This window comes from Myotis myotis, unplaced genomic scaffold (assembly GCF_014108235.1).
Source record: "Myotis myotis isolate mMyoMyo1 unplaced genomic scaffold, mMyoMyo1.p scaffold_m19_p_4, whole genome shotgun sequence".
Taxonomy (NCBI): Eukaryota; Metazoa; Chordata; class Mammalia; order Chiroptera; family Vespertilionidae; genus Myotis; species Myotis myotis.
In genome coordinates this window covers 59,366,741-59,602,604 of record NW_023416346.1, presented here as the reverse complement: position 1 = coordinate 59,602,604, position 235,864 = coordinate 59,366,741, and the positions used below count along the sequence as shown (strand labels likewise).

Sequence of the window (235,864 nt, the reverse complement as noted above, 5' to 3'; positions counted from 1 at the left end):
AAATCTGGTTTATGTCTATAAGCATAATTCTTTAATGTGATAATAAAATGGTCCAGGGTGAATGTAGAGCCTCCAGTTGAGGGAAGTGCAGAGGGGAAATGAAAGGAGGCTGCCGGAGAAAGGACAAGGCACTCACTTCCATCCCCAGCTGCTTGTTGAATGGGATTCCCTTCTGTTCTTTTTTTTTTTTTTTTAAATATATTTTATTGATTTTTAACAGAGAGGAAGGGAGAGGGATAGAGAGTTAGAAACATCGATCAGCTGCCTCCTGCACACCCCCTACTGGTGATGTGCCCGCAGCCAAGGTACATGCCCTTGACCGGAATCGAACCTGGGACCCCTCAGTCCGCAGGCCGACTCTCTATCCACTGAGCCAAACCAGTTAGGGCCCCTTCTGTTCTTATAGAACAAAGGCAGCTGTACAGATCTCCACCCAATACAGGACCCCCCCTGCATTCCCCCCCATATCCCCCCACCCCCCCATTCTTGTCCCAGCATGTGGTCTGAGCCTGGTGGCTATAAACAAAAGCACCAATAGCACCAGGGCCACACCATCCGTCACCTCCCTCACACATGCGCACACCACTTGGATGCAAGGAACTGCAGGATCCAGGGGTGAGCCCTGAAGACCCCAAAACACCAAGGGTTTACCTTTACCCAGGTAGAATTTTTTTAAAAAAATTATTTGTTATTTATTTATTTTCATTACCATTTATCCCCTCTTCCGCCTCCACCTACCCCTCCCTGCCCCCTGCAATTACCACACTGTTATCTCTTGCCCTATGTACTTGAAACAAAAGGCCAGGAAGGTTTGTGAGTTATGCTGCTGCTGAGGTCAGACACTGCTTTGATATGCAGGGAGAATTTGAGAAGTGCTTAGTAAGAGAAAATAAATTGACTTGTCAAGTTCTTTCTCTCTCAATAGCGATAAATTCTTCCATAATATTGTTTCCCAGTACTAACAAGCATTGGCTTTCTTGCTTCTCTTTGTGTTTTAAGTCATGGTTCCTTGACAGTATGGTAAGTGGGCCTCCATTTTTCACTCTTGCCCCAGGCCAAGCACATGTTAGAAGCTGGCCTGTAGCTAACACAGTAAGATGTGAGAAAAGGAATGTGGTATAACTATTGGAAGGGAGACAAAGTCATCATTATTTGCAGCCAATTCAGTTGCCTATACAGAGAACACCCAAGGGAACCAACTGAAACACTCATAGATTTAACAAGAGAGTTCAGAAGATATAGCAAAGTGGCTGAATACCAGTCAATAATTTTCCTGTAAGCCAGCAGCAACCAGTTAGAGATATAATAGATAAAAAATCCATTCATGATTTTAAAAAATAGCATAAAGTCCCAGGAATAACTTTTTAAAAATGAATAGACTATACAAAGAAAAAACAAGGATATTTGTATATCTCTCAGCAACCAAGCTTTAAATAAATGAAAATTGATACCATAATTCTGGATGGGAAAACTGTATTTTATAAGAGAGCAACTTTTAAAAAATTACATGTTTAATTCAAGCTAGTCAAAATTCAATGTTATTTTACCTTGATAAAGTGATTCTAAAGTTCACCTAAAAGAATAAATAGGAGAGAATGGCAAATAATTTTTGAAAAAGAATAATAATGATGGAAGACTTGGATAGTAAAAGGTATACTAGGCAAGATACTACAATGTATACATAGTTGTAATGTCTAAAACATATTAGTGCTGTAACAAGAATCAAAAAAGAAATAAGCCCTAACCGGTTTGGCTCAGTGGATAGAGCATCAGCCTGAGGACTCAAGGGTCCCAGGTTCGATTCCAGACAAGGGCATGTACCTTGGTTGCAGGCACATCTCCGGTGGGAGGTGTGCAGGAGGCAGCTGATCGATGTTTCTCTCTCATCAATGTTTCTGACTATCTCTCTCCCTTCCTCTCTGTAAAAAATCAATAAAATATATTTTTTAAAAAAAGAAAGAAAAAAAGAAAGAAGTTGGACAAAAAAAGTCTTGGGATTGATCTACTAAAAAGATAAGAACCTGATATACAATAACCGAAGTATCACAAACCAATGAGGACTGAATTAGTCATCAGTATTAAATGTAAAAAACAAAACAAAACAAAACAAAACAAAAAACCCACATAAGACTTTAATGAAATATAGGCAAATGTTTAATCCTGAGACTGGGAAAACCTTTCCAAGCATAAAAACAATGGAAAAAATCATAAAAGCATTGCTAGAGTTGACACCATCAAATTTATTGGCAAACACAAATGGAAAAATATTAAAAGCATGTTTGATGTTAGTATACTAGAAAGAGCTCTTATGAATCAATCAAAACCACCAATACAAAAATGGAGAAGGACATAAACAGAAGAGATACATATAACTAATAAGTATATGAAAAATATTCTAACACACTAATATTTTATGAAATAAAATTTTTAAATGAATGAAATTGGTGAAGATGAAAATCTGAAATTCTCAATGCAGATCTGATGTGGTGAAATGTACACACTTATGTACTGCTGATGGGAGGGTAAATTTCTTTTCTGGAAAGCATATTAGTAGTATGTATCAAGAGCCTTTTAAACATTCTTACCTCTTATATGAACTAAAGGAACAGCAGCAGCATATTGAGAAACAACACAGGTTTAAGTTGAGTACCCCAAAGGTGGCAACCCTGATTTGAACTAAGGGAACTGTTTCACTCCTTGATTCATTTCCTCATTCATAAAATGCAGAGAATTAACAGTACTAATCTCACAATATATGCAAGTCACTGAGTATAGTGTCCGGCATTCTCTAAGTAATAAGTAAATGTTACCTCTTTATATATGTAAATTACATGTAATAAAAAGTTTGTAATTTTGACCCACTCAACTTCTAGAAATTTATCCTAAGGAAAATTCAGGAATTCAGAAAAATTTTTATATACAAGGATATGCATCACATCCTCATGTGCACAAGCAACAGTCATTGAAACAACATTAGTATCTAGCAATAAGAGAATAGTTAAATGAATTATAGTACATTTAAATGATGCTGAAGTATTATGAAATCATTTTTAAAAAAAGAATGTGATTTTGAAGACACTCTAGATATTCAAAAGATGCTAACAAGTTACAAAAGGCAGGGTATAAAACTGACTCTAAAGTAGAATCAAATTTTGAAAAACTAATATCTATTTTGTACATAGAGAGGTACTTAAGGAAAAGGTCCATTAAAATATTGACCAAATTATTAACAATGTTTATCTCTCCATGTTAGGGTCATGAATTATTTTTCCTTATATTACTTATTATTCAGTATTTTATACATTTTTATAATGAATAGTATTATTCCCATTATCATATAATTTGAAAGGGCAAATAGTAAAGGGTGTCCCAAAATTCACGCAAGAAGTTATTTTGATAGAAAACACAGGTTTATAATTTAAAGTCGTAAATTTTTTATTGATTCATAAAGTATACAGTATAGGGTTATGTATGGAGTAGCATATCAGGTAAATGGCCTCCACAGCTTTGCTGACACATACGCACTCTTATGTTGAAATTTTCCATGACCGAAATGCAGCTGCTCAGGCAGTAACAGTTAATGGTGCTCGCTATCGCGATATGATAATCCAGTTTTTTGTGCCAAAATTGAAAGATATGGATGTGGACGACATGTGGTTTCAAAAAGACGGTGCCACAAGCCCTAGAAACAATTCACTTACTGCATGAGTCATTTCCTGGTCGTGTAATTTCCCGTTTTGGTGATCAGAATTGGCCACATTTATGCAAAACGGTCACAGAAAATTTCAACAAAAGGGTGCGTATGTGCCAGCAAAGCTGTGGAGGCCATTTACTTGATATGCTACTCCATACATAACCCTATACTGTATACTTTATGAATCAATAAAAAATTTACAATTTTAATTTATAAACCTGTGTTTTCTATCAAAATTACTTCTTGCGTGAATTTTGGGACACACACACACGCATATATATTAATCAGTTGCTTAACTGTATGAATGGGCTTCCTTAAGTGCCCATTTTACCACCATATTCAATGTAGGACATTTGGAAGACACATTATGAAGACAAACATTTCATTTTGGTTTATTCTTTCCAGTCTTTCTTGTATGTACAAAGAAATTCTCTCCTCTTTAATAAACCCAATTCTCTACTATACAACAAGCCCTTTGGGAACAAGGTTTATAACTCATTTATTTGTGTATTCCTACAGTATGCACATTGTAGGCACTCAGTAATTTATAGGTTGAATTTTAATAAGAAAAGAGTGTGAAATTCTTCCACCATAAGATTTAAATGAATGCTAAAGATTAAAGTGTTGCCTGGATGATGCAGCTCAGTGGTTGAGTGTTAACTCATGAACTAGGAGGTCATGGTTAGATTCCGGGTCAGGGCATATCCCTGGGTTTTGGGCTCAATCCTCTGGTAAAGGGCATGCAGGAGGCAACCCATCAATGATCTCTCTCATCATTGATGTTTCTATCCCTCTCTCCCTCTCCATTCCTCTCTCTGAATTCCATAAAAACATATTTTAAAAAATATTAAAGTGTTACCACTTCCAGGGATATTTGCATTTAAATTCATCAATTTTTCTAACAAAGATTAATTAAGATGTGGCACACAAAAGGTGTTGCTCTAGGTACTATGGGGGATATATAGAAGTTATTCCTACCTATTAAATGGTTGTAATCTAAACTAACTGTGGAGTAGATTTGAAAGACAGAAGAAGCAAGAGGAGAACTACACTGAGTGGCCACATTATTATGACCACCCCATCAGTACTTCATTGGGCCACCTTTTGCCTTCAATACTGAGGTGATTCTTCTTGGCATTGACTCCACGAGATGTTGAAAGGTGATGTGAAGACTCTGACACCATGCCTGATGAATAGCACTGTCCAGTTCTGTGAGATTTGATGGTTGTGGAACCAGCTGCCTGATGGCTCTTTTAACTTCGTCCCACAAATACTCAAATAGATTGAGATCTGGTGATTGTGGGGGCCACCTAAGCAAGGTAAAATCTCCCTCATGTTCTTGAAACCACTCCTGCACAATATGAGCACCGTGGCATGGCGCATTGTCTTGTTGGAAGAAGCCGTCTCCATTGGGATACGCCATTAACATGATAGGATGAACTTAATCAGCAACGATACTTAGGTGTGTTGTGCTATTCAGAAGTGGTTCCACATGAATTAAAGGGACCAAATCATGCCAGGAAAACATGCCCCAAACCATAACACTGCCCCCACCAGCTTGAAGGGTTGTACTCATGCATGTGGGGTGCATGCTTTCATGCTGTTTCTGCCAAATTCTCACTCTGCCATCTGCATGATGCAACTGGAAATGTGATTCATCAGACCACATGACTTTTTTTCCAATACTCAACTGTCCAATTCTTGTGTTCCTGTGTGAACTGGAGATGTTTTATCTTGGTAACTGCAGACAGCAAAGGTGTTCGAACAGGCCTTCGGCTGTTTTGCTGATACTAGCTCCATGGCTCTGAGTGCCAACAATCATCCCATGTTCAAAGGCTGTGAAATCACGTTGTTTACCCATATCTTCAGAAAAAAAATCACTTCTGCTGTCGTGGTAAACAACCTGCTTCCCTATTTATAATGGTCTGGCCCTCTAGCAACTTCAGTGCGAAATTATAGCTAATTTGCCTACAAACGTCAGGTGGTCATAATAATCTGGCCACTCAGTGTATATCCATCAAGGAATCACATGTTAGACACTTGCTAGGCAATTGACTTACATGTATGAAATTCTTACAAAAAGTCTTTGAGGCAGAATTTTTCCCCATCCTATCTAATAATAGACAAACATGGTAATTAACTGTACCTCCGACATGCTTACCATTGGCTAATCAGGGCGATATGCAAATTAACTGCCAACCAAGATGGCAGCCGGCAGCCAGGCAGCTGAAGCGAACAGGAGGCTTGCTTGCTCCAGTGATGGAGGAAGCCAAGGTTCCATGCCTGCCGCTGCCGGCACCTGAGCTGCAGTCTAAGCAACTATGTTGCAATTATAGAAGCTAAACAATCTCCAGAAACCTGCTTTCAGCCAGCCGGGCCTCAGAGCTGGAGTTGCAACAGTGTTTCAATTATAGAAGCCAAACAAACCGAGGTCTCAGAGCTGGAGCCGAGCCTCAGAGCTAAAGCCGGCTCTCAGCTCCAGTGACAGCCATAGAGGGTAAATAAATCCCAGAATAAAAAAATAAATAAATAAAAGGAGAGGTTGGGAGTTTCAGTCACCTGCCAGCCTGAAAACAGCCCTCAGCCCCTCACACAGACTGGCCAGGCACCCCAATGGGTACCCCCACCCTGAAGGGGGTGTGACCAGCTGCAAACAGCCATCAGCCCATCATCCAGGCTGGCCAGGCACCCCAGTGGGGACCCCCACCCTGAAGGGGGTGTGACCAGCTGCAAACAGCCATCATCCCCTCATCCAGGCTGGCCAGGCACCCAAGCAGGACCCCCACCCTGATCCAGGACACCCTTCAGGGCAAACCAGCCGGCCCCCATCCGTGCACCAGGCCTCTATCCTATATAGTAAAAGGGTAATATGCAAACTGACCCTAACAGCAGAAGGACTGGGAAAGACTGGTCACTATGACACACACTCACCACCAGGGGGCAGATGCTCAATGCAGGAGCTGCCCGCTGTTGGTCAGGGCGCTCTCACATGGGAGGAGCTCTGCTCAGCCACAAGCCAGACTGATGTCTGCCAGTACAGTGGTGCTGGTGGGAGCCTCTCCTGCCTCCTCAGCAGTGCTAAGGATGTCCGACTACAGTTTAGGCCTACTCCCCGCTGGCAAGTGGACATCCCCCGAGGGCTGCTGGGTTGCCAGAGGGATGTCTGATTGCCATCTTAGGCCCAATCCCCCAGGGAGCGGGCCTAAGCCAGCAGGTGGTCATCCCCTGAAGGGTCCCAGACTGCGAGAGGGCACCAGCCAGGCTGAGGGACCCCCTTCCCCCCCGAGTGCACAAATTTTTGTGCACCGGGTCTCTAGTCTATATATATAAAAGCCTTAGCAACTGGCTAATCAGCTGACCAGCCAATTGGCCAGTGGCTACGACACCCAATGACCACCAGAGGGCAGACGCTCAATGAAGGAGCAAGAAACCACAGGCATGGAAACATGGAACAGACTGATGAATCTCAGAGGGAAGGGAGGAGGGGGGCAGATATTAACCAAACATCTTATACGCATACTAGAGGCCTGGTGCACGGATTCGTGCACTGGTAGGGTCGCTTGGCCTGGCCTGCCGGGACCAGGCCAAAACTGACTCTCCCACATCCCTGAGGGGTCCCAGATTGCGAGAGGACACAGGCCAGGTCGAGGGACTCCACCAGTGCACAAATCCATGCACCAGGCCTCTACTCCTATCTAATAAAAGAGAAACATGGTAATTAGCCATACCTCCACTACCCTTCCCATTGGCTAATCAGGGCGATATGCAAATGAACTGCCAGCCAAGATGGCAGCCGGCAGCCAGGAAGCTTGAAGTGAACATGAGGCTTGCTTGCTTCAGTGACGGAGGACTCCAACGTTCCCCACCTGCCGCTGCCAGCCTCTGAGCTTGCAGTTTGAAACATTGTTACTAATATAGAAGCTAAACAAAACCCCAGAAACCTGCTTTCAGCCAGCTGGGATCTCAGAGCTGGAGTTGAAACAGTGCTGCGATTATAGAACCCAAACAAACCAGATACCTGCTTTCAGCAGCGGAGGTCTAAGAGCTGGAGCCAAGCCTCAGAGCTAAAGCTGGCCAAGAATAAAAAAAAAAAAGAAAAAAAGGAGTAGTTGGGAGCTTCAGTCACCCGCCAGCCTGAAAACAGTCCTCAGCCCCTCACCCAGACTGACCAGGCACCCCAGTGGGGACCCCCACCCTGAAGGGTGTGTGACCAGCTGCAAACAGCCATCAGCCCCTCATCCAGGCTGGCCAGGCACTCCAGTGGGGACCGCCACCCTAATCCAGGACACCCTTCAGGGCAAACCAGCCGGCCCCCACCCATGCACCAGGCCTCTATCCTATAGAGTAAAAGGGTAATATGCCTCCCAGCACTGGGATCAGTGGAGCCGCGAGGCCTCCTGGCACCGGGATCAGCGTGACAGGGGGCAGCGCCCAAACCCCCTGATGGCCCTGCGGCTCTGTGTGTGACAAGGGGCGGGGCCACAACCTCCCTATCCGCCCTGCTCTGTTCGTGACAGGGGAAGGCGCCCCAACGCCCTGATCAGCCCTTCTCTGTGCCTGATAGGGGGGAGCTCCCCAACCCCCTGATCTGTCCTGCTCTGTGTGTGACAGGGTGCGGCGCCCCAACTCCCTCCCCCAATGGGTCCTGCTCTGTGTGACAAGGTAGAGCCATAACCTCCCCATCAGCCCTTCCCTGAGTGTGAGAGTGGTGGTGTCCCAACCCCCTGATCGGCCCTGCTCTGTGGGTGATAGAGGGCAGCGCCCCATCCGCCCCCCACGGGCCCTGCTCTGTGTGTGATGGGGTAGAGCCATAACCTCCCCATGGGCCCTGCCCTGAGTGTGACAGGGTGCGGCGCCCCAACCCCCTGATCCGCCCTGCTCTGTGTGTGACAGGGGGCGGTGCCCCAACTCCCCTATCGGCCCTACTCTGTGAGTGACGGGGGGAGCTCCTCAACCCCCTGATCGACCCTGTTCTGTGTGTGACAGGGTACGGAGCCCCAACCCCCCTGATGGGCACTGCTCTGTGAGTGACAGGGGGCAGCGCCCCAACCCCCTGATTGGCCCTGCTCTGTGCCTGACAGGGGGTGGTGCCGCAACCTCCCCATCAACCCTGCCTTGAGTGTGGCAGGGGGCGGTGCCCCAACCACCCAATCGGCCCTACCCTGAGCATGACTGAGGGTGGCATCGCAACCTCACAATCCGCCCTGCTCTGTGCATGACAGGGGGCGGCACCCCCACTCCCCAATCAGCCCTGCTCTGAGCCTGACCAGGGGCTGCACCTAGGGATTGGGCCTGCCCTCTACCACCCGGGAGCCGGTCTAAGCCAGCAGGTCGTTTTCTCCTGAGGGGTCCCAGACTGCGAGAGGGCACAGGCTGGGCTGAGGGACCCCCTCCCCCGCCGAGTGCACAAATTTTTGTGCACCGGGCCTCTAGTCTTATATAATAAAAGGGTAATATGCAAATAGACCAAACGGCAGAACAACCTATCAAAGCATAATATGCTAATGATATGCTAAGGCCATTCAACTGCTCGCTATGACATGCACTGACCACCAGGGGGCAGATGCTCCGACCAGTGGGTTAGCTTGCTGCTGGGGTCCAGCCAAGATGGGTCAAACATGCCCTAGAGCCCTCCTGCGGTCCATCCCTGGTCCGATCATGCACCAGTGGGGTCCCTCAGCCTGACCTGTGCCCTCTCGCAATCCAGAAACCCTCGGGGAATATTAGGGAACTGGTTTCAGCCTGATCCCGCAGGCCACTCGCCTTGGGAGGGTGTCAGACAGAGGGCTCAAGCCTGTCAAGCGCTGCTGCAGCAGCGTGAGCCTCTCCCAATCAGGACTGATTGGGTATGTGCCCGTGGCAGGCACAGTGGGGCCAGGATGAGCGGGAGCAGCAGGTAGGAGCTGCAGGCGGCGTTGGACTGCGGGTTTCAGCCCAATCCCTGCAGGCCACCTAGAGGGACCTCACCTGTGCATTATTTGTGCACCAGGCCTCTAGTATTTTATAAATGTGGAAATGGCCCAGCTGGAATGGCTCAGTGGTTGAGCGTTGACCAATGAATCTGGAGGTCATGGTTCAATTCCCTGTCAGGGCACATGACTGGGTTTCAGGCTCAATCCCCAGTGTGGGGTGTGCAAGAGGCAGCCTATCAATGATTGTCTCTCATCATTGATGTTTCTATCTCTCTCTCCCTTTCCCTTCCTCTCTGAAATCAATAAAAATATATTTTTTAAAATGTAGAAATCAAGGCTCAGATAAGTTATGCAAAAATGTAGAAATCAAGGCTCAGATAAGTTATCTGTCACAGAGTTAGTGGCAGACCTGGGATTTAAAACCTGGACCTTCTTTTTTTTTTTTTTTGCCGGGCCCACATTTCACATTTTATTGCACTTTTTCCTCAATCACTGAGTCCTGCCGGGCTGTGCCCAGGGCTCCGGAGGCAGGACCTGGAAGGGAGGCTGCGCAGCGAGCCATTCCCATGGAGGAGCTGCCCCAGGGACACCAAGAGGGTGACCTCGTGGCCATGGTTGGGTGACCCGTCGAGGACTGAACCCCACCCAGCGCCCACTTAGGTGGCCCTCATGACTCCCCACCGCCTCCCGGATGCTGAACCCAAACAGAGGAAAACCTGGACCTTCTAAGTCTGACTCCAGACTGCTGACTCTGGAACACTGCCTATCAAATAGGGGTGTGTGTGTGTGTGTGTGTGTGTGTGTGTGTGTGTGTGTGTGTAATTACAGTGCTAAGCAATATCAAGTAAGTGCCATACTGATTATTTAAATTATTATATGGAGAGGCAGTAGAGCAATGGTTAAGAACTGACAGAACTTAGAAGACAGAATCTACACAGAACCTAGAGACAGAAGAACTTCGCTGGAGAGAACATGGCAAAAGATCCTGGACTGAACCTGACTATAGAACATGGCAAGAGAACCTGACTAGAACCTGGTGACTGAACCTGGCTGGAGAACCTGGACAGAACCTGGCTGGAGATCCTAACCAGAACTTCGCTGGAGATCCAGACCAGAACTTCGCTGGAGATCCAGACCAGAACTTGGCTGGAGATCCTGGCTAGAGATCCTGGCTAGGCTGCTGATCAACTGAACGCTATCTCCGTGTCATTCCTTCTTTGCCAACTCCGTCCACATCCGTCTCAGCTTAGTTGTCCCTTCCTCCAGGAAGCCCTCTCTGATCTCCAGAGACCAAATCAGGGGCTCTCTCTGTGCTCCCATTTTCTCATAGTTCCTCAAACCCCCCCTCCCTGGCACCTGGCACAGTGCATTAGCACTGTCACCGTCTCCCACTCAACGGACTGCAGACACTACGAGGGCAGGCGGGCAGGCACCCTTCAGCTGGGGTCAAGAAGCAGCACAGTTTAGGTGACCAAACATCCTGGTGCCCGAGCCAGCTCCAGCCTATGCCCTTTGGTCTGCACAGATGTTAACAATGCCGCCCTTCACTTTGTTTGGCGGATAATTCCTATCGCCATCCACATATTGAACAGCAGCTTCACAGCATGGGCTCTGGGTTCAGATCTCAGTTCCTCCTCTTTCTAGTGGGGTGACAATGGGTGAGTCACTCTACCTCTCTGGGCCTCGATTTCCTCCTCTGTCAAATGGTAATATTAATAGTGTTTGCACCAGAGATTCGTGGCGAGGATTCAGGGAGTTCATATACATAAAACTCTACCTGGCAAACTGCAAGTGCTATTTCAAAGGCTAGCTGGTAGTGTTGCTCACACAGGCCCTGGTTCCTGATGCAATGTCCTGTACATGGTAGACAGGCAGACGCCCTGCCTGACTTCAGAGCAGGGACAAAGCCGCCCCCGAGGCCTTGCCTGCCAGAGCTGGTCAGCACCGTCTCGGGAGCACCTTAGCGTGTGGGCTTCCCGCTCCGAGGACCGAGGCTCCCTCCGTGGGTGTAACTGTCACAGCTTCACTTCTGGTCCCCCTCTCTACCTTTCTACATAGAGCCGCTGATTTCAGTCTGATCAGAGTCCTCCCAGACCAGTTTCTACATGTCCGTACGCCTCCATCGTAAGGGAACGCATAGAAAATACTGTATACTGCAGGTTTGAAGATAGACAGCCTTGAACCGAAAGTATCTTTTAGCTACATGCCATTTTCCCTCAACAACAGGAGATGAAGTTATTTTATTAGACTTAGGTCTACCTTGCTCTTCCCAATCATTGCAGAGTATTTCATAGTCTGGAATAATACAATTTACTTGGCTATCAAAAAAAAAAAAAAAACAACTGAGGCTCTGGAAATAGCTGCCTAGGTTGGAATTCTGGCTCTCCATTTACTAGCATATACTCTTGGGCAAGTTACTTAACTTCCTTATCCTTCAATATTTCATACATAAAATGGGAGCTCATACCTAGCTCATGTTATTGCTGTAAAGATAACTTAGTTAATACAAGTAAAGGGTAGTGTCTAGCACTTTCAATAAATAAACAGAAAACAGCCAATAAATATTGGTTATTATAGGAAATCAGAGGAGAAAGAAATAAAATCCAGCTGAGAATGGATCAGGGAAGTCTTTATGAATGAGGTGACATTGAAGAAAAGATTGAATGTTAGTGAAGAGTGAGGGAGTAGTGAAAGGGAATGTAGTGGAGGTTGGAAAGCTCAGGTTGTATGGGGCCACGACTAGAGAGGAGATGAAGGGTGGCACCTGGCAGTGGGAGCTATTGGAAGATAAGCCAAGGATCTTGAATGAAAAGCTTAAAATTCTGGAGTTAAACCACTGGGCAATGGGAGCCATGAAAGGTTTTAGAGGAAGATAAAGAGAAAGTCTTCTTTGGCAGTAATCAAATCTGACAACTTTGAAGTTTTATCCTTGAGTGTTACCAACTGCAGAAAACAGCAACTCTGGGGACTGATGATTTGACTGAGAGAAAGGAAAGGGGAGAAAATGAGAGAGGTTGAAAAAAATGAATGACAGAGGACTATAGAGAAGAAAAGTGCGCCTGGTGGGACGTGGTAGAAATGAGGTCATTCCTAATCCTCAGTCTAGAGGCAGCTCAGGAACTGAGTTTGAAGCCTAACCTACTTTTCCCCCATTTAAGACTTCAAGTTTCCATCTCAGTTTAGGGCTTCTTTTAACTTTGAGACTGTGCTTTTGGCCAGTGAGGAGCTGACGTAGGGCATTAGGACCCAGCAATTGTTGTAGTGAGAGAGGTAGAATCTGGATCTCAGTTTTTCTCTCCAGCTCCCTCCTCTCCCTTTGTCATTCTAGCTGCCTGCTGCCTCTGCAGCGTCCCTCTTGTTTTCTCTGTGTTAACTGCCAGCGCTTTAGACACACAGGGTGCGCAAAGCAGAGGATTAGTTGGGACCAGCCTTGGTGACTCCATGGCATCCCCCAGAACCGTAACTGTCGTGGCCCTCTCAGTGGCCCTGGGACTCTTCTTTGTTTTTATGGGGACTATCAAGTTGACCCCCAGGCTCAGCAAGGATGCCTACAATGAGATGGTAAGTGAAGCAAATGGGCGATGAAGAGCCCACCCGCAAGGGATAGCGAATTCCTCTCCCGGTCTTTTCTTCCTAGTCCTCAGTCCCATCCCCTTAACCCCCACCCCACCCGGACCCTCCCGTCTTCCCAACAACTTTACAGCTTGGAAGAAGCAGCTGGTCAGCAGAGATTTTATTTGTGGGCTAAACCGAGAGCAACTGCTCTTCAGCCACTGAATGCCTGTTGGGGGAGGGGTTACCCAATGAGTACCCCTCAATCCCCAAGCAATCCAGAAGGCTGAGACCTGCCTAACACCTGTCACCAGCAGGAACCCTTCCTTTCTTCCAGCACACCCAAAGTCGGGCAACCAGTCTGCAAGTCTGATTCCTCCCCTTGGAGCTAAGAGTTTAGCAAGCAGGAGAGTTTATCTTCGGGAAGAACAAAGGGGAAGAAGGGAAAGAGCTGGGAGAGAATGGGCTACTGAAACAAAATTTTAGGGGCGGGAAAGGTATTCCTCATTGCTAGCAGAGAGCTGATAGTATTCCCCTAGCAGCCTGGGCGTGTGTCTGTATCCTTGAGACAAAGCAGTCTTGGCCCAAATAAAGGTCACCAAGAGCTTGCTTCTTCACCTTCTCTCAGGGGAGAGCTGGATGTTTTGTTTTATTTTGTTATGTTTGTGTGCTAATCTGCACAATCTGCGAAGTCTGCCTTTTCTCTCCTGCAATAGTCCTTAATCCCCACCTTGCCTCCCTTGGATGCCCAGAGCCAGGCCCTCTGAAGGTTTTCCCCTCTGCAGAGTTGGAATCACAGAAGGTGACTGGCCAAAACATCTCTGCAACCTGGGGGCTGGGCTCGCCAGTTCGCATGAAGAGGACTTGTTCTTCTGCCTTAGAGAAGGAGGAGATGGCAGGGGATGTTTCCAGCACTTTCAGTTTCTGGCCTCTCCCCCTGTCACTTTGACTCTTTATTTCCCAGCCTCAGCTGAAGAGAAGCTGGTTCTCACTTTTTGTTTTTGCCAGACTGCCAGAAATAAGAGGGAGCCCATTACTGGGTTCTCAAGGTCAAGAAGGAAAGGAGCTTAGAGAAGGAATAAGGAGAGAGAGAGAGAGAGAGAGAGAAGAGAGGCAAGAGGGACTCCTCTTTAGGGCTGTGGCAAGTAGGAATAGCCCCACAGCTTATAGGAGGAATACATAGCAATCCTGGAGCCCACTGTGGAATCTTCCAGGGCCCCTCAGCGCAAGCTGCATGTGGATGGAGACTGGCAAATAAATTGTAGATGCTCAGAAAATGTTTGCAGGTAGCTCTGGCTTCTGTCTCAGGGTTAGAGCTGGTGCTTTCCATGTCTCCCTCACCACATATCACCCTGGGATGGGGGAGGGTAGCTGGTACTCAAGGGCCCGGGTCTAGCCCCAGTGGCAAATTCTAATAAGTTTCTCCTTCTTCCTTCCCCTCCTCCCAACATGTTTGACCAGATTAAATTAAAATCAGGTCAGAGTATCCAAGGCAGCCTGCAGAGGAGAGATGAGGTAGCAAAAGCCACTAAAGGCAGAGGGACTGGGTGGAGGGGGAATGCCACTACATTTTTGTCTTGGCAGTAGTAGTGTAGTGTTAGATCACAAATAAATGAATATGCTCTTGTTTTTCTTTACTTTGCATATATTTATATGTTTTTGTGCACCTTAGGTATTTTAAGCTTTCCCTTTCCTTGGGGACACAGTACCCTTCTTCAGTATACTCCCTGTCCCCCAGACCCTGCTCAGCTGCTTTCCAGCCCCCCACTCCCTAAGTTGCACTGTACGTACAGTGTTAGGTTCTTCAGGCAATCCAACTAAAATGGAGTCACCAGGAAGCTTTCTACCAGCTTGGCAGGAGCTCATGAGGAGGAGCAGCCACAAATGGGTTTACAGTAGGTTTCTTCCTAGGGAGTGGAGCCGTCTATTGCAATCTAATGAAAGGCAGAAGAAACAAATGTGAAGGTTTCAAAGGAACATATTCAAATAGATATAATTTAATACAGTAGTACAGAACCATTGTGTGTGTGTGTGTGTGTGTGTGTGTGTGTGTGTGTGTGTGTGTGTGTGTTTACACATAATTCTGTGCTTCTGTGCTCAGGGGTACCTGGAGCGGATGGAAGAACTATATCTAAATTAGCTGGAAGATAGACTTCACAATAGTATTAAGCTTGGGAAGGATTTTTAGATTGTCCTTTTTCAGAGTCCCCTCCTGCACTGAGCACTGGGCCCCAAGCTGGAGATGGCTGTCTGAGGTAGGGCCCACTGAATAGTGCCTGGACTGACCTAGCTTTATTCTTGAACCCATAGGAAATGGGGGAAATTCAGTTATAGTACAAAGAAGGTGCTTAATTTATATTTGTTGAATGGATGGATGAATGAATGAATCACTGTAGCACTGTCTTGGCTGGTTACCATCCTTCAGATTTCTCTCTGATTCTCAATTATACCGTTTAAGAGCTATTTCCTGATTCTTAGAAGGGAGCTACAGCCCCTCAGGACCCCAACCTTAGATCAGCTGAAATGATTATCTGGGATTTTTTGTTTTCAATTTAGAAATGATTCCTCTGCATCAGTGGAGTTAGTCTTATATTGACAGTGGTGGCCTTTATTGATAAGATCTCAAAGTATTGTTGCTGCTGTTGTTTTAATATTATTTGTTCTTTAAAACAACTCTGAAATGTTTTAATATTTATTATTATTTTCATTATTATTATTTATTCTTATTTTACTGATGGATAACTGATCCAAGATCATAGGGTAAGCAGATTCCGTGATTCAGTACTCTGAATAGAGGAGTCATTAAATGTATCCTCTCTCCTTTTTCTGTATAAATTTGCATAAATTCAACTGCCACAATTCATACCTTGGGGTTTCATTTCACTTTGAAATCAATTTTTCAAATTCAGATTTTTTTCTTTTCTGCCAACTTCTTTTTATTGTTCTAAAGTCATTAGTGCAATGCTTAGGTGTTATCACCTCTCTGAAGAATCACTGCTAAAAACCAAACAGACAAATGACTATGAACTTCTTTCCTGTCTCTACTAGGGAAGCCAGGAGAAATTAGTGAAAAGAGTATAAGTTTTGAGTCATATAGTTTGAATCCTGAGTTAGTGTCCCAATTTCCTGATCTATAAAATGAGGATAATAATACCTACCTCAGAAGATGGTTGTAAATATTAACTGAGATTACATATGGAAGCATCTGGTACAGTATTGGGATATGATAGGTGTTCCAAAAATGTTCTGAGTGAGGTGATATTGATAATTGATTCTATTTAATGCAGTGATTTCCTCAATTGAGGAATTCTTAAATTGAGGGGTTAAAATCAGGCATATAGAAGAGCAAGATGTTATTTTCATTTGCCCTGGTGAATAGACTTTAAGCAATCAGCTAATATTGAAAAGTCCACACTTGCTGTTGGGTAATGCACAGTGGATCCCATGCAGAATTTCCAGGTGCCTTTCTTGAATAGCCCATGTTGTGCATGTTGTCCTATACCTCCTCCAGATTTAGGAAGTTGTCATTATGAAGTATTCTAAATCCCATGGGAATTTAACATGACCAACCACTCTTCTGACAAAATGCCTTTATTAATTCACTTGAAATTGGAGAGCGCACTCACAAATGCTGCTAAGCAGCTATCTGTGTAGGGATGAGGAAAATATGAATGGTTGACTTGCTGTACATTCAGCTCCTTATAGCAGAGGTTCCATCCTGTAAGCACAAGGGGCCACATAAGAAATAGTAAAAGAAACACCAAAAATCCTTTCACAATGAAGCCACGGAATTTTGGCCTTCAGGAAGACAGGGCAAGTCTCTGCTTCTTTACATCCTCTCATAGGGAAGATTTGTTGATTTGAGTTATATGCTTATCTATAGTTAAGTGCCCTCCTGTTTGTGTAACCCTGGGCAAACACTCCAGATATGTTTGGGCAGTTTATTTAATGTCCATAGGTAATCTTTTATGCTTCCAATCACTGCCATTCATTGCTTTCCAACTAAGCAATAAGACAGTAATTCACTGATGTGACTGCTCTCTGAAGTGGCACAGTACGTTTATTCCCTCAGAGAGAAAGGTGACCCTGAGCTGTAAAATGACTGCTTAGTTCCATAGCTAGCCATCCCAAGCTAAACTACAATGGAGCTTATGCCAGGGAGCTTGTAACCTCTCAGTGGCCAACAATTGTGCTTGTTTCAGAGTGACTTTTGACTGAGAGTAGAAATCAGACTCTTTTGCCCTAAAATGCAATCAGGGAAGGATCCACCTTTGTTAGTAGGACGAGGGTTCCCAGCTTCCTCTTTAGGTGAGCATTCTATGAAGTGGTTATCTTATCTAATAATAGACAAACATGGTAATTGACCATACCTTTGCTACGCCTCCCATTGGTTAATCAGCGAGATATGCAAATTAACCGCCAACAAAGATGGCGGTTAATTTGCATATGTAGGCGCAAAGTGGCGGAGCGAAGACTGAAGGCAGCTCTGGCTGGAGCAGCGAAGGCTTGAAGGAGGCTCCGGCCAGAGCGAAGGCCTGGGTCCCGGGTGCCAGAGGAAAACCAGTGCTGGCAGCCAGGGGAGGGGAAGGCCTATTGCATGAATCTTTTCATGCAACAGGCCTCTAGTATATTATATTTATTATATATTATATTTTATATGTAGTGCTTAAAATGTGTTTATCCTTCATGTGGATATTTGGCAATTAAACATATAATGGCTTTTTATTGCATTTAAGAAATGATCTGTGATCCACATGTGGCATTTTCTCCTACAGGGATTTAAGTAAATCATATTTGAGTCAGTAAATTTTGCAGCATTTATATAGGCATTATGGTGTAAGATAGCAACCAGACTGAGATTTCTTTTTAATTAATGAGCTTTATTTTGGGGAGGGTTGTAGGTTACAGAAAAATTAAGCAGAAAGTACAGAGTCCCCATATATCCCCTTTCCCTTACATTAACATCTTGTATTAGTGTGCTACATTTGATACCATTGATGAGCCAATATTTATACATAATGATTAATGTCTATAGTCTTCATCAGGTTCACTCTTTGTGGTGTACATAGCATGGGCTTTGACAAGTATTTTTGTCAGTATCCTCTTCTGCTTTCATATAGTTTCTTCACTGTATATTTTATTGAAGTATAACATACATACTAAAATGTGCACATTAAGTGCAAGGAATTTTTACTCCTATGTAACCAGCACCCACATCAAGAAACAGAACATAACCAGCACCTCAGAAACTGCCCCTCATGGACCTTTCTAGTTATTACCTCCCCAAGGGCAATTGGTATACTAACTTCTAACAATATAAATTAGTTTTACCTGCTTTTGACCTTTATATAAATGGGATAATGCAGTATATCAGCCAAATTATTTTTTCTTTTACTTAATTGGCATTGGTGAACTAAAGTGGACCAAAACACTTGCTCCATATTCCTATTTTATCCTAGTATCTGGCTTGGATCTGTTGTTAATTGTAATTAAAGATGAATATTATTAGACATTTTTGAGCTGTTCAAATTTAATGTCATTAATATGAGATCATGGACTGTGAAATATTGTGAAGAATAAATGACAAAAAAAGGTATGACTAAAGGAAAACTACATATGCTTTTGATTCATAACTGAGTCATATCTCCCCATATGACAAGAATGGATCTGCTTGATTCAACATTATTATTATTAAAATAATTACTGTGGTTTGTAAATTTATGGATTTCTAATGGTGTAGTTCATTAATGTGTACCTATGGCCCTTGGTTGATGCTATGATGCTATGATTCTTTGACTAAATCTCCAAAATGCTTATTTAATTTACAAAATGGGAAACTGAGGTAATAAAATACTTAGCAATTTTCTCCAATCAATCTAGGGACAAAAGGGAAATTGGAATTTAGCTTATCATAAGAATCCTGGTCCAAGGATATTGCTGAATGATTGCCTTTGATTACGGGATTTGAAACATTCTCTTTCTTGCTCCCTTTCCCTAATAGGAAACTGTGATTACAGTGTCTGGGTCATTGCAGTGGAGAGAAAATGGACCTAACACAGTGAATTGCAAGAGTCTTTTGGGAGAGCCACTCAGTCAAGCCTCTTTATTCCTACAACAACCCTCTTTATTATTAATGTTAGAACTGAGGTGGCCTGGACTAAACATTGATGGGACTGGCAATCTTTTGATATCTCCATCCTATTCCACAGAAAAAAAGAATAAAACGCTTCCTATGATATCAAGACCCTATCTAAGCTTAGTTCTATTTCTAACAAATTAAGTACTCCCTGTCTGGAGTCTTGGAGAATAGATGCTGTCTGTACCTATTCAGCTTTGAACTAATGATTTGATGACATAACTTACCCAAATACAGTTTCTTCTTGAGAAAAGGAGGAAAGAAAGAGACAACAGCTGCATAAAAATATCCACAGTTGCAGTTTAAGATGTTAGATAAACAACTGAAAAAGTAATATGGAGTTACGCCAAGTAGAGAGAAAAAAAATCACTGAAGTCACAGGAACTTGATTTAAAGGCCTGGAATTTGGCCCTAGGATACAGATTCCACTATAGTGTAGATCAGAATCTATTCTTGAATAATGGGTGGTTAGCCCTAAACAAAAAAGGAGCGCTTTGCAGAAGCCACTCAGCCAGCATCTGGAAGGTTTGATTCTAAAATGATGGTAAGAAATTCTTCTTCACTACCGTGTTCATCATGCCAGAAGCTTACACTTAGGATTTAGTAATTGCCTCCTGGAAAGCTTTGTGTTACTAATAGAAATAGTCTTATTTGAAAGTGTTAAGCAAACCTCTTCGGTCTAGATTTCTTTCCCTAATGTACCCCTACTACAGTCACCAGAATGCAGAGGGGGAGAGAGTGGGCAGGTGGCATCTAGATTAATAGTGAGGGGAAATGGGCAGGTTTCTCCTCACCACCAGGTGACCTAACCCTCAGCTCTGCTCTGTTCCATGTGGGTCTGGCTCAGTTCAGCCCAGGGTTTTACTCTCCTACTGGTCAACCTCTCTCCTAATTTTTCTCTGAAAATCCCCAATTTAAACTAAAATGGAAAGAGGTAGGAAGACTAACATCTTGTATTTTCTTATATGCTCAGGAGCAGAGTAGGGACTACGGTACGGTGAAATTTTAAATAAAGACAGGATCATACAGGAATGGGATTAGGAAGAGGTGAGTGAGGCAGGGTTGTGCAAATGTAGAGTTGCATCCTGCCTTTATTTAAAATTTTGACTTTTTTGTTATGGATATTATTTACCTTAATCAATTAGTATTTTTGGTACTCTCTTAAAATTTTTACTCAAGGTAAATAGCCTCACTTACTTAACCTTAGTCACAGCCCTACTAAGAAAGATGAGGCTCAGAGAGCTCAAATAATTTGCCTATGGACACACAACTAGAAAGAGGCAAGGATGGGATTTGAACCCAAGCCTGTTTGAATCCAAACCCATGCTTTTTTAACTATGCCATCTGTCTTTTAACAGTCCTCATAGGGGGTTACCTTGTACCACTCATGGTAATTCATGAAATAAGGGTGCATTCACTTGTCCAGAAGTGAGAGAAATGACTTAACATTTGTTTGAAACCTAGAGAGTATGAACACTATTCTAAGTGCCAGATGCTTCTGAGAGGTCAAGTTGGCTTTCTGCCCAATTCTTATAATACTTGTCTTGCATCTGGTGCTTTTGACTATCATCTTCCTTTTTCTATTTTAATTTTTAAATTATTAAAGTATTGTTGGCATACAATATTATATTAGTTTTAGGTGTACAATATAGTGATTCTACATTTTATACCTTATAATTTATCAGCACAATAAGTCTAGTAACCATCTCTCACTGTACAAAATTATTAACAATATTATTGTCTATATTCTTTGTTCAAGACACTATATTCCCATGGCTTATTTATTTTTTAACTGGAAGTTTGTACCTCTTATTCCCCTTCTTCTTTTTCAACCATCCCCCTCAACCTCCCCCTGGCAACAGTTTGTTCTCCATATCTATGAGTCTGTTTCTGTTCCACATATAAGTGAAATCATATGGTATTTGTCTTTCTCTGTCTTACTTATTTCACTTAGCATAATAGCCTCTAGCTGCTAGCATAAAAGCATAGCATCCCAAATGGCAAGATTTCATTCTTTCATATTGCTGAGTAATATTCCGGAGGGGGGGGAGAGAGAGAGAGAGAGAGAGAGAGAGAGAGAGAGAGAGAGAGAGAGAGAGAGAGAATGTGACATCTTATCCATTTATTTATTGATGGACACATAGGTTGCTTCCATAACTTGGCTATTGTACATGAACTTAGGGGTGCATATACCTTTTCAAATTAGTTTTTATTTTGCTGATAAAGGTGGAGAATAGGGGACCCTTATTCACTGTTGGTGGGATTGTAAATTGGTTCAGCCACTGTGGAAAACAGTATGGAAGTTGATAAAAAATTAAAATAGAACTGCCATATGACCCAACAATTCCACTTCTGAATTTTTATTTGACTAGTCTTTTCTTAAAACTCCTCTTGGCCCCCATGACCCTGTCTCTGCTAGTTTTCCTCATACTTTTCTGACCATAGTTTCTTCTGTCTACTTTGTGGACACTTTTCCTCTCCCCATTTCTTAAATGTGTGTCACACAACTTTTCCCACTGTATACATTCTACCTGGACACATTGATGACTATCCATTCTTTATTTTTACTGCAGACCTTTCTTACTGACTGCTTTACCAAATGTCTCCACTTAGATGTCTTAGAGATACTTTATCTCAGAAAAACCCAAATTAAATTCCTCACTCCTTCTTGCCCTCTGCCACTCCCAACCAGTTCCTCTATGTTCATTCCCAAACTTCTATCCAGGCACCCAAGCCAGAGATCAGAGAATCTTTCTTGAGTTCTCTTTCCCTCAGTGTCCACATCCAATAAGACATCAAATTCTGTTGATTTTGCATCCAACGTATCCTTGACTCTGTTCCCTTCCCTCTATCCTTACTGTCATTACTCTAGTCCAGGTCTCTACCTGATTTCCTTGCTTCCAGGCATACCTCTTGTATCCATCCTCCACATTATTTCCAGAGGCAGCTTCCTTACAAGCAAATTATATTGCTCCCCTTGGATTATAGGATAATGTCTAGCTCCACAACACAACATATGTGATCTGATTCATATCTATCTCCCCAATTTCATGTCTCCCCTCCATCCACCAACCTATGCTGAACTGGGGAAGTATGCACAATACACCAGTCTAATTTGTTTTTCAGGGCCTTTGCTCATCCAGCTTCCCCTGCCTGCAATACACTTTCTTTATTGATCTTACAAACAATTGTTCTTCTTTTAAGATTCTACTCTAGCTTTTCTCAGTCCTCATCTAGGAAGACTTGACCATTCCCTCAGGTGTACCTCCACTGTACCCACTTACATAATTTTATTCAGCACCCATAATACTTTTTAAAAAAATATTTTCATTGCTTTTTTAGAGATAGAGGAAGGGAGAGGAAGACAGAGAGATAGAAACATTGATGAGATCATCTGCCTCCTGCATTCCTCCTACTGGGGATCGAGCCTGCAACCTGGGCATGTACCCCTAGTGGGAATCAAACCAATAACCTCTGGGTTCATGGGTCAATGCTCAACCATTGAGCCACATCAGCCAGACTCACCCATAATACTTTATTGCACTTATGTATTTGCATAACTATTCTTTGTCTTATAAACTCAAGCTTCAGGAAGGGAGGGCCTTTGAATAATTAATATCTCTATCCAGAGTACCTAGTCCTGTGCCTAGCATAAGGAAACAATAAATATTGAATGAACTAATGGATACTTAATGAAAACAAAGCAGTGGGCAAACCCAATGAGACACAATAAAATCTTATCAATTTACTCTGAGGATCAGGCCACTATGAATAGTGAAAAATATGATTATCTATTAGGCTAAGGTCAATATAATTATATTACTTTGTAATATATCCAGTGACTCCCTCCTCTGTCCTATGATGTCTCCTTTTGGGCTACAATTAAACATTGTGCAGACCTCTGTTATATACCACTAACCATGCTGCTTTATAATGCTCTTTATGTATCTCTTTCCCCCCACTAGACCAAGAGCTTCTTGACCCTGTCTTATTCATCTGTATATCTCCATCGAATAATCCATAGTAGGTGTTCAATAAGTATTTGTTGAATTAAAATTAATGAAGTTGGACCAAGCTAATCAAAGGAGTGTCTTGTAAAGGCCTGGGGATTTATTTCAATGACTATGAGAATAATTTTTGTCTTACTATATTTTAAAGATACACAAGGGACTGACATTTACAGACATTTAAATTTTCTACTTGCTTTAGCACAGACACATTTTTTTTTTTTTTACCAATGTCACAAATATAAACTCCAGCTCAGCTGAAGTTTCTGAATTATAATAGATTTCAAATTAGGGAAGTCCAAATTAGTGAGGCTTTACTATACTGTGCCTTGCCTTGTTTCATTTTTGTTGATATTCATATGCATCTGGGTTTGGACAAGGCAGGCACTTGTGGATATGACTAATCTGTACCAGTTTTTATGGACCTGATGAATTTTCTTTTAAATTCTTAATGTTGTTTATCATTTATAATTAGGAAAAAAATTAAACTATAAAGCCAAATTCTCTTACTTTCCATGCTGTTACTACAGTTTAAATCATTTAAATTACAGGGATCTCAGTAGATTGCTTGCTTTTCTTCTTATCTTAATTACAAAGCTTTTGTCTTGGGGAACAGTAAAAAAACATGGGATACCCTTGGCTGGTGTGGAAAGGGAATGGTGGGGAAGGAGGACCTTTCTTGTGTTAACTTCATAGGTAATGCGGTGATTTCCTTATGGTATTCCACTTTAGAAACGTGCTTACAAGACCTATGTCCGAGCACTTCCTCTGCTGAAGAAAATGGGAATCAATTCCATTCTCCTCCGTAAAAGCATTGGTGCTCTTGAGGTGGCCTGTGGCATTGTCATGACCCTTGTGCCTGGACGTCCCAAAGATGTGGCCAACTTCTTCCTGCTTTTGCTGGTGTTGGTTGTGCTCTTCTTCCATCAGCTAGTCGGTGATCCTCTCAAACGCTATGCCCATGCCCTGGTGTTTGGAATCCTACTCACCTGCCGCCTGCTGATTGCCCGAAAGCCTGAAGACCGGTCTTCTGAGAAGAAGTTCTCACCCCAAGGAAACATAGGAAATGCGGGGAAAGCAGAGGAGCAGCCCTCCTTATATGAGAAGGCCCCTCAGGGCAAAATGAAGTTGTCATAGAAAAGTGGAAGTGCAAAAAGTGGACCTTCCAGGCAGTTGCCTCCATGACACCCAGGAAGATGTCACTGTGTGCTTTTCATTTGCTTTATTTATCTTGGGGGGGGGGGGGTGAAGGGAAAATATAATCTACAAGTTAATGGCCCTGTTAGTTTGTGTACACCTATACCCTAAAATGACTTCCCCACATAGACAGACATATGTGCACCATCTTTAATCACTCTGGGGAACTCTCACATCTTGCTGCATGTACATGTATATGGCTAACTACTGAAGTGTTTTTGTGAGATGGACTCCAGCAAGCATGTGACTGTGAGACTGTATGTGTGGGAAAATGTATTTACTGTGTGTGTGCATGCACATGCGGAGGAAAAAGCTCTGATCCTGAACTAATCCTGCATAGGTATCCTTCCCTTTATAAACCCAGTTTAGTGAAGACAGAATAACATAAATCTCCTATAAAGAGAATCTACTTTTGGTATCAAACAAATGATGTATTCCCATGGGATGGAGGAATCCATTGATAAATTAAACTGAAAACTTAAACCTACCACTTAAAGAAAAAGGTCGTTCAACTTAAGGCACTGAGTTATATGTAAAATTAATTTGCCTCTACTTTTAACAGTTGTTTAAATTTTAAATACTCCATATTGAGTTTAATTAAAATAAGGAATATATGCAGTCAATAGATAATCTAGTTCTTCAAGTGATGAAATTGGAAGTATTATTCTCAGCAGCTAACCAGGATTTGACAGCTTCTCCACTGTTGTGGCTGAGGGAGCAGGGATTAGTCCTATTAGAAGTCTGTGAATCTCAAACTGTTCTCTTAAATCATGTGAAATTTGACCGAAGAGTTGTACCCAGTGTTTTCCTGACAAATAGATTCACTACTCCTATTGAATTTTCATTGAACTTTGCAAGTGTAAGCAGAGATCTAAGTTACCCCCAATGTTGTCGCCTCTGCACTTCTTTATTATTCCAGTAGGTGGAGTTTAGTTGAGGGAAGGACATTTGATATGGGTTAGTTGGATCCAGCAGTATGAAAATTTGCTTTCTTTATTACATACTGATGTTTCCTCTTGTTAGATGTGCTTTGATGGTTTTGATATTATTGTGCCAGGAATGGGAAAAGGGGTGGGGGTGTTTTGTGTGTGTGGAGTAAATTATTGTATTTCTTCAATGCCATTGTTCTTATTAATTGATACCTCTCTGTCTTATTTCTCCCATTCTTTCAAAATAAAAAAATTGAAATGTGGAGGAAACCGTTGGGACAAATATTGAAAATCTGGAAAGTAAGGGTAATATCAAGGGATTTGGGCTCTTTTTTTGCCTGGATAAGGGAGAAGAAAGAGAAGGGGATGTATAGTCACTTAATATATTAAGATTACCAATTTTCCAATCTCATTTAGGTTCCTCCACACCTCTGTGATCGAAAGCTATAAAATTAGGATCTCAATGCAATTTCCAGATTTGGGGAATTCTGCTTCATTAGGTGATGTCAGGGGAAAGTAGAAGAATGATTTCAGAGAAAATTGCAGGTATATTACATAAAGATGAACCAGTTTCTCTCACTATATGTGTCCACGAAGTGGCACAAGTTCCAGTGCCACAGACTTGTCACATTAACCAAGTTATTTCCTCACTCAAGGCCCCAGTTTCATCATCTACAAAAAAGAAGGGGGATTGAAAGCTTAAAAGCCCTTTCAATTTACAACTGAGCCTATGAAATGATTAAAATGACTCTTGAGAAATGTTCAGTTTTAGTAGAAAAGGAAGAATAGCTACCATGGAAATATTGAACACTCATTTCTCATGCATTATTAAATGAGTTCATTAAAGTGCTCTGAAAAACCATACAAATATAAAATGTGATAAACAGTCATTTCTGCTGTAATCTCCCAAATACATCAACTTAACCTGTGATTCTTCATGTCTCCTTAAAATAGCCAAGTTTCCTTCTACAGTTTTACCTACAGTTTATAGATATGTTTTGGCTTCAAAAAAATCAGCGACAGCTGTTAAGTTTATATCTTTCCTCTCTGATTCCTAGTCTAGTAAGAGATTAAACCAGGGACTACGCTCAGGTCTCACACTAAGCCTTTGTTGCTATTTTAGCCATCACTCCTCAAAGTTAGGAATTTTTATGTGTAGACTTGGCTGGTTATGTGCAAGGTGCCACATCTGGCCCAGGACACGTTTTTAGCAAACCCTTGAAGGTATGGGCACCCATCCTCGGTAAAAGGAGGGTAGATCCAGCCTCCCCCGCCTTCCTTTCCACCTCCTAGTTTCACATGGGGAAAATGATAGCTATAGAGGTCACAGACCCTTTAACCTAAGTCTCTTGCCCAGCATAGGAGAGGCAGTCTTTACTGCAAAGTTTGAAGTTTCATATTTTCCCGCCAAGTCGCGACGTTTGGGGTCAATCTGGGCAAAGCCATCGCTATAATTAATCTTGTTAAGTTCAAGAATTCAGATGCTGATCTGTTTTACTCAAAATAAATGAATGTGAACTTTATTAGGACAGAGGAAACGCCAGCCAATCAGTTTGCTCCTGCCCCAACGGCCCACTCACCACAAGTACCAGGGACCTAGTGGGTGGGGCGAGCGACGCACCGAATTGGGTCTGCGTCAGCATCAGCGTCAGCGTCAGCGTCAGCGTCAGCCCCAGCGCGCGCGCCGCCTTGCGCTGTAGAGCTGAAACCCAACCAATCAGACTTCAGCAGAGCGCAGCCGCTCCGCCGGGTCGCCGCCTGCGTCTGCGCGGAAGACTGTGCGCAAGGCGGGGCTCGCTCATTTGAATCCTGGAGGGGATGTTTGAACTCCGGAGGTTCGGGGACAGAAGAGTGTATTAGGTAAGGTACTTTTAAATACCGCGTGAAAGGGGGATTCCGAGATCAGAGAAGCTCCTTGACTTCTGAGCAGGACTGTCCTGCAAGATGTGGCTGGGGTAGGGTTTTCCCCGAGCCTGGGAAGCGGGCGGTGGGGGGTGGGGAGGCGCCGGGGAAGCCTTGGGAAGATACGGGATCGGTCAACCGGGTGGGGTCTGAAGCTGTTCGCTTGCCTTTCTTTGAAAGGAACATAGGAAACAACTCGGAACTTGGACTCTCCCACAGGTTTAGACACGCATATTGCTCTCCTGCTCTGGTCTCATCTGCTCTAGGGACGTGGGATTGAGTGTCATTCCGACCATTCCCTTAGTTTTTGTCATCTGAAGCCAAAAATTCAGAAGTCTTCTGGGTTCCTCTCTTTCCTTCTCCCTACATCCAGTATTTTATCATGATCTTGCCCAGCCTATCTCCAACACTTATCACGAACACAATCATTTTCTACCTTTTCCACCGCTGTACATTAGAACTAGTTCAGGCTACAGTTACATCTCTTCAGGACTTCTGCAAGACCCTTTTAATTGCCCTGTTTCCACTCCTTGACCCCTAGCATTCTATTTTTCACACTGCAGCTAAAGTGGCCTTAAAACATAAATCAGATGGCATCATTCCCCTAACACTTCTCCCTACCCGATAGTTGCCACTTAAAAATCCAAACTCCTTACTCTAGCATACACGTCCCAGTATGGTAGTCCCTGGCTGCCTTTCTGACCTCATCTCCCACTACCCTCTGCCTGTTTCATATCACTACCCCTCCCTTCCCAACTGGTATTGCTACTGTTTTCCTAACAGACAAAGCTCTTGCTTCAAGGACTTAGCAAGTCTTAGTTTTGCTTTTCCATGAAATACTCTTCCAGCACATCTTCACATAGCTGTTTCCTTTCTGGCATACAAAAGTCAGTTTAAAGGTCAATCAGGGAGGCTTTCTGTGAACACTTATTCCAAAGTAGCTTCTCACTTCCACCTCATTTCTATCACATCACTGTGTATTATGTTCACTATTAGCTATATACTTATTTATTGATTCTCACACCACCACCCCCATAAGTTTCATGAGAGCAGAGACCTTGACTATTATATGATCTTATCCCTGGTAGCTAGAACTGTGCTTGGAATATAGATGATGTTCAGTAATTACCTATTGAATAAGTGAGTTAATTAATGGGGAATTTTTCTGTTCTGATAATCCTTAGTTTGCACACCAGTTTGACTTTTGAACTATGTGCAATTTTAACTTAGCACTGATAAAGTAGGGAGAATAAAAGATGAAAAGTAAAATTAAGGAGAGGTGGAGAAAAATAGGAGTGATTGGAGAGAAAGTAAGATTGAGTTCATAAGATGGCTTAATTTTGGACACACTTATGTGATATAGCCATTTTAAGAAAATTGCTATGTTACCCGTATTCTTTTCCTCCAGGAAGGCCAGTTCAGCTGGTCAATGTTAACTTGGAGAGTTGTTTCTCTCTGTTCCTATTTAGGTCAAGGACTTTCTGAGAAAGCTAACCTATAAGTTTTGTTGCCCAGATTTTTGTCAGTTTTTTTATGGTATACTTGTTGTATGTTAGGTAGTATGTACTAAATGTTTAGAATACATTCAGATGTGGTTCTTGTCTTTGTGGAGTAGAAAGGGACAGTTTGGTTGGTTAATGGTAATGACACTTGTTTCTGCATAGAACATGTGCAGTAATGTCAGCTCGAAAGAGAGTTAAGAGCTCTCTGGCACCAAGAACTTCACAACATAGAAATAGTTATCAGACTAATCTCTTGGCTTGGAAACTGAAAGAGGACCTAAGCAACTCAAGGAGCACCTCGAAACATGGACAAAACAGTCCAGTGGAAGATTCTGAACAAGCTGATGCTGCTGAGCAAGCAGAAGATGCTCTGCAGATAGCAGTAAGATACTTTGAGAAAGGTAAGACAGATGGTTTTCCTTATGAAAGTCCTATTTCTATCAAAATATTCTAGACTTCTTTGTTGAGGAATTATAAAGGAGAGCATATTTTTGCTCATTAATGTTTTTCTCTGCTTAATAGACATTTATTGAGCTCTTACTACATATGGGTATGCTAGGTACTAGTATACAACAGCAAAGCACTTTCCTGGCAGAGCGGTTTCCAAACTGCTGCACATTGGAGTCACCCGAAAATCTTTAAAACACACTGATGCCTGGCATCTATTCTTAGTTTGATTTTATTGGTATGGGATGCAACCTGGGCATTGGGACTTTTTAAAGGCTCCTAACATGATTTCAAAGTTTGGGAATCATGCCCTAGTACTGTAACAACTTATAGTCTAAAATCAGTGCTTTTAGTTTAGAGCAGAGATGCCAAGGCATGATTTAGTTTTCCTTACTGAAGGTGCTGTTGCTGTTAAATATTCTAGAGTTTGATCCCTTAGGCCACTGCCACCACCATGCAAATAGAAGTAGGATATAAGGGAGCGAATGCCTGGGTGGAATGGATTAAATATTCTGTACGCGCCATAAATAAAAGCGACTGTTACGCTTGCGTGGCAGGAAGGCTAGAGGCCCAAGTGGTCCCATTTTCATTCGGATGGACCTCAGACCGTAACCAGATGGAATGTGTGCTTGCCCTGTGTCAGGAGGAAACTGCTTGGGAAATGCTTCCTGTAAAACTCTCTCCTTGTTGAGGTAAAGAGCAAGGGTCCCCAAAACAATCTGGTCCCCATTCTCCGATGTAAACTATAGCTCCTGCCTCTCAAGGTGTGGGGGGAACAGTACTTGGAGTTTATGGGAAATTTATCCAGATGTGTAAATGGCTGAGTATCCTCAGAAGCCGGTCATGGTGCACTGTCAATACCCTGTGCTGATGTCTGGTGGTGTTATGGGGGACCCTGACTTGGGCCTTGCCCAGCAAATGGAGTGGAACTTGCGCTCTGATACAATTGGGTATCCCTTCCACTTTGGCATATCGTAAACCTTTTTCAATGGACAGACAGAGTAGGAAGAAGAGAGAGAGTCCAAGGGCTTCTTTGATCCCCATGTACACACAGATCAGATTGCTGCAGGGTTAGAATCTGTCCTGTTCTGGTGGCCCACTCTAAACAAGAATGTGGATTGGATTAATTATATTTACTGTAACCAGCAAAGGCTTGTTAACTATACTCGAGATGCAGTTAAAGGGATAGTGAACAGCTAGATGCCACCCGCAGGGTGACATGGGAGAATAGGTTGGCATTAATATGTGTAATTTTGGGGGTTAATGTTATACATTCATCTCTGACAACACAGCCAAACAGAACCGTCACTGAGGCCCCACAGGGATTGACAGCTTTGAGTTAGCTGAGAATTCTTAAATTGAGGATGCTTTCTCCAATTTAGCAATGGTTCAGAGAATGGAAGGGAATGATAGAGGTGGGATGTTCTATTATCTCTCATGTATGAGAGGTCTTATCTAAAGGTTAATTGAAACCTCATTGACCAAACAGCAAAATAATCTTCTAGACACTGCAGAGCATGAAAATCAATGAATATTAGCCGAGTTTGAAGAAAAGAGTTAAATAAGAAAAGGGGGAATTGTGAGAATAAACAAGTAATCTTTTCTGTCAAAGAAGGGAGTTTAGGCAGCCACCACTTTAGCTCAGTGGCTTGCAGCTCCTATGGAGGCCACCATTTTGAAACGGCAAAGGTCAACGCCTTCCTTTAAATTAGCCCATCATGCAAGACTGGATGCCTAAGCTCTTCCAATCAAGAGTGAAGGACAGGAACAAAAGCCCTAGCAGACACCTGCTCAGTGTGCATGTGCTCCCATACCATGTGTGTGTACATCCTCCTGCAGGAGTAAAGATATTTGCCTTGCAAAAAAAAATATTCTAGAGTTTGAAAAGCTTTGAAGGACTTTTAGGAAGATACTTTATGCATAAAGCTATTCCTTTAAAGCAGCGGTTCTCAACCTGTGGGTCGCGACCCTTTGGGGGTTGAACGACCCTTTCACAGGGGTCGCCTAAGACCATCGGAAAACACATATATAATTACATGTTGTTTTTGTGATTAATCACTATGCTTTAATTATGTTCAATTTGTAACAATGAAATTGGGGGTCACCGCAACATGAGGAACTGTATTAAAGGGTCGCGGCGTTAGGAAGGTTGAGAACCACTGCTTTAAAGTATCCCAAATTGTAATTGTTGAGGCTAGAGACTGAAAGAATTTTAAAGGCCCCACTATTTAATATGGTTCCTTTTTCTAGGTCCCTTTAAAACTTCCCGGAGTAAAGGTAAAACCTTGGAAAAACACTTGAAAACTGTGGAAAGTGTGGCTTGGAAGAATGGGTTAGCCCCAGAAGAAATTGACGTCCTATTAAATGTGGCACTCAGTGGCAAATTTGGTATGTCAAGAGGATAAATGAGTTTGCTGTTAGTTTTGCCTCCTAGACTTTGAATTAGGATGTTCTTTGGAATCAGTTGCAGTTCTTTTTTTTTTTTTTTTTTTTTTTACTATTCTCTTCATAAAATAAAAATTGTAATTTCTTACATTCCAATCACTCTATGAACCAAAAGTTTCTATGTAAATATGTTGAAATGTCTAGTTATCACATAACTTGACAAGTAAAATGTATATACTCTTCTTACCAAATACATGGGAGCCATTTTCAGTATTTCTCTTAAGAAGAATACATATATGCCCTAACTGGTTTGGCTCAGTGGATAGAGCATCAGCCTGCGGACTCAAGAAGAATACATATAATTTAAATGTTGCTGGAAGGCACCTTAAAAGATAATATGGTCTACTTCATTGCCTTTGGGTTCACTTATCTATGACAAGTCCCTGTTGATGCTATTTCCATTCCAGCATCTATGACCTTAGCAGTCAAGATGCTTTTTTTTTTATTTTTTATAAATGCTTCCTTTCCTGTTCTAAGTTCATTTGGAATGGACGTGGGAGTGGGGTTCTTAGAAAGAAATAACATCTTCCCAGTATTCTTTTTATTTGAGAAAAATGTTTTAACCTACTCTCATTTACATTTAGACTTGGAAGGTATTTTAGACCCTGTACATCTTCATTTTAAAGGTGAGGAAATTGAGGCCCAGAGTCATTATAGAGATTTGCGTAAATGTCAGAGCTATCACTGGAGAATTCAGACCTCCTAACTTCCTTCTAGGGTTATTGCTATCGGTTTTTCTACCTGTTTTTTCTTGTTTTTGAGAATTAAGACCACTATCCAAACTGGATACTTTTTTTTCTATTTCCTGGCCCTTGCATATTATAGTCCTTTGTGTATACACTAGCATCATGTTTACAAGGGTGTGTGTATGTGTGTGTATTGTAAAGCAACAACATATTACTAGCTGAATTCAATATATGACTCCCAGGTATTTCAGTTCTTGGCTTTTACTTGATTAGTTCTCTGTGTTTTCCTAGAAAGTTAAATTTGACCTAATAAAATTGTCTCTTAGCCCAGCTGGCGTGGCTCAGTGGTTGAGCGTCAACCTATGAACCAGGAGGTCATGGTTCAATTCCTGGTTAGGGTACATGCCCGGTGGCAGGCTCGGTCCCCCGTGGGGAGCATGCAGGAGGCAGCCAATTGGTGATTCTCTCTCATCACTGATGTTTCTATCTCTTCTATCTCTCTCTCCCTCTCCCTTCCTCTCTGAAATCCATAAAAATATATATTAAAAATATCTCTTTAAAAAAAGATTTTGAAAAAATAAATTGGCTCTTTTTCTCGTAAGTGGCTTCAGATTGTTGTTTCTAATATCTTTTCATGAATCTGTGGTTAACTGATTAGTGTCAAGAAAAAATCTCTCTCTACCTTCTGCCCTTAAAACATATATAGAATGTACAGATATTTTCTATTTTGAAATTTCTCTTTTCTTTTTTAATATATCAGAAATTAATGCTTAGAAGGCTTTTATGACATTTGCCAGGCCTTATGGCAGATGCATGCCTCTTTCAAAATGCATGCCACAGACTTAGAAACTTTTATATATTATTTATTTTTTTAAATATATTTTTACTGATTTCAGAGAGGAAGAGAGAGATAGAAATATCAATGATGAGAGAATCATTGATTGGCTGCCTCCTCCACACTAGGGATCGAGCCTGCAACCTGGGCATGTGCCCTGATGGGGAATAGAACTGTGACCTCCTAGTTCATAGGTTGACGCTCAACCACTGAGCCACACCGGCTGGGCTATATATGATTGGAAAAAACAATCTCTAGCTTTTTAGTCTAACTTTTTTTTGTTAACCTGGAATTTTGTGATGTCAAATGTGGCTTCCTTAACTGCTTTTTCCCTTTTTAGTTATATCTATGATATCCCCCATCACTATTAGATCTTTGCATGTAGCTCTTTTGCTCAGTTGTAATGTGTATTCAGGGACAGGTGTGATACAAATGCCATAATTGGGAGCAAAGAGACTTTAATTTTAGACTCTAGAAATTAATTTCAAAGTCATTGGGATGTCAGAATAGTCTGTAATGAATAACCCCTTTGAATTTGGTACATTTGTAAAGTGTTAGTGGTTAGACTTTTAAATTTTAGAAGGGTTAGGGGATGGGAGTGAGGGAAAAAAGAGAAATAAAAACAAGGAAACACAGAGTGGAAAGCAGGTTTTTATTCTTGTGATTCATTATCTGCTATCACTGCTTTCTTCTCCACAGAATGATGTGGTAGAAATTGATAGAAATGTATTATTGCAGTTAGGATGAATAAATCTAGAAATCTAATGTACTACATGATGACTATCCTATATAATAAAGAGGTAATATGCAAATTAACCCCCATGCCCTCACAAGTTGACTGCCTATGACCAGGCTAGCTGGGGGGTTAGTGAGGGATGAACAAACAACTGAACAAGCAGGCTGTGTGGGGTGACTAGGCCAGCAGGGGGGGCAGTTGGGGGTGATTAGGCTGGCAGGGGGAGCAGTGAGGGGCAACCAGGCTGGCAGAGGGAGCAGTGAGGGGCAACCAAGCAGGCAGGCAGGTGTGCGATTAGAAGCCAGCGGTCCAGGATTGTGAGAGGGATGTCTGACAGTTGGACATCCCCCGAGGGGTCCTGGATTGGAGAGGGTGCAGGCTAGGCTGAGAGGACCCCCCTGCCCATGCACAAATTTTGTGCACTGGGCTCTAGTAGTTAATAATACTGTATTGAACACTTGAAATTTGCTAAGAGTAGATTTTAGGTGCTCTTACCACACACAAATGGTAGCTGTGTGAGGAGATAATATGTTAATTAGCCTGACTAGTTGTTATTTCACTATGTATATATATCATATCATCATGTCATACATATTAAATATATACAATTTTTATTTAAAAAAATAGAGGTCTTCACCCTCAGGGAAAAAAAGACACGTGTATAAGATGTTTCTGAGAATGCTACTTGCAAGTGAAGTAAAGAACAGCCTTATTTCAGTGAATGGATGTGATCACCATGCTATAATGCATATAAAATTGTTTAAAGACATATGTAAGATATTTCTAAGAATGCTGCTTGTGGGAGAAGATGAGAACAGTGTTATTATAGTGAATGAAGGTGATTGCCACACTTTAAGGCATTTAAAACAGTGGTTAAAGACACATGCATCCAAGATGTTTTTGAGAATTCTACTTGCATGAGAAGTTGAGAACAGTGTTTTTTCACTGAATGATTATGCTCACCACACAAGAATGTGAATAAAACAGTGTTTAAATACAAAAGAAGAAATTAATGAGGTACCTATTTAATTCTTAAAGCCTTAATAAGCAGAATTTAATATAGGGTGTATACAAAGCTTTTTGCAAAATCACTTATCCTGCCAGATGGGAGGATATCGTGGAAGCCAGAGAGTATTATGGAAAAATTGGGCCAGTTTAGAATATTACTGCCATCTAATTCCAAGGATAGCTGTTCATTCTGCTGTCCTCTCCACTTTTTTTTGGGGGGGGGGGGAGTGGAGTATACAAATATATTTATTTATTCTTAAATGTAGCAGCCCATGTAAGATGCCTGTCAGTAGCTTTAACATGAGATTGCCCAAGGAAGTCATTTTGACTGCTTTTTTTTTTTTTAAATATATATTTTATTGATTTTTTACAGAGAGGAAAGGAGAGAGATAGAGTTAGAAACATCGATGAGAGAAACATCGATCAGCTGCCTCCTGCACACCCCCCACTGGGGACGTGCCCGCAACCAAGGTACATGCCCTTGACCGGAATCGAACCCGGGACCCTTCAGTCCTCAGGCCGACGCTCTATCCACTGAGCCAAACCGGTCCCAGCTGCTTTTTAATTTCAGTTAGAAAAACAATTATGTATATAAGGACACAATGTCTTAGAATTTTGTGACTTTTTGTACAACATATAAATGCGTTTATTAATAATTGTAGTTACCTCCCCCCTCCTTCATTTCCGGTATATATATATGTGTTATACCTATATTGCCCAAAAGCAGTCATTTTGACTGCTTGGGAAATTTTAAATAATCAAATGACTCTTATTATTGAATTGAGTAAATTTCTTATATGACCAGTTCAGCTCTGTATTGAAATAACAGTTTTCATTTTTTTTCGATTACCGTCACATGATAACATACAAGTACATGATAAATTGTCGATACTTGATAAGTTGCAGTTGCTCAATAAGCTAAACTAGTACTTGTTATTCGAATCTTTATGCAGTGATACTTGTTCTAATAAGTTGTTTATTTTATTTCTTTTGCACCCTAAATTCATGAAAGAAATGTCGAATAGAAATGAGTCATTGGAAAAGCTAAGGAACATAAGTGAAGAGTGCTCCAATATTATTCTTTCACAATGCAGTCATTTTGGCTGCTTTTGGGCAATATAGGTATATACTAAGTTTCAGTCTTTCTAGTGTTAAATAAACCAGAGTCTATTGTGTCATTAAAAATAATAACAAAAGAATAATCCTTGAAATTCTCTGCTGAGTACTTTTTTGAGATATAATTCACATACCATAAAATTCACACTTTTGAAGCATCCAATTCCTGGTGGTTGTTGTTTTTTTAAAAAAAAACAACAAAAAGAACAAAACCCACATTCACAGGTTTGTGCAACCATCACCACTCTCTAATTGCCAAACGTATCGTCACCCCCAAAAGAAACCCTGAACTCATCCTCCCTTTTCAAATAGAAACATTAGAGCCAAAGAATTTGCTTTATAATCTACTTATATAAAAACCATGGGTGGTGTTCATCACATACAGATGAACAGCCGTGACTGAGCAGGAGGAAGTCTGTCCTACAGGGGTTGTCTTGGCAACGGCTGCGCCCTCCCACAAGCTGTTTCCTGGAGCCGTTTCCTGTAAGGGCGGGGTTTGAGGCAGGAACCCGCCCTGGGAGCATGGAGGCAGATCTTTTTAAAGTGTGCTGCATGCCAGCATGGCCAGGGGTGAACCTGAGTGGGGGCGGCTGAAAGGCTTAGAAAAGACAGACGAGAGAATGAAAACTGGGTCTTGGTGGGATGCTGCTTCTCTGAGAGACAGCGACCATGCCCACAGCCACACCTTTATTTTATAGCAGATGCTACGAGGCAAAGTAAGGGCGTGACCAAGATATTTACAAACATTCCCCTGGGTTTCAATCCTACTCAACTACATGCACCTGAACTCTATCAAGCCCACATCACTCAGGCACGTGGGGCCACGTGTTCGGACCATAGGTTCAAGCTTACAACTACAGCTGTTGGCTATAATTGTGCTGGGAGGGCCCTGCCCTCCAAGCTGGGACTTGCACGTGGTAATGAGAAGACTGTGCCCTCTCATCAGTCCAAGGCTTGAACCTGTCCAAAACACTGTAGCGGCTCCCCACAATAAAGTTTTAATTCTGGCCCTAACCGGTTTGGCTCAGTGGATAGAGCGTCAGCCTGCGGACTGAAGGGTCCCAGGTTCGATTCCGGTCAAGGGCATGTACCTTGGTTGTGGGCACATCCCCAGTGGGGGGGGTGCAGGAGGCAGCTGATCGATGTTTCTCTCTCATCGATGTTTCTAACTCTATTCCTCTCCTTTCCTCTCTATAAAAAAAATCAATAAAATATATATAAGAAATTATTAAAAAAAGTTTTAATTCTGTTTCTTTGTTACTGATGTTGTGGCCCCACCCCATAACAAAGAAACAAAGGAAAATTTTCCCATCGAATTTCTTAATAGTATTACTCCTTTGGGAATGCCGTGTCATAAATTAAAATTGAAAGTGGGTGCAATCATCATGCTATTGAGAAATCTCAATGGTAAATGGGGTCTTTGTAATGGTACCAGATTTATTATCAAAAGATTACGACCTAACATTATGGAAGCTGAAGTATTAATAGGATCTGCAGAGGGAGAGGCTGTTCTGATTCCAAGAATTAATTTGTCCCCATCTGACACTGGCCTCCCATTTAAATTGATTCAAGGACCGTTTCCCGTGATGCCAGCATTTGTGATGACTATTAATAAATCACAAGGACAAACTCTAGACAGAGTAGGCATGTTCCTTCCTGCACCCATTTTTGCACATGGTCAGTTATATGTTGCTTTCTCTCGAGTTTGAAGAGCATGTAATGTTACAGTTAAAGTTCTAAGTACTTCATCACAAGGGAAATTAGTCAAGCACTCTGAAAGTGTTTTGTGGTGTACAGGAGATATTAGAATAAGTTTAATCACTTTATCAGTCATTGTTTGCATCACTTGTTTTTATATCATGTTTTTGTTTTCATATCATGTTTTTGTCGTTTTTATATCATGCCTCTGTTGTTATATCCTTTTGTTACTGTTTATTTATTAATAAATTTATATATTATTTTCATATACATTTTACTAATTTCCTTTCATCTCTCACATTTCTATTATAGAGAAAGGGCAAATAGCAATGTTAAAATATATCTGCTAATTAATTCCCCTTTTAAAAAAATGTATTTTATTGATTTTTTTACAGAGAGGAAGGGAGAGGGATAGAGAGTTAGAAACATCGATGAGAGAGAAACATCGATCAGCTGCCTCCTGCACACTCCCCACTGGGGATCTGCCCACAACCAAGGTACATGCCCTTGACTGGAATTGAACCCAGGACCCTTGAGTCCTCAGGCCGATGCTCTATCCACTGAGCCCAACCAGTTAGGGCAATTAATTCCCTTTTAATGTTCACGAATTTCGTGCACCGGGCTATATATTAGAAGGTAAAGGTACATTTTTTTTGAACTGTATTTTATAATGATAATAAGAGATGTCAAATATTATTCATGTTTTTTATTGCGTTCATTATAAAGTGAGATCTTTAGGACCAAGAGTGAGTAAGTAAAGTATCAAGATACTAAAATGAAGTTTAATTTAGAGTTTGTCTGCTTTCCAGGGAGTGCTGTAAACTCTCGGATATTGAGATGCATGATTCCAGCAACTCTAATATCAGAGGATTCTGTGGTTAAGGCGGTCTCCTGGCTTTGCGTTGGCAAGTGTTGCGGTAGCACCAAGGTAATCTTTTTAATCACTTTGAAAATAAGTCCTTCAGAACCACTTAAGGCAGTGGTTCTCAACCTTGGCTGCACATTAGAATCACCTGGGAATCTTTTTAAAATCCTGATTTCTGGGCCTCATCCTCCAGAAATTCTGTTTCTTTGTTATGGGGTGGGGCCACAACATTAGTAACAAAGAAACAGAATTTCCGGAGGATGAGGCCCAGAAATCAGGATTTTAAAAAGATTCCCAGGTGATTCTAATGTGCAGCCAAGGTAAGGTTGGCAAGGACGAGCCACTTATGGAGTAATGGTACTGGCCTTTTGTGCAAAGCCTATGGTTTTGGAACAATATAGCTTGATGCAAGGACGCTGTTCAAACAGATATTTTTACTGAGGGATAAAATCTACCAACTGGCTTTGTGCTAGAGGCTTCTAAAACAGCCCTGAGGGGGGAATTAAGTTCTTCTGTGCCACTTATATTTCTCTAAAGATAAGCATTTGTCTTTCAATAGGTACTTTTTTATCGTTGGCTGGTTGCAGTGTTTGACTTCATTGATCACAAGGAGAAAATTAACTTGCTCTATGGCTTCTTTTTTGCTTCATTGCAAGATGATGCACTGGTAAGTAAAAATTGAAGAGCATCATGCATCAATCAAATGGCATGTGCTTGTATATTGACGTACCACATGTGCTTCAAAGTGCCACACAATGTGTTTTTCCTTATTTGAAAAGATAGCAAACATAGAAAAGTATAAAGAATAACATTACACCCTTGCACCTGTCTCAGAGTAACAAGTATAATTTTTTTACTGTATTTGCTTTATATCTTCTTTTAAGGAAATACAACGTTACAAATATAATTAACTCCGCATTGGAGTCTCTTTGCTGACCGAGAGCAGTGATTGCTATCTTTTCCCTTTTAAACCACTTACATGGTGTCCTTTGGGTCATTTATTCTACATTTTCTTGATTAGCACTGCAAAATCTTCATCAGAATTAATGAGAAGGAGAGGGTTGCTTTTCATGAGATGCCAGTAGACTGATTTTGTTTAAATAGCATAATTACTCCCATTGAAAACATGAATAATTCTAAGAAAACAATCTACTGTCCACCTGGAAGACTTCAAAGACCATGTGAACCATTCATCTAAACAAATTCCTCTAATTTTTAAAAATTGACATTTCTACTGTGTTCATTGCATTGAACTAGGCAGTGCAGAAGATTCAAAGTTTAGCAGATGGTTTCTGTATTCCAGGGATTTATAATTCATTTGGGGGATTAAGGAAAGCACATAAAGTTAAATAACTCAAGAACTAAATTATCAAAGACAGTATATAATAGTGTGAGGAGAATAATTGATGCGATATTTCCTGGAAGGCAGAGAAAACTAAACCAAAGTGATTAGACAAAGCATTATAAAGGGTTTGGGTATTGAGCTGTGCCTTGAAGATTGAATAGGATTTGAGATTTGATAAAAAGAAATGATGTTTGACAGGACTATTCCAAGCAAAGTTGTGAGATGTGTAGATTGTGTCTAAGTAAGATAGGAGACCTTAAGTAGACTGACTGATTTACAGTTGGTGTGAGGCGGTGGTGGGTTGTAAGGCTTGAAAAGTTGAGTGAAGAGAGATTGTAGAGATTTCTGAATGTGATGCTAAGGAATTGAACTTTATCCTCTATCCAGTGGGAAAATCATTGAAAAAGTTTGGGCAGAACATGTTGAAAGGAACATTGTAGGAAGCTGTATCTAGTTATGCCAAACAGTATGAATTAGGAGGGAGGTTAGAGTTAGGAAAACTATTTAGGGGACTAATGTGGTAATCCAGGTACAACATGACGAAGTTGTAGACTGGCAAATCTTAAATGTTTTGTGGTCTCTTTGAGGCTCCCTGAGACCTTTCAGACCTCCTGAAAATTATTTTCATAGCAATATCAAGATGTTATGTGCTATTTTCACTGTGTTTGCATTTGCACTGATGGTGCTAAAGCAATGGTGGTTAAAACTGCTGGTGCCTTAGTCCAAATCAGGACAATGGAGCCAAGCTCTGCTAGTGGTCATGGTATTCTTCACTGCAGAAAAAAACAAGAATGCTAGTTTCACTTACGCATGTCCCAAATGAAGTAGTAAAAATTAACTCATTAGTTTTATTAAATTTCAACCTTTAAAATATGTCTTCAATATTCTGTGTGATGAAATGGAAAGCACAAATAAACCTCTTCTGCATACTAAAGTACAATAGGTGTTTTGAGGAGAAGCACTTGTATGATTGAGTTGTGAGCTAAACTATTAGCCTTTTTTCATGAAATACCATTTTAAATTGAAAGAATGACTGACATATAAACTATGGTTATTTAGACATGGGCATTTGGACAGATGGTGAGACTGTCATTTCAAAGAAAACAAATGGAAATATTTGTTGCCAATGGTAAAATTTGAGCTTTCAAGTAAAAATTATAAGTTTAGAAAATTTGTATCTGCCATTGTAAACTTTACAGCTTACATAAAGACTTAGAGAGCCCTAGCTGGTTTGGTTCAGTGAATAGAGCATCAGCCTGCGGACTGAAGGGTCACGGGTTTGATTCCAGTTAAGAGCACATGCCCATGTTGTGGGCTCAACCCCCAGTAGGGGGCGTGCAAGAGGCAGGTAATCAATGATTCTCTGTCATCATTGATGTTTCTGTCTCCCTTCCTCTCTGAAATCAATAAAAATGTATTTTAAAAAAGACTTAAAGACGTTTCAGATGAGATTGGTAGTTGCAGTATTAATGAATGTGATTTTTATTTGTTAAGCATTTTTGTTGTTAATCCTCACCTAAGGGTATTTTTTTTCATTGATTTTTGTTTTTTTAGAGAGAGTGGAAGAGAGGGAGGGGGAGGAGAGAGAAATATTGATGTGAGTGAGACAGACCGATTGGTTGCCTCTTGTGCCACCTGGCTGGGGATCGAACCTGCGACCTTTTGGTGTGTTAGTCAATGGTTTAACCACTTAGCAACACCAGCCAGGACATGAATATGATTTTTATTTTTTTTAACTTTAAATTTGTTTTTATTGTTGATAGTATTACAGATATCTCCCATTTCTCCCCTCCTTTCCCCCTTCCTTCAGCCCTCACACCCCGCCCCAGGTCTTCACTACCCTGTTGCCCGTGTCCATGGGCTATGCATATAAGTAAATAAATTCTCTTCTCATCCCCCAACCCCACATTGAGGTATGTCAGTTAGATATTGTGTAATTAAATGTGTCAATATTTGGAACTCAGTGAACCAATATATTCTAGATGATATAAAATCATGCATGTATAAAAAATTCATTCAAAATGCAAGATATATCAATGAATTTTAATGGAACAGAGTAAATGTTCATTGATAAGGTTTCAGAATCCACATAGCCACTAACCTTTAAGAAACTACTACTTAATCAAGTTTTTGTATAGTACCAAAGACTAATATTCACGATTTTCTGAAAAGGCTATTAAAATACTCCTTTCTTTTCTAACTGTATATCTGTGTGAGGCTAGGTTTTCTTCATGTACTTCAATCAGAACAACATGGCTTTTTTAACTTTAATAATTTTTTATTTTTCAATTACAGATGGCATACAATGTTTTATATGTTACTAAGTGATCACACCAATAAATCTAGTACACATCTGACACCATACATAGTTATTACAATATTATTGACTATATTCCCTATGCTGTACTTCACATCTTCATGACTGTTCTGTAACTACCAATTTGTACTTCTAAATCCCTTCACCTTGTTCACCCATCTCCCTGACCCCCTCTTATCTGGCAATAGTCAAAATAGAACAGCATATCTTAACATGTTCAAGGAAGAAGCAGAGAATCTAACTGTATTCTATTAAGGCAGAAACAATGAAGGAATTTGTAGAAATGTAAGTCTGTGCCACTCTAGTCAATTTTTTGTTGGGAAAATATAGTTATTTTTCACAAAATGTCATTTATGTTAGCATGTATTGGGTTTATTATTTTTCATGAATAATAAACATTTTAAAGTTTCTAATATAATGAATATTGATAGATATCCATATAAATGAAAGCTTTTGGGGAAGGGGGGTCTCTAATTTTTTAAGAATGTAAATATGAGACCAAAAAGTTTGAGACTCACTGTCTTAGACCAAGGTGGTGGCAGTGAGAATAAAAAATGAAAGGATGTATTTTAGGGGAAATTATAAAGGAAGAATTGACATGAGCTGGTACTTAAATTGGATTAAGGGAAGGGTCAAGAAATAAAGATCTGTGTTTTTTAAGTCAGCATGACTCAATGATGGTAGCTTTGATACTAAAAGGAAATTTCTGAGAAGGGGATAGTTTGGAAGGAATATATTAAATATAAACTATGCCAGGTATTTAACTAGTATTGCAAATACAAATATAAATAAGACATAATAATTAACTCATGTGAGGATTATATGCCAGGCACTAGGTGATTTATATACAGTATTTCATGAACTCCAAGATACCTTCAGTTGTAAGATGCATCATTATCTTACGGACCACTATGAAAGAATTCTACCATTAATATTGTCACATAACATTGATGACAGGATTAGTCCTATTTTCAGAGATGTTAAAATGTAAAAGAAAGAAATGTTAGAAGACTATGTAAAGTATTTCTTTCTGGTTCTGAGAGTCTGAAACTTCTTTTTTTCCCTTCCTTCAATATTCTTATTTTACTTGATTTTGAGACAGAGAGAAAGACATCAGTTTGTTTTCCACTTACTTATGCACTCATTGGTTGATTCTTGTATGTGCCCTTGGCATATTGGGACAATGCTCTAACCAACTAAGCTACCTGGCCAGGGCCTTACTTCAATATTCTTTTTGTTTTTAAATATATTTTTATTAATTTCAGAGAGGAAAGGAGAGGGAGAGAGAGAGAGATAGAAATGTCAATAATGAGAGAGATCAGCTGCCTCCTGCACGCTCTCCAGTAGAGGTGGAGTCTGCTACCCAGGCATGTGCCCTCACCAGGAATTGAACTGTGACCTCCTGGTTCATAGGTCGATGCTCAACCACTGAGCCACACAGGCCGGGCTTACTTCAATATTCTTGGGGGCAAAACATTTATTGAGTACCTGCTATTTTTGTACTTCTGCTGTCCAATACAATAGCCACTGACATAATATGACTAGTGAGCACTGGAAATGTGGCTAGGCCAAACTGAACTGTGTTGTAAGTGTGTAATACATACCACTTTTATTCCCATTTTAGAGATGAGGAATCTGAGGCACAGAAAAGTCAAATAATTACGTAGGGTCACATGACTAGAGCAAGGATTTATGGAAAATTATATCATTTCCATTTTAGAGATGAGACAACTGAGTCCTGGAAAGTTAGGTAGCTTTGCTAAGGAAAGCCACTAGTATGAGGCTGAGCCTAGAAGGTCTTTACATTTAGTAAGGGAAAAGATAAGTACAGTATGATGAATCCAGTGATAGTACCCATAGGGTTCTATGGGGGTTTGAGGAGAGGTATCAGAATAAGACTAGGGATCAGGGTTAGAGTTACAGAAATTTGTTTTCAACAGGGAGAGAGATACCTCTCCTGACAATAAGCAAAAAGGATAGGTGTTGGTGCTAACAAATTTGTGGGTTAGTAAGTGACACGAAGGAATTCCTGACTGGTGACCTTGGTGATTTTTCAGTCAAGTAAGAGGCAAGGTCTTCTGTTGAGAGTGAAGAGGGGGAAATAGAATATAATATTTAAGGAGAGAGTGTAAATTTTGAAATAGCTCCTGATGGAAATGGGCATAGTAGATGATTAGAGATGCAGAAATTTTGAAGGACCAGATGAGGTTACAGAGTACAAATTTGTAATGTTACTAATATGCAAGGGTAGATAATTTGTCCAGGGTCAGACAAGGAGGCAAGAGAGTGATTGAGCTGATGGACTAGGGGGTCTAGAGAAAAAAGGGGAAGACGGTAAATACAGAAGACTGCAGATAGGGAGCCACACAGCTAAGGTTCATGATACCTTAGTGACATTCAAGACGTGTATTGGGATTAAAAGCTGGAATCATAGGAAGTATCATTGGAGTTGAAGATTTCAGCCTGGCCCGTGTGGCTCAGTGGTTGAGTGTCGACCTATGATCCAGGAGGTCACAGTTCGATTTCTGGTCAGGGCACATGCCCAGGTTTTGGGCTCAATCCCCAGTGTGGGGCGTGCAAGAGACAGCTGATCGGTGATTCTCTGTCATCATTGATGTTTCTCTCTCCCTCTCCCTTCCTCTCTGAAATCAATAAAAATATATTTTAAAAAAAGATTTCAGGAGGAGGTGGTTCAGTGTGTTGACCAGACTCAGAGTTATCATGGGATGAGTTGCTGAAGTAGAGTGAAGGAATGGAGTTTTTTGAATTGGAATTTGTTGTCATTACCCATCTGTCAATTACTGAATAAGGTTATGGTAAAAATCTCCCAGTATGAAGGCAAAATTGTCAGTTTTTCCTTAAAGTTCTGCCAATTTTTGCTATATATATTTTTAGTCTATTAGGTGTATGCACAATTATAGTTTTCATATTGTCCTGTTGAATCTAACCTTTTATCATGAAGTAACCCTTTGTTGTTAGAAATGCTTTTTGTTTTAGTTTATTTTGTCTGATATTGACACTGCTATTCTGACTTTATTTTGGCTGGTAGTTGCTTGGTTTATTTCTATCTTTTGGTTTTTTAAAAATCCTTTTTTTCCCCACATGCCTTAGATGCCTCTTTTAATATCTTTATGTTTTTTTTATTGATTTCAGAGAGAGGAAGGGAGAGGGAGAGAGAGAGAGAGAGAAATATCAATGATGAGAGAATATCATTGATTGGCTGCCTCATGCATGCTTTCCACTGGGGATCGAGCCCACAAGCCAGGCATGTGCCCTGACCAGGAATCGAACCTCGATATCCTGGTTCATAGGTTGACACTCAACCTCTGAGCCACACTGGCCAGGCTTTAGCTGCCCGTTTTAAATAGCATATAACTAACTAGGATTTATTTTTAAATCCTTTTTGATGATTTTTTGCTTTTACCTAGATAATTAGTTTATTTACCTTTGTAGTGATTATTGATATAATAGAAATAAGTTCAAATATCTTATTTTGAACTTTCAAAATTACCTATGATTTTCTGATTATTTCCCTCTGACTCTCATTTTGGATTGATTATGGTGTTCCTATTTATGTTTGGACATTAATACATTCTGTGTGTGTTCTCTAGGTGTTACTGTACCTTTATTAACATGCATATATAATGTAAAATGTAAAACAGTCTCAATCTTTTACTATTTTTTCTTTTTTGGAATATATAGCTATATTTCCTAAAATACATCAGTTTGCATATAATAGATTTATTATTTTTAAATATGTTTTGATTTTAGAGATTGAGGAAGGGAGAGGGATAGAGAAAAACAGCAATGAAAGAGAAACATCATCAATTGGCTGCCTCCTGCATGCCCCCTTCGGGGAATTGAGCCTGCAACTCGGGCATGTGCCTGACCTGGAATCAAACCGTGACCTCTGCCCTAACCGGTTTGGCTCAGTGGATAGAGCGTCCGCCTGCGGACTCAAGGGTCCCAGGTTCGATTCCGGTCAAGGGCGTGTACCTTGGTTGCAGGCACATCCCCAGTGGGGATTGTGCAGGAGGCAGCTGATCGGTGTTTCTCTCTCATCGATGTTTCTAACTCTATCCCTCTCCCTTCCTCTCTGTAAAAAATAAATAAAATATATTTTAAAAAAAACAAAAAAACCGTGACCTCTTAGTTCCTAGGTTGACTCAACCACTGAGCCACACTGGCCAGGTGGGTTTATTTTTTTAATGAATTAAACATTTTAAATGTTTCTAAACTTTAATTTTTAATGTTTTTTCCCTTTTTTAAAAAATATTTTTATTGATTTCAGAGAGGAAGGGAGAGGGAAAAAGAGAGAGAGAAACATCAATGATGAGAGAGAATCATTGATTGGCTGCCTCCTTCACATCCCCTACTGGGGATCAAGCCTGCAACCAAAGCATGTGCCCTTGGCAGGAATCAAATATGGGACACTTCAGTCCACAGGCTGACGCTCTATCCACTGAGCCAAACCAGGTAGGGCGTGTTTTTTACTTTTCCTTAAAGTTTAAAGCAGGGGTCCTCAAACTTTTTAAACAGCGGGCCAGTTCACTGTCCCTCAGACCGTTGGAGGGCCGGACTATAGTTTTAAAAAAAACTATGAACAAATTCGTATGCACACTGCACATATCTTATTTTGAAGTAAAAAACCAAAATGGGAACAAATACAATATTTGTATTTGCATGTGGCCCGCGGGCTGTAGTTTGAGGACCCCTGGCCTAAAGGTAACCATTATCTTTACCTTCATCTTGAGTGCTACCAGGACCTTAGAATGCTTTAACGCTGATTATACTCCTCTCAGATTACATGTTATTGTCTGGTTTTAGTTCTAGTTCATTTTTCTCCATCCTCTTCATATACACAAAAGTAGACATTATTCTTATCTTCATAGTTGATATTTGTTTAGATTTGTCTACACATTTACCAATATTTTTGCATCACAGACCTTTTAAATAGCATATATGATTCTAGATCATTTTCCTTTTTCTCAAAAGTATATCCTTTAGACTATTCTTTCAATGAGAACATTTTGATGCTAAACTTTCTGTCTTTGTTAGAAAATGTCTTTTACTATGCCCTTGTTCTTGAAAATTGGTTTTGGTGTGTGTAGAACTCTAGCATTAAACTCTTTCAGAACATTGACAATAGTATTCCATGGACTCCTTTCCATTCTTTTTGAATCAGTCTAATTGTAATCTGTGTTCCTTTTCTCTCACGATACTTAAAAAAAAATCTTTACTTTATTGAGGTATAATTCACATACAATACAATCCATCCTCTTAAAGTAAGGATGCTTTTTAATACGTTCACAGATATGTGCAACCATGAGTATAGAAAATTTTAAAACATTTTCATTACCCCGGAAAAACCTATTACCTTTAGCTATCACCCCCACCTCCCTATTTAGGGGTTCCTAACAACTCTTGTCTATTTTTTGTCTTTAGAGATTTACCTATTCCGGAAATTTCATAGAAATGGAATCATTTATAATCTTTTATGACTAACTTATTTTACTTCGCATAATGTTTTCAAGGTCTATCCATGTTGTAGCATGTATCAACACTTCATTTTTTAACCTGTTATATTTTACTAGAGGCCCAATGTGTGAAATTTGTGCACTGGGCTGGGGGCAGCCCTCAGCCTGGCCTGTACCCTCTCACATTCTGGGAGCCCCACAATCAATTGCCCCCAAAGAGGTAGGCCCCACCCATCTGGCCAGGGCTCATGGGTTGGTGGCCTGGGCCTCCCTCTTTGTGGCGATCATGGAATCCCCCGATTAATTGCCCTGCTGGCCAACGGCCTGGGCCTCCTTCTGCAGGGCTATCTGGCTATTGATCGCACCCCAGCAGAGGGAGGCCCCGCCCACCCACCGCAGCCCGCTCGTCAGTGGCCTGGACCTCCCTCTTTGGGGTGATGGTGGAGGCCCCCCCCAATTGATTGATTGCCCCTCCCACTGGTGGCCTGGGCCTCCCTCTGCAGGGTGATCATGGGGCAATGGCCGGGCCCCCAACCAATTGCATCACACCCTCCTTGGTTGGCCTGGCACCAGTGGGTATCATAGCGTGGTCATCCGGAAGGTTGTCCGGGCGGTCATTCTCCTGTTCGGTTGTTTGGTCAATTTGCATATTATACTTTTATTATTATAGACTAAAGGCCTGGTGCGTGAAATTCATGCACTCGGTGGAGAGGCATCCCTCAGCCTGGCTTGTGCCCTCTTGCAGTCTGGGAGCCCTCGGGGGATGTCCAACAGATGGCTTAGGCCTGCTCCCCACGGGAAACAGGCCTAAGCTGTCAGACATCCTTAGTGCTGCTGCAGAGGCGGGAGAGGCTCCTGGCCATGAGCTTGGCTTCTGGCTGAGTGGTCCTTCCCCTGTGGGAACGCACTGACCACCAGGGGGCAGCTCCTGCATTGAGCATCTGCCCCCTGGTGGTCAGTGCGTGTCATAGCGACTGGTCGTTTCACCATTCGGTTGATTTGCATAATTGCCTTTTATTATATAGGATAACAACAGTTTTTTTAAAAAATATATTTTTATTGATTTCAGAGAGGAAGGGAGAGAGAGAGAGAAACATCAATGATGAGAAAGAATCATTGATCGGCTGCCTCCTGCATGCCCCCCACCAGAGATCAAGCCCACAACCCAGGCATGTGCCTGGACTAGGAATTGAACCATGACCTCCTGGTTCATATAGGTCAACGCTCAACCACTGAGCCATACCAGCTGGGCCTATGATAGTTTTGAGTATTCTTAAATATATAATTCCTTAGTTTCAGTTACATTCACAGTGTTGTATAATATCACTACTATTTCCAGAGCTATTTCATTACCCTAAGCCAGTGATGGCAAACCTTTTGAGCTCAGCGTGTCAGCATTTTGAAAAACCCTAACTTAACTCTGGTGCCGTGTCACATATAGAAATTTTTTGATATTTGCAACCATAGTAAAACAAAGATTTATATTTTTGATATTTATATTATAATTTAAATGCCATTTAACAAAGAAAAATCAACCAAAAAAATGAGTTCACGTGTCACCTCTGACACGCGTGTCATAGGTTCGCCATCACTGCCCTAAGCAGTAACTTTCCATTTATCCTCCCTCTAGCCCCTGATAACTACTAATCTATTTTCTTTCTCTGTGAATTTGCCTATTCTAGTTACCTCTTATAAATGAAACCATATGATATTTGTTCTTTCGTGTTTGGCTTCTTTCACTTACCATAATGTCTTCAAGGTTCATCCATGTTTTAGCGTTTGCCAGAACTTTATGGCTGAATAATGTTCCATTGCATGTATCTGCCACATTTTGCTTATCCATTCATCTCTTGATAGATTCTTGAGTTGTTTCCACTTTTCAGCTAACATCAACAATGCTGCAATGAACATTGGTATACAAGTTTATGTTCAAGTCCCTGCTTTCAGTTGTTTTGGATACATACCTAGGAATGGAATTACTGTATCTCTTATGTTTAGAATTTTGATAAACCACCATACTGTTTTCCACAGTGGCTACACCATTCTACCTTCCCACCAGTAGTGTACGAGGGTTCCAATTTCATCACATCTTCACCAATACTTATTTATCTGACTTTTTGATACATCCCTCCGAGTGGGTATACAGTGATATCTCATTGTGGTTTTATTTGCATTTCTCTAATGATTAGTGATGTTGAGCATCTTTTCATGTACTTCTTGGCTATTTATATATCTTTGGAGAAATGTCTATTCAGATCCTTTGCCTATTTTTAAATTGAGTTACTTGTCTTTTTATTATTGGGTCATAAGTATTCTTTCTATATTTTACATAGAAGTCCCTTATCAGATACCTGATTTGTCTGGGAGGTATAACTAAGCTAGAATCACTTTAAATTCTTTGCTTGAGGTTTTCTTGGGCATATCAATAGTGTAAATTCAAACTGCAGACCTACATAGGACCCAGCTCATGGTTATAAATTCTTGGGAGAGGCTTGTCCTGTGGTATGTAAGAGTGGATGAATGATGATTAGTATGTTTGACTCTCCCTTACTTTTGACATCATGTTGGTTTTGTTCATAAACTGAACTAATTGCAATATGAATGAATTTTTACACATACTTTGTAAAAAATGGGAAATAATAAAGCATGTTTTCCTCTTTCTTATAATAATTCAATAGACTTGAGTTCTTCCAGGCAGGAACTGAGCCTTTTATAACCCAAGTATTCGGTAACACAACATGGCACATAGATTGTGAACTTCATAAGAACAGACCTTTTTGTCTGTTTTATTCACTGCTCAACAAATATTTGTTGCATGAGTGAATTAATAAATAGGAGGAACTACTCATAAATGTTTGTCAAATCAATTGTGATATACTTGAGTAGTTTTCATGATTCTGACTAGAGAGTTTCTTGCTCAGCTGGAGGGAGGGAAGGTGGCCTACTTTTTTTCTTTTTCTTCTATATTTAAAAAAATATTGTCCTAGCCCTAACCGGTTTGGCTCAGTGGATAGAGCATTGGCCTGCGGACTGAAAGGTCCCAGGTTCTATTCCGGTCAAGGACATGTACCTTGGTTGCAGGCACATCCCCATTGGGGGGTGTGCAGGAGGCAGCTGATCGATGTTTCTCTCTCATGTTTCTAACTCTATCCCTCTCCCTTCCTCTCTGTAAAAAATCAATAAAATATAAAGAAAAAAAATATTGTCCTAGCCAGTTTGACTCAGTGGATAGAGCGTTGGCCCGTGGACTGAAGGGTCACGGGTTCGATTCTGGTAAAGGGCACATACCTCGGTTGCAGGCTTGATCTCTAGCCCTGGGGTACGTGCAGGAGGTAACTGATCTATGTGTCTCTTTCACATTGGTGTTTCTCTCTCTATGTCTTTCCCCTTCCCTTCCACTTTCTCTAAGAATCAGTGGAAAAAATATCCTTGGGTGAGGATTAAAAAAAAAAAAAGAAACTTACAAAATAGAAAAAAAATTTATTGGAGTACAATTACATATAGAAAATTGCCTGTATCATAAGTGATTAGCTCAATAAATTTTTATAAACCAAATGCATTTGTGCAAATATCACCCTGATTAAGAAATCGGGAGCCTAACTTTTAAAAGCATTACTTCAGAAAAGTCATTTTCATGTAATTTGATGGGAGCCTGACTCTGGAGTGACTCAGATATGGTGGTTAGGTATTTGCCAGAAAGGCAGTTGTAAAGTCCTAGGTACATCTAAGTTTTTCCTTTCTAGATGGGATGAAGGGAGTATGTCAGATGTCAGGTTTCCTATGCTGTTTGTGCCTAGGGCAAGTGATTGTGTGACACTTGCTTCTGTTTCATACCCAATATGATAGTGTTACTAATGTATCATATTTTAGGGGTGTGAGATAATGAGGGTTTTTTTTTACTGGAAGTTATATTTTGTCGAATATGGCATATGTGGTCATAATATGTATTCTTCTCTTAAAAAAAGGATCCTATATCTAAATTCATTCTTCTTACAGGTATGTCCAGAGTCTTTCTGAATCCATTGCTAAGAGGCAATATGTAATGTCATATTTTATTTATGTTTTTTTAAATTTCTTTATTGATTAAGTTATTACATATGTGTCCTTATCACCACATTCCCCCCCCATCCCCTCCACTCATGCCCTCACCGCCCTGTTGTCTGTGTTCATTGGTTAGGCCTATATGCTTGCATATAAGTCCTTTGGTTGATCTCTCCCCCTTCCCCCCACCCGCCCCTACCTTCCCTCTGAGGTATGACAGACAGTCTGATTGATGCTTCTCTGTGTAATGCCATACTTTAGACTTTACACTTTAGAGTTATGACTACAAAAATACAAGTTTGTTTTTAAAAAGTTTGTTTTTGTTACCTTCCTCAGTCCCATTTAATAATTTATTTTTCAATTTCCTAATGGAGTGTGGCTCTGTTCCAATAAAGTTGATTTACAAAAACAGGTGCACTGGAGTTTGCTGACCCTTCATTTAGAATAAAACCTCAAAAAGTGGACACTCAAAGGGAAATGGTATAAGGGAACCAGTCATTCAGTAATTTAAGTAATAAATTTATTGAGTGTGTGCTATTTGACAAACTTTGGGCTAAATGGTAAATTAAATTATGGTATTATATCCACTCACTGGAATATTAAGATCATTGAAAATGATCATTTTGAATACCAAATAACATGAGAATTCAGGATAAAATTTTTGTATCTTAATAAATATTGGCTTTTAGAAGGAATATATGAATTTTTGTTAGGTAGAAGGAGTTTTTCTATTTTTCAGACTGCCTGCAGTGTTTTTATATACCAAAAATAATTTTTTTAAATGGCATCATGAGATACAACTTAAAACTGTTGTCTTTAATCACTACTGTGTAGTATGATAAAGAGAAGCTTTATTGTTCAGTGATGTCCTTTTTACTTAATTAGTATAAGATCTATGTTTGAGGAGACTGTATTGCTGTCCTGTTCAAGATGCATTGTCATTTCTCTCTTTTTAAAAGTTTTTTTTCTTTTAACAGTGCCCTTATGTCTGCCATTTCTTATATTTACTTACCAAAAAAGAGAATGGTGAGTATTTTTATTACAGTTATATTACATTCACTCTGTGGAATTAGCATTTGTATTGGCCTTTATAAAATTAACTGTTAGCATTAGTTCTATGACATGATTTTGTGGGAATTGCTTTTTAGTACTTTTATCTAAGAGCATCTGCTTAATGGCTTAACTGAACAGGGTGTTATATTCTTGATGTGTTGTAAGAAGAAGCTATATATATGAGCCACATGGGTCCTGTTTATTCTGAACCACATACATAATATTTCTTTTTTTTTTAACCTTTATTAGTCAAACCATTTCGTGTGCGAAAACTGCTTGATCTTCAGGCAAAAATGGTGAGTACCAAAAAGACCCAAAACTAGCCAGTGTATTCTGTGATAGGTATTGGGCTAGGCTTTGGGGATATAAAATGGAATGAGTTATTACCTTCAAGGAGCTTTTTGCCTAGGTAACTCAGTCAACAAATAAAACTGGGGTCAAGGAGGAGTGGTGATACTTGAGAGAAATTTTAATGGATGAATAGTATTTAACTAGGCCAAGAAGGAAGAGCAGGGCACTCCTGACAAAAGGAACAGCATGAGCAAAGATGTAAAATAGCAGAAACTGTTTAGGGAACTGGGTTGGTATGGCTGGAAAATAAGTGTCAGGGAGTAGTAAGAAACAGCTACTTTATTAGTTTACTTTTTGTATGGATGTGATCTAGGAAAAAGCATTCTTTTCTGGATACTTAAACTTCAGTATATTCTCTGACCATTATCTTTTGTCCTTACAGCCCTCTTGCATTGTTATTTCCACTATACCTTCCAGGTAACAGAAATCTGTGAAGTTTTGGGTATAACACAATAGGAAGTTGTAGTGCCTATGCCTAACTGCTACAACCTGCATGACCTACCTGAAGGCATTCAAATTTAATGAAAAACACAAACACATGTGCACATTCATGCTTCTCTAGTGTGAGGTTTCCTATTAGTACAATTCAATGATTGTTCTTGTTTTATAGTTTCCAGTTTTGCTTCTATGGGTAAAATATCTCCTCTTAGCTCTGTGAGGATATTAGTGACAGTGTTTTTTGTCCAAATCACATTTCACTTCACATTAAAAGAAATTGTGAAGATGTACTTTTTCCATGTCAACAGCAAAACATTTCAACAGAATAACAAGATTCTTACCATTAAGATCTTGGTGATTTGAATTAATTGAAATGGTGTATGGTCAAGTGTATGATTTAGTACATGATTGTCTAAAATTTTTAAACAAACATTAATTGTATGGCTTCATTATTAGCATTCTATACAGTATATTACTAAATTATTCCATTATCAATGCCCATTTATAAGGATGCATTCATAAAATTGTTTTGATTAGCTGAATTTTGGTAAATTTGTTCAAGTCCAATAATATGAAGCCTAGAAGACATAGCCATGCTCACATGTAACCAAACATATACGCAGAATGATAATAGCCATAATCAGCACATGAGAACAAATATATTGGATATGTAAATTTCTTGAATTTCTGGTTCCTATAAAGGCCTGTATCCCTTCTATATCCACCCATGCCCCATAACTCCTGATCCACAGAGGAAGCAAAATGCAGAAATAGTCTTTCTGGTGGCAAGCATGAATAGTGGGATTTGGAGCAGGCCTGTTGTTATTTTAAAAGTACAAGGACCACCCAGCCAGTGTGGCTCAGTGGTTGAGTGTTGACCTATAAACCAGGAGGTCATGGTTTGATTCCCAGTCAAGGCACATGCCCAGGTTGTGGGCTTAATCCCCAGTGTGGGGTGTGCAGGAGGAGCCAATCAATGATGATGTTTCTCTCTCTCTCCCTCTCTTTTCTTCTCTGAAATCAACAAAAAAATATATATTTTAAAAAAAGCACCAGTGCCTGTTGAGAATGATCTTTGGAACAGGAAGGGGGAGTTAAGTCTCATCTTAAGGACTGGTGAGAATGGTTTCTGGGATTCTTCCTCTGTCATGCATGAGCTTGTGTGACTTAGGTTGTGATTTTTTTTTAAATATTCTCAGATTTGTTTCCTTAGAGTTTCTTTCTTTAGTTCTTTTCATGGTAGAGGCTTTTCTGTAATGCCTGGTAAATGATGTTTATTCATTGGTAATAATAAAGCACTAAAATGGTGATTGGAAACTTGTGTGTGTGAGCAGGATTTGTTCATTGTCAGATCTTGATGTTTCTCTTATTGGGGAGCCCCCTAGATGACTGTGTCATTTTTCCCAGAGAGGAATTCTATCTTTCCTGCCTATGGGGTGTACTAGGCCTCTTCAGAGAAACAAAACCAATACGATATGCATACGGGGTGGGGCAAAAGTAGGTTTACAGTTGTTTGTATGAAAAACAATGCAGTAATTAATAAATAATGCAAGAATAAACTGTGTATTGCATACTCACAACTGTAAACCTACTTTAGCCCCACCCTATATATATATATGTGTGTGTGTGTATATATTTAAATAGATTTCTTATAAGGAATTGACTCACATGATTATGGAGGCTCACAAGTTCAAAATCTGCAGAGTAGGCCAGAAGGCTGAAGACTGATGTTCTAGTTTGAGTCCAAAGGCAGACTGCTGGAGAATTCTCTCTCTTGCTTCAGGGAGGTTGGTCCTTTTATTTTATACTAGGAGCCCAGTGCATAAATTCGTGCACTTTGAAAGGAACTGTGGGCCACGAGGCTGCAGAGGGCACAGGGGTGGGTCTGGCCCATCCTCCGTGCCCCTGCCTGGCCCCTCCCGCCATGGCCCCCGGTCCCCTGTCTGCTGGCAGCCCCACTCCCACCACCACCGCTCCCATGTGCTAATGGTGCGGAGTGATTGGGGCCAGCACTGGCAGCGGGTGCAAGCGGGGCCGGTGCTAGCAGCAGCTGTGAGTACTGGTCAGGACCACGGCACGCGGGAGCAAAGAATTTTCAGTAACCACCAGAGGCTCGCTCTGATGACAGCGACTAGAATTTTCAGTAACCACCAGAGGCTCGCTCTGATGACAGCGACTAGCACCTCCGCTCACCTGCTCCACCATCCTGCCATGGCTGACGCCCATCATGTTTCATGTGCTCCCCCTGGTGGTCAGTGCATGTCATAGTGACTGGTTGTTTGGTTGTTCTGCCATTTGGTCTGTTTGCATATTAGCCTTTTATTATATACTAGAGGCCTGGTGCACAAAAATTTGTGCACTCGGGGGGTAAGGGGTCCCTCAGCCCGGCCTGTGCCGTCTCGCAGTCTGGGACCCCTCGGGAGATAACGACCTGCTGGCTTAGGCCTGCTCCTAGGTGGCAGAGGGCAGGCCCAATCCCTAGGTGCAGCCCCTGGTTGGGCTCAGAGCAGGGTCGATCGGGGAGTTGGGGCGCCGCCCCCTGTCATGCACAGAGCATGACAGGGCGATCGAGAGGTTGTGATGCCACCCTCAGTCACGCTCAGGGTAGGGCCAATTGGGGTGTTGGGGCACCGCCCCCTGTCACACTCAAGGCAGGGTTGATGGGCAGGTTGCGGTGCCAACCCCTGTCACGCACACAGCAGGGCCCATCAGGGGGGTTGGGGCTCCATACCCTGTCATGCACAGAGCAGGGCCAATCAGGGGGTTGGGGCGCTGCCCCCTGTCATGCACAGAGCAGGGCCCATCGGGGGGTTGGGGCTCCATACCCTGTCACGCACAGAGCAGGGTCAATCAGGGGGTTGGGGAGCTCCCCCCTGTCATGCACAGAGCAGGGCCGATAGGGGAGTTGGGGCACTGCCCCCTGTCACACTCAGGGAAGGGTGGATCAGGGGGTTGGGGCGCCCCCCTCTATCACCCACAGAGCAGGGCCGATGGGGAGGTTATGGCTCTACCCCGTCACACACATAACAGGGCCCCTAGGGGGCGGGGGGTTTGGGGCGCCGCACCCTGTCACACACAGAGCAGGGCGGATAGGGAGGGTGTGGCCCCGCCTGCTGTCACACACAGAGCCGCAGGGCGATCGGGGTTTGGGCGCTGCCCCCGTCATGCTGATCCCAGTGCCGGGAGGCCTCGCGGCTCCGCTGATCCCGGTGCTGGGAGGCATATTACCCTTTTACTATATAGGATAGAAGCCTGGTGCACATGTGGGGGCCAGCTGGTTTGCCCTGAAGGGTGTCCTGGATCAGGGTGGGGGTCCCCACTGGGGTGCCTGGCCAGCCTGGATGAGGGGATGATAGCTGTTTGCAGCTGGTCACACACCCTTCAGGGTGGGGGTCCCCACTGGGGTGCCTCGCCAGTCTGGGTGAGGGGCTGAGGGCTGTTTGCAGCTGGTCACACACCCTTCAGGGTGGGGGTCCCCACTGGGGTGCCTGGCCAGCCTGGATGAGGGGATGATGGCTGTTTGCAGCTGGTCACACACCCTTCAGGGTGGGGGTCCCCACTGGGGTGCCTGGCCAGTCTGGGTGAGGGGCTGAGGGCTGTTTTCAGGCTGGGACTGAAGCTCCCAACTGCTTCATTTTTTCTTTTTTTTTAATTCTGGGCCAGCTTTAGCTCTGAGGCTCCAGCTCTTAGGCCTCCGCTCCTGAAAGTAGGTATCTGGTTTTTTTCGGTTCTATAATCGAAACTCTGTATCAACTCCAGCTCTGAGATCCCAGCGGCTGAAAGCTGGTTTCTGGGGTTTTGTTTAGCTTCTATATTTGTTACAATGTTTGAAACTGCAGGCTCAGGGGCCGGCAAGGCAGGCGGGGAACGTTGCAGTCCTCCGTCACTGAAGCAAGCAAGCCTCATGTTAGTTTCAAGCTGCCTGGCTGCTGGCCGCCATCTTGGCTTGCAGTTAATTTGCATATTTCGCTGATTAGCCAATGGGAAGGGTAGTGGTCATATACCAATTACCATGTTTCTCTTTTGTTAGATAGGACTAGAGGCCCGGTGCATGAAATTCGTGCACAGGGGTGTGGGGGGGGGTTCCTTCAGCATAGCCTGCACCCTCTCCAATCCAGGACCCCTTGAGGAATGTCCAACTGCCGGTTTAGGCCTGATCCTGGGGATCAGACATCCCTCTCACAATCTAGGACCGCTGGCTCCTAACTGCTCGCCTGCTTGCCTGATCACTCCTAACTGCCCCCCCTGCCAACCAGGTCACCCCCAACTGCACCACTGCCGTCCTGGTCATCCCTAACTGCCCCCACCCCGCTAGCATAGTCACCCCTTACTGCCCCCACCTCCACCGGACTGGTCGCCCCCAACAGCCCCCCTCTGCCAGCCTGGTTGCCCCCAACTGCCCCCCCCTGCCAGCCTGTTTGCCCCCAACTGCCCCCCTGCTGGCCTGGTCACTCCCAACTGCCCCGCTCTGCCATCCTGGTCGCCCCTGCAGTCTGCCGTTCAGTTGTTCGGTCGCCCCTCAGTGCTCCCCCTGCTTGCCAGGTCGCGCCAGGCAGCCTGCTGCTCAGTCATTTGGTCTACCTCACTAACCCCCCTGCCAGCCTGGTCACCCACACAGCCTGCTGCTCAGTCATTTGGTCTACCTCACTAACCCCCCTGCCAGCCTGGTCACCCACACAGCCTGCTGCTCAGTCATTTGGTCTAACCTCACTAACCCCCCTGCCAGCCTGGTCACCCACACAGCCTGCTGCTCAGTCATTTGGTCTTCCCTCACTAACCCCCCTGCCAGCCGTGTCGCCCCACACAGCCTGCTGTTCAGTTGTTTGGTCGCCCCTCACTGCCCCCTGTGCTGGCCTGGTCACCCCACACAGCCTGCTGCTCAGTCATTTGGTCATCCCCCACTAACCCCCCTGCTGGCCTTGTTGCCCCACGCACCCTGTTTGGTCATCCGTTTGGTTGTTTTGGATGTGAGGGCCGCTGGTTCTTTATATATATACCAGAGGCCCGGTGCACAAAAATTTGTGCACTCGGGGGGGAGGGAGGTCCCTCAGCCCGGCCTGTGCCCTCTCGCAGTCTGGGACCCCTCGGGAGATAACGACCTACTGGCTTAGGCCTGCTCCCGGGTGGCAGAGGGCAGGCCCAATCCCTAGGTGCAGCCCCTGGTTGGGATCAGAGCAGGGCTGATTGGGGAGTTGGGGCGCCGCCCGCTGTCATGCACAGAGCAGGGCAGATCAGGGGGTTGGGGCGCCGTCCTTTATCACCCACAGAGCAGGGCTGATCAGGGGGTTGGGGCGCCGTCCTTTATCACCCACAGAGCAGGGCAGATCAGGGGGTTGGGGCGCCGTCCTTTATCACCCACAGAGCAGGGCTGATCAGGGGGTTGGGGCGCCGTCCTTTATCACCCACAGAGCAGGGCAGATCAGGGGGTTGGGGCGCCGTCCTTTATCACCCACAGAGCAGGGCTGATCAGGGGGTTGGGGCGCCGCCACTGTCACACTCAGGGCAGGGCCAATGGGGAGGTTATGGCTCTACCCCATCACACACAGAGCAGGGCCAGTGGGGGGGTGAGTTGCGGCGCCCCCCTCTATCACCCACAGAGCAGGGCCGATCAGGGGGTTGGGGCGCCACCGCTGTCATACTCAGGGCAGGGCCGATGGGGAGGTTATGGCTCTACCCCGTCACACACACAGCAGGGCACATGGGGGGGTGTTGGGGCGCCACATCCTGTCACACACAGAGCAGGGCCAATCAGGGGATTGGGGCGCCACACGCTGTCACACAGAGAGCCGCGGAGCGAACAGGGGGTTGGGGAGCTCCCCCCATCAGGCACAGAGCAGGGCTGATCAGGGGGTTGGGGCGCCTTCCCCTGTCACGAACAGAGCAGGGCGGATAGGGAAGTTGTGGCCCCGCCCCCTGTCACACACAGAGCAACAGGGCCATCAGGGGGTTTGGGCGCTGCCCCTTGTCACGCTGATCCCAGTGCCAGGAAGCCTCGAAGCTCCGCTGATCCCGGTGCTGGGAGGCATATTACCCTTTTACTATATAGGATAGAGGGCTGGTGCACGGGTCGGGGCCGGCTGGTTTGCCCTGAAGGGTGTCCTGGATCAGGGTGGGGGTCCCCACTGGGGTGCCTGGCCAGCCTGGGTGAGGGGATGATGGCTGTTTGCAGCTGGTCACACACCCTTCAGGGTGGGGGTCCCCACTGGGCTGCCTGGCCAGTCTGGGTGAGGGGCTGAGGGCTGTTTTTAGGCTGGCAGGTTACTGAAGCTCCCAACTGCTCCTTTTTTCTTTTTTTTTTTTTTTATTCTGGGCCAGCTTTAGCTCTGACTCCAGCTCTGAGGCCTCTGCTGCTGAAAGCAGGTATCTGGTTTGTTTGTGTTCTCTAATCGAAACACGGTATCAACTCCAGCTCTGAGATCCCGGCTTGCTGAAAGCAGGTTTCTGGGGTTTTGTTTAGCTTCTATATTTGTAACTATGTTTCAAATTGCAAGCTCAGAGGCTGGCAAGGCAGGCGGGGAATGTTGGTTTCCTCCGTCACTGAAGCAAGCAAGCCTCATGTTAGTTTCAAGGGGCCTGGCTGCCGGCCGCCATCTTGGCTGGCAGTTAATTTGCATATCCCCCTGATTAGCCAATGGGAAGGGTAGCAGAGGTACGGCTAATTACCATGTTTCTCTTTTATTAGATAGGATATATAGAGTAGGGGCCCGGTGCATGAAATTTGTGCACTGGGGGAGGGGGGGGGTTCCCTCAGCCCAGCCTGCCCCCTCTCACATACTGGGAGCCCTCAGGGGTTGTCCTACTGATGGCTTAGGCCTGCTCCCTGTTCCCCTTTGGGATAGGGCGTAAGCCACAGTCTGGCCTCCCTTTGTGGGAGGTGACCGGGCTGATCAGGGGAAGGAACCACCCCCATCACCCCGCTGCTGCAGCCACTGCCAGTCACGTAGCCACCAAGGTGTTTTCATCAACACGGACTCCAGTCCTGTCACCATGAAAAAATGACAACTTTCTTTAGGCATTTTCAAGATGTGTCTTTCATATAATAATAATTTCTTTATTATTTTTTTTATCCTCATCTGAGAATATGTTTCCATTGATTTTTAGAGAATATGGAAGAGAAAGGGAAAGACAGAGAGAAACATCAAAATGAGAGGAACACTTTGATTGGTTGCCTCCTGCATGAGCCCTGACCTGGGCCCAGCCCTGGGAGGAGCCTGCAACCTAGGTACATGCCCTTGGTCAGAATTGAACCCAGACCCTGCCATCAGCAGGCCAAGGCATTATCCACTGCGCCAAACTGGCTAGGGCAGGATATGACATTTCTTAGCCCCTCCAGCAGCCGACCTTCATTTTTTTTTTCCAGGAGTGTGGTGAAAAACCCTAGATCACCTTCTTGTATTCTTATTACCCAAGTTACTAAGAATATTACCAGTGGCCTACAGGGAGCTTAGCCAATGAGCGGTCAGAAAAGGTGTTTCCTCTGTAGCTCACACCGATCCCTGGCTCGGCCCCTGCCCAGGCCTAAAGCCTTAGGCCAGATGTTAAGCCTGGGCAGGGGACCCCCAGCCCTGTGGTATCACAGGCTCCACCCCTGCCCAGGCCTCAGGCATCTGGCTGGGGCCTTAGGCCTGGAAAGGGGACCCCCAGCCCGCTCCGATCACCTGCCGAGGCCTAAGACCTCTGGCCAGGGCATTAGGCCTGGACAGGGGACTCCACCCTGCTCCGATCGCCTACCCAGGCCTCAGGCCTGTAGCTGGGGCGTTAGGCCTGGCAGGGGACCCTCAGCCCACTCTGATCGCAGGCTTTGACCCTGCACAGGCCAGAGGGGTGTTAGGCCTGTGCAGGGGACCCCTAGGCCGCTCTGAACACCTGCCCTGGCCTAAGGCCTCTGGCCTGGGCCTTAGGCCTGGGCAGGGGACCCCCAGCCCACTCCGATCGCAGGCTCCGCCCCTGCTCAGGCCTCTGGCTGGGGCATTAGGCCTGAGCAGGGGACCCCCAGCCCGCTCCGATGGCCTGCTCCACCCATGCCCAGGCCTCACGCTTCTGGCCAGGGCGATTGCTGGCCTCCCTGGTTCCTGATCTGTGGCCTGGATCCCGTGGGTGGCATCTGGCACTGCCTGCCCCACCTGCAGTATGCAAATTTAACGGCCATCTTTGTTGGGTTAATTTGCATACTCTTCTGATTGGCTGGTGGGCGTAGCAAAGGCATGGTCAATTAGCATCTTTGTCTTTTATTAGTGTAGATAGGATAAGTTTCTGATTGAATGAGCTCACCTACATTATGGAGGACAATCTGCTTTACTCAAAACCCATTGATTCAAAAGTAGATCATCCAAAATACATTCACAGAAACACCCAGAATAATGTTTTACCAAATACCTGGGTACCCCATAGCCAAGCCAAGTTGACACAAAATCAACAATCATAGGGATGGGAACCAAGCTGCTAGAACTCTGGGGCATAAACTGTGGAAAGGGGTGGAGAGAGGTCCTGGTTACACCCTCCCTCTGTTGTGCCTGCTATCTGAGTCCAGTTTCATCTTCAGAGAGTAAAACCCTGATGTTTGCCTAAAAGTGTAGTGAAGGAATTTGGGGTCTACCTGCTTCTCATGTAGGCTTTCAGCCAATCCTGTTTCTTTCCCCTCTTGCAGTTCCACTTTTCAGAGATAATCTGGATTCACAAATTCCTGAGTCTTTCTGGGGGTTCTCAAGCATGAATATTTTGAGGCATTTTTCTGTTGTTGCCTTAGGCTTCATTTTCTCTGTTCTGTTAAGTTGGTTATGGTTACTATTTTTTCATCTTCATTCTAGGTTTCAAAATCTTATTGAGATCTCTGATTTCCTGTTGTCTCCTCTCTTGTTCTCTTTGAACTTCTGCTTTAAGCCTTTTTCATTCCTTTACTTTTTAGTAAATGGGGCTTTGGGAGGACCCAGGGTTAAACACATATGTTCAGTATGCCATGTTTAACTGAAAGTTCCTTTTTTTTGGAGAAGAAAGTGTTAACTTTTTAACAACAAAGATAGGTTTAGTTAAGTAGGCAATAAATTCTAAAGTTCTCCCTACTAAATATTTGCTCTATCAAAAAACATTTAAGCTGAAAGCAAACGCTCTGATACTAATTGATATGAGTACATGCACGGAGGTCAGAAGATATTTCAGCATAGATAAACTGGGCCATTTCAGTTTTGTTAAAATAAATTTAATTTGAAGAAGCTGTTATAAAATAGGAATACTGTATTCCTAAGCCCCATTTTCCGCCTCCCTTATTTTATACAGTATTTGATTCAATAAAATTATACTATGATAAAGCATTTTGGTTATTTCCTTGGAATTCATTTTAGTGGTATGCTAGCTCTGGGTAGTCAGATATATCAAACACGTGTATCCAGCAGTAATGACTCCTATCATTGTAAAATTAATGGTTTTGTTAAGACTTATTTCAGTTATAGGAAGCAGCTTGGCTGCTGCATACCAATTGTTAGATTTCCTAATCAGTTTTTTCAGGAATTATGATAATCCTATCTAATAAAAGAGAAACATGGTAATTAGCCGTACCTCCGCTACCCTTCCCATTGGCTAATTAGGGGGATATGCAAATTAACTGACAGCCAAGATGGCGACCGGCAGCCAGGCAGCTTGAAGCGAACATGAGGCTTGCTTGCTTCAGTGACGGAGGACTCCAACGTTCCCCACCTGCCGCTGCCGGCCTCTGAGCTTGCAGTTTGAAACACTGTTACTAATATAGAAGCTAAACAAAACCCCAGAAACCTGCTTTCAGCCAGACGGGATCTCAGAGCTGGAGTTGAAACAGTGTTGCGATTATAGAACCCAAACAAACCAGATACCTGCTTTCAGCAGCGGAGGCCTAAGAGCTGGAGCCAAGTCTCAGAGCTAAAGCTGGCCCAGAATAAAAAGAAAAAGAAAAAAAGGAGCAGTTGGGAGCTTCAGTCACCCGCCAGCCTGAAAACAGCCCTCAGCTCCTCACCCAGACTGGCCAGGCACCCCAGTGGGGACCCCCTCCCTGAAGGGTGTGTGACCAGCTGCAAACAGCCATCATCCCCTCACCCAGGCTGGCCAGGCACCCCAGTGGGGACCCCCACCCTGAAAGGTGTGTGACCAGCTGCAAACAGCCATCAGCCCCTCACCCAGACTGGCGAGGCACCCCAGTGGGGACCCCCACCCTGATCCAGGACACCCTTCAGGGCAAACCAGCCAGCCCCCACCCATGCACCAGGCCTCTATCCTATATAGTAAAAGGGTAATATGCCTCCAGCACCGGGATCAGTGGAGCCGCGAGGCCTCCTGGCACCGGGATCAACGTGACAGGGGGCAGCGCCCAAACCCCCTGATCGCCCTGCGGCTCTGTGTGTGACAGGGGGCGGGGCCACAACTTCCCTATCCGCCCTGCTCTGTTCGTGACAGGGGAAGGCGCCCCAACCCCCTGATCAGCCCTGCTCTGTGCCTGATAGGGGGGAGCTCCCCAACCCCCTGCTCGCTCTGCAGCTCTATGTGTGACAGGGTGCGGCGCCCCAACCCTTCCCCCCACCGATGTGCCCTGCTCTGTGTGTGATGGGGTAGAGCCATAACCTCCCCATCGGCCCTGCCCTGAGTGTGACAGTGGCGGCGCCCCAACCCCCTGATCGGCCCTGCTCTGTGGGTGATAGAGGGCGGCGTCCCACCTGCCCCCCATGGGCCCTGCTCTGTGTGTGACGGGGTAGAGCCATAACCTCCCCATCGGCTCTGCCCTGAGTGTGACAGGGTGCAGTGCCCCAACCCCCTGATCGGCCCTGCTCTGTGTGTGACAGGGGGCGGTGCCCCAACTCCCCTATAGACCCTACTCTGTGAGTGATAGCGGGGAGCTTCTCAACCCCCTGATCGGCCCTGCTCTGTACGTGACAGAGGGTGCTCCCCAACCCCCTGATGGACCCTGCTCTGTGCGTGTCGGGGGGAGCTCCCCAACCCCCTGATTGACCCTGCTCTGTGCATGACAGGGTACGGAGCCCTAAACCCCCTGATGGGCCCTGCTCTGTGAGTGACAGGGGGCAGCGCCTCAACCCCCTGATTGACCCTGCTCTGTGCGTGATTGGGGGTGGCGCCGCAACCTCCCACTGACCCTGCCTTGAGTGTGACGGGGGGCGGTGCCCCAACCCCCCAATCGGCCCTACCCTGAGCGTGACTGAGGGTGGCATCGCTACCTCCCGATCCGCCCTGCTCTTTGCATGACAGCGGGGCGGCGCCCCAACTCCCCAATCGGCCCTGCTCTGAGCCCGACCAGGGGCTGCACCTAGGGATTGGGTCTGCCCTCTGCCACCCGGGAGCAGGCCTAAGCCAGCAGGTCGTTATCTCCTGAGTGGTCCCAGACTGCGAGAGGGCACAGGCTGGGCTGAGGGACCCCCTTCCCCCCCCCCCCCCGAGTGCACAAATTTTTGTGCACCGGGCCTCTAGTGTATTAATATTTCCTTTGCTCTATTTTCTTGGCTTTCCTTCTTGTCTTCTGTCTTCCTGTTCAAATCAAGAGTGAGTAAACTTTGAGTCATGAATATGCTACCCCTGAGAGTAAGCTGTGCTAGCAGGCATCACTGGTAAGCTTAAGGCATGGGCAAAGAAGAAGAGAGAAAATATAAGGAAGAACTAAAATAGCAGGATAAGTCATAAAAGAGAAGACAACAGGTTGGCGAGGGTTGTTTTATGACAGTTGATTTAAATGCCTGGTTATTCATTTCTTGATTTTCTATAGCATCTTCATGTAGCGGTAATACATAGTAAAATTAGTATCTGAATATATGCCCAATCTGTTTATTTTATTGTTACTCTTTTTTCTTACCACAGAATTGAAAATTGAAAACTCTTTTATTTTATTTCAGGGAAGGCAGCCTTATCTCCATGCTTTGTTGTCGCTGTATAAGTTCTTTGTTCCCACTTTGATTTCTGTATCATTGCCTGTGAAGAAGGTAAGGGATTAAGGAGTGATAAATCATATTGAGATTGAAATATTTTTTTTATTAATCTACAGATTTGGACTGAAATGTTTACAGCATACTGTTTTTTAAATTTATTTTTAAAATATTTTTTATTTTTATTTTTTACAAACACATTTTTATTGATTTGAGAGATGAGAAGAGGGAGAGAGAAAAACATAGGTCAGCTACCATCTATACGCCCCCTACTGGTGATTGAGCCTGCAACCTGGGCTTGTGCCCTGACCAGGAATGGAACCGGTTACCTTTTGGTGAACAGGATGATGCCCAACCAGTTGAGTCACACTGGCCAGGGCAGCATACTGTTTAAGATCTATTTTTATACTGTTCCTGTGAAGTATTTTTAGGGATTGGCACTTCGATCCCATTTGATGTATTTGATAGATTCTTGATAAGTCAAAAATCCTTTAAGTGGATTTGCATGGGTGCAAAATATTTTACTATCAATCTACTTTAAATTAATGAAGAGTTTTAGATTTTATGTTGCTTCAACTTATGGGTACTTACTCTTCTTTACTTTACATCCAAATTTATAGATCTATTTTAAGAATTCGGAGAATCTGTGGAAGACAGCTCTAGTTGCTGTGAGGCAAAGGAATCAGGAACCTTCTCCAGAACCTCTGAAGCTGATGTTAGGTCCAGCTACTGTCCATCCTAGAAAAAGAGTAAGTATCAAAGACCTCAAATGATTTTTTAAGGACTTCTTTTATTAAATCCACAAATAACCATTCAGATGTTGGAAGAGATTATAGATATTTAAATATGTTTTCATTACCCAGGATTCTATGCAAATCACATTCAAACTCCATTCATTGAACCACCTTAACTACTTTTACATTTATAGTTTGTAGTCTGCTTAGTTCATTGATATTTTATTGTCTTTCTTCTTTAGAAATGGAATTCTCATTCACTTATACCAGTGCTAAATTCCAGTAGCCACAATAAAGAATATGGAAAAAAAGGGATGCGTCTTTCTGATTATCTCAGTAGGAATAGAGCATTTTCAGGAGAACAGCTTAAAAGCTTCCCTCAACTCTTACAGAACATTCATTGCTTAGAGGTATGTGACTGGACCATGTGCTGATCTTTTTGTTATGCATTTCCTATCTGATGATTTACTTGTTGCTCTGACCTACTTTTTACATACTTAAGTTGACTGATTGCTCTGTCTTTGCAGCTGCCTTCTCAGATGGGTGCAGTGCTAAACAACTCTCTGCTACTTCACTATATTAACTGTGTCAGAGATGAATCACTTTTACTGAGGCTCTATCATTGGTTGAGTCAAACATTACAAGAAGGTAAAAATTGATGCTTAAAAGTTGGATGATTAAGGAAGGAACACGATAGTTTACAAATGGGTTTCTTTTATAAGGGTGCCAGATTCTAGACAGGAGGAGCATTCATCTGCTATCATTATTTCTTGGATATTAATCATATTCACAGCCTGAATGCCTCCATTTTTGTAATTTTAAGGGCAGTAAGAAAGGAGGTGTGTTGTTAAGGAAATACTCCCTGGTGGCCACCAAAACCCATTGGGTGGCTCCACTTTGATGACCATTACAGTGCAAGGACTCTGCATCTTTGTATGTCCAGAAACTTGCCTTTAAGTCCCCAAAACCTACAGATCAGTGCTAATAAAATCCAGAGGAGACTTTTGCCTTATTATTTCCTACTAGAAGTGATTCTGGTGACCAAAATGTTCATTTTTGCCAACTAGAGTATCTCCTCTCTGTTATGAGTATACATTAGGGCAAAATTAGTCATTAGATTTCTTAATTATAGAATTGAAGGAAAGGGCAGTGAGGGAGTTTTTCATATGGGCCATAGTAAATCCTGATAATTTGATTCCTCCAAGTGAGTCTATTTCTCTAGAGATAGTACTTTGTTTGCTAGATTGTTTTTTTTTCCTGAATAGGCAACTCCTGACTCTTCAAGTGTTTAAAAGTCGATTTTAGTTGGTTCCAAGTTAACACACCTTGCTCTACTTGGAATTTTTCTTTAGGTAGGGCATGATACAGTTATTAGATTTATATGTACTAAAGTTCAGCTCACCCTAATTGAAGTTTAGGGCATTCATAAATTTACTTATTTAGTTATTTATTTGAACAAATGTTTTAATGTTTTAGATAATACTTGGAACTGTGGTTGCTTAATAAATGGAAGTTTTCATATAAAAAATAATATTAAGAATTTTAAATTTTTACTCTTCCCAAAAGCAGCCAGGGGTGACTTCTGAAAATGGTTCTCTATTCATTTGACCCAGAAAACCCCACAAAATCATGCAAATTGAGAGCTTCAAATCTTCGTGTTCACTTTGAAACACTCAGGAAACTGCCCAGGCCACCAAGGGTATGCATATTTGAAAAGCCACCAAGTATGTGACGGTGCCAGTTTACAGAAGCAATGTGTGCCATTCCATCGTTATAATGGTGGCGTTCATAGGTGTGCCCAGGCCAAACAGTGGGGTTGGACACAGGGTCGGTGGCCCAAAAGGAGTGCTGAATTTTTGCTGCACATGCTTACAAATGCAGAGAGTAATGCTAAACTTAAAGGTTTAGATGCAGATTCTCTAGTCATTAAGCGCATCTAGGTAAACAAAGCTCCGAAGATGCAACACAGAACTTACAGAGCTCATGGGCGGATTAACTCATACATGAGCTCTCCCTGCCACATGGAGATGCTCCTTACTGAAGAAGAGCAGGTTGTTCCTAAACCAGAAGAGGTTGCACAGAAGGAAAAGATACCCCAGACGAAACTGAAGAAACAAAAACTTATGGCCCAGGAGTAAATTCAGCATGAAATAAATACTAATAAAGTAAAAGCAGAACAAAAAGAATTTTTAAATTTTGAAAGGGTTTAAATAATTAGTAACCAGTCATGGTTTTAAAATTCAAACAATAGAAAAATGAGAGTATCTTAGATCATTATGTGATATAAAAGCTAATCACATTCATATATGTGAATTTTTTCACTATAGGCCTTCCCCCTGTATTAGTGAAGAACATCTCACTATCACCTCTACATAACTATTGCAATCTACAGCTGTGTAGAGGTGTATGAGACTGATTGCTTGTGTATATTTGTCATTTATTTATTTTAGAGTTATGGTAATTATGTTTTATGTAGTTTTTATTGCTGTACAGCCTGATGCTTATGTTTAATATTTCTGCTGCAGAATGTATTTGGTACCAGGTGAATAATTATGAATGTGAAAAAGAATTTACCAACTTCCTGGACACTATCATCAAGGCAGAGTGCTTCTTACAAGTAAGATTCCACTTGTATACACTCCACCGCTTCTTACTAAAATATATTTGGTTATCTATTGAACACATTTCACAATATTTGCTCAATTCAAAACTCATTATAAATGAGGCCGAGTGACATTTGTCTTTGTACTGTTTGATTTGAAGAAAATTATTTGTTAAATTATGCAAATAAGAGAACAAACTGAAGATGTAATTGGATGTGTTCAATTAATTGAATTAGCTGGTAAGATAAATCTCTTAGCGTCACTACTTGTATTATAATCAACAAACGTTTTTATTTATTTATTTATTAAATATATTTTATTGATTTTTTTACAGAGAGAAAGGGAGAGGGATAGAGAGTTAGAAACATCGATGAGAGAGAAACATCGATCAGCTGCCTCCTACACACCTCCCACTGGGGTTGTGCCCGCAACCAAGGTACATGCCCTTGACTGGAATCGAACCTGGGACCTTTCAGTCCGCAGGCTGATGCTCTATCCACTGAGCCAAACCGGCCAGGGCATCAACAAATGTTTTTAAAATGTCGAATATATTCCACCAATTCTTTGGCCTGGATAGTCCTGAATTGTACTTTAAGCTGCAACTCAGGTGTCTTTGGGAAACCTTTACCTAACACTGGTTTAAATGTTTGCTCTATGTGCTCCCTTAGCTCCCTTGTGTTTACTTGTATCATGGCACTTTCAGCATCTATTTTTCTACACATTATGAGCACCCAGTGAGTTGGAACCATGTCTAAATTTTTTTCATGTACAGGTGTTCAGGTTAGTACCTGATACAAAAGAGATGCTCAATAAACGTTGAATACATCTTAAGGATTTGGCGTGAAACAATGGAATTGGAAATTGGGTTTGGATACTGGTGAAGATAAGGGATAAATTTAGGTTGACTTTAGGTTTCCTGCTTGAAAGGATGATGGTGGCATTCAGGGAGAAGGGGAGTATAGGAGGAGCAGGTTTTGAAGGAAAGATAAATTTGATTTAAAAGATGCCTGTGGGACATGTAAGAGGTCATAAATAGTAGGCAGTTAGATAAGAATTCTAGAGCTCAGGAATGAGACTTGGGATAGAGGTACAGATTAGGACTCCTCATGGCATAGATGGTGGTTTTAGCTATGTTATGGATAAGGTTGTCCAGAGAATTCATGTTATCAAAAGAAGGTCGAGAATGGAATTCTAGTGCACACTGCTATTTTTTAAAATATGTTTTTATTGACTTTAGAGAGAGGAAGGGAGAGATAGAAACATCAATGAGAGAGAATCATTGATTAGCTGCCTCCTGCACACCACCTATTGAGGATTAAGCCCCAAACCTGGTCATGTGCCCTGACTGGGAATTGAACCGTGACCTCCTGGTTCATGGTTTGATGCTCAGCCACTGAGCCACATCCGCGGGGCTGGTTTATACCACTATTTAAGGCTCAAGGTGACAAATGGAAAAAGGAAAGCCTTGGCTACTCATCTTGGTGGAAACGTAAACAGCCTAGATGGAGCTGCCTAGAGTTTGGATTTGCTCTCTGATCTCTAATGAAATTCCAGCCTTGTATACATTTGGTTGACTGCTTAAGTGGCTGCACTTCAAAATAATACCATTTTATTTTTTAAAATATTCTGTAACTTTTTACCTTCTTTCCAATTGATGAAGTTTATGATATTTGAAAACAATGTTGATAAAGATGGCAGTATATCCAAATATTCATCATCTGATCCTTTTTATGGGGAAGTTTGGCTTTTAATTATATTGATGACAAAATTAATCTAAGGGTAAAATAAATATATCACAGAATAAACTGGTTGCTTAGAGAGCACTTAAGACTGAAGAGTTCCATAAAAGAGTTCCATAAGAGTTATTTATTATCAACTTGTGTTACAGGAGGGATTTGATTCCTGTGAAGCATTCCTGTATAAGAGCCTTCCTCTCTGGGATGGCTTCTGTTGTCGATCACAGTTCCTTCAACTTATGAGCTGGTTTCCTTTTAGCAGCTTCTCTGGTATGTATTATGAAAACTTGGAATAATATGTAATTCAATGTAATATTAATGAAAAGGATTCTGAATACTTTTTTTTTTTAATTCCTAGAGGTGAAACCATTTATTTTTGACCATCTGGCACAGCTCTTCTTTACATCAACCATTTATTTCAAGGTAAAAACCCCCACTATCTTGACTAGATTGAGTAAGGAATATTATCCTATGGCCAGTGGTATGATTCCAAGCTCACATTATCGTAATGGTTTTCTAACAGGATTCTGTTGGACCTGGACTTGAGGTTCTACATTACTGAAATAAAAGTTAATGCATAATTTTCTGTTTTTAGATTTTGGTTGCATACAGTTTTCTTAAACTGTTTCTTCTTATAACAGAAAATAAAGTGAATGAACAGGTTGCAAATAAGTATTAATAAAAAGCAAACTGGGAAATACTTAAGCATATTTAGTTTGATTGTTGTCGTCAATATTTTTGTAGATACACTTACTCATTTCACCATTACTTATTGAGCATCCACTATGTGCTAGACACCCTTTTTGGTACTGGGAAAACTGTAATGACCAAAGCAAACAAAACTCCCTGTGACACTCATACTATATATTTATAATATTGTCGTTTTCTGCTAATAAAATTGTAACAACCTTATATGATAACTTGTGTTACTCGTTTGGGGTCTCCAAAAGGACTACTGTGGCTTCCAGGAGTTTTACCTGAGTTTGAGAGCCACATTCTTATAGAATGGTTATTCCTATTCCAGAAGAGTGACAACATAAATAATATTTCTTTTATAACTTTTCTTCAACTTAGTTCACCCACTGTTGGCCACATTTACAGGAAAAATATGTTATCCTAGAATTTGTTATAATCAAATGGCATTTTATTAATTACCTATTACATTAACTTGGATTTGAAATTTATTTGTATTATTTGTAATGTATTACTAGACGAATATCATTTATATGACAATACACACCACTTCCAGCTAATGTATTTTCAGGAACTTCATTTTACAGCTTTTTGTGATTCTCTTCTGACCTTCTAATTTGGTTATTTATTTCTTCTCTTATTCCACCAGTCTAGAGAGCTACTTATCTATAAATATTAGGTTGAACCATTATTTTATATGAGGGATATATTTGTATTTGAGAGTGGGAGATGAGGAGAGGAAAGGATTGAGAAAGGGAAATAGGCAGTGGGCTAAGGATAGAATTCAGGAATACTTATTTAATTCTCAGCTAAAAAGGAGAGTCTATGAGGGAACCTTTTCAAGAAGCATTAAAATATAATGTTATTAACCAATGTTGTAAATTTAATTTGTAAAAAATATGAAAAGAATCCGGAAAACAATAGTGCCAAGAAAATAAACAATACAGGATATCAAGGAATGAAATAATAATATTGCCATTATCCCAGGAAGGTCCAGAAAGATAAGGACGAAAAAATTGCGGGGGGGGGGGGTTGATAATTCAGAGATTTTAGCTATCTTTGTGAACAGTTTCATTGGAGTGTGGTAGAAGCCAGATTGTAGAAATTGAGGAGTCAATGAGAAGCAAAAATAAGACAATAAGTATAGCTATGTTTCCAAAAGTTTAGCTGAAAAGAAGAGGTAGAAAGATAGCTATAGTAGGACTTTGAATCAAGGGAATATTGTGGTGGATTATTTTGCTTTTTGTCTCCAGAATGAGAGAAACCTGAGCATGTTTATAGTTAGAATAGAAGGAGCTAGTTAAGAAAAGGGAGAGGTGGAAAATGGAGGAAGGATTGGAAATAATTGATGATGCAGGGTTTCAGAAGAAACATGAAGGTACTGATTTAAGACTATATAAAGGGATTTGCTTGAGTGGATGTTGAGGGTTGGCATGTACTACTTATTCTTTAAGACTGGGACAAGGAGATATATATACACACACACACACACACACACACACACACACACACACACACACACAGTTGGAAGAAAGGACAAGAAATTGAAATACTTTGTGACTAAACATGTTAAATTTCTCAAAATAAGTGCGTTGTAGAGAATAGAAATGAATAGGGGGGTTCAGTGCCTAGAACAGCCACTGATAAAAATAAGAGACAGAGCTAATTGAAGAGAAATAAAAGGATTATTGAGCTTCATTTGGGGCCCAGATGAAATTGGAGACCATAAATTTGGAGTGGTGCCAATCTGTATAGTTGTGTGTTTTTCTTTAGCTTAGATGTAGGAGTAAAGTGAGTGATGGGGTTGAATCAATTAGGATTTTGCTGGTGGAATGGAGTGAAAGAGAATTGTGAATTATCAACAGTGTGGTCTACTGTAAATAGGTAGGTGAGGCTAAGAGAAGGCTAAAAAGAATAAAAAGTAACATTAAAAAGGAAGAATCAAGGGATTGAATGTCTCTGAAGTTAAAGAGCAAGAATAACTAGTTGGAGTTGGTGTGAGAAAACTAGAAGAATAGGAGGTCATAACAAAGAAAGAGTAATAGATTTTGGTGGTGGTTCAGTTCAGGTTATGGTAAAGTTTAATGTGTGGCTGTGAGTAGGTAACTAAGGTAGAGTGAAGGTGAAAATTACTTGGCTTGAGGTCAAGGAACTGTGAAGCTAAAGTATTAGGTTGACCATCTTCATGGACACTGACCTGACTGAGGTGTTGATGGCAGGACTTGAGGCAGAGGGTGCTAAGGTTCTCAATGAATGTAGATTAGTTTCCAGGAGGTAGATAGGAGAGATACAGAAAAATAATAAGTAAAGGTAGTGTACAACAAAAGAGAAAGGTTTTTTATGTAAGAAAGGTGGAGTAATAGTTTGGAAATAGTGTTGAAGATAGATAGCTTTTGAGTTGGGTTAAAAAAACCAAAGAGTAATCCAATTCATGAGAAAAACTGACTACAGCAAAGTGAAATCTGAAATATAGGTCTTTGATCTTAGCCTAACAAATTCAGCTAATGTTACTGCTAATGAGGTTCTGTAGCTCAGCAAACATTTGTAAATATTCTAAAGCTAGGCAGTTTTTCCCCCCTGTGGTACCTGATTAAATAGAACATCCATTTGTTTTCGTTCTTTTTTTTTTTTTTTTTGTATGTGCCTCAGGCATGAAACAGCTCTGACCACCAACACAGGCATCAAGCTAGGATGAACTAAGGACTGTACATCTGCTTTGCCCCTGATTGATATAAGGGCAACACCACCGATCAGGTGTCTCCTTGTCCATTACCAGGGAGTCATTTGTTTTCTTTATATCTTTTTAAAGTTCCCTTTTTAAAGGGAGATTTATTTCTGATTTCATATTTACATTCTAAAAGAAGGGGTTTACATTCTGTTCCCATTATTAGCAGTGAGGAGCTGGGGCCATGTTACCTCCAAGTGTTGAAGTGGAATAGGGAAATGTATTTAAAGGAAACAGTACCTTGGCTGGGAGGAGAGGGAGAGCCAAGATTTGATGAGTGTAAGAAGACAGAGAAAGCATATTTTGAAGGTATAGGTTTAGATTACCATGGAATAGAGCAAGGGTCCTCAAACTACGGCCCGCAGGCCACATGCAAATACAAATATTGTATTTGTTCCCGTTTTGTTTTTTTACTTCAAAATAAGATATGTGCAGTGTGCATAGGAATTTGTTCATAGTTTTTTTTTTAAACTATAGTCCGGCCCTCCAACGGTCTGAGGGACAGTGAACTGGCCCCCTGTTTAAAAAGTTTGAGGACCCCTGGAATAGAGGTTCTGGAAACTGCAGTTGAAAGATTTGGGAAGGAAGGTGTCAATGAAAGGGCAAAAGAAGCACAGAGAAGTATAGAGTACAAGAAAAGATAGTTGACTACTAAAGGGGCTTTTATTTATACCTGAAAGTAAGGTGTCAATTTCTTTTTTTTAAGGTGTCAATTTCTTACTGAAAGTTTCAAACTTGTAGAGAATGTTTTTTTAAAATATATTTTATTGATTTTTTACAGAGAGGAAGGGAGAGGGATAGAGAGTTAGAAACATCGATGAGAGAGAAACATCGATCAGCTGCCTCCTGCACACTCCCCACTGGGGGATGTGCCCACAACCAAGGTACATGCCCTTGACCAGAATCGAACCTGGGACCCTTGAGTCCGCAGGCTGACGCTCTATCCACTGAGCCAAACCGGCCAGGGCTGTAGAGAATTTTTTAAAAATATATTTTGATTTTTTACAGAGAGGAAGGGAGAGGGATAGAGAGTTAGAAACATTGATGAGAGAGAAACATCGATTAGCTGCCTCCTGCACACTCTCCACTGGGGATGTGCCCGCAACCAAGGTACATGCCCTTGACCGGAATCAAACCTGGGACCCTTGAGTCCGAAGGCCAACGCTCTATCCACTGAGCCAAACCGGTCAGGGTGAACTTGCAGAGAATTTTTGTAAAAGTTTATTTGAGCCAAACTAATGACAAGATCTCAAATGCTGCAGAGAATAACAGTTTTGCAGTTTCTTTTATGCATTGGAATTAAGGAAGGTTATATGAAAACTAGAAGCCCAGTGCATGAATTCGTGCACATTGAAAAGAAGTATTTTAGAGGCCAGGGAGGGACTGCAGGAGGTTGGCTCTAGGGCGTGTCCGGTCCATCGCACCCAGTCCCCATCGGGGCTGATCAGGGCCAGCTGGCTGGGGAAGGACCACAGGAGGGCTCCACGGCATGTCTGGCCCATCTCTCCCAGTTCCAATCGGCAAGACCCCAGCAGCAAGCTAACCTACTGGTCAGAGCATCTGCCCCCTGGTTGTCAGTGCGCATCATAGTGACTGGTTGAGCAGTTGACCAAACGGTCGGACACTTAGCATATTAGGCTTTTATATATATAGATGGGAGAAAGCAAGACAGGATTGTACCTCAGGATAGTTAACAAGATTATGAGCTCCCTTAAAGGTGGTCTGGAAAGATTACTTTTGGCATTTCAAAGGAGTAACATAGATGCACAAGAATAATGGACAGTACTTGCTGAGAAATCTTTTTTTTTCCTATTGCTTAAAGTATTACAAAAAGTATTACATATGTCTCCTTTTTTCCCCCCCGCCCTTGACAATCCCCTGGCCTCCCCTACCCCCCAGTGTCTTATGTCCATTGGTTATGCTTATATGCATGCATACAAGTCCTTTGGTTGATCTCTTACCCACCCCCCTCCTGCCCTCCCACCCTCCCCGGCCTTCCTGCTGTAGTTTGACAGTCTGTTCGAGGCAGCTCTGCCTCTGTATCTATTTTTGTTCATAAGTTTATAATGGTCTTTATTATCCAGAAATGAGTGAGATCATGTGGTATTTTTCCTTCATTGACTGGCTTATTTCACTGAGCATAATGCTCTCCAGTTCCATCCATGCTGTTGCAAATGGTAAGAGTTCCTTCTTTTTTACAGCAGCATAGTATTCCATCGTGTAGATGTACCACAGTTTTCTAATCCATTCATCTACAGTTGGGCACTTAGGCTGTTTCCAGATCTTAGCTATGGTGAATTGTGCTGCTATGAACATAGGGGTGCATATATCCTTTCTGATTGGTGTTTCTGGTTTCTTGGGATATATTCCTAGAAATGGGATCACAGGGTCAAATGGGAGTTCCATTTGTAGTTTTTTGAGGAAACTCCATACTGTCTTCCATAGTGGCTGCACCAGTCTGCATTCCCACCAGCAGTGCACAAGTGTTCCTTTATCTCCACATCCTCTCCAGCACTTGTCGTTTGTTGATTTGTTGATGATAGCCAGTCTGACAGGTGTGAGATGGTACCTCATTGTTGTTCTGATTTGCATCTCTCGGATGATTAGTGACTTTGAGCATGTTTTCATATGTCTCTTGGCTTTCTGAATGTCCTCTTTTGAAAGGTGTCTATTTAGATCCTTTGCCCATTTTTTGATTGGATTGTTTATCTTCCTTTTGTTAAGTTGTATGAGTTCCCTATAAATTTTGGAGATTAGGCCCTTATCAGATATGACATTGGCAAATATGTTTTCCCACGCAGTGGGTTTTCTTGTTGTTTTGTTGATGGTTTCTTTTGCTGTGCAGAAGCTTTTTATTTTGATGTGGTCCCATTTGTTTATTTTCTCTTTAGTTTCCAATGCCCTAGGAGATGTATCGGTGAAGAAATTGCTTCGGCATATGTCTGAGATTTTGTTGCCTTTGGATTCTTCTAGAATTTTTATGGTTTCCTGTCGTACATTTAAGTCCTTTATCCATTTTGAGTTTATTTTTGTGTATGGTGTAAGTTGGTGGTCTAGTTTCATTTTCTTGCATGTATCTGACCAATTTTCCCAACACCATTTATTGAAGAGAATATCTTGACTCCATTGTTTGTTCTTGCCTCCTTTGTCAAATATTAATTGAGCATATTGGTTGGGGCTGATTTCTGGGCTCTCTATTCTATTCCATTGATCAATATGTCTGTTCTTGTGCCAGTACCAGGCAGTTTTGAGAACAGTGGCTTTGTAATACAGCTTGATATCTGGTATTGAGATCCCACCTACTTTGTTCTTTCTCAGGATCGCTGCAGCTATTCGGGGTCGTTTTTTGTTCCAGATGAATTTTTGGAGAGTATGTTCTAGGTCTGTGAAATATGCCATTGGTATTTTAATGGGAAGTGCGTTAAATTTATAGATTGCTTTGGGCAGTATGGACATTGTAATGATGTTGATTCTACCAATCCAAGAACATGGTATGTTCTTCCATCTCTTTATGTCTTCCTCTATCTCTTTTTTCAACGTCCTGTAGTTTTCTGAGTAGAGGTCTTTTACCTCTTTAGTTAGGTTTATTCCTAGGTAGCTTAATTTTTTTGGTGCGATGGTAAATGGGATTGCTTTTTTAGTCTCTCTTTCTGCACATTGACTATTGGTGTATAGAAATGCCATAGATTTCTTGGCGTTACTTTTGTATCCTGCTACATTGCCGAATTCTTTTATTAAGTCTAATAGTTTATTGATGGAGTCTTTAGGGTTTTTTAAGTATAATATCATGTCATCTGCAAATAAGGACAGTTTTACTTCTTCTTTTCCAATTTGGATGCCTTTTATTTCTTCTTCTTGTCTAATTGCAATGGCTAATACTTCCAGTACTATGTCGAGCAGGAGTGGTGAGAGTGGGCATCCCTGTCTTGTTCCTGTTCTTAGGGCAAATGGTGTTAGTTTTTGTCCATTGAGTATGATGTTGGCTGTGGGTTTGTCATATATGGCTTTTATTATGTTGAGGTATGATCCTTCAATTCCCACCTTGCTGAGAGTTTTTATCAAAAATGGGTGTTGAATTTTGTCAAACGCTTTTTCTTCATCAATTGATATGACTATGTGGTTTTTTTCTTTCAATTTGTTTATGTGATGTATCACGTTTATTGATTTGCGGATATTGTACCATCCTTGGATCCCTGGGAAAAATCCTACTTGGTCGTTTTGTATGATCTTTCTGATGTACTGCTGGATCCGATTTGCTAAGATTTTGTTGAGGATTTTGGCATCTATGTTCATGAGGGATATTGGCCTGTAATTCCCTTTCATTGTGTTGTCTTTACCTGGTTTTGGCATTAGGGTGATGCTGGCTTCGTAGAATGAGCTTGGAAGTGTTCCTTCCTCTTGGATTTTTTGGAGTAGTCTGAGGAGGATAGGTTTTAGTTCTTCCCTGAATGTTTGGTAAAACTCCCCTGTGAAGCCGTCTGGTCCTGGGCTTTTGTTTGCTGGAAGCTTTTTGATGACTGCTTCAATTTCTTCCATAGTTATTGGCCTATTGAGATTTTTAGATTCTTCCTGATTAAGTTTTGGAATGTTGTATTTTTCTAGGAATTTGTCCATTTCCTCCAGGTTGTCTAGTTTGTTGGAGTAGAGTTGTCCATAGTATTTATTAACAATCATTTGTATTTCTGTGGGGTCTGTTGTTATTTCGCCTCTATCATTTCTGATTTTGTTTATTTGGGTCCTTTCTCTTTGCTTCTTGGTGAGCCTGGCTAGAGGTTTGTCAATCTTGTTTATCCTTTCAAAGAACCAGCTCTTGGTTTCATTGATTTTCTGTATTGTTTTTTTTTGTCTCTATGTCATTTATTTCTGCTCTAATCTTTATTATCTCCTTCCTTCTGCTCACTCTGGGGTTTTCTTTTTGATCTCTTTCTAATTCTTTGAGCTGTAGATTTAGATGATTTGCTACCATTTTTTCTTTTTTGTTGAGATAGGCCTGTAGAGCTATAAACTTCCCTCTCAGGACTGCTTTCATTGTGTCCCAAAGGTTTTGGATTGTTGTGTTTTCATTGTCATTAGTTTCCAGGATGTTTTTAATTTCTTCTTTGATCTCATTGGTAACCCAATCAATATTTAATAACGTGTTATTCAGCTTCCAAGTGTTTGAGTATTTTGAGTTGTTTTTATTGTAGTTTATTTCTAATATTATGGCCTTGTGGTCTGAGAAGATGCTTGGTATGATTTCAATCTTCTTGAATTTGGGGAGACTTTGTTTGTGACCCAATATGTGGTCTATTTTTAAATATGTCCCATGAGCACTTGAGAAGAATGTATATTTTGTGGCTTTGGGGTGAAGTGTTCTGAAGATGTCAATTAAGTCCATCTGATCTAGTGAGTCATTTAGGATTGCTGTTTCTTTGCTGAGTTTTTGTCTAGCGGATTTATCCAGTGATGTCAGTGGTGTATTAAAGTCCCCTACTATGATTGTATTGTTGTCGATCTCTCCCCTGATATCTTCCAGGAGTTTTCTTATGTATGTGGGTGCTCCTGCATTGGGTGCATATATGTTTATCAGGGTTATATCCTCTTGTTGTATTGATCCCTTTAGTATTATGAAGTGGCCTTTCTTATCTCTTGTTATGGCCTTCACTTTGAGGTCTATTTTGTCTGATATAAGTATTGCTACCCCAGCTTTCTTTTCCTTTCCATTTGCCTGAAAGATATTTTTCCATCCCTTCACTTTCAGTCTGTGTGAGTCCCTTCTAATGAGGTGGGTCTCTTGTAGACAGGAAATATATGGGTCATGTTTTTTTATCCATTCAGCCACTCGATGTCTTTTGATTGGACCATTTAGTCCATTTACGTTTAAAGTTATTATTGAAAGGTACTTGTTTGTAGCCATTTCTATTTTTTTTTGTGTGTGTGTGGCTGTTTTCTTTCTGGGCTTTTTAGTTCTTCTTTTTACACCAGTCCCTTTAGCATTTCTTGCATTTCTGGCTTGGTGGTGATAAACTCCCTTAGCCTTTTTTTTGTCTGTGAAGCTTCTTATTTCCCCTTCAATTTTGAATGATAGCCTTGCTGGATAAAGTATTCTTGGATTCAGTCCTTTGCTTTGCATCACTTTGTAAATTTCTGTCCATTCTTTTCTGGCCTGATGTGTTTCTGTTGAGAAATCATTTGATAATCTGATGGGGGATCCTTTGTAGGTAACTCTCTGTTTCTCTCTTGCAGCCTTTAAGATTCTGTCTTTGTCTTGTACATTTGCCATCATTATTATGACGTGTCTTGGTGTGGGTCTTTTGGGGTTCATCTTGCCTGGGACTCTCTGTACTTGTGTAACTTTTTTCTTCCCCATATCAGGGAATTTTTCTGACATTATTTCTTCAAATAGATTTTCTAATCCTTGCTGCTCTTCTTGTCCTTCTTGCAGCCCTATTATGCGTATGTTACTTCGTTTCATGTTGTCCCAAAGCTCCCTTAGGCTCTCCTCCTGCTTTTTAATTCTTTTCTCCAGTTGCTGTTCAGATTGAGCTTGTTTCTCTGCCTTATCTTCTAATTCACTAATTCGGTCCTCTGCTTCTTCTAGTCTGCTGTTCAAACTTTCCATGGTGTTTTTGATTGTAGCTATATCACTTTTCATTTCTTCCTGATTCTTGCATAGGTTGTTGATTTTTCTCATCCATCCGGTGAATGAATTGTACAACCATTATTCTGAATTCTTTTTGTGTCATGTTGCATGCTTCAACTTCATTAATGTCCTTTTTTGGTGACTCCTCATTGTCTTTCCTCTGGGTGTTGTTTTGTCTCTTCATTCTGATTATCTCCTGATGGTTCAAACGTTGAGTTGCGTGGGCCTGGGCCGTGTGCAGTGGGAGCCTCCCACCACCCTAGTGTCACTGAAGAGCTCTGACACTAAGATGTGTGGTTGTTTTGGTTTGGTGGGAACCAGGATCGCTCAGAGTCAGTGTTGTTAGCGCTCAATGTGGCCTCGTATGCGCCCTTAGAATCAGGGACCCTGCCTACACCGTGCTGAAACAGAGACCCCCCTGAAGCGTGTTGAAAACCAGAGCCCTCTATCGTGCGCCAGGAGTCAGACTTCCCCAAGAATCCTGTATCAGAGTCTCTGTTGCTTCGCGCGACCTTGCCTTGAGAATCAGGTTCCCTGTGTGCCCTTGCACCAGGAATTGGAGTCACTGGCTCTTAGTATGAATGCACAGGGAATTAGGATCTCAGGCACAGGTGATTAGAAACACAGTCAAGTCACTGGTGCTTGGTGCTGCCTCCTGCACAGAGAATCGGGGTCCCTTGGCCTGTGATACGCGGGACAAATTTCCGGTGTTCGTGGGATTGCTCCCAGCCCAGGACTCCTGAACCTGGCCCTACGGGGGGATCAGTTCCCAGGTGCTCTCGCACTTCCAGGCTAAAGTTCCTGGAGCGCTGAGGCCCAGGCAAGGGGTGGGTCTATCAGTTAGTTACTCTGGCGCTGCCAGCAAGCCTGCGGGAATGGGGAATGGGCTCTGTTACTCACGGATCTGCTGCGGGGATTTCTGAACTTTTGGTGTCCGCAGGTCTGTAGCTGTGGTCACAGGTCTCTGTCCCCAGTGGCTGCAGGGTCCTGGTATGCGTCTGCGATCAGACTGGGTGGTGCTGAGGTCAGGATCGTAGTCTCAAGCAGCTCTGTTTCCCAAGATGGCGTGGTCGCCGTGCCTGTGCTGACTGCCCAGGAGTGTCCGCGCAGGGAGCGGGACTCTGCCGCCTAAGCCTGCCCGGTTTAGCAGCCCCTTAGAAGACCTGCAGAATCTCACTGTCCCTACCTCATACACACACACCACACACGTCCACACACTCCTTTAACACTTCCTTGCGCTCTCACACTCTTCCTCCCTACCTTCCCGCTGGTTGCCATTTTGGAAGCCCCGAGAAACCTTTTTTAAAAAATTTTGATATTTAGAGAGAGAGAAAGAGAGAGGAACATCGACATGAGAGTGAAACATTGTTCTGCTACCTTCTCCATGCCTCCTACGGGGACCAAGCCCACAACGCAGGCTTGTACCTTGACCTGGAATCCAACCAGCAACCTTTTAGTGCATGGAATGATACCCAACCAACTGAGCCACACCAGCCAGGCCTGGTTAAAAACCTCTTACTAATGAAGTTATAGGCCTGGGGTGTGACTGTCCATTATGACCTGCCCAGTTAGGAATTCATGATCGGATCACCATGTGAGGTTACTTCAGTCACTGAACTTACACATACCCCCTTTTTCATTCACATCCTAAAAAATATTAATTGAACTGTTTCTGTGAGGTAACAGTGAGCACCCTATCACTAGAGTTGTTCAGATAGTATCTAAGCCATTATTTATTAAGAATGTTTAAGAAAGCTTTACTGGCCCTGGCTGGTGTTTCTCAGTGGTTAGAGCATCTGCCCTCACACCGAATATTCATAGGTTTGATTCCGAGTCAAGGACACATACCTGGGTTGCAGGTTCAACCCCAGCCCCAGTCAGGGCCATGCTGGAGGCACCAATGGATGTATCTCTCTCACATTGATGTTTTTCTCCTTTTCTCTCTCTCCCCTCCCTCCCTTCTACTCTCTCTAAAAAATCAGTTGGAAAAATATCCTCAAGTAAAGATTAGCAAAAAAAAAAAAAAAAAGAAAAGCTTTCCTGTATTTGGTTTTGGGGTGATATGGATTGCTTTCAAATTTATAGATAATATGAATCATTCTCATAGATGCCCTAAGCACACTTCTGTCAAATTTATTTTTGTATGTCAATGAGGTCCTGGAAAAATCAAGGAAAGGCCTGAGAAAAGAAAAACTGGAATTGTTTGTTTTCCACTGTCACAGAAGACAAGATAAATTTTATCACCATCAACAAGGAGTAAATTGTAGGTCTAGACCAGTGGTCGGCAAACTGCGGCTCAGCAAACCACGGCTCGTGAGCCACATGCGGCTCTTTGGCCCCTTGAGTGTGGCTCTTCCACAAAATACCAGCTCTTCCACAAAATACCGACTTCTGCGCATGGGCCACGAAGTTTCAGTCGCACTGTATGTGCGCGCCCGCACGTGGTATTTTGTGGAAGAGCCACACTCAAGGGGTCAAAGAGCCACATGTGGCTTGTGAGCCGCGGTTTGTCGACCACGGGCCTAGACAGAAGGTGAAAAGGGTGGGAAACTATAGTAACCTCAAAGGATCTGAAGTGAGACCATAGTGGTGGGTGATGTTGTATTTGATGATGTAATACATGTTGTAAATGAATGTAATTTAGAGAAACAAGGGTTTGTTCCTAGGCTCATAAGCTGCGATCAGTCCAGTAGAGAAAATGGCAAAATAAACTTGTACTTGCACTCATCTGTCTCCTGGAAACTGATCAGGTTGGAGCGGCAACTATTGGATTCTGAATTGGATGCAGTCATCTTTATGGTCCCTTCCACTTCTAAGTCTGTGGTTTAGATGGTTAGTTTTCAACACTATGGTATGTCTGAATGTTTTTACAAATGTTTTTTTATTTTGCTCCCTCAGTGTAGTGTTCTTGAGAACCTGAAAGAGCTACTGCAGAATTGGCTGTTGTGGCTTTCTATGGACATCCACCTGAAAACTGTGATGGACAGTTCTCTGTGAGTTATCTTACAACCCTTAACAAGAGATGTATCTGTATAAAAATATTTGCATATGGAGTTTTAATAGGGTGGCATGAGACTGAATTGTTTTTTGTAAATGTTTAGTCATACTTTTCTGAAATATATATATGTATGTGTATAATATATGTATATGTATGTGTATACATACATACACACACACACACTCACACTCACACTTTAGAGGCTTGGTGCATGAATCTCATGCACAGGTAGGGTCCCTAGGTCTGGCCGGCCATCAGGGCCTATTGGGGCCTTCTGGCTGCTGGCTGGGGCCTTCCTTCCCTGGCTGCCAGCTGCTGACCAGGGCCTTCCTTTGCTCCGCACTGCCCCCTGGTGATCAGTGCATATCATAGCAAGCTATTGAACTCCTGGTCTGCTGGCTGAACTCCTGAGGGGACACTTTGCATATTAGCCTTTTATATATATATAATATATATACTAGAGGCCCAGTGCATGAATTCATGCACCACTGGGGTCCCTTGGCCTGGCCTGTGGGATTTGTTTGAAACTGGCTCTCCAACATCCCCCAAGGGGTTCCGGATGGCGAGAGAGTGCAGGCCAGGCTGAGGGACCCCCACCGTTACATGATTAGGGCCCGGCAGGGATACTGGAGGTTGGCCAGCCAGGGAGGGACCGAGGGAGGGCCTGTCTCGCTCAGTCCTGATTGGTCGGACCCCAGCAGCAAGCTAACCTACCAGTTGGAGCATCTGCTCCTTGGTGGTCAGTGCTCGTCATAGCGACTGGTCAACTGTCTGCCCCCTGGTGGCCAGTGCACATCATAGCCAGCAGTTGAGCGGCCTTAGCATATCATTAGCATATTACACTTTGATTGGTTGACCGGCTGACTGGACTGGACACTTAGCGTATTAGGTTTTTACTATATAGGAGATATCTACACTAATAAAAGAGAAACATGCAAATTGGTGTCACTCCGCTACGCCAACCAGCCAGTCAGAGCGACTATGCAAATCAACCCAACAAAGATGGAGGTTTATTTGCATACGCAGGCATGGAGCAAAGACTGAAGACTCTGGCTGGAGTGAAGACTGAAGACTAAAGAGGCTTGGCTTCTCCGCTGTGGCTGGACCAAAGGCCTGGGTCCTGGGTGCCGGAGGAAAATCGGTGCCAGCAGCCAGGGGAAGGAAGGCCTATTGCGTGAATCTTCATGCAATGGGCTTCTTATATATATATTTACTTTTCACTCTTCTTTCTTCCCCACAATCCTGTGAGGAGAGTTAATTCTTCAAGTTCTAATATATAAATCAGAAAGTAAATCCTAAGCATCTAAGTGACTTTCAAGAATTAATATAGCAAAACATTGTGGAGCTGACATTAAAACTTGCAACTTTGGCTTTAATTCAGTTTAGCTCGCTTTGTAAAATGTATTATATATAAGAAGTCAATTTTGGTCAGGAGAACCAAGATGGCGGCATAGGTTAACGCCGGAGTTTGCTGCTCTGAACAACTACTTCAAAAGTGAAACCAAAAAACGGAAGGGACATCACCCAGAACCACAGGAACGCTGGCTGAGTGGAAGTCCTACAACTAGGAGGAAAGAGAAACGCATACGGACACTCAGAGGAGGCGCAGTGCTGAAGTCAAATTCTGAGGTGCGGAGTGCGCGGAGCGGGCTGGCGGCGGAGGGTGCAGTTGGCGTTTTCAATCGGGAGGGAGTCGCAGACTCTGAGCTCCAGATCCGGGCGAGTCTTTAGGGACCCAGACTCAAACGGGAGAAGCGGGACTGTCTGGCTTCGGTCAGAGTGAGTGCAGCTTTCTCTCTGAGCTTTGCAGCGGGTGCTGGGACTCAGAGAGGCAGAGCCCCTGGGGACAGGACTGAGAGCCGCCATAACTGCTCTCTCCGGCCCACCCTGTTGATCCTGTGTGACCCGCCCCGCCCAAGCCCTGCACACAGGCATTTGCCGGATAGCCTCAGGCAAACGCCAGATTAGCACCTCCCTAGAGGACAGAAGTTCTCTCACTGCTGACACAGCTGATTCTCATAGCCACCTGGCCTGGAGGTCAAACCCTCCCTGGAATTAGCTACAACAATCAAGATTTAACTATAAGACTGCGAACAAAGACCACTAGGGGGTGCACCAAGGAAGCATAACAAAATGCGGAGACAAAGAAACAGGACAAAATTGTCAATGGAAGATATAGAGTTCAGAACCACACTTTTAAGGTCTCTCAAGAACTGTTTAGAAGCCGCCGATAAACTTAATGAGATCTACAAGAAAACTAATAAGACCCTCGATCTTATATTGGGGAACCAACTAGAAATTAAGCATACACGGACTGAAATAACGAATATTATACAGACTCCCGACAGCAGACCAGAGGAGCGCAAGAATCAAGTCAATGATTTGAAATGCGAGGAAGCAAAAAAACACCCAACCGGAAAAGCAAAATGAAAAAAGAATCCAAAAATGCGAGGATAGTGTAAGGAGCCTCTGGGACAGCTTCAAGCGTACCAACATCAGAATTATAGGGGTGCCAAAAGATGAGAGAGAGCAAGATATTGAAAACCTATTTGAAGAAATAATGACAGAAAACTTCCCCCACCTGGTGAAAGAAATGGACTTACAGGTCCAAGAAGCGCGGAGAACCCCAAACAAAAGGAATCCAAAGAGGACCACACCAAGACACATCATAATTAAAATGCCAAGAGCAAAAGATAAAGAGAGACTCTTAAAAACAGCAAGAGAAAGAAACTCAGTTACCTACAAGGGAATACCCATACGACTGTCAGCTGATTTCTCAACAGAAACTTTGCAGGCCAGAAGGGAGTGGCAAGAAATATTCAAAGTGATGAATACCAAGAACCTACAACCAAGATTACTTTATCCAGCAAAGCTATCATTCAGAATTGAAGGTCAGATAAAGAGCTTCACAGATAAGGAAAAGCTAAAGGAGTTCATCACCACCAAACCAGGATTATATGAAATGCTGAAAGGTATCCTTTAAGAAGAGGAAGAGGAAGAAAAAGGTAAAGATACAAATTATGAACAACAAATATGCATCTATCAACAAGTGAATCTAAGAATCAAGTGAATAAATAATCTGATGAATAGAATGAACTGGTGATTACAATAGAATCAGGGACATAGAAAGGGAATGGACTGACTATTCCTGGGGGGGAAAGGGGTGTGGGAGATGCGGGAAGAGACTGGACAAAAATTGTGCACCTATGGATGAGGACAGTGGGTGGGGAGTGAGGGCGGAGGGTGGGGCGGGAACTGGGAGGAGGGGAGTTATGGGAGGAAAAAAAAGAGGAACAAATGTAATAATCTGAACAATAAAGATTTAATAAAAAAAAAAAAAAAAAAAAGAAGTCAATTTTGATGCTGGCTAGGAAAATCTGTAATTATGTTGTACAGTTTTGTTTTTTGTTTCAATGATGTATTTTGGTTATAGATATGAATTTCCATTATGATGGTTATTGTTAACAATGTGTGCTTTACCCTTAAAGTGAAAGTAAAAGGCTGAATTTCAAGGAATTGCCTAATTAGGTTGTTACAACTCTACCTACAACCTTTGGCGTCTCCTATGTTCTGTTATCTTCCACATTATTTTTAACATTGTTTTGAAAACTTTGTATTAAAGGAAATTACAAACATAAACAAAAGTAGAGAAACTAGCATGATGTTACCCCAAGTACACATCATCCAGCTTCAAGTTAATCAATACATGGTTAACTTTTTTCATCTATAACACCTCTCTTTCCTCCTCCATATTAAAGCAAAGCCCAGACATCATTTCAACTGTTGAAAAAATGATACTAGTATAACACCTAAATATTAATACAGTGGGGCCTTGACTTACGAGTGTCCCGACTAACGAGTTTTTTGAGATACGAGCCGTCTCTCAGCCGATTTTTTGCTTTGAGTTGCGAGCTAAAATTCGGGTTACGAGCCAGCTTCAGATACCCCACTGCTAGTTGGTGCAGTGAACGCCACAACATCAGCCCAGCATCACGTGTCTCACTCGTTCACTTTTTGATTTGACATATGAGTAATTTGAGTTACGAGCTCCATCAGGGAACAAATTAAACTCGTAAGTCAAGGCCCCACTGTAATTCTTAATATTTTAAAATATCTAATCAGTGTTCAAATTCCCTATATTATCAGTCACATTCTTTATCAGATCAGGGTCCCTCAGCTTCAGTTGCAAATAGCTGGTGATTAGCTTAATTAAAAGATAGCCCAGACCTATTTTTTTGTATGTCCCTATTCTTATAGTGGTCTCCCATTCTGATAGTAGAATAAAAAAGAGAAGCTTCTTGGCTGTAGCTTGGGGAAATTGTTTTTAATTCTTCATATTTATTACTGCAATGCTTCCATATATCATGTATCACTTTTGGAAGGAAATAGAGCATTTGTGGGTAGTAAAGCTGTGCTTCTCAAAGTGTGATCCCTGGACCAGCACCATCAGCATCACTTGGCAACTTGTTAGAGATTCAAATTCTTAGGCTCTACCCTAGACCTGCTAACATAAACCCTGGAGGGAGGATCCAGTAGTCTGTGTGTTTAACAAATGCTTCTAGCAATTTTGGTGCAAGCTAAAGTTTGAGAACCACTATCATTAAGAAATTTCATTTAAATGCTTAACCTTTTTGAACACCTCAATTCTATTAAGAATAGTATGTTTGCATCTATAATCTTTGGCCAACTTGCAGGGTAAGTCTTAGGCATCCTCATCTCGGTACTTTACAATTTCTATATTTTCTTTCCCCAATACTAGGATCCTTTTTAAATTAGTGTCGTACATTTTGGGAAGGCATTTAAAAAGGAGCTCTGCTTTCTAAAATTCTTAAAACAAGTAAGTGGACATAAATGTAGATTATGCCCAGCTGGCGTGGCTCAGTGATTGAGTGTCAACCTATAAACCAGGAGATCACTGGTTTGATTTCCAGTCAGGGCACTTGCCAGGTTGTGGTCTTGACCCCTAGAAGGGGGCGTGTAGGAGGCAGCCGATCAATGATTCTCATTGATGTTTCTTTTTCTCTATACCTCTCCTTTCCTCTTTGAAATCAATAAAAATATATATTTTAAAAAACAATAAAAATATATATTTTTAAAAATGTAGATACCTTTGCTAGTTGTAATACTACTTGTCATTATATAATATAGCTCTTATAAGTTTTCAGTAATTCCTGCTATTTGGGGGGTATGGGTATAATGCCATGTCTCCATCATATGACCATATGCCATATGACTATCAAAAAGGGAGTAAATTGTAGTTGTGAATCATGAGGAACAAAAGGTAGGAAAACATTCTCAGCAATGTTCTCCAGGGGGGGCATTGTTGGTTGGCACAGTGACTGGAAAGAGGGTGTTCCCATCATTAGTACATAGGAGCCAGGGATATTAAACAAGCTGCAGTGGGTGGGGAGTAGGATATAGTCCCTAACATCAAATTGTTTCATCTGAAATGCCAGCAGTGTCCTGTGGAGATACACTTTGAAGGATGCTTTTCTAAGCAATCTCCATTGTTCAAATTTATTTCATCTGCATTTACCAAGTGCTGCCAAAAATCATAGTTAAAATAGTTTTCCAAATGGCTGACTGACTATATGGATGCCCACTTATTTGTTGTTTTTCCCCCCAATCACAATGTATCCCCTCTATGTCCTCTTCCACCTCCATCTTTTTCCTCCTTCCCCTTCCCTGGCAATCACCACACTGTTGCCCATGTCCATGAATTCTCTGTTTTTCCTTTTTTGCTCAAACCCTGCACCCCACCCCACCAATACCACCCTCCCCACCAGACCTGTCTGCCTGCTCTCTATATATGAGTCTGTCTTTATTTTGCTCGGTAGTTCAGTTTGTTCATTAAATTCCACATATGAGTGAAATCATGTGGTACTTGTCTTTCTCTGACTGGCTTATTTCACGTAACATAATGTTTTCCAGGTCCATCTACGCTGTCTGTCACAAAGGGTAAAATTTTCTTCCTTTTTATGACAGAGTAATATTTCATTATGTAAATGTAACATAACTATTTTTATCCCCGTATCTACTGATGGACACTTGAATTCCCGCTTATTTGGGTGGTCTCCTAATCTTTCCTTGCTTTCTCTGGCAATGAACTATCATGATGGTGGGAAATGGTAGAGTCATTATCATCTCTCAAGTTCAAAGACTATATACTATTCCTTTTTCCATGTGTATAACCATTGTTGGCTACCTGGATCAGAGGGTAAAGCTATAAAATCACATTCCTAGATTTTTTCCTAATCTGCTCAACAGTAGATTGAAGGACAGAGGTAAGTAGATGGATGAATTGAACCAATTATACCCATGATTTAAAGAGATACAGTTCAATGATTTGGGAAGAATATAAAATATGCAAAAGTTTTTTTACTAAAAGAACGAAAAAATGCCAAAAATTTTACTAATTCTGTTTTAGGAATGAATTAGATTCCAGTTAAAGTGAAATATTTTTTAATATATTTTATTGATTTTTTTACAGAGAGGAAGGGAGAGGAATAGAGAGTTAGAAACATTGATGGGAGAGAAACATTGATCAGCTGCCTCCTGTACACCTCCTAATGGGAATGTGCCCACAACCAAGGTACATGCCCTTGACTGGAATTGAACCTGGGGCCTTCAGTCTGCAGGCTGAGGCTCTTTCCACTGAGCCAAACCAGTTAGGGCTAAAGTGAAATATTTTTAACAGCATTTTAGCTCAGGAATTCAGACAAAACTGGGTTTTGATTTGTGTGCTTTGAAACTAATTTGCTGACTGCTGTGATCCCTGGACAATAGGTATTAACTACTTTGGTTATTATCTAAAGTCTGTTTGGAACTTAATCCTTTATTTCTCTGATATTTACTAGTAGAGTGATTGCTGAGGCTATTATATGAATTGATCTTAATGGTTTCCTAGAGTGCTGTGTAGTTTTATGGTTAATCACTGTAGTTTTAAAAAAGTGAATTATACATTAGAACACAGATCATTTTCTGAAATACCTAACAACTTTTGCTATATTTATTCAGCTTTAGCTTGGAAATTGTGAGGAATTTTGCTAATATGTATCTGATTGTCATGTTTTCTTATTGCAGAGAGACAACTTTCAGTGGATCCATGCAGTCTGTGTTTGAACTAATTCACTATGTAGGGTGGCTGTCCACTAATGCATTGCGCTTGGAAAGCAACAGTACTTTCTTGCTGCACTTTGTTTTGGATTTCTATGAGAAGGTGGTACACATCCTATTTACCCTATTTAGATTTTTGTGATGGCTTTCTGCTTTAATCACCTGTTATTTCAATTTTATATATAATCATTAAGTTGGACTATGACCTTGTTAGCATAGTTAAATAAGCTATATATTTTAAAGTTAATGATTATATTCTCACATGAATAAGTGACTTTCATAAAACAAAATGGAAAAACAAATGCTTTTTTTGAAAATTCCAGGTACCACTTTATTAGACATTCTCCTGAATAATGCTGGCCTTAGACAGAAGTCTGTCTCTAGCATCACTTTTTGCTCATCCTTTATATGTCCCAACCCTTGGCAAAAATTGAAAGTACCTTCTTGTTTCTTCAGCTCTTTGCTCCCATCTTTCAACAGCTTTATTTCTCCCAGCACCTATGATTCTGGTGCTCTTGTATTGTTTATGTCACCTGGACAGAACTAATATTCAGGAAGTAGTCACTATTTGTTTTCCTGGCTTCTTCCCTTCCCCAACACCTAGCTTTCTTATATTAAATTTGCTTAGAAGCATATTCCTTTGTTTTCTAGGTTGACAGCTAGCTAATATATGGATAAGTCAGTATTCATGGAACTTAAGGAGAAAGAAATGCTTCCTTTCTCACCAACTCTGAGATCTGTCCCTAGAAAAAGAGAAAGATTTTAATGATCTTCTGAATATAATCCTCTATGATAATGGTCAGTGTTTGGTGAGGTACATTTTTAAGCAGGCTTGAGGCTACCTATTCTATTGATGGATCAGGAACGCCCCAACTTGATGGTATATTATTGCTTATTCTCTACTGATGATTCTTTGGATGAACTTGGTTGAGGGTTCTGGGGGATAATCTATATACTGATGTTATATTCTCTCCAAAAGGTGTGTGACATATATATAAATTATAACCTTCCATTAGTGGTGTTGTTTCCTCCTGGGATCTTCTATCTTGCACTCCTCAGTCTGGATTCCAGTATCCTAAACCAGCTCTGTTACATTATGCACAGGTACGAGGCCTTTTTACTGTTTTATGAATTAGTAAATTATAATTTTATCTTCATTTTTCAATTATACAATAAGTTATAATTTATTAATATACTATATAATAAATTTATTATATATAATTTGTAAAATATGAAAACAATAAAATTATTATCCATTTTATGCCAGGGCCCATGAAATAGGAAACATGGCTTTCTATTGGAAATGACCTTGTGGTATGAGGCTATTTTAATTGTGTGTTTTATTTAAATGTTACTGGGGGGTATAGATTTTTAAAATTTATAGTAACATATTTTATGCAATGGTACTGCTGCACTCAGCATTGTTAATTCTTATTGCTGTGGCTTAGAGAAAAAGTAGTTATTTGCTGACAACTGGTTTAGGTCTACATAGTTTCTCTGGTGAAAAGAACATATTTCTGGGAGGTTAGGGGATCTGTTGCCAGTTATATGAAACTGTAAGTATTATTTCTGATCCCCTCTAATTCTTTCACTTATGGACTGAAATTTCTCTTTTTAGTCCTTAAGTGTAGACTCTTGGTATAACTTGCAGGACTATGCCAAGGTTAAAATGTTTAAAGACTAATTAGATAATAGTTCTCAGGCTCAAAGGAAAAGATTACATTTTAAGTGTACCCTTTATCTATCTGCACCTTTTTTCCACATTAATAAAATAGGTTCTGTATTAGTAACTGACTGCTTTTGAGTCTCTATTTTTAATAGTAAAACATTAAAAGCATTTTCTTTATTTTTTCCTTTTTATTGAAGCATAATTTACATACAAAGTGCATATCTTAAATCTACAACTCAGTATATGAGCCTCTGATTTTTATTCCTTGAGGAGAATGTACCATAAAGGATTTAAAACCTTAACTAGATAGCTGGATATTTGTGTATGCGCACATCTGCATATCTAAAATGTATACTTTTGCCCCACTAGTGTGGCACAGTGATTGAGCTTCGATCTACAAACCATGAGGCTCAATTCCTGGTCAGGGAACATGCCCAGGTTGTGGGCTCGATCCCCCAGTGCAGGGTGTGCTCAGGCAGCCAATCGATGATTCTCTCTCATAATTGGTGTCTCTCTCTCTCTCCCACTCTCTTCCTCTCTGAAATTAATAAAAATATATATTAAAAAAGATTTTTTTAAATGTGCAGTTGTATGTTTACATTTCAAAGGCATTTAATGTTAAGCATTTCATTCCATTTGTTCATCCTTTTAGATACCGAAATAATTTGACAGCTGCAAAGAAAAATGAGTTGATACTAAAGGTATGGATGATAAACCTCTGTTAAGTCACCATTGTTTAAAAATTGAGTGTAGATATACTGGTATATGATCTGCTGGGAATAAGAAGGGAAGGGAGAATAGGTGATGATGACACTTTTTTTTTCTTTCCTAATAGAAAAAATCAGAGTTCATATTCAGCAGCAAGACCTATCAAGAATATAATCACTATTTGACAGCCATGGTTGGTTGCCTGTGGACATCCAAACCCTTCCAGAAAGGATCATATTTTGATCCCGAAGTCTTTAAAATGATTGGAGTAGCAAAGTATAAAACCAGTTTAAATTTAGTCCATCACCCTGCTCTATTGAGTTATGCTATTTCCTTTTTGCTAAAGGTAAGGATAGTTAAAAGATTTTTAGATTTTATAGAGAATACCATAATGGCAGAAATAGAAAATGCCATATATTTATTGTGTCTGAATTGCAAAACATGTTTAATCATTCTTTTTTTGAGTACCAGCTACATTTTGGATATTGTGCTAAGCTCTGTATATCAATTTGTTATACTATTGCCATCTTAACGATGTTATATCTTCTAATCTATGAACATATTATGTCTTTCCATTTATTTAGGTCCTCTTTAGTTTTTTTATAGTTTTCAATTTATGATTTACTTTTGGATTCCTAAGTATTTTATTTTTTTTAAATATATTTTTTATTGATTAAGATATTACATATGTGTCCTTATCCCCACGTTGCCCCCCCCCCCCCGCTCATGCCCGCACCCCCCCCCCCATTGTCTGTGTCCATTGGTTAGGCCTATATGCTTGCATATAAGTCCTTTGGTTGATCTTTCCCCCTTACCCCCACCCTCCCCTACCTTCCCTCCAAGGCCCGACAGTCCAATAAATGCCTCTCCGTCTCTGGATCAGTCCTTGTTCATCAGTTTATGTTGTTCATTATATTCCACAAATGAGTGAGATCATGTGGTATTTATCCGCTCTCCAGTTCCATCCATGCTGTGGCAAATGGTAAAAGTTCCTTTTTCTTCTTCCTCTTCTTAAAGAATACCTTTCAGCATTTCATATAATGTTGGTTTGGTGGTGATGAACTCCTTTAGCTTTTTCTTATCTGTGAAGCTCTTTATCTGACCTTCAATTCTGAATGATAGCTTTGCTGGATAAAGTAATCTTGGTTGTAGGTTCTTGCTATTCATCACTTTGAATATTTCTTGCCACTCTCTTCTGGCCTGCATGGTTTCTGTTGAGAAACCAGCTGACAGTCGTATGGGTATTCCCTTGAAGGTAACTGACTGTTTTTCTCTTGCTGCTTTTAAGATTCTCTCTTTGTCTTTTGCTCTTGGCATTTTAATTATGATGTGTCTTGGTGTGGTCCTCTTTGGGTTCCTTTTGTTTGAGGTTCTCTGCGCTTCCTGGACTTGTAAGTCTATTTCTTTCACCAGGTAGGGGAAGTTTTCTGTCATTATTTCTTCAAATAGGTTTTCAATATCTTGCCCTCTCTCTTCTTCTGGTACCCCTATAATTCTGATGTTGGTACGCTTGAAGTTGTCCCAGAGGCTCCTTACACTATCTTCATATTTTTGGAATCTTTTTTTCTTTTTTCTTTTTCGGTTGGGTATTTTTTGTTTCTTCGTATTTCAAATCTTTGACTTGATTCTTGGGATCCTCTTGTCTGCTGTTGGATCTCTGTATATTATTCTTTATTTCAGTCAGTGTATGCTTAATTTCTAGTTAGTCTTTTTTCATATCCTCCAGGGTCTCACTAAATTTATCGGCGGTTTCCATAAAATTCTTGAAAAACCTTATAATATACGTGGTTTTGAACTCTATATCCAGTCGTTTGCTTTCCTCCATTTCTGTCATGTGTGACCTGTTTCTTTGTCTCCGCATTTTTTATGCTTCCCTGTGTTGGTAGAGTGGTTTTGTGTGCTAGGTGTCCTGTAGGGCCCAGTGGCTCAGCCTCCCCAGTTACCTGAGGTAGACACTCTTGGTGCACCCCCTTGTGGGCTTTGTGCACAGTCTTGTTGTAGTTATTCCTTGATTGTTGTAGGATCACTGGGAGGAATTGACCTCCAGGCCAATTGGCAGTGAGAATCAGCTGTGTCTGCAGTGGGAGAACTTCTGTGCTGAAGACACCCTTCTGGGGCAGGACTTGCTTCAGTGGGACTTTGGTGCTCACTGAGTCTGCCCCCCTGAGTGTGTCCCTTATGGATCTGAGGAGTTGTAATCTGGATGGTCCCCCTCTGACCACTGGGTACACTGGCTCTTGGATCTAAGGGGATGCTAATTTAGCCTCTGTCTGAGGTTACCCAGCAGGAGCTACAAAGAGAAGTGTAGATTCCCCTTCCTTTTTTGGAGTTCGGAGGTGCCCTGATGAGGCCCAGCTGTGAAGCAATGCAAGCTGCTGTGGGGCCTTGGGCCTTCTCTTGGAAGTTCTGGGTCTGTCTGGCCCAGCTGCAATTTGTTAGGTAATTTTCATGTTGCAAAGGGCCAGGGCATTCATATGCAAGAGCGTCTGCCGCAGCCTGGGTGGGGCGGGGTCTCAGGGAATCAAAGGGCGGAGCAAACAGCTATGGCTGGTCCTCAGCCCTGCCCTAAGGGGCTGCGCGCGTCTCAGTGTCCCAATAATTGCTGCAAGCACCTCTGAGGGGAAGCCGCCCTCAAGTTCAGAGTTCTGCCTGCTGCCAGACAGTCCAGCTTCTCCCCGCATGAGTCCTGGGTCCCCAGAGACTTCCCGGAACCGGAGTTCAGAGCAGTCGGGAGCTTGTGACTCCCTCCCGATTCAAAAAGACAGCTGTGTCCTCAGGTACCAGCCCCTTTCCGCGCGCGCTCCAACCTCCGTACCTCTGCACTTTACTTCCACAGCTCCTGAGTCTCAGTGTGCTTTTCTCTTTTCTTCTAGTTGTAGAATTTCCACTCAGCCAGCCTTCCTGTAGTTCTGGATGATGTCCGTTTTGTCTTTTTGTTGTATTTTTGAAGTTGTTGTGGGAGGCAGCAATTTCCTGGTGTTTACCTATGCCGCCATCTTGGTTTCTCCTCCTAAGTATTTTATTTTTGATGTTATTATAAATGAAATTGTTTTATTAATTTCATTTTCAGTTGCTTATTGCTGCTATATAGAAATGCAATTAATTGACTTGTGAATATTGATCTTATATCCTGAAACTTTGTTGAACTTATTTATTAGTCTTTATAGCTTTTCATTGGGTTTTTCAGGGTTTCCTGCAAACAGATGATTTTATTTCCTCCTTTAAAATCTGGATGCCTTTTTTTTTCTTGCCTAATTGCATTCCCTATAGCCTCGGGTACAATGAATGTTGAAGAAAAGTGACAAGAATGGACAGGTTTATTTTTTTTCTTGATCATGGGGAAAACAGATTTTTGCCAGTATGATGTTAGGGGTTTCCATGGATGCCTTCATGAGGTTACCCTTCCAGTTTTAGTTTGTTAAATGTTTTTTATCATGAAAGGGGTATTAGATTTTGTGAAAGGCTTTTTCTACTTCTACAAACATGATTATGTGGGTTTTTGCCTTTTATTCTGTTGACATGGTATATTCCATTAATTGATGTTCAGATGTTTAACCAACACTACATTCCTGGGATAAATCTCATGTGGTTATGGAGAACGATCCCTTTACATGTTGCCAGATTTGGTTTCCTAGTACTCTGTGGAGGATCAGGGATATTGATTTTTCCTTGTGATGTCTTTGTCTGGACACTTTTATGAAGAAACAACCACTCTCAGTTTCTTGAATATCCTTCTAGAATCATATTATACATTTCTTTGTAAATTATATTTTTCAACACTATACTATACTTTTCTGCTTCTTGATTTTTTATTTAATATCTTGGCTTTTGTTTCATATTTGTACATAAAGGGCTTCCTCATTCTTTGTGATGTCTCTATAGTATTTCTTTGTATGGATCTAACATAAGTTAAATATATAACTTATAAGTTGAGCATTTAAGTTGTTTCTTAACCTTGTTATTAAATTATACTTTAGTGAATGTTCTTAAACTATATGCATCATTTCAAACATATGTAGTTGTGTCTGTTGGATAAAATTGCTCCAAGTGGAATTGCTTTTAAAAGGGTATATCTTTTGTCCTGGCCAGTGTGGCTCAGTTGGTTGGCGATTCATCCTGTATACTGAATGGTTGTGGGTTCAGTCCCTAGTTGGGGCATGTACAGAAGGCAAACAATCGATGTTCTCTATTCTCTCTCACATCACTGTTTCTTCCTTTCTCTCTCTCTCTCTCTCTCTCTCTCTCTCTCTCTCTCTCTCTCTCTCCCTCTCTCTCTCTCCATCCCTTCCCCCCACCTTCCTCTCTCTCTAAAATCATTATGAATATCCTGCCTAGATGGGGAGGCTCAGTGGTTGAGCATCAGCCTATGAACCAAGAGGTCACCAGTTCAATTCCCAGTCAGGGCACATGTCCAAGTTGTGGGCTCAATCCCCCTAGGTGGCATGCAAGAGGCAGCCGATCGAAGTTTCTATCTCTCTAGCTCTCTCCATCCCCTTCTCTGTAAAATAAATAAAAACATATTTTAAAAAATAAGAATGTCCTTTGGTGAGGATTTTTTTAAAGGGTATATCTTTTTAATTTTATTAGGTATTGTCAAATTGCTTTCAGTAGAAGTTATACCAATTTACATTATTGCTAACAGTGAAGGGTGTCAATTTCTCCATACCCGTTAAACACAGTTGCATCCAATTCTTATTTGGAAAAGCATGTAATGAATCATAGATAGAGCAGAATTGCTTTTCATAAGTCAATTCTTTTTTTTTCTTTTCGAGTGTGTGTGTGTCTTATAAGACTCAGTCTCTAAAGTAGTAAATATCAAGTTGGACATAGATAAGCAAAGTTGTTTTGGGTGATTAGGAATTGATATATTCCTTTAAATCGGAAAATGGTTTTTAAAATGTTTAAGGTAGGTTGGTTCTGAAAGGAGAAATTCTAGTGGCACAGAGCACATGTAGGAGAAGGTGAAACTCCCATTTTTGTAATTGATGATGTTTCTGTATGGTTCTGAAAATAACGAGGCTTTAATGCCAATCTTTCTTTTAAAAGAGTGCTTTTTGAGCCCTGATTATCACCATCTAATGCTCACTAAGTATCTTACTTTTGAGGTGGAAAAAATAATCTCTGGTACCATGTTAGTATAATTGAATTCTGACAGTTTTACTGAATCATCACATTGTAAATATTTCAAATTAGCCAAATTTTTATAAGTAATTCAGTGAATTTAATTTGACCAATCAGTTCTCAGTATCAAAGAGCACAGCTCACGGTTTTTCTTAAATGAGATTCTATTTTTTTAATGTTTGTATTGATTTTTTTATGGTTTTTATTGATTTTAGAGAGGAAGGGAGAGAGAGAAACATCGATCAGCTGCCTTCTGCACGCCCCATACTGAGTATTGAGCCTGCAACCCCAGCATGTGCCCTGACAGGGAATCGAACCACTGACCTCATGGTTCATGAGTTGGCTCAACCATTGAGCCACACCAGCTGGGCTGCAGCTCAATTTTTGAGTTGAAATATATTTTGAATATTTTTAGAGCCTACATTTCAGGAAATTCTGAAGTTCTAGGCTTTCTAATCATAAATTACCTTTGAATTAATAGCTATTTGTTTCTTTGTTTATTCATTTAATACTTATTTATTTATTTATTTATTTTCCACTGTGCTTCTGGCACTAGGGATACAGTGATTAAGAAGACAGATACTGCCTCGCTGGCATGGCTCAGTGGTTGAGCATCGACCTATGAACTAAGTGGTCGCAGTTCGGTTTCCGGTCAGGGCACATGCCCGGATTGCGGGCTTAATCCCCAGTGTGGGGTGTGCAGGTGGCAACCGGTTGATAATTCTCTTTCATCATTGATGTTTCTATCTCTCTCTCCCTCTCCCTCTCTGAAATCAATAAAATGTTTTTTTTAAGGAAGATAGATACCATCTCTGCCACAATGGAGTTTATATGCTAATGAGAAGAAACAATAAGCAAGCAATGTAATAAGTAGACATAATTTTTTTAAGTTTTGAGAAAGGCTTTGTAGGACATAAGCAGGGTGGGGTGATAGAGTGACTTGAATGTTGTCAGGGATGGGTGTTCAAGAAGGCCTTTTTGAGGAGGTGACATTTGACCTGAGATTTCTTCCAAAAGATGAGAATAAGCCAGTATGTGAATATCTGGATGAAGAGCATTCCAGGTAGTGGGAACAGTAAAATGGCTCCAGGGTTTCAAGGAAAAAAGGAAGGCCAGTTTGATTTAGAGTGTAAGGAACAAGAGGGAGAATGGAATGAAATAAGGTTGGAGAAATCCAGGGACTGTTTATCTTACAGGTCTGTTAGGAGTGTATGTTAGCAGTTGAAAGATTTTTAAATAGGGTTGTAGTATGGTCTGAGTTGATCTTTAATAGAGATCACTTTGGCTTTTTCATGGAGGATAGAGTTATAAAAGGAGGCCCGAGTATAGTGGAGGCACCAACTGGGAGGCTATTGGAGTCTAGACAAGAGATACTAATAGTGATAGTGGAATGAAGAGAAGCAGACTAATTTGAGATATATTGCAGAGGTAGAATGACAGCATTTGATAACTTCATAGAAGTGGGAGTGAGGGGGGGAAAAAGGACTTTTGAGTTTTTTGAATTGAGCATCTGGGTTGATGGTGGCTCTATCTATACTAATAAAAGGGTGATATGATAATTAGACTGGGAGACCTTCCAGACATTCTGGACAAAGCCATGGTGGCGGGGCCAAGGCAGAGGCGGTTAGGGGTGATCAGGCCAGCAAGGGAGGGCAGTTGGGGACGATCAGGCCAGCAAGGGGGGGAGGCATTTGGGGCGAGCAGGCCAGCAGGGGATGGCAGTTGGGGGTAAGCAGGCAAGCAAGGGGGGGGGCAGTTGGGGTTGAACAGGCCAGCGGGGGGCACAGTTGGGGAGCAGGCCAGCAGGAGGGAGCAGTTGGGGACGATCAGGCTGGTGAGGGGGTAGTTGGGGGTGATCAGGCAGGAAATGGGGGCAGTTGGGGGCAAGCAGGCCGGCAGGGGAGGGCAATTGGCAATCAGGCCAGCAGGGAGGGGCACTTGGGGGCGATCAGGCAGCCGGGGGGGGCACTTAGGGGTGATCAGGCCAGCACAGAGGGGCAGTTGGGGGTGATCAGGCTGGCAGAGGTGCAGTTGTGGGCAAGCAGGCTGGCAGGTGGGGCAGTTGGGGGCAATCAGGCGGTGGGGGGGCAGTTAGGGGTGATCAGGCCAGAAAGGGGGGTAGTTGGGGGCGATCAGGCCAGCAAGCAGAGTGGTTGGGGCAATCAGGCAGGCAGGCAGGTGAGCAGTTAGTAGCCAGCGGTCCTGGATTGTGAGAGGGACTAAATCGGCAGTCTGACATCCCCTGAGGGGTCCCAGATTGGAGAGGGTGCAGGCCGGGCTGAGGGAACCCCCCCTCCCTGTACAAATTTCATGCACCAGGCCACTAGTTTGTTAATAAGAGGAATACTCATTAGAGAAGAGGAGAGGTTATTTGGTTTTGGGGAAGGGCAAGTTGAGAATCAAGTACGGTTTTGACCTACTTAAGTTTAAGATGCCTGTGAGATATCTAAGAAGTGTTAAGTAGGCTATTTGAAACAGGGGCTTGGAACTAGAGAAATAAATATGGAATTCATTAGGATGGATTATATGTTATCAGTTCCAAAAACATACTTTTTCACTTTTTAACTTCTTAGAGATCAGGATGCTTCTTCTGATTGATGTCAACCAGGCAGCAATCATGATATAGTTGTCATTTGCTGTTTTGGAGTGTGTACAGGCAGACTGCCAGAATCAGACATTGCAGAATGGAAGGCGGCAGCTTGAGGGGAAAATTGGAGACTATGGAAACACTGTTTTAAGTCACAAAAAAACAAATGACTTGGAGGAAGAGGGGAGGAAAGCAGTGAAACACGTTATAGACTTTTCTTGAAACAGGAGCCAAAACTTGCGTAGCTTTATGTAACTGGAATCCTGGGTACTGGTAGCTTTTAGTTCTTTTAAGAAATGTTGCATCATCAGCACTGTGGCACAGAGGGTGCTATTGTGTGAACAAACTTAGATATCCACAACTCTTGCATATAAAGTGATTGAGAAGAGTTGGACTCTGAATGTCAAGTTTTAGAAATACTTTTGCCACTTAATTTTATATATATTTATCATTTCATGTTTATAAAAATGACATATGATCAAAATCTGCCTATATCTAAAACTCTTATAATCTTTATAAAATAAAAAATTCTAAGTGTTGAGAAAATTGTGTTATATATAGTTTATTAGGCAGTTTTTTCTTAGTAATGTATAAATTATATTGTTTGTTAGAGTTGATGGCTTTTCAGTGAAATACAGTAGGTGATAGTTAAGGCCAGGGAATAAATGGGATCACTTAGGTCTGAGTTTTCATAAAAGAATTACAGAGCTTTATAGAATCTACTGTGTACACAGAGTGCCTCACCATACTTCCTCCTCATTCTTCAAGATTCTCTCTCTTTCTCTCTCCCTCCCCCTCTCCCCATCCCTTTCATTTCCACCCCAGTGGCTAAACACAGAATTTTTTAAAAATAAGGACATAGATTAGCAAAATAGTGCTCACTTTATCCACTGGTTTTATTTTCCTTCTGTTTATGCTTTTAGGAAGAAATATGGAAAGTTATAGTGGGTGTTTATTCAAAAGGAATCCAAGAGTGATGGTAGGAATAGAATGTAGCAAGTAGATCAGTGAAGAGCTATCTTAATGTTCTGGTAATTTTTGCTAACTAAATATTTCCATCCTCAAAAGGCCCCACTTCTTTATTTTGTGTGTATGGTTTTTTTTTTTTTTAAGGAATACCCAGAAGAAAGAACAGTAAACGTGAGCTCCATTCGGGTAAATAAATTTATTTTATCATTTTCAGGGATTTCATACAGCTTCATTTTATCAGAAGAATTTATATTTTCACTTTTTCCCAAATCTTAAGTCTACTTCCTCCACAAAGTCAAAGTGAAGTGTTTACCTTCTGAATTCATCCCCATGACATTTATGTGAATTTATTGGCACGTACCCTCTATAGTCTTCTCTAAAAATATAACTATTTGTAATTTGACTCTTGCTGTTGTGACCATGTTTCTCATTTTACAGTACAGTTGCATATATTCAGAATGTTATTATAAGGCTAATTTAACAATCCCAAACACAGTTGTCTCATTATTCTAGAAACTCTGCTGTGTACATATTTAATGTAGGCAGTAATATAATAATGTCTATTCCTGTGTTATCTAGTTTAGATGCTAAATTCCTAGAGCATGGGAGTGATGACCCATTTCTATTTCACAATTCTTACTCAGTTGAACAGCTGATTTTTTTTGCCAATATAACAAAAGGAATGTTTAGCCCTTAAACTTTGGGTACTTTCTGGTTTGTCTGTTACTTAGTGAATGAGAAGGTAGAGAATAAGCATAGTAAATATTCAATAAGTAATCTTCCCCTTTTTGTGCCTACAGGGAAAGAAATGGAATGAGTATTTGGACTATTTATTTTCAGAGGGCTTACAAGGCTTGAAACTTTTCATACGAAGTAGTATTCGTCATTCTTCTGTCCCCTGACAGACAGCATAAACTCCATGATCAACATGAAATGAATGCTGACAGAAACAAACCAAGCATACTGGACTAAATTCCTTCCTCGTTGCCAGAGAGGCCAAAAGGCTCACCTTGAGTTTCCATATACTTTTTACTAACACACTGTCATCCTCAGGTAGTGCTTGGTCTGGCCTTTGATCATGGCTCAGGAGAGCTTTGATGTGGCTAGCTTTGCTTTTCGGGGTCTAGATTCTTTAATGCACTAGCGAAAAATGATTTAATCATCAGGCTCTATCTTTCACCAATTATATATAAAGAGATATATCCATTATGTGGTGGGATTTTTCACATTCTTGTGGAGTATAAGCTGCCTTGATGGATGACAGCAGATAATACACAGTAGCAGTTAAGCCACAGACATACTTATGCAAAATACTCTGCTGTCTCTCTGAAACCTGCATTGATACTGCCATTTTTCTGACTGTGTGCAATAGCACCAACACCAAGTTAACAAGTAGTTGGCTGATTCCTTGGTTTTCACTGGTAGCAACTTAATGAGAGAAGGAAGGAGAGAGAATTGTGGAATAATCAAGACATTCCTGTGTATTACGGGTTTGATTTCATGAAACTGCTCTAGTTTGTGTGTATATATGTATATACCCCATTTTTAAGTGTTTAGGCAACTTTATTTTCAGGAATAATTCTGAAGCCTTTTTAAAAACTTTGTAATAGCTAGAATATCTTGCTGAAATTTGACTTTAAATTTTGCTTCAGTGCTACTGAATAACTCTCTCTTTTAATAAAATTCGTATCATTTGAGAGAAATCAAGTAGGATTTTTTATTTTAGGGCACATTTTTATGATTCTTTTTTCTTTTAAAGCAAAATCCTAAACTGTATTATTGGATAATGTTCAGAATAGAATCTCACTTATCAATTATTTTTTTGATTCAATACATGTTTACTGAGCATATTGTATGCCAGGTGTTCTGTGTGCTGATTATAACAGCTGTCACCTACAAAGTACTTGCTTTTGTGGAATTTAGTATATCCCATTGGAGAAGACAGACAATAAAACAGTAAATAAATATATAAAATCAGTTGCTATAAAGAAAAAGCAGGTAATAGAAACAGAATGTTGAGAGGATTGCTATTTTAGATAAGGTGGTTAGAGAAGGCCTGTTTGAGAAGTGACATATGCAGAGGCCCTAATGAAATAAGTGTAGGAGCCAAGTGAATATTTGGGGAAAGCATTCTGGGCAGAGGTAAAGGCAAGTGAAAAGGCTTAAAAATATTAACTTTCTTGGCCTGTTTGAAGAATAATAGGCCAGTAAGATAAAAACAGTGATTAAGGAATAGGAATGGTAAGAAATGAAACAAGGGGAAGCCAGAGAATAGTTCATGAAAGTCCTTATAGCCCAGAATGGATATATAATGGGAAGCCATAATTTGACTTACCTACTAGTATATGGAACTATAGTGTGAAGTTAGACTGAAGAGGATTTAGGGTGAAAGAAAGACCAGCTAGGTTATTACAGTGTTCCAGGTAAGAGTCTTAGATTAGCGTGGTTGATGAAGAGGAAATGTTTAGATATTGAATTCAGACTCACTTTAAAGGTAGAGAAGATATTGATCTGCTGATAACGGGCATAAGGAGAGGGAAAGAGATGGGTAAAGGATGACTGTTGGATTTTTGACTGAGCAACTGGGTAAATTCTGGGATGCAGAGAGGAGGCATACTGGAAGAAGAACCAGTGTGGAGGAGTGTGGAATCAGGAGTTCTGTTGTGACCATGTTAAGTTGCAGATGCTTAGTAGTCAGCTGAATATCCAAGTCTAGATTTCAAGGTGCAAGTTGGAATTGGCAAAATTAATTTGGGAGTTATTAGTGAATAGCCACAACATTGGATGAGATCATTTACTAGAGCTGGAAAAGAGAAAGTGGCAAAGGACTGAGCTTTGGAGTGTGCCAATATTAAAAAGCAGAGAGGGGGAGGAACTGGCAAAAGACTTAGAAGGACCCTCCAGTGAGCTAGAAGAAAAGTCAGGGACTGGTGTGCTGGAAGCCAAGTGTAGAAAATGTTTCAAAGGAGTGTTTAATGGTGTGGAATGTATACCTGGAAAAAAGAAGCTTTAGCTGATTCGAAGTAAATGTGATAGCTTCCCCAATGGGTAACCTCATATAGAGAGGCCTCTTTTGTTTTTAAGTTTGTGCTCCAAATAACTTCCCATATTGTTTTTCAGAACATGATATTTTGGTCTTTAAGATCATATAGAACTTTAATTATTGAAGGGATTTGATTATTTAACCCCTAATAATCTTCAGATTATCAAAGGAAGCTTTTCTAAACTTAACTTTATGTTCCAGAAGAAAAAAAATATTTTTCCTTAGGTTTGTCATTTGTTCAATAATTATCCCCTGGGTGCCCTGGCTGGTGTGCTCTTTCAGTGGTTAGAGTGCTAGCCCATGCACCGAAGGGTCCTGGGTTCAATTCCCAGTCAAGGGCATGTACCTGGGTTGTAGGTTTGATCCCTGTGGCATGTATGAAAGGCAACCAATCAATGTGTCTCATATCAATGTCTCTCTCTCTCTCTTTTTCTTCTTTTCTCTCTCCCTCCCTCCCCCTCCTTGCTTATCTCCCTCCCTTCCACTCTTTCTAAAAATCAATGGAAAAAATATCCTCAGGTGAGGATTAACAAAAAAGTTATTATTATTGTTCCCTGGGCTCCTTTTTGCCTTAACTTTTCTTCTTGATCAATGTTTTAATTCATTTAAAATTAGATATGGGGGACAGGAAGAGAATAACCAAAGAACTTATATCAGTGGTTCTCAACCTTCCTAATGCTGCGACCCTTTAATATAGTTCCTCATGTTGTGGTGACCCTTAGCCATAAAATTATTTTCATTGCTACTTCATAACTGTAATTTTGCTACTGTTATGAATCGTAATGTAAATATCTGATATGCAGGATGTATTTTCATTGTTACAAATTGAACATAATTAAAGCATAGTGATTAATCACAAAAACAATATGTAATTATATATGTGTTTTCTGATGGTCTTAGGCAACCCCTATGAAAGGGTCGTTCAACCCCCAAAGGGGTCGCAACCCACAGGTTGAAAACCACTGACTTATATGCATATAAGCTCTGAGGTGGGGATGGGAGTGGGGAGGAGGGGGTAAATGGAAGAAAAAAAAGGGACATCTGTAATACTTTCAACAATAAAAATAATTAAAAAAATAAAAGATTAGATGGCCCTGGCTGGTGTGGCTCAGTTGATTGAGCATCCCCCCATGCACTTAAAAGTCATTGGTTCCATTTCCGGCCTGGGCATATACCCAAGTTGTGGGTTTGGTACCTGGTCCAGGTGTGTGCAGGAGGCAACCTATCGATGTTCTCTCTATCTCCTTCCCTCCCTCTCCTTCTCTCACCCTCTTTCTGAAATCAATAAAAACATATATTTTTTTCCTCATTTAACAGTCCATCATAGCTAAACAGTGCCTTCTTTTTTTCACTAAATTGATTGGGGTGACATTGGTCAACATGAACATAAAGGTTTCAGATGTGGATTTCTATGTTACAAGATCTGTGTATTGGACCATGTGCCCACCAACCAAAGTCAAATCTAATAAAAACATATTATAATAAAAGACTAGAGGCCCAGTGCACGAAATTCGTGGGGAACGGGCCTAAGCCAACAGTTGGAAATCCCTCTCACAGTCCGGGACCCCTCGCTCCTTACTGCCCGCCTGCTCACTGCTCCTTACCACTTCGGTTGCTGCTCCTTAGCGCTGCTGCCATGTAGGCAGGAGAGGCTCCTGCCACCACTACTGCCCTCAGCAGCTGTGAGCCCTATCTTTCTGTGTAGTTGTCTGTGGGCCATCTGCTCTCTTCCTTCTCATTTAGGGCGAGCAGCATGTGAGGGCAGAGTGTGCTTTCGTGGAACGCAGAGGGCTGCCTGGAGCTGAGGGGAGTGGTCAGGCCCACAGGGTGACGTGGACACAGGATGCTATCTCACCCAATTGTGGGGCGGGCTGTCCAGCCTTCATCTGCCTGACCCCACCCAGGGAGGGGCGGAGCAGGGTGTCTGCCTCTCCATTCTCCATCCTTCTATCTGTGACACCTGTCACCCTTGCCAGGCCTCCCCCAAAGTGAGCTCAGCTCAATCCCTGAATGTAAAAGGGCACAGGGGGGTGGGGGTGGGTGGGAGGGGCTCCACTCCAGTGCCCCCTGATTCCCGTGACAGGACCTGGTCTCAGGACGGTGGCCACAGCTGCAGAACATAGATCTGTTTCAAGAAAAGTTGGGAATGCAGACTTTCGTATGAGCCCCTACTCCAAAAGGTGGCAGTTTATTCACATTGTGGCAAAGACACCTTCAAGAGTAACACAAGTGGGTAAAGTCAGGGCCAAACCCGGCCATTTCCTCATCCAATCTCTCTGAGGTGCGTAGACAGAACCAAGTCTCAGCTCTTCGCAGGGCACTTCTGGGTTTTTTTTAAGCCTAAAGAACAGTAGCCTCCATTCTTATTTGGGATTTTTTCATCGTCGGATAAAGGGTATGTACATTGGGTCAATCCTCTTGAGATACAATATTTTAGTTGCACCCATGTGACGATGACAGCGCCCCTCAGAGGAGAGAGCCAACAGATGGGGAGCAGGGAATTCTGAAAACCAAAGCAAAGGTTCAGAACATGGAAGAAGTCCTTAGTGTTCTGCTGAGAAACTTGGACTCCTTCCTCTGCAGGCACACAACTGTCACATGCCAGCCAGTCACTCAGAAATATTTTCGTATCGGCCAACTTATGGAATTCTCCCTTCTCTCCGTTCTCCTGAGCTGGACTCCGGATGTTGACCGTGGTATTCTCTTGGTCATCGTTTTGTTTTGTTTTTTTCCAAAACGGTACAAAGTTTATATGAATATGATATGCAAAGATGCAGCCTCCTTTGTAGGAACAGGGAAGGAAGGGGTGGTTAAGTAAGGCACACAGAGCTGCAGCAAGCACCAGCTGTGGGGAGGGCCAAGGAGGAGAGGAGGTTGGCACTGGGGCCGAGGCCCTAGAGCTGTTGCAGGGGAAGTAGGGATCCTCTCTGAGTGCCATGTTCTGAGGCTGAACTAATTGGTAAAGCTGAAGTAGAGGTGGGTGGCCATATCAGCCATCTTTGAAGCTGTTTACCCTTTCCCACCCCAGCTCTGTTAAAACCCCAGAGCCCTGGATTCCAAAGGCCCCATCCAGAGCAGAGGCCCTGGAAGGGAGTGAGAGGAAGTGAATAGGGCAAGTTTGAAAGCCGATATACCTGTGTACAGAGGGATGGCCAGAGGCAGTGCTGAGAGGTAGCAGGGGAAGGGCTCTCATACCTACCCTTCTGTGGGGGCCACAGGTGAAGGAGGCCAAGGGAGTAGGGTAGGGATGGGGCACCATGGCCCCAGCCTCTTAGGCATTCCTGTCTGTCCTCTGCAGTGTGCATGGAGGAAAGGGGCTGCCTCTGAGGAGGGGCCAGGCCAGGCCAGGCCAGGTGACCTTCTTGAGTTCTGGCTGAGGTGTTGTTCCTCACCCTGAGATGCCTTCTAACGGTGATGGACCCAGGCCTGACTCCCACTGCCTCCGCTGGGACCCAGGTACCCGGTCGTGATGGCCCTAGGCTATTACTCGCATAGATTAGGTAGCCTGGCAGGTGTGGCTCAGTGGTACAGCATTGAGCCATAAACCAGGAGGTCATGGTTCAATTCCCTGTCAGAGCACAGGTGGGGGGCGTGCAGGAGACAGCTGATCAATGATTCTCTCTCATCATTGATGTTTCTGTCTCTCCCTCTCTCTCTGAAATCAATAAAAATATCTTTTTAAAAAGATTAGGTATATGGCTATACAAATAAGCCAAACCTAGTTATTAAAAAAGATTTTTTTTTTAAAAAAGAATCTTCATGGCAAAGTAAAACAAGATTTATATATAATAGTTATTTTGCTTTGGTGGAAAATATGTCTAGAAAAAATTAGAAAATTTTGTTTATCTCAATTGTACAAAAGAATACTTTCCCTAGTATTTGTGTAAAATTATTAACATTCTAAATATTGACTTAATGTCAATACTAAAGTTGTTACTAGATTTCTAACATCTTATTTTCCTTTTTATCATCACTTATTTTTCCTCTTTGTCTTTGGGGTGATCTGGAAAGAAAAGTAGATAAGTCTGTGGTGCCTCACATAACTTTTATTAACTTAGTAGAACTTCTCTCTTTACCTTTTAGATCAAAAAATGGTTTATTAGAAACAAACTATTTTCTAAAATTGGCATTATTTTTATTAAGATTTCTTCTCAATTGATACTACTTTTCACTTCATTAAATTTTTAGACTTTTATTTTTTATATAAATAACCATTGTTAATATTTTATTAAATACTAGAGGCCTGGTGTACAAATTTGTGCACCAGTGGGATCCCTTGGCCTAGCCTGTGGCATCAGGCCAAAATCGGCTCTCCGACATCCCCCAAGGGGTCCCAGATTGAGAGAGGGCACAGGCCAAGCCGAGGGACCCTACTGGTGCACTATCAGGGCAGGGAAGAGATGTGGGAGATTGGCCAGCGGGGAGGGATTAAGGGAGGGCTCTAGGGCATGTCCGGCCCGTGTCGCCCAGTCCCGATAGGCAGACCCTACCAGCAAGCTAACCTACGGGTTGGAACATCTGCCCCCTAGTGGTCAGTGCATTTCATAGCAACTGGTCAACCAGTCAACCATCTGCCCCTTAGTGGTGAGTGCATGTCTTAGCGAGCAGTTGAGTGGCCTTAGCATGTCATTAGCATATTACACTTTGGTTGAATGGTCAACCAGACACCTAGCATATTAGGCTTTTATTATATAGAATGCTTCCAGAATATTTAAAAAATCTAGGATATGTATATGGCAATAATTATTTATTGATAGCATATTTTATAATGACTAGCAAAAAAGGGGCTCCCTTCTTTAAATATAAGCTTTTTGTTGTTTTGTTTTTTGTATTTAAATTATTATTGAAAGTATTACATATGTTTCCTTTTTCCCCCATTGATCTCTCTCTGGCCACTCCCACCCCCAGCACATGCACTCACCCCCTACTGTCTGTGTCCATTGGTTATACTCATATGCATGCATACAAGTCCTTTGGTTTATCTCGTACCCCCCTCCCACCCACCCCTGCCTTCCCTCTGGGGTTTGACAGTATGTTTGCTGTTTCTAGGTCTCTCGGTCTATTTTTGTTCATCAATTTACGTTGTTCATTATATTCCACAAATGAGTGAGATCATGTGATACTTATACTTCTCTCTCTGGCTGATTTCGCATAGCATAACGCTCACTGGGTCCATTTATACTGTTGCAAATAGTAAGCATTCGTTCTTTTTTACAGCAGTATAGTATTCTGTTGTGCAGATGTACCACAGTTTTTTAATCCACTGATCGGCTGATGGGCACTTGGGCTGTTTCCAAATCTTAGCTATGGTAAATTGTGCTTCTATGAATATAGGGGTGCATATATCCTTTCTGATTGGTGTTTCTGATTTCTTGGGATATATTTCTAGAAGTGGAATTACTGGGTCAAATGGGAGTTCCATTTTTAATTTTTGGGGGGAAACTCCATACTGTTTTCTACAGTGGCTATACCAGTCTGCATTCCCACTAGCATTGCACAAGGGTTCCTTTTTCTCTGCATCCTCACCAGCACTTTTCATTTGTTGATTTATTGATGATAGTCATTATAACAGGTGTGAGGTGGTACATTATTGTTGTTTTGATTTGCATCTCTCAGATTTAGTGACTTTGAGCATATTTTCATATGTCTCTTGGCCTTTTGTATGTCCACTTTTGAGAAGTGTCTATTTAGGTCCTTTGCCCATTTTTTGATTGGATTGTTTATCTTCCTTTTGTTAAGTTGTATGAGTTCCCTATAAATGTTGGAGATTAAGCCCTTATCAGATGTCACATTGACAACTATGTTCTCCCATACAGTGGGCTCTCTTTTTGTTTTGTTGATGGTTTCTTTCTTTTTTTTTTTTCCAAATCTTCTTTTTTTTTTTTATTGCTTAAAGTATTACAAAGGGTATTACATATGTGTCCTTTTTTTCCCCCCGCCCTTGACAGTCCTCTAGCCTCCCCTATCCCCCAGTGTCTTATGTCCATTGGTTATGCTTATATGCATGCATACAAGTCCTTTGGTTGATCTCTTACCCCCCTCCCTCCTGCCCTCCCACCCTCCCCGGCCTTCCGGCTGCAGTTTGACAATCTGTTTGAGGCAGCTCTGCCTCTGTATCTATTATTATTCAAAAGTTTATAATGGTCTCTATTATCCATGAATGAGTGAGATCATGTGGTATTTTTCCTTCATTGACTGGCTTATTTCACTTAGCATAATGCTCTCCAGTTCCATCCATGCCGTTGCAAATGGTAAGAGTTCCTTCCTTTTTACAGCAGCATAGTATTCCATCGTGTAGATGTACCACAGTTTTCTAATCCATTCATCTACTGATGGGCACTTAGGCTGTTTCCAGATCTTAGCTATGGTGAATTGTGCTGCTATGAACATAGGGGTGCATATATCCTTTCTGATTGGTGTTTCTGGTTTCTTGGGATATATTCCTAGAAGTGGGATCACAGGGTCAAATGGGAGTTCCACTTGTAGTTTTCTGAGGAAACTCCATACTGTCTTCCATAGTGGCTGCACCAGTCTGCATTCCCACCAGCAGTGCACAAGTGTTCCTTTTTCTCCACATCCTCTCCAGCACTTGTCGTTTGTTGATTTGTTGATGATAGCCAGTCTGACAGGTGTGAGATGGTACCTCATTGTTGTTTTGATTTGCATCTCTCAGATGATTAGTGACTTTGAGCATGTTTTCATATGTCTCTTGGCTTTCTGAATGTCCTCTTTTGAAAGGTGTCTATTTAGGTCCTTTACCCATTTTTTGATTGGATTGTTTATCTTCCTTTCGTTAAGTTGTATGAATTCCCTATAAATTTTGGAGATTAGGCCCTTATCAGATATGACATTGGCAAATATGTTTTCCCACACAGTGGGTTTTCTCGTTGTTTTGTTGATGGTTTCTTTTGCTGTGCAGAAGCCATTTATTTTGCTGTAGTCCCATTGTTTATTTTCTCCTTAGTTTTCATTGTCCTGGGAGCTGTATCAGTAAGGATATTGTTATGACATATATCTGGTATTTTGCTGCCTATGGATTCTTCTAAGATTTTTATGGTTTTCCGTCTTATGTTAAAACTAGAGGCCCGGTGCATGAAATTCGTGCACTTGAGGGTTCCCTCAGCCTGCCCTTCACCCTCTCATAGTCCGGGATCCCTGAGGGGATGTTCAACTGACGGCTTAGGCCCACTAAGCCATCAGTCAGATATCCTTAGCATTGCCACAGAGGTGGGAGAGGCTCCCACCACTTCCGCTGTGCTTGCCAGCCATGAGCCTGGCATCTGGTTGAGCAGCACTGTCCCTGTGGGACACACTGACCCCCTGGTGTCTGCCCCCTGGTGGTCAGTGTGCATCATAGTGACCAGTCATTCCACCATTCGGTCATTTGCATATTAGCCTTTTATTATATACGGTACACTGTAGATGAGGCCCCCTAGAACCATAAGAAATGCAAAAAATTTACTGTTAACTCATTCTTTTTTAAATATATATTTTATTGATATTTTACAGAGAGGAAGGGAGAGGAATAGAGAGTTAGAAGCATCGAGGAGAGAGAAACATCGATCAGCTGCCTCCTGCACACCTCCTACTGGGGATGTGCCTGCAACCAAGGTACATGCCCTTGACTGGAATCGAACCCGGGACCTTTCAGTCCCCAGGCTGATGCTCTATCCACTGAGCCAGACCAGTTAGGGCTGTTAACTCATTCTTGAATTGCCCCCACTTAAAAGCAAATTGCCCCCCTGTGGGGCATGTGCTACACTTTGGGAACCACTGGGCTTGACACATTTCCTCTCTGAGCTTCATTTCTGAATACATACGCATATACCCTGGGAATTGTAATCTCTTGTCCGCCTACGTCACTGGGCTGTCATGAGGAGGTTCTGAGCTAATAAACCTAGAAAAGTTTCATCAAGTAAGTGATGTCTAAACCAGAAAGGATTGTTATTTTTAAGCTCATGGGTACCCTCACAGGTAGCAGGTGCTGATTAGGGGAGGAGGGCATGATTGTTTCCTGGGACTGTAGCTATCGAAGCTTTGCAGAGGGTTCCGCAGGCCTTGGAGGGATGAGCTCTGGCCAGCAGCCCTGTAGTGGTGGTCATCTCTGGAGGCGCTGGCCAGGGAGGGCAGTAGGGGGGCACTAGGAGGACAGCGAGACCGAAGGGGGAGTTACTGTCAAACCTTCCTGCCTGGTGCCATTCTTTAAATTGTGTGTGGCCTTTTAGCAGCTGTATGTGCTCAGGGCAGGACTCCAGTCTCCTGGAGTGGGGCAGGGACTGGACCAGGGTGGGGCCAGGCAGGCTAGGAGGGCGTGTTTAGCTGCCACCCCTGGGCCCTCAGTGCATTTCCGCTGCAGAGATGGCACCCCTGCTGTTGGAGGGGTTGGGTCTGACCCTGGGAGGCCACTTGGGCCTGTCTCCACCTGGGTCTGGAGTTGTAGGGAGTAGAGGCATGCCCAGCACCAGCAGAGGGGGCCCGGCAATGGCAGGCCGTGGGCCCTGGGTGCCTCGGGGGTGCTGATGGGTCATCACCGGCGTGCTATTGCTGTGGGCGCCCCTTGTGGGAGTGGCAGGGGAAGAGATCAGGAGTCGGAGGTACGGGCTGTGGCTACCCCCGAGGCTGGGTCTTCTCCCCATCCAGTCAGCCTCCCCATCCCCCTGGGTGTGCGGGGGCTGGGATACGGTGTCTGTGCAGAGGGATTGGAAGAGCTCTCCGTGGCTGCTTCCTCTTACTTTGCAGTCCGGGCTCCTGTCAGGCATTCTCCTCAGACCCCCAGGAACATGGCTCCAGCCGCCCTGCCCCTCTGTGGCTCCCTGCCGCCCCGCCTCACTCAGCTCTCCCCAGTCACCCACCTGTCAGGAGGCTGCTGAGGAACCCTGCTGTGGGAAGTGTGGTCCTGGGGCAGGGGGTGGGGTTGTGGGGAGAAGCTCCAGTAAAGTTTAGTAAACCCCGGGTTCGCGTTGGATTTCTCTGTGGGGCCACGGGGGAGCCTGCCTGGGCGGGACAAAATCACACGAGACATGGAGTCCCACCCCATAGCCCCACATCCCATCCACCCTGACCAGTTGTGATATGAGGGTGTCCCGGATAATTTGCATAGTCCTCTATTATTACATCAGATCCTTTATCCATTTTAAGTTTATTTTTGAGTATAGTGTAAGTTGGTGGTATAGTTTCATTTTTTTGCATGTATTCAATTTCCCCAACACCATTTATTGAAGAGACTGTCTTGACTCCATTGTATGTTCTTGCCTCCTTTGTCAAATATTAAATGAACATAATGACTTGGGTCGATTTTTGGGTTCTCTATTCTGTTCCATTGGTCTATATGTCTGTTCTTGTGCCAGTACCAGGCAGTTTTGAGAACACTGGCTTTGTAATATAGCTTGATATCTGATATTGTGATCCCTCCAACTTTGTTCTTCTTTCTCAGGATTGCTGCAGCTATTCGGGGTCTTTGTTTATTCCATGTGAATTTTTGGAGAGTTTTTCTATGTCTGTGAAATATGCTGTTGGTATTTTAATGGGAATTGCATTGAATATATAGATTGCTTTGGGTAGTATGAAATTTTAATGTTGGTTCTACCAATCCATGAATACGGTATATTCTTCCATTTGTTCATGTCTTCCTCTATCTCTTTTTCCAATGTCCTGTAGTTTTCTGAGTACAAGTCTCTTACCTCCTGAGTTAAATTTATTCCTAGGTATCTTAATTTTTTTGTAGCAGTGGTAAATGGTTTTTTTTGTTTATTTGTTTTGTTTTGTTTTTGTTTTTTTTAGTTTCTCTTTCTGTGAATTGATTATTTGCCGGGGTCCAACCCCAGCAGGTCCAGGGGTCCCCAAAGGTGTGGATGGAGTCGGTGAAGAAGGAATGACACGGAGACAGCGTTCAGTTGATCAGCAGCCTAGCCAGGATCTCTAGCCAGGATCTCCAGCCAAGTTCTGGTCTGGATCTCCAGCGAAGTTCTGCTGTTTGTTGTCTTGTTACATCCGTATTTATACCAGTTGATTTTAATCCTGTCAATTTCTATTACAAAGGTTAGGGCGTTTCTTATCTCCATTCCAGGGAGTAAAGATTATGTAGCTTAAGCATGATTGTTTGTAGTTAAAGTGATTAGCTACCTGCCTGGCACTTAGTTAAGGAGTTTCATCCCCTCCCTGACTTCAGGGAAAAATCCCTACCTGGGGAAACAACCTTTCTCGGAGAGGTGACCTTGGTTAAAACACACAGCGCTAAGGGGAGCAAACATATTAAGAACAGTATGCTATATATGCCAGGTCCCTTGAAACATATGCTGTGCAGATGTTTCTTTCCTGCAGCGACTGTGTCAAGCAGCAAGGATGGACCGGCTTCCGGCAATTATTGGTGTATAAAAAAGCCATAGATTTTTGGGTATTAATTTTGTATCCTACTGTATTGCCAAATTCATTTATTAAGTCTAGTAGTTTTTTGATGGAGTCTTTAGGGTTTTCTATGTACAATATCATGTCATCAGCTAATAATGACAGTTTTACTTCTTTTCCAATTTGGATGCCTTTTATTTCTTCTTCCTGCCTAATCACTATGGCTAGCACTTCCAATACTATGTCAAATAGGAATGGTGAAAGTGGGCATCCCTGTCTTGTTCCTGTTCTTAGGGGAAATGGTTTTAGTTTTTGCCCATTGAGTATGCTATTGGCTGTAGGTTTGTCATATAAGGCTTTTATTATGTTGAGGTATGTTCCCTCTATTCCCACTTTACTGAGAGTTTTTATCAGGAAAGGGTGTTGGATTTTGCCAAATGTTTTCTCTGTATCAATTGATATGATTATGTGATTTTTGTCCCTCAATTTGTTTATGTGATGTATCACGTTTATTGATTTGCTGATATTGTACCAGCCTTGCATCCCTGGAATAAATCCCCTTTGGTTACGGTGTATGACCTTTATAATGTATTGCTGAATCCCATTTGTTATAATTTTGTTGAGGATTTTAGCACCTGTGTTCATCAGGGATATTGGCCTGTAATTCTCTTTCTTTGTAGTGTCTTTATCTGATTTTAGGATTAGGGTAATGCTGGCTTCATAGAAAGAGCTTGTAAGTGTGCCTTCTTCTTGAATTTTTTGGAATAGTCTGAGGAGGATAGGTTTTATTTCTTCCTTGAATGTTTGGTAAAACTCCCAAACTGTCAGGACCAGAGCTTTTGTTTGCTGAAAGTTTTTTGATTACTACTTCAATTTCATCAGTAGTTATCAGTCTATTCAGGTTTTTTGATTCTTCCTGATTGAGTTTTGAAAGATTGTATTTTTATAAGAATATGTCCATTTCATCTAGGTTGTCCATTTTGTTGGAATAGAGTTGTTTGTAGTATTCTTTTTTTACAATCCTTTGTATGTTTGTGGGGCATATTGTTACATCTCCTCTTTCATGTCTGATTTTGTTTATCTGGGTCTTGTCTCTTCGTTTCTTGGTGTGCCTGGCTAGAGGCTCATCAACCCTGTTTATCCTTTCAAAGATCCAGCTCTTGGTTTTATTGTTCTTTATATCGTTTTTTTTGGTCTCTATGTCATTTATTTCTACTCTGATATTTATTATTTCCTTCCTTCTGCCAACTATGGGTTTTTCTTGTTGCTCTCTTTCTAATTCTTTATGTTGTAGGGTTAGATAATTTAGTACAATTTTTCTTGTTTTTTGATGTAGGCCTGTAGAGCTATGAACTTCCCTCTCAGGACTGCATTCACTGTGTCCCATAGATTTTGGATTGATTGTTTTTTTCTTTTGTCATTTGTTTCCAGAATGTATTTTTATTTCTTCTTTGATCCCTTTGGTAGCCCAAGCATTGTTTAATAGTATGCTATTTAGCCTCCAAGTGTTTGATTTTTTTTCATTTTTTATTGTAGCTGATTTATAATTTTATGCCATTGTGATCTGAGAAGATGCTTGCTATGATTTCTATGTTCCTGAATTTGAAGAGACTTTGCCTTTGCCCCAATATGTGGTGTATCTTTGAAAATGCCCTAAGTACACTTTAGAATAATGTATATTCTGGAGCTTGGGGGTGAAATATTCTGAAGATATCAGTTAATTACATCTGATCTAGTGAGTCATTCAAGATTGCTGTTTCTTTGCTTATTTTTTGTTTAGAGGATTTATCCAGTGGTGTCAATGGAGTATTGAATTCCCCTACCCTGATTGTATTGCTGTGATTCTCTCCCTTGGTATCTTCCAGAAGTTTATTTATGTATTTGGATGCTCTTGAATTAGGTGCATATATGTTTACCAGAGTTATATTTTCTTGTTGAATTGCTCCCTTTAATATTATGAAGTGGCCCTCCTTATCTCTTGCTATGGCCTTCACTTTGAGTTCTATTTTGTCAGATATACATATTGCTAACCCAGCTGTTTTTTCATTTCCATTTGCCTAAAAATTTTTTTTACATCTCTTCACTCTCAGTCTGTGTGCGTCCTTTGTTCAGAGGTGTGTCTCTTGTAGACAGCAAATATATGGGTCATGTTTTCTTATCCATTTAGCTACCCTATGTCTTTTGATTGGAGCATTTAATCCATTTACATTTAAGTTTATTATTGATAGGTACTTGTTTGTTGGCATTTTTATTCTTTATGCCTGTGTTCCTCCTTCCCTTTCTATTACCTCTTTTTACAGCAGTCCCTTTACCATTTCTTGCATTGCTGGCTTGGTGGTAATAAAATCCCTTAGCCTTTTTTTTGTCTGTAAAGCTCCTCATTTACCTTCAATTTTGATTGATAGCCTTGCTGGGTATAGTATTCTTGGAATCAATCGCTTGCTTTGCATCACTTTTTATATTTCATTTCATTACCTTCTGGCCTGATGTGTTTCTGTTGAGAAATCATTTGATAGTCTAATGTGAGATCCCTTGTAGGTAACTTCATGTCTCTCTGGAAGCCTTTAAGATTCTTACTTTGTCTTTGATGTTTGCCAATTTAATTATGATGTGTATTAGTGTCAGTCTTTTCGGGTTCATCTTGTTTGGGACTCTGTGCTTCTTGGATTTGTGTGACTTTTCCCTTCCCCAAATCGGGGAAGTTTTCTGTCATTATTTCTTCAAACAGGTTTTCTATTCTTTGATCTGCTTCCTCTCCTTCTGGAACCCCTATTATGCGGATGTTGTTTTGTTTCATCTTGTCCCAATGCTCCCTTAGGTGCTTCCCCTGCTTTTTAAGTTTATTTTTCCAGTTGCTCCTCTGCTTGGTAATTTTTCTACGTTGTCTTCTAACTTGCTGATGCAGTCCTAAGCTTCTAGTCTACTGTTGGAACTTTTCATTGTGTTCTTTATTGCAGCTATGTTATTCTTCATTTCCTACTGATTCTTCTTTATTTCCTCTTGATTCTTACACATGTTATTGAATTTGTCTTCCATTTCAGCATCCTTATAAACATTGCTCTGAATTCTTTCTCTGACAAATTGCTTGCTTCAATTTCTTTTTTTTCTTTTCTGTTGATTTCTCCTTTTCTTTCATATGGGGCTTTTTGCTTTGTTTCCCCATTTTTGCCCTTTCTTTGTGATTGTTTCTATTTATTAGATCAAAATTCTATGTCACCTAGATTTTTTGAGGTTGTCTTATATAGTAGATATTTTGTGGGACCCAGTGGTGCAATCTCTCAGGTCTTCTGGAATGGGTATTATGGGGATGCCCATACTTGGGATTTTTGGGTTCTCTTGGTGTAATTGGGTCTTGAATGTTATTGTCCCATTCGTGGATGGAGTCTTGTCTCAGGGTGACTCATTATGTAGCTCGCTCTCTACCATGTTGACTGAATAACACAAAATACAACTTGACAAGACACAACATAAAGGGACCAAAACACATGTACTCATGACACTGATAACCCCAATAAGAGTGACTACAGAGAAAAGATAATTAGGCGAGAGAAAAGAGAGCAAAAATGATATCAAGAAAAGAACAAAAGGGAAGAGAGACAAGGAAAAGAAGAAAAAAAAGAAAAAGTATACACATGGGGAGAAATTGCCACAAAACAAACAAACCATAAAATGCAAACAACAAACACCCTGAAAAAGGGGGCTACAGAATCTGTAGAGGCAGAGATTATATACAGAAAGTAAAGTTAAGGAATTAAATGAATAGGGCAGTGATGGTGAACCTTTTGAACTTGGCATGTCAGCATTTTGAAAAACCCTGACTTAACTCTGGTGCTGTGTCACATATAGAAATGTTTTGATATTTGCAACCATAGTAAAACAAAGACTTATATTTTTGATATTTATTTTATATGTTTAAATGCCATTTAACAAAGAAAAATCAACCAAATATGAGTTCACGTGTCACCTCTGACACGTGTGTCATAGGTTCGCCATCACTGGAATAGGGGAAGGACTGTGGTTCAGTATAGAGGAGGTAGAAAGAGAATGAGTGGATAAGAAGAAAAGAAAAGAAAAATAAGTAAATAAATAAAAAGCTAAAACAAAAAAATTATTCATCTATTTTGGTAATGACGAATAGAGCAGAGAGCAGATATGCTTGAGTTAGTGAGTGAAACTAAAACAATTAGGAGAAGAAGAGAGGAGAAGAAAAACAAAAGCATAAAAATAAATAAAAAAACTGACTAGTGAAGAAAGGAGAAGGGTGCCTGGACATGGAGCAGGGCAGAGTATTAGGTGTACTGGTTAATAATGCAGATTTTGTAATCAAAGAAAACACGATAATTTCAAGAGAAACATCAAAAGTGCTTTATTCAAAGTAATGTCCATCCCTAGCTACACATTTCCCCCATCTTTCAGGTAATTTGTGGATGCCATCCCAATAGAACTTTTCTTATTTTGAGGCAAACCATTCAGAGACCCAATTTTCCACTTCTTTTAACGTTTTGAAGTGCTGCTCAGAAAGTGCGTGTGCCATCGATCAGAGGAAGTGGTAATGTGAAGGAGCAAGGTCTGGTGAATACGGCAGGTGGGTTAATACTTCCCAGGCAAGATCTTTTAACGTGTCTTTATCTGGTTTTGAAGTGAGTGATGGTGCGTCATCATGAAGCAAAATTACCTTGCCGTGTCTTCTGGCACATTCTGGTTGTTTCACGATCACAGCGTGGTTCAAATTGATTATTTGTTGTTGGTAGCGATCAGTATTAACAGTTTCACCTGGTTTTAGAAACTCATAATACACCGCACCTTCCTGATCTCACCAAAGGCAGAGCATTGTCTTCTTTCCAAAGCAGTTTGGCCTTGCAGTCGATGTTGATGGTTGACCTGGATCAACCCATGATTTTGTGCATTTGGGATTCTCAAAATAAATCCACTTTTCGGAGAACCAAGATGGCGGCATAGATTAACGCCGGAGTTTGCTGCCTTGAACAACTACTTCAAAAGTGAAACTAAAAAACGGAACAGACATCACCCAGAACCACAGGAACGCTGGCTGAGTGGAAGTCCTACAACTAGGAGGAAAGAGAAACGATACGGACACTCAGAGGAGGCGCAGTGCTGAAGTCAAATTCTGAGGTGCAGAGTGCGCGGAACGGGCTGGCAGCGGAGGGCGCGGTTGGCGTTATCAATCGGGAGGGAGTCGCAGACTCTGAGCTCCAGATACAGGCGAGTCTTTAGGGACCCAGACTCAAACGGGAGAAGCGGGACTGTCTGGCTTCGGTCAGAGCGAGTGCAGCTTTCTCTCCGAGGTTTGCAGGGGGTGCTGGGACTCAGAGAGGCAGAGCCCCTGGGGACAGGACTGAGAGCCGCCATAACTGCTCTCTCCGGCCCACCCTGTTGATCCTGTGCGACCCGCCCCGCCCAAGCCCTGCACAGAGGCATTTGCCGGATAGCCTCAGGCAAAGGCTAGATTAGCACCTCCCTAGAGGACAGAAGTTCTCTCACTGCAGACACAGCTGATTCTCATAGCCACTTGGCCTGGAGGTCAAACCCTCCCTGGTATTAGCTACAACAATCAAGGTTTAACTATAAGACTGCGCACAAAGACCACTAGGGGTTGCACCAAGGAAGCATAACAAAATGCGGAGACAAAGAAACAGGACAAAATTGTCAATGGAAGATATAGAGTTCAGAACCATACTTTTAAGGTCTCTCAAGAACTGTTTAGAAGCCGCCGATAAACTTAATGAGATCTACAAGAAAACTAATGAGACCCTCGATGTTATATTGGGGAACCAACTAGAAATTAAGCATACACGGACTGAAATAACGAATATTATACAGACTCCCGACAGCAGACCAGAGGAGCGCAAGAATCAAGTCAATGATTTGAAATGCGAGGAAGCAAAAAAACAACCAACCGGAAAAGCAAAATGAAAAAAGAATCCAAAAATGCGAGGATAGTGTAAGGAGCCTCTGGGACAGCTTCAAGCGTACCAACATCAGAATTATAGGGGTGCCAGAAGATGAGAGAGAGCAAGATATTGAAAACCTATTTGAAGAAATAATGACAGAAAACTTCCCCCACCTGGTGAAAGAAATGGACTTACAGGTCCAAGAAGCGTGGAGAACCCCAAACAAAAGGAATCCAAAGAGGACCACACCAAGACACATCATAATTAAAATGCCAAGAGCAAAAGATAAAGAGAGAATCTTAAAAACAGCAAGAGAAAGAAACTCAGTTACCTACAAGGGAATACCCATACGACTGTCAGCTGATTTCTCAACAGAAACTTTGCAGGCCAGAAGGGAGTGGCAAGAAATATTCAAAGTGATGAATACCAAGAACCTACAACCAAGATTACTTTATCCAGCAAAGCTATCATTCAGAATTGAAGGTCAGATAAAGAGCTTCACCGATAAGGAAAATCTAAAGGAGTTCATCACCACCAAACCAGGATTATATGAAACGCTGAAAGGTATCCTTTAAGAAGAGGAAGAGGAAGAAAAAGGTAAAGATACAAATTATGAACAACAAATATGCATCAATCAACAAGTGAATCTAAGAATCAAGTGAATAAATAATCTGATGAACAGAATGAACTGGTGATTATAATAGAATCAGGGACATAGAAAGGGAATGGACTGACCATTCTTGGGGGGGGAAAGGGGTGTGGGAGATGCGGGAAGAGACTGGACAAAAATCGTGCACCTATGGATGAGGACAGTGGGTGGGGAGTGAGGGCGGAGGGTGGGGCGGGAACTGGGAAGAGGGGAGTTATGGGGGGGAAAAAAGAGGAACAAATGTAATCTGAACAATAAAGATTTAATTAAAAAATAAATAAATAAATAAATCCACTTTTCATCGCCAGTCACAATTTGTTGCAAAAAAGACTTTCTTTAGTGCCGTTGAAGCAACAATTTACTGATGACTTTTTGGTTTTCCATTTGTCTTTCGTTCAATTGATGTGAAACCCCTTTTCCTTCCTTTAATGTCTTTCCCATTGCTTGTAAACGATCGCAAATTGTTTGCTGAGCAACGTTTAATCTTTCTGCAAGTTGTTTTTGAGTTTGACAGGCATCTGCATCCAATAATGCTTGTAATTGTTGGTCTTCAAACTTTTTCAGTTGACCTGGATATTCTTTGTCGTTTGCCGGGGTCCAGTCCCAGGGTCCAGGGGTTCCCAAAGGTGTGGACGGAGTCGGCGAAGAATGTTTTACACGGAGACAGTGTTCAGAACTCTCTAGCTCTCTTTAGTCTCCGTGGATCTTCCTGTGCCTGGCTGAGGCCACAGAGAAAGATCCTGAGGAAAGCTGAGCCTTTATTTTTATAGTCCAAGGTAAACAAGGTAGTGGTTACCAAAGTTACATTGTTCTTGTGAGTTTCACTTGTGTACACTGTTCTTGTGAGTTTCACTTGTTTTTGTTCTTGTTGCACTTCCCAAAGCCCATTAGCTTCCCAGGTAAGATCTAGGGAGCGTTATAAGGTCAAGCCTAATTATGCTTAAGAGGACTGTACCCTCTAAGCTGGGACTTGTTTGTGACTTTGCCAACAGGTCAGTCCCAGGTTTAACCCTATTGAGGCTCCCCACAGTCTTTCACATTGAAACATCACTTTTGAAACATTTAAACCAGTGTTCACAAGTATCGTGAGATGGAGCATGTTCACCATAAGCTTCCTGAAGTATTCAGCAGCACTTTTCTTCAAAATAAAGTAATGAATTAAAACTTCCCACAAATGCTCTTTTTTTTGGCATGAAATTCAACATTTTTAAGCGTAAAAATGTCTATGATGTTAACACCTTCAGAAAATTTAACAAATGTAGTTTTGAAGCTTGTTGTCAATACAACAAAATAGCATACATATTGAATTGTATATATATCAACATATGTGTAAATCCATCTATTGAAAAAAATTCGCATTATTAACTGGTACACCTAGTAAATTAGATATGTGAGCAAGCCAACAGAGACTAAAATAATAATAATACATTAATAAAGCAGATAAAGAAGATCAATTTTTAACAAGGGGTAAAAGGAAGAGAAAAACTTAAGTGGGGACAGGAGAAGAGAAAACAGGATGAAAAAAGGAGCAGTGAAAAACAAAAGGGTGGAAAAAAGAAAAAATAAGATAAAATAAAATAACAATAAAAATAGACAAAACCAAGAGCTGGTTCTTTGAAAGGGTAAACAAGATTGATGAACCACTATCCAGGCTCACCAAGAAGCAAAAAGAGTGGACACAAATAAACAAAATCATAAGTGAAAGAGGTGAAGTAACAACTGACCCCACAGAAATATGAACGATTATGAAAAAATATTATAAACAACTCTATTCCAACAAAATGGACAACCTAGATGAAATGGACATATTCCTATAAAAATACAAGCTCCCAAAACTCAAGAAGAATAAAAAAACCTGAATAGGCCCATAACTACCAAAGAAATTGAAACAGTGATCAAAAATCTTCCAGCAAACAAAAACCCTGGTCCAGAGGGCTTTACAGGGGAGTTCTACCAAGCATTTAAAGAAGAACTAAAACTTATCCTCCTCAGACTATTCCAACAGGAAGGCACACTTCCAAGCTCTTTCTATGAAGCCAGCATTACCATAATCCCAAATAGATAAAGACAACAACAACAAAGAGAGCTACAGGCCAATATCCTTGATGAACACAGGTGCTAAAATCCTCAACAAAATTCTAGCAAATGGGATTCAGCAATACATTAGAAAGATTATACACCATGACCAAGTGGGATTTATTCCGGGGATGCAAGGATGGTACAATATCTGCAAATCAATTAATGTGACACATCACATAAACAAACTGAGAGAAAAATCACATAATCATATCAATCGATGCAGAAAAAAGCATTTGTCAAAATCCAACACCCTTTCTTGATAAAAATTCTCAGCAAAGTGGGAATAGAGGGATCATATCTCAACATAATAAAAGCTCTATAAGACAAACCTACAGCCAACATCATACTCAATGGGCAAAAACTAAAACCATTTTCCCTAAGAACAGGAACAAGACAGGGATGCCCACTTTCACCACTTGTGTTTGAAATAGTACTGGAAGTGCTAGCCATAGCGATCAGACAAGAAGAAGAAATAAAAGGCATCCAAATTGGAAGAGAAGAAGCAAAACTGTCCTTATTCGCAGATAACATGATACTATATATAGAAAACCCCAAAGACTTCATTAAAAAACTACTAGACCTAATAAATGAATTTGACAATGTAGCAGAATACAAAATTAACACCCAGAAACCTAGGGCCTTTTTATACACCAATAATGAACTCACAGAAAGAGAAATGAAAAAACAATCCCATCTACCATTGCACCAAAAAATGTAAGATACCTAGGAATAAACCTAAGGGCGTAAAAGACCTGTACACAGGACATTGAAAAAAGAGATAGAGGAAGACATAAATAAATGGAAGAACATACCATGTTCATGGATTGGTAGAATCAACATCATTAAAATGTCCATACTACCCAAAGCAATCTACAGATTCAATGCAATCTTTATTAAAATACCAATGGCATATTTCAAAGATCTAGAACAAACTCTCCAAAAATCCATCTGGAATAAAAGAAAAAACCCTGAATTACCACAATTATCCTGAGAAAGAAGGACAAAGTTGGAGGGATCACAATACCAGATATCAAGCTATACCAGCAAGCCACGGTTCTCAAAACTGCCTGGTACAGGCACAAGAACAAACACACAGACCAATGGAATGGAACAGAGAACCCAGAAATTGACCCAAGCCACTTTGCTCAATTAATATTTGACAAAGGAGGCAAGAGCATACAATGGAGTCAAAGCAATCTCTTTAATAAATGGTGCTGGGAAATTTGGTCAGATACAGGCAAAAAAAAAAAAAAAAAAAAGAAAGAAAGAAACTAGATCACCAACTTACACCATACACGAAAACAAATTTAAAATGGCTAAAGGACCTGAATGTAAGATGGGAAACCATAAAAATCCTACAAGACTCCATAGACAGCAAAATAGCAGCAATAATTCGTAGCAATATCTTTACCAACACAGCTCTTAGGGCAAGGGAGACTAAGGAGAAAATAAACAAATGGGACTACATCAAAATAAAAAGCTTCTGACCCTGACCGGTTTGGCTCAGGGATAGAGCGTCGGCCTGTGGACTCAAGGGTCCCCGGTTCGATTCCGGTCAAGGGCATGTACCTTGGTTGCATGCACATCCCCAGTAGAGGGTGTTCAGGAGGCGGCTGATGGATGTTTCTCTCTCATCGATGTTTCTAACTCTATCCCTCTCTCTTCCTCTCTGTAAAAAATCAATAAAATATATTTTGAAAAAATAAAATGAAAAGCTTCTGCACAGCAAAAGAAACCATCAACAAAACAACAAGAAAGCCCACTGCATGGGAGAACATATTTGCCAATGATATTTCTGATAAGAGTTTAATTTCCAAAATTTACAAAGAATTCATACAACTTAACAAAAGGAAGATAAACAACCCAATCAAATAATGGGCAAAGGATCTAAATCAGTGGTTCTCAACCTTCTTGCCCTTTAAATACAGTTCCTCATGTTGTGACACAACCATAAAATTATTTTCATTGCTACTTCATAACTGTAATGTTGCTACTGTTATGAATTAATGTAAATATCTGATATGCAGGATGTTCTTAGGCAACCCCTGTGAAAGGATCGTTCGACTGCCAAAGGGGTCGCGACCCACAGGTTGAGAACCGCTGATCTAAATAGACACTTATCAAAAGAGGACATACAGAAGGCCCAGAGACATGAAAACATGCTCAAAGTCACTAATCATCCAAGAGATGCAAATCAAAACAAGGAGATACCATCTCACACCTGTCAGAATGGCTATCATCAACAAATCAACAAAAGACAAGTGCTGGCAAGGATGTGGAGTAAAAGGAACCCTCCTGCACTTCTGGTGGGAATGCAGACTGGTGCAGCCACTGTGGAAGACAGTATGGAGTTTCCTTAAAAAGTTGAGAATGGAACTCCCATTTGACCCAGTAATCCCACTTCTAGGAATATATCCCAAGAAACCAGAGACACTAATCAGAAAGGATATATGCACCCCTATGTTCATAGGAGCACAATTTACCATAGCTAAGATTTGGAAACAGCCTAAGTGTCCATCAGCTGATGAGTGGATTAGAAAACTGTGGTACATTTACACAATGGAATACTATGCCGCTATAAAAAAGAAGGAACTTTTATCATTTGCAACAGCATGGATGGAACTGGAGAGCATTATGCTAAGTGAAATAAGCCAGTCGGAGAAAGATAAATATCACATGATCTCACTTATATGTGTGATATAATGATCAACATGTTTTGATGAACAAGAATAGATACAGAGACAAATGGTAAGGGAGGGGGTGTTAGAGAGCAACCAAAGGACTTGTATGCATGCATATTAGCATATCCCATGGACACAGACACTGGGGCGGTGGGGCTTGCCCATGGTGGGAATGACTGGGGAGGGGGGGTGTCAATTGGGGAAAAAGGAGACATATGTAAAACTTTAGACAAGAAATAAAATAAAATTAAAGTACAAATAATTTTAAAAAATAGAATGAAGAAAACAATACAAAAAATGAAAGCTATTAAAAACAAAACAATAAAATGTAAAAAAACGTAAATAAAAGATAAAAAATAAAAATGTGAAGTATTGTTCATTTCAGCTGAGTTTCAATGCCCCATGGGGCCTGGTTTAAGACCCCACTCTTTCGTCTGCCACTTCTCAGTTTCCTGTTAGGTAGTGAATACTGTGTTGAAGTGATCCACCACTCTGTGTCTGTCTACACAGCCTTGGCTGCAAGCAGGTGGGACAAATCTGCCCACTTTGCCTGTCTGCCTGCTGTCAATCTTGATCACTCAGCATCTGTTTCTGACAGGGCTTTAGGTGTGGTGCTGTATTGCTTTCCAGACTGAACAGCCCATCCTCAAGCCAGTCCCCACAGGCTCTCTGGGGCTATTCAGAGTCTTTGTTTCCTGTGCAAAAGTATAGTCTGGGAGGAGCTAGCTCTTCAGGAGAAAAATACCTGGGTTGGAGGGTCTGGGATGTGTCAGTGCAGCATTCCTGGATTACCTTTCCTTGTCCTGCTCCCCTCCATAGCCTTTCCCGAGCCTCCACAAATCTGCACCTCCACCTGCACCACAGCCTCGGGTGAGAGTTTGTAATTGAAAGGTCCTATGAACTGGGTTTAGTGAATATAAGCAAAGACAAAACCGGCAAATCAACCACACGATAGTGAGTTTCTCTCCCCCTGGCACCACGTGGTTTTGGCAGCTCTTCAGGCCACCTTTCTGGGCTCAGCCTCTCATGGCTATGGACTTAGATCTAGATTCCCCAGCCCCAGCAGCCCTGTGGACTTCCTTTACACAGTCGGATGTTATACCTGTCCCCAAGGGACATGGACTTGGTGCAGTGTAACTTCCTTCAGACTTTCTTGGCCCAGTGGTTGCGCATCTCTCTCCAACTCAGATCTCTGATCCTACCATTCTGCAGGCATCCTCTACCCCAGTGGTTCTCAACCTTGGCTGCATATTAGAATCGCCTGGGAATCTTTTCAAAATCCTGATTTCTGGGCCTCATCCTCCTGAAATTCTGTTTCTTTGTTATGGGGTGGGGCCACAACATTAGTAACAAAGAAACAGAATTTCCAGAGGATGAGGCCCAGAAATCAGGATTTTAAAAAGATTCCCAGGTGATTCTAATGTGTAGCCAAGGTTGAGAACCACTGCTCTACCCTTTCTGGCTGCACATGGTCACACCAGCTGTCTCTAATTTGCCAATTCTGGGTGGATGTTATTTGATTTAGTTGCTCCTTCTATCTGCTCTAGGACAAGGTGCAGGACAAGAACAAGGCACAGGACACATATGCCTATTTGGCCATCATTTTTTCCCCCTGAATAATGATTATCTTTTGTATAAAATATAATTTTAGAAAGTTTGTAGTCCTGAAATTATTTGCTTTTTTAAAATATATATTTTATTGATTTTTTACAGAGAGGAAGGGAGAGAGCTAGAGAGTTAGAAATATCAATGAGAGAGAAACATCGATCAGCTGCCTCCTGCACACTCCCCTCTGGGGATGTGCCTGCAACCAAGGTACATGCCCTTGACCCGAATCGAGCCTGGGACCTTTCAGTCCGCAGGCCAACACTCTATCCACTGAGCCAAACTGGTTAGGGCTTTGCTTTTTTTTAATATCATACCTTGTCTTTATCCAGTCTAGGAAATTGTGAATATGCAAAGAGAATTGTATAGTGTGATTGTGCAGCTATCAAGAACTTTTCAGAGTTCTTAAAGGTAAATATCAAATTTACATATTTATTTGAGATCATTTAGAATCAGCAAGGAAACTAGATACACTATAAAAATTTTCTAAAATGTAGATAAATAAGCAGAAGTAGGATTTAAAATTTTATGTGGATAAAAATTACTGTAATGTTATTTCTCTTTTTAATGTTTTTGAACAAATTTAGAGGCATTTGCATATATTTCTACCAAAAATAAAATACATAATGTAGCTATAATGGCTATAGTCAAGCAAATAAAGTACAACTAGATTTCTAACAAAATATTTAGTTAATTTTCTCTATTCTGAATTGAGGATACATCCAGAGTGAACATTTTAAATAGTATTTGGAAACTTTCATGTTTTAAATAATTGTAAAAATGTATTAATCTATTTAATATCAGGTGAGAATTGTAAAACTTAGGTCAGTTCAATAACTTAACCCAGTTTTTAAGATCCTCTATCTTAGTCATGTTTAGAATTTCATGTTAATTGCAGAATCTAGGATAGCCTAACATCTCCCTCTGTTGGATATTTCCCCCACTACAAAGAAATAAGCATTTGACCTCTGCAACTTAGAGCCTATGCAAGTGCAGAGAAAGCTAGAGTAGGGAAAATGAGTGTGTTGAGCTGAATGGGGAGCTACACTACAATTCTGATTTTCTGCCCTTCCTGTTTTCACAGCTCTATTTCCCTTGCGTTTGGAAATGGATTGAGCTAAAAGAAAGAGCTTGAGGATTCTTGGCCTATGACTTAGGTTCTGCGGGTTGGACAGTAATTGTGTCTTCTTGTAATCTACACATCTTAAAAAAACCCTGCTCATATCAGCCATTTACATAAGAGTAGACATATTGACTAATAACTAACTACATTAGCTTTGTTTAGCCTAGATCTTGGATTTATCCTTGACGTTAATAACATTAAACTTTTTTCTTAACATTTTTCTTATTCTATCACCAATAGGTTTAACTTTTACTTCTTAAATGTTTCATATTTTGTATTTTTATGTTATTAAGTTTCTTCAAGCACTTTTAAGGCTAGTTTTAGTAAGATGACTCTTTGTTTTAAATGTTACTACTTGGTAAAATACACATAGCATAATATTTACCATTTAAACATTTTAAAGTTTACAATTCAGTGGCATTAAGTACATTTACAATGTTGTACAGCTCACCAATATCTAGTTCCATATTTTTTTCATGACACCAAATGGGAATCCCATACCAATTAGGCAGTCACTCACCAATTCCTCCCTCCAGCCCCTGGCAACCAATAATCTCTTTTGTCTCTACAAATTTGCCTCTTTTGACTATTTCATATCAATTGAATCATACAGATCTAGCTGGTTTAGCTCAGTGGATAGAGCGCCGTCCTGCAGATTGAAGGGTCCCAGGTTCAATTCTGGTTAAGCGCACATGCCAGGGTTGCTGGCTTGATCCCTTGTGGGAGGGGGTGTGTGGGAGGGCGATTGGGCAGCCAATCCATGATTCTCTCTTATCATTACTGTTTCTATCTCTCTCTCTCCCTCTCCCGTCCTCTCTGAAATCAAAAAAAATATATTTTACATAAATAGATGATAGATAGATAGATAGATAGATAGATAGATAGATAGATAGATAAACTCCTACAATATATGGCCTTTTGTATCTGGCTTCTGTCACTTAGCATGATAATTTTAACATTATTCAACATATATCAGTACTTCATTCCTTTTATGGCTGAGTAGTATTCCATTACAAGGATATACCATACTTTGTTATTCATTCATCAGTTGATGGACATTTGGGTTGTTTTCAGCTCTGGCTATTATGGATAGTGCTATGAAGATTTACATATATAATTTTTTATTTGAACACCTGTGTTTCAGTTCTTTTAGGTATATAGCTGGGAATAGAATTGCAGGGTTATATGATAATTCTGTTTAACTTATTGAGGAACTGCCAAACTATTTTCCATAATGTCTGCATCATTAACATTCCTCACAGAAATGTATGAGGGTTCCATTTTCTCCACATTCTTGCTAGTACTTATTTGTCATTTTAAAAAATTATAACCATACTAATGGGTCTGAAGTGGTATCTCATTGTGGCTTTGATTTTTATTTACCTAACTGGAGGCCCGGTGCACAAAAATTAGTGCACTCGGGAGGGGGGGGTTGAGGGTCCCTCAGCCCGGCCTGTGCCCTCTCGCAGTCTGGGACCCCTCGGGAGATAACGACCTGCTGACTTAGGCCTGCTCCCGGGTGGCAGAGGGCAGGCCCAATCCCTAGGTGCAGCCCCTGGTCGGGCTCAGAGCAGGGCCGATTGGGGAGTTGGGGCGCCGCCCCCTGTCATGCACAGAGCAGGGCGGATCGGGAGGTTGCGATGCCACCCTCAGTCATGCTCAGGGTAGGGCCGATTGGGGGGTTGGGGCACTGCCTCCCGTCACACTCAAGGCAGGGTAGATGGGGAGGTTGCGGCGCTACCCACTGTCACGCACAGAGCAGCGCCAATCAGGGGGGTTGCGGCTCCGTACTCTGTCACGCACAGAGCAGGGTTGATCAGGTGGTTGGGGAGCTCCCCCCTGTCACGCACAGAGCAGGGCCCATCAGGGTGTTGGGGAGCTCCCCCGTGTCACGCACAGAGCAGGGCCGAACAGGGGGTTGAGGAGCTCCCCCTGTCACAGAGTAGGGCCGATAGGGGAGTTGGGGCACCGCCCCCTGTCACACACAGAGCAGGGCGGATCAGGGGGTTGGGGCGCTGCACCCTGTCACACTCAGGGCAGGGCCGATGGGGAGGTTATGGCTCTACCCCATCATACACAGAGCAGGGCCTGTGGGAGGGGGGTTGGGGCGCCACACCCTGTCACACACAGAGCAGGGCCGATCAGGGGGTTTGGGTGCTTCCCCCTGTCACACTGATCCCGGTGCTGGGAGGCATATTATCCTTTTACTGTATAGGATAGAGGCCTGGTGCACGGGTGGGGGCCGGCTGGTTTGCCCTGAAGGGTGTCCTGGATCAGGTTGGGGGTCCCCACTGGTGTGCCTGGCCAGTCTGGGTGAGGGGCTGAGGGCTGTTTTCAGGCTGGCGGGTGACTGAAGCTCCCAACCGCTCCTTTTTTATTTTTTTATTCTGGGCCAGCTTTAGCTCTGAGGCTTGGCTCCAGCTCTTAGGCCTCGCTGCTGAAAGCAGGTATCTGGTTTGTTTGGGTTCTGTAATCGAAACACTGTTTCAACTCCAGCTCTGAGATCCCGGCTGGCTGAAAGCAGGTTTCTGGGGTTTTGTTTAGCTTCTATATTTGTAACAATGTTTCAAACTGCAAGCTCAGAGGCTGGCAAGGCAGGCAGGGAACATTGGATTCCTCCGTCACTGAAGCAAGCAAGCCTCATGTTCGCTTCAAGCTGCCTTGCTGCTGGCCGCCATCTTGGCTGGCAGTTAATTTGCATATCGCCCTGATTAGCCAATGGGAAGGGTAGCGGACATATGGCTAATTACCATGTTTCTCTTTTATTATATAGGATGACTATGATGTTGAGCATTTTTTGTGTCTTGTTGTCCATTGTGCATCTTTTGTGGAGAACTATTTGAGTCCTTTGCCCAATATGTGTCTGGCTATGTCATTTAGCATGATAATTTTAACATTATGCAAATGTTAGACATAGTTATATATTCTGAATACAAGATGTTTATCAGATATATGATTTGCAAATAGTGGGTTGCCCTTACACTTTCTTAATAGTACCCTTTAGTACACAACATTTTTAAATGTTGATGAAGTCCAGTCTAAGTCCAGTGTTATGTCTAAGACACTGTTGTCTAATTCAAGGCCATGAAGATTTACATCAACATTGTATTTGGAGTTTTATAGCCTTAGAACTTTTATTTAGATAATAAAGGCCCGGTGCACGAAATTCATGCACGGGGGAAGGGGGTGTGTCCCTCAGCCTAGCCTGCACCCTATCCAATCTGGGATCCCTCTCACAATCTAGGTCTGCTGGCTCCCAACCGCTTGCCTGCCTACCTGCCTGATTGCCCTTAACCGCTTCTACCTGACAACCTGATCGCCCCCTAACCACTCTCCTGCCAGCCTGATTGATGCCTAACTGCTCCCCTGCCAGCCCAATTGCCCCTAACTGCCCACCCATGCTGGCCCGGTCATCCCTAACTGCCCTCCCCTGCCGACCTGGTTGCCCCCAACTGCCCTCCCCTGCAGGGCTGGTCCCCCCCCCCAACTGCCCTCCCCTGCAGGCCTGGTCACTCCCAACTGCCCTCCCCTTCAGGCCTGGTTGTCCCCAACTGCCCTCCCCTGCAGGCCTAGTCCCCCCCCAACTGCCCTCCCCTGCCGGCCTGGTCCCTCCCAACTGTCCTTCCCTGCTGGCCTGGTCACCCATATCTGCCCTCCCCTGCTGGCCATCTTGTGGTGGCCATCTTGTGTCCACATGGGGGCGACCATCTTTGACCACATGGGGGCAGCCATCTTGTGTGTTGGAGTGATGGTCAATTTGCATATTACTGCTTTATTAGATAGGATTTTATCCACTTTGGGATAATTATTTTATGCAGTGTGAGTTAGAGGTTCAAATTCATTCCTCTCCATGGAGAGATATAGGTTTGTCCCAACACCATTTATTAAAAAGACTATTATTTCCCCCATTGAATTATCTTGGCATCCTTGTAAAAATCAATTGGCTATAGGTTTATCTGTAGACTTTCAAGTCTATTCTGATGACCTACATGTCTGTTCTGATATCAGTACCACACTGTCTTGATTAATATAATATTGTAGTAAGCTTTCAAATTGAGAACTGTGAATATTCCAACTTTTTTCTTTTTCAACATCGTTTTGGCTATTCTGGGTCACTTGCCTTTCCATATGAAGTTTAGGATTAGCTTGTCAATTTCTACAAAGAAAGGCAATTGGAATTTTGATAGGGAATGCATTGAAACTGTAGATTAGTTTGGGAAGTAATGCCATCTTAACAATTTTAAATCTTCCAATCCATGAACACCAAATGTCTTTCCAAGTCTGCTTTGCTTAATTTCAACTATTTTTTTATAGTTTTTACTGTACAGTATTGAACTTCTTTTGTTAAATTTATTCCCAAGTATTTTATTCTTTTGATGCTATTGTGTTTCTTTAATTTCATTTTTATATTCTTCATTACAATTGTACACAAGAACAACTGATTTTATTTTTTATTGAAACTATGTATGCTTTGACTACTACCTCACCACTCCATTCCCTTCTGCCCCCAGCAATATCATCCTATTTGCTTTTATGAATTTGACTATTTTAAATTCCTTATATAAGTGGTATCATGTAGTACTTGTCCTGTGTCTGGCTTATTTCATTAAAAATAATGTCCTCCAGGTTCACCCATGTTGTTGCAAATGGCAGAATTTCCTTATTTTTAGGCTAATTAATATTCTATTATATGTATATACCATATTTTTAAAATCAATTCACCATCAGTAGACATTTAAGTTGCTTCTCTGTCTTGGTTGTTGTGAGTAATGCTGCAATGAGCATGGAAGTGTAGACATCACTTCAAGATCCTAATTTCAATTTCTTTGGATATATCCCTAGAAGTGGGATTGCTAGAAGATATAGTTATTGTATTTTTAATTTTTTGAAGAACCTCCATACTGTTCTATAGTGTCTACACCAAAGTCCATTCCCATCAACAATTTACAAGGGTTCACTTTTCTCCATATCCTTGATAATACTTATTGTCTTTTGGGATTTTTTTAAATAATGGCAATTCTAATAGGAGTGAGATGATAACTCATTGTGGTTTTTTTACTTGCAAAAATTCCTAAGGATTAGTGATGTTGAGTGCCTTTTCATATACCTGTCACTAGACGTACATTGTTTCGTGGTTACGTCACCATCTCCCATTTATTTATTTAAAAAAAAAAGTTCCATCATTTCGACATATGTACATATGTGCTTTATGTTTTTTATTATTTATTTACCACAAGTAACGGTCAGGAATTGTTATCTTTCTTTTAAATTTTTTTTTACTGTTTCACTTCATTACTGCTGTGTATGTGCTCCATATGAGTGACGTAGGTGCTTATGTAGGTGGGTTCTGACTTACGGCAAAAATCGTGTTACGTCGTGCCATAGGAATGGATCTTTGACATAACCCGAGGACCTACTGTGTCTGTGTGTGTGTGTGTGTGTGTGTGTGTGTGTGTGTGTGTATAAATATATATATATATTTGAGAAATGTCTGTTCAGTTTCTTTGTCCTTTTTAAAAAATTAGTGCCCCCCTCCCCCATAGAGTTGTAGCAGTTCCAAAACACAGCTGATTCTAGTATTTTGATTTTGTATCTTGCATCTTTGCTTAACTCATTTAATAGCTCAGATAGTTTATTCGAGGATTTATTTGGATTTCTATGTACAAGATTGTCATCTACAAATAGAGATATTTTTACTTCTTTTCCAATCTGGATACCTTTTATTTTCTTAACTAATTATCCTGGCTAATAAAACTAACAGGACAGTGGTGAATGGGAATGGGGCAAGAAGATATCCTTTACTTGTTGCTGAACTCAGGGCTGGAGCTTTCAGCCTTTTAGAATTATGTAGGATGTTAGCTGTGGATATGTGGTAGATGCTCTTTAGGAAGTTTAGGAAGTTCCCTTCTTTTCTTAATTTGCTGAACTCTTTTATTATAAAAGGTTGTTGAATGTTGACGTGTTTTTTCTGTATCTATTGAGACAATCATTTGGTTTGGGTTTTGTTCTTTATTTTAATAACACTGTGAATTACATTGATTGATTTTTATATGTTTACTCAACATTGCATCTCTGGGACAAATGCCATTTGGTCATGGTATGCAATACTTTTTATATGTGTATGGTTTTGATTTGCTAGTATTTTGTTAAAGAGACAGATTAGAAATATTTAAGAAGTAGAATCAAGCCCTGCCTGGTGGCTCAGTTGGTTGGAGTGTCATCCCATACACCAAAAGTTTGCAGGTTCAATTCTGGTCAGGGCACATACTTAGATTGCGGGTTCAACCCCCAAGTTGGGGCGTACAGGAGGCAACCGATTGATGTTTCTCTCTCACATCATTGTCTCTCTCCTCTCTCTCAATAAAAATATCTCCTTGAATGAAGATAATTTTTAAAAAGTAGACTTAATATCAGACTTTGTGATTGATGATATTGGAGTATGTTATCAGCCTATTATTCTTGGGTTTCTAACCTAAGCTACTAGGTAAATAAAAAGATGCCATTCACTAAGTTTGGTTTCATCAGAGTCCTTTAGTGGCAAATAGAAAATAAAATAAAAAATAAAAATACTCTAACTGACTTTAACAATAACAACAAAAAATACCTTAAAATTCAATGGAAGGATATAGGGTAGGTCACAACTAAAGATAGAGCTGAGCTACCAGGCCTTACAAAGGACAGGATCAGAGAGCAGCTATGGTTTTCTCTGCAGCAGGCAATTGTGGATGTCTCTTTAAGGTGCTGTCATTTGATATCTGAACCCTAGCCAATTTCCATCTTCATTTGCACTTGAGATTCAGATTTCTAAGAGAGAAAATCTGATGGTGCTTGGATCACATGCCCCTGCTGCAGCAGGGAAATTGAGGTACTATGATTCATAATTCCACAAGAACCAATGAAATGGAAGAGGGCCATTTTCCCCAAAGAAGCAGGGGCAATTGGATGTTAGGCAGACAGATATGTCTACTCAGGGGAGCAGGACGTGGGTGGGGGTTATATGGAAAGGATGAGCTATGGGGAAGAGGTATTCAATTTTAAGCCTGTTGAGTTTGAGATGCCTGTGAAACATGCTAAAAGTTATAACCAGTAGGTATATTTAAAATGTGGATAACAATAGTCGTCGCCTTGTTGTGTTGTGAAAATTGAATGAGTTAGTGCATGCAAAGTATTTAGAATGGATGCTGACCCATATAAAACTCCATAAATGCTAATTACTATTACATGGTCATCCTTCCAAAAAGTATTTATCAAATATTTACTGTGTGTTAGCTACTGCTGTAGATGTATAGTGTTGTCCTGAGAATGAAATAGGAGAATGCATATAGAGCACAGTTACCCTCTACCCTCAATTGGAAGTAGGTAGAAGCCAAGAGGTAGAGAAAATATCTCTGGAATAGAGGATGTGCCGTGCTGGTTGGTAGGAGTAAGGAAAGAAAGAAGATAATTTTTTTTAAGTCAGCCAGAGCCCTGGCCAGTGTGGCTCAGTTGGTTGGAGCCATACACCAAAAGTTGTTGGATTTAATTCCTGGTCAGGGCACGTGTGGGAGGTAACCAATTGATGTTTCTCTCTCTCTCTCTCTCTCTCTCTCTCTCTCTCTCTCTCTCTCTCTCTCTCAAATAAATTTAAAAAGTCATCCATGAGTTTAAATGTGTGATTCCACTTATAAGATGACCTTTAGCAAATTTCTTAGCCTCCACCAACCTTAATTTTCTCATTGGCAAAATGGGATAATATGAAATACACCCTATACTTGTGGTTGAAAAAAATACTATAATAGACATATTGTATAGCACAGTAGGTGCTCAATACGTATTTGTTAAATTAATACATACTTTTCTAATTCTTACATGGCATTCCTAATGTTCTAAGTAAATTAAGAATGGAGGAAGGAGAATATGGTGATTCTCAGGAAAAGATATTTCTGAGACTCAGCCAGTGATATTGTGGTAAACCCTGGCAAGAAACCTCTCACTAGTCCCACAGAGAAAAGCTCCCATCAGAGAAAAATCCACCATCAAAGATCTATCATGTGGAGCCATTTTTTACTCCTATCTCTTCCTGAAGTCTTACTAGGCCTTATCTCTGAAAAATAGTAATTCCAACATAAATGTTAGGATCAGTCCTCATTCATTCAACAAATATTTAATGTTCCTGTACTCTGTGTATTAATTTACTTGGACTACAACAACAAAATACTATGGACCGGGTAGCTTCAACAGACATTTATTTCTCACAGTTCTAGAGTCTGAAAAGTCAAAAATCAACGTGCTAGCCAAGTCAGCTTCTTGTTTGTAGATGGCCACCTTCTCACTCTGTCCTCACATAGCCTTCTCTTGGGTGTATGCAGAGAGAGAGAGAGAGAGAGAGAGAGAGAGAGAGAGAGAGAGAGAGAGAGAGAGAGAGATCTGGCGGCTCTTCATTTTCTTACAAGGACACCAATCCCATTGGGTCAGGGCCCTACCATTACGACCTCATCTAATCCTATTCACCTCTGCAAAGGCCCTATTTCTAAATACAGTCACATTAGGCAGTGGTTCTCAACCTTCCTAACGCCGCTACCCTTTAATACAGTTCCTCATGTTGTGGTGACCCCCAACCATAAAATTATTTTCATTGCTACTTCATAACTGTAATTTTGCTACTGTTATGAATCGTAATGTAAATATCTGATATGCAGGATGTATTTAGGTGACCCCTGTGAAAGGGTCGTTCGACCCCCAAAGGGTCGCGACTCACGGGTCGAGAACCTCTGCATTAGAGGTTAGGGCTTCAGCATATGAATTGGGGGTGGGGGTGGGGCAAACATTCAGTCTAGACTAGAGTTAGAAAGATAAAAAGAAAAGATCCCTGCCATGTTTATCTCCATAGCGCACATATTAGTGTAGCAGAATGGTTTTGGACTCATGCAGGCTTCAGTTTCAGTCCCAGCTGTGTGCCCTTGTGCAAGTTGTTTAACCAATTTGTGCCTCATTTCTTTTATTTGTAAAATGAAGAAAACAATAATATCTAATTCATTCATTTATGTAATGGGTGTATGTTGAGCAGCTACTATATCTAGATCTATAGGATTGTTGCAAAGCTGAAAGAACATAAAAATATGCACTGTGCTTAGCACACTATAAGTATTTTATTAATGTTAGTTATTTTTACAAGGCAGAGCTTCACTGATCATTGAATTTCAGGGCTAGCACTTCCAAGTCAACATGTCCAAAACCAAAGTCATAATTTCCTCCTGGTATGCCTCTTACCTCTTAATCTTCCTCACCCCAGACAGACAAACAAAGTCTATTGTTCCTCCTGTGTTTGCTCTCTTTATTAACTTAACATCTAAGAAGTTATACAAATTAGATACATCCATCATCTTTAATTTCACTCTCCCTTTTCCCACATCTAATCAGTCACTTCGTAGTGATTTGCTGGCTCATATTGGCTCGAGAGAGCCAACTGAACACATCTCTTCCAAACTCCACATCCTATGATACCTGGTTGGTAGCTTGAAATCAGCCATGGGGAAGTATTTATACCATGAAAATCAACAAACTGTAAATCAAGGGGGGTTTTTTTCTTTCTTTTCTGGAGAGCCAGTTGTTTACCAGTACACGACTGCTTCTTAGTGTTGAGTCTATCACCTTTCAGTCCCTGCTACCACTACCCTAGCTATGGCTCTCATTTCTTATCTAGCCTTTTACTAAAGCCTCCTAAATGGTCTCTTTACTTTTGCCTCTAAGCCTCCATACTCCTACCAGAGCTCTCTTTGTAAACATGGATTGGATTGTGTTTCATCTGCTTAGAACACCCCATTGCCTAGAGAAATCAGTCCATCACCCCACCCCCACCCCTGCCTTAGTATGGCATTCTTCATAATCCATCCCACCCTATCTTGTTCTAGTCTCTTGGGAATCACTCTCACTGCCCTCATGCCTTTCACTGTAGCCCCATTCAGCTGTTCACTTGCATAACCCGAGCATGCTACTCTCTCAGTCTGGAATGCCCTTCTCTTCCTGGTGACCAGTTTAAATATTAGCCTCTCTTGGAAATCTCACAGACTTTTCCCTTGATGTCAGGAGTAATTTCTCAGTTGCTATGGAATCTGGTTGAGCCACCCCAAGAGGATGAAATGGTGATAAAAGTAGTAGTAATATTTATTTATAACTGGAAGTTAGTACCTCTTATTCCCACAGCACAGGAAATATCCATATATATAAAAAGGCAGTGACCGTGACAACCAAAACGACTGTTTGACCAGTCACCATGCGGTGCTAACATAGATGCATAGACACAGGTAAAGTCTATGAGTGAACTAAGAATGAACAAGACAAATGCTTGCCTTCACATACCTCACACTATAAGAAGGTTAGGTCAGGGATGAGATTTCAAAATTGCCACCAGCACAGACCTGAGGTGCCACTTCTCAGAGCAGCCAGAGATATACCCGGTAGCGGACTGGGGGCATGACTAAAGGGCTGGCACCGACATGAAAGTAGGGCCATTCTGGATTTCCCAGAGGAGCCAATGGCTACCTAGGAGGTGGAGTTTTTGATGCTGACTGTCATAGAAACTGATCAATCAGAACCAAATCTGGGTGAACTGTGAGGAGCCAATGACTGCCTAGGAGGCAAAGCTTTTGATGCTGACTGGCATAGAAACCAACCAATCAGAACCTAATCTGGGTGAACTGCGAAGGCAGAACCTAAGGTGGGGCTGAGGTGAGGTTTTAAGGGCAACAGCTGTTTGGTGTAAGGTGTAAGAAAGCGGTTCAATATTTTAATAACCGGTTTGGCAGTATAGTGCATATGGCTGGCTATCAGTCCAGATATAGGGGTTATGTATTTTTGTCTGCCAAGAGCATCTCCTCCTGATGAAAAAGGACCCCCCCCCCCATTTAAGCAACCCTAGCCTATATAATCTATCTATACTAATAACAGGGTAATATGCTAATTAGACCAGGTAAACTGGCCATCTTCCAGATGTCCAACTTCCTTCTGGACAAAGTCATGGTGGTGGGGTCAGAGGCAGTTAGGGACCATCAGACTAGCAGAGGAGAGCAGTTAGGGGTGAGATCAGGCCAGCAGGGGGTTAGGAGCAATCAGGCCGGCAGGGGAGGGCAGTTGGGGGCAAACTTGCCTGCAGGGGAGGGCAGTTGGGGGTTACCAGAGCGGCAGGGAAGGGCCATTGAGGGCGACCAGGCTGGCAAGGGAGGGCAGTTGGGGGCATTAGGCAGGCAGGCAGGTGAGTTGTTAGGAGCCAGTGGTTCTGGATTGCGAGAGGGATGTCTGACTTCCAGTTTAGGCCCGATTCCTGTGGGACTGAGGTGTCGGACATCCCCCGAGGGGTCCCGGATTGGAGAGGGTGCAGGCCGGGCTGAGGAACACCCACCCTGTGCATGAATTTCGTGCACCAAACCTCTAGTAGTAAATAATATCATAATAATAACTCTGCATGGTGACAGATGGTTACTAGATTTATCAAGGTGACCATACCATAAGCTATAAAAATGTTGAACTATGCCTGGACGGCATGGCTCAGTGGTTGAATGTCGACCCATGAATCAGGAGGTCAGGGTTCAGTTCCAGGTCAGAGCACATGCCTGGGTTGCAGGCTCAATCCCCAGTGTGGGACATGCAGGAGGCAGCTGATCAATAATTCTTCTCATCATTGATGTTTCTATCTCTCCCTCTTTGTAAGTAAAAAATAAATGTTGAACTAGCCTGGCCAGTGTGGCTCAGTGGTTGAGTATTGACCCATGAACCAAGAGGTCATCGATTTGATTCCCAGTCAATGCACATGCCCAGGTTGCGGGCTTGATCCCCATTGTGGGGTGTGCAGGAGGCAGCCCATCGATGTTTCTATCTCTCTATCCCTCTCCTTTACTTGCTCTAAAATCAATAACATTTTTAAAAAATGTTGAACTACTGTGATATACACCTAAAACTAATATAACATTATATGCCAACTATCTATATAAAACCCTAATATGCAAATCGACTGAACTGCAGAATGACCAGCGGAACGACTGGTCACTATGATGTGCACTGACCACCCGGGGGCAGATGCTCAACTCAGCAGCTGCCCCCAGCCTGCAGCAGCCAAGGCAGGTGTGAGTGGGGGCCCTGATCACCCTGCCAGTCACCCTGCACATTGGCCCTGATCGCTAGCCAGGCTTAGGGACGCTACCCATGCATGAATTTCGTCCACCTGGCCTCTAGTACTTCAATAAAAAAAAAAAAATTTAAGTAGTAGTAATAGCAGTAGCAGCAAGCTTTCAATAAGCAGAGATTGTTTGAATAGCTTAGCACTTGCTAGGTTTGAGTAGAAGAAAAAAAAGAAAGGCTAGACAGCGTGGGTGTTAAACCTGGCTCATCTCTGTGGGAGTCAGGTAGTATAACCAGAGATTCACATAGCTGAAACAGGCCATCTCTTTGCTGTCAACAGAACTACAGCTAACCCACCCCAGACCATGACCATCAAAGGAGAACTTTTAAATAATGTCTTATAAAAGAGAAAAATAACCATAGAAAATGACTTGCCTTTGCCTGGTACCTCCCCCTCATTGTGAGCCTTCTTACCCTAAGTGGGAGGTGCAAGGCACTTGGACGCAGGAATGTGGAGGGTGTGGGTTGGTAGTCCGTCAGTGCTCAAGTTCATTCTGCTCAGTCTGCCTTTGCCTTGGTTCCCTCACAATTAGATTGTTCACAAATGGTTGCTCACCAGCCCACTGTTTCTGAGATTCAGCCCATCAGGAATAGAAAACAAAAACAGGGCTTCCAAATGCCAAAGGGACTTGAGAAAAAAACAGCAGAGCTAGCAGAGGATGTGAGCCCACTGTGTGTATGCCTGTTCGGGCTCTCTAGCCCTTCTCTGGGAGGAGCAAAGATAATTCACTGGCCTGGTTGCTGCTTAAAGACTATAGAATGTCAGTTCAATGAGAGACTAGTGCAGCAGGGAGCACAAACATAGAATTTTATATAGTTTTGGCTGCATTCCTATAACAGACAAAAGTGCCCACGCATGGGTTTCTGTCACTTTTTGAATTGAGTTCAAGAGGCCCTAACTCTAAGTGCTGTATGTAAAGTAAAAGCAATTAGTGCAGCTGTTACCATTGTACTCTCTAATCTGGAATTAAGTGACAGGCAGAAAATGCAGAATATTTTCCCCACTTCAATTTAATCATAGTTTGGAATCAGGAAGCTCATTTATTGCTTCTTTGTGTCCTTTGTACTGTGCACAGAGTAGACACTCGATAAACATGAAAACCACGATTGGGGTTAAAGATTCCTGCTTGATAGTCATCAGCATGGTCAAAGCAGTATTTTTATCTTCACTTCCCACCTGCCTTAGTTCCTTTTGAGCCTTGTCCCAGCAAAAGACCATCTACTTGCTCAAGGCAGTCCTAAATCAGTCTCTCCTCAGCTCATCAGCTGGATTTTCTTTCTGCCACATATTGCCTTTTCTTGGAATCAATTGAGGTACCCTAACTTGCAGGACTGACTCCAAAAAAAAGTGCTGCTGGGAGAAAGTTGAAAAAAATTTATTAGGTTCCAGGCTTTGCACCTAAGAATCACTGTCCTAACTCTGCATTGTGCTCTTTGTGGTGCAATGGAAAAGAGAACTGGTTAGAATAGTTGTGTTAGCAGGAATCATTTACCACAGAACAGAATGTATCAATGGACAATCATTTCCTCTTTGGTGTTGACATTCTTCTGAAACATCAGTAGTTAATCAAGTAGTTCTCTGGCATCCAAATGTCCTTTTTACTTTACCTCCAATCAGGACATCTTTCCTACCACTCTTTTCAGCAAGTGTTTCTTCCCCAGAATGGTCCCAGCAATGGGCCATGAAACCTGCTGAAAGGCTGTAAAATTTTACTCCTATCCATTGATCCCTGACAGGTTTGCCATGATTCTGCAAGAATATCAATAGTAGCTAGCATGTATTGAATGCTTCCAATGTGCCAGGCAATGCGCTAGGCACTTCACATATGGATCTCATTTCATCCTCACACCTACTCTATGGCGTCATTTTATTATTTTAATTTTACCAAGAGGGGAACCTCAAGTCAATAAGCAAGCATCAGAGTCAGGATTTGAGCCCAGGCCACTGCTCCTCAGAACCCGAGCTGGTAACCATTATGCTATTACTACTCTGATGTATTAAAATTAGTAAGTTCTCAATAAATAGTTGAATAAATAAATGATTAGAGGGCTTGAATTTCCAAAGGGCTTCCCTCAAGGCCTCCCTCAGGCAGAGTCATGTGTTTTATTAACGCCCTGGCCAATTGCTCTGAGCAGGGTTAGACAGATGGTTGAGGGCAATTAGGTTGTGCTTGACATTTTCAAGCACAATTGAGTCCCACTTCAGAAAAGTAGAGAGCAGTTCAAAAGTGAAATTACCTTCTCAGTCTGTTGAATAGGAGTTAGCTATGCTCAGGCAGCCTGCTTATTCTTAGCTATTCTCAGGAGAAAGGCTTGGGACCTGGGGAATAGGTACGCCAAACCCACAACCTTAATAAGGGCTGCAGTTTCCTCATGGGTAGATGAGATAAGACAGGGAAGACACCCAGAATTTCAGTCTGATAACATGATTTCTTTTAAATTATTGGGTCACTTAATCTCAGCATCTCCAGTATGAAATGGGAGCAATCTCTCAGACTTGCTTTCTATTTCCAAAGCAAAATACTGAATCAAAGTGCTTCTATGACTGCAAAGACTCTCTGAAGGCTTAGCTGATGGTAAGCATTATCTCCAGAAGGTGGGGCGTACTGATAGAAAGGTATACTGGGAACAATTCAGGTAAAATAGGAGATTGGACAGAGGGCAATGAGGAGCTGCTGGAGTAGTATTTGCTTGTTGTTGGTAAGAAAGTTGCAATGGAGATTATTATTTATAATGCACTTTAGAATTACAAAGCACTTCACAACCATTGTTCAGTGTAGTCCTTCACATTGACATAAGACTAAAAGTAATGAGGCCAAGTCTGAAAGAGCCAGTGGGTCATAAGCATGAATAGTAATCGAAATGAGAAAATGACAAATATACCTCTCAGGCCTGGAACAGTATATCTCTAAGAGCTTTGTTCCCTGCTCTTATAGCTGTTTCCGAGAAGACTCTGGCTTCATGCTGTGGCTGGTGGTCTGGGCTGCTTTGATGACATTTGGAGCTGATTAGCATTGTTCTTTAGGAAAACTGCATCTAGTTTGCCCTAATACCCCTTTGTACCTCCATTGCCTTATTATAGCACTTCTCTCATTCTACTTTGTTTTGTAGTCATTTGAGTAGGTGTCTGCCTCCCCATTTGACAGGCAGTGTGGCTTAGTCATCTTTGTATCTTGATTTGGTGTTGGAAATGTTTTACACAGTAAGCCCTTCCTAACATGCCCTTCAACCCCAGGAACCAGATCCAGTCAAGCTGATCCCAGTCCTGGATGACCTAATAATAGGTAGATCAAAGATATGCTTAGGAAACCAGCTAAATAGAGGCAGTAAAGATTTTTTTAAAGAATTGTACATTTGATATTTCAAAAAAGGATTGACACAATGTGATACCACTTCATATCCTCTAGGATGGCTATAATAAAGTCAGACCATAATAAGTATTGGTATGGTGGGAATAGAAAGTGGTACAGCCATTTTGATAAACAGTCTGATAGTTCCTTGAAAAGTTAAGCATAGAGTGCCCATATAACCCAGCAATTCCATTTATAGGTATATACTTAAAGGAACTGAAGACATGTGTTCATACAAAAATTTGTACACTAGTGTTCACAGCAGCAGTACATATAATAGCCCCAAAGTGGAAACAACCCAAATATCTATCAAATGATGAATGGATAAATAAAACATGGTATATCTACCTTGGCCAGGTGGCTTGGTTGGAGTGTCATCCCATTCACCAAAAGGCTGCGGGTTCGATTCCTGGTCAGGGCACATACCTGGGTTGCAGTTTGATCCCTAGTCAGGGAACATACAATTGATGTTTCTCTCTCACATCAGTGTTGTTTTTTTCTCTCTCTCTCTATCTCTCTGTCACTCTTTCTCTCTAAAATCAATCAAAATATATCCTTGGGTGATGATAAAAAATAATTAAAGAAATAATACAAGGTTGTATATTCATACAGTGGGATATTATTTGAATCCATGAAAAGGAATGAAGCATTGATACATCTTACAATACAGAAGAACCTTGATAACATTATACTGAGTAAAAGAAGCCAGACATAGAATACCACATATTATATGATATCATTTATGTAAAACTAAAGGCCTAATGCACGAAATTTGTGCAAGAGTAGGCCTTCCTTCCCCCAGCTGCCAGCACCAGCTTCCCTCTGGCACCCAGGACCCGGGCTTCCCTCGCAGCCTCAGCTTTGTCCGGAAGGTAGTCCAGAAGGACATCTGGTCTAATTAACATATTATACTTTTATTATTATAGATGTCTAGAATAGGAAAATCTACAGAGACAGAAAGTAGATTAATGGTTTCCTAGAACTGGGAAGGGGGTGGGGGAAATTGGGAGTGACTGATAATGGGTTTTTTTGGGGTGGGAGGGTGATGAAAATGTAAAATTGATTATGGTGGTGGTAGTTGTACAGCTCTAAATATACTAAAAGCCATTGAATTATACACTTCTAAAGAGTGAATTGCATGGCAATAAAAAAGAATTGCTGTAGTAATTATGGGAAAGATCAGATTTTGTTGAACCATCTTATGCTTATTTTTTTATTTTCACCTGAGGAGATGTTTATTGATTTTAGAGAGAGAGGAAGGGAAGAAAGAAGGGAAGGAGGGAGGAAGGGAGAGGAAATGGGAGGGAGGGAGGGAGGGAGGGAGGGAGGGAGGGAGGGAGGGAGGGAGACCAGGGATCCAACCCTCAACCTAGGTTTGTGCCATTCCCTGACCAGGAATTGAACATGCAACCCTTGGTGTAAGGGATAACATTCCAACCAACTGAGCCACCCAGCCAGGGCCCATCTTATGCTTATTTTACATGTTAGTATTACCTTTATCTTGAATTATATATGGGCATGTAGGGCTTGTAACATTATCTTTTCAGTGCTTGTGGTTTCTAAATGTCTCAATCTGGCCCCACTGTACTCTAGCTGCCCCTCATATATCACCTGCTAAGTCTACCCACTCCTATGGAGTAGCTGTGAGTTTGTTTGGTTATTGGCCAGACAACACTGTGTGAGGTATCCTTTTATCACTGACAGATTCTCACCTTGAAATTATCACTTTACCTCTGTCAGACAAAGATCTTGCCTTTCTTTTGTGAGCTGTGTAGAGCTCACTGCTAGATGTCTTTTAGGCTCAGGCTTACTTTAGATTCAAAAACAAAGCCAGGATTTAAAGGCATCCCTGAAAGGGGTCTCTACCTATTGATGGCCAAGGTACTAGCCAGATTTATGCCAGTATGTACTTTCAAGTGTACCATGAAGTGGTAATTTCTAGAAGATGCCCTGCTTTTAATATTGAGGCCTTGCCTGAAAGAAGAGAAGTGGGAAGAGCATCAGCATTAGAGTCAGATGAATTTGGGATGAAATCCTAACTTGCATTTCTTATTAGCTTAATGAACTTGAACAAGTTACTTAACATCTCTGAGCTGCAGTTTCTTTGTTTGTAGAATTGGGAACAATAATCCTTACCTCATCAAGTTGTGAGCATTACAGGAGGTAGCAGATGTCAAATGCCTTACATGGTGTTTGGCACAGAGTCTGAGCTCAAAAAATGTTAGTTCCCTTCTTCTCTCAATGCAAGTTACAAGCAATAAATGCCAACCTTGTCCCACCAACCCGAACATAATAAATGTACAAATCAGAAACCGTTCTCTTTAGCCTAGAAAACCAGTGGTTCTTACTATGTCATGTATCCTATCCTGGAATCTCATATGTGAAGGTTGTTAGTGCATATGTGTATGTCTAGCATTCTGGGCCGGCAGGAGGATGGGAAGGTTGATAACGTGAAGGATGGTGAATAAGAGTCTGACTGCTTTGTTGGTATGTCTACTCAGAGCACTATAATATCTGACCTATCATGGAAATAGGGAGCTCGTTACATTCCTGGCAGTGCTTCCTTAACTGTTATAATCTACTCCTGGTCTTGATATCTCCTGCAGATAGAAAAACCACCAGGACCTTGAAGCAATAGAAAAAATAATCTCTTACATTTGAATAGTACTTAATAATTTCAGTATATTCACTATATATTCACATCCATTATCCTTTTTTATTCTCAACCTAATCAAGTGACAGTGCAGATATTATTCTCTTTCTGGTGGAGAAAAAACAACACCCAAGACTCAAAAAAGTTAATAGCAATTAAGTAGCAAAATTAGGATTCCCAATTCAGTGTTCTGTCCACTGTACCACTTTAACTGGATTTTGAGTGGTTGTGGTCTAAATGGAATATATCTGAAAACATAAATAGAACATAATATTTGGTTATATAACATCCCAGCTGCTGGGTCTGGTTTAACAGAAGCTTGAGGAACAGCAGAAGAGGGTGGGAGGTAACCAAGTGTGTACGACGAATTCCACATTTTTGAGATATTCAACAAAAACAGCAGAGGGTGCTCAGAACATGGACTGCGCCAACACTGAATCTTCAACCCTTAAGCTGTCATGGCTTTGTATTATTCCTTATCAATTCCAATGACAAAATCTAGCCTTTTCAGCATTGTGTCCCCACATTCCTAACATGTTCCTCCAACATACCTCCCAATTTCCTGCTCCTTTGTTTATGTTATGCACACTTGGTGAAACTCTTTCCTTCATACTGTCTGATTCATTCTCACATCCCAACTTCTCCTGAAACATTTCACCTCTGTCCCTCCATTTAACCTTTTCAGTTTTGCTGCATTAAATGCCCATTCATTGGAAGCACTCTTTGCTAGATAAACAAAATAATGTGTTAAAAAATACTCTTCAAATAACTGACAACGGTTTATGGTTCTTATCTTCTGCATTTTCTTAATGATGCTTTTTACTTCCCAGCCTTACGTAAAACCTGGGAATTTTTTGCCATGATGACATTAGTTCTCTCCAGACTTTCTCCAACTTGTCAGTAACACATTTTTGACTTGGTGTGTGTGTGTGGTGGGTTGTGGGAGGGGGCTTTCTCTAGTGGGGAAACATTATTTCCACTTCCAAGCTCACAGGAGTCAGCAACATTTCTGCTCCTTACATGTTTTTAGTCAGCAGGAAAATGTCAGAAGCAAGGAAAAGATTGAAGATGAAAGCAAGAGAAGGAAAATTTATGAAAGTCTCATAGGAGATAGGAAGAGAATGGTGTGAGATCATGAGTAGAGGTATTGACCTTAGTGAGGAAGGGGAAAAAAGGATTTTACTTTGTTGGGGGAAGGGGAAGAAAACTGGAAGAAATTCTGAGGCGGAGAATAATTTTGCAGAGGTAGCTTTCACCTTCTCAGTACAGCAAGAAGGGAGGTTATTGGCTGAGGTAGGTGGGCTCAGGTTGGGTGTTCGAGAAGAGTAAAAACAATTTGACATAGTAAACATGGTCAGGGAGCCAATGAATAAGGTTGTGAAACAGCAGTGGGAATTACCTACATCACCTCTGCCACCCTCAAAGGACAAAAAAGCTGCTCATAGCTTATCTCTTCTTTAACAACTCAGCATGTAATAAGTTTAGGAAGAAACGATAAAAAGGAAAGATAATATGAGGAAGATCCACTCAGGTCGGGGGCAACGTTTCATCCTTACTACCAACTTCCTGCTTCAGGCCCTCATCACATGAGTACTGTAACTGCTACCTACCAGGTGGCCAAGCTTCCAGACTGTCTCCACTCCAATTCATTGCACTTATCGCTCTATTGTATATGTTAATTGATTGTTTCACCCCCAAGTTATTGCCATTTCTGAGTCTTCTCTGTGTCCCTGGAGTCTACCACAGACGTAGCATGTAGTAGGAACGCAATAATTGTCCTTTAGAATAATATTTCTAAAATGAAAAATCTGACCATGCTGCTTGCCTTTTTCAATTGAGGTAAAATTAGTATAGAAGTTTTATGTGTGCAACTTTTTAATTCAACATCTGCAGTATACACTACAAAGTGATCACCACCAAAAGGCTGCTTGCCTTAAAAAACAAAACTCTTGGGGAGAGGGGAAGGGGGGAACATATATAATACTTTCAACAATAAAGATTTAACAAGCAAACAAAAATCTTAAATGATCCTCAGCATGCTATTCTGGCACCTCCTTGTATCGTCCATAACTGTATCTCTTATTACCGTTTCCCATTTTCCACCTGTTACCCTAGCTCAACTTAGCCATACCTGACTAGTACTTGCAGTCCTTTAGCAAGCTGTGTTCTCTGACCGTTGCACTGTTGCACATACTTTCTCTTTACCTGAAATGTTCTACTTACCCTTGTCTGCCTAGCAAAGTCCTGCTCAGTGATAACAGCATGGTTCTCAAACATCCTTCTAGAGGTTAACAGGGTGGAGCCACAGTCAAAGCTTGTGTCCCAACCACTTTGATCTTTCTTTGCCCTCCTATGAAAAATAGTTGACGCTAGGTTATGAGCTTGCCCTGATTTGTCCAGATGTCCCATAGGTGCATATGACTCTTCCTGGGGTTTAAATATCAGAGTGGACTTTTCTATCCAGTTGTGATGGTATGCAAAGAAGTTACCTCTCCTGAAACACAACTAGAGACTCTACCAATCCCAACACTGTCCAGTAAACAAAAACCAAACAACCCTCCTCCAAATATTCCACAAGGCCATCAACAGTAACAAATGCACCTTCAGTGGCCTATGAAATGGCACATACTGAAAAAGCCCACAGGAGCCAAGAAGATAGTATAAATGAATTGAGGAGTGCAATAGAATGTGTGGGGACTCTAGCAAATTGGAGATCTCCACCTCATCTCAAGGTTGTTTATCTTTTCCTTTATGTACTCCACTCATAGCCTTAACCACATTTTTTTGTGGAGTCTGCTCACGTGGGGCTCCTCTGAGCGAAGAGTCTGACTTTTAAGGTCCCTTGTGTCTCTGACCTCTAAAAGGCAGGGAGATATTTTGAATAGAGGAAATGGCTTAAGAAAAGGCACAAAGGATAGAAAAGCTATCCAGGGAATTCTTCTGCCCTAGTCACATTTGTTTTACGACCTATGTAGGCCTGATATTTCATCAGGTCACTACGGGATGAATGCAGTATAGCACAGTGGTTAATCATGTGGACATTGCCCAGAGAGATCTAAGGTAAGTCTTGGCTCAATAATGAATTAGCTATGTGAGCTTGGGCAAGTCATTTAACTTCAATGTGTCACAGCGCTTCATCTGTGAAAGGGGGGTAATAATAGCAGTGATTTTAATTGGCTGTGAGGATGTAATGAGCTAATAATGTGTGCAAAGCACTTCAAACAGTAACTAGCCTATAGTAAATGCTGAATAATGTTAGCCATTATTATTGGTTTTTTTTCTTTAATTAAATCTTTATTGTTCAGATTATTACAGTTGTTCCTCTTTTTCCCCCCATAGCTCCCCTCCACCCGGTTCCCACCCCACCCTCCGCCCTCACCCCCCCACACTGTCCTCGTCTATAGGTGCACGATTTTTGTCCAGTCTCTTCCCACATCCCACACACCCCTTTTCCCCCCCCAAGAATAGTCAGTCCACTCCCTTTCTATGCCCCTGATTCTATGATAATCACCGGTTTATTCTGTTCATCAGATTATTTATTCACTTGATTTTTAGGTTCACTTGTTGATAGATGTGTATTTGTTGTTCATAATTTGTATCTTTACCTTTTTCGTCTTCTTCCTCTTCTTAAAGAATACCTTTCAGCATTTCATTTAATACTGATTTGGGGATGATGAACTCCTTAAGCTTTTCCTTACCTGTGAAGCTCTTTATCTGACCTTCAATTCTGAATGATAGCTTTGCTGGGTAAAGTAATCTTGGTTGTAGGTTCTTGGTATTCATCACTTTATTTCTTGCCACTCCCTTCTGGCCTGCAAAGTTTCTGTTGAGAAATCAGCTGACAGTCGTATGGCTACTCCCTTGTAGGTAACGGACTGTTTTTCTCTTGCTGCTTTTAAGATTCTCTCTTTGTCTTTTGCTCTTGGCATTTTAATTATGATGTGTCTTGGTGTGGTCCTCTTTGGATTCCTTTTGTTTGGGGTTCTCTGCGCTTCCTGGACTTGTAAGTCTATTTCTTTCACCAGGTAGGGGAAGTTTTCTGTCATTATTTCTTCAAATAGGTTTTCAATATCTTGCTCTCTCTCTTCTTCTGGCACCCCTATAATTCGGATGTTGGTATGTTTGAAGTTGTCCCAGAGGCTCCTTACACTATCTTCATATTTTTGGATTCTTTTTTCATTTTGCTTTTCTGGTTGGGTGTTTTTTTGCTTCTTCGTATTTCAAATCTTTGACTTGATTCTTGCAATTCTCTAGTCTGCTGTTTGAACTCTGCATAATATCCTTTATTTCAGTCAGTGTCTGCTTAATTTCTAGTTGGTCCTTTTTCATAACCTCGAGGATCTCACTAGATTTCTTGAGGATCTCACTACATTTATTGGCGGTCTCACCAGACTTTTTGAGGGTCTTACTAAATTTATCAGCGGTTTCTAGAAAGTTCTTGAAAAACCTTAAAAGTGTGGTTTTGAACTCTATATCCAGTCATTTGCTTTCCTCCATTTCTGTCATTTGTGATCTGTTTCTTTGTCTCTGCATTTTTTATGCTTCCCTGTGTTGGTAGAGTGGCTTTGTGTGCTAGGTGTCCTATAGGGCCCAGTGGCTCAGCATCCCCAATTACATAAGATAGACACTCTTGGTGCACCCCTTTGTGGGCTTTGTGCAGAGTCTTGTTGTAGCTAAGCCTTGATTGTTGTAGGTAACACTGGGAGGAATTGACCTCCAGGCCAATTGGCTGTGAGAATCAGCTGTGTCTATGGTGGGAGAACTTCTGTGCTGAAGACACCCTTATGGGGCAAGGCTTGCTTCAGTGGGGCTTTGGTGCTCACTGAGTCTGCCCCCTGAGTGTGTCCCTTATGGATCTGAGGAGTTGTAATTGGATGGTCCCACTCTGACCACTGGGTACACTGGCTCTTGGATCTAAGGAGGTGCTAATTTAGCCTCTGCCTGAGGCTACCCAGCAGGAGCTACGAAGAGATCTGCAGATTCCCCTTCCTTGTTTGCGGTTTGGAGGTGTCCAGATGAGGCCCAGCTGTGAAGCAATGCAAGCTGCTGTGGGGCCTTGGGCCTTCTCTTGGAAGTTCTGGGTCTGTCTGGCCCAGCTGCAGTTTGTTAGGTAATTTTCAGATTGCAAAGGGCCAGGGCATTCATATGCAAAAGCCTCTGCTGCAGCTTGGGTGGGGCGGGATCTCAGGGAATCAACAGGGTGGAGCAAGCAGCTATGGCTGATCCTCAGCCCTGCCCTAAGGGGCCCCATGTCTCAGTGTCCAGGTAATCGCTGCAAGCAACTTTGAGAGAAAGCCGCCCTCAAGTTCCAAGTTCTGCCCACTGCCAGACAGTCCAGTTTCTCCCTGTATGAGTCTGGGTCTCCAGAGACTTCCCAGAACTGGAGTTCAGAGCAGTCGGGGGCTTGTGACTCCCTCCCGATTCAAAGACAGCCGCGTCCTCAGTTGCCAGCCCTTGCCGCGTGAGCCTCCGTACCTCTGCGCTTTACTTCCGAACCTCCTCTGAGTCTCAGTGTGGTTTCCTCTTTCCTTCTAATTGTAGAATTTCCACTCAGCCAACCTTTCTGTGGTTCTGGATGATGTCCGTTTTGTCTTTTAGTTGTATTTTTTCAGTGGTTGTGCGAGGCAGCAATTTCTGGTGTTTACCTATGACGCCATCTTGGTTTCTCTGCCAGCCATTATTATTGTTATTATTATAATCTAACTAGAGGCCTGTTGCAGAAAGATTCCTGCAAGAATAGGGCTTCCTATGGCTGGAGCGAAGCAGAGAAGGGAGCGAAACCCACTGAGGTGGGCTTTGCTCCCGTCTCCGCTGCCCGGCTTGTTTCGTTCCTGCCTCCTTCCGCCGCCCAGCCCGGCTTGTTTCGCCCCCGCCTCCCTCCGCCGCCCAGCTTGTTTTGCTCCTGCCTCCACCGCCCAGCTTGTTTTTGGCCGCCTGGCTTGCTTCGCTCCCAGCAGGTATATGCAAATTGACCGCCATCTTTGTTGTCAGTAAATTTGCATATTGTGCTGATTAGCCAATGGAAGGAGTATTGAAGGTACAGTCAATTACCATGTTTGTCTATTATTAGATAGGATAATTAAATCTTAGGTGTTGCTAGCTGTTGATGTCTTAATGTTTTGCTTTTTAAAAATCCTCACCCAAGGATATGTTTTTATTGATTTTTAGAGAGATAGAGAGAAGCATCAATGTGAGAGAGAAACATCAATCAGCTGCCTTCCATATGCTCCCCAACCAGGGATCGAACCTGCAACCTTTTGGTATATGGGATGATGCTCCAACCAACTGAGCCACCTGGCCAGGGCAGCTTAATATTTTTTTGTCTCATAGGTATTATTCACATTTTCACAGGATCCCTTAGTGCCTTAAGCAAACAAACAATGAATCTATCATGATGTGGTGAGTGGGCAAGATTATGGGAAGCCTTTTGTTACACCCCTCAAAACAAACTGGGTTTATTTGCATGGTGATATTGTATTTTTGTATCTGCAGCCTGAATGCCTTATCTAGAGCAGGGGTGGGGAACCTTTTTTCTGCCTAGGGCCATTTGGAGATTTATAACATCATTTTAGGGCCATACAAAATTATCAACTTAAAAATTAGCCTACACCTGGCCAGTATGGCCCAGTGGTTGAACATCAACCCAGAAACCAAGAAGTCACCGGTTTGATTCCCAGTCAGGGCACATGCCCGGGGTTGTGGGCTTGATCCCCAATAGGCGGCTTGCAGGAACCGCCAATCAAGGATGTTTCTCTCTCATCAATGCTTCTATCTTTCTATCTCTCTCCCTTCCTCTCTCTCTAAAAATCAATAAAAAATATTTTTAAAATATTAGTCTGCTGCCTTGTTTAGCTCAGTGGTTAGAGTGTTGGCATGCAGACTGAAAGGTTGCAGGTTTGATTCCGGTCAAGGGCGTGTACCTCAGTTGCTGGTTCAATCCCTGGCTCTAGTCAGGGCATGTGTGGGAGTCAACCATTCTATGTGTCTCTCTCACATAGACGTCTCTGTGTGTCTCTTCCTCTCCCTTCTATTCTCTCTAAAATATCAATGGAAAAATATCCTCTGGTGAGGATTAACAACAACAAAAAAATAGCCTGTTATATTTGGTCAAATATTCATTTAACTCACCCCTAATGCCTTGGCAGGGCTAGACCAAATGACTTCACAGGCCCCATCCCTGCTCTAGGGGTAGAAAGAGAAAAGTAAAGGATTATTTCAAGTGCTCCTTATGATCTAGGCAAGTCCAGCTGCAATCAAAGTGGGCAGCAAGTACCCCCCCAGCTTACTCTCCTTCCTCCTTCTAGACCTAGATTCTGGTGTTGTTCGGTGTGCTGTTGAGCTAATGCCAAGGGTGAGCAGTGAGTCAGGTTCCCATGTGTTCTGTGTGTGCCTGTCACAGCCATTCTGTGTCTGTGCCAGCCCAAACAATTTCTCAGAGTGTTCCTTCTGGTCTTTCTTCTAGCCAACTCCCCGCTCCAAGTCATTCAAAGTCACTTGTAAAGGACCCCTGGGGCTTTGGGTCTGGATGGTGTTGAGAAACCCTGAAAGCTGCCAGCATTAAGACTGGGGCTGAAACTCAGGGCCTGGCCTGGGTGAGGCTGGGTAGCTAAGAAATGCTCTGTTGAGGGTGTGAAGATTGAGAAGCCGGATGTGCTTTCAAAAGGCCCTTCATAAATCAAAGGCCCTTTCTGTGCCTGCATGGGGGCCTGGCTGCTGCCACTTTGGCCAGGCAGGAGGGGTCACTCATGCATCTCTGAAAGCCAAGCTTGGGAGAAGGGGTAGTTGGTTCCCATTTTGTTTGTTTTTAAGAGATCAGGCGTGGTCGCTAACCTTTTACTGAAACCTGCAGCTAAATTTTTTAAAATTTCCTCTCCAAACACACACACGAACACGCAGACGCACATGCACTAGTTATTACCTGGCTAAGAGTTTCCAATAATAGTACTAGTACCACTTCTAACAATAATAATAATAATAATAATAATAATAATAATAATACTCAGTCCTTACAGACACTTTGTAAATACTAATCTCAGGTTCTTAGGGCTGGGAAGTGTTTTCTGTTCTAAATCCCAGTGCCATCAGAGTTTATAGACTTTTTAGAGACAAATTAATAAAGTTAAGCAACTCAAATCCAAAGCAATTTGTTTCTCTCTCATATGCACACCCTCTTCTTGGAAGAATGCTTCTCTTATCCTTTGCCCTGGCCTGGAGCTTCTAGTGCTTTAAATATACGTATGTTTGTGTAGGAGGATGGAGATGGGAGCTTTCTGGCTGCTATCTGCCCATCCATCCATTCAATTTATTCATCCCACAAATATTTAGTAGGTAACCTACTGTGCTCTTTATAGGGATGTACTCCCCTCCATCCTTTTAGTGACTTCACCCATGTCTTTCAGGGTGTTTGGAGCTCTTACTTTCTTCTCTCTAACAGGGTAATAGTGAAAAAAGTAAGGGCTAGTATGAACAGAAGGAGGAAGAATGAGTGGGGTAATTGTTGAAGGAAAGCATGGAGATGCTGCATTTTCTCAAATCATTCAAGGTCCATTTTGTTTCCCTCATGGTTTAGGCTTTTTCTACATGTAGCTCTAAGAGGGGGCAAGAATGTAACTTAGGGTTGACTGGCAAAGCCCTGGGCCCAAGACCGCACCTTGGGTACCGGGGGTTAACTCTAGGACTGGATGTTTTAACCTCCAACATAAACTAACTCCTGGACTGGCTACCAAAGGGCCTTGCCAGCAGCTGGCTCTGAAGTTGGCTTTGGTTCTGAGCTAGATCTGTGGAAGTTGGGGCCCAGGCTCCTCACTCAGCAGCTTGTATTGATCTCCAGGCCTCTTTTGTCTCCTCCTCCTCCTCCTCCTCCTCCTCCTCCTCCTCCTCCTCCTCCTCCTCCTCCTCCTCCTCCTCCTCCTCCTCCTTCTCCTCCTCCTCCTCCTCAGTGGAAGCCTCTCCCCCTCTCCCTGGCCGCTTCTCAGCCTCTTCCGCTTTCTTCCTCTGCTTCTAATGAATTGGAATTTCTGAGAGCCGCCAAGGCTCTGGGAGTTTGACAAAACTGTCCTTGCTCTTTCTGCGTTTGCCCAGTCAAGGGTATCTTAGCCGGAGGTTGAAGTGATGCTTTTAGTCCCGGTGATATGATTGCATAGCAACACAGAGCAGCTCCGAGAGGGGAGGAGGAGAAGGAGAAGGAGGGCAGGGAGGTGGGAGAGACAGAGGGAGAGTGTGCACACAGCAGCTGTCAGCATCCCTGTCTCAGGGACTTCTTTGCTGATTCACAGAAGCAGTCCAGCCCCGGGCCTCCTAGCTCTCAGTTACCGCCTGCTCCTCAGACCTGACGGACTCAGAAGGTAGGCCACAGAGAAATGATTTTTAAGCCTCACCCTTTTTCTTCTAGCTGAGGGAAAAAGACTGAGGGAGGGGAAGCTCCAGAGGTATGGTGTGTGTGTGTGTGTGTGTGTGTGTGTGTGTGTGTGTGTGTGTGTGTGTATGCGCACGCGCGCACGCAGACAACACACACACACACACACACACACACACACACACACACACACACACGCCTGCCTGCCGCCTGTGTGTGCCTTTAGGGAAAAACTTGCATTAAAACATACCCACAATGAAGTGGCTACTGCTTGGATTTATAGAGGGGGGAAAGATGCCTAGGAATAGAAACTCAAGCCAATTTGAGCAACTAATGAATTAGAAGAAGGTCCAAGAGGAGGGGGTGCTATTTGTTTGTTTGCTTGTTCTCAATGACATGCTTTTTGTCCACGGGTGGAAGGACAAAAATCCACGGGTTTGGATTTCCTGGTGGGAGGGAAGGGGTGTGGAAAGCATTGGCTGAAAAGGGAGGAGAGAGGAAACATGGGAACTTGCAGCAGGTTCCCTGAACAAATGTGTGTCTTGTCTGCAGACAGGACACAGGAGTGCCTCCGTGGAGTAAACGGGACTCTGACTTAGGATCCTGGGGCAGAAGGCGCAGCCTCATCTCTGCATTTACTACCTGGCTCAATCTGTCTTCCCTATTGCATTTCCCCCTTGCTCTTCTCTTGGTTTCCTTTCTACCCTCTGTAATCAGGAAGCGCCTCTCTACTCTTGGGAGCACAGCTTGGAGTGCTTTGAAATCAGGGTTACCTTTCCTGAAGTCAAGCACCCATTCCTTTTGTTCTCCTTACCCTTCTCCGGCAGCAGGCCCAATGCCCCAGCCTGGTAAGTTGACTTGAGACTGTGTGGGGAGTTAAAGCTTATCCTGCCTTTAGTAAGCAGGTGAAGCCAGGCTGCCCAGGTGTTGGGTCCAAGCAGGTTGCTGGGCTGGGGTGGAGTGAAGTAGAGAAGGAGGGATGGCAGCAGTGACAGCTGCCTGCTTCTGCTTCCATTGAGAGCATGGTGTATGCTGTCTGGGAAAGAACATACTTTTCCCTTATGTTTTCTTTCTGATTGTTCAAAAGAACAAAAGTCTTTAATAAGCTCTATATCTAGTTCACCTTAGCTTCTGACGTTTCCAAAGGAATCCTTGTTTCTAGATGAAAGGCCCTTGGGTAAATCACCTTGGGGGTCCTGTGGGGACGCCAAACCTCAGGAGATCTTACCTCTGGGATCTGGGTCAGAGCTGGTTCCAGACAACCTTGGGGCCTTTTTAGGAACACCTCTTCCCCCTCCTGGAAAGGCCATGCTGCTAGTGGAAGTGATAAGTGTCCTGACCCTGAGAGAAGACTGAGCCCCTCTTTTCCTGGGTAGGCCAGCCTCCATCCTACAGTCCTGCTTCCTGCAAACTATTGCTGGGGGATTAAGGCACATGGAAAGGGCTCCTCTTCCTATGAGATTTGTTCCCCGAGGCATTCCTCCCTTGTTAAGTGTCTCTGAGCTCTGGGCCAGAGGACCCTTTAGCTCTGCAGTCACCCAAAAGGAGGGGAGCGTGGTTTGAAGCAGCAAATTATCAAAGACCCAAGAGCCAAATACAGAGAACACATCTGGGTTGCAGAACTTTGAACCATAGATACACAGAAGTTTCTCATGTTAAATCTGCCACAATGACAGATAGGGTGGGCTCTCACTAACAAAACCCAAGAGATATCCTTCTAAACTTGCCGTGGACACTCACCCCAAGGGAACCCACTCTGCAGAAATAATAGTATGAAACTGCATTCCTCCTTTACAAAGGATTCTAAACACAAAGCAGCAACTAAAATAGCAAGCTAGGGTCAGCTTTAGCTCAAGCGGTTACTTCGGCTTCTGCTTGTTGCGGGCACATAAAATAGCAAGCGAGATAAATCCTCTGAAGACAGTATTTATCAAACCGATAATCCACAGATCATGGTTCTGAGAGAATGTTAATAGATTCCGTTTTAAAATAAGGAGTGGTGGTGGTGCTGGTGGGTGCATTCTGTGGTCCAATACTTTTTTGAAAATGCTTTAAAACAGAATTCTCTTGGAGACTCACAAGGCATATAAGGATATTAAAGGTTCTGAGGACTTGGACATGGACAATAGTGGGGGCAGGGGTGGAGATGGAAGAGTTGGTTCCTAAGGGGTCAATGATAAAAAGAAAAAAGGCCGAGGAAGACTGCTCTAGTTGCAATTTAAAGTAACTATTTGTAACTTCTCAGGCTGACATAGCTGCAAAGTTGTCAATAATGTTTTAGTACCACAATTATTATTATTTTATTATTATTATTATTATTATTATTGGGTTGTTGTTTTACATTCTTTATGTGGTGCCTATTCTCCTAGATTGGCCTTTACTGTTTAGCTGTGATAATGGTAGTTCAGATTATCTTTCTGTAAATTTGTGTAATTGTAGATTGATTTCAGAAATCTCAGTTTGTTACTTAAATATCTATAACTTAACATAAAGCTCATTTTAAAACAAAAGATAACAAAGCACGTAATATTGTACATATGAAAAAATAAATAAAGGTTCTGAGGACTGCTATAAATAAATCTGCTTAATTTTGTTTAACCCAGTATAGAGAAGGCCCTCAGGTAAATTGCCTTTTAAAGGGCCCTGATTTGCAGCACTTAATCCCAAACTGATTTGACCAGGGAACACTTTTCTACATGGAAAACACTTTAACATCTTCCAGACACAGTTTTGGGAATTGCTACTCAAAAGAATAAAGTAAAATAAAAAATAAATAAAAAGCTGGAAGAAATTGTCACACGAGGGAAAAAAAAACCCTGGTAAGATAATCTAGTCCAACACTGCATTTTTAAATGTGAAAAAGATTAAGAGGTTAATCAAATTGTTCTCTTTCCCAAAGCCGATGAGTATCTGAGAGAGTGAATCCTTATCACCTGATTGTCAGTCCACTGTGCCCAACTGCAGCTTCTCTTGCAGGTTCCCTCCCATGAAACTAGTCCCAGGAAAATGAGTCAGGTTTAAGGAATAATACCATCATTTTGAAAACAGCATTTATATCTTATACTAGTACATTTCTTTTAATATTTTGTTATTTTCGAAAACTATGAATTTTCCTTTCAGATGGGATTTGTTGCATCTTTTAAATAATGTATTGTGAAAATGTTTATACATTCAAAGAGGTATCCTATCTAATAATAGACAAACATGGTAATTGACCGTACCTTCACTACGCCTCCCATTGGCAAATCAGCACGATATGCAAATTAACCACCAACAAAATGGCGGCTAATTTGCATACTGCAGGCAGGGCAGGACGGCACCATCCCGCCTTCCCTGCCACCATCCGGACCTGCTATTTGCAACCCAGGGTGGTGGGATGGGACAGCGCCACCCTGCCTGCCCTGCTGCCATCCGGGCCTCCTATCTGCAACCCGGGGTGGCGGGCATCTGTGTATGACCTGACCCAGGGCGGTGGGGTGGGGCAGCAGTGAACCACCGGCCCATCCAGGCATCCCATGTACAACCTGACCCAGGGCGGCCGGGCAGGGCAGCAGCGATCCGCCGGCCGGTGTGGGTGTCCCATGTGCGACCCGACCTGAGGCGGCGCCCCAACCCCCGGATCGGCCTTGCTGTGAGCGTGACCTGGGGAGGTGGGGCAGGCACCAAGGAATCGGGCCTGCCATCTGCCACCCGGGGAGCGGGCCTAAGCCAGCAGGTGGTTATCTCCTGAGGGGTCCCAGACTGTGAGAGGGCACAAGTGGGGCAGAGGGACACCCCCTCCCCGCCAGTGCACAAATTTTTGTGCACCGAGCCTCTAATCCTATATAATAAAAGCCTAACGTGCAAATTTCCCTCTCGGGCAGTTGTTCTACCAAGAGTTTGACTGCTCGCTATGATGTGCACTGCCCACCAGGGGGTGGTGTAGAACACGGCAGGCGTTGGCAATGCAGTGCTGGCAGCAGGCCTCAGTGGAGGCGCTGCGCCCTGATGGGCCCCAATGAGAATGGGACTGTGGCGGAATGGTGGAGCAGATGAGCAGGTGGTACCAGGTCAAGGCGGGTGTGAGCAGGGCCGATCGCCCCACCAATTGCCCTGAAGATGGCAACCAATGGTGGCAGCGGGGGGCAGGGTTGCCACCGGCTCCCAGGTGCTGAGAGAGCCAGGCAAGGGGATGGTGGAGCAGGTGAGGGGGTGGTGCCAGGCCAAGTTGGAGTGCCAGGCAGGGCTACGAGACTGGGAGCACAAGCTAGGGCTATGAGTCTGGGGGCACAAGCTGGGGCCCGATCTCTGCAGGCCACCCTGAGGGACCCCACACATGCATGAATTCATGCACCAGGCCTCTAGTAAAGACTAATGGCCGAAACCGGTTTGGCTCAGTGGATAGAGCGTTGGCCTGCGGACTGAAAGGTCCCAGGTTCGATTCCGGTCAAGGGCATGTACCTTGGTTGCGGGCACATCCCCAGTGAGAGTGTGCAGGAGGCAGCTGGTCGATGTTTCTCTCTCATCGATGTTTCTAACTCTCTATCTCTCTCCTTTCCTCTCTGTAAAAACTCAATAAAATATATTTTTTTAAAAAAGAATAATGTAATGAAAATCAGATTACCAACAACTCAGCTTCAGAAAAAACATTATCAGTAAAGATGAAACCCTATCTATCCTGTAATTAGACCTCCCTTCTTCCCTCCCTCTCTTCAAAGTCACCCTTCTCCTGGATTTGGTGTTTATTATTCTCATGTATTTATTTAAACTTTTACTACATATGACTGTCTTTAAACAGCATATACCACTGATTTATGTCTTAAAAATTTATATCAATGGTCTGAATTCTTCTCCAATTTCTTTTCTATTCTGTGCTGTATTTGTGAAATTTAACCATGTTGTGCCATGTGGCTCTAGTTCATTTTTTTTTTTTTTACTATTGTATAGCACTCCATTTAATGAATATGCCATGATTTATTTATTCTGTTGTTTATGGACAATTAGGCCATTTCCAGTTTTTGGCTCACAGTTAGGGCTTACTGTAATCATTCTTGTGTAGATATTCTTATGTGACTGTTGCTATCTGGTTTGTATCTAGGAGGGAATTGTCCCTTCACAGGGTCTGAGAATCTTCACCTTTGGGAGATGTCATCAAATTGCTCTCCCAAATGGTTTACTAACTTGCACTGTATAAAGGTTTCAGATGTAGTTCATTAATTGACCCTTAGAATAAAATTAGAGGGAAGGGAAGGGGTGTGGAAAGCATTGGCTTAAAAGGAAGGAGAGAGGAAACGTGGGAACTTGTAACAGGTTCTGATGTTGTGCATTAATTGGCTTTTAGAATAAAATTCTCCCCAAGGGATGTCTCTGATTTTGTCACTAGAAAATAAATTTTATATCTCAAAATTGCTTGACAGCTAATAACTTCTCAGGAACACATTTCATTGTTTCCATTTGTAAATGAGAGGGTTGGCCTAGATAATTTCTAAGATCCTTCCAGGTTGACAATCTGAATTTCCATGATTTATTCATTAAGTTAGAGCATCTGAAGCAGAACCTTGGTTTTTGCTACATTGCAGGAATTATTTTAGGAACACATAACAAGGTTTGGTACCAATGAAATATGTGTCTCGTCTCTTAGTGTCATGCTGTCAGGTAGAAAGGCAGTACTGTGAGACACAGGGCCATCATGCAGCATTACCTTGGATTGGAGAGCCCACAAGAATGGATGTCTTCTTCCCACTGCCTTGTTCTTTCCTGAGCCTCTCTGATTTAGAAGTCTTCCCTATTTATTTTTTTCTCCCAAGAATAATGAATGCTTGTTGTAAATTTATACATATGTGTATATATATATATATATATATATATATATATATATATATATATAATTTGTACACACACACACACACACACACACAAAGTGTATAAAGTCAAAGGGAGACTCCCCTTCATACAACTCTCCAGAAGTAATGTCACTAAGAAGTTTTATGTGTCCTTGAAGGCTTTCTTTCTATGCACACAACACACAGATTTTTTTCAAAAGTTTTTTACAAAATTGGAGTTGTATCAGACATATTATTCTGATACCTGTTTTCCTTTTACCTAAAATATATACCTTTAACATCTGTTCAAATGAGTGCGTAGAAATCTACCTCTTTTCAACAGCTGCATAATATTCCATTGTGTGAATGGCTATGCTAATAGATATATGAAGTAGGTCTTTTTGTTATCCCTGTTTTACAGATGAAAGGACTAAAAAGCACAGTAAGTCAGGGAGCTTGTCCAAACCTGTGCTAATAAGTGGCATGGCCAGGATGCAAACCCGAGCATCCTGGCTCAGAGTAAGCACCCTTAACTGTAATGCTGTGCTGTCTCTCAGATATAGTCCACCTAACTAGTACCCTGTGGATGGGATTTTGAATTGATTGCAGTTTTGCTATTGCAAATAATACTTCAGCATACGTACTTGCTTACTTCTGCAAGTATTTCTGTAGGCTAGGTTCTTAGACTTCTCCAGTTTATAGGTGGAAAAAGCTTATCCATTCAGTCAAAAAATATTTACTAAGCTCTAAGACACTGGGGAAGCTCTGAGGTCAGACTAGGGGAATTGACCAGAATTTTACTTCTCTAATGTCCTACGAATGTCATTTAAATATTTTGTAGAGTTTACCAGTTGGGTGATACTCTAGGCCCCAGACTCACTGCACCCTGTCTGTTCTCAATTGCTCTTGTCTTTGCATGATAAGTCAGCTCTTAGGCTCCCACCTGGTGGCCCCTAGCCAAAAGTCTTCTCTACTTGCTTGGGGTCAGTAACTACAATGCCTCAGAGCCTGGGTTATAGAATTTACAGAGGTGAAACAGTGGAACAGTGAAGAACTGGTATTCTGGGACACATTTACCTAGATACGAATCCCAGCTTCTCAACTCTTATTCACAATGCCACTTTAAACACATTACTTACTACCTCTGTGCCTCCATGTTCTTATGTGCACAATAAGACAACATACCAGATGCTTCATAGGTTTAAATGACTTGTATGTAGATTGATCTATAATAATAAAAGTGTAACATGCAAATCGATCTAACAACGGAACAGCAGAATGACCGTCCAGACGACCACACTATGACACACACTGGTGCCAGGTCAGCCAAGGTGGGTGCGATGTGATTGGCTGGGGGGCTCCCAGCATCGCCCCACAGAGGGAGACCCAGACCACCGGCTGGTGGGGTGATCAATCGAGGGGGAAAAAGGGGTGGCGGCGGACTCGGGCAGCGCCAGGCCAAGGCGGGTGCAGGTGGGGGGCAGGGCCGGCTGCAGCAGCCGGAGAGAAGCCTGGGTGCCGGTAGCCAGAAGGAAGCCGGTGCTGGCAGCCAGGGGAAGGAAAGCTTACCCTTGCACTAATTTCGTGCATTGGGCCTCTAGTTAGTTAATATATGTGAAACATGGAATAAAGTAAGTTTAACTGATATTATTTATTTGGCTATAGAAAAACCGCTACACCAATCTTTCCATAAAAGAGTTCAAGGTGTCCCTGGCATTTTTGTGAGGAGTGTGGAGGGAGGGAAGGAGAAAATATCTGTTAGGTAGCTAATATACTCACATGGTTCAATACTCAAAAGATACAAAAAAATATTCCATAAAAATTACCTCTCTTATTAGCAACACAGAGCTTTTGTGGGTGTGGGTAGTTATTCTAATTATCAACCCAAGCAGTGATTATATGGGGATTGACTTAATAATAATTCAACATATTTTATGCGCATGTTTTATGCAGTTTTTGTAACTATATTTCTCAGTTTTTTTTAAAAAAAGGGAGAAAATAGAGAAAAATTCCAAAGGCAGTCAATGTTAACAGGATCTTTTGTAATACTTTCAAAGATATATTATTGTATATATAAGCACATATTTTCCTTTTTTACACATATATAAACAAACCATCTTATTTTTTTCTTCTTTTCTTTTCACTTAAAAATATATCTTAAGAGATTGTTCCATATTGGCACATAAAAAGTTTTTAATTCTGTTTTTAATAGATGTATAGAATTCCATTGAATGGACACACATTTATTTAACTAGTCCTCTAGTAATGAACATTTTGGTTATTTGCAGGTTGTTTTTGTTTTTGCCATTTCAAGTCTTGCTTCAAATGCTAACATTCTGCATACATCATTTCACAGAAATGCAAGGAAATATGTATATCCAAAATCTTTCTCTTCATGATTCCTGGGATTTGTACCTACAAAGTTAGTCTATACATTTACCTAATTGGAGTTCAATTCAGTAAATCAACCCAGGAAACATTCACTGAGTGCCTGCTATGCGCCCTGCACTATGCTAAAAATATGTGGGATAGAAATAAATATCAGACATGGACCTTGTCCTCCATGAGCCAACAATCTTGCTTTCATGCTAAAATTCTGGTTTCCCATGTGTTTTTAAAGCTTTTATCTCTGCCCAAGAGGAACAATGTCTCCCCACAATCCTCTTGTAAGGGCCTCCTATGTGTACCTTTGAGAATCAGGAAGAGTATTCCTAGTGGAAAAAAAGCTACAGCTTGATATCCATTAGGACCCTTAGAGGAGAGCACAGAAGAGTAAGTTCCACCCCCAAAGCATCCTCCAGTACTCTGTGCATCCAAATATTCTTTCTCACCTTACATCAAAAGCACCTCTTCCATAGATACATCCTAAATCCCTTCAACTTAAAGGTGAACACTTCTTCCTCTGTGTCCTCTCATTGCATGCTTTCTTGTCTCACGGTACAAATCATTTTCTCTCTTAAGTTATACTTTTTTTGTTTATATGTCTTATTTCCTAAACTTGACCAGTTGGGGACCAAGTTGGATTCATCTCTGTTTCCTCATGGCCTCTGCAAATTGGACAAAGGAATAGGAAGAGAATCAGTATGTACAGATGGTAATTAGGGACAGGATGGAGATAAATAGAGGGTCAGAAAGAATATTCTTTGTGTAGAACAAAGAGTACTGGACAGGAGTCAGGAGGCCCAGGTTCACTTGTGTCTCAGCATCTTTCATCTGTCAGATGGGATTATAATTCTGGTTGGGCCAACCTTACCAGGTTGCACTGAGGATCAAGAAAGACAGTACAGCAGCATGTAAAGCATGCTATACAAATACAGGGAATGCTAAAGTTTTAATGTGTGGCAACTCTGAAACATTAACATTTTATAAATTAGGAAACCAAGATCTGGAGAGGTGAAATGACTTGAAGTCACAGTTAGTGGCAAAGTCTGAAAATACCCGAGGCTAGTCATGCTAGAACCAGGAGGAGTATATTGCTGCCTGCATTGGGATTGGAAGCTCCAAGTACTCTAACTCCTGGGTTTGGTTTATTTTTGTTTGTGAACAATCAATTATAATTCAGGAAGTTAATCTGTAAGTGAATCTCAAAGGAGAAAAAGAGATAGTTTGTGACATAAGAAATACACCTGGCCACAAAAAAAATGTAGTGGGAGAGTTAAATGTCTCTAATAATTAAGGAAATACAAAGCAATCTTCAAGATGCCATCATCACAAATTTGGGAAAGATATTTTTAAAATAAGATCATGTCACTGTTGGCAAGTGTGCTGGAAAACTAGCACTCTCATACATTGCCAGTGGTAGTATAAAGTGATCTAACTTTTTTTTCTAGAGCAATTTAGAACTATGCATCACAGCTGAAATTGGTTCATACCCTTTGATCCAGGAATTCTCCCTTCTAGGAAATTATCCCAAGGAAAGAATTATAAATATTCACATGGCTGTCCATTGCAGTGTGACTTATGTCTAACTATAATGATATATCCATTCAATGAAATGGTATACAATAATGATTACAGCTGACATTTATTGAGCAGTGTACTATTTCCAGACACTATCCTAAGTTTTAGTCATTAGAACAATTTTAATCATTAGAACAATTCTATGAGGGAAGTATTGTTGTCATCCCAATTTTTCAGATGACATTGAAGTACAGAGAGATGAACTTGTCCCAGACCACACTGCTATTTGGTTGAATAGTATGAATTTGACTCTAGGTTTGTCTGATGCCAAAGCCCATGGCCTCAACAACACCACTCTATCACGTTTGCTGCCATTAAGAAATCATGTTTTAGAGGAATAGTTAGTGACATTCTAAAGTGATTGTGATATAAATGGCAAATGAAAAAAGGCACAATACAAAATTAAGTATATATATATATATATATATATATATATATATATATATATATATAATCTCCTATGATGACAATTTTATTTTTAAAGTATATGTATATATTTTTTCATAGTAAAACTATGTAGGGCTTCAAACCTTCAAACCTGCTAGTAATGGTAATTTCTGGATGGTAGTATTTATTATAGATTAGTTTTATTTGCATCCTTATAATTTTTGTGTTTTCCAGTTTTTCTATGAAAAACATGCACTACTTGTGTAATTGGCAAAAATGAAAATGTTAATATAAAAAGGGGTCTGAAAACAAGCCTTTTTAGTTTTATTCTTATAGTGCATTCTTAGCAATACTTCATTTTTACCTGAGGTACTAACTCTTTTATGTTAGTGTTGGATCAGAGGGGAGCCACCTTTTAAACTATTCTTTGGGGAATTTATTTGGGGATGAGGAGTTATGTAGCTGTGTAATATCTAGGGAATTTGACTACAAGAAAGTGTCCATAAATTTTTGCACCTTCATCATCTGTAGTGATTCCCATCATCTGTAGTAATTCCCAATGTTTGGACCATAGACCCCTGAGTGGAGGGAAGGGTGTTTAATGCAAGGAGTCTACAGATCAGATCTTTAAATGAATAAGTGTTGCCCTGGCTGGTTTGTTCAGTGTTTAGAGCATCAGCCCACAGACCGAAGGGTCTCAGGTTCGATTCCTGGCCAAAATAACATATCTCGGTTGCAGTTTTGTCCCTAGTCCCTCTCGTGGCATGTGCGGGAAGCAACCGATTGATGTGTCTCTCTCATGCCAATGTTTCTCTCTCTCTCCTGCTCCTCTCCCTCTCTTTCCCTCTCTCTAAAAATTTAATGGAAAAATATTCTTGGGTGAGGAATAATAATAATAATAATGCTATCATTTAAAAAAATAGATAAGTGTTTTTTCTCACTCTGTATGTACTTAAAATACAGCTACTATTGTAGATATGAGTGGGTGAAGTGTGATTTTCTTAAGCTTAAGAAGGGACTCTTTCTTATACCTAAAGTGTTGGGTACCACTGAAATAGAGACTAAAAATGATGGTTATTGAATCATCAGCATCAGGAATTAAATATGCTTACTTCCTGTCCTTTGGGATCAGGGTTCGCATGTCTTTGCCCAGCACTATTATCATTTGCAAACATTGTCTTTGCTACCCATTCTCATTACATTGGTGTATAGTCACTAAGCTGTCAATTGGTTTAAGCATCTAATTTTTTCACTCATATCTTCCTTTTATAAGCTTACTGACTAACATATAAAGCTGACTGTCTCAAGCATAGCTTATTATGGAACACTGCTCTCACCCCCACCACACCAAATTTGCTCCTTCTCTCTCTTACTATCAACAACATTATCCACCCAGCTCCCAAATTAGAAACCTTTGTCTTCTTCACTTCCCTCACCCTTCACTTTGCATCCAGTTGATCACAGAGCCCAATGTATTTAATCTCTTCAGTATATCTCAAAGCCATGCTCTCTGTTTCATCCTCACCACAACTGCCTGCCTATTGTAACAGCTTCTCAATGGGTTCTTTCCCTGGGAGAATCACTTCACAAGGCAGCCAGAGGCTCTCTCTAAAATGCAAATCTGGTCATGTCATTCCCTGGCTTAAAGTCTTCAGTGCCTCCCTGTTGTCTGCAAGACAAAGCCTAGAAGCCTCTGTTTGTCATTCAAGGCACGGCCCAATCTGGCCACAGCCTCATTTTCCAACCTCATCAGCGACTTCCCATAAGGCACCTGCCTTGTATTCTGATCACATCATACATTTTATTTTCATGCTGTTTAGGATGTTCTTTTTGTTTTATCTTCTCTGTCTAATGACAATTCAACTTCTATTTCTTGACTCACCTCAAGTATATTTCCTCTAGGAGAGACTGTTCCTGACCTGACCAGGTAGAACTCACCTCATCTACCCCTTCACTCCATCCCATCAATACTTCTACTATTATTATTATTATTTTGGTCAGGTTGTTTTTTAATACTTCTATTATTAATGCAAGTTACACTTTATGGCCTGATTTTCCCCACATCTGTTCTTTCTGTATGTAAACTCCTCATGGGGCAGGCACCATGTCTTTTTCATCTCTGTGCCTCCTAACTCTAGCCATACTGAACTTTATAATTATAATTATACTTTGAACATGTTAAGGTTTTTTTGCACAGATGGATCCCTCTGGTGAGACTGCCCTTCTCCCTTTCTCCCCTTCTCTGCAAAGGCAAACATCTACTCATCCTTCAAGACTCACCTCATGGACGGACCTGGAGAGTATTATACTAAGTGAAATAAGCCAGTCAGAGAAAGGCAAGCACCATATTATTTCACTTATTTGGGGGAATCAAATGAACCAAATAAATAAACAAACAAAATAGAAACAGACTCAAAGAAGAAAGAACGACAGCTGTTAGAGGGGAGGGGGCTTGGGGAGCTGGGCGAAAAAGGTGAAGGGATTAAGAAAAGAAAACTCATAGACACAGATAACAGTATGGTAATTACCAGAGGAAAATGGGGGTGGGGGAGGTAGGAGAGGGGAAAGGGGGACAAATGCTGATGGACGGAAACAATTTGGAGTGGTGAACACACAATACAATATACAGGTGATATATTATAGAATTGTACCCCTGAAACCTATATAATTTGATTAACCAATGTTACCCCAATAAAATCAATAAAAATATTTTATTTATTTATTTTTTTAATCCTCACCTGAGGATATTTTTCTTTTTCTTTTTTTTTTTTTAAATATATTTTATTGATTTTTTACAGAGAAGAAGGGAGAGGGATAGAGAGTTAGAAACATTGATGAGAGAGATTGATCAGCTGCCTCCTGCACGCCCCCCACTGGGGATGTGCCCGCAACCAAGGCACATGCCCCTGACAGGAATCGAACCCGGGACCCTTGAGTCCGCAGGCTGACTCTCTATCCACTGAGCCAAACCGGTTAGGGCAGGATATTTTTCTATTGATTTTTTAGAGAGAGTGGAAGAGAGAGGGAAAGACAGAGAGAAATACATTGATTGGTTGCCTCCTGCACATGCCCCGACCAGGGCCCAGGCCAGGGAGGAGCCTGCAACCAAGGTACATGCCCTTGACCAGAATTGAACCTGGTACCCTTCAGTCTGCAGGCTGACACTCTATCCACTGGGCCACACTGTCGAGGGCTAAAAATATATTTTAAGAAAAGATTCACTTCAAACACAGTCTTTCTGATATCTTTGCATGTTCTTAGATAGAATTAATTGTTTTCCACTGTGTTCTCTCCTAGCCTTCTGGTCAAATTTTAATTATACCACTTGCCACATAAGCAGTTTATTATAATTATAAACTTACATGGCTGCCTCCTACCCTACCCCCATCCCTAGGCTGTGAGATGTCAGACAGCAAATCATCTTTGTATTTCTAGCACAAAATATAATGAATAAACAATAAATACTTCCTTGATCAATAATTAGACAAAGTCTTTTATGGTACATGGTTACCTGGAAAAAAACTATTGGGTAGGTCAGTAAGCTTTGAAAACTCATTAATACCACTGATGGAAGCACCTCTAGGTGAGAGCTGGATTGATTGATTGATAGGGCTTTTCTAGGTCTTAACTAAATCTTCCCTTGTTTTTCTTCCAGGTGCTTATGATCAACGGTGGGTGCACTGCCCATCCTCACCGCCCCCCACCCCCATGAGCCTTGGTTCTGATGCAACCTATGGTCATGCAGGGATGCCCTTACACCTTCCCACGATGTCATGAGTGGCCAGCCACTGACCATTTCCATCATAGCAACAGCCTCCGAAGTACCTACCCCAAGCTTCAGGTAAGAAGCCAGTAGCAAAAGGAGAAAAAGTGAATACAGGATCTGTATATGTTCTTGTGGGTGTCCATGCTTCCTAAAGCTCAGGGGCACTCTTCATATACATGAAACCCCTTGGATAGCACATGGCCTCCTTCTGGCCTGTCCCTTGTCATTCATGAGGCATTTTAGGGGAGGGAGGATTGGGCACGGAAATGTACTGGGCTGGGCAAGCCAAAGCCCACAATGGCTGAGGGGGCTGGTTTCATGTTAACTTCCAAGGGGCGTTCCAGAAGACCGTATTCGTGCAGGGCACAGTCTAGGCAGGACCTTCCTTTACCTTGGCTTCTCTGTGGCATACCTCATATTCTACACCTCCTTCCATTTGCTCCTCTCAAGTACCTAGCCTTACTTGAAACTCCTGACTCAGCCCCACTAAAAATCCCCTGTGCCTGATACCTGCTTCTTCTCTCTCCTCCTCTAGGAGTGTAGTTGTGGTACTGTGTGTGCCTGCTTGTGTATGTTGGTAGGTAGGCAGACAATGTGTGAGAGGCAGTAATCCTGAAGAGGGCAGCCGGAGAGGCCATGGGAAAATTGAACTGACAAGGGAGAAGCATAAGCATATTTTGGCTTGCCCTACAGTGCCTTGGGGTCCAGAGGCCAAGAGGGTGTAAGAAAATACTATATCTCCTAGTTTCTCACAGGTGGGCTGCTGTGCTAAAGCATTGCTGGAGGTACAGACAGCAGATGAATATACAGGGAGAAGGAAGGAAGGAAGGAAGGTGGTAGAAATGGAGAATGTGAGTGCCGGGGAGCCCATTTTGGGGGAGAATAGTGAGGGAGAGTTAAAGTCCAGAGAGGCATAAGATCCAGGTTCTCCTGAGCTATTTTCTCCACATCTAGCCAGAGAGAAAGTGCTACATCTAACATGTTCTCAAAGTCAGTGTCAACTTAGAGTCCCTGAGGGAGAACCAAGATGGCGGCTTAGGTTAACGCCGGAGTTTGCTGCTTTGAACAACTATTTCAAAAGTGAAACCAAAAAATGGAACAGACATCACCCAGAACCACAGGAACGCTGGCTGAGTGGAAGTCCTACAACTAGGAGGAAAGAGAAACGCATACAGACACTCAGAGGAGGCGCAGTGCTGAAGTCAAATTCTGAGGTGCGGAGTGCGCGGAGCGGGCTGGCGGCGGAGGGCGCGGTTGGCGTTTTCAATCGGGAGGGAGTCGCAGACTCTGAGCTCCAGATACGGGCGAGTCTTTAGGGACCCAGACTCAAACGGGAGAAGCGGGACTGTCTGGCTTCGGTCAGAGCGAGTGCAGCTTTCTCTCTGAGCTTTGCAGCGGGTGCTGGGACTCAGAGAGGCAGAGCCCCTGGGGACAGGACTGAGAGCCGCCATAACTGCTCTCTCTGGCCCACCCTGTTGATCCTGTGCGACCCGCCCCGCCCAAGCCCTGCACAGAGGCTTTTGCCGGATAGCCTCAGGCAAAGGCTAGATTAGCACCTCCCTAGAGGACAGAAGTTCTCTCACTGCTGACACAGCTGATTCTCATAGCCACTTGGCCTGGAGGTCAAACCCTCCCTGGAATTAGCTACAACAATCAAGATTTAACTATAAGACTGCGAACAAAGACCACTAGGGGGTGCACCAAGGAAGCATAACAAAATGCGGAGACAAAGAAACAGGACAAAATTGTCAATGGAAGATATAGAGTTCAGAACCACACTTTTAAGGTCTCTCAAGAACTGTTTAGAAGCCGCCGATAAACTTAATGAGATCTACAAGAAAACTAATAAGACCCTCAATCTTATATTGGGGAACCAACTAGAAATTAAGCATACACGGACTGAAATAACGAATATTATACAGACTCCCGACAGCAGACCAGAGGAGCGCAAGAATCAAGTCAATGATTTGAAATGTGAGGAAGCAAAAAACACCCAACCGGAAAAGCAAAATGAAAAAAGAATCCAAAAATGCGAGCATAGTGTAAGGAGCCTCTGGGACAGCTTCAAGCGTACCAACATCAGAATTATAGGGGTGCCAGAAGATGAGAGAGAGCAAGATATTGAAAACCTATTTGAAGAAATAATGACAGAAAACTTCCCCCACCTGGTGAAAGAAATGGACTTACAGGTCCAAGAAGCGCAGAGAACCCCAAACAAAAGGAATCCAAAGAGGACCACACCAAGACACATCATAATTAAAATGCCAAGAGCAAAAGATAAAGAGAGAATCTTAAAAACAGCAAGAGAAAGAAACTCAGTTACCTACAAGGGAATACCCATACGACTGTCAGCTGATTTCTCAACAGAAACTTTGCAGGCCAGAAGGGAGTGGCAAGAAATATTCAAAGTGATGAATACCAAGAACCTACAACCAAGATTACTTTATCCAGCAAAGCTATCATTCAGAATTGAAGGTCAGATAAAGAGCTTCACAGATAAGGAAAAGCTAAAGGAGTTCATCACCACCAAACCAGGATTATATGAAATGCTGAAAGGTATCCTTTAAGAAGAGGAAGAGGAAGAAAAAGGTAAAGATACAAATTATGAACAACAAATATGCATCTATCAACAAGTGAATCTAAGAATCAAGTGAATAAATAATCTGATGAACAGAATGAACTGTTGATTATAATAGAATCAGGGACATAGAAAGGGAATGGACTGACTATTCCTGGGGGGGAAAGGGGTGTGGGAGATGCGGGAAGAGACTGGACAAAAATCGTGCACCTATGGATGAGGACAGTGGGTGGGGAGTGAGGGCGGAGGGTGGGGCGGGAACTGGGAGGAGGGGAGTTATGGGGGGGAAAAAAAGAGGAACAAATGTAATAATCTGAACAATAAAGATTTAATTAAAAAAAAAACAAAAAAAAAACTTAGAGTCCCTCAGTGCACCTACCTCTTCCCCAGAGTGGGACTTTCATAGGATCAAGGGATCGAGAAGCCTGGGCCCTTTCAAAAGATTTGCCCTGTTCATTGTCTACCCCCTTCAAGCTTCACAGCCTAGGCACAGGGACCTGAGGGCTTCATTTTATGATTGACAATGGTGAGACCACCTTTTCTCCTCTGCCACTGTCCAATCACTTCTCTTCCTTCCCGATGGCCCCGACTTTGTCTTAAAGTTTCAAGAGATGAGGAAAGAGCCCTGTGGGGAGTGGGGTTGAGAAGCAAATATCTTGGCCAGATGTAGGAAGCCATTGATAGGGAAAGAAGACAATTATTGTTCAGTATTTACCTATTGTTTGCCTGTCTCTGCTACATGGACTTGTGAGTATAAGGGGGAACTAGGAGGGGAGGACAGGGTGAAGGAACATAGTAAGGGAGCCAAGTAGGGGGTTAGGAGACTAAGAAGAAGGCTAGAGGGAATGAAAGACTAACATGGGTGGAGCCAGCTCATTGTAGGCACTTCCTACAGTACCAGGAGAAGTTGGTTGTGGCTGGGTCACAAGGGACCATTTCTAACTCTGGGGCATTCCAAGTCCAGGAGAATCTGCAAGACTGGATTGAGCCCAATTATCCCAGCATAAGCAAAGCTGTGACCTGGAATGAGAGCCACTCTCCATGCTTAGCCTACCATCAGTTGCCATCCCCCATCCATCCCAGACTCTCAGAAAGGGTCAGGCAGCTGCTCCAAGTATTCCTGTAGGTGGGCCTCAGCATGGAAACAATGTAGAACTGTGGAAAGCCCAGAAGACTCTGTGGGAGATAAATAAGGATGGGAACAGAACCCTTTTTGGTAAAAATGAAGTGTTTCCCTTAGTGCTGAGGGGTGGGAGTCTAGCTTGGGAATGTTAACCTTTCCCCAGGCAAGTCTGCTGGAAAATGAGGGTGTTCACATACAGAAGGGACCCTGCCTGTCAGACCAGTGGCCCAGGGCAGCACAGGCAAGGCACAAGAGACTCTCTAGAACTGGGTCCCTACATAGAGCTGCTCACTGCCATTTTGCCCTTTCCTTCCCCTGCAGAGGTTCAAGGCTGTCCATAGACCATCCATTTCCCTCTGGCCTTAGAGTGCGGTGGGATGTCTGGGAGGGGGGGTATGACTTTACTCCTACCCATCTCTGCATTCCAAAGGCAGGGCAGAGCACCCCCATGTTTTCACAGTGGGCTCAGATGAATCTTCTGCTGCCCAACAACCTGATCCTGCTACCCCACGGCTCTGTCCCCAGTTGTGACACACATATTCCTCACTGCCTCTAAGGACACTTACTTCATCAAAGACAAGGCTTATTTCCAAGCCCATCCTCCTAGCAGACCTTTGGGAAATTGCTTATCAGAGAGGTTTGTCACCAAAGTGGTCTGATCCTTTCCTCCACCTCAGGGGAGAGATGGGCCTGGAAGCAGAGTGAATCCTTTGTGTCTTCCACAGCAAATGAAAATAAGTCATCAGGCACTACTCTCTGCATGCCCCTCCTCAGCACCATGGAATGCCCAGTCCCACTCCTGCCATCCTTGCCAGCTTGGGAGGGCCCTCCTGGCCCCGGTGTGGCGGGCCCAGTTGGGAGTGAGCCGGAATTCCCTAGGGACAAAGCTCTGATTCACCGGCTAAGCCCTTACATAGCCGCCCCCTCAAGATTCCTGGGGGGTCAGTAAACAAACAGGGTGACAGCTCCCACCTCTGGCCTGGCGAAGCTCTGCCTGCCCTCTCTGCGGGAGCCTGCTCAGAGCCTGTCAAGACTGCCTGTGGCTCACCAGGCATTGGGTCTGGATTCGTGCTGAGGGATAATCATGGAGCTGCTCCATCCTGCAACGGAGTCCCTGCAGCACAGGTAGTGTCAGCTCTTTGGGATGCAGGGTGACTGAGTTAAGAGTTTTGCCCCAGAACCTGGCTGCGCCCTCAGTTCCCTATTAGTATGTGGCTGCAAGCTGTGGTTTTAATGGTATGGTTGGTTTTCTAAATTGCCTGGAGAGTCTTGTGTGGGAAAGAAGTCTGGGGGGGAAGGAAACTAGATTATCTCAGCCACAAATGGGACTGTATTCTTCCCAGAGAAGGCAAGCAGGTGGACAAGCAGGCAGTAGGTTTCCCGGGGCTTGGGTGAAGAGGCTAAGCTGAGATTTCCTCCTCCACACTCCCCCTTCCTCCACCCCTACTGCCCCCCTTGTTGAGCAGTCTTGACATTGTGTTGGAGGCAGCTAACTTCTTAGGGCTATTTGGCATAACCCCATTCATCCAAACCCTACATTACCCCAAAGAGCGACAAGTGATGGGCTGTGGGCTTGGGTACCCGAGATTTTGGCAGACTCCATGGCTGGTCCTCTTAGCTGCCCACTCTGGCCGGAGCTTTCTTTTCCAGAGGTTGGGTAAAGGATGGGACCCTGAAATAGGAACTTACAGCTCATCTATTTCTGTGGTTGCCAGCATTTGGGGAAATTCTGAGCAGCTCTTACCTAATGCAGGGACTTCCAGGTTCACACCTGGGCAGTAGTCCTGGCAGAATTTACAATAATAAGAGTAATACTATAGTAATCAGCAGCCATATGTGACTGACCTATAACAAGAGTGGACCTTGCAATGAACAGAGCCACCGAGTCTTTATCTCACCCCCAAACATACCCTGGAACAAACCCTTATCTTTCCTTGTTCACACCTGTCCCACCCTTGTCTTCCTACAGACCAGGGTGAGGCACACTCCAGGGGTCACAGGATGTCTATATTTCTGTCCAGGTTAGAGCTGCTGCCATCTCCTCTGTACCTCCTCAGGATGGTGCTGGGGTTTTCTGCCTAAGCACAAAGCTGTTCAATGGGTCTGTTGGTACCTCTGGACCCCTGGAACCATCAGCCATGAATCTGTGTTGGAATGAAATCAAGAAGAAGTCTCACAACCTCCGGTAAGGCCTGCTCCCTACAAATAGGGGCCGTAGGAACCTGGCTTGGACAGTGTTGGGCTCCTTTTACTGCTGCAGCCTGTCATTCTCCTCTCAGCCTGTACCTCACCCTTTCATTAGCCTAACTGTCTCCTTCTCCTCCCTTTCCTTCTCTGGCACTGGAGGAAAAACCTAGGTCAGAAATCAGGAGACTTGGATTTGAGCCTCAGGTTTAAGTAGCTGTGTCACCTTGGCTAAGTGGTTTTAGTTATCTGACTTTTAGCTTCCATTTGTTTGGATTATTTTTAAGGAAAAAAATGGGTGAAGGAATAATACCTGTCCTACCTACCTCACAGTGTTGTCATGAGAATTCAACTAAGATATGAAAATGCTTGCTAAACTTAAAAGCACTGATATATAAATGAAAGATATGATTATTTCCTCCTCCTCTTTGCATAACTGTTCTCCCTCTTGGTAGATCTCATCTGCTCTCTCTCCCATTCTTTCATCCCTCTTCTCCAGAAGTAGGGAACCTTTTTTCTGCCAAGGGCTATTTGAATATTTATTTGTGGGCCATACAAAATTATCAGCTTAAAAAATTAGCCTGCTATATTGGTCAAACATTTAATTAACTCACCCCTAATGCCTTGGCGGGGCCAGACCAAATTATTTTGAGGGCCTTATATGGCCCTCAGGCCGGATGTTCCCCACCCCTGCTCTATTCCCATCCACTCGTTATTAACCCACCTAGTGCTCCGCAACTGAGGACAATTCAGTAAGAGCTGGAAGGCAATTTCTATATCAGTTGTTCCTTTTTTCCCTACCCCTACTGTATCCCCCACCCCACACTTTTCTTCTCCACACTATATCATCAAAGCCCAAACCTATAGTTTCTGGTAAGCTCTAGTAGGGATGAGGCAGTGTGGAGAAATTGAAAAAAATGCAGGCTCTGGAGTCAGATAAAACTAAATGCAAATTAAAACTCTATTAGTGACTTAACTATGTGATCTTGAGTAAATTACTTAACCTCTCTGGGCAGTACTATAGTAGTGCCTACCTATAAAGTTGCTCTGAGAATTAGTGGAAACAAAAATTTAGGGAAAGGGCTTGGCCCAGGTAATATGGAGGCAATGCATCATTATTGTTGCCAGCTAAGGGGAAGGGACTCGATGACTGCACACAGCCTAGGCTGGCCTCCAACTTCCCACCACCTGGACCTCAGCTCATGGTTCATTTGTGGGGAGAGGCTGACAGAGATGATTATACAGTGCACATTTTTAATATGCCATATGTTATACCTCTAGCCTATGTTGCTATTATTCTTTGGGACCCTTGGACCTCTTTTATTTGTATGCATCCTTGCACATGTGAGTGCCTACACTCAACCCCCTGACTTGCCCTTCCCACTTATTGCATCCTTCCCTGCTCAGAGATCAGGCTCCAAAAAGCCTCTGTGTATGAGCAGTTGGCATGAGTTGAGTTCCTCTAGGGCAGTGGTCGGCAAACTGCGGCTTGCGAGCCACATGCGGCTCTTTGGCCCCTTGAGTGTGGCTCTTCCACAAAATACCATGTGCGGGCGCACATGTACAGTGCGATTGAAACTTCGTGGCCCATGCACAGAAGTCGGTATTTTGTGTATATATATATATATATATATATATATATATATATATATATATATATATTAATGTTCCACATAAGTGTTTGTTTGGGAGAAAATGTTTTGCCACTTAAAAACAAGATGAAAATCATTGGTCTTACCCATTGTGTGCAGTGCTCGCCTAGAGGCCTTCTCAGACCACAGTGGAAAGCTTCAGCTCTCTCTCCAAGAGATTATTGACTGGCTCAGCCAAAAGGATGAGGAATTGTCAGCGCAGCTGCCCCTACAAGGGGATGTGGCCCTGGTGCAACAGGAAAAGGAGACACATGCGGTAGGTTCAAATTATGGAGGCCATGGTGTGTGCCTCTCAGTCGTGAAGAGATTGCTTCTACAGTATCCTGTCAGAAGGACACCCAGTCTCCGCTTACATACTTAAAGTAACAGGAAGTTGCATGCGGTCCTAAAGACCTGTGAATGGCACTCCACAGAGAAACTCAAATCTTTCCTCTCTCTTTCTCCTGTCAAATATTGGCCTCCCTTAAAATCATGCCATGATTTTTAGTGGAGCTGTGGAAAATAAACCTAATATAACATAAATTGAAAAACATAGGATACAAAAACATATACAGGTGGATCTCAATTATATAAAATATATATAAATGTTAGTACATGTATGCAAACATATAAAAACATAAGAAGGAAGTATATCAAAATATCCATAATGGTTAACAACTCTAGATTATGAAATTGGAGTTCTTTTTGATTTTTTTATACTTTTCTGAAACTTCTAAGATTTCTGTGACATATATTACCTTTATAATCAGAAAATAGCAACAGATTTCTAAAAATATATACAGATGCACTGAAAAAAATGATAATTATGTGACATGACAGATGTTAGCTAATGCTACAATGGCAACATATTGCAATATAAATGTATCAAGTAAATATGTTGTATACCTTAAACTTACACAATATCATATGTCAATTATATCGCAATTAAAAATACATACAAAATGGAATATAACACAACAAGAAAATAAACTATAATTTTGTGTCACAACATGGATGAATATTAAAGACAGTATGTTGATTGAAACAAAAGATACAAAAAGAGGATATACTGTATGATTCCTTTTATATAAAGTTCAAAAATGGAAAAACTAATTGGTGGAATTACAAGACAAAATAGTGGTTACCCAACGGGGGTGGGGGGGTGGGAGGGGTGGGGAGTATAAGATAGTGACCAGAAAGGGCCATGAGGGGCTCTTCTGGGATGCTAGTGGAGTTCTGTTTCTTGATCTCAGTACTAGTTATAGAGATGGAATCACTTAATGGAAATTCATTGAGATGTGCACTTTTGATTTTTTTACTTTTCCCTATGTATACTTCAATAAAAAGTTAATTAAAATCAATGTAATCTTGCTCATTCTGGTTTTGATTTATCTAAGCCCCTTACAGGGAACTTTCTCAGTCTTCTAAAGAACCCAAATTCCCAGCCCCAAGTCCCCACGATTCTCTCTGTGGCAAAGAGACGCATTTCATACTACATAGATGTTCCAGTGTCACAGTTATTCTTTCTTCTGCCTATAGGGAGGACTTTTTGTCTGGATAGGCCAAAGGTACATGACAATGCCACAGGATCAAGTTACACTGAGAAGAAAGGTTGTCAATTGTAGAATGGAATGTAAAGTGATTGATTGAAAGACTTTCCTTCCCTGTTGACTGTGTTGCTAAACTTCACAGACATTTATGGAAGATGTGAAGTCTCGGGGCCCCTATATCTACTCCGTGCTAGAGTCAGCTCAGGCCTTCCTGTCCCAGCACCCATTTGAGGAATTAGAGGAGCCTCGTTTGGAGAGCAAAGGTAGGTGGTCTTCCTTTCTTCACCCTTCTTCTTGAACTATGAACAACTAAACACCTTCCTGCCCTCCCCAAACTAATTTTCTCAGCTGTTACCTAGGAGGATAGCTTTCTCCTAGGAGTCCAAAGTTGGAGAGGAGAGATTCATACTACAAGAAAAAGCAAAGAGAACAGAGCCTGAAGCAGGGTACACCTACATTTGTCCCAAAGCTGTATGTGGCTCTGGAGCATCACATGTGGCCTTCTAATGAGTCATGAAAAAGAAAAAACAAAAGACTCAAATGCATTGAGCTGACTCCATCAATCCAAGTAGTAGTAGTGTCTTTTTAAAATATACGACTTTATTTCAACATAGAGAGAGACATGTGGTAATGCTCTAATCAACCAGCAAGTAAAAAGTTCTTTTTAAAATCTAAAAAGTTAGGTGATGACACTTGAGAAGAATTTTGAGTATGACTTTTTGATACTGACCCCAGTGACTTCTGGCACCTTTCCTCAATAGAGTGGGCCACTCTACATCTCCATATAAGGCTACTGGGATCTGTGGTGATTAGGTCTGAGTGGTTGCCTGGAAGGACCCTTCATTAGTTGAGCCCTTTGTCAATGCCATTGACCCTCTAATTTCCTTGAGCCCCTCAGTAGGAGGTTAGTTCTCAATTTACTGTCCATTGGGCTTTAGATAGGACAAACTCAAGAGAGAGCAGGACAGTTCCAGTTAGCCTAGCGGTGATGGCGAACCTTTTGAACTCGGTGTGTCAGCATTTTGAAAAACCCTAACTTGACTCTGGTGCCGTGTCACATATAGAAATTTTTTGATATTTGCAACCATAGTAAAACAAAGATTTATATTTTTGATATTTATTTTATATATTTAAATACCATTTAACAAAGAAAAATCAACCAAAAAAAGAGTTCGCGTGTCACCTCTGACACGCGTGTCACCTCTGACATGCATGTCATAGGTTCGCCATCACTGGCCTAGAGTTTAGAGATATGAATCTACTTCTGAGGGGAGGTCTGAAGGAGGAAGAAGAAACCTACAGTTTAGGAGCCTAGGTGGAAAAGTTGGGCATGTTACACTAACTTCTCTGGGGTTGGTCTTTCATGAAATGCATCCCTTCTTTGGATGGAAGTGGGCAGCAGACACTAATGCAAAATCACATTTCAGTGTTATGTAAATAGGACTCTGGATGATTTGCCTCACTGTGCCTCTTAAAATATTTTACTCATTTACCATGCCCATTTTTAAAGAATATGAGGAAATCCTCATGATATAATAGATGGAAAACAACATTATCTCTTGACTATGGTAGTGGATCCATGAGCCTACACATGTGATCAAATCGCATAGATCTAAACACACACACACACACACGACTAAAACTGGGGAATGCTAAACAAAATTGGTGGGTTGCATCCATGTTAATATCCTGGTTGTGAGAATGCACTATAGTTTTTCAAGATGTTATTGTTTGGGTAAACTGGGTAAAGAGTGCATGAGATCTCTGTATTATTTCTTACAACTGTATGTGAATCTATAATGATTTCAAAATAAAAAGTTTAATTTTTATTTTTTAAAAATATATTTTAATTGATTTCAGAGAGAAAGGGAGAGGGAGAGAGAGATAGAAACATCAATGATAAAAGAGAATCATTGACTGGTTGCCTCCTCCACACCCCACACCGGGGATCGAGCCCGCAACCCGGGCATGTGCCCTGACCGGGAATTGAACCGTGACCTCCTGGTTCATAGATCAATGCTCAACCACTAAGCCATGCTGGCTGGGCAGAAAGTTTAATTTTTTAAAAACCTGAATGTACAAAAGGAGCACAATCATGGGGAAATCTGTATTTGAATGATTACAGATTTGTTTGTGCAAAATGCATTTGTTTAAATACATGTACAAATGCATGCCCATGGGTGCACATGCTTGCACATCTTACAAAGGGCTGTCTTTGTCTCTGTTTTTCCATGGGCTTCCCCTGACTGGTTGGCCTAACCTGGCTTCCTGCCTGCCTTTGCAGATACCTCTCCCAGACAGCGGATCCAGAATCTTAGCCGCTTTGTATGGAAGCAGGCGACAGTGGCCAGTGAACTATGGGAGAAGCTGACAGCCCGCTGTGTGGACCAGCACCGCCACATTGAGCGCACTCTGGAGCAGCTGTTGGAGATCCAAGGGGCAATGGAGGAATTAAGTACTACTCTGACTCAGGCTGAGGGAGTCCGAGCCACTTGGGAGCCCATTGGGGATCTCTTCATTGATTCACTCCCTGACCACATCCAGGCTCTTAAGGTATATAGGCCCCCTCACCTGGCTACAGTCCACCCTGATACCTGACAATCCTCCCAGACACTGACAATGTTTCTGCTCCTGAGAGGCCATTGTTGACCAGCACTACAACCAAGCCTATCAATTTATGTGCTGGATTTGGGGGCTGGTTTTGCTGGAGTCTCCTCTGTCATCTACTGTCTTCTCTTTCTCTGATGTTTTCTGAGAGTAGGAAAGGAAGAGGATAAGGGCAGTGGCCACCTATATCCTATTCCTGTTACTCTAATAGGGAAGCACCTAGGTTGTTCTGTTGGATCAAAATCTTGGAGTGAAGAGGGAGGAGTTGAGGTGAATAACTAATAGTTTATCTTTCCCACTATCTGTCCACTGTGGGACTTGGGCTCTGATTCCACAGCTATTCAAAGAAGAATTCTCCCCCATGAAAGATGGAGTGAAGTTGGTGAATGATCTGGCCCATCAACTTGCCATTTCTGATGTGCACTTGTCAATGGAGAACTCCCGGGCCCTGGAGCAGATCAACATCCGGTGGAAACAGCTGCAGGTAGAGAACTCTTGAGTGAGCCATGGGGAAGAGCCTCAATATAACTAGGCTGGGGAGGAACTTCTCTAGACCCAAAGGAAGTGAAGGTGCATTGAAATGGGACCTACATAGGAGAAAAATTGTAATTTGGGGCTAGGTAACAGGCTTCTCAACCTCTAAGCTACAAGGAGTACTTGAAATGAGGATCTGAGAGGGACCTGTCTAATATGGATACTTAGAGTATACAGGGACAAAGAGTGACTGTGACCCTAGCTGTTTGCTCAGTGGTTAGAGCTTCATCCCACAGACTGAAGGGTCGCAGGTTTGATTCTGGTCAAGGGCACATACATTGGTTGCAGGCTCAATCCCTGGCCCCAGTTGGGAGTGTGCAGGAGGCAAACAATCGATGTGTCTCACATTGATGTTTCTCTCTCACTCTGTCTCTCCCCTTCCCGCTTACACTTTCTCTAAGAATCAATGGAAAAAAATACGCTCGTGTAAGGATTAACAAAACAACAAAAAAAGAGTGACTGTGGTCTGGAATTAGAGATGCTCATCTCTGACCTTTGGGAATGCTGTGGGAAAGCTAGCAGTTGGGTGATGGTGGGAGGAGCTGGAACCAGAGAAGAATCATTCTATGAGGGAGTTCACAAAGATTCTCAGAGGCACCTGGAAATCCCACACTAAATACCTGGAATGAATCCTCTCACTTCCTACCTGTTGTTTCCATAGGTGTCAGTTGGCGAGAGGCTTAAGCAGCTGCAGGATGCCCACAGGGACTTCGGGCCTGGGTCACAGCACTTCCTCTCCAGTACGTGAGACAAACTGGACTTTACTTAGCAGAGCCTCGGCCACCTTCCAGGAGATTCTACTGTTGTCCTTTGGGGACGTAGTGGGATCCCAGTATACCTTGACATTCTAGGCACAGTAAGGATAAAGGAGTGTAGCATAGTGTTTAAAAGGATAAGCTCTCAAATCAGAGAGACCTAGGTCTGAGACACAGCTCCTTGACTTAATAGCTGTGCAAGCTTGAAAAAAATAGTTTAACCTTTCTGAACCTCAGTTTTCCCATATATAAAAGGAAGTAAATATATTACCTAGCTCACAGGGTTATGGGAATTAATGACTTTATTTTTCAATAATATTCATTGAAAGCCTACTATGGACCAGGGACTCTTCTAGGCACTGAGACTACATCAGTGAATAAAACAGAGGAAAGTCTTTAGACCTATAGAGCTTAAATTCTAGTGAGGGAAGCCAGACCATAAACAAATAAGTAAAAACATATATGAGGCGAATTGGTGACAAGTGCTATGGGAAAAAGTGAAGCAGCTAAGGGATGAATAGGAAGTGATGAACTTAAAGCGGGGGAAGCATTGCAATTCTAAATAGAGTGGTCAGGAAAGGCCTCACTGAGAGTATGGCGATGAAGTGGAAACCTCAGGGAGGTAAGGGAATGAACCATGTGGATGTCTGAGGGAAGAGCATACCAGGGAAAGGAAACAGCAACTGCCAGGACCTTAAGACAGGGGCATGCCTAAGTGTCAGCAAGGAAGCTGGTGTAGAAGTGAGCAAGGGAGAGAGTGGGAGGTCAAAGTGGTGGCAAGAGGCCAGAGTACAGAGGGCCTTGTAGATTAGGGTAAGAACTTGGGATTTTATTCTAAATGGAATGCAGAACCTTGGAGGAGTTTGAGCAGAAGGATGACATGATCTGACTTATGTTTCAACAGAGTCAGAGTGTTGGGGACTGAGAGTAGGAACAGGGAGACTTCTTAAGCATATTGGAATAATCCAGGTGAGGGATTATAGTGACTCAGATCAGGGTGGTAGCGGTGGAGATGGTAACAATACAGATATGAAAATTTGATATGTACACAAAGCATTTAGAAGAGTATCTAGCACATAGTAGGAACTCAATAAATGTTAATGTCAGAACTATTGCTATTACAATCACTTGTATGTAGTTATACCTGCAGAGGGCTCTTGTACTCAGGGAAATAGCAATGAGGAGGTTGGTCAGGTAACAGCCTCTCCTGCAACATCAGAAGATAAAGACATGGAGCAGAGAGGGACATCCTTTAAAGAGTTCCTCACCATAAAGAAATGGACAGTACCATTCCCTATTGTTCCACAGGACTGAGTACCTTGACCTTGGGGAAGGGGTTTGAGCCCCAGGAGGAATGTAGATTCCACTTCATATCCATAGGAGCATGCCAGCTGCCTGTAGCTGAATGGATAGAAATGCCAGTCTGGTCGGGGAGAAGATTTTTAGGGTAACCGAAGTCAAGTATTCCAGTTCATGCCCTTGCCATGTCTTTGGCATATGAGGATATCAGTGACAACCTTCTCCTTTCGTTGCCCTAAGATCAAGGAGAGAAGTGTGTTTATTAGTTGCCCCACTCCAAGGGCCTGTTAAGATCTGGCAATGAGAGTCAAGCATTCCCTTTGGGGCTTGACCTCTCCTTAGGATGACAGAGCAGGGGCGTCTCTATGGGCCTGAGGAGCATTGGTGACCAGCTTCTTTCTCTTTCTCTTCTTCCTTACCAGCCTCTGTCCAGGTTCCCTGGGAAAGAGCAATTTCACCCAATAGAGTTCCCTACTATATCAAGTGAGTGACCGTCTGAATCAGAAGCAGCTCAGTTACCTGCCCACCCCCTCCCTCACCTGTCTTTTTCTCTACCTGTCCCTGTCACTCCTTATCTGTTTGAATTCCTTTATCCAGTCCAGTTTTTCCTCCTGCTCATCTCAAGAGCTCAAGATTCTACCTGGGTAAAGGTGATCCCTTGTGCTTTGGGATCTTCAGGGTTCAACCCTGGATCCTTCAGCTCCTTGCATCCAACCTATCGCTGAGTGGTGTGCGCATGTGTGAGGCGGGTGAGGGGTGGTGTGGCCCCTGGTGCTATTGATGCTTTTGTTTGTAGCCACCAGGCTCAGACCACATGCTGGGACCATCCCAAGATGACCGAGTTATACCAAACCCTGGGTAAGAATTCAGGGATCCTGTATAGGGTGGATATTCAGCTGTCTTTGTTTTATAAGAACAGGAGGGAATCCCGTTCAACAAGCAGGTGGGGATGGAAGTGAGTGCCTTGTCCTTTCTCCAGCAGCCTCCTTTCATTTCCCCTCTGCACCTCCCTCAACTGGAGGCTCTACATTCACCCTGGACCACTTTATTATCACATTAAAAACTTATGCTTGTAGACCTAAACCATATCTGTTTTGAAAGGCAGTTCCCAGGTGTAATGAATGTGACTCTCATGTGCCTTACCTTTGCTACTAACAGAGACTCACCATTAGGCTGCAAATTTTATTCATGTTGATGTATGTGAATTTAGTTCATTTATTTAACTGCTAGAGTGTCCCATTGTATACACCACAGTTTCTTTATCTAGTCTATTGTTGATAGACATTTGGCTTGTTTACAGTTTAGAGTTAATAAGAACAGTGCTGCTGAAGAGCTCTTGTGAATGTCTTCTGGTACACATATGTGTGTTTTTCAGACTACAGGTTTAATATTGTTTCAGTGTTATGACAAGCATTTTAAAAATTGAAACAAACTAGGAAATATGAAAGAAAGTGCTATAAATCTTTAATAAGAGTCTTATTTGATATTAATTTTATGTTTTTACTTTGTAAAATCTAGTAAGGTATTATTTCCTGAAATGTTTGGTTCAGTTATTTATACATACTCACATGAATGTATATATATTGGATCATGATGTAAAATGAATTTCTTACTGTGTGTCTTGGGCAAAAAACACTTGAAAATCACTGATCTGGATATATAACAGGCTGGGTTGTAGGAGACCTGAACGTTCAATTTTACTGGCTAATACCACATTGTATTCAGTTTACACTTCTACCAGCAGTTATTCATCCACATCTTTTGATAACACTTGTTATTGTCAGACTTTTATCTTTTGCCAATCTGGTGGGTGTGTAATGGTATCTTGTTGTGGTTTTAATTTGCATTTCCCTGATCTGAGTAGATCTCTTTTCATTCTCTGCAGCTGATCTGAACAACATTAAGTTCTCAGCTTACCGCACTGCCATGAAGCTACGCAGAGTTCAAAAGGCACTACGCTGTAAGTCTCCCATCACACTCCGTTATGGCCTTCCCCCTCTGCTTCTTTCCTTCTTCATCTGTGGTCTGTTTCCCACTTTCATCCTACCTTGGGCAGGGTTGTTGATTGACTTGGTGGGAACTCTCCAAAGGCTGGGATATCCTGGCTGTTGACACCTGCTCTTCCAGGGCCCTTCTCTTCTCCCAAAGTCCCAGACTTGTTTCCAAATTAACCCACAGCTATCCTCTTCCTTGTCCCTTCTTCCCTGTCCAACATGGATAATCAAGCAATTGTTTTATGGCAGGAAGTATCCCAGATGATGGTTTGGAACCACTGAGGGCTTGTATTCTTTTTAAAAAATATGCTTTATTGGTTTTAGAGATGGCGGGGGGGGGGCGCGGAGAGGAGAGGAGAGGAGGGGAGAGAGAGGAGAGAGAGAGAGAGAGAGAGAGAGAGAGAGAGAGAGAGAGAGAGATACTAGAGCAGTGGTTCTCAACCTTCTGGCCCTTTAAATACAGTTCCTCATGTTGTGACCCAACCATAAAATTATTTTCGTTGCTACTTCATAACTGTAATGTTGCTACTGTTATGAATCGTAATGTAAATATCTGATATGCAGGATGGTCTTAGGCGACCCCTGTGAAAGGGTCGTTTGACGACCAAAGGGGTTGCAACCCACAAGTTGAGAACCGCTGTACTAGAGAGAATAATTGATGAGCTTCCTCCTTCACACCTGCTACTGGGGATTGAGCCAGCAACTCGGCATGTGCCCTGACCAGGATTCAAACCTGCGACCTCTCCGTGCATGGGATGATCCTCAACCAATTGAGCCACACTGGCCAGTGTGGGGCTTGTATTCTTTTGTCATTTTGGGGTGATTGAATGTAGTAGCAGATCTGTTGAAGCAGATGCCAGTGGTTAGGGGACAACATGGTTGCAGATATAATGTGCTTTCTGGCCTTTCTCAGAAAAACTGTTTATTCAATCTTCCTGGCACATCTGGCTAGGCTGCTTCTAACATTGGGGGTAATTATAAAGTTCTCCTGAAGTATGTTACCCTTACCCAAGCACACTTGAGCCTTCATAACTGGTGACTACGTTCTTAGGACAAAATCTATGGACAAATCTATTTACAGATAAAATATGTATAAAGACAGAGAAATTTAAAATGGATTTATCCAACAAAATACAAAATGGATTTTTAAATATGAGTTTATTCATATCATACCATCTTGAAACTGATGTCAAAGAACATATGGGTATAGAAACATTTTGGGTTAATTTAGGAGGGTTTTGCTGTTTTCCCCTTCCTTCTAATGAGTGTCTTGGTAAAGAGCAAGCTGTGTCATTCTCACAAATGGTTTGTCTGGAAATTGAGTTAAACTTGGTGAAGATGGTTGCCTTATCTCCTTATCTAGCCCCTGGGATTCTTCTTTTGGCTATATTTTCTCCCCCTCTCCTTTCTTTCTCAGTGGACCTGGTCACTTTAACCACAGCTTTGGAGATCTTTAATGAGCATGATCTTCAGGCCAGTGAGCATGTGATGGATGTGGTGGAGGTCATTCACTGCCTGACTGCTTTATATGAACGGCTGGAGGAGGAAAGAGGCATCCTGGTCAACGTGCCACTCTGTGTGGACATGAGCCTCAATTGGCTCCTCAATGTTTTTGATAGGTAAGCACTGAAAACCCTGGCAGTCTCCAGGATGAAATTCAATGGGACATCTGGAGTGGACCTGGTGGGAAGGGGTTTCTCCCATGGTGGACTTGGACCCAACTCAGCTTGGGACATGGTTGGCACAGAGCCCTATTGAAGTCAATTCTGTGAGGGAAATGACTGCCAAGATGTTAACCCTTTACATATATTCATGTTCTCAGTCTCTTCTTTTAAACCTAGTGGTCGCAGTGGAAAGATGCGGGCATTGTCCTTTAAGACTGGCATTGCATGCCTATGTGGCACAGAAGTGAAGGAAAAACTGGAGTGTGAGTACAACTCCAAATTCTAGAAGTGGAGTAGGGTGGAGGGAGAGGTGTGGCGGGAGGAGAGATGGTATAAGACAAGCAGAAGGTAGGTCTTATGACTTAGCATAGGACTACTCAGGCTACCTTATGATACTTTCTGGGCCAGGCTGTTGCAAAGAACCTACAATAGCCAAAGACCAAGATGGGCCTAAGGCCTATTTTTATTGCCAGTATCACTCCAATGGGTCTGGTTTCTTCTAATCTGATGTAATTACTTTACCAGGATCTAAGTTAGCATCCTGGGGTACCCAGAGCCCGGACTTTATAGTTATATTTCCCTATAGCCTATAAGGCTTAGTACTCTCTAGTCTGGAGCTCAAGCCATGTCACACATTCTACTGAAGACTTTCTATGTGGATTACATGGGCAGGGTGCAATAATCCCCATTATTGGGCAGTGCACAGTATGTAATTCTGTATTTTTTAACCTCTCTGGTGTATAGTACCTTTGTCTTCTCCTCCATCTTTCATCTTTTGTGCAACATTTTTGTACTTTTCTATAGCAGCATCCTTAGTTGTCAAGTGCTTATAGTGTATTAACCACTGTACTAAATGTGGTGAGTGCTAGGTTCAATTAAACATGGTCCCTGCTTCAAGTGGTTTACAGTCCAGAGGAGGAGACAAAAGTACACAGAAAGCAATTTTACAGTGTTAATTAGACTAATCAGAATGGTAAAGGATATGTGCTATATCATGTCACAGAAGAGAAATGACAGCAGTCTGGGAAAACTTTACAAGGAAGGAAATCTTTCAGAGCATGTCCATAGCTATATTACTTATTTCTCCCAACATTACTTTGAGTTTGGTGGACGATGATTATTTATCTTCATTTTACAAGTAAGAAAACTTCAGTATAGTTTCATGACTTACCTAATGTTGTGCCAGCTAGTCAGTAATGGATCCATTATGAAAAGCCAGGCCCTTGTCTTCCATGTTTGTGTGTTTTCTAAGCCTTACGTGAGGTATGAAGCAGACAGACAATAATATTTGGAGGAGGTTTTCTAAGGGGGTGGTGGAATAGGAGAGTTCCCACAAGGGCAGATATAGTTCGTATTCAAATATAAGTACCACAGTCTATTCCACAATCACTTAGAGGTAATTCTTAAATGATCAAATGCTTTGAATTAGCTCCTCTTTTTAGATGATCCATGCCAGGGTTTCTTCCCAATTGTGTGGATAATTGAGAGAATACTGGAATATCAGACTACATAAGCTAGGGAAGACTAGCTGTAACTCATGTTCAGGCACAACTGAGCCCCATACACCCTCATCTTGCTTCTTGAGAATCTGTTTTCCCAACAGTATTATATCTGTGTCTGGCACTGCTCTCACACAGCTTGCTCTCTGTCTTCATCTCTATACCCTCTCTTTCTGATGTACTCTCTCTTTTGCCTGTCTCACTTTTACTCTCTGAACTCAGAGAATGCTATTTTTAGAACTCTTGAGCTTCTAGGAGGTCAGGGATAGGCCTCTAGGTATTCCAGTTTCAAAAGTCATTAGCTAAGTCTATGTGCTCTTTCCCTGTCTTCTTTTTCTGCTCTCTCCTTGCTCATTCTCTGGCCATTCCTGCATCGGGGTTGGCCATGACTTATGGTGGGGCCAGCAGACCTCTTCAGCCAAGTAGCCAACTCAGGCAGCCAGTGTGACCAACGCCACCTTGGTGTCCTGCTTCATGAGGCCATTCAGGTGCCCCGTCAGCTGGGGGAAGTGGCAGCCTTTGGGGGCAGCAATGTGGAGCCCAGTGTCCGTAGCTGCTTCCGTTTTGTGAGTATGGAACTTGGGAGAGTGGAAGGGAGGGCTTATGAGAGGGAGGGTAGAAAGAAAGGAGGGAGGACTAAGAGCTAAGCTTTTGATCTGAACTACTCAGATATAAGGGAGTTTGTTGGGATGGAACAACAGGGCAGAGGGTTCTCTGGGCTTTTAGGGTCAGAGTCCTGCCAGAAAGGGTGTCAGCTCTACTAGAACAGGGCAGAGGTAATCACCTCTAGACACTAGGCCAACCCAGGCCTTGCTAGTTATCCTGCTCCTCTGAGGGCTGCCATTCTAGGGACACTTTGGGGAGGGTTGCCATTCTAGGGACACTTTGTGGAGGACTGCCATTCTAGGGACACTTTGTGGAGGGTTGCCATTCTAGGGACACTTTGTGGAGGACTGCCATTCTAGGGACACTTTGGGGAGGGTTGCCATTCTAGGGACACTTTAGGCCTCAGTCATTGCCATTGGACTTCTTGTTTCTCTAGAGCACTGGGAAGCCAGTCATTGAAGCTTCACAGTTCTTGGAATGGGTCAACTTAGAGCCCCAGTCCATGGTGTGGCTGGCTGTTCTGCATCGGGTCACCATTGCTGAGCAAGTGAAGCATCAGACCAAGTGCTCTATCTGTAGGCAGTGCCCCATCAAGGGCTTCAGGTAGGGAAAACAGTACCTGATGGAATGATAATAATTGTAAATAGGCCATGTTGCAAATAAATCATATATTAAAAATGTATTGCATAATAATATAATTACAGCTAATCTAGTGTACATTGGTATGTATTATAATTCTATTGTACAACGTTTAACATTTTAAAAAATCGGAAATATTTTCTTTTGTTTTAGTTGTATTGTGAAATATTCCAGACCTACAAAAATGTATAGAGAAGCCAAAGGGGGAGAGGGAGGGAACAGCATAGAAAGGGAAGTAATTTGCTTGTGGTTTCCCAGGGAGCATTAAGTAGAACTCAGAAGCCCCAGCATCCTGACATAAGAACATCTATGTACCAAATGGTATGCTGGCAAATGGCTCACAACTGACGCTACAGAAAGCAAGAAAGGAACCTAATTTTTAGCATTTGCTAATTTCCATGATGTAAATACTCCCACTGTGGCCGATGTCTAGCTACCCACAGGAGGTTGGGGAGAGATGCACAGTTGCACACTATTTATAGTATTTCCACCATGAAAATCCAATAGACATAAACAACCTCATGAGTTCTGAGTATTTATTACTTCAGTTTTTAATGTCATTTACTTAATTGTGAGTTTATAGAATTTATTTTTTTAATAATGGCTGTATTTAACAACCAGCTTAGAAAATCCCTGAAATTGTAACAGTTGGCTCTTGTGAGCTGTTGTGAACCAGCTCCAGCATCCCACAGCGCTTACCCACCACCAAGCGTAAGGAATAAAAAATTATTGCAGTACATTTTAAGTTCTCCTGATTACATTCCCATTCCCCTTCCACAAAAATAGCCACGATCCTGAAAATGACTTTCATCATACAACGCTCAGTTTTTTGACTTTTCAAAGCACTGATACACACCCCCTTTACAACCACCCAGTCTTTTTATAAGCAAATGAGGCAAAGAGGTAGAATGTGACTTGCCCAAGTTCACACAGCTGGTTAGTATAGATCTAGGACCAGATGTTGGCTCCTCTGACTTCTCAAAGTCTAGGCATTTCACCATTCTATATACTACTAGGCCTGGGCAGCTCAGCCAGGCTTTGGAACTGGATTTGAAGGGCTAGTCTACATTGGGTAATAATAGGGTTTATTATTTAAAAACAACCTTTGGGAATAACTTTTAGCTAACTTACCCAGGGCTGGTAGAATAAGCGGCCTTCATATGGGAAGAGTGACTTCTCCAATGTAGGTGGTGAGACTGGACTTTTTTTGGGTGATCCTTCTTTAGAAAGCTATTTGCTATTGTGAGCAATTTATACCTGCACCCCCCTTCCCTTTAAAAAGGATGGTGAGACAGTGCTATTTCCCACACTTCCTAGGAGTCTGAGCATGTAGTTTGATGGAGACTTATGTTCTCTAGAATAAGGCTAGTCATTTAGTAAGGACTCCACTGCTATGTATAGGAGGTTGAGCATATTATGGCTCCATGCTCTACCCCTTCCTGATGTGTGTGTATTTGGATGTTAGGGGAATGGGGAGGTCACTATAGTCCACTAGATACTCTGCCCTACAACCTCTCATCTCCCCAAGGTACCGGAGTCTGAAACAATTTAACGTGGACATCTGCCAGACCTGCTTCTTGACAGGCAAGGCCAGCAAAGGCAACAAGCTGCACTACCCCATCATGGAGTATTACACCCCGGTATGGAGCCTCTGGGCCGAGCGGGAGGGGGAGACAGCTCTCAGATTCTGGGCCCTTGATCTACTTGGCCAAGCACTGACTAACTGTATTCTGCTCTCCTGTGGGGAACATTCTCCCAGCAGTCCTGATGATTCACCAGTTTGGGGGATTCAAGCCTCTATGTTCTTCCAGCAGAGCTTCTCCATCACCAGGGCCACAGCTGGGTATAGGAGCCCAGGACATTCTCAGCCATTTAAAAGGCATTCACTGTTTTCCTGCAGAGAAAAGTTTCAGGAAAAATAGTGTAAGACAGTTCTAGGCAACAAGCTTCTGTTGCTCACTTTAGTTTTTCCTGCCTAGTTTCCTATATTGCTCCTGTCACCTGGTCTTCACCTGCTACTTTGTCATTGCTTCCATCTCTCTAGTTAATACCAAAGTTTGTCCTCAAATTAATTACTTAGTCTCTTGGGAGGGGTTAAGGTATGTTCTTTACCTGGGTCTCCAATTCCACTTGGTTTTCATTGGGTACTGTGCCCTTCATAGCCACCTAAGTCCACATTGGTTGACATCCTTGGACTCCAGCCACGCAATTTCTCCTCCACTGTGCTCAGGATCCACAGCTCCAGACTTAGCTGCTTGAGCTGACTCGGCTCCCTCAACTCGTTTATTTCATTCCATTTCATAGATACTCCCAAAGCCCCAAGCATATGTCTGGGATGCTTATATTCCCCCACTGCTCTCTCCCACCATACCTCCCACTTTTCAACCTGTTTTCCCATAATCCATCTCTCCAAGCTATCATCTCTTCTCCAAATTTTGTTGGCACAGAAACATGTGCGACTCAGTGGGATCAGTAAATATTATAAAAGTTATGCATGGAAAACTGGCTCAAGATGGTATACTGATAATCCTCTACCTCCTGTTCATCTATGTCCCTAGAATTTTTGCAAATGATACTTTAAAAATTAATGAATATATGTTCATTGTAAAAGATTCAAATTATATAGAGGTATTTAAAGTACAAAATGAAAGTCCTTCTCTCTCCTCAGCCTGGTCCCCACCCCTATGGTCCAAATTCTCAGAGACAACCAGTGTTCATAGTTTGGCATGTGTCTTCCTAGACGTTTTTCTAGGAGTGGGGTGTGGTAGGCATGAACAAGAGTGGAGGACCAGTCACATTCCCTGCTCTAGGGGAGCAGCCACACCTACCCCATCATGTCCCAAAGCCTTTAAGGTAAGTCCTTTTCCCCTCTGTCCCCTCAGACCACATCCAGTGAGAATATGAGAGACTTTGCCACAACCTTAAAGAACAAATTCCGCTCAAAGCATTATTTCAGCAAACACCCTCAGCGAGGTTATCTGCCTGTGCAATCAGTGCTGGAGGCCGAGTACAGTGACACGTGAGTACCAGTGGCTGGTGGGAACTGTGGACAGCCTCACTGAGCCTGGGTTTAAGACGGGGCAGAGTGCCATGTGGGCTAGGGGAGTGCTCCAGGGCAAACCCAACTAGTGACAGAGCAGTTCAACTTGTGCCTGACTAGGAATCCTGCCTAAGAACTAGACCCTGTGAATCCAGTCTCTGTATCCTGTTCCTATCATCTCTTTCCCATCTCACTAATTGGGGGAGGGGGTGAAGAAACAGGTTGCCCAGCTGCCCAGTCTTTGGTCCTCTGAGTCTTTGCTGCTTTCTTCTAGGCCGGCTTCTTCCCCGAGGTTGCCACATGCTGACACACACTCCCGCATTGAGCATTTCGCCAGCAGGTACCACCAGGTTTGGGGGACAGGGATTATAAGGAATCTCATGGGGAAGGGGTTTTTGGTTGGGGCAAAGAGAAAGGAGTCAGGGCCGGGGTGTGTGTGCACAGTGGGGTATGTGGCAACCAGCGAGTCCCAACACTTAGGTGTGGTTGGGACAGCCCCCAAAACTAATATTCTATTGTGGGATTAGAATGCTTGAGATGAAAGCAGGCCCCACATCCTGTTTTCCCTTCTGTTGCTCCTCTTTTTTCCCAGGCTTGCTGAGATGGAAAATCAAAATTGCTCCTTCTTTAATGACAGCCTGTCCCCAGATGACAGCATGTGAGTTTTCACAGCTGCTCCTTTTCCAGGAATAGCTAGCTCTCTTTAAGATCCTTCTGCCACCATTTACTTGGGAAGGGTATATCCTCCAGGGGAGGGGGGATGGTGGTTAGGGTATTTGATACCCTAAGGAAGGAAGACTGCTTTCTGAGCACAGAGTTTAGAAAGAGAAGCAGTCTGCCCTCTATTAACTGAGCGGGGCTGGGCGGGGGGATGAATGATGAACTACCTCCCTGCCATCTGCCCAAATCCCTTTCTGTTGCACGATCCCATCCTTTTATCCCAGCTTTGAGAATGAAGACTGTTTTCATCTATCTTGGCAGAAATGAGCCATTACCTTATGCTCAGGATGCCGAAGGCCCAGATAGTGCCAAAGCAACCCTGGGAGATACCAGGGACGTGACTGAAGTGTGGCCAGAGATACTCCCTGGCGCTATAGCCCCAAGAACAGGCCCTGCATCTCTAGGGAGGTATCTGGCCTGCTCAGAGGGCCTAGGAGCTGCTAACTACATGGATCAATCTGGCCCTGACCGGGACTAAGGCAGCCAGTGATCCTTCTTGGGATGGGGAAGTGAAGGGAAAGTGGGGTAGAAGAATAGCACAAACAGGGAATCATTTCCCATAGGGCTTTAAGAATCCACAAGCCCCAGCATACTGGAAACACTCTGTCCTAATATATACCAATCATGACCTCTGCCACCTTTGAATACTTCCATTCCTCGTAAACCTAAATACATAGTCTTTTCCTTTTCTACGTGACTTAGAATGGAATCCTTCAGCATGCATTTCCAGAGGCCTGAACTGGGAGCTGAGAACTCATGCCCTGAGCTGTTTCAGTGCCCAGCCATCTCCTTTCCTCTCCCCACACCCATGCAGAGACGAGGATCAGTACCTGTTGCGGCACTCCAGCCCCATTACAGACCGGGAGCCAGGCTTCGGACAGCAGGTTCCATGCAGCATGGCCACAGAAAGCAAGGGGGAGCTAGAGAAGGTCCTGGCCCACTTAGAGGATGAGAACCGGTGGGTGTGGCTATGACACAGATCTATGGGGATTCTAGAGTCAGGCAGCTTGCAAGTCCTGGCACTTCTACATCCTACCTATATGACCTCAGACAAGTTATATTCTGTGACCTTCCATTTCCTCATCTATAAAATGGGACTATTGGTAATAGTACCTCCCTCCTAGGGGCACTTGGGAAGATCAAATGATCAGGCATATAATGTGTTAGCCAGTGCATAGCTTAGAGTAAGTATTCAATAAGTGCAAGCTAGTCTAGTAATTATTTTAACCCTTTGTACACCATAAGCATCTATAGACGCAAACGAGATAAAAGCATCTTTGGATGCGTGGCAGTTAACTGGTTAAACCCCTTTAACTCAACCCAAATATTTTCAAGTACCCACTAGATGCAAGCAGAAAGAATACAAACCCAGAGAGTATACATGTCTCTGCCTTCAGGGAATTTTCAGGGTTGGATTGGAAAGAGATACCTAGCACTAAGTTAAAGTAATAAAAGAAGAGGAAAGTGACACTGCATAGCACATTTGAGGACTGGAAGAGCAAAGGTGAAGATGACAGGAATGGCATTAACTCCATAAAGTATTTATGACAGCAGGGGCCAGAGGATGGTCCAAGACACTTTGGGGGCATGCAGTATAATCCATAGAACAGTGCTTCTCAAACAATAGTGAGCATACAAGTCATTTAGAGAGCTCGGTAAGGTGCAGATTTTGATTTACAGGTTTGGGTAGGGGCCTTAGTTCCTCTGTTTCTAACCAGCTCCCAGGTGTGCCCATGTCACTGGTCCACAAACTGTACTTGTAGTAGCAAGTCCTTAGAACAGGGCCAGTCTGCAAGGTGTTTGTTACTGGTTCAAAACAAGATAAATATAGAAATAGAGAGTAAATTTTTAGAAATGCTTATTGACATTGCCATGACATCTCAGCACATACTTAGTGGATTTATCTTCATTAAATAGGGTATAGATCACTTTGTTGTTGAACTTGTGTGGCAGGTCATGTAAGGTGTGAGCTGTGTACTAGCCATGCACATTCAGACCACATATTGGTCCACAGTGGATTGAAAAATCCCCCTAGTGTTTCACTATGGATAGTTATTTTTTGTTAAATTTTTTTTTCAATTACAGTTGTCAAAATATTATATTAGTTTCAGGTGTATGACGTAGTGATTAGATATTCATGTAACTTACAAAATTATCACCCCATAAGTCTTCACTATGGATAGTTTGAGAAGCACTGCATAAGAGCAGCAGTTAGTAGGCCCTGGGAAACAATGGGGAGAAAATAATTCTGTTGCCAAAAAAAAAGTAATGTCCCCAAAGCAGATGATCTCTTTGGAATCTGTGTTCTTGATGACTCAACATAGGTATTCAAAGTAGGCCAAAGAGTAGGGTAGTTGACAAAAGAGGGAAGATGGGTGATATTTTGTTTATGTTATGTCTTCTAAATATCTAAAAACGCAGAAGGTGAGTCAGTGGCTATAATGCCTCATTTTTTGCAGACTGTATTTCTGCCTGATTTTTAAGGTTAGAATCAATCACCTAAGTAGCACATTAAAGCCCTGAGATTTGTTATATGAAATAATAGCTCTCTGTGCTCTGAGGCCCAAGGATGGCAGAATAAATGGCATATGTGCTGGAAAGGAAGTGGATATAGCCATTCAAGCAAGAACACGGCTGGGGTGGTGGTGGGGATGGGAGAGCCAAAGTATTGCTCACACCCAGATATGAGGGATCATTTGGGCCCGGGATAGTCAAGAACTCATTAGGGCCATAGATCTTGGCTTCTTTGTCCGTGGCAGGATTCTCCAGGGAGAGCTGAGGCGCCTGAAGTGGCAGCATGAGGAGGCTGCTGAGGCACCCACCCTGGCTGAGGGCTCTGTTGAGGTGGCACAGGACCACCGCAATGAGGAGCTTCTGGCTGAGGCACGGATCCTTCGGCAGCACAAGAGCCGCCTGGAGACACGCATGCAGATCCTTGAAGACCACAACAAGCAGCTAGAGTCCCAGCTGCAGCGCTTAAGGGAACTGCTCCTGCAGGTGAGGCTGAAGCCAGGGGAAGGGCCAGTGTGACCCCTTCAGGGGGTAGAGATGGGTAGCAGTGGAGTAGATATGTGACAACGGGGAGGAAAGAAAGAACTCCTTGGTCATGGCTGTTAGATGGCCTTCTGAAGAGAACTGGACTGGAAATTGGGGAAGGGAAGGGAAGGGAAGGGAAGGGAAGGGAAGGGAAGGGAAGGGAAGGGAAGGGAAGGGAAGGGAAGGGAAGGGAAGGGAAGGGAAGGGAAGGGAAGGCCTGGTATGTTGCATTACTTGGCCAATTCTCTTCCATCTAGCTTTCACTCCATCCTTGTGTGTTACTCTCAAGCCACTGTGGGGTCTGGGGTAGAGAGAGGACTTCTGAGAGCTCACTTCCGTATAACCTATTTGAACCCAGTATTGAAAGAACAAAGTTCAAAGAATCATCCAAAACTGATTTTTCTCTTATGCCTGCTGGAAAGAATCAAGTTTGAACATGCTTGGCAAGAGCAAGATTTTTTCCTGTGAAGGGAGCTCTTTTTACTGTTTATCCTTTTCTTCTTTGAGAGATAGTGTATATTATATAGTGTAGCTCTAGAATCAGAATGCCCTGTGTTTGAATGTGGCTCTGCCAATTAGTGACTGTGGGGTGTTAGAAAAGTTACTTAGCTTCACTAATCCCTGGTACCCTCATCTGTCAGATAGGGATAATAATATACCAACTTCATGGAATTGTGGTGACCATAAAATGAGATAATGCATTTAAAGAATTTAGTACAATGCCAGGAATATAGTAAACACTTGATAAATGTTACCTATTGTCATTATACATACCAGTTGATACCACACCCTGCCTCTTCCCCAGATCCTCCAAGGGATGTCCTCTAGATGCTTGGAGGTCTCTAATATATGATATGTTATGAATTGAGGATCAGGTGTGCAACTCCACATTTCTAGAGAGAATTTGTTTTTGAACAGCATAATTATAGCTGACATAACAACAAGAGACCCTTAGGTGCAATGCCATTCTTATAAGAACTGGGGGACTTTGATACATCTTATTGAAGGAGGAAGGTAATTGGTAATTAAATATTCTAAGAAATTTCCACAAAGGGTAGGCCACTGTTTGGGGCACTACCAAAGTTTCTTGAAGTCCAAGGGCAAAGGGATGGACATGAGGTCTCTAAGGCCCCTTCTAAGTTCAGGAGTCTGTCAAAGTAAGGTCAGGAAGGCAAAGCCACTTAAGTCATGCATTACCTCTTCCTAGCCACCCAATGAATCAAATGGCAATGGCTCTGCAGGCTCGTCCCTAGCTTCCACTCCACAGCAGTCAGAAGGCAGTCACCCCCAGGAGAAGGGACAGACTACTCCAGACACTGAGGCTGCAGGTGAGTTCCCCCAGCCCCTTCCTCCATGCTTTGTCCTGCCCTAGATCTCCTACTTAAAGTTCTGCTAGGGCTGGTTCTGGTTTCTCCTCGTGGCTTTGAGCCTAGCGTCATGGATGATTGGCTTATTGACTAATTCATTTTTTTTAATTCTGCATATGTATATTGAGCACCATCCATGTAGCACCACCTGAGAAGACACAAATGCTGTGGGTTTGCCCTTCAGCTTGTGGTGTTCTACTGCAGCCCCTTTGCTTCATTAGGGAATCTCTAGTTTCCTTTCCAAATTTCTCTTTTCCAACACAGATGACGTGGGGTCAAAGAGCCAAAATGTCAGCCTGTGCTTGGAGGACATTATGGAGAAGCTTCGCCATGCCTTCCCCAGTGTGCGAAGCTCTGATGTGACTGCCAACACACTGCTGGCCTCTTGATGGAGCCATATCCCCATGCTATAGTGCATAGTCCTCTCCTAGTTCTGTCAAAGCCTTTCCTCAGCCTTCACCCAATCTTTCCAGTCCCCACTGACCCCACATTTCTCAGCCAGAGTTATTTGGGCTCTAGGCAGCAGCAGAGATCTGGTGGTATTTGAGGTGGGTGTGTGCAGGAAAGGAATGATTCCTATGACTCCAAAAATGTGCCCTTTAATCTTCAAGTCTGAGACTGGTCCCTTAAGTACATTTCTATTGCAGCCCAGGCAAATAGCACTTGGAGGCCACTCAGATGGGGAGCAAAGAAGCTGCCTTGCAGAGCTAAGTAATGCTTGCTGTTTCCTTTTCTTCTCCATGGAATTATGGAGATAGGGAAGCCTAATGACCCTAAGGTTCCAACATTATGAATCCATAGGAGTTAGCCCTATTTTCTGGCCCAACTCAGAAAGGTAAAAGGGTATCCCTGAGACAACCCCTCTCCATCAAAGTGCTCCTGAAAAAAATCTGGGGGCAGCATGTGTCATATTACTTCAGCTCGAGGGCATACCTCTAGCCATCCTGATGCTACCTAGATGTTGTTTCCTCCTCAAATATCTTCAGTTCCTCTGCCTCAAACCTCTACTGGCAGACCTTTCTCATGGGGACGGGAACAGTTCATTCTAGGTCCTATTTCCACCTTACATTTGGAAACATTAAAGAAATATTTATGGGCTCAGATTCCACCCACACCTCCCATCCTCCTCTTTCCTGAAGGCCTCAGCATCATGAGAGACCAGCTGAGTTGCTTTGAAAATCCAGGTGAAGCCACCCTTGGCTCTTCTGAATCTACTCTCACAACCCTGGGGGAGGGGAAGCAACTTACTCAGCAAGGGGGTCTTGCTCTCCTCGGGTGAGAAGAGGAAGCCACCAACTAGCCTGGAAGAGTGTGACTGCCCAACAACATTTCTTCTTTTAGACTGAATTGGATGAGGTGGCTGATTGTCCCCAGCTAATCCTAAGGCAGATGCAATGGGCCACCCTGAATAGTGGCCTGTTCCTAGGAGCCACTGACCATTTTCCATCCAGGCAACAGCCTGGCCTTCCTTTGCATAAAACTATTCTCTCCAGAAGGTGAACCCAAATCTCAAACTGAACTAACTCTTACTAGGCAATGTATACCACGATCCCTTTATCCAGAAACTATTCAGGGTAGATAGTGGGGGAGGGGGAAGTGACCTTGGGAACAGAGTCAGAGCCCACTGAGGCAGCTTTCTTTCAAAAGGAGCTTTATAACCTAGAGCCCTAAAATTGACTTCATTTGCCTAAATTTATATACATACATATCTATCCTACATATCTACTGTATATCAGTACTCCTCTGGCCTCACTCACACATTAAATTCTAATACCTCTTGAAGTATTAATGTTCTGCCTTGCTTTTTGTTAGCCCAAGCCTCTGGTTAAACAGATAGATATATCCTGGCTGCTCCCCTAGGATGTCTCTCTATTCATGTTTGGGGTGAGCTGTCTTTAATACCAAAGCAACAGAAGCCTGTGGCCATAGAGGAATCTAACAGGAAGAGTCACTCTCTTCTCTTTACTCACTGCAAATCTTGTTCTCTTGAGACCTGGGCCTTGGATGAATTTTTTAGGGCTCCTCTGAATGATGCTTCAGATACCAAAATAGAGCAAATCTAAGCTTTACCTACCCCATGCAGAAAAGAAGTAACAAATAGGCTTTTAGTAGCCTTTGTAAAAGGCTAAGACACAGAATACATCATCTAGCCCCTTCCAGTTCTTAAGTCTGGCTCAGGTCCATGAAGAAAGCTGTGGTTGCCACTGAGGTCAGGAGGGTATGAGATGCTTGGGGTGCCGTGTTATAATCAAGCAGTATGCCAGTGGATATAGCTTCTGGGAAGCTAGATTTATCTGCTGCATAGGAGGAAAGGCAGCAGCTTGGATCCAAAAGCCTAGGATTGCCTCTTTCTAGAATCACCGCAGGGCATTAAGCCAAAGGCCCACAGTGTCAGACCTCATCACAACATCTACCTTATTGCTCAAGAGGTCTCTGGGAAGAAGGACTTAGGTATCCGGATATATGATGAGCAGGTGGTAGGTGGGCATTAAACACGGAGCGTAGGCATCTGTCCATGAGTGGGGGGAAGCTATATTTGTAGTGGCCTAGATTGTGGGCAGGAATGGGATAGAAGAAATTTGCTATAAAACAGAAAGCTCGGGTCTTTGAGGTTTATGGCTGCCTAAGCTTTAGGAGGTCAGATGTTATAAAACAATCTTTTACCAGGGAAATCCTGGAAAATCCTTTCTGTAACCCTCACTCCACTCAAGAGATCCAGGGCTGCTGAGGGCCTGTGGCAACTGCAGTGGGCCAGGCATAGTAGAGAAGATGTAGATTTTGTTATGTAGGATTTGTGCTGTTAGGTGGACTGAAGCAACAGGTGAAGTGTTGAATTCTCACTAACAGGGTTACTGACACTTTGTGGTCCTGTTTTACCTTAATTCCGAGGTAAGTACAGGCATACCTCCTTTTATTGCACTTCGTTTTGTTGAGCTTCACAGATGTTGCATTGTTTTTACAAATTGAACGCAAGACCCTCTATCAGAAAAAAGATTACAACTCACTTTATTGTGAGACTCACTTTATTGTGGTAGTCTAGAACTGAACCCAAAATATCTCCAAGGTATGCCTGTTTATCTCTCAAAGCTCCAGTGACGGTCACTACCTCATGTGCAGGCAGTTTTCCTGTAGTGAGGTAAATGGATCCTTGGGCACTGTGAATCCAAATTAAGGTGACATTTACTGAGATGTGGTGTATGTCATTAGGCATCTGTCACGTATGTGTTTCCTGGAGGTATTGTGTGTGATGTTGCATAGTTTATGGCCCTCAACTGAAAGTGTGGTGAAGGGAGTTGCTGGGTAGACAGCCTGAGGAAAATGTCTGACTTGAAGAGTTAGCATCTGTGATAAGAAACGTGTTTGCTGAGGTTGTTGTCAAATAGTATCAATAAACAGTTAGGATTGATAGGCCAGTTATTCTCAATGGAATCTGATATAGGCCAAAAAGCCATTTTGAAGTTACCTCTGCTTGTAGTGAGAGCATAGTGGGGTCATGTTGACTGGAAAATTGTTAGGGAAGTCTGACTGGCTGGAGGACATGTGGCTGTTTGTTGTATGGAACCTTAGGGAGGACCCTACCCAGGAAGACATGTGCCCTTCCCTCCAGAATGGAAAGGCTGAAATCAAGGCTTTCAAGTACCCATTTCCTTCAAGGCCCAAAGTTTGGAAATATTTTATTGTGGAGAAACCTGTTTGAGTTTATCTGTTCCAGGAACTGGGCTGTTAGGTTACAGTAATAAGAAATCCTGAGGACAGGCAAAGGCCAATTCTGGGAGATGGTTTGCCTCCAGATTCATTTTAAGGAATACTCATACTCTCTGAGGTGGTGTGTTCAGGCTAGGGTGTTCCTTCAATACACATTCTCAATGGTAGACTTGTGGCCTCTGAAACCATTTCAGGCCAGGAATTTCATCAAAGTTTCTTTGACATAGGTGACAAATAACCAAGGAAGTAGCTGCCTTAAGATAAACAGCCCTGGAAGAGAAAACTGGAGGCCTTGCCCTAGAGCTGTGGAGACTTAGTTGCTCAGCAGGGCACCTCTATCTCTGGGACTCCCTGCCAAATCTGGCCCTAGGAACAAAGGAATATTTCAGTTCCTTCTTATTCTTTTAACACCCATGGCTGTGGGAGAGGGAAAGGCTCAAGGCCAGGGCTCAGCTCCCAGCCTCCATCTCCTCCCACAGCTGCTGCATTTGGCGGAGGGACCTGCTGAATGTCCTTGTTGTCCCCAGGGCAGTATTGAGGCTGGACTGAAGCCTGCTATGCTGCTTGCTGGCTACAAGAACTGGTCACGAGGATGGGAGTTGGGGAAGAGATTCGGGGGAGATGACAAGGGTGACACATAAGTCTGGAAATGTTTGAGACAAAGAGGCAGGGCTGGGAACAAATTAGTTAACTTTGATTGCCACTCACTGTGGTGCTTTTCTCCTTTCCCTTGAAGTCTTCTTTGAAAAGAATAAATTTGTATTTGTTTACTTTGGTTCCTCTGGTTATATATATTCTTTGACTCTGATATTCTACACCCTTCTCTTATTTGTGTGTGGGAAGAGAAGGTGGGCCAAGAAGCCACAGCAGCACTGCAAAACATAGGTTACCAGATGAGTCCAATACCTACTGGACCAAAAGGACTACATCCACCACAGTTATCTGAAGTGGTTGCTTCTTAATGCCGTACACACATTAGCTAGTTATACCCTCACCAAATGAGCTCTTATGGCAATGGTTCTTCAATACCATTCTCATTAATCTGAGGAATTTTTTTTTTACCAGCCTGAAACAATATACAAAAAAGAATAATGCAGTAAGTGGCCATAAAGTTACATTTATTCAATTTAAAGGTCTATTCTCTAGATTATATGTATAATGTCCTTGTAAATAATTGGTGGTGATAGTTTCTTATAAATGCCATTTTCTGGCAAAATAAAACTCTGCTAGTCCCTCTTTGGTACAACAGTTTTTCTTTTTTCACCAATTTATAACAGCACTGTCCAATAGAAATATAATGTGAGCCACATATGCAATTTAATACTTTCTAGCAGCCATATTAAAAGGTAAAAATAAACAGGTGAAGCAAATTTTGCTAATATATTTTATTTAACACAGTATATCTAAAATATTATTATTTCAACATGTAATCAGTATAAAACGATTCTTAATGATATTTTAGATTCCTTTTTTAAAAGAGAAGTCTTAGAAATTGTGAAACAGGCTTATAAAGAAACAAGAAACCCACATAGATGCAGACAATTTATTACTTAGAGAGACAGCAAAAGCAAGAACAGCAATGGTACTAGGTCCCTGCATCCCTTGTCCCACAGGACAACAATGAAACAAAAGGAGCCTTATGACATGTACCATGGATGCTGGGGTACCTTGCTGCTGAGTAGCCAATTCCAAACTGCAGCTAAGCAGTTTTATGGCCTGCAGATGTCCCCTTTGGTACTGGAGGGCAGGCATAAAGTGCCATGCCTCACCAGAATGAAGGAGACAGATGAGAAACTGCCTCATGGCAGCCTCCCTCAAGATAAGGAGGTGAGTGAGAATGATCTTGTAGGAGCTCCTTGTGAGACTGCCTATCTTCCCATGCTCCTATAGAATTACAGGGCATTCGCCAAGGCCCAGAGCAGCCTACATTTGAGCCTTGCCTATGTGACCTATGAGGATAGTGTGAGGTTGCTAGGCCATTGGCACAGAGCAGTCCCCCTATAGAAACCCTGTGTATATTTTCTGCTTGCTACACATCTCAATTCAGGCTAGATATATGCCAAGTGTTCAAAAGCCGCAGGTGGCTAGTGGATACCATGTTGGTCAGTGCAGGTCTGTAATATACAAAAGTCAGAATCACTGGGCTGTTTTTTTTTTTTTAAAAAAGACTTTGTGAGGTATCATATATGTGTATGTTGGGTGGGATGGAGAGTCAGGGTGGCAATATGCCTTGTGGGACTGGAGTGCAATGGCAAAGGAGTTGCCCAGGATTACAATGAGATATGGTATTGGAAGGAATGAAAGACCACTGCAGACACATGAATTTGACCTTGTCCCTTCCTGTTATCTTCCCTTCCCCCTTGCCTCTCAGCAGAGCTCTGGCTGCCCTTGGGCTGCAGTATCAGACAGAGGCTAGATAGGGTTCTTTTACCTCTCTCACCCTTGGATGCCATGTGTGGCATATGTGCCACCCTCACTGATCTCAGTCTCTCCAGCCATGTGCCCTGGGTACTTTTTATCTGTTTCTGTTCCAGTCCCCTGCCTTCCTTCATCTGAAAAGGCCTACCTTCTTTTTAAACCCTGCCTCTTCTCCCACCTTCTGCCTCTGACACTCAATTCCTTTTCCCCATTCTTTTCTCATCTTTTAAATTCTGGGTTTCTGCGGGGGAGGAGGGAGGTAATATTTTTATATCATTTTGGTTTTCAAGCTGTCCTATAACTTCTCACCTAATCTTGGCTTCATTTAATTTACCCTTAACATGTCTATCTCCCTTAATTCCACTTCTTCCCTGCATTAGTTAGCCCGCAGCATTCCTTCTGTCTTTATCCCTCCTCCATAGGCCCTTCCCATACATATTGACCTCCCCTTCTCTGCCCTTGGCTTACTAACTTCAATTTGTAATTGGAGTACCTGAAGTGGCAGAGAAAATTTGTGAGTACATTTACCAGAGAAACACCAACTTCATCAATTGGGACCAGACCTGGGTCTAGCTGGACTACTTCCAGAAAACCCTCAGATGCTTCTTGGTAATAAGCATTATCACCCTTGATTTCCAGATGAGGAAATGGAGGCTCTAAGAGGTATAGAAACATGTCCAAGGTGAGTAGTAGAGCTGGGATTTCAACCATATGTTCATTCCACTAAAACATAATTCAATAAAAATATTGGAGCTCTATGGTTAATACGAGATGATTTGCTTAGTTCTTTAGGAGTTATCCTAGGAGCTCTTTAGAAGGAGCTCCAGTATTGACAGCATCTTGTGACATTTCCTAATCATAGTTAACTGCTTATCTCTCCAGTTTCCTTTTGGAAGTGGTTTAATAAAGTGACAGCAATCCATTTAAAATGAAGAATTTATTTATTGCTTAAAGATTACAGAGTGGAAAACCTTAACAAAAAAACAAAAAAAAAAAACATATGCATCCATGGTTTTTAAGGGAGTCTTCATAGTCATTACAGCATCTGGTCTTTCCTAACCTTTTCTGATGGGGGTTAGGATGAAGAGGCTCAGAATAAGGGGAACCCTTAGAATTTCATCTCTGCTCTATTCCCTTAGCTAGCAAATAACAACCAGACACAGTCCTAAAAACACAACATCAGGGCAAAGATTGTAGCGGCAAGAAATCATCCCTGACTCTTCCCGTAAGTGGCCTGAGGTGACCTCTAAAAATAGTTCGCTACTCAGAAAACTTCACAAAATTATTCAAATCAAGAGGTTCAAATCTTTGTTTTCACTTTAAGAGCACTTATGGGACCTAGCTGGTCTGACAAAGTGGGTAGAGCATTGGCCTGGGGACTGAAGAGTCCAGGGTTTGATTCCAGTCAAGGGCGCATGCCCAGGTTGCAGGCCCGGTCCCCAGTGTCAAGTGTGCAGGAGGCAGCCGATCAATGATTCCCTCTCATCACTGATGTTTCTCTCTCTCTCTCCCTCTCCCTTCCTCTCTGAAATCAATAAAAATACATAAAAAATAAAACTTAAAAAAGAGCACTAATGAAACTGCCCAGGCCACCAAGGGTATGCATATTTGAAAAGCCACCAAGTTATGTGAGGGTGCCAGTTTACAGAAGCAATGTGTGCCATTCCATCGTTATAATGGTGGCGTTCATAGGTGTGCCCAGGCCAAACAGTGGGGTTGGACACAGGGTCGGTGGCCCAAAAGGAGTGCTGAATTTTTGCTGCACATGCTTACAAATGCAGAGAGTAATGCTAAACTTAAAGGTTTAGATGCAGATTCTCTAGTCATTAAGCGCATCTAGGTGAACAAAGCTCCGAAGATGCAACACAGAACTTACAGAGCTCATGGGCGGATTAACTCATACATGAGCTCTCCCTGCCACATGGAGATGCTCCTTACTGAAGAAGAGCAGGTTGTTCCTAAACCAGAAGAGGTTGCACAGAAGGAAAAGATACCCCAGACGAAACTGAAGAAACAAAAACTTATGGTCCAGGAGTAAATTCAGCATGAAATAAATACTAATAAAGTAAAAAAATCATCCCTGAGGAGGAAAGCAGCCCCTATTACATGAACAGAGACAGAGCATAACCTACTATTAGCTGCCATGAAGTAGGCACTTAAATTCACTGTAGCTAGTCCTAGCCCTTGATAGAAATGACTCAATTTATTCAATGTTTTAGAAAATACATAAAGCAAACAGAAGAAAAGGCTAAAACATATGCAAACCAGATGCATAGCCTTCAAGGTTAGACTGCCTTTGGCAAGCATGACTGAATCATCTGATGGCACCATGGAACAGAGCAATATAAATAATTCTCAAATTCATAAAGAGAAGCAAAGTCCCATAGTTGAGCTGGGTCCTTAGGTCTACTACTTTTTTATAATTTGTCCCTTTCTACACTACTAGAAACTTCAAATATAGTTAGCAAAAAGTGGCACAGAGAAACAAATACAAATGATTCAACATAAAACAATGAAACAAACAGAAACATGCAGTTTCCTGCAGTCTTCAATCTGGCTGTGCAAGGCTGAAGGCTCTCCTCACTTCTCCAGAAAAAATTTCAGTTTTTCCTGTAGGGAAATTATCTGTAGGGAGAGGCAGAAAAACATGAAAAAATCATCAAGTTCCACTACTTGATCTAGAATTTACTTATATGAACCAAAAAAGAACTGTAATTTGACATTTATATGGTATGTTAATGTTGTGATGTTCCAAAGAACAATGCCACAGTCAAGAATGTGTACAACCCTAGCCAGGTTGTCTCAGTGGATAGAGTGTTGGCCTGCAGACCAAAAGGTCCCAGGTTTGGTTCGGTCCAGGGCATGTACCTTGGTTGCAGGCTCCTCCCAGCCTGGGCCCTGGTCGGGGCACATGCAGGAGGCAACCAATTGATGTGTTTCTCTCACATTGATGTTTCTCTCTGTCTTTCCCTCTCTCTTCCACTCTTCAAAAAAAAATCAATGGAAAAATATCCTCAGGTGAGGATTAATAAACAAACAAAAAACAAAAAACAAACAAACAAAAAAAGAATGTGTACAGAACCCTGGTTGGTGTTTCTCAGTGGTTAGGGTGTTGACCTGGGCACCGAAGGGTTGAAGGCTTGATTCCAAGTCAATGGCACGTACTTGGGTTTCAAGGGCATGTACCTGGGTTGCAGGTTGGATCTCGGGGTGCATGCAGGAGGCAACCAATTGTGTCACACTCACATCGATGTTTCTCCCTCCTGCCCTGCCTTCCTCCCTCCCTTCCTTCCTCCCTTTTACCCACTCTAAAAAGTAAAGAAAAAAATATCCTCAGTGAGGATTAACAAACAAAAAGAATACATACACAATGCTGCAGCCATGATATTGTCCTTTATTTTGACAAATTTGTAAAAGGAAGCTTTAAAATTGAATATACGGAAAAGTTAAATATGCTTGCTGTTAAGAATTTGTACTTCTGGAAGAGTATACAGAGGTCATAGCTCAGTGTGGGAGTAATGGAGATGGGATTACTGTAGTCATATTCAAAGAGTCAGAAGGTAAGACAGTTGGGAGAGCCTCTTGATTCATTGAACACAGTAGGTTTTATACCGGGTCTTAGCTGCTGCTTCTTGCCACATTAAGAGACACTTGGAAACTGGTTCAGAGTCCTGACCAGTTAGGAGCTTGTGATGGTCTTCTTATCCTAATGCATTCTAAGTCAGAAGCCCTGAAACTTTTGTGATGTAGGATTTATTTATTTTTTTACTTGAAATGGCAAAGTGACTAATAACACTCAGAAATATACTGTCTGTGGAACAAAAATGTTTTTTTGAATATTATTCAATTTAGTTCACTACATTCCAATGTGGCTTTTCATTCTGTGAAATGAAAAGAATGGAGCATTGTGAAATGATCCTATGCTGCACACCATCTACTGAAACTACTATAATTGCCACCTGCAGTAATTTAGAGGCCTTTTTCACTCAGATGCTGACCATGATTACAACCACTGACTGGTCCAATTTTCTCTTTTGTGGGCTCTTGCTTCACCCACCACCTCCTAAAGGTAGCTTTCCCCATAGGTTCAGACATCTTGCTGAGCAGTCAACCTGGCTAACTCATCTATCCCCACAGCTTCAGTGATCATTTCTATGCATGAGCCACTCTCCACTCTACCATTTTAGAGTGCTTCCAACTCAACTAATCATCTTCTCCATCCTCCACCCCCAATAATATCTTCCTGTTGTTTTCATTTGTGTTAATGGCACACCATTTTCTGGTTACCCAGGCTTTGAACTCCTCTTTCTCCCCCTTTTTGTCCTTTAAGTCTAATCAATTGTTGAGTTCTGATTCCTTCTATCTCTTACATCTTCCTCTAGTCTTTCCCCACTCTAATTTCTCCCCTATATTACTGGAAGAGAAATCCTCCTGAATTACTACTCCCCAGGTTAAAAAAAAAAAAAAAAAGCTTTGATGGCTCATTATGACCTACATAAAAAATCTAAACTCTTTTGCCTGGCATCAATACCCTGAGCCATTTTGTACATGCTACTTTCTATACAGAATGCCCTTCTTTCTCTATCTCCTTATTAAAATCCAACCCACATTTTAAGGCCCCAGTCCAACACCATCTCTCCATAAACTCTTCCCTAATCTCAGTGGACAGTAGTGAGCTTGCAGTCCTTTAAATTCCTATCCTTCTCATGATTTCTTCCCCACTGGAGACAGAAACTGTGTTGTAAGCATTTTGTAGTTCTCTGCAGAATCTAGCTTAAATAAGCACCCAATAAATCTACATTAAATAAATGAATTAACATAAAGGGCTCTGAGTGAATAAAGTTTATAGCTATCTTTCTATGTTGAAAATAGCACTCCCCAATATTAACTACTTATGTTGATGAAAACAAAGATGTTTAGGGGGTGCTAAAGCAATCTTGGCATTAACCGTTCATATGATTGTTTATAAGCAGTACTTGGATAAGTGATTTACTGAGAGGAAGGGAACATACAGAACATAAGAATTCCCCCGGCCTTGTTGGATGGGGTTGGGGGACAGCATCATCTCTACCTTAAGAGTCCCATGTTAAGCCCATTATCATAATATGATCTCCAATCTCTTTAAAATTGTTACCCTCAAAAGTATAGGGCTGGAGTCAGCATATATTTTCTATATAGCTACTTGACCCTCACTTATCACACACTGCCCTGATATTTCCACTCTGCTCACTCTATTATGACTTTAAATAATAGTTATTCAAGTTAGATATCTGGTATGCATCCTTAATACTTCTTCTCCTTCAACACCCAGTAATTGACTTAGGTCCCATCAATTCCACCTTTAAAAAGTATTCACTCATATATGAATGTTCATAGCAGCATTATTTAGTGAGAGCTAATATGTGGAAACAACCCAAATGTCCATTGATAGATAAATGGATAAACAAAATGCGGTATATCGGTACAATAGAATATTATTCAGCCATAAAATGAAATAAAGTACTAATACATGCTGCAGCATGGATTAACCTTCAAAACATTATGCTAAGTGAAATAAATGAGACACAAAAGAATATATATGTTTCTTCTTATATGAAATAGCCAGAATAGGCAAAGTAGACTAGTAGGAAGTAGATTAGTAGTTGCCTAGAGGTGAAGCATAGGCGTGATTCAGAAGAAATGAGAAGTGAATGTTAATGGATACAGGTTTCTTTTGAGGATAGTGAAAATGTTCTAAGATTGATTGTGGTGATGGCTGCACAATTCTGTGAATGTACTAAAAGCCATTGAATTGTACAATTTAAATTGGTGAATTAAAAAAACAACATGGATGTATTTCTACTGCTGCCAAATAAGAAAGTGATGGTATCCTCTTATAGTCAAGAGAATGATAATGTTTAATTTTACTCCATTTTTGTCCTACAACATAGTCAGACACTTAAATTCATTTATGCAGTTAAAATTTTCCTCTATATAGTTTGCAGGGCAAAGGACATTGCGTGGTAAAGGGCCTTATCAGGGGGATCTGTGTATCTGTAGCGTGTATTTATACATGATGCCAATTTCTTGAAGCCTCTAAGCAGCAGTATTTTTCTCTGACTCCTATAAAGTATTCGTTTTGAGTTCCATTTAAAAAAAGAGATGGTAAAAATAAATAAATAAATAAATAAATAAATAAATAAATAAATAAATAAATGGGTGAATTGTATGGTATATGAATTATATATCTCAATAAAGCTGTTATAAAACATTTATATGGCAGTTAAAATTTTATACACACACACACACACACACACACACACACACACACACACACACACACTTTCCATTGCCCGCACCTTAGTCCAAGTTACTATTATCTCATTATATTACCACACAGCCTCTTTACTGGCCTCCTTCTTCTAGTCCTTCCCTCCTATAATACATTCTCCATATAAGAATCAGAGTGATCTTTTAAATTAAATGTTAGTCTCCTGCTTAAAATTCTTCAAGGGCTTCTAATTGCACTTAGGACTAAAATCCATCCTCATTATCATGGCCTGCAAGGGACCAGACAATATGGCATCAGCCTATTTCTCCAACCTTATGCTGTCACTCTCTTCCTTGTTTTGAATACTCCCGAGGTCCTCAAAGAGGCTACGTTCTTTCCAAATGTAGGACCTGGCACATGCTCCATCCAAAAAGCTCTTCATCCCCTTAGCCTGGACTTATCCATCAGATCTCAACCTAAGCATAACTTCCTCAGAAAGGCTGATCATTACACACACACACCCCAATTAAATCAGGACTCTCTATTCAAAGAGCACCATTGACTTTTTTTCCTTCACAGCACTTCTTCACTATCTGCACCCTCTTCTTTTTTTGTTGTTTTGTTTTGTTTTGTTAATCCTCAACCAAGGATATTTTTCCCATTGATTTCTTTTTAGAGAGAGTAGAAGGGATGGGGAGAGACAGAGAGAGAAACATCAATGTGAGAGAGATACATTGATTGGTTGCCTCCAGCATGCCCCCTGACCTGGAGCCAGGGATCAGGCCTACAACCGAGGTACATACCCTTAACCGGAATTGCACCTGGGACCCTTCAGTCCTCAGGCTGATGCTGTATCCACTGAGCCAAACCAGTTAGGGCATTATTTGTATAATTTGTTTACTGTCAACCTTCCCTGCTACACTGTTAGCTCCATGAGGACAAGTATTGTATGTCTTATTCAAGGTGAAGGGATTAAGAAGTACAGATTGGTAGTTACAAAATACCCATGGGGATGTAAAGTAAAGCATAGGGAATGTAGTCAGTACTCTATAATAATCAAAGCATAGTATGTTAATTAGACCAGACGACCTTCAGGACGAAGCCAGGGCTGTGAGGGAAGCCTGGGTCCCCGGTGCCGGAGGGAAGCTGGTGCCAGCAGCCGGGGGAAGGAAAGCCTACTCTTGCATGAATTTCATGCATCGGGCCTCTAGTATTCTAATAACTACGTATGGTGCCAGGTGGGTACTGGAAATATCAAGGGGAACACTTTGTAAATTATTTAATTGTCTAACCACTATGATGTACACCTGAAACTAATACAAAATAATATTGAATGTAAACTGTAATTGAAGAATAAAATTTAAAAAAACACTGTGTATATCCAGAACATTTCACTTAATACACATTCCACTTAATATCCGCTGAATGAGTGAATTTTCACAAAACCTTATTCCAACCTGCTACCTTCATTTAGAAGATTTGACCACTACTGTTCGAACAGCCAAACCCTGGCTGGTGTGGCTCAGTTGGTTGGAGCATTCTGTGCACCAAAGGGTCCTGGGTTCATCCTGGTCAGGGCACATACCCAGTTCAAGTTCAATCCCCAGATGGGGCACATATGGGACGCAGCCAATTAATGTTTCTCTCTCACATCAATGACTCTCTCTCTCTCTCTCTCTCTCTCTCTCTCTCTCTCTCTCTCTCTCTCTCTCCCTCTCTCCCTCCCTCCCTCCCTTTTTCTCTCTCTAAAATCAATGAATGCATACTCTCAGGTGAGGATTAAAAATAAGAAAAGAGCCCTGACCAGTGTTGCTCAGTGATTAGAGCGTCAACCGCGCAATGAAGGGTTTTGGGTTTGATTCCCAGTCAAGGGCACATACCCGAGTTGCAGATTCCATCCCAAGGGTGCATGTATGAGAAAACCAATCGATGTGTCTCTCTCACATCAATGTTTCTCTCTTCTCTCTCTCTCTCTCTCTCTCTCTCTCTCTCTCTCTCTCTCTCTCTCTCTCTCTCTCTCTCTTCCCCTCCCTCTCTCCTACTCTCTAGAAAATCAACTCAACTGAAAAAATATCCTCAATGAGGATTAATAACAATGACAAAAAAGAACAGTCAGAAATGAGATTGAGGGTTGGGTGGGGTATTATTTGTATCAAATATTTTCTGATTGATTTGAAAACACATTTCTTACCTGCTCATTTTTTTGTTTTTTCTGTAACTCAAGCTGCTCCAGCACAGAGTATAAATGATTCTGAAAAACAAATTGTGTGAATAATGCATTATGAATCTGAAAAAAAAAAAAAAAAAGAAGAGCCAAGAGAGGCAAACAGTTTGGCAAATAGTTTGATACGTAAGAAAACTGTCAGTCATAACAAAGGAGTACTCTTTTTAAAAGATTTAGAGTATAAAAACTGCACCCCCTAACTACAAGACCATCAATTTGATTTTATATACCCTACGTAGCATTTTTCCTTGTCCTGAAATAAAGGTTAGAAATGCCTCATGTTACATTGTTCTAGTTAGCACAAATCCTTTGATTGTGGTGAACTATTTTTAAAAAGCTGGCTTGAGCCCTAACCGGTTTGGCTCAGTGGATAGAGCATTGGCCTACGGACTCAAGGGTCCCAGGTTCGATTCCGGTCAAAGGCATGTACCTTGGTTGCGGGCACATCCCCAGTAGGGAGTATGCAGGAAGCAGCTGATCGATGTTTCTAACTCTCTATCCCTCTCCCTTCCTCTCTGTAAAAAATCAATAAAATATATTTTTTAAAAATAAAATAAAAAATAAAAAGCTGGCTTGGAATTTGGTGTTAATGAATGCCTCAATTTCCCTGCACTAGGTCAGAATATTACTATTCCTAACTATGCTGCATGCAACAACAATACCATATATCTGTATCTTTCAAAGTGTTCACATCTATTATGTCACTTGGTCATTCAACATGCTTCAGAATTTCCCTCTCTAAAAAGGAAAGCAAACATGGCATAAACATACATTTTCTTTTAGTTGAAATGTGTATTAATAAAAATAAATCAAGATATTGATTCTTATTCAAAGATGCATAATAAAATTTAAAAACAAATTTAGTTAATTCTCTTTCACTGCAATGAATACATTTTAGTACAAACAACAGGGTTCATCCTATGTCCTACCGCTTTCTGTGGTCCTTGGAAAGTTACTTAACCACTTTGAATTTAAAATCCTTATCTATAAAATGGGAATAGTAACAGTACCTATATTTCAGGGATGTAAGGATGAAATGAGATGATACATGTAAAATGTTAAGTTCTTTCTGTGCCTTTCACATAGGAAACGCTCAATATTGGAAATTATTATTTCAAGTCTCCTGGCTCCTTCCAAAAAAATGCTTATGTGACATTATCAAAATTACTCAGATAAAAGGAAGTAGAGCTATTATTAGGGGGTTCTAAGAGGTTGTTTAGCTTCATGAGTGAACAAGAATGCTGCTCAGGGAAGACATGAGTGGAAACCCAAGATGGGATTTTAAAAGTAAGATACCAAGATATCTTTATACCAGCCAACAAGAATTTACCTTCAGTGTCAGGTTTTCCACTTTCTTGATGAGATTCTTTTGTCTTTGTGCTCTGCACTGAATCTCTTGGATCTTCTTCTCCATGTAATGAATATGCTTCCGAATTTCTACGACTAACAGAGATAGACAGAAACTTTATGTATCTAAACACAGCCTAAAATAATGGATTGAAATCCAAATCAACTAAAAGTCCACTATGTCTAAGGGGTATATGCCTGCATGTATGGGCGTCCATGCCCACATTTTCCAAATAAATCCTATATAATAAAGAAAAAATATAAAAGTCCATATGCATCTGAGCAGTAACCTTTCAAACTTAGCCTTACAACTAATGCATGTTTAGAGTCAATCTTAGGCACTGCCACCCATTCTGTCTCACCCCTTTGTTTTTTCTTCTAACTTACCTATTAAACTGATTCCTTCCTTTGTCTTACACTGGCCAAATTCAATTAACTTGGCCTGTAGCTCCCTTTCCATATTCTCTTCATAATACTGTTCCGCCTCTTCATTCTCATCATCATAGTAAAATTCTTCATCATCATCATCATCATCATCATCATCCTCCTCTTCCTCCTCCTCCTCCTCCTCGTCCTCGTCCTCGTCCTCGTCCTGGTACTTATTCTTTTCCTCTTCATCATCACTGCTATTGCTAGAATCATTGAGTATCCTCCGAAGCATATGATATTCTGTTGGTTTTAAGCAAGAAAAAGGTGAAACTACCTGAAACTTTTCAAGTGACTTCCATTCCAGCTGCCATTGTACTTCACCTCAAATTTACTGGGCAATCAATGAATTTTTTAAAATATATTTTATTGATTTCAGAGAGGAAAGGAGATGGGGAAAGAGATAGAAACATCAATGATGAGAGACTCAATGATCGGCTGCCTCCTGCACACCCCCAATTGGGGATCAAGTCTGAAACCCAGACATAAGGCCTGACCAGGAATCAAACCGTGACCTCCTGGTTCATAGGTTGATGCTCAAGACTGAGCCACGCCAGCTGGGCTAACCAATGAATTTTATAAGTAATTTTTCTTGCAGGAATATTAGTCCCTTCAAAAAAACAAGGACAGGAAATATAAAACAATGTAACATTCATTCATGTATTAAATGATCAAGATATTTAGAGAATCTAAGGGCCCATAGAAAATTTTAATACCATAGATTGATGAGAGATTAGAACCGCAATCAAAAACCCACAAAGTACTGAGTGACCAATAATCAGAAAGAAGGGCAAAGTCATCCTTCTCCTGTAATTGGCCTGTAAGTCTATAGAGAGTAGTCTTGCACAGCGTCAACACCTACCCTCTCTGAAGCTCCTGTTTTTTGCCTTTATTAAAATACCTGGTGAGCTATCACCCCGCTTATAGCCACTTGTTCCTGGGGACATCTCAAAGCTTGGAACAGAGCCTTTACTTTCAATTTCCTTGGTTTCACCTTCAGCAATTACTTCCCATCCTGAAAGGGGCGGTCAAGGAAAAAAGCAGAAAGAAAGGAGAAGATGCCATTGAATGAGAAGAGGCTCTCTGCAGAAAGTGCTATTTATTTTAATCCAACTTTAGGCCTTTCTATCCAGATTCCTAGTATGGAGAAGTGCATTATATTGAATTACACATGTACTGGTAAATAAAATTTTATTTTATGAATTCACTGTTCCTAGCTAGAAAGTAACATTTCCAAAAATCTTAAGTTCTATACATCAAAATCAGCACGTAAGTACCAGAAGTGAGGGCTTGTCAGCAAGTACATATGGAATGGAACAGACTACACATATCATATCTATATATATACAACCCTAATATGCGAATAAACCAAACAGCAGAACTAAACAACCAGTCGCTATGACGTGTGCTGACCACCAGGGGGCATGCGCAGAACATGGCAGGCATCAGCAATAGGCGGCAGAGCACAGAACATGGCGGGCATTGGCCGTGGCGAATTGGTGGAGCAGGTGAGTGGGAGCGCCAGACCAAGACAGGGCACCAATCGCTGTCATCGGGGCGAGCCTCCCGTAGTTACTGAAAATTCTTTGTTCCCACACGCTGTGGTTCCATTGGGTGCTTGCACCTGCTGCCAGCACCGGCCCCACTCACACCCGCTGCTGGCACCAGAGCCGCTGTTCACACCCACTGCTGGCGCCCGACATCAGTCCCAATCACTTGGCACCGTCAGTGGGTGCGAGTAGTGGCTGCCGGCCCTGATCAACCCTCAAGGCTTTTCCACCTCCCCCTGCTCCTGAGGGGTGATTGAGTCTGGCAGCTGCCACTCGCACCTGCTGCTGGTGCCAGCCCCAATCGCTCTGTGCCAGCCCCAATTGCTTTGCGCCAGCAGTGGGTGCGAGTGGGGCCAGTGCCCTCAGCGCATGGGAGCAGCGGCAGCAGGAGAGGGGCTGCTGGCAGACAGGGAACCAGGGGCCGTGGTGGGAGGGGCCAGGAAGGGGTGTGGAGGATGGACTGAGGCCTGTCCCTGTGCCCACTGCAGCCTCACGGCCCACAGTTCCTTTCAAAGTGCATGAATCCGTGCACTGGGCCCCTAGTTTAATACAAAAGGATACGGACACTGACAGCTTCAGCATCAGAGCGCAGCAGTCTTTTCACTTCCTTTTCTGGATCAGGAGAGTCAGTGCACTGTACCAAAGTGGGGGGTAGGAGGAATATTAGTAATATCATTTAACACCCTGTATTTTCCAGGAAAGCCCTTTTTCTACATACAAATTCAAATAATTAACCCTCTTTAAGATATCCATCCAAATTTATACTTTAAGTAATGCTATTCATGAAGGAATCTTTTTTTAATATATTTTTATTTATTTCAGAGAGGAAGGGAGAGGGAGGGATAGAAATATCAATGATGAGAGAGAAACATGGATCGGCTGCCTCCTGCACACCTGCATGTGCCCTTGACTAGAATCAAACCCTGGACCCTTCAGTCAGCAGGCTGACACTCTATCCACTGAGACAAACCAGCTAGGGCTACGAAGGAATCTTGACCAGGTTCTAGATTTGTGTATGTTAAGCTTATTCTTTTTCCCAATCAAATTTCTTGAGACATTTAATCTTTTTAACCTGCAACTCTATGTTAAAGACCTGTCTCAGAGGTGCAACCCTTAGGCCTCAATTTTTAATTACTTGCCCTGACCCACATTGGCAAAGAACTATAATTCCTTATTTGTTATTTAGAAGTAATTTAGTTTAAAATCCAAATTCCCAGATTCCACTTCCCCACATCTTTATTATTTATATATTTTCCTATTAAAAGATGGGTCTTAGCTATGTGTTCTCCCTTAAACCAGTTTTAGATAATCATCTCCACAGCAACCGATTTGTCATGCCACAGATAGAAATTAGAACTCTGAGGGGGGATAGTGATTGCAAACAACTGCTGGTAAAAAGTGAGCCCTGACTTATAAAAAATGGCATTTTAAATAAATATCAGAGAAAAAAGGCTGATTAGAATACAAGGGGTCACTGGCCAAACTATATCTTTTCCTCTAGGAGTTATCAGACATTAAACAATGAATCCATTTTTCAATGAATCAAATTCAGTGTTTGTGTGGGAGTGAGGTTTAGTGGTGAGAAGGCTTGAAAGTAGCTTTTATGATTTTTTTATCTGTTTGAAATTAATAAGCTATGAAATAAAACATACTAAGGGCAAACAATAAGGTTGTATTATGACTGCCACCTCAGTAAAGCTGACTTCCTTGACTTGTTTGAAATCAACCAGCTATAAAATAAAATATAATAAACAATGAAGTTATAGTACGATTGTCATACTTCACTAAGGCTTAAAGAGTCTAAAACTATTCTTAACTTAGGTTTACATTTAGTAGGCATTCAATGAATGCTGTAGACTGACAATATAAAAGCCAAGGCAGCCATGTTCAAAGATTGAAAGACTAGTAAAGATGTAAAGTCTCCTCAGATTAATCTATAGGTTTGATGCAATTCCTTATCAAAATTCCAACAAGACTTTTCTATAGACATAGACAAACTTATTCTAACATGTAATATGTAATCTTTTTAAAATATGTTTTTAAATTGGTTTTAGACAAGGAAGAGAGAGAGAGAGAGAGAGAGAGAGAGAAACATTAATGAGAAACAACTGGCTGCCTCCTGAACACCCCCCACTGGCATCCAGCCCAAAACCTTGGCATGTGCCCTGACGGAATCAAACCAGTGACCTTTGGTGCATGGGACGACACTTAACCAACTGGGCCACACTGGCTGGGCTTATTCTAAAATTTATATGAAAAGGTACAGGCTGTCTAAAAGGTTAAAACAATCTTGACAAAGAAAATAAAAGTGAGAACAGTCATCTTGATTTCACGACATTATATAACTACATGTGATATCAATGGAAGGATCAACACATTGATTAATACAACAGAACAAGGAACCCAGAAAAAGACTCACACAAATATACCCAACCAATTTTTGACAACGATATAAAAGAAATACAATAGAGGAAGGATAGGCTTTTTAACAAATGGTGCTGAAGCAATTGGACAAGTAAAGGCAAAAACAAACAAACAACAACAACAAAACAAAAAAACCTTGAACTAAACCTTATACCTCTTACAAAAATTAACTCCAAAACAAATTGTAGAATTAAATGTAACATCTAAACTTGTTAGAAAAAAATATATAGAAAAAAATCTTGAGGATCTGGACTGTGCAAAAAGTTTTTTGGCTGGACACAAAAAGCAAGACCCTTAACGAGAAAAATCAATAAATTGGACCTCATTTAAAAAAAACAACAACTTTTGGTCTTTTAAAGATCCTATGAAGAAGATGAAAGACCAGCTACAGACTGGGAAAAAATATTGCAAACCAGATATATGACCCCCAAAAAACACCCTAATATTTAGATCATAACTCTCAAAACTCAACAATTTAAAAAATCAATTTAGAAAATGGGTGAAAGGCATGAACAGACATTTGACTGAAGTGGATTAAGTGGATAGCAAATACGCAAACAAGAGAATGTTCAACATCATTAGTCATCAGGGAAATGCAAATTAATATCACAAGGAGATCACTACACGTCTATCAGAATGGCTAAAATAAAAAATAGTGACAACACCTAATGCTGGTGAGGATATAGAGAAGGTAGTTCACACATACTGGTACATTGCTGGTGGGAATGTAAAACGGTACAGCCACTCTGGAAAACAGTCTGGCAGTTTCTTATACAATTAAACATGCAACTACCATATGACCCAACAATTGCACTCCTTGTCATTGATCCCAAAGTAACGGATGCTATGTTCACACAAAAACCTGTTCACAGCTTTACTTATAATTATCAAAAACTGGAAACAACCCAGATGTTCTTCAATGGGTGAACAGTTAAACAAACTGTGGTACATTCATACCATGAAATTACTCAGCAATAAAAGGGAATGAACTATTGATATATGCAACAACTTGCACAGATATTAAGGAAACTATGCTGAGTAGAAAAATGCCTATCTTAAATGTTATATATTGTAGGTTTCCATTTACATAACATTCTCAAAATGACAAATTATAGAACATGTTAATGATTGCCAGGGGTTAGAGACTAGGGGTATAAGGTAGGTGGGAGGTGAGTGTGACTATAAAATGGCAAGATGAGGGATTCTTGTGGTGTCAGAACTTTTTAGTATCTTGACTGTGTAGGTGGATATAGTATAAAACTGCAGACAACTAACACACACAGAGGAGTAGAAGTAAAACTGGAGAAATCTAAATAAGATTGGTGAATTGTAATAATGTCAATTTCTTCTTTGTGATATTGTACTATAATTTTGCAAAAAAAAAAAAAAGTTACAATGGGTAAACTGGGTAAAGTGTACGTGGTAACTCCCTTTTTTTCTTACAACTGCACGTGACTCTACAATTATTTAAAAATAAAAAAAGTTTAATTAAAAAAAATAAAACCAAACTACAATACTCCAGTAGCTTGCTCATGGTTCTAAAAATCTGAGGTAAGGTTAGGAATATAACCACAATTCCCAAATCTCAGGTGCTGCATGGGTTCACTTTAAAACTAAATCTTGTAATTGAAAACTAAAAGCATTAGCAGAAGTTTCAAATTCAAGACACAACCAGATACCTAAAGGAGTAGCCTATAACCTCAAGGATCAGGTTGGTATTTTGTTCACTATATATTTCCAATTGCTAGCACACAGTGGCATTTAGCTCACACTCAATAAATGTTTATCGAACATATAAATGAATGAACAATTAATCCCCAACCGTCTCTTTTCCCCTCCCCCACACCCTGCTAATAATCCTTTCCCAATCCACCCAGTAGGCACAGAAATAGCATGCAACTAACCTTTCTTCTTGTTTTGCGGAACCTTTTCTTTCTGACATTCTTAAGTGGTGGAGTAACTAAAATAAATTTAACATAGTGAAACATATATAATATTAATGGTAGTCACATATCTATCTGAATTTTGTAAGGAGAAATGTCATGTTATAAACTACTGGCTCATGACATGACTCTTTCCTTAAAGAATGTCTGGATGCCTAATGAACCAAACACCCAAGTGTGGTAAATGGGTCTCTGGTTCACAAGTAATTAGGATTCAACAGATAAATGTAGTCAGCCACAATGAGCAAAAGGGCTGGTGACTTACTGCCATGCTTCCAGGCATATTTTTTCTGTCTCTCCTTTTCCTTTTTCTTGATTACTTTAAGATCAGTAGAGGTAACTGCTTCTTCCGGAGAAGAGTGGAGATCACCATCAGCAGTGCACACAAGCATCTATATTTAACAAAAACAAAGATGTTGACTATGGACACAAACCTTGGGTTAGTAATGAATCATGATCATTCTTACCACCAGAAGTCCTAGAGCAGGGGTCCTCAAACTTTTTAAACAGCGGGCCAGTTCACTGTCCCTCAGACCATTGGAGGGCTGAACTATAGTTTAAAAAAAAAAAAACTATTAACAAATTCCTATGCACACTGCACATATCTTATTTTGAAGTAAAAAAAAAACAAAATGGGAACAAATACAATATTTGTATTTGCATGTGGCCCATGGGCCGTAGTTTGAGGACCCCTGTCCTAGAGGATAGAAATAAGGACAATGTTACTTGACATTTCCAGAAAACCAAGTATTACATACATTCATATTCATTCTCTCTGTGTCTTGGCATGTGGACTCTGTATGTGGACTTTGAGTGGGTATTTTTTAGCTTGAGTGTTTAACACTGTAGAAGGAATATGGTTAAAACAGATATATCCTAGCATTTGATTTAGAAAGAAAACAAAAAATCAAGAGAAGAGATGATAAGAATCAGCGTAAATCTCAACAGTTAAAAGCATACTGTTTTATCAGAGAGTTCAGAAGAAATCCCAGATGTTCATATCTATATATATAAAAGCCTAAGCAACCATCCGACCATTGGACCATTGGACTGTTTGACTGGTAGCTATGACTTGCAAGATCACCAGGGGGGCAGATGCTCAACGCATAGGCATGGACACATGGAACAGACTGATGAATCTCAGAGAGAAGTGGGGGTGGGGAGGGCGTGAAGAGATTAACCAAAGATCTTATATGCATACTAGAGGCCCGGTGCATGGATTCATGCACTGGTGGGGTCCCTTGGCCAGGCCTGTGGGGATCAGGCTGAAATGGGCCTGGTGCTCAGATTTGTGCGCCGGTGGGGTCCCTTGGCCTGGCCTGCAGGGATTGGGCCGAAACCAGCAGTCCCGACATCCCCCAAGGGGTCTCAGATTGCGAGAGGGCACAGGCCAGACCAAGGGACCCCACCAGTGCATGAATCCATGCACTGGGCCTCTAGTATTTCAAGTAATTAAAATCACTAGAGATGGCAAACAGGGGGCTCTAAAAGCTACTTGGATAAAATAAAATAGTGAAAAGTTATGAATAAAACACTAAACCAGAACATGCCATTGTATTTCTGTACAGTTGAGCTGGGAATTAGAAATGACAAGCAGCCATTCACAAGTGTAAAGAAGCACTGAAAGAAATAGAAAAGGGCCCTGCCTGGGCAGCTCAGTTGGTTAGAGTGTCATTCCAATATGCCAAGGTTGTAGGTTCAATCCTTGGTCAGGGCACATACAAGAATCAACCAATGAATGAATGCATAAATATGTGGAACAACAAATTAATGTTTCTCTCTCAAATCAATAAATAAAAACAAAGAGAGAAAAGGAGGGAGAAAGGGATTCCTGGAAGGATGTGAGAGCTAGGAGACTAAGAAAACTCATCCATACCTGGGAAATATCTGCCGTTTTATAAAACATTTTATTGTCAAGAGTCTTCAGACTTCCAATAACGCAAGGCAAGTCAACCACCTTAGCAGTTAGTGAGACATCTTTCACCTCAACAGCTGCATGACGTCCATCAGCTAAAGAGAAGCAGGAAAGATTAAAGTTGACATCTTCCCAATGTACTCTTAAACTTCCTAGGGTTTGAATAACTAAGACGTGTGTGGGATAAACTAGTCATTCAGTGAAGTCTACTATTTCTCATTATGCTAGAACTAGGGGCCCAGTGCACAAATTCCTGCACCTTAAAAGGAACCGTGGGCAGCAAGGCTGCAGTGGGCACAGGGGCAGGTCTTGGCCCATCCTCCTCACCCCACCCGGCCCCTCCCATCACGGCCCCTGGTATCCTGTCAGCTGGCAGCTCCGCTCCCTCCACCGCCACTCCCACACGCTGAAGACACCAGCCCTGCTTGCATCCACTGATGGCACGGAGCGAATAAGGCCGGCACCAGCAGTGGGTGCGAGCAGGGCCAGTGCCATCAGTGGGTGCGAGTGGCAGCTGCTGCCCCAATCACCCCTCAGGAGCAGGGGGATGTGGAGTAGCCCTCAGTGGTGATCAGGGCTGGCAGCCACTGCTCACACCCGCTGACGGTGCCGAGCAATCAGGGCCGGTGCCAGGCGCTGGCAGCAGGTGCAAACAGCAGCACTGGCACCAGCAGCAGGTGCTAACGGGGCCGGTGCCAGCAGCAGGTGGGAGCACTGGGCAGGACCGTTGTGGGGAGTCGCTATAGGGTTAAGCCTCGGACTGACCTGTTGGCAAAGTCACAAACAAGTCCCAGCTTAGAGGGCACAGTCCTCTTAGCATAATTAGGCTTGACCTTATAAGGCTCCCTAGATCTTATCTGGGAAGCTAATGGGCTGAGGGAGGTGCAGGAAGTGGCCAAAACAAGTGAAATTCACAAGAACAGTGTAACTATGGTCAAAACAAGTGAAACTCACAAGAACAGTGTAACTATGGTAACCACTACCTTGTTTACCTCTGACTATAAAATAAAGGCTTAGTTTGCCTCTGGATCTTTCACTGTGGCCTCAGCCAGGCACAGGAAGATCCACGGAGACTAAAGAGAGCTATGCTGATCATCTGAACGTTGTCTCCGTGTAAATCATTCTTCGCCGACTCCGTCCACACCTTTGGGAACCCCTGGCCCGCTGGGGCTGGACCCTGGCAGACCGTGGCATACGGGAGAAAGAATTTTCAGTAACCACCAGAGGCTCACCCCAATGACATCGACCGGTGCCCCACCTTGATCTGGCACCTTTGCTCACCTGCTTCACCATCCTACCATGGCCAACATTAGCCATGTTCTGTGCTCTGCTGCCTGCTGCCAACGCCTGCCTGCCATGTTCCGTGCGTGCCCCCTGGTGGCCAGTGCACATCATAACAACCTATTGTTTGGTTGTTCGGTTGCTCCACCGTTCAGTCTATTTGCATATTAGCCTTTTATTATATAGGATTGTACATGCACTCAGTAACTCCCCAAAGGAAAGAAGGCAGAGTAAATGGAATACATTTTCCCCCAGTTTGTGTCACTTGATCAAAAGTATAGAATTTTCTTAGTAATGGTTGTGAACAAATGTGAACAAAGTAGTAAATCTTTCATTCTCATCCTAAAAGGCAAATTCCGTTCATTCAAAGCCATTCATTTTAATACCATAAGAAGCATTTAATCATGTCATTATGCATGGGTGTTTTCAAAGGGTTGGGTGAGGGAAGGGTTGATCCTAGAATCTTGCTAGTAAGTCTCAATGTATAACCTCTAGTTAGCTTCACAAATATAAAATTTTATACAATCACCAAACACTGAAAAAAATATGTAGCCCTGGCCAGGTAGCCCAGTTGATTGGAACATTGTCCCATACACCAAAATGTTGCTGATTCGATTCCATGTCTGGGCGAGTATGGAAGGCAACTGATCGATGTTTCTCTCTTACATCAATATTTCTCTCTCTCTCCCCCACCTTCCTCTCTCTACAATCAATAAACATATCCTCAGGTGAGGATTAAAAACTTTTTGAAATAAAAGTATGTATATTATTAATATACTCCAGGCCCAGTGTATGACATTGGTGCACTATGGAAGAGGGGGGAGGCCTCAGCCCAGCTTGTGCCCTCTCTCAGTCCAGGACCCCTCAGGGGAATGTTTGCCTGCTGGCTTAGGCCCTCTCCCTCCTAAGCTGGCAGGTGGACATCCCCCCGAAGGTTCCTTAGTGCTGTCGTGGAGGCAGGAGAGGCTCCCGCCACCACAACTGTGCTCCCCAGCCGTGAGCCTAGCTTCTGGCCGAGTGGCACTCCCCCTGTAAGAGCACACTGACCACCAGGGGACAGCTCCTGCAATTAAGCATCTCCTCCCTGGTGGTCAATGCGTGTCATAGTGACCAGTAGTTCCACTATTCGGTCTATTTGCATATTAGCCTTTTATTATATAGGATTATATAGGATATACATTATACACTGACAACTCTGAATCCTGCCCAGATGTCTCAAATATGGATATCTTTTGAGGATTCAAGTGTAATCTTCTAATGGTAAGTGGAAAAAAAAAGATGCAGAACTATATTTCACATGATCTTTTTTGTGTAAATTAACTTTAAAAACAGAGATTATTTAAATGATTATATTATGCATAAAAGTTTTGTCTGTAAGGAAATACAAGGAGAAATGGTTAGTATTAGTTATTTTTGGCACTGACTTTGGGGCACTATGAAAGAGAGTTTCGCTCCTCCTTTTGAACTTTTTTGTTTTATTTGAATTTCCTAGCCATAAACTTGTATTGCCCTTTCTAAAAATGTCAATAGAGCTACTAGAGTTGTGGGTTTATGGGCCATTTTATATTTCCTTCTTTATATACTTATCTGTATTTATCTTCTTTTTAACATAGAAGTTTTATTAAATAAATACATGTATTGTCATGTAAAATTCGCTGAACAAAGGACATTCTATAATTTAAAAAAACAAACCCTCTGCAGCTTTTGATTTGCAATGGGTGATCCAGCTAGAATTAAAGCAAAGTGGCAATCACAGTTTAAATCAGGGGTCATCAAACTTTTTAAACAGGGGGCCAGTTCACTGCCCTCAGATTGTTGGAGGGCCGGACTATAGTTTTAAAAAACACTATGAACAAATTCCTATGCACACTGCACATATCTTATTTTGAAGTAAAAAAACAAAACGGGAACAAATACAGTATTTGTATTTGCATGTGGCCCGCGGGCCGTAGTTTGAGGACCCCTGGTTTAAAAGCACATACACACATACACACAGATTTTCAGGGCATAGGTTCTGCTTCTCTATATCTATAAAACCTAAAAATGTTGTTTAAAAGAGAGGAAGGTGTGTCACCTTTGTAAACAAAGAACAGTACATTCATTTGTCATAGTTAGAAATCCCAAAGCTTGTATGTTGGACACAATCAGCAGCAGGCAAATCCCACAGTTGACCCCTAAGTTCTTTCTTATACACATTTTGATAATTACCTCAAGTTGCATAATATCTACTTCTTTTCCTCTTAAAAGAAGAGATAGGAGTGATTTAAGCCTCTCTTAGGGTCCATCAAGACAGAGAACGCATTCTATTCTTTTCAAATCCTTAGTATGGAATAGAGCACCTGGCACAGAGCAATCCCTTAATAAGTTACTATTCAATGTATGGTGAATGGATATTAACTACTTACAAGACAAGTCAATTTTTAGTTTATCTTTCATGGCGACACTTCCGGATTGTATAATTTCTCTGACAGTAGCAGCATGTTCCTAAAAAGGAGATAAATTGACAAATTAGAAAGATTGTCTACTTGGCAGTTAATAGAACAGATATGTCAGAGACAGTCCTTCTTTAAAAAAACGTTAAGCCTTAGGAACATTAGGAACAATGCCATGTACCATGAGATACCATGCATTGTGCAGGTCAATTTAGGATGAGGTGAACTCTAATATCATTGTTGACTTTTAGTAGCTACAGTCAATGCCTTCTCCTAGTTCTATATTCCTGCCTCTCATTGCTACCCTTCAGTTATTGTTGCTAAAGAAAGGTTTAGCTGCAGTTTACTGAGTACATTAATTAACCCTAATGGGGGAAATAACTTTCTGAAGCCCATCTTAATATAGTTTTGTAGACTAAATAATACTTGAATATAGGTCTCAATGGGTGGGTGGGGGGGAACCTAACACAATGTTGACAGGAGCTTCAACAGTCTTGCATGGTGATCAATTTGAAGAACATGGTCCTTCTCACTAACCCTTTTGAGGTGACAGAAAAGATTTCAGTAGAGTCTTATCTTGGCTGTCCAATGAGTAGGCTGTTGATACTGAATCCATCATTGTCACAATTGTTTGCCAAGAAATCAACCCACATGATAGGTGGTATGTACAGGACAAAAAAAATGCTGCTAAAAGAGTACACACTGGGATAGGACTGCTTAATAGAACATGATTCCTGGGAAACAAATGTTCTCAGTTTTTATAGCCTACTTTAAATAGAAATGGTACAGAATCCAAGCAGAGCTAATACTTATGCACTGAAGATATTTGCTCTGAAATACAAGGGTTTCTTACCGGAGGCAGACGCCATATAAACTGGTTCTCAATTTCATAAGGAGCTTCATGCTGGTGTTTACTCATCTCTGGTTTTTGAGTTCATGAAAACAAAAACAAAACCAACAGAAAGTCACCAAAAACTCCTCTTGTTCCCTCTGCTGATCACTTCTGGTAGTACTGGTTAAATTATACAAGGCCTGGCGCATAATCCTCACTGGAATGATGTGTGTGTACAGTTCTGAAATACCTTATTTGAAATAACGTTATTATTTTTAAAAGTTCTTTATCTTCCCTACAATACTTGAAGATTTTAAAAAATCAATCCAAATAGCATAACAAATAAAATAAGATCTGTTATAAAACATGATTTGGTATTTTTTAAAATATATTTTATTGATTTTTTACAGAGAGGAAGGGAGAGAGATAGAGAGTTAGAAACATCGATGAGAGAGAAACATCGATCAGCTGCCTCCTGCACACTCCACTGGTGATGTACCGCAATCAAGGTACATGCCCTTGACCAGAATCGAACCTGGGATCCTTCAGTCCACAGGCCGACGCTCTATCCACTGAGCCAAACCGGCTACGGCTGATTTGGTATTTTTAATGATATTTTTTTACTCTCAGATAAAGGACCACAATTTCACCAATTGTAAGTGAAGGGGGTAAGTGAAGGGTATGTGAAGCAAACTACATTCCTCTGCAGGGAGGGTGCCAACCAAAGTCGGAAATCAACCCCCAAACCACTGGCAGAAATTTTCCATGATTATTAGAAAGAAACAAGAGCTAAATTTTCAATATTTTATTCACTATAATTGATTGGTAGGAATTAAACAAACCCATAGGAGAGCCAGTAGCTTTTATGACTCTAGACTAGAGCCAGCATAAATAGCTCAGATCTACCTTTCAAAAAGTCCAGTTCTTATGGCTAAGGTATCTATATGAGTACACCTAACTTCATTGAATAGACATTCCTGAAAGGTAATATGAAAGACTGTAAAATCCAATTTGATTTATTCATTGCTAGCCTTTACTGCGTGCATTCTGTGTGTAGGCACTACATTGAGTGTGTTAGGTCTATTATTTCGTATAAGCCTCACAACCACCAGTTATTTGAAACACCCCTAAAAGTTATTTAAAGGAATCCTACGACAGATCCATTTATATTTAAAAATACACCTTCTGTAAAGTGAATAATCCTAAATTAATCCTTATTTTTTTCATTTTATTTTCCATCTATTTTTGATAGCTCTTAAGTAGTTTGCATTTTGGGTTTTAGGGCTCTCACTTCTTCTGAGGAAACTTTTCTCAAATGTGGAGAGAAAACAATATACATATATGAAACCTGACAAAGTTTTATTAGGTTCTAAGAACATTATACTATATACCAAGTTATAAAATCTTATACCTTTGATTAATGTACAGCTCCTAATACTCTGTAAACCATTATCTGGGCTCTGAGTTTTGAACTTGAATATCATTTAAAAGCACTGGAAACTTTTTTTAAAAAAAAATCACATACAAGTTAGTCTGAGACCTTATTATGGTGAAATCATTCACCAGTTATAATTTCAATCCTTTAATATGACTTCAGAAACTATCAGAAATGCATAGAAAGCACAAGAGAAGCCAGCAGTGGAAAAGCGGGCAGCCAGGATGAGAGAGAGGAAAGGACGGGAAAAGAGAGACATTGCTTATTTGTGATAATCATTTTTTTCTTCCTGCTTCATACAGTTATACACAGGGGGTGTTAATTAAAATATAGCAAATTAAATTAAAAATCTTGGGGCTGAGAACATTGCATAACAGAATAAAAAGTAACAATCACTTAAGATTGGGAGCAGAAATACAGATATTTGAAGAACTGGCTGCTAAGCAAGATTTTATCAGATCAGTAGTAACTTTTGGAGTTCTCAGCAGAACTAAGAGTAGGACATTTTGTTCATTTCAATGCCTTTATTTTGTGAAAGAATGTAAAAAGGGAAACTTTCAGTGAAGGTGGGAAAACAGGGTTGAAATGAGTTTTTAATATGGTTTAAAATTTACCTGCATTTAACCAAATGAACTGGTTGTTTCGTATTTAAGAAAAGGCATCCACTTTTTCTGGCAAGCATTCTTTGATACATAGTTAAATTAATGGGACTTCTCTCCACCATTCATTACCCCCAAGCTCCATCTAGCTTCAGTGAAATTAGATTTGGAATTAGGATTATAGCTAGGTGGAAGGCACCAGACAACATGCTCCACACAGCCTAAGTCAGCATCAGCCAAAATTTGCATTTTCTCAAGTTCATAGCCGCGGACTGCAGTTTGGAGGCAATGACCCTCCATCCTTATTCCAGGGAGCACTAAGCTTCCAAGGGAAGAGCCCAGCTCATAGACTTGGAGGTTCCAGCCTTCGAGCCTGGCCGTCTAGGCTAGCAGCGCACGGAGGGAAGCACCGTGCGCTGACATACAGCACTAACCAGCTCCAGAACCCTCCGCCTGACCAACTCACCTGCTCCTCCTCTGACTCGCAATGGCACCCGAAAGGCCGAGCGGGGAAGACACCCTTCTCTGCCCTGGCGGTTCCGAAGGGGGCGTGTGTGGGCTACAGGGAAACAAGCCATGGGGTCCGACGGCAGGCGGCGAGTGGACTGTGCAGCCACAGGTAGCAGCAGAGCGCACAGCCCCTCCCCACTAGCCACGCCTCCGCTGCCGCCTGCTGGAGCTGACAGACAAGTGGCCTCGAGGCGGCAGCCAGATCGTCGCGTGCTGGGTGGGGGTGAGGGTGGGGTTGGGGGAAAAGGCTCAAGAGGCTCAGGACGCTCTGGGGTCTCAAGGAACAAGGCTTCAGAACAAATTCTCTTGGCACGGGGCAACCTTCAGAGTGGCCACAGGACTTTTACCAGTGCGATATTTGTAAAAGGGGTGGCACATTCGGCTGCTGCTCGCCGGATGACAAATATGCCACTACGCAAACCCATGAAATAATTAGAATCCCGCCCAAACTATGTAACATATTAGCCACCCCGTCTCCTCCACAGAGTCATTATTTTACATCTTTGGACAGGAACACAAGTTACACTAATTTCTCCTCAAGGGGGTCGCACAGTTCAAATAAACTCCCAAAAATATCGTTAATATTTTTTTGGCGGGGGTGGAACATAAACCACTTACCCTGCCTTCCCGTTAAGTTTTCCAGAGGAGGTCTGGCAGCAGTCTGGGCATCACCTTGGGCGCTGACGTAGGCATCAGTTCGGGCGCCATGGTCGACAAGAGTTGAGGTGCCTTGCTCACCCGCAATTTGGGTTCTGCAGCCACTGGCAGTTTTAGTTCCAGAGTCGACAACAATTTGGGGCTCTTGGAAACTTATAGTTTCTGATATTAACGTTTGTAGTTTTGAATTACATTCCGACAGTTGGGAGAACTGTCCGTCAGGGTACTCCATGGTCTACCTACTTGAGGTACTAAAATGGCTCCCTGCTCAGTCATGTGACTTGAACCGTTCTAGTACTTTCCTGAAACGATGTCAAAGGCATCCTCCTTAAAGGCATAGGGATAATATTAGAGCTATTGTGGGTTCCTGTTAGAGATTATAGTCACGAAGTCTCTACTGCCTAACACTTATCCAAACTAAATTACAATATTTTTGGAACACTAATTATTGTGCAATCATTTCTTTTGAATAAGTGATTTTTTTTTCATTTAGTGAAACTAAATTACCAGAGCTTCAAACCTGGATAAAATTGCTTTTGGTCCTTATTAGAATTCATCCACCTAGCCTTGAGGCTGCTACATCAAGGGTTATAATACAAAATATACCATGAAATTTGGCTTTCATTTACTGTATAATATTCGTGAAGGCATATATTACATCAAAATACAATTTTGATGTAATAACTCAAAGGAAAATAATTATATTTTTGGTCACTGAGATAGTTGAGTGATTGTGTGTTTTGAATCATATGGGCAATGTGAATTGAGTAATTAACTTTCCTTGTGATGGCTGCTATAAGGCTCAGAACTCATTTTGCAACACACCTCTAAAAACTGTGAACCTTATTGGCATATGTTGATATTTCTTTTTATCTTAAACAGTCTCTCCCAATTCCCTAATTTTTATTTTGTGTGATAAGTAACACTGAAAGCTGCTTCAAAACCTTTTAAAAAGTGAATTCAATATAAATATTAGATAATTTAAAAATAGAACTCTTGCCAAAACCGGTTTGGCTCAGTGGATAGAGCACCGGCCTGCGGACTGAAAGGTCCCAGGTTCGATTCCGGTCAAGGGCATGTACCTGGGTTGCGGGCACATCCCCAGTAAGAGATGTGCAGGAGGCAGCTGATCGATGTTTCTCTCTCATCGATGTTTCTCTCTCTCTCCCTTCCTCTCTGCAAAAAATCAATAAAATATATTAAAATAAATAAATAAATTAAAATAGAACTCTAATATGTAAATCTTTAGACAATAAAAAAAAATAGAGCTCTTGCAAAATTGTCACAGGGAGCATCCCTGTGGGTGGAGGTGAAGAGCATAGTCAGCTCACTTGTAATTCAATCACCTGACAAATGTTAAGAATCTAATGTGCCAGGCATGATATTTTTTAAAAAAGTTAGTTAACTGACCAGTGTCACAATCTAGTAAATGCTTAAAATATGGTAAGAGATAATTAAAATATAGTAAGAGTTCATTAAAATATGGTAAGAGTTCCATCCATGCTGTGGCAAATGGTAAGAATTCCTTCTTTTTTACAGCAGCGTAGTATTCCATTGTGTAGATATACCACAGTTTTCTAATCCATTAATCTGTTGATGGGCACTAAGGCTGTTGCCAAATTATGCTAAGTGAAATAAGCCAGTCAGAGAAGGATAAATACCACATGATCTCACTCATTTGTGGAATATAATGAACAACATAAACTGATGAACAAGGACAGATCCAGAGACGGAGAGGCATTTATCAGACGGTCGGGCCTCGGAGGGAAGGTAGGGGAGGGTGGGGGTAAGGGGAAGAGATCAACCAAAGGACTTATATGCAAGCATATAGGCCTAACCAATGGACACAGACAACAGGGGGGTGAGGGCATGAGTGGGGGGGGGTAACATGGGGATAAGGACACATATGTAATAACTTAATAAAAAAATTTAAAAAATATATGGTAAGAGTTAATTAACTGACCCATGTCACACATCTATTAAATGCTTAAAATATGGTAACAGTTTCATGGAAGAAGGTAAAACTTAAAATACAGGCATACACATTATGTAATTTTCCCCTTACTGCCAGATTTCCCACCCCTTTTTAAGGAAGAAGAGAATAAAAAGTGCAAAAGAGAAAAGTCGTGAATTATGATTTATCTTGGTAGGGGAGAACTGATCCCAGAAGTTACACAGACATACAAATAACCTGTCATATACATACTATCGTGTTATCAAATATATACAGAATATATTTCTAGGTTCTGTTCTGTCCTGTTGCTGTCTTTCTGATAAGTTCTTCTGGACCCATCTCCTCCAAAACCCTCCTCCCCTCCCCCAACTAAACTTCAACCAGTTTCATCATTATAGCAAATATGTACTTGCATGTATTCCAACAGAAATTTATTGCATTATATGCCAGAAACTTATCAAAAGTTAAAATAGCTAACATTCATTGAATGCTTATTAGGCACTCTACTCTTTGCTAAGTACTCTATATGTATTATATTATTTAACCCTCATAATTGCTCTGTGAGTTTGGTTTGACTATGATCCTGGGGTTGTTATTTTAGATAAGTAAACTGAGATTTTAAAAATTTACTTAACTGACCCGTGTCACACATATAGTAAATGGACTTAATTTAAGTCCAGTCTTATTTGACCCTGTGTCTATGTCTACATTCTCAGACCTCCCCTATATAATTACATTAGCAGTTATTCTCCATTCCCCGCTCCCCACAGCCCCTGGAAACTTCTATTTTGCTTTCTGTCTATGAATTTGCCTATTCTAGATACCTCGTATAAAGTGGAATTATACAATGTTTGTCCTTTTGTATCTGGCTTCTTCACTTAGCATAATGTTTTCAAGGTTCACCCATGTTGTAGCATTATCAGAATTTCATTTCTTTTAAAGGCTGAATAACATTCCATTATATGGATACTAGAGGCCCAGTGCACGAAATTATGTGCAGGTTGGGTCCCTAGGCCTAGCCTGCAATCAGGGCCATCTTCAGCCCACTCACCAGTCCCCAGTCTCACCCCCCCACCACCCATCCTGGTTCCCTGTTCGCCATCCTTTGATTGGAGATGTATTCAAAGCACCTCATAGCGACTGGTTGAGCAGTTATTCTTGCCGTTACGCCATTATGGTTGCTGGGCTTTTATTATATAGGATACCACATTTTGTTTATCCATTCTTCTGTCAATGGACATTTGGGATGTTTCCATCTTTTGGATATTAGGAATAATGCTATGAACTTGGTGTACAAGTATTGAGTCCTTGCTTGCAATTGTTTGAGGTATATATGCAGAAGTGGAATTGTCAGATCATATGGTAAATCTGTTGAACTTTTTGAGGAACCACCAAACCATTTTCCATAGTGGCTGCACCATTTTACATCCCACTAACAATGCATACAATTTCAGTTTCTCTACATCCTCACCAACACTTACTATTTTCCACTGAAAAATAAAAATAGCTATCCTAATGGGTATGTAGTGGTATCTCATTGTGTTTTTTAAGCATTCATATCCATCTTTATTATCTATATACATAAAAGCCTAATTTGCAATTTGTTCCCTTGGGAGTTTGACGGGAGCCTGGGAGTTTGATCACTCGCTATGACATGCACTGACCACCAGGGGGCAACATGGAATGAAGGAAGGCCCTGGCCAGCAGTCAGCACTGGGGAAGGGAGACCCTGTCTGGCAGCCAGAAGGCCTCGATCGACTCTGATTGCTGGCCAAGCCTAAGGATCCTACCCGTGCACAAATTTCATGCACCAGGCCTCTCATATGTATTATATGTATTTTAAACAAATCCCTAAAACATTACAGAAGAGCAATCACATTCATTCCCTGAAATAACACTCTTGTCAAAGTAGCTTACACAGAACACTCATATAGCCATCATTACTATTACGGTTTTGATTTGCATTTTCATAATAGCTAGTGATGTTGAGCATCTCTTCATGTGATAATTGACCATGTGTATATGTTCTTTGGAAAAATGTCCACTCAGGTCCTTTGCCCATTTTTTAAATTGAGTTGGCTGATTTATTATTTTATTATTGTTATTATTTTTGCTGTCATTGGCTTATAGGAATTCTTTATATATTCTGGAAACTAACCCCTTATCATATATTGTTTGAAAATATTTTCTCCCAGTCTGTGGATTGTGGTGTTTTTTTTTCATAATCTTGATAGTATCCTTTAATGCACAAAAACTTTAATTCTGATGGCATTCAATTTATCTTTTTTCTTTTCGTGCCTATAATTTTGATGTCATATGCAAGAAATCATTACCAAAACCAATACCATGAAGATTTTCCATGATTTCTTTTAAGCATTTTACAGTTTTAGGTCTTATGTTTACATCTTTAATCC

At 42.0% G+C, this 235,864-nt stretch overlaps 4 protein-coding genes and 3 pseudogenes across 7 annotated transcripts; 5 read left to right on the top strand and 2 right to left on the bottom strand.

Annotated features, from left to right (window-relative positions):
- Nucleotides 1–12,913: 12,913 nt before the first annotated feature.
- On the top strand, nt 12,914–25,779 carry TMEM35A (transmembrane protein 35A). Its single transcript, XM_036303976.1, has 2 exons — nt 12,914–13,167; nt 24,034–25,779. The coding sequence occupies exons 1-2, from the start codon at nt 13,048–13,050 to the stop codon at nt 24,436–24,438; spliced, it is 525 nt and encodes a 174-aa protein (XP_036159869.1). The 5' UTR covers nt 12,914–13,047; the 3' UTR covers nt 24,439–25,779.
- Nucleotides 25,780–27,169: 1,390 nt separating this feature from the next.
- CENPI (centromere protein I) lies at nt 27,170–128,536 on the top strand. Of its 3 annotated transcripts, XM_036305209.1 has the most exons (21): nt 27,170–27,287; nt 28,994–29,232; nt 31,529–31,666; nt 38,612–38,730; nt 39,227–39,334; nt 52,825–52,873; nt 53,150–53,196; nt 65,551–65,637; nt 66,201–66,329; nt 66,557–66,724; nt 66,842–66,962; nt 68,840–68,931; nt 70,806–70,923; nt 71,012–71,076; nt 83,592–83,686; nt 90,775–90,910; nt 91,787–91,911; nt 93,129–93,177; nt 93,312–93,530; nt 102,006–102,047; nt 102,662–105,271. In XM_036305209.1, exons 2-21 carry the CDS (start codon nt 29,007–29,009, stop codon nt 102,761–102,763), a joined length of 2,235 nt encoding a protein of 744 aa, XP_036161102.1. In that variant the 5' UTR covers nt 27,170–27,287; nt 28,994–29,006; the 3' UTR covers nt 102,764–105,271. The 3 variants fall into 3 exon arrangements, with proteins under 3 accessions (XP_036161102.1, XP_036161103.1, XP_036161104.1); XM_036305210.1 differs by lacking the exons at nt 102,006–102,047; nt 102,662–105,271 and adding an exon at nt 128,507–128,536; XM_036305211.1 differs by lacking the exon at nt 31,529–31,666.
- On the top strand, nt 67,903–68,453 carry LOC118654059 (annotated as a pseudogene).
- LOC118654893 lies at nt 73,983–74,127 on the bottom strand (annotated as a pseudogene).
- A 42,085-nt stretch (nt 128,537–170,621) lies between the features above and the next one.
- On the top strand, nt 170,622–204,028 carry DRP2 (dystrophin related protein 2). Of its 2 annotated transcripts, none has more exons than XM_036305811.1 (22): nt 170,622–170,797; nt 176,445–176,608; nt 178,359–178,515; nt 179,931–180,051; nt 182,073–182,341; nt 182,733–182,879; nt 183,591–183,669; nt 185,406–185,466; nt 185,780–185,841; nt 186,869–186,943; nt 188,395–188,596; nt 188,819–188,904; nt 190,549–190,706; nt 191,183–191,349; nt 192,914–193,025; nt 194,268–194,404; nt 194,700–194,765; nt 195,018–195,083; nt 195,960–196,103; nt 197,905–198,142; nt 199,389–199,509; nt 199,813–204,028. In XM_036305811.1, the coding sequence occupies exons 1-22, from the start codon at nt 170,681–170,683 to the stop codon at nt 199,935–199,937; spliced, it is 2,874 nt and encodes a 957-aa protein (XP_036161704.1). In that variant the 5' UTR covers nt 170,622–170,680; the 3' UTR covers nt 199,938–204,028. The 2 variants fall into 2 exon arrangements, with proteins under 2 accessions (XP_036161704.1, XP_036161705.1); XM_036305812.1 differs by lacking the exon at nt 170,622–170,797 and adding an exon at nt 175,446–175,548.
- A 3,213-nt stretch (nt 204,029–207,241) lies between these two features.
- Nucleotides 207,242–207,709, top strand: LOC118654720 (annotated as a pseudogene).
- TAF7L (TATA-box binding protein associated factor 7 like) lies at nt 207,674–231,728 on the bottom strand. The gene is made up of 14 exons (XM_036306133.1): nt 231,498–231,728; nt 229,240–229,253; nt 228,317–228,395; nt 227,437–227,515; nt 223,712–223,845; nt 222,101–222,227; nt 221,797–221,852; nt 219,157–219,198; nt 218,030–218,102; nt 216,820–216,933; nt 215,880–216,161; nt 215,476–215,588; nt 214,113–214,172; nt 207,674–208,296 (listed from the first exon to the last, which is right to left on the bottom strand). The coding sequence occupies exons 1-14, from the start codon at nt 231,726–231,728 to the stop codon at nt 208,252–208,254; spliced, it is 1,449 nt and encodes a 482-aa protein (XP_036162026.1). The 3' UTR covers nt 207,674–208,251.
- Nucleotides 231,729–235,864: the final 4,136 nt, after the last annotated feature.

Bases quoted from the DNA above. Each gene is read 5' to 3' on its own strand.
- TMEM35A (XM_036303976.1), top strand. From the start codon at position 13,048: ATGGCATCCCCCAGAACCGTAACTGTCGTGGCCCTCTCAGTGGCCCTG. The intron at 13,168-24,033 runs GTAAGTGAAGCA...ATTCCACTTTAG, and splicing joins AGGATGCCTACAATGAGATG to AAACGTGCTTACAAGACCTA.
- CENPI (XM_036305209.1), top strand. From the start codon at position 29,007: ATGTCAGCTCGAAAGAGAGTTAAGAGCTCTCTGGCACCAAGAACTTCA. The intron at 83,687-90,774 runs GTGAGTTATCTT...TTCTTATTGCAG, and splicing joins ACTGTGATGGACAGTTCTCT to AGAGACAACTTTCAGTGGAT. The intron at 93,178-93,311 runs GTATGGATGATA...CTTTCCTAATAG, and splicing joins AAAATGAGTTGATACTAAAG to AAAAAATCAGAGTTCATATT.
- DRP2 (XM_036305811.1), top strand. From the start codon at position 170,681: ATGCAACCTATGGTCATGCAGGGATGCCCTTACACCTTCCCACGATGT. The intron at 188,905-190,548 runs GTGAGTACAACT...TGGGGCCAGCAG, and splicing joins AGTGAAGGAAAAACTGGAGT to ACCTCTTCAGCCAAGTAGCC. The intron at 194,405-194,699 runs GTGAGTACCAGT...GCTTTCTTCTAG, and splicing joins GAGGCCGAGTACAGTGACAC to GCCGGCTTCTTCCCCGAGGT.
- TAF7L (XM_036306133.1), bottom strand. From the start codon at position 231,728: ATGGAGTACCCTGACGGACAGTTCTCCCAACTGTCGGAATGTAATTCA. The intron at 219,199-221,796 runs GTTAGTTGCATG...TTTATTTTATAG, and splicing joins TCCGCAAAACAAGAAGAAAG to CTGGTTGATTTCAAACAAGT. The intron at 216,934-218,029 runs GTATCCTTTTGT...CGCCCCTTTCAG, and splicing joins TGCTGAAGCTGTCAGTGTCC to GATGGGAAGTAATTGCTGAA.